At 43.5% G+C, this 220702-nt stretch overlaps 2 protein-coding genes across 7 annotated transcripts; one reads left to right on the top strand and one right to left on the bottom strand.

Annotated features, from left to right (window-relative positions):
- The first annotated feature begins 47345 nt into the window (after positions 1 to 47345).
- Positions 47346 to 108426, top strand: LOC140481159 (interleukin-21 receptor-like). 3 transcript variants are annotated; one of them, XM_072576922.1, is made up of 10 exons: positions 47346 to 47627; positions 69719 to 69857; positions 72323 to 72412; positions 83671 to 83791; positions 85017 to 85198; positions 88373 to 88506; positions 90523 to 90655; positions 101071 to 101164; positions 102356 to 102440; positions 104835 to 108426. In XM_072576922.1, the coding sequence occupies exons 2-10, from the start codon at positions 69770 to 69772 to the stop codon at positions 104916 to 104918; spliced, it is 1011 nt and encodes a 336-aa protein (XP_072433023.1). In that variant the 5' UTR covers positions 47346 to 47627; positions 69719 to 69769; the 3' UTR covers positions 104919 to 108426. The 3 variants fall into 3 exon arrangements, with proteins under 3 accessions (XP_072433023.1, XP_072433024.1, XP_072433025.1); XM_072576923.1 differs by lacking the exon at positions 72323 to 72412; XM_072576924.1 differs by lacking the exons at positions 69719 to 69857; positions 72323 to 72412.
- Positions 108427 to 114282: 5856 nt separating this feature from the next.
- On the bottom strand, positions 114283 to 172285 carry LOC140481158 (interleukin-5 receptor subunit alpha-like). Of its 4 annotated transcripts, none has more exons than XM_072576920.1 (11): positions 172089 to 172285; positions 151948 to 152083; positions 149662 to 149807; positions 145264 to 145372; positions 142595 to 142715; positions 140134 to 140315; positions 135614 to 135753; positions 130250 to 130388; positions 128933 to 129029; positions 122262 to 122352; positions 114283 to 115374 (listed from the first exon to the last, which is right to left on the bottom strand). In XM_072576920.1, the coding sequence occupies exons 2-11, from the start codon at positions 152033 to 152035 to the stop codon at positions 115306 to 115308; spliced, it is 1182 nt and encodes a 393-aa protein (XP_072433021.1). In that variant the 5' UTR covers positions 152036 to 152083; positions 172089 to 172285; the 3' UTR covers positions 114283 to 115305. The 4 variants fall into 4 exon arrangements, with proteins under 4 accessions (XP_072433021.1, XP_072433022.1, XP_072433019.1 ...); XM_072576918.1 differs by having other exon boundaries at positions 114284 to 115374; positions 145264 to 145405; XM_072576919.1 differs by lacking the exon at positions 172089 to 172285 and adding an exon at positions 166924 to 167182 and having other exon boundaries at positions 114284 to 115374; positions 145264 to 145405.
- Between the last annotated feature and the right edge of the window lie 48417 nt (positions 172286 to 220702).

Raw genomic sequence — 220702 nt, 5'->3', positions numbered from 1 at the left:
AAGGGGGTGCTGTACCCATGTATCTACTGCTCATGTCCTTCCAGGTGGTGGAGGATGTTGGTTTGGAAGGTGTTATAGACAGTGGATGAGCCATTTGCTGCAATATGGTAAAAACAATAACTGCAGATGCTGGAAACCAAATACTGGATTAGTGGTGCTGGAAGAGCACAGCAGTTCAGGCAGCATCCAACGAGCTGCAATACTGCAGGCACTGTTCTCCATTGGTGGCAGGAGTAAATGTTTGAGGTGGTACATGGAGGATCAAGCAAGCAGCGTGCTTTGACTGAGCTCATTCTGAGCTTTTTGAAAGTTGTTGCAATTTGTGCTGACACAGGAAAATGGAGAACATTCCTGATCTTACTTTTCAATTGCTGCACAGGCTTTGCGGCAACAAAAGATGAACATCACGCCATTTCTGTCATTTGACTTGCTTTTATTTAGACACAACACAGCATTTATCTGCCTGATTCAGTTCAGTTTAATTGGGTGGTTACTATTTCTTGGAATGATCTTGCTGATCATGCCAATCTTATTCTGCTGTATTGTTGATAAAATTTTCTTAGTCTTTAACATGGTCGGTGAACTGAAAATAGATGTACAGTGATGCTGCTCCTTTAACAAGGTTAGGTTGTCTTTGGTTCTCTTTTGTTCAGGAGGTTGTAAAAGCACAGCTTCTGAAAAATCTGAGGATAAATGGTTTTAGGGCCAATTTGATGATAGCTAACAGATACTGCCTCAGGCAAAAGGCTTTTAAATTTTTTTAAATTGTACAACAAAAGGGGAGTGGTCAGTTCTCCCAGCTCAGCTTTTCCCTGGTTTGGTTTGATCTGGCTGCTGTTTCAAGACACAGCTAAATGAAAGTAGTAGATTCATGCAGATCCCTCTCTTTAACTTCTCTTCTGTAAGACCCTGTGTTTGATTTTACCTTTTTGTGCCAAGGGGAGTTTATGGGGATTGTTGCAAGTAATTGGAACAGCATCATTAACTTGGGATGGTCTGTTGGATTTTCAGATAAGTTAAGTTATTCAGTATTTTGTTCTCTTTTGTTTGTGTTTTATTCAGTAATCTTGTAAATAAATTCTGTTTTGTTTAAACTAAGTGGTTTGACCAATTGCATCCTGCCTGGGAAATCTGTGTCCCACCTACTTAAAACAACTAGCAAAGTAAGGGTCTTGGCTACTTTTTTGAAATGTTTTGAGGGGGCTGGTCTGATTCCTAACAGATGACACAAATTGTTTCGCCCACTTTTTAGTTATAATGATTCCAGTAAGGTAGATGAGTGGTCAAGATTTCAGTTTCAACTCGACAAGGTTATTTTATTGCAAGTTCTTGTTGAAGGTTCCTTGAAAGTAAAGAGATAAACTAAAACAAAACTAATACCCAGATTTATATTAAGACAAAAGAATACTGTAAGTAAAGGTTCCTGTTATGTCTTTGTGGTATACATTTAGAGTCATAGAGTCAAAGAGATATACAGCACAGAAACAAAACCTTCAGTCCAACTTGTCAATGCCGGCCAGATATCCTAAATTAATTTAGACCTATTTGCCAGCATTTAACCCATATCCCTCTAAACCTTTCCTATTCATATTGCTTGAGTCCTTGGTTGTTGAATTGAAGTGATTATCACATGAAGTCAAATTCACGGACAGCAAAAGCTTCCACAGTTGAGCAGCTGGTGTTTACTTGTAACTGTAGACTCAGGGAGTAGGAGCTTTGAGACAGAGAGAGAGAGAGAGAGAGAGAGAGAAAATTAAAGAGAGAGTGGTAGAAATAAAGAGACAGAGAGAAAAGGTTTCCGATTCCTTACTAGTTAAGTGGCTCTAGCCCTTTTTGATTGTCTGGACTCTTTTGGCAGAATTGGGGCTGATTTCTGAAGCAAAGATTTCTCTTAGACTGAGAACTCTCTTCTCTGAAGACATTAACCTTCTGAGGAAGGTCTGTTTTAAAGTTGTGTTAGACATTTATGCAGATCAATGCTCAAAGTGGTGGTGTATTATTTTCTGGGAATCAAGGGTTCCACAAATTGTCTGGAGTCTATTTGAAGCTCTTTGCTCTTCTCTGCAAATCTCACATTCTCACAGTGACACTGCTTGTTTGTAAGCTCCTGTCTAGCTCAATTGGCTAGACAGCTGGTTTGTAATGTAGAGTGATACCAACAATGGCATGTTTAATTCCTAGACCAGCCAAGGTTATCATGAGAATCCTGCTATCTAAACCTTGCCCCTTGCCTAAGGTATGATGACCCTCAGGTTAAACTGCCTCCAGTCATTTCCCTCTAATGGGAGAGCAGCTCAATGATCCTTTATCTTTGCCATGTGGCACGGTTACTCAGTGGTTAGCACGGCTACCTCACAGCGCCAGGGACTTGAATTGGGCGACTGTCTGTGTGGAGTTTACACATTCTCCCCGTGTCTGCGTGGATTTCCTCCAGCTGCTCTGATTTCCTCCCACAGTCCAAAGATGTGCAGATTAGGTGAATTGGCCATTCTAAATTGCCCATAGTGTTCAGGGGTGTGTATGTTACGTGCATTCGTCAGGGGTACATGTAGGGTAGGGGAATGGGTCTAGATTGGTTACTCTTCGGAGGGTCGGTGTGGAGTTGTTGGGCCGAAGGGCCTATTTCCACATTGTAGGGATTCTATATCTCTCTAATCCACTGAGAATTTGCAGTCAGATGAGTTGCAACAGCCATGCTTTTAACTTCTTGTGTCTTGTTACAGTCATATTAACATTTTTCTTACAAAAACAAAGCAGCCTTTAAACCAGATTCTTCAAAAATTGCTGGATCATAACTATACTGTCATGACAACAGCCTCTGATAACCTTCAGCTCTTAGTTTGATTTGTTGCTGGTATTGCCTGATAGCAAGTGGAGATAGAAAATCTTTAGTCAAGAATGTTGTCATTCAGAAAAAATGATAAGAAACCTCTTCTGCTCTGAAACTGAGCTTCTGTCTTGTGGTTTGTGACATTGTCCTGAGAGGAAGAAGAACACAAACAGTCGAGTAAAGCTGACAGGTTCAGCTGAGAGGAAACCACACGTCATGACTCAAGTTCCAGTCTTCTGCAGGACTGCTCTTTGTCAGTTTAAAAACCAAAAACAATTGAACAGGAAAGTGCCTGAAGAACACTGTAAATTCATGAGGATGAAAGGAAGGGTGTCGAGTTTCCCGTTTGAGTGTAATCAGAAAATTAGGCACAACTTACCCTTGGGATGGCCCCAGGTTTCTTTTCAAACCCATCTGGAAATCCATAAGTGAAATCACAAAGAAAGATTTTTCACAAACCAGTGTAATTGGCAGCAGGATTTAAGACATCTTGAATGGTGAAGGTAATGATGAGTTAGTTGGGGAAATATGGCAAGATCAGAAAATAAGACCCCAGATTTCATTTTCCAAATACTTTAAGAATGGAATGAGAATCTCATCATTGAATTGAATTGAATCAAATTTACTGTCACATGTTCCAAGGCACAGCAAAAAGCTTTGTCTTGCAAGCAATATAGACAGATCACAGAGTTAAGTAGCATAGATCATAAGTAATAGGTAAACAGCAGCAAAAACAAAAACACAGGTACAGGTGTTTGTGAGTCCATTCATTATTCTAACAACAGCAGGGTAAAAACTGTTGCGAAACCGGCTGGTGTGTGTGTTCAGGCTTCTGTACCTTCTCCCCGATAGTAGAAGTTGTAGAAAAATATTGCCAGGGTGGGATGAATCTTTGAGAATGCTGGCAGTCTTTCCTTGACAGTGGGCCTGGTAGATGGCCTCTATAGGTGGGAGGTTGGCCTTTGTGATTGTCTGGGCTGACTTCTCCACTCTTTGTAACCATCTCCGATTTTGAGTGTTACAGATACATCCAGACAGAATGCTCTCGATGGCGCACCTATAAAAGTTCGCAAGGGTATTCGCTGTCATGCCAAATTTCCTCAGCTGCCTGAGGAAGAAGAGACGGTTTTGGGCCTTTGTAACCAGTGCATCAACGTGAAGAGTCCAAGAAAGCTTGTTGTGGATGACCACTCCCAGGAGCTTGACACTCTCCACTTGTTCCACCTCTGTGCTGTTAATGTGTAGAGGGCATAAGTAACATCCCACCAAAAGTCAATAATGAGTTCCTTGGTTTTACTGGCATTGAGAGCTAGGTTGTTCTCAGGGCATCATTTTTCCAGGTCTTAAACCTACCATCTGTAGTCTGTTTAGTTGCCATCTGAGATTCGACCTGACATTTGAGAGGTGAGGGATCCATCTGCAGGCATTAATCACAGAATTATCATGGTCCATAAGGAGACCAATCAGCCCATTGTGTCTGCTCTATTACCTACTGCCAAACTCCTGCTTTTACCCATATTCCTGGACATCAAACAAAAAAATTCAATGCCCTCTTGAATACTTCAGTGGAACCTGCCTCCAAAACATTCCCAGGCAGTCCATTCCTTTCCCTAATCCACAATATTGAAGATAAACCCAAAACAAAAGCAGTCGTCAACAGGTCATTGTCGTCACAAAATGATCATAAATCATCTCTGGGAGAAAATGTGGACTGTATATGCTGGAGATCAGAGTTGAAGAGTGTGGTGCTGGAAAGGCACAGCCTGTCAGGCAGCATCCAAGGAGCAAGAGAATTAACATTTTGAGCAAGCCCTTCATCAGGAATGAGGCTTGTGGCCTAATAGGGCTGGACTTAATGGCTCCAATGTCCTGAGGTGCCAAATACTGTGCACAAACCCCAGCTGTCTGAGAAGAAACAACGGTTCCACTCACTGACTGAGACCCAATACTACAAGAAATCCAAATCATCAATCAGCTTCTTCATTTCAGTTGCATTTCTGCTAATGAAGTTCCTTGTATCTTGGGAGATCTTTTCCAACCCAGCTTCTTTGAGGACTGCCATATATTCTTTGTTATTCTGGTCTCAGTCTGCAGAAATGGGAAGCGGCGTGGGGGAGGGGGGGAGCAGTGCGGGGCTGGGAGGAAGGCAGCTGGGAATGTGATAGGTAGCTGAAGATAGAGGTGAAGGTGATAGGTCGGAGAAGAGGTTGGAGTGGACAAGTGGGAAGGAAGATGGACAATAAGATAGTTCAAAAAGCGGTGTCGAGTTGGAGAGTTGGATCTGGGATAAGGTGAGGGGAGGGGAGAAGGGGAAACTGGTGAAATCAACATTGATCCCGTGTGGTTGGAGGGTCCCAAGATGGAAGATGAGGTATTCTTGCTCCAGACTTTGGGTGATTAGATTTGGTGATGGAGGAAGCCCAGGACCTGCATATCCTTGGCAGAGTGGGACAGGGAGTTAAAGTGTTCAACCAAGGGGCAGTGGGGGTGTTTGATCCGGGTGTCCCAGAGATGTTCTCTGAAACGATCCACAAGTTGCCATCCTGTCTCCCCGATGTAGAGGAGACCACATCGGGAGCAATGGATACACTCTGCCTCCCCAATGTCCATTGCTCCCGATCAGGTTCATCGTTTCAGAGAACATCTCTGGGACACCTGTATCAAACAATCCCACCGTCCGTGGTTGAACACTTTAACTCCCTCTCCCACTCCAGTCACATCCTGGGCCTCCTTCACTGCCAAACCCTTACTACCCTATGCCTGGAGGAGGAATGCCTCATCTTCTGCCTTGGGACCCTGCAATCACATGGGATCAATGTAGATTTCATCAGTTTCCTCATTTCCCCTCCCTCCATCTTATCACAGATCCAATCCTCCAACTCGGCACCGCCCTCTTGAACTGTGCTACCTCTCCATCTTCCTTCCCACCTACCTGCTCCACCCTCTTCTCTGACCTATCACCTTCACCCCCACCCTAACCTCCCTATCATATTCCCAGATACCTACCCGCCAGCCCCACCCACTCCTCCCATCTCTCAGACCTCTTAGGCTACTAGCCTCATTCCTGATGAAATGCTTATGCATGAAACGCTGATTCTCCTGCTCCTTGGATGCTGCCTGACCAGCTGTGTTTTTCCAGCTTTGACATAAATCATCTCTGTCAAGCTGAAGTAATCAGAGGTGATTAGAATTGGAAGTGTCACCTGCAGGCTACAGTCCTAAAGTGATTCCCAGGATCAAATGAATCCTTAGAAGAGTCTAAAGGCAGTAGGAGTATACTTAACAGGGAATTTATGAGGGCAAAAACAGGACATGAGGTAGCTTTGCAAATAGGGATAAGGAGAATCCAAAGGGTTTTTTATAAATTCATTAAGGACAAAAGGGTAACTAGGGAGAGAATAGGGCCCCTCAAAGATCAGCAAAGCAGCCTTTGTGTGGAGCCGCAGGAGATGGGGGAGATACTAAATGAGCATTTTGCATCAGTATTTACTGTGGAGAAGGACATGGAAGATATAAACGTAGGGAAATAGATAGTGACACCTTGAAAAATGTCCATAATACAGAGGAGGAAGTGCTGAATATCTTGAAATGCTTAAAAGTGGATAAATCCCAGGACCTGATTAGATGTCCCCTAGAACTCTGTAGGAAGCTAGAGAAGTGATTACTGGGCCTTTTACTGAGATATTTGTATCTTCAATAGTCACGGGTGAGATGCTGCAAGACTGTCGGTTGGCTAACGTAGTGCCATTATTTAAGAAAGCTGGTAAGGACAAGCCAGGTCACTATAGACCAGTGAGCCTGATGTCAGTGGTGGGCAAGTTGTTAGAGGGAATCCTAAGGGACAGGATGTTCATGTATTTGGAAAGGCAAGGACTGATTAGGGATAGTCAACATGGCTTTGTGTGTGGGAAATCATGTCTCATGAATTTGATTGAGTTTTTTGAAGAAGTAACAAAGACGATTGATGAGGGCAGAATGGTAAATGTGATCTATATGGATTTCAGTAAGGCATTTGAGAAGGTTCCCCATCAGGGACTAGTTAGTAAGGTTAGATTTCACAGAATACAGGGAGAACTAACGATTTGGACACGGAAATATTTCAAAGGTAGAAGACTGAGGGTGGTGATAGAGGGTTATTTTTCAGATTGGAGGCCTGTGACCAGTGGAGTGCCACAAGGATTGGTGCTGGGTCCACTAGTTTTCATCATTTATATAAATGATTTGGATGTGAACATAGGAGATGTAGTGACTAAGTTTGCAGGTGATACCAAAATTAGAGGTGTAGTGGACAGCAAAGAAGGTTATCTCAGATTACAACAGGATCTTGATCAAATGGGCCAATGGGCTGAGGAATAGCAGATGGAGTTTAATTTAATAAATGCGAGGTGCTGCATTTTGGAAAAGCAAATCTTAGCAGGACTTATACATTTTATGGTAAGATCCGGGGTTCTCTTGAACAAAGAGGCCTTGGAGTGCAGGTTCATAGCTCCTTGAAAGTAGAGTCACAGGTAGATAGGATAGTGAAGAAGGCATATGGTATGCTTTCCCTTATTGGTCAGAGTATTGAGTACAGGAGTTGGGAGGTCATGTTGCAGCTGCACAGGACATTGGTTAGGTCACTTTCGGAATATTGCATGCAATTCTGGTTTCCTTCCTGTCGGAAGGGTATTTTGAAATTTGAACGGATTCAGAAAAGATTTACAAGCATGTTGCTGGGGTTGGAGGATTTGAGATATAGGGAAAAGTTGAATAGGCTAGGGTTTTCTTCCCTGGAGCGTCGGAGGCTGAGGGGGGAACCTTATGAAAGTTTATAAAATCATGAAGAGCATGGATAGGAAAAATAGACAAAGTCTTTTCCTCGGGTGGGGTGTCCAGAACTAGAGGGCATAGGTTTAGAGTGCAGGGAGAAAGATTTGAAAAGGACCTAAGGGGTGACTTTTCCTCAGAGAGGGTGGTGCATGTATGGAATGAGCTGCCACAGGAAGTGGTGGAGGCTGGTACAATTACAACATTTAAAAGGCATCTGGATGGCTATATGAATAGGAAGGATTTAGAGGGATATGGGCCAACTGCTGGCAAATGGGACTGTTTCGCATGTGGACTTCTAGGAATTCTTGAAGTGGATGTGTGTCTGTGTAATTTAGAGGGAACATTGCTCATAAACTGCTTGATGGCAAAGAGATGATTTCCTCTCACTCTGAACCACACATATTCCACAGCATGCTATTACGTGCATCTTTGGGTTTGTTATTCATTCATGGAACAAGGAACTCAGTGGCCAGGCCAGCATTTATTGCGCCCAGAGGGTGGTTAAAAGTCAACCATATTGCTGTGGATCTGGAGTCACATGGATGGCACGGTGGCACAGTGGTTAGCACTGCTGCCTCACAGCGCCGGAGACCTGGGTTCAATTCCCGCCTCAGGCGACTGACTGTGTGGAGTCTGCACGTTTTCCCTGTGTCTGCGTGCATTTCCTGCGGGTGCTCCAGTTTCGTCCCACAGTCCAAAGATGTGCAGGTCAGGTGAATTGGCCATGCTAAATTGCCCGTAGTGTTAGGTTAGGGGTATGGGTGGGTTGCACTTCGGCAGGTCGGTGTGGACTTGTTGGGCCGAAGGGCCTGTTTCCACACTGTAACGTAATGTAATCTAATCTAGCCTAGCCCAGACCAGACCAGTTAAGGATGGCTATTTTCTTCTATTAAGGCTTAAGCGAACTGGATGGGGTTTTTCCAACAATCAACAACAATTTCACAGTAGTCATTCGAACCTTAAATTGCCAATTTTTATTGAATTCAAATTCCATCATCTGACATGGTGGGGTCCCCAGAACATTACCTAGGTGTCTGGATTAACAGTCCAGCGGCTATACCACGAGGCCATTGCCCTCCTTGGTGAACACGGGAGCGGAGAAGGTAAAGTTTCAGTAACCCAAATGGGTTAACAATCTCCTGCTGCGTTTGTGTGTCTTAACTTATGCTGCATACATCAGAAGAAGGAATACCGTATCAAAAGGTCTCCATTCAAGCATCTCACGGATCACTCATCTGACTCTTCCATGTCCACTGTCAGGAGGATTATCATTTGTGAATGATGTGAACACTGAGCGCTTACATTCCCAAAAAGGCTTTTTTATTTCTGATATTCCCCACACCGGTTCATTAGAAACATGACCAATGGGTCCAACCACATCAGTGGATTAGCATCAATGTGGGCCTGTTGCAACTAAGGTAGAGGAGAAAGTGAGACCACACAGACATACCAGGAGAAGCAGCAAGTCACGCTGGCTGCTGAGCAGTCTCCTCAGGAAGAGGTTGTGACAGAAGGACCCCTCAGAACCTACAGGAGATTGAAGAGGACCAGAGTCAATCTTTCTCGATGCCTTTGGAAAAATTCATCGATGGCTGGGCCAGCATTTTTAATCCATCCCTTCTAGTTTCATTGGTCGATGCAAGTTGGTTGATTATTAAATTAAATTATTTTTTATACATACAAACATTTGTCCATGGGTGCTGGAGTAGGGCTTCTGATCAGCTTCACCCTATCTACTCTCCATTATCAGCCACCTTCTGAAGACCTACCTCTTAGTCATGTCAAGAGGCAGTTTCTCTCCGCTCGATGTCAGTTTGGAGATGGTACAGGAATTTCATCTCTGTTCCTCTGCCTTCCTGATGCTCCTTTCTACCTAGAAAGAGGATGTCTTTGCAGTACAAGACAAGCACTTTATTAAAATGTGATTAAGACATCTGTGCTCCATGGTACGTGAAACATGTCAGAGATTTCTCGACCTGTCTGGGGTGTCTTCTGCCCACCGCTGAGATAATGTTGCGGAGGATGAGATCAATTATGAATTAGAATTACAATTAGCTTTCTTGTCACAAGTACTCAAATGAGGATGGTGAAAAGTGTGCAAATTGTCACTTATGGTGCCATCTTAGGTTCAAAAGTCCCTCAATACCACTCTTCCAGTTACAGTTCGTGGAAAAATAGAGAAGTTAAAAAGAATGTCCAGCATTGCAGATTTAGGAATAAATCATAAAATGGAGAAAATAAAGGACAGAGAAATGGTCTTCTGACCTAGTGCATGTTGTCATCTAGCCTCCCCAAGACTGGAGGTCCACATTGAGACCATGCCAGGCTGAGACACCACCACATACCACCCAAAGATCAACACACTGGATGACTGGGAGATCGCCATGCCTGGCCAAGACAAAATCACACCAGGCCGAGAGGCCAAGGGTCTGTGCTGAGGCCAGGAATCCCAGGGCCGAGAGATCTGAAGCAGCCAGGCCAGGCCTGGTCAGCCTTAACTGTCGGCAAAGTCAGGTAGGTACTGGCACCTTCCTGCCACAAATGTGATCAAGTGAAGATGGAAAGTGAGAAAGGTCACCTTGCCCTCCCCCCCCGCCCCCCACCACCCCACCCCAGCCCATCACCCCACCCCAGCCCACCACTCACCAGCACCCTCCTGCCTGATTCAAACCTCAGCATGTGTTACACAAAGAGCTCAAGTTTCTGCCCAAACTAATTTCCCTTCCCACCCTCCTGGGGCCTTGTTCAATCTGCTGAACATTCTCAGTATTTTCTGCTTTTATTTCTGCTATTCTTAGTCAGTTGTTTGTTCGCAGAACTAATCAACATCTCCCCTCTGTGAATAAAATTGTGACCATTCCACCAATGACATTGCGCCACTTTTGAAATGAATTTCTGTTTTAGCCCTAATGGACTTTCTCAGTCAGTTACTGACTCTGCTGAAATGATAGCTGTGAGGAATCCCCTGTCTCCATCTTGCACAAATTGTTGCTCATCAATCACTTTTTACATGATCACAGGATCATGGCAAGTGTCAAAAGTTACTTTGTGGGTTTATTCCCGGGGAAAGACTCCGATGTCTCCTAAACTAACTTAATGCCAAAGTTCTTCTGGCATTTTCTCCCTCCTATATATTTTTTTAATGTCAAAAATCACACAATACTGGGTTATAGTCCAATAGGTTTATTTCAGCAGCTTTCAGATCAGCTGCTTCTTCCTCAGGCAGCTGGTGAGAGAGAATATATCGAACACAGAATTTATAAGTAAAAGATCAAAGGGTCATGCAACTTGTACGAATGCATTGAACAAACCTCAATGGCTGTTAAGTCTTTAATCAGTTAGAATTTTAATGACTCTAGTGAAGAAATTTATGCAGCTGCACCAGGGGAAAAAAATAAAGGAAAAGAAACGTGGTAACACTTGAAAATAGACTGATGCTGGTAATTTGAATTATGCGGGATAAGTTGGGCTAGTATGTCTCGTTTGCTACTTTTACTGTTTTTTTCCTTTAGGATCCATTGCATTTTAAATTGAGGGATAAAGTACAAAAGCAAGATAAATAAATGAAAGAAACAAATTACTGATTAAACTTCAACTTTCTTTCCTTCACTCGTGGGATGTGGACATCACTGATTCATAAAATTCCTACAGCATGAAAACAGACCATTCAGCCCATCAAGTCCACACTGACCCTCGGGAGATCATCCCACGCAGTCCCACCACTCCCCCCCCCACCACCCCCCACCTCCCCACCCCCCCATCCTATCCCTGTAAGCCCAGCATTTCCCGTGTCTAATCCACACAGCCTGCACCTCCCTGAGACAATTTAGCGTGGCCCAATCCACCTAACCTGCAGATCGTTGGACTGTGGGAGGAAACCGCAGCACCCAAACGAAACCCACACAAACACTGGGAGAATATGCACACTCCTCACAGACAGCAACCTGAGGGTGAAATCAAAACTGGGTCCCTGGTGCTCTGAGACAATTGAGCCACCAATGATAGGTTAACCCATTCCTAATTGGCCACAGGACTGTTATAAGTCAACCATTTTGCTGTGGGTTTGGAGTCTCATATAGGCCAGACCAGATAAGGATGGCAGATTTCCTTCCCTAATAGACATTAGAGAACCAGATGGAATTTTACAATTGACAATAGCTTCATGGTTGTCAGTAGATATTTATTTCCAGATTTTCTTTTATTAAATTTCACCATTTGCCTTGATGGGATTTGAACTCATGGCTCCAGAATGTTAGTCTGCAGCACTAGATTACAACCACCAGGGCTGTGATCACAATAAACCTTCCAGGGATGGTGATATTATGGGATGGAATCTTGTGGCAATGTTGGGAATTTCAGCTGCCAACACAATAACAAGCAAGATCCTGGCATCGCCTCCTTTCAGGAATCATAGAACCCCCGACAGTGCAGAAAGAGATCATTAGGCCCATCTAATCTGCATTGACCCTCAGAAGAGCATCCCACCCAAACCTAGCCCACAACCCAATCCCCGTAACCCCACATTTACCATGGCTAATCCACCTAATCTGCACACCCGTGGATACTACAGGGCAATTTTTAATGTCAAATCAATCTAATTTACACAGCTTTGGACTTGGGAGGAAACTCATACAGGTAGGGGAGCACATGTAAAATCCATGCAGACAATTGCTCGAGGCTGGACTTGAACCACGTTCTCTGGCACAGCAAGGCAGAGGGGTGACCACTCAGCCATCATGCCACTGCAACTTGTGTCAATCAGGCACTTGACAGGTCACAGACACACCTTCCCTTAACTTCATGGACCCCATCCAGAGCAATGGAAATCCAATACCCCGCCTGTCCTTGTAATGTAAGGGGATTTACTTCAGCAGCATGTGTAACGATGCAAAGATGCTGCTAGTGTCACATCACTATGTGGAGAACATTGGCAAGAAACAGAATGCCAAACAACACCATGAAAGAAAATGGGTGTTCCCCGACAGCTCTTTACTTTGCAAAAAGAGCTATACCCCAGAAAAACTACAGGAAGCTGTTGTCTATGGTACTGTGATGTTACTGGATTGTTAATTTAGAGCCCCAGGCTAATCTTCTGGGGTCATAGGTTCAAATCCCATTATGGTAAATAGAAAACAAAATGAATTCAATAAAAGTCTAATGATAACGATGAAGTCCTTGGTAATTGTCATAAAAATCCACCTAATTCACTAATGCCCTTTTGGGAAGGAATTCTGCCATCTTAACTGGACCTGATGTCTATGTGACTTTAGACAGACAGTAATGTGGTTAACTCCAAACTACCCTCTGGGCAATTAGAAAAGGGACCATAAATACTGTCCTAGTCAGCCATGTGAACATTCCATGAACAATTCTTTAGGAAGAAAGTGGAGGTAGTAGCACCACTGGGAGGACAGTCGTTGCTGGTAGTAATGCAACCACCCAAACCCTCAGAGTGAGCATAGTCCCAGGTACTGGCGAGTGGTGGCAGAAAGGGAATGAAAGAGTTTTGGGGGGGTTGGGATGCGGAGAGGTTGATAGAGGGAAGGCATCAACACAGAGGGATACAGCTTTCAGTGGCACCAGTCTTTCTGAGTGTCAGGTCCCTTGAGAGGGAATTATGGGCTGAATTTTATGGATTTTCTTTTGGCTAAGTCTGAGTTGCAACAAGTATTTTGGAGCATTTATCACCAGAAGACCTGACAAGTTTCCTTGCAGTATATTACCAAACTAGCCATATTAATTGCCTATCCTGCTCCCAGTGGTGTCTCTCAGGTCTGCCTTTGCCCCAACTTACCATGTGGTCTTCCCACAACAAATCACCACTCAGCAAATATCTACCAAAAGACTGGCATCCATTGTGTATTCACCAACTTCAAAATGCCCCAGTGGATATGCACAGGCTTTCTAAAGCTACGCTGCTCTTTGAAAGATGTGTCCATAAGATGTCAGGGAAAGGAAAAATAGCATCAAGAATCACTGACAGGGACATGGATATGCTGGTAGATGGGGTGGTGCAGAACAGGGCAGTCCTCTAGTTGGAGGATCACCAGAGGAGGCCATGACTCTGGATGATGCCAACGAGGTAAAAATGCCAACCTGATCTGAGGTCAGTGCCACTGATATAGTAGAGACGACTGGTCAGCATTGCAGAAAGTAGGTCAATGGCCTTCAGGACTCTGCCTGGATAAATGCCACACGTCAGTCTGCCACTTTACAGGCTCACGATCTCTGCTACTCCACTACGAAGTTCTATGTCGCACCACTCTGAGTATTGCCCGTAACATCTTCCCTCACCCACTCTGCCCCCCCCCCTTAGTCTCCCATATCACTAACGTCATATGCCATCTGCTCTGCCTCCTGAGCCCTTCACTATAACTCTCCACTTTTCCCACTATACAGCAGCATTGAGAGTATGCCACTCACTGTAGTCTCCCTCATTCCATCCCTATCTCTCATTGCGTGAGAAGACAGCCCATATCAGGGCAGAGAGAGGCCTGATGAGCAGAGGATTGCCCAACATCAAATTTCTTCATCCCTACTTGGGGAGCATATTGGCCCTTGTGCAAGAAGACTGACATTGCTCTTACAAGATTGCCAAAACATCAATTCCGCCAAATGAGTAATGCACTCATTAAACCCTGCTATCACTCTCAATCATTGAACCCTATTTGTCGCCATTGGCCTGACCACTTGTCTCTCTTTTCTGTTGCAAGTTCTGCTACCCTCCCTGAAACCTTAGCATTGAAATGCCCAGCTCCACCAGCACCTGACCTTTGAGGATCGAAGTGTGGAAGCCTCAAACAAAGCTTTAGCAAGACTACCTCATGCACCACCAGCAGCTCAGGTAGTCCCAGACTGTCTTCCGTAGTCCATGAAGCCCATCCCTATTTGATGTCACCCAATAATATCACAAGACCATATAAAATGTCCAAGCAGAAGTAGGCCATTTGGCCCATTGCATCTGCTCTGCCAAGCAACCAGACCATGGCTGAAGTGTTAACCTTCAACTCCACTTTGCTGCCATATCCTCATAATGCTTGATTTGCTTCCTGATACAAAATCTGTCAACATCATACCTCAACATGAATTACCCAGTATCTACAGCCCCATATAATAACAAATTCCACAGATTGACTACCCTCTGAGAGAAGAAATTTATTCTCATCTCTATCTTAAATGGGTGACCTAGTTTCAGGAGAGGTACCATGTCGGCTCAGATGTCAGCTCATTGTGTGGAGGTTGCACATTCTCCCTGTGTCTGCATTGGTTTCCCCTGGTGCTCTGGTTTCCTCCCACAGTCCAAAGGTGTGCAGGTTAAGTGGGTTGGCCATTGGAGTCGAGGTTAGCTGGATTAGAAATGGAAAATGCAGGGTTGCAGAGGTGGGTCTGGGTGGAAAGCTGTTCAGAAAGTCAAAGTGAACCCAGTGGGCCAAATGGATTCTAGGAGTCTTTCACAAGGGGAAGCAATCTGCCTCTGTCCACCTGCCAAATCCTTTAGGAGTATTATATATTTCAATAAATCCATGCCTCATTCTTCGAAATTCCAAAGAGAACAAACCCATCCTCAGCATTGGTCTTTTCATCCTACTTTTGTGTCATCTGTAAATTTAGTGATCAGACATTCATAATCATGACCCCATCACTATGGTTCTCTACTAACTAAGGTTTCAATCCTGAAAATTCCCTTCTTAGCCCAAATGTCTGTCATCTGTTAGTTAACCAATCCTCTATCCATGCCAATATATTATGAACAAAAATGTAGGTTCTTATTAAAGTCACATTTAGTCCCATTAGTATCAGTCCTACTTTTTCTCTAATGATTGTTATTGCACTTATTTCCTTTTGCTGCTTTATTATTTATTAATTTTGGAACTCTACTAATATCTTCTGCTGTGAAGTGTAATGGAAAATATTTTGTCAACTCTTCAGCCAATCCAGAGTTCCTCATGATTATTGGCCTGGCCTTGTTTTCTCAGGAAACCTATATTTCAGTGTTGCTTCCTTTTTATTAATTTTAAAGAAGCTGCCAAAGTTTATCTTCTCCCTCTTTATCATCATTTTGTTTGGCTTTCATTGTGTTTTTATATATTTCCACTGGGGCTGTTTTCCCTGGAGCATCGGAGGCTGAGGGGTGACCTTATAGAGGTTTACAAAATTATGGAAAGGACAAATAGACAAAGTTTTTTTCCCTGGGGTAGGGCAGTCCAGAACTAGAGGGCATAGGTTTAAGGTGTGAGGGGAAAGATATAAAAGAGACCCACGGGGCAACTTTTTCACACAAAAGGTGTATGGAATGAGCTAATAGAGGAAGGGGTGGAGGCTGGTACAATTGCAATATTTAAGAGGCATTTGGATGGGTATATGAATAGGAAGGGTTTGGAGATATATGGGCTGGGCGCTGGCAGGTGGGACTAGATTGGGTTGGGATATCTGGTCAGCATGGACGGGTTGGCCCGAAGGGTCTGTTTCTGTGCTGTACATCTCTCTGACTCTATGACTCAATGCGTTTCTTCTTTCAACTAAGAGCTACCCTTAAGTTTCTTAGTTAGCCATGATTGGTTGATCCCTTCCTAGAATCCTTGCAATGATAGTTAAGACATTGGCCATCCAAGGCTTATAAATGCAGTGAGGGTGTCAGCCATAGGTTCCATAGTGGAAAATATGTCCTCGAGAGCTCTGCAAGTTGCTGTGCTAAATTGGCGCTGGGCTCCTCCATGTTCCCTAATACTGAACTTATGCTTTCCACCTTCCCATGCACTAAGCATTTAATTGGAACATAGAACGGTACAACACAAAAACAGGCCCCTTAGCCCATGATGTTGTGCTGTACATGATAACATATTAACCTAATCCCTTCTGCCTGCCCTTGTCCCATATCCCCTCCATTCCTTGCATATTCATGTGTTTATCAAAATGTCCCTTAAAGATCCCTATCGTATCTGCCTCCAATACCACCCATGGCAGTATGGTTCACTGGTCCATGCAGAAAAAGGGAACTTGCTCCTCACATCTCCTTTGAACTTTCTCCCTCTCACCTTAAATGTATGCCCTCTACTATTAGACCTTTGAACTCTGGTAAAAAAATTGTGATCACCAACCTTCTCTCAGCATCTCACAATTTTATATATTTCGATCAAGTCTCCCCTCAGCCTCTGCCAGTCCAGGGTAAACAACTTGCGATTTTCTCACCTCTCCTTATACTTTATACCCTCTTATCAATGCAGTATCCTGGTAAACCTCTTCTGCACCCTCTCCAAAGCTGACGGCAGAGAGGGAGATGGGGGGTGGGGGCTGTTGGTTAGAGAGGGAGAGGGGAGGATAGAGAGAGAGAGTGTGAGAGAGAGGTGGGGGAAAGAGGGGGAGAGGGAGAGGGAAAGACGAGTGAGGGGGGGAGAGAGGGGGTGGAGAGAGTGGGAGAGTGAAAGAGAGAGAGAGGGAAAAAGAGGGGGAGGGAGAGACAGAGACGGAGAGAGAGGGAAAGAGAGAGGGAAAGAGGGGAAGGGGGAGAAAGGGGATGAGAGAGAGAGGGTGAGAGAGTGGGGTAGAGAGCGGAGTGGAGAGAGGTAGGGAAAGAGGGGGTGAGGGGGTAGAGAGAGGGGGAGAGAGGTGGAAAGGGGTGGAGGGATGTATGGGGAAAATGAGTGGGGGAGAGTAGAGGGAGAGAGTGGGGGAGGGATGGGAAGAGATCGGGAGAGAGGGGCAGCGAGAGTGGGGAGTGAGGGGGGAGTGAGGTAAAAGAGAGGCGGGGAGCGGATGGTGAGACAGGGGTGAGTAAGGGGTGAGTGACGGGGGTGAAGGCATTCGTCAGAGTGAAAAGAGGGGGGAAGGGAGGGAAAGAGGGGCGGAGACAGGGAGGACAGAGGGAGGGAGGAGGGGGGGGAAGGGAAGAGAGAGAGAGAGACAGGGAAGAGACGGGGGAGAGAGAGGGGGTAGAGAGGCAGGGGAGAAGGGGGTGGGGGAGGGGGGCTGGGAGAGAGCGGGTGGGAGGGGAGCGAGGAGGGTAGAGAGAGGGAGAGGGGCGGGGGAGACATAAAGAGAGAGAGAGGGAGTAGAAAGAAAGAGAGGGAGACAGAGATAGAGAGAGAACAAGGGGGAGAGAGAAGGGGAGGGTGAAACAGAGAGAGGGTGAGACAGAGAGAGGGGTAGACAGAAAGGGAGGGAGAGAGAGAGGGAGACAGAGAGACAGGGAGACAGAGAAACATGCAGACAGAAAGAGGGAGAGGGAGAGAGAGAGACAGGGAGAGGGAGAAAGAGAGGAGGAGGGGAGGGGGGAGAGGGAGGGGGGGGAAGAGTTAACAGCAGAGACCTGGGTGTTTAGTTACCTAACCAAACCGATAGCAGACAATCATTATCACAGCGCTGTCTGTAGGAATTTGTAATGCACCGGAGGAGTGGAGGGGGAGAGAGTGGTGGGGGGATAAGAGAATGGGGGGAGAGTGAGGGGAGAGTGAGTGGTGGGGAGACAGTGTGGCGGGCAGGGAAAGAGGAAGAGAGAGGGAGGGGGCAGAGGGGTGGGGGGGGGGGGAAATGGGTGAGTGGGAGAGTGCGAGAAGGCGAGAGGGAGGGGGAGAGAGAGGGGGTGAAGGGGAGAAAGAGAGAGAGAGAGAGAGAGAGAGAGAGAGAGAGAGAGAGAGAGAGAGAGAGAGAGAGAGAGAGAGAGAGAGAGAGAGAGAGAGAGAGAGAGAGAGAGAGAGAGAGCTGTAATTAGGAGGGGTAGTGAGAATCTGACTGACTATCTTCTCTCTCTCAGCAGAAAGCCACCATCTGTGGACAGAGTTTGTATTTTACCCTTTCAGGTGTCTACAAAAAAAAAAGTATGAAAAACCAACTGCAAACCTGCAATAGCATGGGAAAGTCAGAGAAGGTGTGCTACTGAACTGTGATTTGTCTGTACCGTCTAGGTTCGAGCCCCAGTGTGCTGTGGAAGTCACTGTTGAACAACCACTCATTGGCCACCCCTGCATTGCAGATAAAAGAACCATTGTGTTATAAGTGCTAGAAGCCAAGTTGGTAACAAACCACTCAAAAAGGATTCTTCTGGCCAGTCTGGCTGACGTGCTTCCAAACTCACCTTTATACAGTTGAGCGTTCATTACCCCTGGAAATCAGCTGACAATCCAAAGAATTGCAGCCAACAAATACAGAAAAGCTGTAATGATATTGCAAGAATACCTTCACCACATCGACCAGGTTGACTCACAACCACCTTCTCAAGGGCATTGGGGAATGGGCAATAAGTGATAGCCTATGATACTCAAAATCCCATGGAATCGTATATTAAAAAATGAAGACAAACATTAATAGAAGTTTAGCAGACCTACTGTGAAGAATTATTGCTAACTTGCTTCACTTATTATTTCCTCATTTTTGTTTTGCTCCAGCACTTGCTCCCGTAACCTTATTATTGTCCACAAAACGCACAACCACAAATACCAAAAACATAATCCTTTTCTTTTGTTGTCTCCAGTTTTTGATTTCAAGATTGCTTTTAGGTTTTTTTTAGTAATGATCTCCAAGATTCCTTTTTATTGTGGGTATTTTTGATACAATCTAGAAATTACGAATGCTATGACTATAACTGAAAATTACTGTAGATTACTGGTGGTGCAATGAAAACCACTCGACACCTGATTTTACTCATTTCAGTGAATATTTGAAATAACTTGGGGGAAAACACCCTCTGGTCTGAATCAGAATGTTGTGGGCTTAAACTCCACTCTGAAGACTTTGACATACAGTCCTATTGAAGAGTTAACAGCAGAGACCTGGGTATTTATTTACCTAACCAAACCGATAGCAGACAATCATTATCACAGCGCTGTCTGTAGGAATTTGTAATGCACAAATTGATTGCCTAATTTCCCACATTATATATCTTACTAGACTGTAAAAAGTACCCCGCTGTTTTTTAAAGAGTTTTAGCATGTGCTAGTGTTGCGAAAGGTTTAAGATAAATTCAAGTTGCTTCATTATTCTAAATCGTGCATCTAAAAAAGTGTGGGCAGTTCAAGAAGGAGCTGTACTCCTCAATGGGAAGTGGTAAAGGCTGACAGAAAGCAACAGTGGTTGAGTAAAATGATGGAAGACTGAAATCTATAAAGTTACATGTGCTAGCTGTTTCAAGAGCATGGGCCACTTCCAGTCTTTTACCTGTCTACAGTTGAAGCAATGTTTGAAGAAAAGGTGTTGCAACTTTCGTAACCTCTGGCCATCCCACAAAGACTTCTGAAGTGTTCTAGCTATGGTGTTGCAGTTAAAATAGCAGCCAATTTGCACACAGCAAATGACAATGTGATGATCATCATGATTTAACCAAGGGATAAATTTTGGCCAAGATACCACAGAGAACACCCAATTCTCTTCCAAATGTATCCCGGGATCTTTCTGATCCACCCAAAAGGGCAGCTTGGTTTAACACTTGGTACAAAAGAGAGCTGTGAAAACATATATCTTCAAGGATAAGTATCTCCCCACTATAACTCCCCTCCCACTCCACTCCTCTATTCACCCTCTTGAGAAGCATGAGGCGGCCCAGAGAGCTCCACCCTGACTTCAGGGCCTCGGTGTGGATAGAAACTGGAGGCAGATGCACACTAAAGATGGTGGTGCTGGCGTGTGTGCCTGTTTCCAAGCTCTCTCCTGCCCTCTGCACATTTTCCTGGAGGCAGGATAGGTGAGGACAATGCACTCGAGCTACCCCTCCAGCTACATTGGGCGTGTGTTAGCCTGGGTTCAACCACCATGTGTGCTGCGAATGTCACAGTCAAAGAATCACCCATTGATCACCCCTGCATTGCAGGTAAAAGGATTGTTATGTTTTAGTGCTAGAAGCAAACCTGGGAGCAAACCAGAGCTACCCTCCAAGTGGAGCTGGTGCTTATTCTAACCGGTATTTTTCAGTTCCAGATTCTTCAAGATTCCAAAGGCTGAGGGGTGTGGGGGTGGGGGAGGGTGGAGGGAATTTAATTGGAGGCCGATGCCTAGCAACAGGCCATACTTCAAGCATTGCTAATGGGTACAAAGGCAGCAGCAGGCTGCCCTGTGTTGAAAGCAAACACTCCTAACAGGTGGTATGGTAGCTCAGTGGTTAGCACTGCTGCCTCACAGCACCAGGGTCTCAGGTTCGATTCCAGCCTCGGCCAACTGTCTGGGTGGAGTTTGCACATTCTCTCCGTGTCTGCGTGGGTTTCCTCGGAGTACTCCAGTTTCCTCTCACAGTCCAAAGATGTGCGGGCCAGGTGAATTGGCCATAGTAAATTGCCCATAGTGTTAGCTGCAATAGTCAAAGGGAAATGGGTCTGTGTGAGTTACTCTTCGGAGGGTTGATTTGGGCTGAAGGACCTGGGTTGATTTGGGCTGAAGGACCTGTTTCCACACCTTAGGGAATCTAATCTAATCCCAACCATATTGGTGACTTGGTTACAAAAGACAATTTTCTGACTGAATTTTTAAAGTGATTCCTCTGTTTTGAAGCACGGCAGCAGTAATAGTGCTGCCGTGGGATAAGTCACTTGGAGTGACAGTTTCCTACACAGTGCATAATTAGATGAGTATTTCCCAACCTATTCCCACATATTTCCCCATGCAATAGCCATTTTGATTTTCCTCTGGGATGGTAACTCAGAAATCTATCCCAATTTTTGGCAACTTCCTCATTGGACAATTTAATTTGAGGAATGTCCAATTCAGGATCCTCTGAACTTGGTTCTTCACTCTGTGTTGTAACCAGTAACACATTCTCCTTTTGCTTTCCTTCCCTGTTAAAATACCTTTTGAGCATAATCACATGACACACTCTGTGAGGCTTCTTTCTGTCCAGAGTCCTTATCAAATAATTGCCCTCACTCAATTTCCTGTCAACTTGATAAGGTCCACTAAACCTTGCTTTTAAAAGGTTCACCTATGACTGTAAATAACACTTTGTCTCCAATTGCAAATTTGCAAGTTTTGATGCCTTGTCTACTTCCTATTTCATCATATGCTACGATTTTTTCTAAATGCTGTCTCGCCATCTCCCCATTCTATTCCACCATTTCCTAAAATTTAACACACAATCCAAATATGTAGTCACTGAATTCTTACTCAACAATTTCTCCTTAATAAATTTTAGTAGTCTTCTTACTTCATAGCCAAAAATTAGCTCAAGTGGACTGAATTTGGTAGATTCATTTGGTGCATCTCCAACGGCAAAATATACAAGCGCAATTCTTTTATCCCAATCATCTAGATAGTCTTAGACCATAAGACCATAAGACATAGGAGTGGAAGTAAGGCCATTCGGCCCATCGAGTCCACTCCGCCATTCAATCATGGCTGATGCGCATTTCAGCTCCACTTGCCAGCGTTCTCCCCGTAGCCCTTAATTCCTCTAGACAACAAGAACCTATCAATCTCGGCCTTGAAGACATTTAGCGTCACGGCTTCCACTGCACTCCGTGGCAATGAATTCCACAGGCCCACCACACTCTGGCTGAAGAAATGTCTCCGCATTTCCGTTCTGAAATGACCCCCTCTAATTCTCAGGCTGTGTCCACGGGTCCTAGTCTCCTCGCCTAACGGAAACAATTTTCTAGCATCCACCTTTTCAAAGCCATGTATTATTTTGTACGTCTCTATTAGATCTCCCCTTAATCTTCTAAACTCCAACGAATACAATCCCAGTATCCTCAGCCGTTCCTCATATGCTAGACCTGTCATTCCAGGGATCATTCCAGTGCCATCATCACGTTCCAGTGCCAGTATGTCCTTCCTGAGGTGTGGGGACCAAAACTGGACACAGTACTCCAAATGGGGCCTAACCAGAGCTTTATAAAGTCTTAGTAGTACATCCCTGCTTTTATATTCCAACCCTCTTGAGATAAGAGACAACATTGCATTCGCTTTCTTAATCACAGACTCAACCTGCATGTTTACCTTTAGAGAATCCTCGACTAGCACTCCCAGATCCCTTTGTGCTTTGGCTTTATTAAGTTTCTCACCATTTAGAAAGTAGTCCATTCCTATATTCTTTTTGCCAAAGTGCAAGACCTCGCACTTGCTCACGTTAAATTCCATCAGCCATTTCCTGGACCACTCTCCCAACCTGTCTAGATCCTTCTGTAGCCTCCCCACTTCCTCAGTACTACCTGCCTGTCTACCTAACTTTGTATCATCGGCAAACTTCGCTAGAATGCCCCCGGTTCCCTCATCCAAATCATTAATATATAATGCGAACAACTGTGGCCCCAGCACCGAACCCTGCGGGACACCGCTCGTCACCGGCTGCCATTCTGAAAAAGAACCTTTTATCCCAACTCTCTGCCTTCTGTTAGATAGCCAATCCTCAATCCATCCCAGCAGCTCACCTCGAACACCATGGGCCCTCACCTTGCTCAGCAGTCTCCCGTGTGGCACCTTATCAAATGCCTTTTGAAAGTCCAGATAGACCACATCCACTGGGTTCCCCTGGTCTAACCTACTTGTTACCTCTTCAAAAAATTCCAACAGGTTTGTCAGGCATGACCTCCCTTTACTAAATCCATGTTGACTTGTTCTAATCAGACTCTGCTCTTCCAAGAATTTAGAAACCTCATCCTTAATGATGGATTCTAGAATTTTACCAACAACCGAGGTTAAGCTGATTGGCCTATAATTTTCCATCTTTTGCCTTGATCCTTTCTTGAACAAGGGGGTTACTACAGCCATCTTCCAATCATCCGGGACCTTTCCTGACTCCAGTGACTCTTGAAGGATCTCAACCAATGCCTCTGCTATTTCGTCAGCAACCTCTCTCAGAACTCTAGGGTGTATCCCATCAGGGCCAGGAGATTTATCAATTTTAAGACTTTTTAACTTTTCTAGCACTATCTCTTTCGTAATGGCAACCATACTCAACTCAGCCCCGTGACACCCTTTAATTTTTGGGATATTACTCATGTCTTCCACTGTGAAAACTGACGCAAAGTACTTGTTAAGTTCTCCTGCTATTTCCTTATCTCCCATCACTAGGCTCCCTGCATCAGTTTGAAGTGGCCCAATGTCTACTTTTGCCTGTCGTTTGTTTCTTATGTACTGAAAGAAACTTTTACTATTATTTCTAATATTACTGGCTAGCCTACCTTCATATTTCATCCTCTCCTTCCTTATTTATCTCTTTGTTATCTTCTGTTTGCTTTTGTATCCTTCCCAATCTTCTGATTTCCCACTGTTCTTAGCCACTTTATAGGATCTCTCTTTTTCTTTAATACATTTCCTGACTTCCTTTGTCAGCCAAGGTTGTCTAATCCCTCCCCGGTTAATCTTTCTTTTCTTGGGAATGAACCTCTGTACAGTGTCCTCAATTATACCTACAAACTCCTGCCATTTTTGCTCTAGTGTCTTCCCGGTTAGCCTCTGCTTCCAGTCTATTTTAGTCAGTTCCTCTCTCATGCCCTCATAATTACCTTTATTCAACTGTAACACCATTACATCAGATTTTGTCTTCTCCCTTTCAAACTCCAGACTGAACTCTACCATATTATGGTCGCTACTTCCTAAGGGTTCCCTTACTTTAAGATCTTTTATAGAGTCTGGTTCATTGCAAAGCACTAGGTCCAGAATAGCCTGCTCTCTTGTGGGCTCCATGACAAGCTGTTCCAAAAAGCCATCCTGTAAGCATTCCATGAATTCCCTTTCTTTAGATCCACTAGCAACATTATTTACCCAGTCCACCTGCATATTGAAGTCACCCATGATCAATGTAACCTTGCCTTTCTGACATGCCTTCTCTATTTCCCGGTACATGTTGCGTCCCTGGTCCTGACCACTGTTAGAAGGTCTGTACACAACTCCAATTATGGTTTTCTTGTCTCTCATTAATGTCTGATGCTACCTTTTCAGTACTCCCTGCAATCCTGGATGGTACGCAGTAGATTTAAATCATTTTATTTCTAAGCTGTCCATAACTTCCTTGAATAATTCAGTTATAATATTAGACCCTTGATCTGATTGTATCTCTTTGGTCGTCTGTATCTACTGAAACATTTGAGTAGCTCTTCTATAATCCTTTTAGCTGTGATATTGCGTAATGGAATGGCCTCTGGAAATCTGGTGGGTCCACCAATTATTGTTAACAAATACTGATTCCCACTTTTTGTTTATAGGAGTCCTACGCAATCAATTAAGATTCTTGTAAACAGTGACATACATTCTTGCAATGAAGGAAAAGGTGTGGGGTTTTATTATTACCTGAAAGGTGTGGAAACATTCCACTACATCCTTGCGCAGTCCAGGCTAGTAAAAATGTTTTTGTATTTTAGCTTGAGTTTTTCTCACTCCTAAATGACATCCTACTGAAAATGCATGTGCGACCTGCAACACCACCTTTCTATAACCCTCTTGTAATACGACTTGATGAACCTCTGCCCATTTCTCATCTGCCTGAACATGTGATGCTCTTCATTTCCTGATTAAGGCATCATTTTTAACATAGTAGCACTCATGGATAAACTCAAATTCTTCTTCCTTGTATGCTTTTTGATACAATTGCTTCAGTTTTACATCTTTCTGTTGTAACTCAGTTAAGTCCTCTGAGCTAGAAGTATCCACATTGTCCTCTATCTGTTCCTGGTTTGTTTCAACCATTTCATCAAACACCCTTTCTGATCATTCTACTTCAACTTCCTTATCTGGATTCTTTGATTTCTCCATCTGTCTCAACTAGTGATTTAGTGATCTCATTACCACACAAACAGGAAAAATCCTAGGATATGCTTCCTGCAATACCTGATTTTCCACTGGCTTTTCAACCAGAGTAGGCAGCACTCCTACCTGTGACCCAGCGATATTGTTACCAAGGACAATTGCATTCCCGGAGCCGAGAGTTCTTCCAGTCCTCCTCCCACCACCTCTCCACTCTTCACTCGATGCTCTAACCTCACTCTACATAATTGAACACTTCTTGGATTACCATAACTTCCATGTACTAGCACTTTTTCTGCCAATAGTCCTTCTGAGTTACATATCTCCTCATCTCTCAATATCAAAGATTGAGATGATCCCATATTGCTCCATACTGTTTGCCTGCTGCTCCTGGTCTACACACGTAAACTATACTTCGCATGTAAATGGTTTAAGATGATCTGGCACTTCCTCCTTAACCAACCTTCGACCAGCTTGTACATTCTGGTGCAGGTTTTTAGCCTCCATTGTGCTTTCCTTTACCACTTCAATAAAATTCCCTGGCTTATCCTGTTTTCCCAGTGCTTTTTCTAACTTAGCAACACTGTGATTTCATGTGGTCCACTTCATTGCAGTGAAAACACCTGAACTTTTCAACTTCTCTTTCCCTTGACAGGGTTCCTTTTTACTCTGTGGTAAGCTACCTCTATGATCTTCACTGAGATCTACCTTTCTCTTTTCCCCAAATTCCTATCCTTAATGGATTGAAATTGATTTTGGAAGCCAACCTTTGATTTATGAATGATCTCAGCCATTGCAGTTGCTAATCTTGCTATTTTAACTCTCTGCTCTTCTACACGAGTTGTCACTACTTCAGGAAGTGATAGAGTAGACAGAGAAAGATGTTTTCCTAGGATGATGATGTCAGCTTGTACGAGAGGACATAACTACAAATTGAAGTGTGATAGATTTAAGACAGATGTCAGAGGCAAGTTCTCTACACAGAGAGTGGTAAGGGCATGGAATGCCCTACCTGCTAATGTAGTCAACTCAGCCACCTTAGGGAGATTTAAACAATCCTTAGATAAGCTCATGGATGATTTTGGGATAGTGGAGGGGGATGAGCTGAGAAAAGTTCACAGGTCGGCGCGACATCGAGGGCTGAAGGACCTGTTCTGGGCTGCATTGTTCTATTTCTATGTTCTAATTTTTCAACTCCTTCAGAATATTCACGATTTGTGGCCAGGGGTATAAAAGTTAAAAATCACACAACACCAGGTTATAGTCCAACAGGTTTATTTGGAAGCATTAGCTGATTCTAATCTAAAAACATGTTTTTACAGAATCTTACATGGATTAATGCATTCTTTGAGCAAAATAAAATGTAGTTCTGCAAGTACAAATTCACCCCAAAAACATATATGTATATGTGTGCATGTGGGTGCGTGTTTAGTGGGGGGGGGGGGGGGGGGGGTTTATGAGTGTCTGTGAGAGAGTGTGTGTATGTGTGCAGGTGTGAGTTTAAAAAGGTATAAATCTGTGAGAAGGTGTGTGTAGGAATGTATATATGAGCATATGAGAGAGGGTCTGCATGAGTCTATGGTCTGTAGGAGTGGGAGCATGTGCCTGTCTGTCTGTGTGCAGGTGTCTGTGTCTGTGTCTGTCTGTCTGTGTGTGTATAGTGCAATGGGGTCACCTGCAGTGTGACATGAACCCAAGGTCCCACTTGAGGTGACTCAGCCAACGTTATCTATCTCATATGCTGCAGGCAAGGATGCCCTGGGGCATGGTACATTGGGCGAGACCAAGCAGAGGCTATGGCAACAGTTGAATGGACACTGCACAACAATCAACAGACAGGAGTGTTCCCTCCCAGTCGGAGAACACTTCAGCGGTCCGGAACATTCAACCTCAGACCTTCGGGTGACTGTCCTCCAAGGCAGACTTCGGGACAGGCAACAACGAAAAGTGGCCGAACAGAGGCTGACAGCTAAGTTCAGTACCCATGGGGTTGGCCTCAACTGGGACCCTGGGTTTAATGTCACACTACAGGTGACCCCATTGCACTATATACACACACAGACAGACACACACAGACAGACACTCCTACACACACATACTCACACAGACCCTCTCTCATATGCTCACATATATGCTCCCACACACACACCCTCTCACAATTTATACCCCTTTACACTCCCTCACATTCACACTCTCTCATAGACACTCATAACCACTACCACCCCCCGCCACACACATCCACACAAACACATAGGTTTGTGGGGTGAATTTGTGCTTGCAGAATTACATTTTATTTTGCTCAAATCCATGTAAGATTCTGTAAATCCAGTTTTTAGATAAGAATCAGTTTAACGATTGTGGCACAGACAGCCTCACACAGGGCACCTCACACCTTCAACGTATTATCTGGGTCAACATGACACCAATTGTTAAAGTTCACTTGAGAATGTAGCTTTTAAAAACATTTCGCAATTTACACATGAAAGAACTGCAATCAACATGGTCATTCTAAAAGATGTGAGACTTAACAAACAATCCAGGTCTTTTTCAATATATAATTTCAGTTACATCACATTGTAAACTTTTGCTATAAATTCTGTATCTTATGATCTTATACTCCAAAACCGCCTGATGAAGAGCAGCGCTCCGAAAACTAGTGCTTCCAAGTAAACCTGTTGGACTATAACTTGGTGTTGTGTGATTTTTAACTCCAAAATAATCATGCCTCTAAGAGCATCATAATTTGATCTATTTTTAATGCCCTTACCCAGCTATCAAAATTACTTTGTTTGATCCTTTCAAACTCAGTGTAGGTTTGACCAGGGTCCCTCCTTAAATGCCTGAAACACTGTCTGTAGGCTTCAGGCACAAGCTCATAAGCATTTAAGATGTCTTTCATCACCTCCTCTTACTCCCCAGAGACCTCTTCGAATAGTGGTGCAATACTTCACCAGCTCTACTACTGGCTTTGTTTGGATCAACAAAGCCCACATTGTCAATGGCCATTTCATTTGTTTAGCCACCTTTTCAAATGAGATGCGAAAGTATTCTACATTTTTTTCATCAAATTTAGGCAATGCTTGGATATATGTAAACAGATCCCCACAAGGCCTTTGGATGCAATGGGTTGGCTTATCCTCACTATCTTCCTCACTAAGCCTCTCTTATATCTTCACCTCAGTCTTTTTAAGTTGACTTTCCTGTCTAAGTGCCAATATCTGAAGTTCAAACTCTCTCTTTTTCTCCTGCTCGGGCCTTTTGTTCTTTTCCTCTTTCCTTTGCTTTTAATTCAAACGGTTTCATTTCTTTTTATTTTTCTTTCGCCTCTAACTCGGGCTGTTCCATTTCCAAAGATTCCCATGGCATGTCCAAAGATTCCAATGGCATTTCCAAAGATTCCAATGGCATTTCCAAAGATTCCAATGGCATTTCCAAAGATTCCAATGGCATTTCCAAAGATTCCAATGGCATTTCCAGCAACTTTAAATGCTGAGCTATTGCTGTAATGATCTCTCCTTTTCTCACAGATGAAGGCAACTCCAGCTCCAGCCTGTCTGCTAACTCCAGCAGCTTGGCCTTGACCACCTTTCCTAAAGACCCCAAAGTTACTTCTCCCACCCCCAGAAAACTCTCAATGGCTTAAAGAGCCATGACTACACCAAGCATTGCTAAACCAACCAAATTCAACAGGAACAAAAGACACTAACACCTACCAATTGCCACCTTTGAGTCCAACAACCCTTATCCTAAATTGAAACTATTGAATAAATCCCACCAAGAGCCCCTAATCTGTGATAGACCAGACTACATCAAAATATTTCAAGAAGATAGCCCAGACCCTAACTTTTACTTATTTTCAAGGTAGATGTGAGTGGATATTCCAGGTGTGATGCAGCTGGTTAAACTACTTGGCTTTAAGCAAAACAGAATTTATTTAAACACGACAGCCAAAACATAAACAAAAGTAAACAGAATTTAGAATAAATTAACTATTTGCAACCTAACTAAGAAGCTGTTCTAATTCCCATAACATCCCAGAAACACACCCCTTGACGAAAGGTAAAACCCCTCCGAAAGCTAATACTTCCAAATAAACTTGTTGGACTACAACCTGATGTTGTGAGATTTTAAATGTTGTTAAAGTAGGCGCTTTCTGACACATTTCAGCACCTTTGCCTTTACAACCTCTCTTCTAAAAAATCCAAGGACAAAAGGACCTTGTTAAAGTGACAGCATTGTCACAGCATGGTTAACCCATCTTTTATCAGAATCCCTCTTTTGTGTTGTATTTGCTTTATGATCCCCCTCCTGAATTCAACTTCTTTCTCAAATGTATTGATGACCTAACACCGGCCATAAGCAGATTGTTCATTTTTAACTTAATTTCTATATCTTTCATCATCCAGAAAACTCTGGATTTATTTGTCCTATCTTTCTCTTTTGAGGGGATATACCTTGTTTGGCCAAAAGCATATTTCCTTTGAATGTGGCCCAGTGTTCAACTACTATTTCTCCTACTAGCCTTTAATAAGATTAGATAAGATTCCCTACAGTGTAGAGTCAGGCCGTATGGTCCAACAAATCCACACCGACCCTCCGAAGATTAATCCACCCAGACCTACTTCCCTCTGACTAATGTACCTAACACTATGGGCAATTTACCATGGTCAATTCACCTAACCTGCACATCTTTGGATTGTAGGAGGAAACCCACACAGAAACGGGGAGAATGTGCAAACTCCACACAGACAATCACCCAAGGCTGGAATCGAACCTGGATTCCTGATACTGTGAGGCTGTAGTGCTATCTACTGAGCCACTGTGTCGCCCAACCTTTGCTTCCAGCCTATTAAATTCCACCAGCTAATATAGTGTAATCAGTAATCCACATTGATTGTCTTAAAAGCAGATCTGGTTCACTCACGTCCTTTCCAGAAGGAAGCACATTGGGACTATTGGTCCCTAACCTAACAGAGGTTTGCTCTACCTACAGTCCCAGGACAGTAATGGATCAAGAAGGTGGTTCATCACCACCTTCTCTGGGGTAATTAGGGATGGACAATCAATGAATTAAGTCTGTTACCATGTATCTTGTTCAGTACCAAGTTCACTGACTTCAATGAATCATCTCCATTCAATGTCATCTCATGTGGGTGTTGCTGAAAGCCTCACCCATATCTTTGTTATTTCTAGACTCAACTGCCCCAATGACCTCTCACCTTGCACTTGCCATAAACCCCAGCTCATTCCAAAATCACTGCTGCCCCCTCATTAATGGGCGAATGTGCCACCTTGCATGGCCGCTGCCATTGTTGGTGTCTTTTGCTGCCTCCCCCTAAACTTTGACATTTCTCCCCGACCTTCATCCAGCTGTCATCTTCCTCTTGTGACTCTTATGTGAAAACAAATAAGTGGAAAATATCATCGGGAACAGGGATGTGAGTAAAAATATTTCTATGCAGAGGGTGGTGGGTGTCTGGAATTCGTTGCCTGAGTTGCCTGGAGGCAGAGACCATACACTCAAAAAATTGTATCTACAATCTAAGTGCCATAAGCTGCAGGGCTATACGACGTGTACAGGAAGATGGGATTACAAAAAAGAGTCATTGGCTTGGCATAGAACCAGGGTGTCCCTATAATGTGGAAACAGGCCAGTCAGCCCATCGAGTCCACACCGACCCTCCCAAGAGCATGTCACCCTATCCATGTAACCTTATGCTTCCTGTGGTTAATCCACCTAGTCCACACACTCCTGGACACTACGGGCAATTTAGAATGGCCAATCCACCGAACCTACACATCTTTGGCATGGACAAGGTGGGCCAAATGGTTTCCTTCTGTGCTGCATTATTTCTACAGTTCAATGGCTCTAACACTCCCATGTTTAAATTGGGAGATTTCTACTAATTTAGAGGTGGCATATAAATGCAGGCTGTTGGTGTAAAACCTGAAGTTCATTCTATGAAAATATAGATTCCATAATGATGTTTGAACTATGGATGTACTGGAAAGAACAAAAAAGCTTCAACACAATAGGGAAAGGCGGGGGGAGTGGGACAAACTGAATTGTTCCTTCAAAGGTGCTGAGAGGTTTGATGAGCTAAATCTGCACAGTGTGACTCTGCAATGCTATAACTAAAACAGAGATCATTTAGTCTATAGGGCCCAGTAAGTGATGCCTTTAACGAAAGAAGGAAGTACATCAGGCCACATCTAATCGCTGTCAAGTCAAGATCATGAGTGTGAGCATGAGGCAGAGAAGATTGACCTCCAGTGGCCAAATGCATTAACGCACACTTTCTGACCGTAAGGCAAATGGAAAAGTTTCAATAGTTACAGGATAAACAGACTGTGAAAGTAACAGCAACTTAGAAATACATAGCAGCTTTCAGTATCAGCATAGAAGTTGTTTTGATTATTAGTTTAGCATCTAGAGATTAGACAACAATTATCACTACAACTAAGCAATATTGAGGGTGCATCAGAATGAATCGGAATTTTATTGAACAAGTCACGCTCTGGAAATGAGAGTGTGTAATTCAGCCTACTGGAGGTGCTCCCTAGAAAATGAGATATTAAACTGAGATCCTCTCTGATCCAACTCAACATTCCCCTGGCACTTCTGCGAATGGGTTGAGAGTGGGTTGTTGGAAAAGCACAGCAGGTCAGGCAGCATTCGAGGAGCAGGAGGATTGATGTTTCGGGGCAAAAGCGCTTCATCAGGAATGAGGCTGTGAGAAAAGGGGGTGGTGAGATAAATGGGAGGGGGTGTGGCTGGGGGTGGGAATGTAGCTGAGAGTACGATAGGTGGATGGAAGTGGGGGTAATGGTGATAGGTCAGAGAGGAGGGTGGAGCAGATGGGTTGGAAGGAAGATTGTCAGGACAGGAGGGCAGTGCCAAGTTTTAGAGTCATAGAGATGTACAGCATGGAAACAGATCCTTTAATCCAACCTGTCCATGCTGACTAGATATCCCAACCCAATCTAGTCCACCTGCCAGCACCTGGCCCATATCCCTCCAAACCCTTCCTATTCATATACCCATTCAGATGCCTCTTAAATGTTGCAATTGTCCTTGTTGCGGTTGGAGGGGTGGGATTTGAGGGCGGAGGTATGGGATGTGGATGAAATGTGCTGGAGGGCATCATTAACCACGTGGGGAGGGAAATTGCACCCTTTAAAGAAGGAGGCTATTTGATGTGTTCTGTGGTGGAACTGGCCGTCCTGGGAGAAGATGCAGCGGAGGTGGAGGAATTGGGAGCAAGGGATAGCATTTTTACAGGAAGCAGGGTGGGACGAGGTGTAGTCCAGGTAGCTGTGGGAGTCGATAGGTTTGTAGAAGATGTCAGTGTTGAGTCAGTCACCGTTGATGGAGATGGAGAGGCCCAGGAAGAGGAGGGATGTGGCTGAGATGGTCCAGGTGAACTTAAGGTTGGGGTGGAATGTGTTGGTGAAATTGATGAGCAGTTCAACCTCCTCGTGGGAGCATGAGGTGGTGCCAATATAGTCATCAATGTAGTGGAGGAAAAGGTGGGGAGTGGTGCCAGTGTAACTGCAGATGATGGACTATTCCACATAACTGGTAGCCTATGGCTACCCCTTTCATCTGGAGGAAGTGGGAGGATTCGAAGGAGAAATTGTTAAGGGTGAGGACCAGTTTGGCCGAACGAATGAGAGTGTCGGTGGAAGGGTACTGTTGGGGACGTCGGGAGAGGAAGAAACAGAGGGTTTGGAGGCCCTAGTCATGGCGGATGGAGGTGTAGAGGGATTAGATATCCATGGTGAAGATTCATCTGTGAAGAAGTCAGGAGAAATCTCCTTGCCATTCTCAACAATATTCATCCCTCAACCCAACATCACAACAAATCAGAACAAAGATGCTGGAGACCTGAAACAAACTGAAACAGAAATTGCATCTGCTGACAGAAATCAGAATTAATGGTTCGCAAATTGGTTTTGTGATCGGGTCATTAAACTCCACTTGTCATCCTTTCCTTCCTTGGAAGTCTGCTGCCCCATGACTGCTAATGGTCTCCATTGTCCCTTCGGCCATTTCGGGCAGCAAGGATATTTCCTGCAACCTGTACTGTCAGAAATTTACATCTAGATCAGCTTGGAATGAATAAGGATTTGCTGGGTGTGAAGGGCTAACACATCTAGTCAGCCACCTCTGATAACATGTTGGAGTAGTAGTCGGCCATTCAGCCCATCAAAACTGCTCTGCCATTCAATGAAATCATGGTTACCTTCCTGCTACAAAGACAGATCACTATCTGGTTGAGTTGCATTCCTTGCATTGAGGTTGTATCTATTTATACCTGCTTCAGCTTAATCTCCTACTGAAATCCCAACATGCCTTTGGTACCTCAGGCTTTGACAACTTTAGTGCACTTCCGGCAAGCTACCTTTCATCATCTGTATACTTTATGGAACAAAAGAACATAGAACAGTGCAGCACAGGAACAGGCCCTTCAGCCTCCAATGTCTATGCCAAATGTGATGCTGTTCTAAACTATTCCCATCTGCCTGCACATGGTCTGTATTCCATTATTCCCTACTGAATCATACGTATGCCTAATGCCTCCTAATTAATGTACCTGCTTCCATTATTTTCCCAAGCAGCAAGTTCCAGCGACATACTACCCTCTGTGTGGAAAACTTTACCTTGGAATTCTCCTTTAAAACTTTTCCCCTTTCACCTCAAACTTGTGCCCCCTAGTATTTGACATCTCCACACTGGGATAAAGACTCCAACTATCCATGCCGCTCCTAATTTTTTATGCACCAATCAGGTTATAGAGTCATAGAGATGTACAGCATGGAAACAGACCCTTCGGTCCAACCCGTCCATGCCGACCAGATATCCCAACTCAGTCTAGTCCCACCTGCCAGCACCCAGCCCATATCCCTCCAAACCCTTCCTGTTCATACACCCATCCAAATGCGTCTTCAATGTTGCAATTGTACCAGCCTCAACCACATCCTCTGGCAGCTCATTCCATTCACGTACCACCCTCTGCGTGAAAAGGTTGCCCCTTAGGTCTCTTTTATATCTTTCCCCTCTCACCCTAAACCTATGCCCTCTAGTTCTGGACTTCCCGACCCCAGGAAAAGGACTTTGCCTACTTATCCTAGCCATGCCCCTCATAATTTTGTAAACCTCTACAAGGTCACCCCTCAGCCTCTGACGCTCCAGGGAAAACAGCCCCAGCCTCTTCAGCCTCTCCCTGTAGCTCAGATCCTCCAACCCTGGCAACATCCTTGTAAATCTTTTCTGAACCCTTTCAAGTTTCACGACATCTTTCCGATAGGAAGGAGACCAGAATTGCATGCAATATTCCAACAGTGGCCTAACCAATGTCCTGTACAGCCGCAACATGACCTCCCAACTCCTGTACTCAATACTCTGACCAATAAAGGAAAGCATACCAAACACCTTCTTCACTATCCTATCTACCTGCGACTCCACTTTCAAGAAGCTATGAACCTGCACTCTTTGTTCAGAAACACTCCCTAGGAACTTACCATTAGGTGTATAAGTCCTGCTAAGATTTGTTTTCCCAAAATGCAGCACCTCGCATTTATCTGAATTAAACTCCATCTGCCACGTCTCAGCCCATTGGCACATCTGGTCCAGATCCTGTTGTAATCTGAGGTAACCCTCTTCGCTGTCCACTACACCTCCAATTTTGGTGTCATCTGCAAACTTACTAACTATACCTCTTATGCTCGCATCCAAATTATTTATGTAAATGACAAAAGGTAGAGGGGCCAGCACCGATCCTTGTGGCACTCCACTGGTCACAGGCCTCCAGTCTGAGAAACAACCCTCCACCACCACCCTCTGTCTTCTACCTTTGAGCCAGTTCTGTATCCAAATGACTAGCTCTCCCTGTATTCCATGAGAACTAACCTTGCTAATCAGTCTCCCATGGGGAACCTTGTCGAATGCCTTACTGAAGTCCATATAGATCACATCTACTGCTCTGCCCTCATCAATCTTCTTTGTTACTTCTTCAAAAAACTCATTTCCCACGCACAAAGCCATGTTGACTATCCCTAATCATTCCTTGCCTTTCCAAATACATGTACATCCTGTCCCTCAGGATTCCCTCCAACAACTTGCCCACCACCGAGGTCAGGCTCACTGGTCTATAGTCCCCCAGCTTGTCTTTACCGCCCTTCTTAAACAGTGGCACCACATTTGCCAACCTCCAGTCCTCTAATCGACCGGCACTAGCTTATGGTTAAGCAATTGATCAGTTTGAAATGTTGCAATCTTGTTTTCAAATCACTCTGTGGCCTTTGCCTTCCATATCTCTTTCATCTCCTCCAGCCCCACACTTAGATCACCTCTACTTTTATCTATTGTGAATCACTGATTTTTATCAGTCAGTGATTGGCACCTTGCCAAGATACTGTAGGGATTTCCCCCCCATAAATACTCTCTTCCTTCCTCCCACTTTTCTCGTTTTAGCTGCTCCTTCACTTATTCCTTATTGACTGGGTCTCAGCACAAATCATTACATTCAAAGCTCGCCATGAGTGCAAATTTTTGAATTAAAATCTTTCGATTTGTTGAACATTATAAACTTTTAGTAAAAAGTAACAGTCCAGTGTCAGTACATTTTTTCAGATGCTGAACACCTGTGGAGAAAATGTATAAAAGATTATTTCTCTCACAGATGCAGTTGAAGTTAAAACTAGTAGTATTAAAATATTTATGTGGAATGAGTCTCTCAGAGTCATAGAGATGTATAGCAGGGAAGCAGACCCTTCAATCCAACTCGTCTGTGCCAACCAAATAGCCTAACCTGATCTCGTCCCATTTTCCAGCATTTGGCCTGTATTCCTTTGAACTGTTGCTATTCACATACCCATCCAGATGCTTTTTAAATGTTGTAATTGTACCAGCCCCCACCACTTCCTCTGGCAGTTCATTCCATACACACACCACCATTTGCATGAAAACATTTCCCTTCAGGTCCTTTTTAAATCTTTCCTCTCTCACCTTAAAACTTATGCTCGCTAGTTTTGGATTCCCCCATCCCAGGGAAAAAGACCTTGTCTACTTACCCTATCCATGCCCTACACGATATTATAAACCTCTATAAAGTCACCCGTCAGCCTCCAACGCTCCAGGGAAAATAGGGCACCAGGAAGATATTCTTGAGATGGCTCAGTCTGTAGGGCACCCATAATGGGGGAGGGCCCATGGGGGTGGAGACAATGTCGAGTTGTAGACAGAGAGGGGTCAGTGTGTCCAGAAGCCCAACATACCCCTGAGCCGTCCCGAGCATACACGAAGTCCCAGGGTCCCCCCCAGGTGTCTCATCCATCAGTAAGTAGCCGGTACCATAACATGGCAGCTACTAGGTGGTTTATGAACAGGATTCGCGCCAGGTAAGACAACACTCGGAGCAGTCCTGTCCAGTGTGCTGGGCAACGATCACCTTGGTCTCCAGCTCATGCCAATGTGCCGGCCAGGGCAAAACTGGTCTCCCAGGTAGAGCAACTACCTCCAGAGGGTCAACAAGCAAGAACGTCTCACCACCAGTGAGCCCCTTCTCCAGGAAGGGGCACCGCCTGCTCAGCCTTCAGGAAGACCACTGCCTTCTAGTACATCATCGAAGCAGTGACAATGGTAGGGGCGCTGAGTAACCCCTTACCAAGGCCACTGTGGTCACGTCAGAGTAAATGCAACATTTCACTCTGAGCTGTTTGGTTAAATAAGTAAAGGACGATGAGCCCCCCAGGGGGTGGGGTACACGGAAGGTGCAACCACGCATAAATGTCTGGGTCCCACTAGCAATGTTGTTTTAGATCACTCTGCAGTCTCCACTATCCTTACCAACACCTCCCCTCACACACAGTCACTAAAGGAAACTGAGTAAGGCCTCACCTGTTGGTCCAGTCACCTCAGGCAGATGTGTCCTGACCTGGCCTGCCCCCACTCCCCAACCCCCCCCAAACCATGAGCTCAAAACAGCAGTCCTCAAATGCCCAAAGGCAGCAAACAGGCCACAGACACAAAGTAATAGTGAGATGGTCCAGGTTCCAAACAGTTTCAGGACCCAGTCTCCAAAATACACTCACTTACCACAAGTGTTCAGGACCCAAGCAATTAATGTCCAGGCCCGAATCCCCCAACTGAAATAATGGTCCGGGCTCCAGGAACAAACCTCCTCAGCACTAGCTGAACAAACGTGTAGGCCACCACGCTTCTCAAGGCAGGAGCAGCAATAAGTCCCAAGCTTGAGTCTTTCCAGGCAGTCAAGCCATGGCAGCACTAAGGCCCAGGCTGCACCATCCCCAGACCCGGTCCTCAGGCCGACTGCAGCAGCCCAGGCCCGGTCCTCAGGCTAGCTGGAGCATCCCCAGGCCCAAACCTCAGGGCGGGTTGCAGCACCTAAGGTCCCAGGCTCCATGAGGCAGGCCCAACTGTCAGCAGCTTGATCCAAACCTCAGCAGCTTCACCCTGGTGCAGCAGGTGTGATTGCAGCAGTCTTCAACTCAGAGGAGAAATGCAGGTCAACAGATCACATGCAGCAAGTGACTGTAGTTTGCAGTTGAAGTCCTGGAACTGTTTGGCGCCTGGGCCATCCCCTTATTATTACCTTATAACTGTGGCCTATTTTCAGGCCACCGGGCTTCCAAAGGCAGCAGCCACAACGGAGAATCCCAAACTTGTGTCCTTCCAAGCAGGCAAGCTGCAGCACCAGAGGCTCCAGGCTGTAGGCCTCAACCAGCTCCAGCTGCTGTCAGTTGTAACAGGTGTTGCCACTTCAACCTCCAAGCCCCAATTACAGCAGCAACAAAGTACAGACTTCCAGTGCACTGTCCTCTATGGGGAAAGTGACCCTCTACCACCACCCTCTGTCTCCTCCCTTCATGCCAATTTTGTATCCAAATGGCTAGCTCCCCTTGGAATCCATGTGATGTAACCTTGCTAACCAGTCTACCGTGCAGAACCTTGCACTAATTTTAGTGAGAGTCTTTTCCTTGTCACAATAAATGTGGATGAAGGTATTTGACTTGTTGATTCCAGATTCCTGGTTTATATTAATCAGCTGAATTACAAGATACAGCAGAAAGGCTATGGTGAAGAAGCACACCCTGACAATGATGATCATTGAGAGACAGGAACTCTCTCAGACAACCAAGTTGTCAAATATACACAAAAGAGAACAGTACATAGCTCTCCAAATGGGTATACAGTTAACAGATCAGGATGAGTTGTTAAACCTCCAAATCATTGAATTGAAGTTTGAAATGTTGCTCTTCTAAACTCTGTTTTACCTGTTTGTGGAATTATCAAGTTTACAATATGTGTATATTTGCATATTTGATGGGCTAAGCTGATTCTTGGGATGGCAGAACAGAAGAATGCAGAGACCCTGTGTTCACTCGAGGACTACATTCATTCGAATATTCTCTGGATGATCAGCCATGAATGGCAGAGGAGGCTCCTATCTCTTATGGTCTTATGCTCCCAACAGACTGACACGATCTGAAGTAAGATGGAGTTTGAGGTCTTCATACCCATAGGTCTCATGCTGTGATACAGTGATGTTATCACAACTATGTCTCGTCAGTGTATACTTCTGTATTTACTCACTTCATCAGCAACAAGATGAGGGAGTGCTTAATGAATGGCAGGACATTAGGTAAAACAGCAGAGGGATCTTAGGGTAATTATTCATAGATCCCTGAAATCGGCAGATCATTTGCATAGGATAGTAAAGAAGGCATATGGAATACTTGCTTTCACCAGTTGTGCGTAAGGTATAAGAGCAAGGAGGTAATGTTGGAGTTGTACAGAGTATTGGTTAGGTCACAGCTGGAGTACTGTGTGCAGTTCTGGTCACCTCACTGCACGAAGGAAGTGATGGCACTGGAGTGGATACAGAGGAGGTTACCCAGGATGTTGTCTGTGATGGAGAATTGAGCTGTAAGGAGAGACTAGATAGGCTTGGATTGGTTTCTTTAGAGCAGCAAAGACTGAGGGGGGATATGATTGAGGTGAATAAAATTATGAGGGGTATGGACAGGGTGAACAGAAAGCATTGTTGCCCTTGGCTGAGGGGGCATGGTTTTCAGGTAAGAGGCAGAAGATTCAGAGGTGATTTGAGAAAAAAGTGTTTTTACTCAGTGGATGTTGGGAATCTAGAAGGCACTGCCTGGGAAGGTAATGACAGCTGGAAAACTTGCAACCTTTCGGATGAATTCTTAAAATAACATTTCATCGTAGGATATGGGACAGGTGCAGGAAATTGGGATTAGTGTGTCTTTCGTGGTAGTTATGTCAGTGCAGACCTGATGAGCTGAAGGGTCTTTCTGCACTGTATGACTCTGTGACTTGATGACTATGAGAACATAACGTTAATAAACTATGTATCCAAGGTGCTGTACATAACAATTAGTGTCGGCACATCGGTATTCGTATTCACCTGCCATCCCCGAAATGACTGCCATGCACAAACCCCAGAAACCCAAACAACCAGAAAGAATATTAGATGAATGCTGAACACAACATCCTCCTTTTTACACTGATTTAAAAAAATAGAAACATAGAAAATAAGATTTGGAGGTGCCAGTGTTGGACTGGAGTGTACAAAGTTAAAAATCACACAACACCAGGTTATAGTCCAACAGGTTTATTTGGAAGCACTAGCTTTCGGAGTGCTGCTCCTTCGTTAGGTGGTTGTGGAGTATAAGATTGTAAGAAATTAAGATCTTATGATCTTACACTCCACTGATGAAGGAGCAACACTCCAAAAGCTAGTGATTCCAAATAAACCTGTTGGACTATAACCTGGTGTTGTGTGATTTTTAACTTAGAAAATAAGAGCAGGAGTATGCTATTTAACCCATTGCTGTGTCATTCAAAAAAGTCATGGCTGGCCTGAAAGTCCTAAACTCCGTGTTTCCTATGTCCCTTGATTGCCTTAGTGTTTTAAAAAAAAACATTTATCCCTGCCTTGAGTACACTTATCAACCCAACCTCAATAGCCCTTTGCATTTATGAATCTCACAGATGCACTACTGACTAAGAGGAGAAATTCCTCCTCATCTCTGTCGTAAGCGGGTAACCCCTTGTTGCTGACATTATGTCCTCTGGTTCGAGACTCTCCCAAAAGGAAAAACGACCATTCCATCACAATCGTGTCAAGCCTCCTCAGAATCTTACATGTTTAAATAAACTGGCTTCTAATTCTTATAAATTCCATTGAGTAGAGGCCCAACTCACTCAACCTCTCCTCATAAGAAACTCCGTCTATGCCTCAGATCAACCCATTGAACATGCTCTGGGCTGCCTCCAATGCTTTCCTTTCCTTAGGTAAGGGGACCAAAGCTGTTCACAACATTGTAGACATTGTCTAACTAGTATCTTGTATAGTTTCAGCAAGACTTTTTTTTATTTTGATTCTCCATTTTCTTTGTAATAAAGGCCAACATTCCATTTGACTACCTATTACTCCTTGAAGCTGTAAGCTAGTTCATGTGATTCATGCACAAGAACTTCCAAATCCCTCTGTGCTGCTCCTATGTTGTAACTAATTGCTTAATATAAGTTCAGCCACCAAATGTCTAAGGAACATATTGATTGCACATTATATTTTGTTGTGTTGAATATCTTTAAATGTCTGTCAATTCTTTGATACCACAATATCCATGCCTGTTTTCTTATGTTCCAGAAGATGACATAAGCATTGCTGCATCAGGTAAAACACCCCTTTAGAGTAACTACTGGTGACTCAAGGCACTAATAAAACAACCCATGCCTCACCTTTCAAGGACACTTGAAAGACTATATGCTGTATATTACTTTCATCTCCCTTTGCACAGAACACAATCCCTTTGTTTCTGTATGTTTGACATGGCCTCTTATTTTTCTCTGTGGTACAAGTGGGTTTGGAAGATGCTGCCAAAGGAATCTTGGTGAATTTATGCATTGCATCTTATAGAGTGTACACACTGCTGCTACTGTGCATCAGGATGAAAAGAAATAATGTTCAACGTGGTGGATGGGGTGTCAGTCAATCAGGTGGCTTTGGCCTGGATGATGTTAAGATGTTGCATGTTGTTGGAACTGCACCCACCAGGCAAATAGCGAGTTTTCCATTTTACTCATGACTTGAATCTTGTCAGTGGTGAACAGGCTTTGAGGAATCAGGAGATGTTTCAATGACTATGAGTAGTAATTGAGGAAGCAGCCATCAAAAGGTGTCAAGTTTGAATTTTTAAGCCCCGAAGTTGAAGGCTGAAAGGAAGGAAGGAGGTGTACAATGTGAAATTCCGTCAGATGAACGACAATCAGAGGAAGATTTGAGACTGCCATCTGATGGCGGGATGCTAAACGATTGCTGACTCCAATAGAAGAAAATCTGTACATTTGTCCTTTTACAAGTATCTGTGAAGCAAAGGAGTATAATATCCTCTGACCCTGCGAGGAACAAAACAATCCTTATTAGAATTCAGATTTTAAAAAGTGAGGTTTGAGCTGGAGGCAGTATATGTAAAGCATTACCACAGCAAACAATAGTAAATAAACTTGTTTTGCATCAGATTTTACTCTTTGGAGTGTTCACTAACAAAACAGTGGGCGGCACGGTGGCTCAGTGATTAGCACTGCTGTCTCATAGCACCAGGGTCCCAGGTTCAATTCCAGCTTTGGGTGACTCTCTGTGTGGAGTTTGCACATTCTCCCCTTGTCTGCGTGGGTTTCCTCCGGGTGCTCCGGTTTCCCTCCACTGTCCAAAGACGTGCAGCTTAGGTGAATTGGCTACGCTAAATTGCCTGTAGTGTTCGGTGAAGGGGTAAATGTAGGGGAATGGGTCTGGGTGGGTTGCTCTTCGGAGGGTCGGTGTGGACTTGTTGGGCCAAAGGGCCTGTTTCCATACTGTAAGTAATCTAATCTAAAACAGTGATGATATTGAATGAGAAATAAAATGGATGTTGCGGCTGTACAAGACATTGGTACAGCCACTTTTAGAATATTGTGTGCAATTCTTGTCTTCCTGATGTTGGAAGGATGTTGTGTAACTTGAAAGGGTACAGAAAAGATTTAGAAGTATTTTGCCAGGGTTGGAAGGTTTGAGATATAGGGAGAGGTTGAATAGACTAGGGCTCTTTTCCCTGGAGTGTCGGAGGCTGAGGGGTGACCTTATAGAGGTTTATAAAATCATGAGGGACATGGATAGGGTAAATAGACAAAGTATTTTCCTTGGGGTGGGGGAGTCCAGAACTAGAGGGCATAGGTTTAGGGTGAGAGGAAAAAGATTTAAAAGGGTCCTAAGGGACAACTTTTTTCGTGAAGGCGGTGTGGAATGAGCTATCAGTGGAAATGGTGGAAGCTAGTGCAATTACAGCATTTAAAAGGCATCTGGCTGGGTCATGAATAGGAAGGGTTTAGAGGGATATGGACCAAATGCTGGCAAATGCGACTAGATTAATTTAGGATATCTGGTCAGCATGGACGAATCGGATGGAAGGGTCTGTTTCTGTGCTGTATATCTCTATGAGTATGTCTCTATGGTGAGAACATCCGCAGTCTTCAGTAATGTTTGGCCAAGCTTTTTTAAGCAGCATCTCATGAACCGGCCTCTTGATAAACCGGCAAACAGCAGACATGAGCAATACTGGAAGTTTGTGCAATCTCTTGAGTAAAGGGTGTGAATGATAAAGCTCTCTGCCGGTAAGTTTAAAAATTGCATTATTATTTACGTGACTTATTCTGTAAATAAGGTATAATAGTGATGAGCATGCCCCCTCCATTATGTTTCTATTACTTAGTATGATTGATTATGTGGACCTCAGCTGGAATATTTAATCAACCAGTGCACTCCTGGTCTGGTACTTAAGTGCTGCTTAATAAGAAGTTTGCTGCTATATTGTAAGGAATCTTTTACATTCATTGAGAAGGTAAAAAGTGCCTCAGTTTAACAGTTCATCCCTGTAGACTCCCTCAGTACAGCACTGCATATGCTAGTTTAGATTTTCTGGTCAATTCGAGATTTGAGCCACAAGCTTCTGAATTAGAGAACCAAATTGTTACTCATTTAAAGAAGAAAGTGGTAATCTAAGGCTGATATCTAGACACTATTAGAACACGCCCAACAAGCTAAATCTTATTTCCAGTTCATTTCTACACTCAATGCACGGCTGTGACACTGATTGATTGATTAGTTAGAAGTGAGCCAAAAACAAATCATTTTCCTCTGTCAGAATGATGCATGTTTCAAGACCAGCTTGTTGGCAAATAACAAATAGAGACATTTAAAAACAGTGAGTGCAAAAATAAATGTTTTGAGTGAGTTTATTCTTAAATTGTCAGTATATTCAGTTACTAGAACTCCGTAGCAAACGTACAAAATGATAGGCTTGCCAGCATTGATCATTAGGGACATTTCTAAGCAGTGATTGAAAAAGAATATTTTCAATAAGTTTGTTTTAAAACTGGTAACATATTCAAGAATTTATTTGAATTATTTCTTGTTATGTCTATTCAATATAAAATACAGTGAAAAGTGTGTACAGGACTGTCCCCATGGATAGGCACCATTCACATTAACTTAAAATAAAGAAAACTTAGAAGAACCCCTCCACCATGGAAACAGGCCATTTGGCCCATCAAGTCCACACCATCCCTCTGAAGAGTATCCCACCCAGCCTGGACACTAGGGCAATTTACCTAACATTTACTCCACATGGAGAAAGTGAGGACTGCAGATGCTGGAGATCAGAGTCAAAAAGTGTGACACTGGAAAAGTACAGCGGGTCAGACAGCAGGCATATCGACATTTTGGGCATAAGCCCCTTCATCAGGAAGTCACACATAGCCAATCCACTTCACCTGGACATCTTTAGACTGTGCAGGGAAAACCCATGCAGGCACAGGGAGAATGTACAAACTCCATACAATCAGACATACAGCACGGGAACAGACTCTTCAGTCCAACTTATCCATGTCGACCAGATATCCCAACCCAATCTAGTCTTCAATCTGCAATTTGACAGGGAGTGGGTACAATCGGAAGTGACAATATTTCAGTTGAATAAAGGGAAATATGGAGCTATGAGGGAGCAACTGGCCAAAGTTCAATGGTGCAATACCTGAACAGGGAAGACCGTGGAGGAACAATGGCGGATATTTCTGTGTATAATGCAGAAGTTGCAGGATCAGTTCATTCCTAAAAGGAAGAAAGATCCCAGGAGGAGACATGGGCGGCCGTGGCTGATGAGGGAAGTAAAGAAACATATAAAGTTAAAAGAGAAAAAGTATAACTTAGCGAAGATAAGTGGGAAAACTGAGGACTGGGAAGCTTTTAAAGAACAACAGAGGATTAGTAAGAAGGAAATACGCAGAGAAAAAATGAGGTACGAAGGTAAACTGGCCAATAATATAAAGGAAGATAGTAAAAGATTTTTTAGGTATGTCCAAGGCAAAAAAATGGTTAGGACAAAAATTGGGCCCTTGAAGACAGAAACAGGGGAATATATTACTGGGAACAAAGAAATGGCAGAGGAATTAAATGGGTACTTCAGATCTGTGTTCACTGGGGAAGACACAAGCAATCTCCCTGAGGTAACAGTGGCTGAAGGACCTGAACTTAAGGGAATTTATATTTGCCAGGATTTGGTGTTGGAGAGACTGTTAGGTCTGAAGGTTGATAAGTCTCCGGGACCTGATGGCCTGCATCCCAGGGTACTGAAGGAGGTGGCTCGGGAAATCGTGGATGCGCTGGTGATTATTTTCCAGAGTTCAATAGAATCGGGGTCGGTTCCTGAGGATTGGAGGGCGGCTAATGTTGTGCCACTTTTAAAGAAGGGTGGGCGGGAGAAAGCAGGAAATTATAGACCAGTTAGTCTGACCTCAGTGGTGGGAAAGATGCTGGAGTCTATTATAAAGGATGAAATTACGGCACATCTGGATAATAATAACAGGATAGGACAGAGTCAGCATGAATTTATGAAGGGGAAATCATGCTTGACTAATCTTCTTGAATTTTTTGAGGATGTAACTCGGAAGATGGACGAGGGAGATCTAGTGGATGTAGTGTACCTGGACTTTCAGAAAGCTTTTGATAAAGTCCCACACAAGAGGTTAGTGAGTAAAATTAGGGCGCACGGTATTGGGGGCAAAGTACTAGATTGGATAGAGAATTGGTTGGCTAATAGGAAACAAAGGGTAGTGATTAACGGCTCCATTTCGGAATGGCAGGCACTAACCAGTGGGGTACCGCAGGGATCCGTGCTGGGACCGCAGCTTTTTACAATATATGTAAATGACATAGAAGATGGTATCAGCAATAACATTAGCAAATTTGCTGATGATACAAAGCTGGGTGGTAGGGTGAAATGTGATGAGGATGTTAGGAGATTACAGGGTGACCTGGACAAGTTAGGTGAGTGGGCAGATGCATGGCAGATGCAGTTTAATGTGGATAAATGTCTGGTTATCCACTTTGGTGGCAAGAACAGGAAGGCAGATTACTACCTCAATGGTATCAAATTAGGTAAAGGGGCTGTTCAGAGAGATCTGGGTGTTCTTGTCCACCAGTCAATGAAGGCAAGCATGCAGGTACAGCAGGTCGTGAAGAAGGCTAATAGCATGCTGGCCTTCATAACAAGAGGAATTGAGTATAGAAGCAAAGAGGTGCTTCTGCAGCTGTACAGGGCCCTGGTGAGACCACACCTGGAGTACTGTGTACAGTTCTGGTCTCCAAATTTGAGGAAAGACATTCTGGCTATTGAGGGAGTGCAGCGTAGGTTCACGAGGTCAATTCCTGGAATGGCAGGATTGCCTTACATGGAAAGACTGAAGCGACTGGGCTTGTATACCCTTGAGTTTAGAAGACTGAGAGGGGATCTGATTGAAACGTATAGGATTATGAAAGGATTGGACACTCTGGCAGGAGGAAACATATTTCCACTGATGGGGGAGTGCCGAACCAGAGGACACAACTTAAAAATACGGGGTAGACCATTTAGGACAGAGATGAGGAGAAACTACTTCACCCAGAGAGTGGTGGCTGTGTGGAATGCTCTGCCCCAGAGGGCAGTGGAGGCCCAGTCTCTGGATTCATTTAAGAAAGAATTGGATAGAGCTCTTAAAGATAGTGGAGTCAAGGGTTATGGAGATAAGGCTGGAACAGGATACTGATTGGGAATGATCAGCCATGATCATATTGAATGGCGGTGCAGGCTCGAAGGGCTGAATGGCCTACTCCTGCATCTATTGTCTATTGTCTAGTCCCACCGGCCAGCACCCGGCCCATATCTCTCCAAACCCTTCCTATTCATATACCCATCCAAATGCCTCTTAAGTGTTGTAATTGCACCAGCCTCCACCACTTCCTGTGGCAGCTCATTCCATGCATACACCACCCTCTGCGTGAAACCGCTAGAGGTTGGAAATGAACACTACTCCTTGGTGCTATGAAGCCACCCTTCCACCTCAACGCATCCTCCTCTGCTGCTACAGTCCAGCTCCGGGCTACACAATCCCCTCTGTGCAGAAGAGAGAGCCCCACCTTCCCCCACCCCACCCCAGGCTTCACAAACCTGCCGACTCTCCAAGCCAGGCTGCCTCTGAAGACGCCCCAGCCCACTGAGACTGCCTTCCCCTGAAACACGTTTCAACTTGAAAATCTCCGTCTAAAACTTACAGCTGGAAAGGTACCAAACCCACTGCAGTCAGAGAAAAATCTTGCAGTTGAGGAATTACCCAGAGAGCAAGTGCTACTAACTCTGCAGCTTCTTTGAACATAAATTACTAGAACTCAAGGAAAACACACAAAAATGCACGTGTTTCAGACACACTTGCAGCAATACCACGAAGGGACAATAACATGTAGGGACATTTCTTGGCAGTGGGTTTATTTTTAAATTGGCGGTGTATTCAAAGGAAAATATTTACAATGGCAAATAAATTGTCAGCAGAGCATTGCACACGTTCAATCTCACCATCGGAGGGCCTCACTTGCATTTGGTACTCACTTAGCCCAGAAATATTAGTGCGATCTTATTGTGAATAGCCATCAGATCGGCGGATTGTCAATGCCAGTCCTTCTAGGACTGAGCTTTTCACCCCATTCTGGAGCCCTTTTCACTTCAAAACAGTGATATCCGCACCGTTTGGGATTTAATTCAAACTGCTTTGCAGGACGTCCAGCCAAGAGATGTCTTCTTGTCACTCCTGAGAAACTCGCCCACAGCTGATCGGGCGGAACAAAACCACAGAAAGATCCGCAGATGAGACTCGGGATATCTCAACCTCAGCCCAGAGGAAGGGAGATCCAGTGAAGGTTGACAAGGAATCAAAGCGGTGGGTGAATGATCTGCCTGGTACCTGCCTATTGGCTACCTGAGGAGGTGATACTCAGTCAAGTGAAAGGTGCAAGGTGTGGAATTAAGCGCGAGGGTTTTGGTGAGAGGGAGAGGTGGGGGCAAACATGAGAACTGTGCTGGAGTTGCTGGTTAGCGTGAATTCGGAATTTGAAACTCTGCTCACAAGGTATGTCATGTCAAGAAATGAACTCCGAATGAATTTGAGATTAGGATATTTCTCAGAAAGCGAGGCTGGAGAGATGAGCACCGCCTAAAATGTAAAATTTCATAGAATGCAAGAGAAACAGGCTGTTCTGTTATTCATTTAGGTCATGAATCACCTTAATCCCATAGGAGCACAACTAGACTATTCAGCCCAATGAGTCTTGCTCTGCCATTCAATGAGATCATGGCTGATTTGATAATCCATTTCTAGTGCTTTACCTCATTGCCCTGATTCCCTTACTAATTGAAAAATAATCTAACACAGCCTTGATTATATTTAATCAGCCAATCTTGACAACCCTCTGTGGTAAAGAATTAAACACATTTACTGCCCTATGAGGGGAAAACTTCCACCTCATCTCTGTCTTAAAATGCAACGCCTTATCCCAAGTTTTCACACTTTGCATCCCCCGTCCAATTCCCTTAGAATCTTGTACATGTCAATAGAGTTGCCTGTCATTCTTCTACATTCCAATGTGCACAGACTTGATCTACTCAACCTTTCCTGATGAGACAACCCCTTCGTTTCTGGCATCTACCTATGCATCTATAATCTGTGACAATGTTTCCGAGCAAAAAATCGATCTCAGTTCGGATGATTTCAGTTGGACTCTCTGGGTTAGCCACTATTTGGAGGAGCAATGTTTCAGATTTCCATTCCTTGGCATGATGTCAACTTGCTGCGTAGCGTCAGGACTCCTGTCTTGCACTGAACAGCTCACTTGGTGAATGTAAAAGGGACCCATAAATCGCAGGGGTTGCTTCATTTCAGGACCACTCTACTGTTTCAGTGTTAAAGTTGACCTACGTTTTAGAAGTGTCTGTGTTCAGAGATGAAAACCAAGACATTAATATCAGAGTACTTGAGTCATCAAAATCCTGGCTAGCCTCAGTGACAAGGATATCACTGGTGCATTGTGAACAACAGGATTGACACGCTTCACGTTTATTGTAGCTTGTCTTTTAATTGTATAAGTCCTTCCCCTGTTCCCATTCTTCTAAACATCAATGAGTTAAGGCCCAATCCATTCAAGCATTCGTCATAAGATAGCCATGTCTGTTCAGGAATCAGTATGGGTGGACCTTTCCTTTCTAATATTTCCTTGCCTTTACATTAATTTTACACACAAGTCTAGGTCATGATTCATCAATGTCATGTACAGTACCAGCAGACCTTCCTGGTTTTAATAATATATCTCACTTGCTAAAAAGACTTATAATTAATTTGCCTTCTTAGATACATGCTACATATGCACAGCAACTTCTTACAATTCATGTACACAAAGACCCAAATGAAGCAGTCCATGTCCAAATATAGCAAGACCAGGAAAACATTCAGATTGGGTCTAAATGTGGCCAGTAATATACCTGGACAAAGTGCAGACTGCAGATGCTGGAGATCCGAGTCGAAAAGTGTGACGCTGGAAAAGCACAGCAGATCAGGCAGCATCCGAGGAGTACGAAAATCAACATTTTGGGCATGAGCCCTTTATCAGGAATGTGGAGGGGCAGGAAAGGGGCTGGGAGATAAATAGGAGGGTGGGTGGTGGGGGAAGGTACAGGGAAGGCGATAGGTAGATGCAGGTGGGGGCTGATGGGGATAGGTCGGAGGGGAAGGTGGAGTAGGAAGGGAGATGGACAGGTAGGACAATTCAACAGGGCGGTGACAAGTTGGCAGGTTGGATCTGGGATGAGGTGGGAGGAGGGGAGATGAAGAAACTGGTGGTCGGCATTGATGCCGTGTGGTTGGAGGATCCCAAGGCGGAAGATGGGGCGTTCTTTCTCCAGGCATTGGGTGGTAATGTACATGCCACAAAAGTGCCAAGCAATTACTGCCTCCCACGAGGGAAAGTCTAACCAGAAGACCATGAGAGAGAGGAGCAGAAACGGGCCATTTGGCCAATGGGTCTGCTCTACAAATCAATAGTTCATGGCTCATCTGATAACCCTCAAGTCCATTTTCCTCCCTTTTTCCCAAACCGCTGATTCCCACACACCTGTCAGCCTAACATGAAGTGTAAGGAAAATGCTAAAATCTATCATTAAGGATGTGAAAAACGGACACTTAGACAAAAAAATAATCTGATTTTGCATAGCCAGCATAGATTTTTGAATTCAATATCATGTTTGACAAATTAGATTTTCAGAAGGCCTTTGATAAAGTCCATCCCCCCCCTTTCATTGCAAGGTATTGCTAAGTTGGATCTCACTGGGCATGCGGGTTCAGTTTCCTTTTCTCTGGGAACATAGAGGAAGGGCAATGAAGGATCATGAGACTCTTTTTCCCAGTATGGCGGGATGGTCCTATGAAGAGGCATTGCACAAGATAGGCCGATGTTCTCTGGAGCATTGGAGCCAGGGTCATTCCAGGTTAGAGGTTTCCTGTGGTTTGAGAATCGAATTTAAAAATAAGGGAGTGCCATTTAGGATTGAAATGAGCAGGTTTTGTAAGTCAGAGGAATGCGAATCTTTGGAATTCTCCTCCCAGTGGACTGTTGAAGTATATTTAAAATAAAGATTGATTTTTTTTGGATTATCAATGACTTCAAGGGTTATGGAACAATGGGAGTAAAAGTAATTGAAGTGTTTGATTAGACATGATCTGTTAAATGGCGGAGCAAATATTGATGTGCTGAATGGCCCACTCCTATTCTTATATTCCTATTGGTCGAGTTTGTGGAACACTTAAACCAACAACTTTTTGCTCTGCCACAAGGTGAGGAGGTCATCTACGAGGATAGCCACTACATATAAGAAACCTGCAGCAACTTAAAGGGAAGGAGTGTTTGGTTTTAACTTTCACTTTAACCAGGGTTCACTTTAACCAGAGCACCCAGATACCCATAGTTTAAGTGGTCAGACCAAGTGTTGCAGATTGGCACATTTCAAGGTCCAGGACTACATTCTGAGGGCCACACTAAAACTTGGGGCAGCTGCCACCAAGGCACGGTGAGGAAAGACTACTGTCTGAGGTATTTGGTTTTGTGAAAATAGGTCATGCCTCACAAAACTTATTGAGTTCTTTGAGAAGGTAACCAAACAGGTGGATGAGGATAAAGCAGTTGATGTGGTGTACATACATTTCACTATGGCATTTGATAAGGTTCCCCACAGTAGGCTATAGCACAAAAACGGTAGGCATTGGATTGAGGGTGACTTAGCAGTTCAGATCAGAAATTGGATAACTGAAAGGAGACAGAGGGTGATGGATAGTGCTGAAGGATGTTTTAGGTTACAGAGGGACATAGATAAGCTACAGAGCTGGGCTGAGAGGTAGCAAATGGAATTTAATGTGGAAACGTGTGAGGTGATTCATTTTGGAAGGAGGAACAGGAATGCTGAGTACTGGACTAATAGATTCTTGGCAAGGTAGATGAACAGAGAGATGTCGGTGTCCATGTACATAGATTCCTGAAAGTTGCCACCCAGGTGGATAGGGTTGTTAAGAAGGCATACGGTGTGTTAGCTTTTATTGGTAGAGGGATTGTGTTTCAGAACCATGACGTCATGATGCAGCTGTACAAAACTCCAGTGCAGCCGCACTGAGATTATTGAGTACAGTTCTGGTCACCGCATTATAGAAAGGATGTGGAAGCTTTGGAAATAGTTCAAAAGAGATTTGCTGGGATGTTGCCTGTTATGGAGGGAAGGTCTTAAGAGGAAAGAGTTATAGAGTCATAGAGATGTACAGCATGGAAACAGACCCTTCGGTCTAACCCATCCATGCCGACCAGATATCCCAACCCAATCTAGTCCCACCTGCCAGCACCCAGCCCATATCCCTCCAAACCCTTCCTATTCATATACCCATCCAAATGCCTTTTAAATGTTGCAATTGTACCAGCCTCCACCATTTCCTCTGGTGGCTCATTCCATACACATACCACCCTCTGCACCCTAGGTCTCTTTTATATCTTTCCCCTCTCACCCTATACCTATACCCTCTAGTTCTGGACTCCCCCACCCCAGGGAAAAGACTTTGTCTATTTATCCTATCCATGCCCCTCATAATTTTGTAAACCTCTATAAGGTCACCCCTCAGCCTCCAACACTCCAGGGAAAATAGCCCAGCCTGTTCAGCCTCTCCCTATAGCTCAAATCTTCCAACCCTGGCAACATCCTTGTAAATCTTTTCTGAATCCTTTCACGTTTCACAACATCTTTGCGATAGGATGGAGACCAGGAATGCATGCAATATTCCAACAGTGGCCTAACCAATGTCTTGTTCAGCAGCAACATGACCTCCCAGCTGAGGGACTTTTTTGTTAGAGAGAAAAAGGTTGCGAGGGACTTAATCGAGACATATAAGATAATCAGAGAATTAGATAGGTTGGACAGAGAGAACCTTTTTCCTTGGGTGGTGATGGCTAGCATGAGGGGACATAGCTTTAAACTGAGGGGTGATAGAGATAGGACAGATGTCAGAGGTAGTTTCTTTACTTAGAGAGTAGTAGGGGCGTGAAAAGCACTGCCTGCAACAGTAGTAGACTCACCAACTTTCACAGCATTGAAATGGTCATTGGATAGACAAATAGATGAAAAAGGAATGGTGCAGTTTAGATGGGCTTCAGATTGGTTTCACAGGTTGGACAACATTGAGGGCCCAAGGGCCTGTACTGCACTGTAATGTTCTGTGTTCTATGTCTTCCTGCTGAAGGTAAATGGATGTACATTCAGTTACTGGACTCTCCTAGTGCCTCAAATATATGTGAATATTAGTTTTGTATCTATAAGAGAGGACTGTTTTTTTCGATAGAGTCAAAGTTTAATTTTTTTTGTTTACTTAATATGCATCTGCACAGAACCGAACTACTTTTGTGTCAATGTGCATATACAAAGATATTGTTTATGAATAAAGAATATTTTTGACATTAAAAAAAGTCAGACGCCAAATCAGCCAAGAGCTGAAAGAGCATTGAGTGTAATGGATGCCTGGCTGAGTTAGTCAGAATGAATAGTGAGAGGTAACAGAGATTGCAAACGCCATAAACATCAGCTGAAGTACAGACAACAATGCATATTATAGCTCACCTGGCCTGCCAAGCTATGATGTCGTGTTTCTGTTAATCTATGCACCGTCCTGTCAAGCTCCACCTTAACTCCTCGCTTTCCACACTACTCCAGAGTTTATCCTGGATCACTTCACTACACTTCCTCACCCTCACTTCCTTAGAATTAGTCCCTGCCCAAAACAAATTGCCCACTTATTGACTTGCCATACTGCTTCTTTTTGACATGCTCACTGTGGTAAGTTGCCCCAGGCCTCAGTGGGAAAGGCACCCACCTGCTACTCACCCAGGAAGGATGAATAAAAATTGAAATAACTGCAGGTGCTGGAAATCAGAAACAAAAATAACAATTGGTGGAAGAGCTCAGCAGGACTGGCAGCATCTGTGGTGAGAAAGCAGAGTTAACATTTCGAGTTCCATGACCTTTCCTCAGGACTGGGAAGAAGATTGGATACTTCAAGGACTTTATTCTCAATCAAACTTGTTCAAACAAAATGAAAATTAGATTCAGTGATACAGGGTCCACTGCATATTGCTATTGGGAGGGTATTAAGATGAGGTGATTACATCTTAACTGTTACACATATAAGGCATCAACTAACTAGCATTGATAAAATAAAGGACAGCTTAGATTTAAGCTCAACATATACAATCGATTTTACAACAATAACAGTTGAAGATCAATTCCTGATAAGAATCGTTTCGCCAAAAAACAAGTTTGCCTCAAATGGCACAGTTTATTTCACAATGTTTGATTGCAATATGCAATTTCCTTTGTCACAATGTTTGAAATGAGAGGTAAGCATCCTTGACAAACCTCACGCCGCCCGTAACTGTCCATGAGGAGATGGTGGTGAGTTACCTGCTTGTATTGTTGCAGTCTAGCAAACATACACACTGCTGTCGGGAAGATAGTTTAAGGCTTGTTATGATAGGGAAGGAACAGCAATATGGTTGAAAAGTATAGCACTGGAAAAGTACAGCAGATCAGGCAGCATCTGAGGGGCAGGAGAGTTGATGTTTTGGGCATAAGCCCTTCATCGGGAATGTGGTGGAGGGAGGGGTCTGAGAGATAAATAGAAGGTGGGGGTGGGGCTCAGGGGAAGGTAGGTGGGAAGGTGATAGATGGATTCAGGCAGTGGGGTAATTGTGAAAGGTTGGTGGGGAGAGTGGAACAGTTCTGTGGGAAGGAGGATGGACAGGGAGGACAGGTCAGGTCAAGAGTTGGAGGATTGGATCTGGGATGGGGTGGGGGGGAGGAGAGATTTGGAAACTAATTAAGTCAATATTGATGCCGTGTGATTGTAAGGTCCCAAGGTGGAAGATGAGGCATTTACTTCACTAGTTTCCACATCTCCCCTCCCCCACCTCATCCCAGATCCAACCCTCGGCACAGCGCCCTTGACCTGTCATACCTCTCCATCTTCCTTCCAACCTATCCACTCCACTGTCCCCACTGACCTATCACCATTACCACCCCCCCCACCTGCATTCACCTATTGCTTTCCCAGCTAATTTTCCCCCCAACCCCACCTCCACATTTACCTCTCAGCCCCTCCCCACCCCCACGTTCCTGACGAAGGTCTTATGCCTGAAATGTCAACTCTCCTGCTCCTCGGATGCTGCGGTGCTTTTCCAGCACCACATTTTTCGACTCTGACTATCCAGCATGTGCAGTCCTCACATTTTCTTAATGGCTGTGTGGTCCCAAGTCAGGGCAGCTTATGACTTGGAGGGGAATTTGCTAGTGGTGCTTTACAATGTATCTTAATTACTGTTTTTCTAAGATTTTGTATTTCGAATTACCTTTAACATGGCACTGCATAGACAGCAGGGACCAGCGTTGAGTTGATGTTGGCAAAAGATGAAGGATGACCAGGAAAGTATTGCTATAATTCAGACAGGAGGAGTGCCCTGGTAATCAAATCCCATGACAAGGGGATTAAAGTCTACTAGGGTTACACAGGAATATAGAGTCAAAGTTAAGATCGGAGCAGCTGTGGTCTTATTGAATCGTGGAACAGACCTGAAGTGCAAAGTGGATTCTCTTTCCTTATCTATATGTTTGCATGAAAAGAGTCTCAACTGAATTTTCCAATGGCAAAGTTCAACTGTTACCCTTACTTCTTCTGCAGCTCAATTGAATTCTTTGCCTGTCATTCTTCTTCCTTTTTAAGAGCTTCCTCTTATCCACGTTATCCAGCTCACTCATGATTTTGGAAACCTTTATCAGGCACCTTCTTAGCCTTGTCTTTTCTCCAAGGAGAAGAGTTCCAACCTTTCCAGTCTGTCCCATAACTGAAGATCCCCACCCCTGGAACCACTCTTGTAAATTGCTTTGCTGACTCGTTAATTAATTCGCATCCTTCTGAAAATGTGGCACTCACAATGGTACATGAAAATGCAAGAGAGGTTCCCAAAGGCCACCCACACGAAAGGTTTTTAAGGACCTAATATTCAAACTTTAGCTCACCATTGGGCAAATGAGTTCTTGCTTCCCATCCTTTAAAGCACAATCTGTAACCTCAAGGCCTGGCATATCCCGTACTCAACCATTACCGTCAAGCCAGGGGATCAACCCTGGTTCAATGCAGAGAGCAGGAAGGCATGTCAGGACCAGCACCAAGAACATCTGGTGTCAACCTGGTGAAGCTACCAAACAGGACTACTGGTATGCCAAACAGCATCAGTGGCAAGTGACAAGCAGAGCTCAGATCCAGGCTCGACAGTCCTGCCACATCCTCTCTTGAGTAGTGGTGGACAATCAAACACTCACTGGAAGTAGAGGCTCAACAATATCCCCATCCTCAATAATGGTAGAGGCCAACACAACAGTGCAAAAGATGAGGCTGAAGCATTCACAACAACCGTCAGCCAGAAGTGCCAAGTGGATGATCCATCTCAGCTCCCACCTGTGGTCTCCAGCATCACAGATACCAGTCTTCAGCCAATTCAATTCTTTCCACTTGTTATCAAGAAATAGTTGGAGCCACTCGATAGTGCAAAGACTAAGGGCCTTAGCAACATTCCGGCAATAGTCTTGAAGATTTGTGCTCCAGATCTTGCTGCTCCCATAACCAATACAGATTGGCATCTACCAACAAAGTGAAAAGTTGCCCAGGTATGTCAGGTACATAACTCCAACCTTGCCCCTTCAGTCTAACTCAATCATCAGAAAAGCGATGCCAGTAGTGCTATCAGGGAACACCTGCTCAATAATAACCTGCTCAGTGACGCCCAGTTTGGGTTCCACCAGGGCCACTCAACTCCTAATCTCATTACAGCCTTAGTTCAAACATGGACAAAAGAGTTAAATTCCAGAGGTGAGGGGAGAGTGACAGCCCTTGACATTGAGGCTGCATTCAAATGAGTATGGCAACATAGAGCCCTAGCAAAACTGGAATCAATGGGTATCAGGTGGCAAACTCTCTGCTGGTTAGAGTCATTCCTGACACACAGGAAGATGGTAGTGGTTGTTGGGGATCAGTCGTCTCAGCTCCAGGACATCTCTGCAGGAGTTCCTCAGGGTAGTGTCTTAGGCTCAAACATCTTCAGCTGCTTCACCAATGACCCTTCCTCCACTATAAGGTCAGAAGTGGGGATGTTCGCCAATGATTGCACAGTGTTCAGCACCATTCACAACACCTCAGATACTGAAGCAGTCCATGTTCAAATGCAACAAAACCTAGACAATATCCAGGCTTAGGCTGGCAAGTGGCAAGTAACATTCATGCCACACAAATGCCAGGCAAATACCATCTCCAATAAGAGACAATCTAATTGCCACCCCTTGACATTCAATGGTGTAACTATCACTAAATTCCCCCATTATCAACACCCTTGGGGTTACCATTAATGAGAAATTCAACTGGATTTGCCATTTAAACACAGTGGCTGCAAGAGGAGGTCAAAAGCTAGGAATACTGCGGCTAGTAATTCACCTTCTGATTCCCCAAAGCCTGTCCACCATCTACAAGGAACAAGTCAGAAGTGTGGTGGAATACTCCGCACTTGCCTGAATGGCAACACTGAAGGAGCTTTCTGCTATCCAGGATAAAGCAGTCCACTTGATTGGCACAACATCTACAAGCATCCACTCCCTCCATCAATGGTGGTCAGTAGCAGCAGTGTGTACGATCTACAAGATGCATTGCAGAAACTAACCAAGGATCCTGAGGCAGTACTTTCCAAATGCACAACCACTTTCATCTCGAAGGACAAGGGTGGCAGATATATGGGAACACTACCACAAGCAAATTCCCCTCCAGGCCAGATATCATTTATCACCATTTCCTCACTGTTGTTTGGTCAAAATTCTGGACCACACTCCCTGATGGCATTGTGGGTCAACCCACAGCAGGTGGACTGCAGAAGTTCAAGGAAGCAGCTCACCATCATCTTCTCAAAAAGTGATAGGCAATAAATGACCAGCCAGTGACACCCATGTCCCATAAGCAAATTAAAAAATCCCCCACCCGCCTTTCCAAAAGCTTTGGGTGGGCCCAGGAAATTCCACAATTTTTTTGATGAGACATTAAACTGAGGCCCCACCTAATGCTCAGGGCAATATAAAATAGCCCATGACACTATTTTGAAAATGAGCAGGGGAGTTTTCCCTGGTGTTCTGTCAAATATTTATCCCTCCACCCACATCAATAAAGTGTGTTATCTGATCTTTGACAGGCTGTTGTCTGTAGGAGTCTGCCGTGTACTTATTGACTGTGCTTCCTGCCTGACAGCGATAACCATACTTACACCTGTAAAGAGCTCTTAGGTTTCTGGTGGCTGTGATGTACATATTGTATAAATAGAATCCTCTCTTTAACCTCCTGCCTTACAACTCTTCAAGGTCTTTGCACCTCTCCTAATTTTGCCTCCTGTGTATCTTCAATTTGTTTTGCACACGCCCCAAATCGTCAACTCCTGGCGGTTTCTGAGTCTTCACTAGTAGCAGTTTCCCTTTCTAGGATCCCTTCAGGAAACTGCATTAACCTCTCTCTGTCCTTTCTTGAGAAGCTAATCCGTCTTCAGCTACTCTCATGTTCTCTATTCCTGTTGTTAAGTATCAAATCTTTTCTGACAACCTTCCTGCTATACCTTTTGTAATGTTTTACAACATTAGAAGCACAAATGTAAACTGAAAGCCTCAGTATGTCCCATTAGGTCTGCAATTAGAGTTATAAATATTGGCACAATTGTGAACAATACACCCTATTATACAGCCGTACACCACGAAGTCCTATGAGACAACCCCTGCTGCATCAAACAAAACAATTTTGTGGTTGAATAAATCTGCTGTTTCACTTGATTCATACTTTACCCACTCCCACAGGTTCACCAGTAATGTTCTGTCAGGGTGTTTGCTGTGAGTCACTAAGTTACTGAGCACATTTGTTTTTCACCTTGTTATATGAGTTTTATTTCCTTGGAATTCATTCGTCATCAGCAGAGCATGACTTTCAAAATTTAAACAGCTTGGTTTACTCAGCATCACAAAGCATCAGCAAGCGTTCCATTAGATCTGTGCTTGGGGTCCAATCGGTAAGTATCAGATCTCCCAACCTTTGCAGAGTGTTAATCTTACTGCTTCCCTCTCTCTTTGTTCCTTTCTGAGATATGAATATTTGTTTGATCTTGTAAGCTGGTGAGATCATATGGTTTCTTAATTGCAAGGCTGGATTGAATTTGAATCGGTCCTTAAGAGAAATTTCAGTGACCATTTGCATTCATGTTTCTGAAATATTCTGCTATTATTTTTGTAATACTGTTTTGTTAGTATTTACAATATTGACATTGGTATTTCTGCTGTTTATTTAATGTTAAAATTTTAAAAGTTTTCTCTTGTTAGCATCTCCGGTTCTGATATCAATAGTGATATTTTTCTATTAATATGGATTTATAGGGATTTTTATTTCATCATCAACATAACTATTTCGTTTCAAGCAAAGTAAAGGCTGATAGAAAAGTAGTACCTTGATTAGTCTGAAACTCTACCCAACAAAAATAGTTATTGACTTACAGAGCTGAACTTATAGACCATAACTTACTCTCTGTTCCATCCGTGGAAATCTCAACTCTTGTGCACAAGCAAGTAGGAGAGACAGTTAGCTCCCTTTTCACTGCCTGAACATACCTGCGGGTTAGTTTAAGGGCAGTGGCTTAGCTGAGTCCTCACAATGGCTACAGGATGATGGGTTGCCATTGGCTTGGGTTGGAATGGGATGAGGTATTTGCCTCGTTTCTCCCTCTGGTTAATGGCACTTTGAAGGATGAGGCAGACGTTGCCTCACTCGGATGTGGGCGGTAGCATGGTAAGGGAGTTTTGAAGGAAAGGGGTAAGCAATTTTTTATCAATTTTCTTTGCAGATCTTTCAGTGTTTTGCCTCCTATTTGAGGCAGTTGTTGTGACACAACGCCACACGTGCAGCAAGACATGATTAAAACCAGAACCTCTACATTACAAACTTGTAGGAGAAATTCAAAGTCTGATGTCTCTCCTAGTTTCTCTCTCTCTCTCAAAATCTCAAAGTTTCCCAAACAGAAATATGAAGTCGAAGCAGCAACAGACCACTCACCCCATCAAACCTGCTCCATCATTCAATAGACCATGATTGATCTGATTATTCCACATTCCTTCCTATTCACAATGACCTTTTGCTCCCTTGCTTATCATGAATCTACCTTCCTCTGCCTTAAAAATATTCACGCAGTCTGCCGTCAGCATCTTCTGATTCAAAGAGTACTAAACTCTCATGATTGTCTGTGAGAAAACATTCTCTTTATCTCTGTTTTAAATAGGCAATCTCATATTTTTAAATAGCGATCCCTAGTTCTGGACCCTCCCACAAGAGGAAATGTCCTTAGCACATTCACCTTGAAAAGACCCCTCAGGATCTTACATGTTTCATCGAATCATCTGTCACTTTTCTAAAGCAAGCCTGTCCAACCTATCCTCAAAAGACAACCCACTCTGTTCTTAGTATTAGTCTGATAAACCATCTCTGAACTGCTTCAAATGTGTTTTCATCCTTCCTTAAATAAGGAAAACAATACAGCACACAGTGCTCCTTTCAAATCCATAACCACTACCATCTAGAAGGGCAAAGCTAGAAGATATGTAGGACAACCACCACCTGGAAGGCTCCTCCAAGTCATTTATTATTCTGACTTAGAATCCCATCTCTGGCCTTCAGTGTTGCGAGGTCAAAACCCTGGAACTCCCTCCTAATGGCATTGAATCACAAAAAAGTTGGTGTGCAGATACAGCAAGTAATTAAGAAGGCAGTAGAATATTGTCCTGCATTATGAGAGGGATGAACTTTATAAACAGCAAGGTTGTGCTGCTGTTGTGCTGTACAAGGTGCTGGTGGGGCCACATGTGGAGTACTGCGTGCAGGTTTGGTCTCCTGACTTGAGAAAGGATGTACTGGCTCTGGAGGGGGTGCAGAGGGGGTCCACTAGGTTGATTCCAGAGATGGGAGTTTTGGCTTCTGCAGAGAGATGAACTAGAATGGGATTATACTCACTGGAATTTAGAAGAACAAAAAGGGATCTTATAGAAACGTAGATGAAGGGAATAGATAAGATAGAAACAGGGAGGTTGTTTCCACTGGCAGGTAAAAGTAAAATTAGGGGTCGTAGTCTCAAAATAATGGGGAGCAGATTTAGGATTGAGCTGAGAAGGAACTTTTTTACCCAGAGGGTTGCGAATTTGTGGAATTCCCTGCCCAGTGAAGCTGTTGAGGTTTCCTCGCTGAATATTTTTAAGGCAAAGAGAGATAGATTGTTGAACAATAAAGGAGTTACGGGTTATGGTGAGTGAGTGAGTAAGTGGACCTCAATCCATAAACAGATCAGTCATGATCTTATTGAATGACAAACGCTGGCCCCACCATCAAACACCCCATAAGTGAAAGAGAAACACTTCAGATGTGGTCTCACTAGTTTTCTGTACATTTGAAACATAACCTCCCTACTTCTGTGCTCAATTCATCTTGGAATTGACAATAATATTCCTATTAACTTTCCTAATTACTTACTGCACGTGCATACTAACCATTTGTAATTCATGGCCAAGAGTGCTTGGATCTCTTCACATCTCAGAACTAACAAGATTTATTTCTATGCAATTGTAAAACGAGCAAATACTTTCTGAATTTGGCAGCCCATTCTATACTATTGACAGCCTTGCAGTTATCTTCGGGGGGAAAGCGTGTTGCATCATATTTCCTTATCATAGTCTTGCTGAAGAAATACAGAAGTTGTAACCTGAAATACAGTTCACATTATCAACTACAGTAATCTCTACACTATTAACCTCTTAATTCTCCCCACTGTAACTTCTGTGAACTAGCCACAATGCTTAGGGTGAAAATACTTGTAAGGAGATCTCAGCTATCTGTAAGAATAATAGGGTGGTTATGGTAGGAGATTTTAACTTTCCAAACATAGACTTGGACTGCCATAGTGTTCAGGGTTTGGATGGAAAGGAATTTGTTAAGTGTGTACGGGAAAATTTTCTGATTCAGTATGTGGATGTACCTACTAGAGAAGGTGGGAAATAAGGCAGAGCAGGTGACTGAGATGTCAGTGAGGGAGCACTTTGGGGCCTGCGACCATAATTCTATTCATTTTAAAATAGTGATGGAAAAGGATAGACCAGATCTAAAAGTTGAAGTTCTAATTTGGAGAAAGGCCAATTTTGACGGTATTAGGCAAAAACTTTCAAAAGCTGATTGGGGGCAGATGTTCGCAGGTAAAGGGACAGCTGGAAAATGGGAAGCCTTCAGAAATGAGACAACGAGAATCCAGAGAAAGTGTATTCCTGTTAGTGTGAAAGGAAAGGCTAGTAGGTATAGGGAATGCTGGATGACTAAAGAAGTGGAGGGTTTGGTGAAGAAAAAGAAGGAAGCGTATGTAAGGTATATAGACAGCAGAGATCGAGCAAATCCTTTGAAGAATATAAAGGCAGTAGGAGTATACTTAAGAGGGAAATCAGTAGGGCAAAAAGGGGATATGAGATAGCTTTGGCAAATAGAGTTAAGCAGAATCCAAAGGGTTTGTATAAATACATTATGGACAAAAGGATAACAAGGGAGAGAACAGGGCCCCTCAAACATCAGCAAGGCAGCCATTATGTGGAGCCACAGAAAATGGGGGAGATACTAAATGAATATTTTGCATCAGTATTTACTGTGGAAAAGGATATGGAAGATATAGACTGTAGGGAAATAGATGGTGACATCTTGCAAAATATCCAGATCACAGAGGAGAAAGTACTGATGTCTTGAAACGCATAAAGGTAGATAAATCCCCAGGAGCTGATCAGGTGTACCCGAGAACTCTGTGGGAAGCTAAAGAAGTGATTGCTGGGCCTCTTGCTGAGATATTTGTATCATCGATAACACAGGTGAGGTGCCGGAAGACTGGAGGTTGGCAAACGTGGTGCCAATCTTTAAGAAGGGTAGTAAGGACAATCCAGGGAACTATAGAACAGTGAGCCTCACCTCAGTGGTGGGTAAATTGTTGAAGGGAATCCTGAGGGACAGGATGTACATGTATTTGGAAAGGCAAGAACTGATTAGGGATAGTCAACATGGTTTTGTACTTGGGAAATCATGTCTCACAAACTTGATTGAGTTTTTTGAAGAAGTAACAAAGAGGATTGATGAGGGCAGAGCAGTAGATGTGATCTATATTGCCTTCAGTAAGGCGTTTGACAAGGTTCCCCATGGGATACTGGTTAGCAAGGTTAGATCTCAAGGAATAAAGGGAAAACTAACCATTTGGATATAGAACTGGCACAAAGGTGGAAGACAGAGGGTGGTAGTGGAGGGTTGTTTTTCAGACTGGAATCCTGTGACCAGTGGAGTGCCACAAAGATTGGCGCTGGGTCCTCTACTTTTTGTCATTTCCATAAATGATTTGGATGTGAGCATAAGGGGTACATTTAGTAAGTTTGCAGATGACACCAAAATTGGAGGTGTAGTGAACAGTGAAGAAGGTTACCTCATATTACAACAGGCTCTTGATCAGATGGGCCAATGGGCAGAGAAGTGGCAGATGGAGTTTAATTCAGATAAATGTGAGGTACTGCATTTTGGGAAAGCAAATCTTAGCAGGACTTATACACTTAATGGTAAGGTCCTGGGGAGTGTTGCTGAACAAAGAGACCTTGGATTGCAGATTCATAGCTCCTTGAAAGTGGAGTCACAGGTAGATGGGATAGTGAAGAAGGCATTTGGTATGCTTTCCTTTATTGGTCATCTGGATGGGTATATGAATAGGAAAGGTTTGGAGGAACATGGGCCGGATGCTGGCAGATGGGACTAGATTGGGTTGGGATATCTGGTGGGCATGGACAAATTGGACCGAAGGGTCTGTTTCCATGCTGTACATCTCTATGTCTATGACTCTAAAAGTAAGCACATTACTAACTGAGTAAACTAAGGAATCAATTGAAATATGTATCCTAGCTGCAGCATATGGGAATAATTAGATGACTGTGGTAGAGTCATAGAAACACAGAATCAGATCCTTTGGTCTAATTGTCTGTGCATTGCCACAGGTCGGGTCAGGCATGTTCCACCCTGCTGGCTTCCCTTTGCCCTGTTATGGACTGTGTCCTCTATCAATAAGCAAATGAGGGATGAGGAATGGGTGGGATGACAGTGAGTGGCACAGCTGCTGGTGCTATTGCATGTGGATGCAAGGTTGGTAAGGTGTACTGAAAGACAGAGAAGGCAGCACAGTGTGTAGGATAAGAAGGTGTGGGAGCTTGAGAGGGTGCTGTGGGGGAGAGTGAGAGAGGCAAAGTCTTGAAGGCAAAACTCACAGAAGCAGAGTATGACCCTTGGTGCAAAATGGGTGCAGTAGCAGAGATAGAGTGAGCATGAGGTGGCAGAGAGGAGTATGGCCCTTACCTTGGCAGAGTGGAGAAGGCCATTAACCTTCTTATGGAATGGCTGGCTGCTCCTCCTCACCCTTGGAGGTGGCACAGATACGGGTGATAACTTCAAATCAAGCTGATAGTATCTAGTGACACGGTCTCCTCTGATAGCTCGCAAGGTAGAGGACTCCTTTCCTCTGCAGCCCTCTGACCACCCCAGGACTTCTCGTCAGGGAAACGTGATGCCAGCTTCCCCTTCTCTGACATGTTACAACTCTGCCATCAATGGGTATGGCAGCTTCGTGATACCAGTGTGTGACCGGGTGCATAACAGGCTTTTAGGGATGGGGCAAGCACAAGGGATGCTGGGATGTTCCAGGCACTGCTGTAGTAAGGTGGGGTGGAAAATCGACATGACAAATGCCACGGGATAGGGTAAGGAATTAAAGTGTTGGCTTTAGTAAGACAAGATGAGAAAGCTCGAACTCATGGTGAAAAATCCTCCAAAAACATAATGCAACTCTGACTTAGCCAGAAAAAGCAAGATTCAGCCCTTGGTATTAATTTTCCAAACTTCTCCGGATTTGGAGAAGGTCCAACTCTATTGACAGACAACAATGTTATTCGAAAAGGGACTGACAGAGAGCAATCTGCATGGTTTGAATTCCCACAGCAGCTGAGATTACCATGAAAGGCTCTGATCCAAGGCATCGTGAACCTCAATTTAAACCATCACTGGTCCCAAATGAGAGAGCAGCCCGATGAACTGGCAGGATTACAGTAACATTATCCTTTACTGATTCTGTAATATCCATTTTTATTTCTCCCACTGCGTCTGTATTGACTGGTCATTTAATTTGCCAATTCACTTTCGTCACCTCTGTTTTCATGCACTCAAAATTGCTCTTATTTAGAGTCATAGAGTCATAGAGATGTAGAGCACAGAAACAAACCCTTTGGTCCAACATGTCCATGCCGACCAGATATCCCAATCCAATCTAGTCCCACCTGCCATTACCCGGCCCATGTCCCTCCAAACTCTTCCTATTCGTATACCGATCCAAATGCCTCTTACATGTTGCAATTGTACCAGCCTCCACCACATCCTCTGGCAGCTCATTCCATACACGTACCACCCTCTGCGTGAAAACATTGCCCCTCAGGTCTCTTTTATATCTTTCCCCTCTCACCCTAAACCTATGCCCTCTCGTTCTGGACTTACCGACCCCAGGGAAAAAAACTTTGCCTATTTATCCTATCCATGCCCCTCATAATTTTGTAAACCTCTATAAGGTCACCCCTCAGCCTCCGACGCTCCAGGGAAAACAGCCCCAGCCTGTTCAGCCTCTCCCTGTGCCTCAGATCCTCCAACCCTGCCAACATCCTTGTAAATCTTTTCTGAACCCTTTCAAGTTTCACAACATCTTTCCGATAGGAAGGAGACCAGAATTGCATGCAATATTGCAACAGTGGTCTAACCAATGTCCTGTACAGCCGCAACATGACCTCCCACCTCCTGTACTCAATACTGTGACCAATAAAGGAAAGCATACCAAACGCCTTCTTCACTATCCTATCTACTTGCGACTCCACTTTCAAGGAGCTATGAACCTGCACTCCAAGGTCTCTTTGTTCACCAACACTCCCTAGGACCTTACCATTAAGTGTATAAATCCTGCTAAGATTTGCTTTCCCAAAATTAAGCACCTCGCATTTATCTGAATTAAACTCCATCTGCCACTTCTCAGCCCATTGGCCCATCTGGTCCAGATCCTGTTGTAATCTGAGGTAACCCTCTTCGCTGTCCACTACACCTACAATTTTGGTGTCATCTGCAAACTTACCAACTGTACCTCTTATGCTCGCATCCAAATCATTTATGTAAATGACAAAAAGTAGAGTGCCCAGCACTGATCCTTGTGGCACTCCACTGGTCACAGGCCTCCAGTCTGAAAAACAACCCTCTACCACCACCGTCTGTCTTCTACCTTTGAGCCAGTTCTGTATCCAAATGGCTAGTTCTCCCTGTATTCCATGAGATCTAACCTTGCTAATCAGTCTCCCATGGGGAACCTTGTCGAATGCCTTACTGAAGTCCATATAGATTACATCTACTGCTCTGCCCTCATCAATCTTCTTTGTTACTTCATCTAAAAACTCAATCAGGTTTGTGAGACATGATTTCCCATGCACAAAGCCATGTTGATTATCCCGAATCAGTCCTTGCCTTTCCAAATACATGTACCTCCTGTCCCTCAGGATTCCCTCCAACAACTTGCCCACCACTGAGGTCAGGCTCACTGGTCACCTTTTTTAAACAGTGGCACCACGTTAGCCAACCTCCAGTCTTCCAGCACCTCACCTGTGACTATCGATGATACAAATATCTCAGCAAGAAGCCCAGCAATCACTTCTCTAGCTTCCCACAGAGTTCTCGGGTATACCTGATCAGCTCCTGGGGATTTATCCACCTTTAAAGGTTTCAAGACATCCAGCACTTCCTCCTTTGTAATCTGGACATTTTGCAAGATGTCACCATCTATTTCCCTACAGTCTATATCTTCCATCTCCTTTTCCACAGTAAATATGATGCAAAGGTGTCCTAAGGCAAGCTCAGGGAGGACAGAAACCTCCTGTGGAGCAGAAGGGCAAAAGCTCGCTTGTTCTTGATTTTCTGTACGAGTACAGACCGTGAAAGTGGGTCCTCACAACCTTCTGAATTTTTGGGTTTTAAGCAGAAAGTGTCAGAAAAGTTACCACAGGGATAACTGGCTTGTGGTGGCCAAGCAATCATAGCGACGTCGCTTTTTGATCCTTCGATGTCGGCTCTTCCTACCATTGTGAAGCAGGATTCACCAAGCGTTGGATTGTTCACCCACTAATAGGGAACGTGAGCTAGGTTTAGACCGTCATGAGACAGGTTAGTTTTACCATACTAATGTTGTGTTAGAACATAGAAGAATACAGCGCAGTACAGGCCCTTCGGCCCTCGATGTTGCGCCGATCAAAGCCCACCTAACCTACACTAACCCACTATCCTCCATATACCTATCCAATGCCTGCTTAAATACCCATAAAGAGGGAGAGTCCACCACTGTTTCTGGCAGGGCATTCCATGAACTTACGACTCGAACTGTTACAATAGTAATCCTGCTCAGTACGAGAGAAACTGCAGATTCAGACATTTGGTGTATGTGCTTGGCTGAGGAGCCAAATGGTGCGAAGCTACCATCTGTGGGATTATGACTGAACGTCTCTAAGTCAGAATCCTGTCTAAATGTAACGATACCCTAGCGCCATGGATCACTGGTTGGCCTAGGATAACCGACTCCCATTGGTGCGTATCGCCATTCGAATCTGGTCTGGAGTGCGGCCGTATGGGCGCTGCCTCTCTCCTTTACTTGCAACCTCATGTTCATGGGGAACCTGGTGCTAAAAAAATTCTCAGATCCACTTCCCTCTCCCTCAGACTGAACACAGAATTCAATCATATTATGGTCACTGTTACTTGAGGGTGCTTTCATTATGGGTGCCTCAATTAATCCTATCTCATACCAGGTCCAGTGTAGCCTGCTTTCTGGCCAGCACTAGAATTTGATGAATGTGGACAGTTCATTTTAATGCTTTGACAAAGCAGGTGAATCTATTTGAGCTTTCAAAATGGGTTCAGTGCTCGGGTGTGTATGGTGAGCTTGTTTTAATTCCACTGTTTCTTTATTGTATGGAGGGCCATGTAAGTTGGAAGCAAGTAATGGCCTAGTGGTATTATTGCTAAACTGCTAATCCAGAGACACCAGAGAATTTTCTGGGAACCTGGGTTTGAATCCCACCGTAGCAAATATGAAATTTAAATTCAATTTCAAAAACCAAATCTGTATTTGAGAGTCTAATGATGACTATGAGGTTGCTGGGGGAAAATCCGTCTGGTTCACTAATGACCCTATGTGGTCTAGCCTACATTTGACTCCAGACTCACAGCAATGTGGTTGACTCTTAACTGTCCTCTGGGTAACTGGGGACGGGCCAGGCAGAAATACTCCTTTTCCTGTGAACAAATGGAGTTAAGGGACAGGCCCGTCACATCCATACAGAGTGATGCAATAGGCTGAAGGAACACAAAGTCTATTCCTGGTCTTCTTTTCCTGTGAATGTGCTAGATGGCTTACTATTCTGTCAGTGGAAGGTCTGTAAAAATCCTGGGAAAATGTCACTTGAGAAGTTTTTCTGGGATTCCCCAGACTGATTGCTACAGACAATGGGGAGATTCAATGCTGCAATTTGATAATGTTCATGACACCAAGCAGTGCCACTCAACACAATGTCAGAGAAGTGGGACGAGGCAGTTTCAATCAATATGGCTCAGAGATGTGATATTTTGACAGGGAATTTGATGTAAGTGATCCATTGTAATGCATATACTGTCTGGAGAGCTCCAGTCAATAGGGAGCATTGGGCTCTATGACACCTGCTAGGCATTAGCTTGATCAGATTTTTGCTTCAGACGTTTAGAAGACCATTCTTTAATTTTCTCATACAGTTGTCCAATTATATACCTTCAGTAACCCCCTGCTTAAAATTGTTACATCTAAAACTTGAGGTAGAGAGTGGGTCTAGGTGGAATACTCTTTGGAGGTTCGATGTGGACTTGTTGGGCCAAAATGGCCTGTTTCCACACTGTAGGGATTCTACTTTATTCTATAACAAGGTGTGGGTGTCTCATTGTGCAGAAAATATTACATTTATCTCTTTTGTGTTTGTTGAATCTTGACTAGAATTGTATTCCAGACAAGGAAAATTGAGCTTTTTAAATGTGTTCTAAGTTTCTTCCCAAATCTTATGCTCTATTGGTCTCGCAGTACAACCCAAGAAACCTGTCAATTTTCAGTAAAAATTCTCATGTTCAATTATTCCCACAACTTTCTATCACAGCATTTCCCAAACTAATTAATTTATTAAATGACCTGGGGATTTTCTGTTCCTGTTTTCTTTCAGGGGATGTGACATCATTAGCAGGGCTAGCATTTGTTCCCCATCACTGGTTGTTTCTGAAAAAGTGGTGAGGAGCTGGTTTCTTGAACCACATGGTGTCAAGCAATCTTAGGTGTTGTATCCCTCATTCTATCTCGCAAACAATGGAGGGGTTTTGAGCAACGCTACTCACCACAGAATACCCAGCCTCTGATTGTTCAAACAGCCACAGTGTATGTCTGCTTGTATGTCTCTGCATCTATCTGTATACATATGTGTGTGTGTGTCTGTCTGTCTGTGTATCAGTGTATCTGTGTATGTGCTTATCACTACACATGTCTAGGTGAGTGTATGTTGTATGGCTGTGTGTATATGTGTGTGTGACTGTGTGTTTGTATGCATCATGTCTCTGTGTGTATTTCTGTCTGTGTATCTGTGTCATTGTGTGTGTGCCTGTCTCTATGTGTATCTGGGTGAGTGTGTGTTGTATGGCTGTGTGTATATGTGTATGTGACTATGTTTGTATTTGCATGCATCGTGTCTGTGTGTGTGCCCCTGTCTGTATATCTGCATATGTGCACTATTTGTGTAGGTGTCTGCATTGGTGTGTGTGTCATTTATTATGTGAAAGTGTGTGTCATTTATTTCTAAGAGTATGTCGTGTATGTGCATTGCGTGTACATGTGTTCCTGTATATGTTGTGTGTCCATGTCTGCTTGTGTGTGTCTGTGTAGTAATGATGTGTATTCTGTGTGTCCGTATCTGTGTGTATGATTGCCTGTGTCCATGCATGAAGAGTGCATGGAGATGTCATTGTAGATTGATCTTCCATTAAAGAAATTACATATTCTTTCTATTTTATTCCATGTCTTGGCACAGAGCCAGCCTAAATGGAAGCAAAACATTAGGAATTCAATATATTTAACATATCAGTGTTAAGCAAAAAAGTAGAAACAGTCAGGAAGCAACATTTTAATCGATATATGTCCTATTCCTCAGGTAGAGCTTGGACTGCGAGTGTTTTAATCTGCCCTTTACGCCACAAGCATCATGCTGTTTGTCCCAACTCTCTTGATAACAGCCATACTTTGGACAACAGCACTAAATGGAGCTGCTCTGACTTCCTTTGCACACATGAGTAAGTTATTTCAACATTTTAATATCAAAATAATCTGAGATAAATAACTGTATTTCAGTTGATAACCCATAATCTTTTACAATAAATCTCTCTGATGCCTTCGTTCCCATGTAGTGGTGGGCTTACGTAAGCACATTGAAATCTGGGTCACTGACAATGTCTCGCTGTTAACTCCAGCATGACCCTGCTGTGCATGTGACACATGTGGACACAGACATGGATACATAAACAAGTGGAAACAGGCACACACACAAACATATGCACACACAAATACAGGATCACACACAGACATGCACACAGACACATACACTCAAAACACACAAACACTAAATACACACATGCAGACTCAACACACAGATATACATCACACACACATACACACGCATGCAGATACACACTAAAACACAGATATACACACACACAGATACACACATACCCTTAGACATACACCCCACACTCACACAGACACACACACCACACATACAGGTATACACAGACACATATTCACACAGACACACACAACGGAAGACATTGATATTGTGGTTATGCCATTGGACTGATACTTCAGCAATCCAAGCCAATATTCTGAGGTTTTGGGTTTAAATCCCACCGAAGCAAAAGGTGAAAATTTGAATTCAATAACAATCTGAAGTTAAAAGCTAGTGTAATGGTGACTACATAACCACTGTCCATTGTTGTAAAAGCAGATTAGAAAGTTAGTTATGGGTGACTCAGTAGTTTGGGGGATATACTGTCTAGTTTACAGGTGAGATCGGGAGCCCCATATGGTCTGTTGCTTCCCATACTACCCGTGCCACAGACTTCACCATCTAGGCAAAGGGAGTCGAATGCTTGGCTTGAGGGATGGTGCTGATGGGAGGGGTTCAGAGTTTTGGAGTATTGGGATCACTTTTAGGAAAGGAGGAAGTTGTTCAGAAGAGATGGGCTTCACCTGAGCTAAAATGAAACTAATCTCTTGACTGAGAGATTAAATAGTATAGTGGGGGTAAATCCAAACTTGTAAGGCAGGGGGTAGGATAACTCATGAACTATCAGAGACAGCTAAAGAGAGAAGATGGTTAAGGAAGTGAAGGAAGGCTTGAGTGTTGGCAATGAACAAAGAAATGGTCACCTTCTAATGGGCAAGGAAGAGATAAATTGTATGTGTGACAATGCACAGAGTACACTGAACAAAACTGGAGAATTAGAAGCAGAAATTGCTCTGGGGGTTAGGACATAGTAGCAATAACAGAAATGTAGCTCAAGTCAGAACAGGACTGGATACTTAATGTACGGGGTTACAGGGCTTTTCAGACAAACAGGGCAGATAAAAAGGACATATAACAGTCTTGATCAAAAAATAGTATCATTACCCTTAAATGAGATGCATTTAATTACAATCAAATTTGGTTGGAGGAGGGAAACAGGAAGGGAGCAGTGATCCTGTTGGGTATTTATTATAGGCCTTCAAATAGTAAAGGAGAGGATTGGAGGCAGGTTTTTTTAGATTAGATTACTTACAGTGTGGAAACAGGCCCTTCAGCCCAACAAGTCCACACCGCCCCGCTGAAGCGCAACCCACCCATATCCCTACATCTACCCTTTTACCTAACATTACGGGCAATTTACCATGGCCAATTCACCTGACTTGCACATCTTTGGATTGTGGGAGGAAACCGGAGCACCCGGAGGAAACCCACGCAGACACGGGGAGAATGTGCAAACTCCACACAGAGAGTCGCCTGAGGCGGGAACTGAACCCGGGTCTCTGGCGCTGTGAGGCAGCAGAGCTAGCCACCGTGCCGCCCACGTTTAGGAATTCTACAGGACAGGAAGAGGAGAAATTTCTGCAATGTGAGCAGGAGCATTTCCTGGAACAGTCCATTTCCTGATTACAAGTGATGACGATGCATTGGATCTAATCCTAGGAAATGAGGCAGGCCAAGTAGAGAATGTAGAGTGAGGGAACATTTTGGAAATAGCAATCACAACTTAATGAGGGTCAATATTAGGTTTGAAAAGGATTACAATCAATCAATGGTTAAGATTTCAGATTGAAAAAGAACAGGTTTTAGGGGTCTAAAAAATTGGACTGGAGTATTTCGATTGAAAATGCATTTTGATGGATAAAACAGTGGATGAATAATGGGAGAATTTCAAAAGAGAGATGAGTTGGGTGCAATGAGAAATAAATGTGGGGTATCCAAAGTTAGGATATCCTGGATGTCTAAGATTATTGATGAGAAAATAATGAAGAGAAAAGAAGTATATAATGCAAGCAATAATAGGAATGGGAAATAAATGTGGGAGGGAGGCCAAGGCTGGGATAAGAGTCAGAAAGTGTAGCACTGGAAAAAGCACAGGATGAAAGACTCGTGCACAAAATGTTGATTCTCCTGCTCCTCGGATGCTGCCTGTTATGCTGTGCTTTTCCAGCACCACAATTTTCAACCCTGACTCTCCAGCATCTGCAGTCCTCACTTTCTCCATGACTGGAATAAGGAAGGCAAAGAGGAAGCATGAGAAAAGGATTGCAGGTCGTGCTAAAACAGAAGGTAAAATGTTCTTCAAATATATTGACAGCAAAAGATTAGGGAAGGATAGAGTGGGGCCCATAAGGAACACACAGTGTAAGTTGCTCACTGAAGCAAAGGATATGAAAGAGGAATTAACTTAATATATCGCTTCTGTCTTTACCAAATTTCCAAGTGACACAAATCCACGGGAGTGTGGTTGAGCCTTATCTAAACAATTAGTGATGGGCAAGAATTGCTGTAAATAAAATATTACCATAGCAATAAAGTGATGTCTACATCTCCTGAATAAATAAAGCTGACAGCTGCCAGCATTGGAAAGTTATGGTGACTCAAGTAGATCATTGGACTCAAAAGCACACAAGTAGCTTCGAAATCGACGTTTCGGGCAAAAGCCCTTCATCAGGCTTTTGCCCGAAACGTCGATTTCGAAGCTACTTGGATGCTGCCTGAACTGCTATGCTCTTCTAGCATCACTAATCCAGAATCTGGTTTCCAGCATCTGCAGTCATTGTTTTTACCTCAAAAGCACACAAGTCAAGGATCTGCTGTTGGATAAAACTCTTTCTATTCAGTCCCTATGTGAGAAGAGTCAACGTTTTTTGCCATACTTGCAATATTTGCCATATTCATTAGGATTCCAGAATACCTCATTAACCAGAGGGTCAACTTCTGTTGGTTTAAAACAGCAGATGTTATTTATAGAGTCATAGATAGTCATAGAGATGTACAACACGGAAACAGACTCTTTGGTCCATGCCGACCAGGTGTCCCAACCCAATCTAGTCCTACCTGCCAGCTCCCGGCCCATATCCCTCCAAACCCTTCCTCTTCATATAACCATCCAAATGCCTCTTAAATGTTGCAATTGTACCAGCCTCCACCACTTCCTCTGGCAGCTCATTCCATACACGTACCGCCCTCAGCGTGAAAACATTGCCCCTTAGGTCTCTTTTATACCTTTCCCCCTCACCCTAAACCCTCTAGATCTGGACACCCCCACCCCAGGGAAAAGACTTTGTCTATTTATCCTATCCATGCCCCTCATAATTTTGTAAACATCTATAAAGTCATCCCTCAGCCTCCGACGCTCCAGAGAACACAGCCCCAGCCTGTTCAGCCTCTCCCTGTGGCTCAAATCCTCCAACCCTGGCAACATCCTTGTAAATCTTTTCTGAACCCTTTCAAGTTTCACAACAACTTTCCAATAGGAAGGAGACCAGAATTGCACTCAATATTGCAACAGTGGCCTAACCAATGTCCTGTACAGCCACAACATGACCTCCCAACTCCTGTACTCAATACTCTGACCAATAAAAGAAAGAATACCAAATGCCCTCTTCACTATCCTATCTACCTGTGACTCCATTTTCAAGGAGCTATGAACCTGCACTCCAAGGTCTCTTTATTCAGCAACAGTGATTTATAAAAACATGAGAACATGAGAAAAACCATCAGCCAAGGTTGCATGTGAGCCCACAGCTGAGATGTGAATCTAAACAATGTTATCTTACACCGGCCAAATTTCTGAGGCCAGGAGGAGAAGACAGGCTGTCCTGGGATTGCTTACTCCAGAGGTTACACTGTTTTGCATGCATATTTTCAACTCTGAGGCCTTTAGTCAGCAGTTGGGTGGGACATCAACACATTCACAACCTATGGATGGGTCACAAGGCCACTTAAGTGGTTTTGCAGATCAGCCCCCCACTGTGGAGCCAGTGAAACATGACACCTTCTGGTGTGAGTTGAGGAGCCAAGGCACAGGAGGACTTTGCATTTTATTTCAATAAAACCCTAGCACGGTTATTAAGCCGCACTGTGCATGGCTGCTGGTCATCTAATGAAGGGGTTGTACCATCAGGTTCCTGCCTGGTATCTTTCTTTCACCTATAGAAATATTTTTTCTTGAGATGTAGGTCTTATGGGTTGGGCAATAATTGTCCCTAATTTTCTTTGAGTTGGTGGTGGGTAGCTGCTTTCTTGAAATTCTGTTGTCCCTGGGCTGCAGGTCCCTTGGGATAAAGGGAGGCTGTTAGGAAGAGAATTCCAGAATTTTGACCCAGGGACATTGAAAGAGCAATGATATATTTTCAAATCAGGTTACTGATATTTTGTTTGGACATTGGAATATTGTGTTGGAATATTGTGAGCAATTCCGGTCTTCCAATCAGAAAGATGTTGTGAAACTTGAAAGGGTTCAGAAAAGATTTACAAGGATGTTGCCAGGATTGAGGATTTGAGCTATAGGGAAAGGCTAAACAGTCCGGGGCTGTTTTCCCTCGATCATCAGAGCCTGAGGGGTGACATTACAGAGGTTTATAAAATCATGAGGGGCATGGATAGGATAAATAGACAAAGTCTTTTCCCTGGGGTGGGGGAGACCAGAACGAGAGGGCATAGGTTTAGGGTGAGAGGGGACAGATATAAAAGAGACCGAAGGGGCAACTTTTTCATGCAAGTGAGGTACGTGTATGGAATAAGCTGCCAGAGGAAGTGGTGGAGGCTTGTACAATTGCAACATTTAAAAGGCATTTAGATGAATAGGAAGGGTTTGGAGGGATATAGGCCGGGTGATGGCAGGTGGGACTAGATTGGGTTGGGATATCTGTTCTACATGGACAAGTTGGACCAAAGGGTCTGTTTCTACATAGAACATAGAACATAGAAAAATACAGCGCAGTACAGGCCCTTTGGCCCTCGATGTTGCACCGATCCAAGCCCACCTAACCTACACTAGCCCACTATCCTCCATATGCCTATCCAATGCCCGTTTAAATGCCCATAAGGAGGGAGAGTCCACCACTGCTACTGGCAGGGCATTCCATGAACTCACGACTCGCTGAGGAAAGAATCTACCCCTAACATCTGTCCTATACCTACCACCCCTTAATTTAAAGCTATGCCCCCTCGTAATAGCTGACTCCATACGCGGAAAAAGGTTCTCATGGTCAACCCTATCTAAACCCCTAATCATCTTGTACACCTCTATCAAGTCACCTCTAAACCTTCTTTTCTCCAATGAAAACAGCCCCAAGTGCCTCAGCCTTTCCTCGTATGATCTTCCTACCATACCAGGCAACATCCTGGTAAACCTCCTCTGCACCCGTTCCAGTGCCTCCACATCCTTCCTATAGTATGGCGACCAAAACTGCACACAATATTCCAGATGCAGCCGCATCAAAGACTTATACAACTGCAACATGACCTCAGGACTCCGAAACTCAATTCATATACCAATAAAAGCCAGTACGCCATATGCCTTCTTCACCACACTATATACCTGGGTGACAACTTTCAGAGATCTGTGTACATGGACACCAAGATCCCTCTGCTCATCCACACTACCAAGTATCCGACCATTAGCCCAGTACCCCATCTTTTTGTTACTCATACCAAAGTGAATCACCTCACACTTACCCACATTGACCTCCATTTGTCATCTTTCTGCCCAGCTCTGCAGCTTATCTATATCCCGCTGTAACCTGCCACATCCTTCCTCACCGTCAACAACTCCACTGACTTTCGTATCATCTGCAAGCTTGCTCACCCAACCTTCTAGCACCTCCTCTGGGTCATTTATAAAAATGACAAACAGCAATGGTCCCAAAACAGATCCTTGCGAAACACCGCTAGTAACTGCACTCCAAGATGAACCTTTACCATCAACTACTACCCTCTGTCTTCTTCCAGCCAGCCAATTCCTAATCCAAACCTCCAACTCACCCTCAATGCCATACCTCCGTATTTTTTGCAGTAGCCTACCATGGGGAACCTTATCAAACGCCTTACTAAAATCCATATACACCACATCTACCGCTTTATCCTCGTCCACCTCCTTAGTCACCTTCTCAAAGAATTCAATAAGGTTTGTGAGGCAAGATCTGCCCTTCACAAAACCATGCTGACTATCCTTGATCACATTATTCCTATCCAGATGTTCATAAATCCTATCCCTTACAATTCTCTCCAAGACTTTACCCACAACAGAAGTGAGGCTCACTGACCTATAGTTACTAGGGTTATCCCTACTCCCCTTCTTGAACGAGAGAACCACATTTGCTATCCTCCAGTCTTCTGGCACTGTTCCTGTAGACAACAAGGACATAAAAATCAAGGCCAATGGCTCTGCAATCTCCTCCCTTGCTTCCCAGAGAATCCTAGGATAAATGCCATCAGGCCCAGGGGACTTATCTATTTTCACCCTTTCCAGAATTTCCAACACCTCTTCCCTACATACCTCAAAGCCGTCCATTCTAATTAATTGTGACCCAGTATTCACATCGGCAACAATGTCCTGTTCCTGAGTGAATACTGATAAAAAGTATTCATTCAGTGTTTCCCCAATTTCTTCAGACTCCACACGCAACTTCCCACTACTATCCTTGACTGGACCTATTCCTACCCTAGTCATTCTTTTATTCCTGACATACCTATAGAAAGCCTTTGGGTTTTTCCCTAATCCTACCAACTAAGGACTTTTCATGTCCCCTCCTTGCTGCTCTTAGCTCTCTCTTCAGATCCTTCCTGGCTACCTTATAACTCTCAATCGCCCCAATTGAACCTTCACGCCTCATCTTTACATAGGCCGCCCTCTTCCCTTTAACAAGGGATTCCAATTCCTTATTAAACCACGGCTCCCTCACACGACCCTTTCCTCCCTGCCTGACAGGTACATACTTATCAAGGACACTCAATAGTTGCTCCTTGAACAATCTCCACATATCAATTGCGCCCTTGCCTTGAAGCCTACTTTTCCAAGCCACGCATCCTAAGTCGTGCCTCACCGCATCATAATTTCCCTGCCCCCAGCTATAACTCTTGCCCTTCTATGCACATTTATCCCTCTCCATCACTAGAGTAAAAGTCACCGAATTGTGGTCACTGTCCCCAAAGTGCTCACCTACCTCCAATTCTAACACCTGGCCTGGTTCGTTACCCAGAACCAAATCCAGTATGGCCTCACCTCTTGTTGGCCTGTCTACATATTGTGTCAGGAAACCCTCCTGCACACATTGGACAAACACCGACCCCTCTAATGAACTTGAGCTATAGCTTTCCCAGTCAATATCAGGAACGTTAAAGTCCCCATAACAACCACCCTATTATTTTCACTCTTCTCCTGAATCATCCTTGCAATCCTTTCTTCTACGTCTCTCGGACTATTAGGAGGCCTGTAGAAAACTCCTAACAGGGTGACCTCACCTTTCCTATTCCTAACCTCAGCCCAAGCTACCTCAGATGGCGAGTCTTCATCCATCGTCCTTTCCACCGCTGTAATACTATCTTTGACAAGCAATGCCACACCTCCCCCTCTTTTACCCCCACCTCTGACCCTACTAAAACATTTAAACCCTGGAACCTGCAACAGCCAATCCTGTCCCTGTTCTACCCATGTCTCCGTAATAGCCACAACACCGAAATCCCAGGTACCAACCCACGCTGCAAGTTCACCTACCTTATTTCGTATACTTCTTGCATTGAAGTATACACACTTCAAGCCACTTTCCTGTTTACAGGCACCCTCCTTTGAGATTGATACCATGTTCCTAACCTCCCTACACTCCAGGTCCTGCACCCTAAAGCTACAGTCTAGGTTCCCATGCCCCTGCAGAGTTAGTTTAAACCCCCCCCCAAGAGCACTAGCAAACCTCCCCCTAAGGATACTGGTGCCCCTCAGGTTCAGGTGGAGACCATCCTGTTTATAGAGGTTCCACCTTCCCCAGAAAGAACCCCAGTTATCCAGATACTGTGCTGTACATCTCTATGACTCTATGACTCTATGCTGTGTGACTTGGGAAGTATCTTGTCAGTAGTGCTATTCCCATGTATCTGCAGCCTTTGTCTTTCAAACTACTATCACCTAAATTCCTGGTATGGAAGGTGTTAATTAAAAGTTCTTGGTGGGGTGTTCAGGTACATCTTGTAGGTGGTCCACATGCTGCCAATGTTTAGGACAATTGATGGACAGCCAATCAAATGGACAGCTTTGTCCAGGATGGCACCTAGCTTCTTAGGATCAGAGGGTGTCTCCATTTTGAGGCATCCATATTAGACTTGAAATGTGAACGTTATTTCTCTCTCCACATACGCTGCTTGACCTGTTGACTTCTTCCAACACCTTCTGTTTATAATCTGTTTGCTTTCATGGTTGGGTCTGTGTGCTTTCACTTGAACCCAAAGCAACTTGACTCAAATGGTGGAAGTGTGCCAACTGAACCATGGCCAATGCATAATTAGGCCAAACATTAAATCACTGAGCTATTTATATTTTAATCAACTTGTCAGTAGATTATTTATAGGCTAATTTCTGGTTCACTGAAGCTGTTTATTGTCGTCATTGTAATGAGCTGAAAATGTGTTGCTGGAAAAGCGCAGCAGGTCAGGCAGCATCCAAGAAGCAGGAGAATTGACATTTCGGGCATGAGCCCTTCTTCAGGAATCAGGGAGGAAGAAAGCTTTTTCAAGGAAGGCATCCTTGTAAGAGGATTCGCAGCAGGTTAAAATCTTCTAGGAGAAAATGAGGACTGCAGATGCTGGAGATCAGAGCTGAAAATGTGTTGCTGGAAAAGCGCAGCAGGTCAGGCAGCATCCAAGGAGCAGGAGAATCGATGTTTCGGGCATGATCATTCCTGAAGAAGGGCTGATGCCCGAAACGTCGATTCTCCTGCTCCTTGGATGCTGCCTGACCTGCTGCGCTTTTCCAGCAACACATTTTCAGCTCTGATCTCCAGCATCTGCAGTCCTCACTTTCTCCTAGTCATTGTAATGAGGTCAGCCAGGTGGACCTCATAGAATATAGGTTCCCTGATTGGGGCTGTTAACCTGGTCCAATCAGGGAGCCCAGGCTGACAGATATAAACAGGAGTGACAGAGGTTCTGCTCCCCTTCAGAGCTGGCTCTGAGGAAGCCGGATTCAGTGTCAAGAACTTTTGACATGTAAATAAAGGGTGACTTGATGACCAGATACTGGCTTCTGTGGATTTATTTCACTTAAAGCCTGGGCAATGAGGCTTTTCATATAGAATACATCCTCCCTGTGATAGCTTTTATAGAGACCCCATGCATGGCCAAAATCAGGATGTTAATGAGTGCGAAAACAATATTGTGACATTCAGTCATGCATGGAGCAGTTTTGCAGATTCATTGTCATTATGAAATCATGGGTGGCTCAACTGATATTATCAACTACTGTTGCAAAGGGAAATGTTTTTCTCTGCCTTGTGGATAAGATGCATTAAAATAATAATCAGAATATTAAAAATGGGAAAAATGAATATATCTTTAGGCATTATAATTGTTGCTTTATGACATCACTTTCAATAAATACAAGCAAAATTGTCATAACCCATCTTGTTGGAGTTCTCGTGATGATCTTCAATATTCAAGCAAGTCTCATGCAACTCATTACCACTGCTGTTGCACGCTGATTTCCTTTAGTCTTATTGAATCCCCACAGCATAGAAGCAGGCCATTCAGCCTATCGAGTTCACACTGACCCTCCAAAGAGCATTCAACCCAGACTCACTCACACCTCCCCCCCCCCCCAGCTTATAACCCTGCATTCCCCATGGCTAATCTGCCTAGCCCACACATCTCTTGACAATACGGGCAATTTAGTATGACCAATCCCCCTGACTGGCACATCTTTGGACTGTGGGAGGAGACTCACACAGACACAAGGAGAAGATACAAACTCCACACAGACAGTCACTCAAGGCTGGAATCAAAACCAGATCCCTGCGCTATGAGGCAGCAGTGCTAACCACCGAGCCACTGTGTCACCCATGCTCACGTGTAATAGTTCAGCTGCCTGCATCCACCTGCTAATACTCCATACCCCTGTATTTATGAAAGTTCCATTTGAAAGTTATGTTTTGAATCTGTGTCAATGATTGTATCAGCTGTGCATTCCAGTCATAGTGTCATTGAGATTTACAGCAAAGAAAGAGGCCCTTCAGCTCACTGTGTCTATGCTGGTTGTCAAGCACCTATCTACTTTAGCCCTGTGTTCCCTAAGAACTAGAAGGAGCCCCTCAAGCCTGCCAATTAATACGATCATGGCTGATCTCATCTCAGCTTCAACTCCACTTTCCCACCTACTCTCCATAACCCTTTAATCTTTTGTGAATTAAAAAAGCTGTCTGTTATCTCCTCCTTAAATATATAGAACATAGAAGAATACAGCACAGTACAGGCCCTTCGGCCCTCGATGTTGCGCCGATCAAAGCCCACCTAACCTACACTAACCCACTATCCTCCATATACCTATCCAATGCCCGTTTAAATGCCCATAAAGAGGGAGAGTCCACCACTGCTACTGGCAGGGCATTCCATGAACATACGACTCGCTGAGTGAAGAACCTACCCCTAACATCAGTCCTATATCTACCCCCCCTTAATTTAAAGCTAAATGTATTCAGTTTCCTGGCATGCACCACCCTCTAGGATATTGAATTCCACTGATGCACAACCCTTTAAGAGAACAACTGAGGCAGTAGGATGGAAAGCATTGTGGAGAAAACCCTTCATTGTGAGTGGATTTGATTGTCACAGAAACTCTCATTCCTCCTCAGCAAAATGCCTGTTCAGTTCACTGAGTAATGCTGTTAAAGATCACCGCAGAAGTGGTTTAATGGTTTTGTGAACAGTTTAGCAAGATGTCAACAGAGGAACTTACAGTAGGTGGGACTTCCCAGGAAGTCTGACTAACCTTATTGTGAAGGTAAATGTATAAGCCACGGTACACCGAGGAGATTGTGAGGAAGTGGCTTGGGACTTTCTCTCTGAATATGTAATGGACTGTGGTTTCTACATTTGATTATAAATGGCACATTGCATAATCACAAATGTAAATTCTTCCCTGTCCAATGTCATCAGACATCAGAACAGGGCAAAGCCAACATCCCAACAATTTCAGGATGGTGGTGAATTCACTTGAGATGATGCATAGGACATAAGAATATAACAAAACAAAAAAAAACCCAGAGAAAACTGCAGATGCTGGAAATCAGAAGCAAAAACCGAAAATGCTGGAGAAACTCATCAGGTCGGAGTTAATGTTTCTGATCCAGTGACCCTTCTTCACGACTGGTTCTGGAGCGTGATTTCTCTCCACAGACCTGTTCAGAGTTTCCAGCAATGTCTGTTTGATTTGTAATGCAAGAATATAACTTGATTAGATTAGAATCCCGACAGTGTGAAAACAGGCCCTCTCAGCCCAACAGGTCCACACTTGACCCTGATTTTCATTCCATTGGTCTCCAGAGTGGCAAATTGAAAAGATTGTGAGTACAGGCACCATGCCAACTGTTTGAAGCATTGTCTTTGACCTTCGAATGCAACAAATAACTTTACACACAATAATGGACACTAGACAGCATGTGAATAAATATTTCAACAAACTAGCACAAAAATTATAGTCTGAATTCCTTTTTTCTCTAAAGTTATGAGGAGCAGGCTGCTTAAAGCAAAAACAGAACACGTGGTCTGGAAATATTTTTACATATGAATTAGGAGCCCTTCAACCTATACTTCCATTTAATGAAATTATGACTGATCAGTTGCGTTTCAAATTCCACATTTCGATCAACTGTCCATCCCCTCTGCCCAACAAGAATCTACCTCAAAGATATGTAATAATCTTGACCCAGGCATCCTTTGAGGCAATGTTCCAAAGTTGCACATTCCTCTGAGAGAGAAAAAAAATTCCCTCGTCTCTGACCTAAAGAGGTGACACCTAATTTTAAAACAGTGTCTGCTTGTTTGAGACTGACCCCCAAGAGTATACATCTTTTCCAAATCCAGCTTAGCAAGACTGTGTAAGGCCTTATGAACTTCAAGCACATTACCCCTCATTCTTCTAGACTCCAACTAAAACAATCGCAGCCTATCTAATAAATCCTCAAAAGACCAACCATTCATTTCAGGTGTCAATCTAGTAAATGCCTTCTGAGCTGACTCCATTGCATTTACATTTCTGCCTTAAATAAGAAAATCAAAGGTGCAGGCAGTATTTGAGATATGGTGTCACCAATTCTCCATATAATTAAGCCATAGCCTCTTTATATTTCTGCTCAATTTCTCTTGAATAAAACATAGCGTCCCCTTAATCACTTGCTGTACTTTTTTGTGACTCATGCACCAGAATACCTGGATGACTCTAAACTTTGGAAATCTTCAGAGTTGAGAATGTGTTGCTGGAAAAGCACAGCAGGGCAGGCAGCATCTGAGGAGCAGGAAAATCGACGTTTCGGGCAAAGACCCTTCGTCAGGATCCTGATGAAGGGCTCCAGCCCGAAACATCGACTTTCCTGCTCCTCGGATGCTGCCTGACCAGCTGTGCTTTTCCAGCAACACACTCTCAACTCTGATCTCCAGCATCTGCAGACCTCACTATCCTCTTTGGAAATCTTCAGTCCTTTTTCATTTAAATAATACTCTGCTTTTCTAAAATACTTCAAAAGGAGTGATTTTACATTTTCCCTCATTATACTCCATCTGCCAAACTTTGGCCCATTCACTTAACCTGTCTACATCCATCTGAATCCTTATTATGTTCATCCTCCATGATAGTTTCTTACACCTCTGATTTCTTTTCGCAGATGCTGCTAGACCTGCTGAGCTTTTCCAGCAATTCCAAATTTTGTTTCTAATTTACAGTATCTGCAGTTCTTTCGGTCTTTATTTATCCAATACAACCCTGATTCCTTTTCTATCTGCTATAAACTACCCATTACAGAGAGTGTTGAACTCTGCCTGGACAATCACAAAGGCCAACCTCCCATCTACAGAATCCATCTACCAGGCCCACTGTCAAAAAAAGGCCTCCAGCATTCTTAAAGATCCATCCCACCCTGGCAATGTTTTTTGACAACCTCTACCACCGGGGAGAAGGTACAGAAGCCTGAACACACACACCAGCCGATTTCGTAACAGTTTCTACCCTACTGTTAGAATACCAAATGGACTCATAAACCCTTAACATTCGCCTGTACCTGTGTTTTTGTTTTTGCCACTGTTTACCTATTATTTACTTATCTATGCTATTTAACAATGTGATTCTCCTGTATTGCTCACAGGACAAAGCTTTTCACTGTGCCTCGGTACACATGACAATAAATTCAATTCAATTCAACTCAATTTAATTCAATTCTCACCCTCCAGAAGAAAAACACGGCTTTGATTTACTCATTTCCTTTGTCAGATATCAACAGAAAGTCAGGCTTTTATCTTCGTATTGAATATGTATGTAATTTTTTTCAATTATTTCATTGGCACAGGTAATCACATTTCCTCAATCCACAACCTGTCGTGTATGTTTTATAATGACCGACAAATGACCTGTACCTGGGGTATTAGCGCACAAGCACCAGCGGATGCACAGTACCATTTGACTTATGGGTAAGTGTAAACATTTACTCATCTATGCAACTGTCTAGAGCCTGAAATGGCTGTTTTGAGTTCTATCAGAATTTAAGAGATGGTGCGTTTCAGTTCAAAAGCAAAATTGTGCAGGTTGTAGAAATCTGATGTTAAGAGCAGAAAATCTTCAGCTAATCTGGCAGCATCTATGGAAACAGAAGCAGGGTTAAGAGGCAGAACGGCCAGGAGCCTGTGGAGGCAGAGCCGGGTTAGTGTTGTGGGCTTCTCCGGCAGCCAAGTTGCAATGCCACTCAGTGCCTTCCCGCCACTCAGATAGCTCCCTGCCTTAGGCCATGGTGCAGGTGAGCTGTTGTTACTACACCGAACCCAATCAGCCTTTCTCGCTCTGCATTCACAATACAATAAAGTTAGCCCCCAAATAGTGGCTCCAATGGTTCCTAACCAAGACTTGTGAATAACCAATCCCAGACTTTGTGAATAATTCATTACTAGACACCAGTTTAGTATCTTAAGTAAAATATTTAACAGTGTATTAGCTGCAAAATAACTTCAGCAGAGAGAAAATTAAATAATACAGTCAGCTGTTTAATGTCAGTCTCCATTCAAACAGTCAAACAAACAAAGTTAAGGGGTAAATAAATGAAAATATTACATTTAGCTTTGTCTCATCGGTGTAAATGTGTAATCCTTGGCTGTTTTCTGAAACATTAAACAGGGTCACCCAGACAAAGGCAGCACTGCTTCAAACTCAGCTTTCTACTCTTTGAACCTTTCGAAGCAAGTTATCAGACTAGGCAAGATTGGATAGTCCCTCTCGCTGTTTGGGAGAGGTGCAACCGCAATAAAGTCAGTCTCCATGGACTAGTTGTTTAAGGGTGTGGAGGAAGTGGCTAATGGAGTCATCCCTCTAAAGAGAAGGCTGTGAGCAGAAATGATCCCTTGAGGGGGACTTTTCTTCTTCATTTGACAGGGCCTGCCACCTCATCAACCCTTTGCAAATATTTGAATACATTCGCCTATTTGTTTGTGCCTCCACTCAGAGGCACTGTCCAATTCTCAGAGCCACCTTAGCAGAGCGTAACAGTCCAGGAGGCTGCTAATGCCCTGAAATTGGGTAAGCAATATCAGGAGTCTGTCCACCATCCTGTCATTACCTTAACTGATGTGATAATCATTCTTTCAGAAAAAATGCATTACTCACGCGTGCACACACTCATTTACTTCTTAAACATGATCTTTCCAGGATTTTATATGAACAAAATACCGAGTCCAGAACAATCTCTCGTAAGAATGGTTGGAGAAATGTGACCTGCCATGTTCAGGACGTTGGCTTTGTGCTCTTCAACGAGATGCAGATTTGTGTCACTGAATTAGGCCAAAACTTCTCGAAACCTCACTGCATAGATTTGACACCAGTCATCTATTGTAAGAGTCATTCATTTTCAATTTATATTGACTTTAGTTCTCTATTGTAAGATTGAAATAAGTCCTAAAAATAAACGTACCTATTTATAGCCAGAATGGCATTAACAATAAGAATCGAAACCCACCATTAAGGGTAGCCCCCTCACACCCACATTAGCCACATTACTGAATGAGCTGAATGAGTCCTGAAGTACATAGTCGCTCGACTGGGTCTGCGGCAGCAGGGTAGGGCACTAACAAGAGGGAAAAACAAACTTGATCTGATCCTCACCAAATTGCCTGCCGCAGATGCATCTGTACAGGACAGTATCGGTAAGACTGGCCCCCTCACAATCCTTTGGAGATGTAGTCCCATCTTCCCATTAAGGATAATTTTCATCATGTGTGGCATGATCACTGTGGCAAATGAGATAAATTTTGAACAGAACTAGCAATGCAAGACTGGGCATCTGTAAGGCATTGTGGACCATCATCTGCAGCAGAATTGTACTCCACCACAACCTGCAATGTGAGGTTGTGAATGGGAACGGACAATTACACAACTTATTGAAGGAGGAGGCTCCACAAATATCCCCAGCGATAGGAGAGCCTAGCACATTAGTGCAAGCTATTGTATTTTGTATTTGCTATAATCTTCAGGCAGAAGTGCTGGGTGGATGACCTACATCAGCATCCTGTGGAGGTCCCCAGCATTGCAGGTACCAGTCTTCAACCAATTCAATTCACTCTGTGTGATATCAAGGAACGGTAGGAGGCACTGGATACAGCAAAAGCTAACAGGCCCTGAAAACATATCAGCAATAGTATTGATGACAGGTGCTCCAGAATTAGCCAAGCTCTTCCAGTATAACTACAACTATCTGGTAACTTTTCAAACTCTTCAGGTATGCCGTCTACACTAAAAAACAGCGTATATCCAACCCAGCCAATTACACCCTATCAGTCTATCCTCAATCTTTCTGTAAAGTGATGGAATGAGTCCTCACGTGCAATCACGCAACATCTACTCAGCATTAACTAGCTGACTGTTGCTCAGTTTGGGTTCCGCTGGGGCATTCAATTCTTGCATTCATTACTGTCCTCACTCAAACATGAACAAAGAATGAATTCCAAAGGTGAGGTGAGAATGAGTACCCTTGACAGCAAGGCTGTAGTTGAGCAAAAGTCACAACAAGAAACCCAAGTAAACCTGGACTTATTAGGAGTCAGTGCATCTGCTCTTGGACACTTGGAGTCATGTCTAGTACATAGGACAATGCTTTTGATTGTCAGAGATCAGTCATCTCAGCTAAAGGACATCTCTCCTCAGGAAACTCAATTGGAAAAGGACATCATTTGTTATTGAATGCCAAAATAGTACCACTACTCTTAAAATATATAGGCTAGTCCCAACTGGGAAAGATAGTTCTGCAGACCTAGTCCAGGGTCTGTTTTCTTTTCATTTAACTTATTTTCTAATCAGCCTGTTCACTGACCTTATTACCCACTTCTGGAGCAGGTGGGACTTGAACTCAAGCCTTCTGGTCTGGGATAAGTACACTACTACTGTGCCACAAGAGGGGCCTTAGGGTCTGTTTTTTTTTACCCCAAGACCAGGAAAACACCAGTGTGGCCATTCGAATGTTTGCAAACAAAACTTATTAAGAGAAAAGCTAACATCAAAGAGTGAGGGGGGTGGTGGTAGGGAGAGAGGGAAGGGACTAAATCAAAGTTGAGTTGGAAGTGGAAATAAAGCACTCACCCTCCACCCTCAACACAGCCACAAAGAAAACAGTTGGGCTCATGAGAGTCCATGAACCACAAATAGCAAAGAGTGTGGCATTTGAACACACTTGTGTAGAACACAATGAATTAACAATCTATTGCCTTAATGTCTCCGTCACCATATTACACCATGGTCTGCTTTATTTTCTTTTATTTTCTAATTAACCTGTTCAAAGGTGTTATTACTCACCTCTGGAGCAGGTGGGACTTGAACCTGTGCCTCCTGGTCCAGAGATAGAACTCTATTTCTGTGTCACAGGAGGGCCCCTCAGGGTCTGCTTTATAAAGGGCTCAAGTGATGAGTTCCATCTGGGTGGGCCATCATCTGTTACCAAAGAAACTCATACTCAACAAGGTCCACAGGGAGTTTAATTAATGGGCCTCGTAGGAGCTATCACTGTAGGTCCAAACATCTTCAGCTCTTTCATCAATGACCCTCTCTCCATCATAAGGCCAGAAATGGAGATGTTCACAAAGAATTGCACAATGTTTAGCACCATTGGCAACTCCTCAGATACTGAAGCTATCCATGTGCAAATGCAGCAAGACCCAGACAATATTCAGGATTGGGTTAACAAGTGGTATGTAACTTTGGTGCCACACAAGTGCCAGGCAATGATCATGCCCAGTAAGAGACAATCTAACCATTGCCCTTTGACATTCAATGACATTACCAACACCAAATCCCTATTGATTTCCTAGTAATTATCATTGACCAGAAACTAAACTGGACTGGCCACTTTTTTCTGTGGCTACAAAAGCAAATGAAAAGTAAGGAATTCTGCAACAAGTAACTCACCTCCTAACTCCACAAAGCCTGTCCACTATCTACAAGGTACAAATCAGGATTGTGATGGAATACTCCCCTTCTAGTTTGGATTAGTGTAGCACCAACAACACTCAAAAATACTCTGTTTAGGATCGGGCAGCCCATTTGATTGGCTCTGTATCCACAAGCATCACTTCCTGCACCTCCAATATTCATTTGCAGCGGTGTTTCCCATCTACAAGATGCACTGAAAAATTTCACCAAGGTGGCTTTAACAGTACTTTCCAAACTCATATGCACTACCATCTAAAAGAACAAGGGCAACAGATAAATGGACACACCAACCCTTGGAAATGCTTCGTAATTTCTTCAACATCATTTGGCCAAAATCCTTGACTTCCAGCAGCATTGTGAGTCTACCTACAGCGTGTGGCCTGTAGGTTTTCAAGAAAACAGTTTCTCAAGTGCAAATAGAGGGACAAAAACACTGGTCCCAGCAAATACCAACCTAGTTAACATCACCAACATTGCATGAATGAATGAGAAAAGCAAGTGCTATGTACCAAATATAATGGCAATGGATGATAATTTGAAGGAACCTGTAACATTTTAATGATAATATATTATCTGTCTTGATTTAGATAAGGTCAGTCCTCCAATTAACATTACAGTCAAAGAAAATGAAGTAGTATGGGATCAACCAGAAGGTAAACATCCTTCCTTCGACTTTTATTATCAGATACAAGTCACAGAGCAGAGTACCAACGTCATGAAGGTAAATAAGTTTGGATCTCACTAATTGTTTTGCTCAACACAATTCCACATCACTTTTGCAGCAGCTGTCAAAACTCTGTTCTCCTGTCCTAAAAATGGTAACACACAATGACTCATTATTCCTGTAGTCACTGACTTACATCAACTCCTGGTCTCAAAATGATCCAATTGTCAAATTTGTATGCTTGTTTTTGAATTTCTCCTTGAATCGTCAGATTCTTCTCTCTGTCACCTCATTCAGCGCATGAAACCTCTGAGATCTCTGCTTGAAACCAACTCATCTCCTGTGCATCCCTGATGTTCATCACCCCATCATTAACAGTGCCTGTCAGTGTCTTGATCCTACATTCCTTGGATTTCCTTTACTAAATCTCTCTACATCTCCACCTTCAGAATGATCTTAAAACCTATCATTTTGATCAAGTTTTAGGTCACATGCTTCTCTTTAGGCACACTATGATGTTGACGATTCTGTTTAAAGGTAAATTATAGTTGGTGCAGTTATACTATTCCCAACCTGTAAATGCAATAAGTAGATGCGCAAAAGGGTCATGTAACAAATGCCTGTATGCATGCAGTCCCTGGCACTGTTTGCTGTATAAAGTTGCAGAAGATGCTTGGTTCTGAAAGGGTTAATGCTGAGGAGCACATGAAGCTCCACTCAATATGATGTTGCCATAAAGACTTAATGGAGAAAACAATGTGGATTTTGAAGGAGATAGACTTACTATTTCGACCTCCTCATGGCCTAGCTAACATACCAATGTTAATTGTACTGGATTCCTATCTTGCAATAAACTATCTCTTATTTAAGACAAGATCTTTTGTATTATCTATCTTGTGGTTTTTCTCTGCCACACTAGACAAAGTAGATCCAGTAGATTCCAACCTGAAAGGAGGATGGTGGCAGCAAATCTATCTTACAGTGACTAAGAGTGAGTAACATGGTGAGCAGTGGTGGGGATCCATCACCCACAACGCTGCTAATGAAGCTAGATGTGCAGGATACATTACCCATCATGGTAGTGTCATTGAAAGTCAAGAATGCCAAGAAGATTTTGTTTTATTTCACATAGTGATGCCGCTTGCAATTTGTAAAAGCAAACTGGAATCTTGCCCACACTCTACTCCAGCTTAGCAGGAATAGCTCCATTTCCAGCAGATTGGATAGCATTTTTAGATAGCGTTAGTGTTTAAGATTAACCTTTTCTGACGCAGGGTCATCAACCTGGAAAGTTAACTGTTGCTGTCCCCACACATGCTGCTTGAGTATTTCCAGCATTTTCTGTTTATGTTTCAGATTTTCAGATACACTGTATACAGTTTGTTGCTTCTCAAGTGGCAAAATTTTGTCTTTTCTTCAACATCCATTACCCTATAGACTAATTTCTCTACATTAAATTGAAGTAATATAAGCCCATAAGAAATAGATTCAGGAGTCTCCCATTCAGGCCCAAGAGCCTGCTCCACCATTTAATAAGATCATGCTACTTTTCTGCCTATTCCCTGGAACCCTTGATTCCCATGCGGACCAAGAATCTATCTATCTCCTTGTTGAATATACACAAGGACTCTTGCCCCACAGCTCTCTGTGGCAAGGAGTTCCAAAGTGTCACAATTCTCCGAGTGAAGACAGTCTTCCTCATTCAAGTCTTAAATTGGAGGTCCTTCATTCTGAGACTATGCCCTCTGGTCCTGGACTCTCCCAAGAGGGGAACCATCCTCTCAGTACTTACCCTGTCAAGCCCCTTATAAATCCTATATGTTTCAATGAGTCCCAACCTGTTTAACCTTTGCTCAAAAGACAATCCCTTCCCTCCATACAAGGGATCATCCTAGTCAAACATCTCTGAACAACTCCAATGAAATAATAGGTTTCCTGAAATCAGGGGACCAAACCTCTTCACAGTACTTCAGGTATGGTCTCACCAGTATCTTGTATAGTTGCAGCCGTATGAATTGCACTAACGTATATAGCATCATTCATGAAATTCTAATGATTATTATATCATTTTAGATTGAAAATGTAACATCCAAAAGCTGGAACATTGAAAATCGGAAGCAAAGCTACTCTGTAAAAGTGAGAGCAAGAATTAATAATCACTTGGACTTTTCTATCTGGAGTGATTGGACTGAGGCTGTCATTGTTGGTAAGACTATCACCTCTCCTAACCAGGTTTGCACCACACACCTAGGATTACAATTTAAAATACATTGGGATTGAGAATAGATTGAGCAGGTAGAACAATTTAGCATCTCTGTCCTTTATACTGATTCCTTCATCACTCCCACCTTGAGCCCTTGGCAAAGAAATTCCTGGGGTGGGGGGGTGGATCTAATGCGGAAACGGTTCAGCATAATATACATGAATTATGTGTGTTTTTATGCCAATGCTGCCACATTGACTGAGATTTTCAATCAGCAGTGAGCATGGCCCAAATCAAATCCAATGGAATGTGCTTAGAGTGGGAACTGGGATAATGGATGATATGAGAGACCCTGTTAACGCCACCAATTATCTCAATCCCAGAACTGGTGCTGGGCCACATATGTGGTCTTTGGCTGTCCTATAAAGGGTCTGTCCCATCATGATTCAATTTGGTTTTGTAGGCCTTGGGAAATCCACCAAGTAACCTACAGTACTTTTGAGTTTTGAACTTCTCAGAGGACCATTTTCCTGCTGGGTCCAGTCAATCTAAACTGTGAATCCCCAGCATTTCACACCCCCACCTGGACCTTCTTGATCTTCCCTCTGAACCACCCAACTGTATCTGTGCCCCCCCACAAATGAAGGCCTCTTATTAACCCAACCTATACTTTCATTCTGCGCTGCACAGGGCACCATCAATCTGAACCATGCGCAAATTCCTTTCACCATTCTGATCTCCGATCTCTGTTCAAAGCTCTGATCCAACCTCCACACCACTCCTTTCCCACATCCCCTTGCCCTCCTCACCTTCAATATCCCCTAGAAGCTCATTCCTCACAATAACCCAGACCTCTGGTCTCTTGATAGCTCTTAGCATGCATACTGTATTGGTCGAGCCAGGAATAGAGTTAGACCAGAGGAAAGTGGTGATTTTTTCTTGTGGCAGCTCCTTTGTAGCATGGTTGACTGCATTATGTATCAAACTTGTGAAAGCTGACTGTAACATTCTACTGTGAAAGGAATTGCTATTTCATATTTATATGTGGTCTGAAGAATAATGCCCTAATCCTTTAGCACTATAAGAATGTTGTTGCCGGGGAACTTGGATGCTTCAATGCTGCCATCGCTGCCCTCAGTGAAACTTGGCAGGAGAGAAGGGAAGGACAGCTCAGAGAGCAAGGTGAAGACTATACACTTCTCTGGAAAGGCAGGCCGAAGAGGAGCACCATGAGTATGGAGTCAGCTTCACTGTCAAGAACTGGACTGATGGACCAACTCAGAGACTCCCCCTGTGGAAGAAGTGAACACCTCATGACTCTCTGGCTCTCCCTTGCTCGGACCCAGTATATCAGGAGATTCAGTGCTCATGCACCAACACTCAATGCAGCAGCTGAGGGCAAGGAAGAACTCTACTCCAGCCTTGACCAATCTCTCTCACAGGTTCCTGCGGCAGACAAACTAATCATGCTCAACAACTTCAGCACCAGAGTCAGCAAAAATGCAGATCTCTGGGGTGATGTAATCTGGAAAGAGGGAGTGGGGCAGCAAAATGCCAATGGCACCCTTCTCCCTGACCAAATGCTGTGAATACAACCTCCTCATCACCAACACACTGTTTTGTCAAAGGGATGCATGCAAAACAACATGGCAGCACCCGTGCTCCAAGCACCACCTCATCCATGAATGCGTCATCGTCAGAGTGAGGGATCAGAAAGACAATAGAATCAACCACCCCATGGGACAGGAGCTGCTGGCTGCTGGACGGACCATTGCCTGGCTGAGCCAGGATCAACATAAATGCAGCTGCGCTGCAGCAGGAACAACAGATGCAGAGCCGCAAGAAGTTCAACACTGAGGCATTCAAAGACCTGGAAAAGAGAGCCCCATACAACCCAGCTCCTCTCCACAAACCTAGCGACCCTCAGCAACACCAAGTCGCAGGATTCCAACAGCCTCTGGTCCACCCTCAAAGCCACCATCGTCAATGCCTGCAAAACCTCGGTCGGTCACTTAACCAGGAAACATCAAGACTGGTTTGACGAGAATAATCAGGAGATCAAAGAACTGACAAGCCGGAAGCACCGTGGTATTTCTGAGTGTATAACAGCAAACGCACTCCGTAGAGAAAAGGCAGACCCACAGCCGACTGAAGGCCAAGGTCTAACAACGAGCCTGTGACATAAAGAACACCCAGGTGGTGGATGGGGAAAATACTGGAGGCCCGATGAATGGCTGACAGCCATGGTGTGCAGGGCCTCTTCTGGGATGTCAAGACCACCTAACCTCAAAGACCCCACCACACTGTTGGCCAAGAATGGAGTGACTCTTATCAAAGACAAAGAAGCCATCAAACAACACTGAGGGGAGCACTCTAGAGACCTCCACAACCAGGGATCTGTCTTTGATCCGAGTCATGACTTGGAGACGTGAGTGTTGGACTTGGGTGTACAAAGTGAAAGATCACACAACACCAGATTACAGTCCAACAGGTTTATTTGGAAGCCCGAACTTTTGGAGTCCTACTCCAATCAGGTGGTTGTGAAGGAGCAGCGCTCCGAAAGCTAGTGCTTCCAAGTAAACCTGTTGGACTATAACCTGGTGGTGTGTGATTTTTAACATTGATCTGAGTGTCCTTGAACGCATCCCACTGCACACTCCATGCCACAAACCCAACAACACCCCAGCCCTGCAAGAAGCAGAAAAGGCCATCAGCCAGCTCCAGAACAATAAGGCTACTGGAGCAGACGGTATCCCTGTTGAGGCATTGAAGTGTGGAGGCACAGAGCCCCTGCTGCAGCTACAAGCCCTTGTCTGCCTTATTTGGAAGGAGGAGAGCATCCTGGTAGAGCCCCAAGATACCAGAGTCGGGAGTATTTTTCAAAAAAGGGAACAAATCTGACTGTGGTAACTACAGGGGAATCCCCCAGCTGTCAACCGTTGAAAAAGTCAACGCCAAGGTCCTCCTCAGCTGTTTCCTCCCTGTGGCTGAGGAACTCCTTCCAGAATTACAGTACGGCTTCAGCCACACAGAGGCACAACAGACATGATTTTCACTGTGTGACAGCTTCAGGGGAAATGCAGAGAAAAGAACCTACCCCTGTATATGGCCATCTTTGACCTGACAAAGGCCTTTACGACTGAGATAGGTTCCTGAGTGTCAAGGGGATCAAAGGTTATGGGGAGAAAGCGGGAGAATGGGGTTGAGAAACCTATCTGCCATGATTAAATGGCCAAGCAGATTCAATGGGCTGAATGGCCTAATTGTTGCTCCTGTGTCTTATGGTCCTATGATATTTGGCACCGTCAATTGAGAAGCATTATGGAGCTTCCTTCTCCATGCACCATGCACCACGAAGTTTGTCACCATCCTTCTGGCCTACTCCACAATGACATGGAAGTCGTGGTAATGACCAATGACTCCCCCACCATTCACTGTTCAGGTTGGTGTCAATTGGGGTGTGTCATTGCCCCAGCACCGTTCTCGATCTGCCTTGTTGCAATGCTTCACCTCACTGCTGCTGGAGTGGGGCAAACTTACAGAATCGGTGGGAAATTATTCAACCTCCCATAGCCTTTAAAACAAAACCAAAGTTATCAGAACCAGTATCATCGAGCTGCAGTATACGGGTGATGCTTATGTATGTGCAAGCTCAGAGCACAAACTCCAGGCCATTGTCAGCATCTTTATGGAGACCTATGAGAGCATGGGTCTCACCCTGAACATCCACAAGATGAAGGTCCTTTATCAAACAGGCCTGGCATTGTAGAGCAAATCCCCAATCATCAAGGTCCATGGGGAGGCCATAGAGGATGTTGACCACTTCTAATCCCTTAGGAGTGTCCTGTCAGCCAAAGAAACTATTGGTGAAGAGATCCAGCGCTGACTCCAGTGTGCTAGCACAGTCTTCAGCCGTCTGAGGAAAAGGGTTTTCAAGGAAAACAACATCAGATCCGACACCAAGCTCATGGTTTACAGAACTGTGGTGGTTCCCACCCTCCTGTATGGCTCTGAAACGTGGACTATCTATAGCAGGGACCTCAAGGCAGTGGAGCAGTCCCACCAACACTGACTGCGCAAGATCCTGCGAACCCACTGGGAAGACAGACAAGCCAACACCAGCATCCTCCACCAAGTCAACATCCCTGGCATCGACGCACTGACCACACCCTCAATTGGTTGCGATGGGCTGGGATGTGACCAACATGAGACTCTCCAAGCAGGTGCTCAGCCCCAAGATGGCAGGTGAGCCCCAGATTGACATTGGAAGTGCTTCTGGGATACCCTCGAGGCCTCACCAGTGAAGTGCGGCATTCCCACCAACACCTGGAATCACTGGACCAAAGACCGTCCAAAGTGGAGGAGGAGCATTTGGGAAAACATCCAACACTTTGAGACTTGCTATCGGGAAAACGCCAAGCATTTCCACCCCATCCAACGACAATCTTCTGTCCCAGGTATAGCAGAGTCTGCAGAAGTCACATTAGACTGTACAGCCACCTATGGACTCACTCTGAGAGTGGAAGAGAGTCACTATTGTCTGCAATGGTGATAGCAATGATAAGTATATCAGAGAGTTAGGGTATGGCTTGGCAAGAAAGTAGCCAAGGAATCCAGGAAAATAGGAACAGGAATGGCCATTTGGCTCTTCTAGTCTGTTCTATTCAATCATGACTGAATTATATATTGCCCTAGGCAGAAGTGGGTACTGCAATCAATCCTGGATTAGTGGTGCTGGAAGAGCACAGCAGTTCAGGCAGCATCCGAGGAGCAGTAAAATCGACGTTTCGGGCAAAAGCCTTTCATCAGGAATACAGGCAGAGAGCCTGAAGGGTGGAGAGATAAGCAAGAGGAGGGTGGGGGTGGGGAGAAAGTAGCATAGAGTACAATAGGTGAGTGGGGGAGGGGATGAAGGTGATAGGTCGGGGGCGGGGGGAGGGTGGAGTGGATAGGTGGAAAAGAAGATAGGCAGGTAGGACAAGTCATGGGGACAGTGCTGAGCTGGAAGTTTGGAACTGGGGTGAGGTGGGGGAAGGGAAAATGAGGAAACTGTTGAAGACCACATTGAGGACCTGGGGTTGAAGTGTTCTGAGGCGCAAGATGAGGTGTTCTTCCTCCAGGCATCTGGTGGTGAGGGAGCGGTGGTGAAGGAGGCCCAGGACCTCCATGTCCTTGGCAGAGTGGGAGGGGGAGTTGAAATGTTGAGCCACAGGGCGGTGTGGTTGATTGGTGCGTATGTCCTGGAGATGTTCCCTAAAGCGCTGTTCTAGGAAGCGTCCAGTGTAGAGGAGACCGCATTGGGAGAACGGATACAATAAATGATTTTGGTGGATGTGCAGGTAAAACTTTGATGGATGTGGAAGGCTCCTTTAGGGCCTTGGATAGAGGTGAGGGAGGAGGTGTGGGCACAGGTTTTGCAATTCCTGCGGTGCCGGGGAAGGTGTCAGGATGGGAGGGTGGGTTGAAGGGGGACGTGGACTTGACCAGGTAGTCACGGAGGGAACAGTCTTTGCGGAAGGCGGAAAGGGGTGGGGAGGGAAATATATCCCTGGTGGTGGGGTCTTTTTGGAGGTGGCGGAAATGTCGGCGGATGATTTGGTTTATGCGAAGGTTTGTAGGGTGGAAGGTGAGCATCAGGGGCGTTTCTGTCCTTGTTATGGTTGGAGGGGTGGGGTCTGAGGGCAGAGGTGCGGGATGTGGACGAGATGCGTTGGACGGCATTTTTAACCACATGGGAAGGGAGATTGTGGTTTCTAAAGAAGGAGGCCATCTGGTGTGTTCTGTGGTGGAACTGGTCCTCCTGGGAGCAGATACGGCGGAGGCGGAGGAATTATGAATACGAGATGGCATTTTTGCAAGAGGTAGGGTGGGAAGAGGTGTAATCCAGGTAGCTGTGGGAGTTGGTGGGTTTGTAAAAAATGTCGGTGTCAAGTCGGTCATCATTAGTGGAGATGGAGAGGTCCAGGAAGGGGAGGGAGGTGTCAGAGATGGTCCAGGTAAATTTAAGGTCAGGGTGGAATGTGTTGGTGAAGTTGATGAATTGCTCAACTTCCTCGCGGGAACACGAGGTGGCGCCAATGCAGTCATCAATGTAGCGGAGGAAGAGGTCGGGAGTGGTGCCAGTGTAATTACGGAAGATCAACTGCTCTACATAGCCAACAAAGAGACAGACATAGCTGGGGCCCATACGTGTGCCCATGGCTACCCCTTTGGTCTGGAGGAAATGCGAGGATTCGAAGGAGAAATTGTTAAGGGTGAGGACCAGTTCGGCCAAACGAATGAGAGTGTCGGTGGAAGGGTTCTGTAGGGGACATCGGGAGAGGAAGAAACGGAGGGCTTGGAGGCCCTGGTCATGGCGGATGGAGGTGTAGAGGGATTGGTATCCATGGTGAAGACGGGACGTTGGGGGCCGAGGAAACGGAAGTCTTAGAGGAGGTGGAGGGCATGGGGGTGGTGTCTCGAATGTATGTGGGGAGTTCCTGGACTAGGGGGGGATAGGACAGTGTCGAGGTAGGTAGAAATGAGTTCAGTGGGGCAGGAGCATGCTGAGAGAATGGGTCGGCCAGGGTGGTCAGGCATGTGGATCTTGGGAAGGAGGTAGAACCGGGCATTGTGGAGTTCCCGGACTATGAGGTTGGAAGCTGTGGGTGGGAGATCTCCTGAGGTGATAACGTTCTGTATGGTCTGGGAGATGATGGTTTGGTGATGGGGGGTGGGGTCATGGTCGAGGGGGCGGTAGGAAGAGGTGTCCTCGAGTTGGCGTTTGGCTTCAGCAGTGTAGAGGCCAGACTACCACTGCACCCCCTTTATCTGCTGGCTCGATGGTGAGGTCGAGATTGGACGGCTGCGCGCTGTGAAGGTGAGAGGTTGGAGTGGGGGAGAGGGGTCGACAGGTTGAGGTGGTTCATGTCCCGGCGGCAGTTGGAAATGGAGAGGTCGAGGGCAGGTAATAGGCCAGTGTGGGGTGTCCAGGTGGATGCAGTGTGTTGGAGGTGGGCGAAGGGGTCCTCGGAAGGTGAGCGGGAGTCCTGGTTGTGAAAGTAAGCTCGGAGACGGAGGCGGCGAAAGAAGTATTCGATTTTACTGCTCCTCGGATGCTGCCTGAACTGCTGTGTTCTTCCAGCACCACTAATCCAGAATCTGGTTTCCAGCATTTGACGTAATTGTTTTTACCACTGCAATCAATCCCACTGCCCGATGGCCCAACATTTCAACTCCCCCTCCCACTCTGCCGAGGAATTGCAGATACTGGGCCTCCTCCACTGCCACTCCCTTACCACCTAACGCCTGGAGGAAGAAAGCCTCATCTTCTGCATCAGAACACGTCAACCCCAGGGCATCAATGTGCACTTCACCTGTTTCCTCATTTCCCCATCCCCCACCTTACCCCAGTTCCAACCTGCCAGCTCAGCACCATCCTCATGACCTGTACTACCTGCCAATCTTCGTTCCCACCTATCCGCTCTATCCTCCTCTCTGACCTATCACCTTCATCCCCACCTCCATCCACCTATTGTACTCTTGGCTACCTTCTCCCCAGCCCTACACCGCTCCCATTTATCTCTCTACCCCAGAGGTTACCTGCCTTCATTCCCGATGAAGGGCTTTTGCCCGAAACATCGATTTTCCAGCTCCTCGGATGCTGCCTGACCTACTGTGCTTTTCCAGCACCACTGTAACCTAGACTCAATATATTGTCCCAATCCACTGATCTTGTTTTTCAATCTCTTTATTTTTATAGAATCCCTAACAGTGTGAAAAATGACCATTTGGCTCAACAAGTCCACACTGACCTTCCGAAGAGTATCCCGCCCAGATCCATTCCCCTACCTATTTACTCTACATTGACCCCTGGCTAATGCACCTAGGCAAAAGTGAGAAGTGCAGGTGCTGGAGATCAGAGTCAAGATTAGAGTGGTGCTGGAAAAGCACAGCAGGTCAGGCAGCATCCGAGGAGCAGGAAAATCAGTGTTTCGGGCAGGAGGCCTTCATCAAGAATGAGCCTCGGCCTCTGCCCGAAACATTGATCTTAATGCACCTAACCTACACATCCCTGAACACTATGGGCAATTTAGCATGGCCAATTCAGCTAACCAGCACACCTTTGGACTGTGGGAGGAAACCAGAGCACCCAGTGGAAACCCATGCAGACACGGGGAGAAATTGCAAACTCTGCACAGTTGCCTGAGGCTGGGTTCCTGGCACTGTGAGGCAGCAGTGCTAAGCCACCATGCTGTCCCTGTATTCGACAGGTCCTTTACAGGTCTCAGTTTAAGTTCTGAAGGGTCACGTTGGACTTGAAACTCTGTATTTCTCTCTCCATTGATGCTGCTAGACCTGCTGAGTTTTTCTGTTTTCATCTAAACTCATTTAGCTGGGGTGAAATCTTATCACATTTTGTGGAGCATTGTTCCATAGCTCCAACACACCTTTGTGAAGAGACGGCTCCTAATTTTCTTATGTAAGCATAGCAAATTTTAACAGTGCTCAAGAGGGTAGACAGTTGTTTACCTCAAACAAAGGATCGCGCACCAGGGGACTCAGTCTCTGAACAAGAGTTTCAAGGCTGTTTAAGACTGAAATGAGGAGGAACTTACTTAGTGGGTGATGAGTCTTTGGAAATCTCCACTTCCGAGAACTATGAAACTCAGTCATTAAGACCATCAAACGTAGGAGCAGAAGTCGGCCATTCAGCCCATCAGGATGCATGATAAGCATGTTCAAGCCAGAAATGGGCAGCATGGTGGCACAGTGGTTAGCACTGCTGCCTCACAGCGTCAGAGACCTGGGTTCAATTCCTGTCTCAGGCAATTGTCTGTGTGGAGTTTGCGCATTCTCCCTGTGTCTGCGTGGGTTTCCTCCAGGTGCTTGGTTTCCTCCGACAGTCCAAAAATGTGCAGGTTAGGTGAATTGGCCATGCTAAATTGCCCGTAGTGTTAGGTGAAGGGGTACATGTAAGGGAATGGGTCTGGGTAGATTGTTCTTCGGAGGGTCGGTGTGGACTTGTTGGGCTGAAGGGCCTGTTTCCACACTGTAAGTGATCTAACCTAATCTAAAAATAAAATCGATGGATATTAAACATATGGAGGGAATGGAGATAGTGTAAGAAAATAGTGTGATACAGGATCTGCCATGGTCTTGTTGAATGATGAAGCAGACTTGAGGAGCTGAGTGGTCTGTTCCTGTTCTATTTCCTACATTTGTTGCTTTCCTGATTTATCATCTTATGTTTCCTTTTCCTGACCTGCCCACAAGCAGGGTAAGTTATGACCTACCTGGGGGTGACCAAACTATTGTCTGTGCACTGTATTCCACACACCAACTTTATTGATCGCTAATTTTGTGGCTTTTACAGTTATATTAGACGTTCCAAAATGTACTGTTATGGTCTTTGTCAGGTTATGCTATATAGCTGGTCAGTGCAGAAAGGTTGGGCACCACTGAAGCTATATCCCATCACAGAACCTCAGTAAGATCACTCTTTATGCTGTAAAACCCAAATAAAAAGGGGTGTTTAAGGCATTTGACAGTGAATAATCACTGTTGCCTGCTATTAGATGAAGAACGTCCTGGTTAAGTGCAGTTGTAGCTGTGCATCCCAAATCAGGCAAAATAGGCTATCAAGATTAGAGTGGTGCTGGAAAGGTATAGCAGGTCAGGCAGCATCCGAGGAGCAGGAAAATCGGTGTATCGGGCAAAAACCCTTCATCAGGAATGAGGCTGAGAGCCTTGAGGGTGGAGAGATAAATGGGACGGGGGTGGGGCTGGGGAGAAGGTAGCTGAGAGTGCAATAAGTGGATGGAAGTGATAGGCCAGAGAGGAGGGTGGAGTGATTAGGTGGGAAGGAAGATTGACAGGTGGGATATAGGTAAAAACAATGACTGCAGATGCTGGAAACCAGATTCTGGATTAGTGATGCTGGAAGAGCGATATAGGCTATCAGCCAACCCACTGAGATCTGCTGTGCGATCCACTCCAGTTCCCTGTGTTACATCTCAGGAGGGAGGCTTGGGTGTTCAGCCAAGTCCCATTAGGAACCTTTCTCATCATCCACAAGTGCTGTCTGCATTCTCACAATTGTGTGAGTGAGAAACCTAACTGGATGTGTGGTGAAGTCGCTATCGTCTGAGATGGCTCTCCCATTAAAGAGAGAGAGAGAGAGGACTGGTGCTGGTTTCACCTGAGGGCCACCGCATCCAAGGCAAAGGGCAAGGGACTCGGGATCGCAGACGAGTTGTCCGACCAACTGAGTTTACTGACACCTCCCCCGTACCCCCTCCCCCAGCCACCAATCCCCATCAAGTAGTAAATCCATGTTGTATTCCAGTCCACCTCATGCGCAGTTATCCCCATTTCATAAGGAAACATGTCAGTAAATTGTGAAAGTCAGTAATCTGAGGTTATCTTGTTATTTGCAGAGGCAGAACCGAACGATTTCCAAGTGCTGATAATGATTGCAGTAGTGATTGCTTTCATCGTTCTGATGCTCCTGGTGATATTCACTTGCAGAAAGTAAGTTTCTTATCTAATTCTGTTTCTCGCACAGTATTGCAGTACTTATAGCACAGGGTATTAAATTCAGAAATCAAGAGCTTAGCAGGCAAGATTTTCTGAACGTTCCGATAATAAGTCATCAACCTGACGCAATTCACTCTCGCTGTCTGTAGATGTTGCCTGCCCTGCTGTGTCTTCCCAGCCCTTCCTGCTTACTTTTTTCTATCCCACATTTTCAGTGACTGCAGCATTTTGCTTCTGTTTCGCTGAGCCGCCTGTAGGCCTAAGACTCAGCCAAAATTTATCAGCTTCTTCCGGCTGTTGGCTTTGCCAGAGACTGGATGTTTGCTCACTAAAGGAATCTCCTTCACTTTCCCTCAGGGCATAGGCACTGAACTCAGCAGCTTTGCCCAAATAATACTCACAGCGAACAGAAAGAAATGCCTGCGAACATCACATGCAGCCTTTGGCCAGATTTCATGATGGGCACTCAGTCATACAATTGGACTCACTCATCAGGCACCACAGCCACCCGATCCAAGCACATTAGCAAGTTATTTCAGGCAGCAGGTCTCAATTTAAATCTGTAACAGATACAGTTTTGTTAAGCGAAGGTATTATGAGAAATGGACCAAAGACAGATATATGGAGTTAGGCCACAGATCAGCCATTGAAATAACTCATCATCCCCTTACCAATCATTTACAAATGCAGAACCTTTGGCAGTAGATCTGCATCAGTTACTGAGGGGCTCAATATCCCTGACATTCATTCTTCTCTGTCAACCAGGTTTCCCTAACTGGACCAGTTTTACAACCCAGTTTTACACAGGAACTTATATTCTATGATGTGCAGCTGGCTGATCTTTTTATAGAGTCCCTAGAGTGTGGAAGCTTGCATTTCCCATGGCTAATCCACTCTAATCTGCACAGCTTTGGACTGTTGGGGGAAACTGAAATATCCTGAGGATGTCCGCACAGAATGTGCAAACTCCACACAGGCAGTCACCCAAGGGTGGAATCGAACCCTGGTCCCTAGCACAGTGGTAACCATTGAGCCACCATGACACTCTTTTACAATCACTATAGCCATGATGCCATTGAATGACAAAGCAGACTCAAGGGGCTGAATGGCCTACTCCTGATCCTGTGAGAGATGAAAATAATCTTTTGACTAAATCTTTCTAATTGGATATTTTTATTCTTACAGGTCATTGGGCAAACTGTGGCAACCAATCCCTGATCCTGAAATGAAGTTTAAAGGTCTATTTGACTACAACCACGGCAATTTTCAGGTAACCTACGGTACTAATGGATGGTGGCAAAAGGAATATTGAATGCACAACAATGTACATTTATGTAGTGCTTCTAAGGCAGGAAGACATTCTGTCAAGTGGGCCATATTCCAAAGTACGAAGTAATGACTTTAGTGAATGACCAAACGGGTAGCCCAATGTCACAAATGACACTGGGCTTGCAAACAGTTTGGTCAAAAGCAAAATATTGTTGGTGCTGGAGATCCTAGAATCTCCTACACTGTGGAAGCAGGCCATTTGGCCATTGTGTCCAAAATGACCATCTGACCTACCACAACCCTATATTCCCCATGGCTAATCCACGTAGTCTGCACATTCTAGGATCCTACAGGTAATTTAGCATAGCCAATCTTCCTAACCTGCCTATTTTTCGACTGTGGGAGGAAACCCATGCAGACACAGGGAGAATGTAGACAGACAGTCACCCGAGGCTGGGATGAAACCCAGGTCCCTGGCATTGTGAGGTAGCAGTACTAACCACTGAGCTACTGTGTTGCCCCATTTTTTAATTAGATAGGATTAGATTCCCTACAGTATGGAAACAGGCCATTTGGCCCAACAAGTCCACACTGACCCTCCGGAAAGTAAACCCACCCAGACCCATTTCCCTCTGACTCATGCATCGAACACTATGGGTAATTTATCATGGTCAAGTCATCTGACCTGCACATCTTTGGATTGTGGGAGGAAACTAGAGCACCTGGAGGAAACTCACAAAGACACGGGGAGAATGTGCAAACTCCACATAGACAGTTGCCTGAGGTTGGAATCAAACCCGAGTCCCTGGCACTGTGAGGTAGCAGTGCTAGCCACTGAGCCACCGTACTGCCCAATCTGGAATCCAAACAGAAAATGCTATAAATAGTCAGCAGGTCAGTCAGGAATCTATGGAAACAGAAACAGAGTATGCATTCTAAATTGATACTGCCTGACCCACCAACGTTTTGTGATTTTAGTTTGATAGTGTATGGAAAACTGGATAAAATGGAGATTTTTGTGAAAATGATGTCTTTGAGTTGTGATCCATGCAAAGCTGCATGTGGCTTGGAAATTCTAACAGCACAGGGTAGTGACCAAGTCAATGCACACCCTTACAAGGTGTGGCAGAGTACATGTGAACAGGATAGCCCTTGGAAAGTGAGTCTTGAGGCAAGGGGGAGATTCTTTTTAGATTAGATTCCCAACACTGTGAAAACACACCCTTCAGCTTAACAAGTCCAGACCAACCCTCCGAAGAGTAACCCACCCAAACCCATTTCCCTCTGACTAATGCACCTAACACTATGGGCAGTTTAGCATGGCCAATTCACCTGACCTCCACATCTTTGGATTGTGGGGGGAAATGAGAGCACATGGAGGAAATCCACACAGACACGGGGAGAATGTGCAAACTCCACACTGACAGTCACCCGAGGCAGGAATCGAACCCATGTGCCTGGCGCCGTGAGGCAGCAGTGCTAACCACTGAGCCACCGTGCTGCCCACCGCCTATTTTCAGAATAAGGGACAGAGTACAAAAATGGAATTAGGGAGGTGGGTAGTGAATCACTGGAATTGTCCACCCAAGAGGATTGTTGAACGCAGAAATTGATAGATTTCTCGAGACTAGTGACAACAAAGGATAGGGGATTAGTTCAGGAAAAGGATGCAGAGGTAGATGATTAGCCAGTTGAATGTATAGTTGAACCAGCCATTAAAATTTAATCTCCCACAAATTCCCAAGCAATGCTGGTCACCAGGAATGTTCAGCCATCTATTTTGTTTAATGTTACTAGGGTACGGATGATATAAATGAATGACAGATAGTCTTTTTCAAGGAGCTATTTGTATTTCAAGTGGGTATATTGTTTTGACCAGTGGATATATGAAGGGATCAGATTTTAGATTAGATTACTTACAGCGTGGAAACAGGCCTTTCGGCCCAACAAGTCCACACCGACCCTCTGAAGAGCAACCCACCCTACATTTACCCCTTCACCTAACACTACAGGCAAGTTAGCATGGCCAATTCACCTATGCAGATACAGGGAGAATGTGCAAACTCCACACAGACAGTTGCCTGAGGCAGGAATTGAACCCAGGTCTACTGGTGCTGTGAGGCAGCAGTGCTAACCATTGTGCCACCGTGCCACCCAAGCACAGGTTCCAAGCCATTTCCATTCCCAAGCATCTGCAATGTAAAGTTTTACAGAGTGAGGAAGCTGGGGAGGCTGTGGGAAGGCTCCTGATATGGCAGCATTTACAATTGCAATCAGTAAAACTCAGGTTTGCAGCAAAGTGAGTTTATCTGCTGTAGTAGATAAATTAAGGAATCTGTTATACAGCATGTGTCTCGGCAAAGATATTTGACATGATTCCTTTTGCTTTGATCAGGAATGGATCAATGCCAAATCCTTGGTAGCCAAAATACCTGAGGAATGCATTACAGTTACAGTGGAAGACGAGATTTATACATAGAATCCCTACAGTGCAGAAGAATTCACACCAACCCTCTGAAGAGTATCCCACCCAGACTTCATATTTACCATGGCTAATCCATTTAGCCTGTACTTCACTGGAGACAACACCTAACCTGCACATCTTTGGACTGTGGGAGTAAACCCAGAAGAAACAGGGAGAACATGCAAACTCCACTAAGATAGTCTTCCAAGGCTGGGATCGAACACAGGTCCCTGGTGCCGTGAGGCAGAAGTGCTACCCACTGAGCACTGTGCCACCCTGTTTTGAAGTGATCAAACAATGTTAGAACATGAAACAGTTAATACCAATCAGAATACAGCAGCAGAAAACCTGTTCAATAACAAGATAATCCATTGACTGTATTTTCTCTGAGTAATAACTCATAAGCTAAAATGCTGCTTCTTTTTTTTCTTTTGGATGCACGAACTTTCACTCTAATATATGTCAGCTATGTTCGGTGCTTTTGTGCCCTTTGGAGTCATAGTCATAGAGTCATACAGCACGGAAACAGACCCTTTGGTCTAACCAATCCATGATGAACATTCGCCCAAACTAAACCAGTCCCACCTGCCTGCACCTGGCCCATATCCCTCCAAACCTTTCCTATTCATGAACTTATCCAAATGTCTTTTAAACATTGTAATTGTACCCACATCCACCACTTCCTCAGGAAGTTAATTCCACACATGGACCACCCTCTGTATAAACATTTTGCCCCTCATGTCTTTTTAAAATTTCTGTCCTCTCGCTTTACAAATGTGGCGGCTAGTCTTGAAATCCCCCATCCGAGGGAAAAGACACCTGCCATTAACCCTGTCTGTACCCCCTCATTATGGAGTGGGCATGTGTTGACACACCAGGCCTGAATATATACATGTTTTTCCTGGCTCAGTAACACCATTCTGAGTGAGAGAGGATTGTGTGTTTAAACCCCTCTCCAAAAATTGAATACAAGAACTAAATCTCCATTGAGAGATGTGAAAGATTCTATTGTGTTTTTAAAGAAGAGCAAGGCAGTTCCCACAAGGAGAGATTTGTTAATGCACTTTCAGTGGAATGTAAGGAAGTAATCAGTTGATGAGTATTCCTGTATTTTTCTCCCTGAAATAGGGTATTGGTTTCAGAGTCGGAAATTAAAAGGATCCCTGAAATAGTTGAATTAATAATTATCATTATAGCAGCTTCACTGGAGTGAAAGTTTACCCGAGAGTCTAGGATTTCGGTGACTGTGCGAATTCAGTGAGATGAGGGTAAAAGGCACTGCTTGCTAAATACACATGATAAAAACAGGTAGGGTTAAATTGGTATTTCAGGCTAAGCTACAGAAACAATCTAAAGCAAGTAACAAAATATAAGGGCATTACCAATATTAAAAGCTATAAATAGTTAATTCAGTTATATTTCAAAACTTTGTAATAAAGTGTAATTCCTTAAGTAAGAAGAGGAATGACAAAGCAGATGAATTATTGCAGTTATAGTTCCTGGAGGCTAATGGGTATGTAGTCCACAACAAATACAATTGTAGTTAAATGTCAACAGCTTGAGAAACTCTGAATCTGAGTCGAGCTGAAGCCTGAGTTTTGAACTGAAAACAGCAAATGCTGGAGATCACAGCAGGTCAGACAGCTTCCATAGAGAGAGAGCAAGCTAATGTCTTGAGTCTGGATGACTTCTAGACACGAAACGTTAGCTTGCTCTCTCTTTCTGGGTTCTGCCTGACCCGCTGTGACCTCCAGCACCTGTTGTTTTCAGTACAGATTTCAGCATCCGAAATAATTTGCTCTGACCTGCATTTTGAACACTGTAGTGTATCAGGGAAAATGAAAGTAAACTGCGATGCTTTGCTACGTGAGCCAGTCACAGCACTTTGGATAAATATTTCAGATCTAGGCCCTGATCAGGGACAGGAGTCTGTGTTGGGAAAATAAATGGGAGGTATTTGATTATTAAATAGCAGGATGGATAACGAGGAAATTGTAAATGTAATGTATTTTGGTTTCCAAAAGGCGTCAGGTAAGGTGCTACATAAACGTTTACTGCATAAGAGAAGAAATTATGGATTGGGGTGATATGTTAACAGAAATGGAGGATTGGCTGCCTCATGGGAAACAGTACATCGAGGTAAATGGGTGGTTTTGAGGTTGGAAGACCCTCTGGGGTGCCACAGTGATCAATGCCAGTCTGTCAACTACTTAAAACCAATGAGAAATATAACTAAATTGAATTTAGGGACCATGTGCATTGTTGCTCAATTTGCTGATGAGACAAAGACAAATCAGACAGTAAGTTGCGAAGAGGACCCCATAAGGTATACGTAGGTAGGTAATATATGAGTGGGCAAACTTTGGCAGATGTGCAATGTGAGTAAATATAAAGATATTCATTTCACCAGAAAGAGTAAAAAAGTAAGATAACATTTCAATGAAGAGAGACAACAGAATATTGTCTTACAGAGGAGTCTAAATGTCTTTGCATTTGAAACAGAAAATGTTACCATACAGGTTCAGTGACTAATAAAAAGGGTAAATGGAATACTGCTCATGACTGTGAGTCAAATCGAGTGTTAAAATAGGGCTGTCTTGCTGAATTGTGCAAGGCATTCTTGAAACCACACCCTGACGATGGCTGCAATTTTTGTCAACTAATTTAAAGAGGGAACTAAACTTATATATGGAGGTCTTATGACACACTAAATAGTATTCCTGCCTTGGGCAAGAAACTCCAGGCTTAAGTCTCACTTCAGGATTGATGGCCAAGGAAGATACTCTCAGGCTGGAACAACCAGTTGGGAATCAAGCTACAAGTCCTACCAATACAGGCCAACAGCAGGAGGTAAGAGCAGGTCAGTCACCTAGTGGAAGAAATGTTGGTGCCTCTACCATCATTATCCATCCATAGCTCCAGGGTGCAATTTGCTTGTTTCCTCAGGCAAATAATTATCCCTCAACCAAAGCATGATTCATTGCTCTCTATGGGATCTTGCTGTGTGAAGATCACTGAAAGGTTTCCTGCAATACTACAGTAACTGCAACCTTCTAATTTCCTACACAGAGCTTGAAGAAATTCTAAGATTGTAAGACGGTTATGTTTTTCTGTCAGAAAGAGCACGCCAATACACATTTCTGAGGGCAGTCTTTGATCACCTTAATGTCTGCTTGAACTTGCACATTCCTTGTCTTTCTGAATCAGTTCAGAAGCTTTTATCAGAATCATGAAGCACGTGCCAATGGTAAACATTAAAACATGCAAAACAATTGTGCTTTTGAGATTGGGTATATTTGAACATCTCAGGAGTAAAAGCTAAGTTATGTCAGAAATGCTCATTAATTTTCATTGTAATTAATAAGAAAAGTGATGAAGTACACAGGAATTGTGGAACATCTTAGTGTAAAAATAATTATCACTAAGTAATTTGCTTTGCCTTTTCCTGGACTCAGACAGAAACATATGGCACTGATATATAATAATACAATAAAACTGGTTTTACAATCTGCAAACTGACAAATTTTGCATGTCATTATTCAAACTAAGCTTGTGCTTTGTTTATCTAACAGATAAAGAACTGCTCAAATAAAAAAAAGTCTTCATTTGACAGCCAGGTTTTCATGACCTGAAAATCCTGTGCTGTGTCATCTAAATATTTAACAGATTGGCATAAAGTTCCTTCAACCATTGTTTATTGCTGATTAAAAACTTTTCCTTTGTTTCTTCAATGATGTGGAGGTGCTGATGTTGGACAGGTCAAAAATCTCACGACACCGGGTTATTGTCCAACAGGTTTATTTGAAGCCTCAAGCTTTCGCTCTGGTAGCTAGTGAGAGAGAATACATCTGACAAAGAATTTGTAAGTAAAAGTTCAAAGGGTTATCCAACTGATGCAAATGTATTGAACCAAACGAGATGGCTATTAAATCTTTAATCAGTTGGAATAGAGATGCAGGTTTCGATCGATTAATACTTTCAAGTCAGTATAAAAGAGGTGACATCTCAGGTCATTTTAAGTGTGAAGCCTTGTTTGGAGTCTGTGTCTCAATCCAGACTCAGATTGGTTTTATTTTCAAAGTAGGAATTTATAAAATGGTACATTGACTTGACTGTCTGCAGATCGTATGTTTTTTGAACAAAATAGAAAGTATCTGCAAAAACAAATTCGCCCCAAGGATTGATGCAAGAGGCTGCACATTTATGTTATCATTTCCAATTCATTGAGATCATGGATGTGATCATTGAGATCATTGCTCGCTGAGCTGGAAGGTTTGTTTTCAAGGTCAAGGTGAGAGGTGAAAAGTTTAAGGGGGATACACGCGGCAAGTACTTCACTCAGAGGGTGGTGTGCGTTTGGAACGTGTTGCCAGCAGAGGTGGTAGAGGCAGGCACGGTAGATTCAGTTAAGATGCGTCTGATCAGATGCATGAGTAGGTGGGGAACAGAGGGATACAAATGCTTAGGAATTGACCGACAGGTTTAGACAGTAGATTTGGATCGGCTCAGGCTTGAAGGGCCGAAGGGCCTGTTCCTGGGCTGTAAATTTTCTTTGTTCTTTGTTCAGACGTTTTGTCACCATACTAGGTAACATCATCAGTGAACCTCCGGTGAAGCATTGGTCCCACTTTCTATTTATTTGTTTAAGTTTCCTTGGGTTGGTGACATCATTTCCTGGGTTAGTGATGTCATTTCCAGTTCTTTTTCTTAGATTGGGTCCAAGTTGATGTGTTTGTTAACGGAGATCCCGTTATGGCGACAAAATGTCTGAAAACAAGCCTTCCAACTCAGCGAGCAAACTTACATCCAGAACTTCAATCTGAGCTACAAATCTTTTCAAAACTCACTATCATTGAGATCATGTAAAATCTGAACATGTTTCTCTCAGGGTTGAAGGTCATCTTGTATAAAGGGCTAATGCTGTAAGGGATTATCAGGTCAGAGAGATCACCTCAACAAAGTTTGTTTGCTTAAACCAGTCAGAAAGGAATTTTTCATTTTTGCTGATATTGGCCGAACTTTTTACACCTACTATAACCACCCTTGAGCGATCAAATGGTTTCCGGCACACATATGCCGTTCGGTTGTTGCCTGTTCATGCATTCTGCATTCCTGAATCACAAACGTATTTAAAGGATGATTGGAAGAGGAGTAGGCCATTCAGACCTTCCAGCCACTTGCATCATTCCATCAGATGAAAGCCAATCTTTATCTTCACTCCATGTGCCATCTTGCTTGCAATCCTTTTGAGTCTTTACATTGCAGATGTCTATCAATATCAGTTTTGAAGTTTCTAAGTTGACTCCAATGCCTGTAGCTGTTTGGGAAATAGCTCCAGATTTCCACCAGCTTTTGTGCTGCCTGACACCATCACTGAAAGCTCAGCTCCAATTTTGAGATTATCATAGAATCATGGAATGCAGGCCTGTAGGCCCGTCTGATCTGTGCTAGCTCTCTGAACCAGCAACTCAGCAAGCACTATGCTCCCATCTTCTCCCTATTACCCTGCACACTCTCCTTTTTGGATAACAATTCAATTCCCTCTTGAAATCATCAAGTGGAAGCATCTTCCCCAAAACTCTAAAGCAGTACTTTTGAGATCGTAATGAAGTTGTCTAGTTTAATTATGAAACCTAGTGGCATGGGCAAGTTGGGCTGAAGGGCCTGTTGTCATGTGAAGACCTCTATGACTCTATTATCCTGTCACTATTTCTTCTTTTGCCAATTAATTTAATTCTGCATCCTCGGCTTCTCAATCCTTCCAGCATTGGAAACATTTTCTCCTTATTTAATATATCTAGATACCTCATTAAATATCACTATGAAATTTACTCTCAATGTTTTCTTTTCCAACCTATAGACATAATGGAAGTTCCTAACCCCTAAAACCATTCTCATGAATCTTTTCTGTACTCACTCCAAAACCTTCACTTCCTTCCTAAAGTGTGGTGAGCAGAACGAATTGAGTTGCAAGCCGAAAATGTGTTGCTGGAAAAGCGCAGCAGGTCAGGCAGCATCCAAGGAGCAGGAGAATCGACGTTTCGGGCATGAGCCCTTCTTCAGGAATCTTATTGAGTTGAAAGCACTGTTTTGCAGAAGTTTAACATAATGTACTCACCCTTGTACTCTTTAGTAAAACCGAGATGTTTTATTTTCCACACTATTGACCCGTCTTTTACATACATTGATTTGTAGAGTCTTAGAGTCATACAGCATGGAAACAGACCCTTGTCGCCAACTTGTCCTTGCAAACCAAGTTTCCCAAACTAAACTGGTCTCACTTACCTGCGTTTAGACCATTCCTATCCATGTACCTGTCCCAATGTCTTTTACATGTTGTAACTAAACACTCATCATCTACCACTTCTAGCAGTTCAGTAGGATCATGCTGATCTGATGACATTCCTCACTTCCATGTTCCTGTGTTTTCCCCATAACCCTTGATTCCCCAACTGATCTATCTCAGCCTTAAATATACATCAGGACTCTGTCCCCAGCGCTCACTGTGGCAAGATGTTCCAATGACTCTCACGACTCTGAGAGAAGACATTCCCCTCGCACCTCAGTCTTAAATCAATGCTCCTTTATTCTGAGCCTAAGCCTAGGTCCTAGTCTCTCCCATGAGGGGAAAAGTCCTCTCAGCATTTACCTTGACAAACCCCTTAAGAATCCAACATGTTTCAATGAGATCACTCTCATTTCTCTCAACTCCAATGAGTAGAATCCCACCTGTCTAGCCTATGCTCTCAAGAAAGTCCCTCCATACCTTGCATCATCATGGTGGACATTCTCTGAACTGCCTCCAGTGAAATTATAGACAAAAACAGAAGTTGCTGGAAAAACTCAACAGGTCTGGCAGCATCTGTGCAGAGAAATCAGAGTTATTGTTTCAGGTCCGGTGACCCTTCCTCAGAACTAATGGTCGCTAGGAAAGTTTTGGCTTCTCTGCAGAAGATAGGGTGGGGGGACGAGGTAAGGAGTAAAACGATAGATGGGGATAGAGTCCAAAGAGAGAGAAGAGTGGTTGGACAGACAAAGAAGTGGATAATGATCCAATGAAATTATATCTTTCCTGAAATAAGGGGACCAGAACTGCTCATAATACTCCAGATGTGGTCTCACCAGCACGGAGAACAAGTCTTACACTCCAACTCCTTTGAAGTTAGCCTTGATGATTACTTGCTACACCCATGTGCCAGCTCTCCATGTTTCATGCACAAGTTCCTTTGTGTTGCAACTTCCTGCAGTTTTTCGCCATTTAACTAATATTCTGTTATTTTGTTCTTCTTCGAAAATGAACAACTTTGCATTTTCTCACATTATACTCCATTTTGCCAACCTCTTGCCAATTTACTTAAGCTATCAATATCTCTCTGCAAACTGTTTGTATCCCTCTTCAACCTGCCTTGCCACCTATTTTTATGTTGTCTGCAATCAATATCATTTGTGAGTTTGCACACTTCCAGTATTAAACTGGATCAGTCTTGAAACTGGATCAGCCTGAAATTGTAGGAATCTGCAGCATTATAGATATGTGTGTGTATTATTTATATTTTTCTGAAGCACTCTATCTGTTTGGGTGAAAGTGGCACTCTAAGGGATCTACTCTGTATGTAAAGACATTTTAGCAAGGATATGTCATCAAAATATAGAAAACACTTGAATGTGTTACTGACATTTTAAAACAATTGCTACAGAATATTTGTTACGTTTTTGATTAATTTTAGGTCATAATTTTACATGATATAATTGTGTTCATAAAGCAAAAAAATACCATGAATGCTAGAAATCTGAAACAAAAACAGAAATTACTGGAAAAACTCATCTGATCTGGCACCATCTGTGGAGAGAAGGCAATGAATGTTTTGATTCTGGATTAGTGGTGCTGGAAGAGCACAGCAGTTCAGGCAGTCTAGTGACCCATCTTCAGATGTAATTGCATTATAGTGTTTTTCAAATGCGGCACATGAAGGCTGACATTTATACTGAGCAGAAAAGTAAACCATTAAGCGAGCCGCAAGTTGCAGCAACAGATTACAAATCCAGGTGCATTTGACTCCCAGATTTGGTCAGACTTCCATAATCACACTCAGTGCAGTGGGCCAGGCAAAGGAACAAACAGCACTGGCTCAGTATCCTGATAATTCAACAATGAAACCCACTGGAAAATGAAGTCTGAATGAATAAATGCAGCATCAGGCTTTACCTTGAATCCTATCATATTTGCACAGCTCTGAATCTTGCTTAGCTCCACAGTGGCTCAGTGGCCAGCACTGCTGCCTTACAATACCAGGAATCCAGGTTCAACCCTAGCCTTGGGTGACTGTCTGTCTAAACCTTGTACATTTTCCCCATGGGTATCCTCCATGAGTCCAACGATGTGCAGGTTAGATGCATTGGCCATGCTAAATTGCCCCTGGTGCCCAGGGATGTGCAGGCTAGGTGAATTAGCCACAAGACGTACAGCGATAGGGTAGGGGTGTGAGTTTGGTGGGATGTTCTTCAGAGAGTCAGTGTGGACTTGTTGGGCTGAATAGCCTGCTTCTACACTGTAGGAATTCTAGAGAAAGTTCATGTAGTTGTAATGTCATTGGACTAGCAATCCAAAAGTCCAAACTAATGCTTTGAGGACAAGAATTGAAAACCCATTATGACCGTGAGAAAATTTTAAAATTGTGATGAATGCATGTTATGTTTTATACTTTGGGGATTTGGATTTTTAAGAAAAAGCAGAACCATATGGGTTTTGGTTAGTCCCATGAGTTTTTTTTTGTTTAAATACCATAAAGTCATTTGGATAGTAAACACATAATTTTGAAGTTATGAGACTTCAGTCATTTGTCTAGTTTGCATCTGTAGCTTTAAGAGATTAACTGTTTATATTGTTGCGTTTACAACGCAGATTCAAGCAATTTAGTTTCTAATTCAGAGCAGAGGGTTCAAAGTTTTAGTTCAGAGGAAGACAAGTTCACTTCAACAGATGAAACAGCTTCTCCCTGCGGGAGAATCAAGTCAGTTCAGGAGCTCAGACAACCGAGCTGGAGCGTTTTTGTTTGTGATGCTTCCAAGCCAGGAGAGTTCAGATAGAAATCTTCAAACTGGCAGAACTGAAAGAGTTTGGACCACCAGAATTGTGAACAGGGCTTGCTGGTAAACTCAGGAATGATTTATAAAATTGCTGCCACACTCAAAGCAAAGCGGAGTCAGTTCAGTAAAGGTTGAGATCAGAGTGAAATTTCTTGGAATTATACATCTGTGAAGGACAGTGTTCAGAAACAGATTGAAATTTTGTTTTGCTGATTTTTAAAAGTTTTTTAAAAACTGTATCATTTATTTGTTTTCTTTATTTTGTGTAATAGTTATGTTCTTTTGTTAAAGAACATCTGCAGCCTCCTGTCATTATGTTTCAGTGGATAACCACATGCTAACCAATTATAAAAACAAAACGTGAACTATCAAGGTATGTTTCATTCTAAAATATTAATTATCCAGTATTAACATTAACTAGGAGCATAATAAAGTTCAAGTAATAAAACCTGGTAAGTTTCGTGGTCACCATTACTAAGATTACTATTGATTTTACCAAAAATTCACACATATCTTTTTATAAAGGAATTGTGCTGCTCTAACCTGGTCTGGTATATGCTTGTCTCAGAATAATAGCCATGCTGTTCACTCTTAATTATTCACTGAAAAAGCCCAGTAAGACACTCAGTTCAAGAGCACTTAAGGACAGACAATGATGCTGGCCTTTTCAGTAATGTCCGTCACCTTTGAAATAAGTTTTTAAAAAACTTTGACACTGCTAATCGGCAGACAACGCAGTAATAGAATGTTTACTTTTTATTCAAGTATTGGAACAATGGACAGAACTAACAGTTCCAATTTAATTCACATTTAATTTGATGATTTATTTCCTGTAGGCCATTCCTCAGTGAATGCTATCTCCATCATTCCTGTCCCTCCTTTTCGCCCTTGATACTTCCACTTTCCTCTGTCTCCTTACCATTCCAGCAGCCCTCCCATCCTCCTGCCCCTCACCCCTCTCCCCCAACCACCTTTTCCTCCTCTTTGAAGGTGCCTCCAATTCTCTTCACTGTGCATAATTTCTCTTCTTCTCTGTCCTCAGCCTCTTGAGGCTTTTCTCAACCCTGGACAGTCTTCTGTAACATCTGGTGAGGGTCAAAAAATATGCACATCAAACAGTAAAGCAAACACTACAGTGAGCTGAGAAATAGAGCGTGTAAAAATTGTCATCAATAGCAGTAGACATTACACTTTCCTTTTCAAATGTACATCTCAACCCAAAGTGAAACAAATGTCCATTCAATGTTATAATCATGAAGGGCAGTCCAGAATAAAGTTGCACTTGATACCAGTTTTTACAGATAAGCTTCTAGACTTATTTCAACGTTGTTGGACTGCATTCTTCTGGGTTGGTCGCCAGCAATGGATTCTTATTAATCCATGTCTGTTGGAGAGAAAAAAACATGGGTATTATTTTGCCGTTTGTCAATCCTCTCTAGATGCTAACTGGGCAAGGCAATGTGTAAGTAAAGGGGCAGTTGGAAAGTGGGAAGCCTTCAGAAATGAGACATGAAAATCCAGATGGGAGTGTGATCCTGTTAGGGTGAAGGGCAAGGCTGATAGATGTAGAGAATGCTGGATGATGAGAGAAATTGAGGTTCTATTCAAGAAGAAGAAAAAGAAGGAGGCATATGATACATATAGACAGCTGAAATCAAGTGAATCCTTCAAAGAGTATGAGGGCAAAAGGAGTATAATCAAGAGGGAAATCAGGAGGGCAAAAAAGGGGACATAAGATAACTTTGGCCAATAGGGTTCAGGAGAATCCAAAGAGATTCTACGACAAGCCAGGGAACTATAGACCGGTGAGCCTGACCTTGGTGGTGGGCAAGTTGTTGGAGGAAATCTTGAGGGACAGGATGTACATGTATTTGGAAAGGCAAGGACTGATTCGGGATAGTCAACATGGTTTTGTGCATGGGAACTCATGTCTCACAAACTTGATTGAGTTTTTTGAAGAAGTAACAAAGAAGATTGATGACGGCAGAGCAGTAGATGTGATCTATATGGACTTCAGTAAGGCATTCGACAAGGTTCCCCATGGGAGACTGATTAGCAAGGTTAGATCTCATGGAATACAGGGAGAAATAGCCATTTGGATACAGAACTGACTCAAAGGTAGAAGACAGAGGGTGGTGGTGGAGGGTTGTTTTTCAGACTGGAGGCCTGTGACCAGTGGAGTTCCACAAGGATCGGTGCTGGGTCCTCTACTTTTTGTCATTTACATAAATGATTTGGATGTGAGCATAAGAGGTACAGTTAGTAAGTTTGCAGATGATACCAAAATTGGAGGTGTAGTGGACAGGGTTACCTCAGATTACAACAGGATCTGGACCAGATGGGCCAATGGGCTGAGAAGTGGCAGATGGAGTTTAATTCAGATAAATGCGAGGTGCTGCATTTTGGGAAAGCAAATCTTAGCAGGACTTATACACTTAATGGTAAGGTCCTAGGGAGTGTTGCTGAACAAAGGGACCTTGGAGTGCATGTTCATAGCTCCTTGAAAGTGGAGTCGCAAGTCGATAGGCTAGTGAAGAAGGTGATTGGTATGCTTTCCTTTATTGGTCAGAGTATTGAGTACAGGAGTTGGGAGGTCATGTTGCGGCTGTACAGGACATTGGTTAGGCCACTGTTGGAATATTCCATGCAATTCTGGTCTCCTTCCTCTCGGAAAGATGTTGTGAAGCTTGAAAGGGTTCAGAAAAGATTTACAAGGATGTTGTCAGGGTTGGAGGATCTGAGCTACAGGGAGAGGCTGAAGAGGCTGGGGCTGTTTTCCCTGGAGTGTCGGAGGCTGAGGGGTGACCTTATAGAGGTTTACAAAATTATGAGGGGCATGGATAGGATAAATAGGCAAAGTCTTTTCCCTGGGGTCGGGGAGTACAGAACTAGAGGGCATAGGTTTAGGGTGAGAGAGGAAAGATATAAAAGAGACCTAAGGGGCAACTTTTTCACGCAGAGGGTGGTATGTGTATGGAATGAGATGCCAGAGGATGTGGTGGAGGCTGGTACAATTGCAACATTTAAGAGGCATTTGGATGGGTATATGAATAGGAAGGGTTTGGAGGGATATGGGCCGGGTCCTGGCAGGTGGGACTAGATTGGGTTGGGATTACTGGTCGGCGTGGATGGGTTGGACCGAAGGGTCTGTTTCCATCCTGTACATCTCTATGACTCTCTGACTCTAAATACATTGAGGACAAAAGAATAACCAGGGAAAGAATAAGGCCCCTTAAAGTTCAACAAGGTCATCTCTGTGTGGAACTGTAGAAGATGGGTAAGATACTAAACAAACATTTTGTATCAGTATTTACTGTGGCAAAGTATATGAAAGCTCGCGAACTTGGAGAAATAAACTGTGATATCTTCAAAAGTTTTCATATTACAGAAAAGGAAGTGCTGGAGTCCTAAAATACATAAATACAGATAAATTCCTGAGATCTGATTAGGTGTATCCCAGAAATGTGAGGCAAGCTGGAAGAGATTTATGGGCCTTTTGCTGAGATACTTGTCTCATCAATAGCCATGGGTGAGGTGCCAGAAGACTGGACAGTGGCTAATAATCACAGGAGAAGGGAGATGTGCTAAACAAGTATTTTGCATCGGTGTTTACTGTGGAGAAGTTTGTGGGAGAAAAGGAAAGTAGGGAGATAAATAATGACATCTTGAAAAGTGTTCAGATATTACAGAGGAGGAGGTGCTGGACGGTTAAAATGCATAACGATTAGATTACTTACAGTGTGGAAACAGGCTCTTCAGCCCAACAAGTCCACACCGACCCACACCCATTCCCCTACACCTAACACTACGGGCAATTTAGCACAGCCAATTCATCTAACCTGCATATGTTTGGACTGTGGGAGGAAACCCACACAGACACAGGGAGAATGAGCAAACTCCACACAGTCTGTCGCCTGAGGCAGGAACTAAACCCGAGTCTCTGGTGCTGTGAGGCAGCAATGCTGACCACTGTGCCACCGTGACACCCAGGACATGATCAGGTGTAACCTAGACCTCTGTGGGAGACCAGGGAAATGATTTCTCGGCCCCTTGCTGAGATACAGGGGAACCTTGATTATCAAAAGGACACAGGCAGGCAGTATTCCATTTGGTTAATTGAATTCCAGATAATCAAATGCAGCATAGCATAGTTTAGCCGAGCATCGGGACCTTGCGATTTTGCTGGATAATCCGATATTCGGATAATCAAATGCCGGATAATCAAGATTCCTCTGTATTTCTTTAATCAATAGCCGCAGGTGAGGTGCCGGAAGCCTGGGTGGTGGTTAATATGGTCCCATTATTTTTAAAAGGTGACACGGAAAAGCCAGAGATCTATAGACCAGTGAATCTGAAGTCAGAAGTGGGTAAATTGCTGGAGGGGACTCTGTAGGACAGGACCTACATGTATTTGGAAAGGCAAGGACTGACTACAGATAGTCAACAGGGCTTTGTGTGTGGGAAATCCTCTCTCATGAACATGATCATGTTTTTTGAAGAAGTGACCAAGAAGATTGATGAAGGCAGAGTGGTGGATGTTGTCTATATAGACTTCAGCAAGGCATTCAACGAGGTTTCACATGGTAGACTGGTTAGTAAGGTTGGATCAAATGGTATCAAGGGACAGCTAGTCATTTAGATACAAAATTGGCTTGAAGGTAGGAGACAGAGGGTGATGGTGGAGGGTTATTTTTGGAATTGGAGGTCTGTGACTAGCAGTGTACTGCAAGGATTGGCACTGGGACCACAGCTTTTTCTCATTTATATGGAATATTTGGATATGAATAAAAGAGGAACAACTGGTAAGTTTGTAAATGACACCAAAATTGGTGGTGCAGTGGACAACGAAGAAGGTTAGGTGGAAGTGGCTACTGCAGGTGCTGGAGATTAGAGTCAAGATTAGAGCGGTGCTGGAAAAGCACAGCAGGTCAGGCAGCATCCGAGGAGCAGGAAAATCAACGTCAACTTCTCTGCTCCTCGGATGCTGCCTGACCTGCTGTGCTTTTCCAGCACCACTCTAATGAAGAAGATTATCTCAGAATATAATGAGACTTTAATTAGATGGGTCGATGGGCCGAGGAATGGTAGATGAAGTTTAATTTAGATAAATGTGAGGCATTGCATTTTGTTAAGACAAATCAGGGCAGGACATATACCCTTTCTGGTATGGTCCTGGGGAGTGTTGCCAAGCAAAGTGACCTTGAAGGTGGAGTCACAGGTAGACAGGGTAGTGAAGAAGGCATTTGGTACACTTGCTTTCATTGGTCAGTGAATTGAGTATAGCTGTTGGGATGTCATGTTGCGGTTGTACAGGACATTGATTATGCTACTTTTGGAACACTGCCTTCAATTCTGGTCTCCCTTCGATTAGCAGGATGTTGTGAAACTTGAAAGGGTTCAGAAAAGATTTCCAAGGATTTCCCTGGGATTGAAGGGTTTGAGCTATAGGGAGCTTTGGAGGCTGAAGGCTAACCTTATAGAGGTTTATAAAATCATGAAAGGCATGGATAATATGAATTGCCAAAGTCTTTTTCCCAAGGTGGGGATGTCCAAAACTAGAGGGCAGAGGTTTAAGGTGAGAGGAAAAACTTAAAAGGGACTTAAGGGGGAACTTGATACAAAGGGTGGTGAGTGTGTGGAATGAACTGCCAGAGGAAGTGGTGGAGGCTGGTTCAAGTCTAGCATTTAAAAGGCATCTGGATGGATACATGAATCGGAAGAGCTTAGACATATATGGGCCAAATGTTGGCAAATGAGACTAGAATAACACGTTGGTGCACCATGAGGTTGGGAGATGGTGCTGCAAGGTTATTTGTCCTTGTAAAGCAGGCATCCTCCATGTTTGAGCATCACTGAGGGTGCTATTCAATGTTAGTAGGGACTGGGGAAGGAAAATGGAATGATGGCCTTTTTTGCAATGGGATTGGATTACAAACGTAGCAAGGGTTTGTGAAAACCATAAAAGCCACTAGTCAGCCACTAGTCAAACCACTTCTGGATTACTGAGAATAGGTTTGGCCTCCTTATATAAGGAAAAATTCATTGACATCGGAAACAGTCCAGTTGAGGTTCACAAGGTTGCTCCTGGGTATGCAGCGTTTTCCTTATGAGGAGAGATTGAGTAAATTGGGCTTAGATTCTTTGGAATTTAGAAGAATGACAGGTGACCTTATTAAAAGATACGAAAGGGATCTGACAGGATGAATGTGAAAAACTTGATTCCCCTTGAGAGAAAGTCTAGGACCAGAGGATCAGAATAAGGAGTTGCTCATTTAAACAGGGATGAGGAGACATTTCTTCTCTCAGAAGGTAATGAATCTGTGGACTTGTTTTTCAACCGGGTTCTCAAGAGAATTGAATATATTCAAGGCTGAGATGGCCAGATTTTTAATGACTAAGGGAATCAAGGATCAGGAGGAAAAGGCAGGAATATAGAATTGAAGGTTATCTGATCAACCATGATCTTATGGCGGAGCAGGCTCGATGGGCTGAATGGTCTACTTCTGCTCCTCCACCTCATGATCTTATTAACAGAGTTTCTTCTTGCTCTTCTTTTAGAAGGGAGGACAGTGGTAGAGTGGTAAGGTCTAGTAATCCAGAAGCTCAGACAAATGGTCTTGGGGTATGGGTGCATATTGCGTCACAGCAGCTGATGTAATGTTAGTAAAGTGATTGATTGAAATCTTCTTCTATCCCTGGGCATCTGATTAAAAAAAGGAGGAAGATCTTGCATTTATGTAACGGAGTCAGTTCTGTCTCACCATTATTTACAGACAGTTAAAGTGAGTCATTGTTATAATGTAGAAACATGGTGACAAACCTGCACACTATGGGTTTTCCATAACAGCTATGAGAAAGTGATTGATCCAGTGTCTGTGCCTAGGATACCAGAGAGTACCCTCCTTCAAAATATTATCCCAGATATTTCCCACCCATCTGAGAGACAGACAACTTTCACTTCTGAATGCCAGCGGCTTCAACAGTGCATTCTTACCTCAGAGTTTAACGTGACAATGTAGAATAAGACTTGAGTTCATAATTCTTTGACTCAAAGGTGAGGGATGACTAGTGAGCCACAGAGCAAAAGCAATACTTCTCAGATAAACATTCCAGGGGGAAAACAGCCACAGCATGAAGAAAAGAGTTGAGAGAGGTGTTGGGATGCCTGACAGTTGGTTCCTCATCTCTGACTGAAAGAGTGTGGTGCTGGAAAAGCACAGCCAGTCAGGCAGCATTCAAGGAGCAGGAGAGTCGATGTTTCGGGTATAAGCTCTTCTTCAGAAATGATCTGCTGTGCTTTTCCAACGCCAACACTTTTTGACTCTGATCTCCAACAGCTGCAGTCCTCCCTTTCTCCTCATCTCTGATATGGACCACATCCTGATTCTGACCACGCCGAGTACCTGACTGGCAGTGGTCAAACATCTGGATGGATACTGGAGGCTGCTCTTGACTTTTTACGCTCCCCTGACGAAAGCTCTATCATTTCACTTAATAGAAGGCCTGCTGAAAACCATAACAATCTTCCTGGCTTGATATCTACATTAAACATGACAGTAGTATTCTGAACCTGTTATGCTGAGGGGGCAAGGTGCAAAAGTGCAGGGTAATGCAGAGGTGCTGTGAACATCCAGGCAGATTCAGAGTGAGTAGGCACTGTGACAGCAAGGAAAGAGCCCAGAGATGCAGCCTGGGCCAATCTATGAGCTGGGCTGTAGTATCACAATGAGAGTTGACAGTACAGCCTGAGGTACAGGATTAAAGCACAGAAGAGTCTTGCAATTAGATCAGAAATATGCCATGTAGAATCTTGGAGGCTGGCACATTTCAGGTGCCAATGTCCATGGGTGCGGTTGCGTGTACAGGTGACCATGAGTTGTTGCTGTCCGATGTCCAACAGGAATATCATTCAGCGGTACTCACTCTGATTGCCATGTCAAGATTTCTCCATGTTTGATAAGATAGGAAGCCACATGTTAATGAAACATCTTGAGCCATTAACAAGGCATTTAACCAGCAATAATCCACCTTATTGTCAACTCAACTCTGCCTGGCAAGAATCTCACTTCAGTGCTTGTCACAATGATGGAGTGAGAGGCTTGAAATGTCAAAACAGGCCTTGTTGGATTGCTCATTCTATTCTGCCACCAATCTCGTTATAACCCAAATTGCCCGGACCCCTATCAGCTTCACCCAGAATAAACAATGACAATTTTACATGTCCTGTGGGGTTTTTTTCTGTCTCTGTTATTCATTAGTTTAGCTTGATACCTTAAAATCACCATCACATTCTTCAAAGAGGCCTCTGAAATTCTCCTTAGGATCAGGGATTGGTTGACACACTTTTGACCATAAGTTGAACCTGGTAAGAATACAAAAGTACAGCCATGTTATTTTTAGAATATTTTGGTGAAGTTATCATGGGAACTGAAGAAATAGGAACAGGAATAGGCCATTCAGCCCCTCCAGACACTCCACCATTCAATCAGATCATGGTTTATTGCCTCAATGTCATTTTCCAGTACTATCCCTGTACCAATTAATACAGTTAACGTGTAGAAATATATTAATCTCTGCCTTTTATCTGGTCGATGAACAAGTTTCCATTGATCTCTAAAGTTGAGAATCCTAAAGATTCACAAGCTTGTGAGTTAAGAAATTCCCCCTCTTTCTTTAGATTCAGCACAGTGGCTTACTGGTCATCACTGCTGCCTCACAACACCAGGAATTGGGTTCAATTCCACCCTCAAGCAACTGTCTGTGTGGAGTTTGCAAATCCCACCCGTGGCTGTGTGGGTTTCCTCCGGATCCTTCCATTTCCTCCCATAATCCAAAGATGTGCAGGTTAGGTGGGTTGACCATGTAAATTACCTATCGTGTCTAGGGATGTGCAGACTAGGTGGGTTAACAATGGTAGATATGGGGCTACAGGGATGGGATGGGATGGAATGCTCTTCAGTGGGTTAGTGTGGGCTAGTTGGGACAAATGACCCCATTTGCACTGTAGAGATTCTATGATTCCTTGCCTTAGTCCTAAATGGCCTATCCTATTTTGAGGCTGTGATTGATGACTTAAATAACATGGCCTCTAGCCTGCACACTATTCTCACACCTCCCAGCCAAGGGACCTCACTACCATATTGAAAATAGGGCAAAATATTAGAAGAATTATTTCAAATTATCGCAGTTTCTAGCAGAAGGTAGATATATCCTCGGACAACCCTGCTCTCTACTTAGCTGCAAATGTTTCCCTGACTCAGCAATTTGTAGCTTGAGGAAAGGGATCATGTTGTCTACCTTTATTCAAGAACATGAACTCTGTTTTTTTACATGGTAACAGTATATCTACCTACATTATATATCTATCTGTATGATGTCCAGTCCAAGATGGCCGTAGAATAGGATGCCTCGGCTGGAGCTCATGCCCTCCGCCAATCTTTATCTTCTCTTTTTTTTCCCTCTTTGTGTTCTTTTCTCCTTCTTCTCTCACACCTCCAACGACTTCTGGCCGCTGATGACCACTGGCTTCAGCGCATACACGATGTGGTAGCGTCCTCCCGTGGCAGCCTCCTGGCATGGCTTCCTCTTGGCCTGGCATAGTGGCCCACTGTGACAGGCCCCAAGTGTGGTGTGGTGCCTTCCGGCCTGGTGTAGCGGCCCTGCTGAGGCAACCCCCACCCCAAGTGTCGTGAGGTGCCCTTCTGGCCAGGTGTAGCAACCACCTGTGGCAGCCCCCACGGTGTGGTGAGGTGCTCTCCCAGCCTGGCATAGCAGACCTCTGAGGCTTTCCCCAAGTGTGGTGTGGTTTCCCTCCACCACACCAGCCTGGTGTAGCGTCCCCATGTGGCAGCCGCCTGACGTGGCTTCCTCTTGGTCTTCTGGCTGTATGTGGTGGTCTCTCAGCTTGGCATGGCCTCATCACGGCCTCCCAGTCTTGAGGTGATCCCAGAGCAATGTCCCAACTTCATGAACCTTGAGGTGAAACCTGGCATGGTCTGAAGCCAAGATACAGTGTCACCTGATGCCAGCATGGTCTGGGTTGGAAGGCCTTTATTCTGAACTTTTATTTCTACAATGTCAGTTTTTATTTTTCTATTTTTCTAAGACCTTGTAACTGAAGAAGATATACCTTTGTATCTAAGGTGGTACTGTAAGTGGAGACATGCAAACTTTTTACTGCATGTATTTCAGTACGTGACAAGAAAGCTAATTCTATTCAACTCAATTCAGTTCAATACATTCATGATAATTCCTCCTGAGATTATTATGCATAGTATGAGAATTGAAAGTTTACAACTTTCAGGAAGGATGAACCAGGCTTGGGATTTTCTTCATTAAAGTACTCATAGATGGCCAAAATGGAAACTCAAAATGGATTGGACTAAGTAGTCCCAGAGTCTCATCTTTTCACATTTTTATATGTGTGATTTCACTACTAAAAGGTCATTCAGCAAGGGTAAGTCAATTATTGCAATCAATTTCGCCATTTTTAATATTTATTAAACTTACCTTTCATAACAATTTTTCAGTTTGTTCTCCTGAAAACAAAGTATTTCAGAGATTTGATAGCATGTCTAAAATTATGAATGGTTCTAATATAGTAAGTAAAGCGGTTTTAATTAAAACCACTACTTTCTCTCATCCTGACTGTTTTCCCCTGACACAATCTTCTTTTACATTCCCATTCAGTCCAGGGTAGTCAAACTTGAATGGATGTGGCAGACAACAGGTTTAAATACGCGTCACCAAATCTGACCACATTAAAGACCATCTCCTCTGCCACAACTACGCACTATTTGAGAATCATTTGGGAGTGCAAAGATAAGTTCTGGCTTCTGTTCTCCACTGTCAACTTGACTTCTCCATCCCCATCATATTTTCTTCTCCATCCTCAGCTCCAAAACAACAGTGAGGAACCTACTTTGTTTTTTGGTCACACTCTTTTAATCTTATGAATGACTCAACTGTCTCCCTCCCACTCGATGACCAAGCTAATGTTTCTTAAATTTTCAACATCATATTGATCATCTTGACATTCTGCCGCATAAATCCTATTCCCACTATACTGCCAACTTGAATTTTCTGACCCCATGTCACTTGTTATCTTCCTCAGTCCTCATGTACTGATGCCTTCTCTTTCAAATCTTCCTTCATCAACTCTTTGCTTACACATTCAAACCTTGAGCCCTCCATCCTGACCCACTACTATGTCTCTTTTCATTCCTTCAATGTGGTGCCCAAATCTCCTCCAAAATCCATGTCTACATTGCATGGAACACAATGTCTGTGTTGTTGGTTTCTACCCTTGCAACAGTATGGAAATACTTCTTATCAAAACCTGGCTTGATAGTCTCTATGACTGTGACTATGAGAAATTATCCCTCCTTCTTCTCCTCATCCTGCCTGCAGCCTTTCATACACTTTCAAACTTACTGATTAGGAGTTGGAATAGGCCACTCAGTCACTTGAGCCTGCTTTTCCATTCAGTACAGTCATGACTGCTCTGATTGCTCCACAAATATACCTACCTCCATTAACCCTTCATGATTAGATTAAGTTCCCTACACAATGGAAACAGGCTCTTCAGCACAAGTCCACACCGACCCTCCAAATAGTACCCATTCCCCGATCCTACATTTATCCCTGACTAATCCCTAACAGTGGCATGGCCAATTCACCCAACCTGCACATCTTTGGATTGTGGGAGGAAACCGGAGCACCCGGACGAAACCCACGCAGTCACGGAAAGAACATGCAAACTCCAGTCGCCTGAGGCTGGAATTGAACCCGGGTCCCTGTGCTAACCCCTGAGCCACCGTGCCACCTTCATCCCCTTGCTTGTTAAGAATTGACCTCAATGTTATGATTTGGAGGTGCCGGTGTTGGATTGGGGTTGACAAAGTTGAAACTCACATAGCATCAGGTTATAGTCCACCAGGTTGATTTGGAAGCACTAGCTTTCAATGTACTGTCTCTTCATCAGGTGGTTGTGGAACATGACAATACGACAAAGAATTTATAGCAAAGGGGTTACAGTGTCATGGAGTTATAATGATATATTAAACAGCTTCAGTTAAATATCACACAACACCGGGTGATATCATAATAACTTCATGACACTGTAACCCTTTGCTGCAAATTCTGTGTCGTATGGTCATGTTCCACAACCACCTGATGAAGAGACAGTGCCTCGAAAGCTAGTGCTTCCAAATAAACCTGTTGGACTATAACTCCCCTTTCACTCCCCTGTCATATAGAGTTCAAAAAATAATTAAAGTCGACTTGTTATCTTTAACTTAAATGAGTGATCACTTATTTTTAAGTGGTCCCTAGTTTTAGATTCTCTGTTTCTCCCCATTCTCTTTTTGTATTCCCACCCTTTCAATATTCACCGGGATCTTATATGATTCAGTCAAGTTGTCTCTTACTCTTCCAACTTTGAGTGGATACAGGCCTAGCCTTTCCTTTCTTCAAAAGACTACTGTCCCATCTGGATAATAGTTTGGCAAATCTTCTTTGAATTTCTTCCAACCACTAGACCAATACAGTTAAAATACAGTAAGTATTTTGTCCACCCACTAGTGCCCTATAAGGTGGGACATGCACTGCTTTGGCTACATTCTTACCATCTTGATGGCATCGAAAGCTCCACTGTCCATGTCTTCACGCACCCATATTATTATGTTTTCCCCTACTTACATTGGATTCTGGTCAAACAATTTTAAGCAAAAGTTGGACTCTTGGTGCTAACTTTAATAAATCTCATCTTGTTTTACTCATTCTTCTGTGGCAGAATATTAGGATTGGCAACCTAAGTGGATATCAAGAGTTGCAATGTTGGGGTTGTGTGCTCTGACTCCCTTTTCTTGTTTGAGAAGATTTTCTGCACCACCTCACACAAACCTTAAAATTGGGTGACATTGAAAAAAGTTTGGGAAGCATTGGCCCATAGCCTCATAGATCCTTATAAATCCTTCCTATGTGGGTTACCTCCTACAGCTTCAGAACTCTTCTCGATACCTGTGTTCTTTTAGCTCTAGCCTTTGGGGTAAACCAATTCTAAACCCCTCCCCAGTTGTCAACTATATCTTTAGTTGCTGAAGTCCTAAACTCTGTAATACTATTCCTAAACCTCTCTGTTTCTCTAACACCCTTAAGATGCTCCTTAAAGAATCATAGAATCCTTACAAAGTGGAATCAGGCCATTCGGCCCATCAAGTCCACACCAAGCCTCCAAAAAACATCCCACCCAAACCCGCTTTATCCCTATAACCCACATTTTGCTTGGCTTAGATGGATACCTAGCCTACACATGCCTGGACACTATGGACAATTCAAGGTGAGCGTAAAGACTTGTAGGTTGGCTGCCAGTTGCTGTAGTTATGGGTATGTTTGTCGAAGTTGATTTGCAGACATTTTGTCCCCTGTTGAGGACATCTTCAATCCTAGAGACCCTCCTGCGAAGCACTGCTGTAATGTGTCTTCTGGACACAGTCAAAGGCCACATGAAACACTATATTGAACAAACAAGCAGACAACTAGCAATCCGCATCTATAACAACTAGCCACTAAATGCCATGACCAGCTGTCCCTAGTAACCATACACATAGATGACAAGGACCACAAATTCGACTGGGACAACACAACGATCATAGGAAAGCTAAGCAGAGGACAGCCAGAGAATTTCTAGAGGTATGCAACTCATTCATGGACTCCATCAATAAACACATTTACCTAGATCTAATATACCGACAACCGGAAGCAGCAGGAATGGAACCAAATAAATTCCAGAAGGCACAGTACAAAAACGTTTCACAGGAGGCTCCGAAGCACTGAAGATGCCACCTAGACAGGGGACGAAATGTCTGCAAATCAACCTCCCAGCTCGGCGAACATACTCACAACTACAACTATGGACAATTTTAGCATGGCCAATGCATCTAACCTGCACATCTTTGGACTGTGAGAGAAAACCAGAGCACATGCACACAGACTCGGGGAGAATGTGCAAACTCCCCAGTGCCTGTCACCTTAGGGTGGAATCGAACCAGACATCCTACCTTCCTGATGAGGCATGGGTCATGTGCCGTAATATCTTCTTTGGTGTTTGATTGTCAAATAATGGGTCTGTGAGGAGTCTTAGGAGTTTTTATTAAATTGAAGCCTTTATATAAATCAAAGCTTTTGACGTACATGCAAGTTGATAACCAGATTGCACAGATTTAAGATGAATGCTAAATGAACTTAGAATTTGGTTAGGGAGGGATTTGCTGCCTGATCGGGTGATGGAAGAAACTCCACTTGTAACTTTCAAATAGAAAATGGTAGGAATGTATAAATTCCTGATGGGACTGGACAGGCTCAATGTGGGAAGTATGTTCTGATGTTGGGGAAGTCCAGAACTACAGGTCACAGTATAGGAATATGGAGCAAGCCATTCGGGATTGAGATGAGGAAGAGTTTCTACACTCAGAATTGTGAACCTGTGGAATTCTCTTCCACAGGAGGCTGTTGGGCCAATTCATTAGATAGATGCAAGAGGGGGGTTGGATGTGACCCTAGCTACTAAAGGGATCAAGGGGTATGGAGAGAAGGTAGGAGTGGGATATTGAAATTGCATGATTAGCCGTATACAGGCTTGAGAGGTCAATTGGCCTACTCCTGCACCTATTTCCTAGGTTTCTATATGTCGCTGCAGGAGAAAAGTATGGGGAAACGAGCAAGGGATTGGGCCTAGCTGGATTGTTCCAGGTACAATGGGTTGAATAGGCTCCTTCTCGAAAAAAAAGGTACCAACCTGTTCACACATGTTAGAAAACACCTATGTGGCAGGTGAAACCACTGATTTAAAGGTAAGCACATGACCACAAGACCCATGGAGTGGGCTCCTTCAATAGTAGACTAATCTATGATTACTAAATGTAGACAGAGGAATAACTTACTTTGTACAGATGAATATCGGCACCAAAACCATTGCAATAAAATTAAGTGTGACCACTGCTATAATTGTTGAAAGGGAGAAATTCTTCATCTCGATCTCTGAAAGCAAGAAGACAATATTCCTTTACTCATTGGTATCATCCACGTATCAAGATCACATACCCTTCCATATTTTCCTCCTCTTTTTTTAAATCTTTAATTGGTCACTGTGAACTCGAGGGAACACAGGGACAATGAGAAGAGTACAAAATGAATACAACATACTTAATAAATATTAATAATATAGGATTTATCAATTAATATAACTGGTTAAATGTTTATTGTGCAACAAATAAATAAGACAACTGGAGATAAGTCTCAAGAATGCACAGCTGAGCACGAGACGTTGGGCTTGTTGATGTGCGAGTGGCAACTTTCTAATTTCAAGCTCTACTCTGGCAGAGAAGTCACACTCCAATGCAGTGCTGAGGGACAAGTCAGGATCACACAGCTCACACTCCTCATTCCAGCTGCCTGTTCCAACAATCCCTCCTCAGCTACCAAATAATTTTCAAAAATTCAAAACTAGAAGTGCTTGAGGAACTCAACAGTTATGGTGACAACTGTGGAGCAAGAAACAGAGTGAGCGGTTTGAGGACAAGCCATTTTCAATCGTTGTCAATCCTAATGGGATCTTCCAAACCCTCAATAGGCATGATCTGCATATTTCTACCTTTGTAACATTGCCATGTCCCCACTCCTGGTTTGACCCAACTGCTGCTGAAATCCTTGTCTGCACCACTGTTACCTCCAGACTCTGTGTTAAAAGCAATTGAATCATAGAGTCATAGAGATGTACAGCACGACAACACACTTGTCCATATTGATCAGATATCCAAAATTCATCTACTTTACCAGCATTTGGCTCATATCCCTCTAAACTTTTCCTACTCATTTACTCATCCAGATGCTTTTTAAATGTCGCAATTGTACCAGCCTCCATCACTTCCTCTGGCAGCTCATTCCATACATGCACCGCCCTCGATGTGAAAAATTTGCCCCTTAGGTTCCTTTTAAATCTTTCCCCTCTCACCCTCAATCTATGCGCTCCAGATTTGCACTCCCCCACCCAGGGAAAAAAAACCTTGGTTATTTATTCATCTGACACATGCTGCAGGGAGAGGAGCCCCAGCCTATTCAGTTTCTCCATATAGCTCAAACCCTCCAACCCTGGCAACATCCTTGTAAATCTTTTCTGAACCCTCTCAAGGGTTAGCAACTGAACAAATGCAAATGTATCACTGTGATTTCATAAGGTTAACCTAAAGGGATGTCCTTACCAATATTGAGGGGTTTACTCCACTCACTCCAGAGAGTGCTTTTGAAGCACATATCATTCACTGTTGCCCTGATTTTCACTGAATATCTTTTCCCATGATCTCTACTCATGACATATTTGGCACTGTTCACTTCTCGAACCTAAAACAAACAAATTGGTTATAAATGTATAACATAACGTGTCTAACATTAATAATTCACCTTGAAGATAGTGACAAAATATACTGCAGATTCTGGAAATCTGAAACTAACACAATGCTGGAGAAACTCAGCAGAGACACACCAGACTCGAAACATTAATTCTGTTTCTCTCTCCAAAGATGCTGCCAGACCTGATGAGTTTCTCCAGCAGGCTCCTTTCTTTTCAATCAGAAATAAGATTGTTCAGATATATCATGACACATGTTCACACTGGGTAGGATGTGGACCTTCTCACCTATGAAAAGGAACACCCACATAAGAAATCCTTAGAAATCTCCTGAAGTAGATTTTGAACAATTAGTTGGGAAGCTTTAACTTCATAATATTATCTTCCATTTTCTTGTGGGTAGTAAAACGGGGGAAAGTAATGGCATAATGGTAATATTAGTGGGTCAGTGTCAAAGGAGAATTTAATTAGCAGGGATCAGTGAGAGCAAAATAAATCAACAATACTCAAAAAATCAATTGAAGTGACAATAATCAGCCTTTATTGTAAATACTGCAGCAGTTTGGCTGAAACTTGGCAAGAGGAAGGATCCAAATCGGTCGCTATTTCCCTTCCAATTTTCGCGCCTTTACAAAAGAAAAGGAAAACATTATATATTTTAAAATATGCTGAGCAATTACAGCTTATCATGAAATGTCCATCACCTGTAACACTGAACCCTAGTCAAAAAAAATTAATCATTTGTGTTATTCCATAACTCTGTTTCTATTATACGGACCTTTGGTTTAGACTAAGATCCGCAGGTCAAAATATACAAGGAACTGTTACAAGATGAAGAATGCAGCCTATGTGATGTTTACTGTTTCTGACCTTTTTTCACATGCTTTTAACTTACTCAATTATAACTCATGAATTGACCAATTTTTCCCATCATGTTATGTTAAATATTTCCCATAATACCACACCAGTAGAACTGAGAACATAGGTTTCGATCTAAATTTGAATATGATTTTTTTGTAGGAATTAGGTAAGTCCCTAGGGAGTGTTGCTGAACAAAGAGACCTTGGAGTGCAGGTTCATAGCTCCTTGAAAGTGGAGTCACAGGTGGATAGGATAGTGAAGAAGGCGTTTGGTATGCTTTCCTTTATCGGTCAGAGTATTGAGTACAAGAGTTGGGAGGTCATGTTGCGGCTGTACAGGACATTGGTTAGGCCACTATTGGAATATTGTGTGCAATTCTGGTCTCCTTCCTATTGGAAAGATGTTGTGAAACTTGAAAGGATTCAGAAAAAATTTACAAGGATGTTGCTAGGGTTGGAGGATTTAAGTTATAGGGAGAAGCTGAACAGGCTGGGGCTGTTTTTCCTAGAATGTCGGAGACTGAGGGGTGACCTTATAGAAGTTTACAAAATCATGAGGGGCATGGATAAGGTAAATAGACAAAGTCTTTTCCTTGGGGTCGGGGAGTCCAGAACTAGAAGACATAGGTTTAGGCTGAGAGGGGAAAGATATAAAGGAGACCTAAGGGGCAACCTTTTCACACAGATGGTGGTACGTATATGGACTGATCTGCCAGAGGAAGTGGTGGAGTCTGGTACAATTGCAATATTTAAAAGGCATTTGGATGGGTATATGGATGGAAAGGGTTTGGATGGATATGAGCTGGGTGCTGGCAGGTGGGACTAGATTGGGTTGGGATATCTGGTCAGCGTGGATGGGTTGGACCGAAGGGTCTGTTTCCATGCGGTACATCTCTATGACTCTATGACTGTATAATTGAAATACAAAGCTAGCCTAATGGCAACCATGTAATCACAGCTAATTGTCATAAAAGCTATCTCGTTCACTAGGGAGGGAAATCCACCATTCTTACTTGGCCTGGCCTACATGTGACTCCAGACCCACAACAGTGTGACAGACTCTTAACTGTCTTCTGGCAAATGCTGACTCAGCGAGTGATGTCCATATTTCATGAACAAATGAATAAAGAGAAAGTTATACAATGACAAGGCAATGAAGTGCCTGTTGCAACTCAGAATCCCTTTAATACAGAAGCCATTTTAAATGAACAGCCTTTTTAAATTTTGGATTTGAGAAACAGCATGTTATACACATACAGTGCAGGCCATCATGGATTTTGGCATCGTCCTGCTTTTTAGGACAGAATCATAAAATTATGATGGCCATTTGGCTCATTGTGCCTACATACAGCTCTATTGTCCAATGCCAATCTCCTGCCTTTTCTCCACAGCCATACACACCATGTCTATCCACAAACAATGCCCTCTTGAATGTCTAAATTGAACCTGCCTCCACCACATTTCCAGGCAGTGCATTCCGCACACTAACTACTCTCTGAGTGAAAAGCATTTTTTTTCCCCATCACATTAGGTTTGTTTGCACAGGAGGACATGGAGAGCAATGAGGGAAGGTTTGAGGCAGCTTATACTCTAGCAAATGGCATTGGGCAAGACAAGCCATTCATTGGGTGTAGGTGTGCTATCTCGTGTTCAATGTTCAGACTGAGGCACCCCATGGCAAAACAAAGGCGTACAAGCCTAAAACATTGACTTATCTCCAGTTGGAGCATTGTCTTCAGTTCTGGGCACCATAGTTTAGGAAGAATGTGATGCCATTGGAGTAAGAAATTACAGAGCGTTGTGAATGCAGCCCAGTCAATCATGAAAACCAGCCTTCCATCCATTGACTCCATTTATACTTCCCACTCCCTTGGGAAAGCAGCCAACATAATCAAACTCTGTCCTACCCTGCATATACTCTCTTTCACCCACTTATTTCAGGCAGAAGAATACATGAACTAGGTTTCCTCCCATAGTCCAAAGATGTGCAGGTTCGGTGAATTGTCCATGCTAAATTGCCCGTAGTGTTGGGTGCATTAGTCAGGGGTGAATGTAGGGGAATGGGTCTGGGTGGGTTTCTCTTCGGAGGGTAGGTGTGGACTTGCTGGGCCGAAGGGCCTGATTCAAGAACAACTTCTTCCCCATTGCTATCAGACTTATGAATAAACCTCTCATATATTAAAGTTGTTCTTTCTCTGTACTTTCTGTGTATCTTAACACCATATTCTGCATTCTGTTCTATTACCCTGATGTAAGGTGTGATTTGCCTGGAATACATGCAAAGCAATACTTTTCACTGTATCTCAATACATGTGACAATAATCAAAGTACAGAGAAAATTCACAGGAATTCCAGGGATGAGTAACTTCGGTTATGCAGATAGAGAGTAGGTATCATTGAGAGGATATGGACAGCAAATATATAGGGACACTACCACCTGCAAGATCAGCTCCAAGCCACACAGCATCCTGACTTCGAATTATATGACTAATCCTTCATTGTCACTGATCCTTCATTGTCACTGGTTCAGAATCCTGGAACTCCCTCTTGAACAGTGCTGTGGACCTCCCTACATGCAGATAACTGCAGTGGTTCAGTGAACTGGCTTACCAGCACCTTCTGAAGGACAATTCAGGGTGGACAATAAGCCAGCAACACTCACATTCATGAATAGATAAATGAAAGATATTGAAGAAGTTGGGACTGTTTCCTTAGAGCAGAGAGAAGATTGGGATTGAATACATATACTCAAAATCATTTAAGGTTGGAAAATTATTCCTATTCATAAAGTTTTTTTTCATTTTACATTCAAGTTTTCTTTTTCCAGCTTTTGCAAAATTTTGGTTTTGGCAACATTTAATGTCAGACCTACTAAATTCAATTAACATAACACTTCTCTAAACAAAAGAAACATAATGAACACTCTGTATATCCATACAAATTCCTCATCAATATGGCATTGCAAGCCTACTTCATAAAAACATCACATTGTAAATGACGTGAAATAAGCAGAAATTGTTGGAGAATCTCAATAGGTCCGGCAACATCTCTAAAGAGAAAGCAGAGTTAACGTTTCACGCCCGTGACCCGACAAATGATGTACATTAGAACTTCGATTACCCGAACATCAATTCTCTGAATTTTGGATTATCTGAACAAGGTTGTAAGGTCCTATAAAAATGGGATTAGGCAATTCAGCATTCAGTTATCATCTAAATGGCATTATGGTGTGCATTGCCAGATAACCAAGAGAAGGTCAATAACAGGCACTCAAATTATCACTTTTTTCTGGTTATCCAAACGATCAATTATCTGAACAAGATACTCCCCGCCCATCTAGTTCTGAATATTGAGGTTCTACTGCATCCTTTTGGGTATGTGTGACTCCTTTTTTCTATGTCTTACTTGATTCATGGATTTTTAAGAAGGGAGTAATTTTCAGTGTCAACTTCTCTGGTGGTAACTTGTTTTATTATTTGATGGGATGTGGACTTTTCTGGTTTGGCCAGCATTTTCTGCCCATCCCAGTGACAAAGAACAAAGAACAATACAGCATGGGGACAGACCCTTCAGCCCTTCAAACCTGCGCTGACACATTTTGCCCTTCCATATTAAAACTGTCTTCACTTAAAGGATTTATATCCCTCCATTCCCTTCCTATTCCTGTAACCATTCACACGTTTCCTGAATACTGCTATTGCGTCTGCTTCCACCACCTCCTCTGGGAGCACATTCCAGACCCTCACCACTCTTTGTCTGAAAATGTAGCCTTGCACATCTCTTTTAAACTTCCCTTCTGCACCTTGAACCTGTCTTCCCTAGTAAGTGATCCCTCCATCCTGCGAAAAAACCTCAAACTTTCCACTCTATCCATGCACATTCACAATCTTAGAAACTTCCATGAGGTCGCCCCCAACAACCGCCTGCATTCCAGTGAAAACAAATCCTGTCTATCCAACCTTTCTTTGTAGCTAAAATCCCCATACCAGGCAACATCCTGGTAAACCTTTTCTGTACCTTCTCCAAAGCATCCATATCCCTCTAGTAGTGCGGTGGCCAGAACTGTATGGAATATTCCAAGTCTGTCCTAACTAAAGTTCTGTAAAGCTGTAGTATAACTTGGATATCCTTATACCCAAAGCCCTTTCCAATGAAGGCAATTACACTATAGGCCTTTTTTACTACCTTATCTATCTGCAATGCTACCTTTAGTGATCTATGGACCTGCACATCCAGATCCCTTTCATCAGGTGATGGCGAGCTGCTATCTTGGATTATTGCAAGCTTTCATCTCAGGCAGGCAATAGTTTGGCTCCTTCATATTAGAGCTACTAGTAAGATCTATGCTATTTCCTTACCTCATGTTTTTGGTCACTCCAGTTTGTGATATTTATTTGATAGGTGTGACAATCGTCATTAAGATCCATTTCTGGAAGTTCCCATTTTACTTCATCAGTGCTTTTGTTTATCACAATATTTATTGGAGGGTCAAGTTTTTCTGGAACAAGAGAATTCATCTTCAAACCAGCGCATGTATTGAGATTGCTGAAACAGTTCTGAAGTTATGGCTGAAGACTAAATGACAGCTGACGAGTTTCATAGACAGTAAGGTATATGAAGAGTAGGCCATTCAATGAGATCATGCCTGATCACAATTCTGACTTTCCCCACAACACTTGATTATCTTATTGATTAAGAAAAGCTGTCTGCCTTAGACTTGAAAGCCCGAAGGAAATGCAAATTTACTATTCTCTGAAAGAAGAAATTCCGCCTTGCCTGTATTTTAAGTGGGTGACACTTTACTCTGAGGTTATGCCCTCTGGTCCTAGATTCTCCCACAAAAGGACATACCTTCTCCACATCCCTATCAGTCGGAGTATACTTAAGAGTGATATCAGGTGGGCAAAAAGGGGACAGGAGATAGCATTAGAAAATATGGTTAAGGAGAATCCAAAGGGATTTCATAAATACATTAAGGACATGGGAGTAACTAGGGAGAAAATAAGGCCCTTAAAGATCTGTAAGGCCACCTATGTGTGGAACCACACAAGAAGGGGGATATGCTAAACAAGTATTTTGCTTCAGTGTTTACTGTGGAGAAGGATGTGGAAGAAAATGAAAGTGGGGAAATAAGTAACGACATCTTGAAAAATGTTCATATTACACAGGAGGAGGAGGCGGTGCTGTACAGCTTAAAATGCATAAAGGTGGATAAATCTCCCGACCTGATCAGGTGTATCCTAGAATCCTGTGGTAAGGTAGGGAAGTGATTGCTGGGTCCCTTTTTGAGATATTTGTATCATCGATAGTCACAGGTGAGGTGCCGGAAGACTGGAGATTGGTTAATGTGGTACCACTACTTACTAATGTGGTAAGGAAGAGCCAGGGAACTATAGACCAGTGAGCCTGATGTTGGTGGTAGGCAAGTTGTTGGAGGGAACCCTTAGGGACAGGATTTACATGAATATGGAATGGCAGTGACTGAGTAGGGTTAGTCACCAAGGGTTTGTGTGTGGGAAACTGTGTCGCATTGACTGGATTGAGTTGTTTGAAGAAGTAACGAAGAGGATTGATGAGGGTAGAGTGGAGGACGTGAGCTATTTGGACTTCAGTAAGGTGTTCGAAAAGGTTCTTCGTGGTAGACTGGTTAGATCTCATGGAACACAGGGAGAACCATCAATTTGGATACAGAACCGGCTTGAAGGTAAAGACAGAGGGTGGTGGTGGAGTGTTGCTTTTCAGATTGGAGGCCTGTGACCAGTGGAGTGCCACAAGGATCAGTGCTGGGTTCACTGCTTTTTGCCATTTATATAAATTATTTGGATGGGAACATAGGAGGTATATTTACTAAGTTTGCAAATGACAACAAGATTGGAGGTATAGTGGACAGCGGGGAAGGTTACCTCAGAGTACAGCGGGATCTTGGGCCAATGGGCTGAGGACTGGCAGGTGGAGTTTAGTTTAGGTAAATGTGAAGTGCTGCTTTATAGAAAAGCAAATCAGGGCAGGACTTATACACTTAATGGTAAGATCCTGGGAAGTTTTGCTGAACAAAGAGACCTAAGAGTACAGGTTCATATTTCCCTAAAATTGGAGTCTCAAGTAGGTAGGATAGTGAAGAAGGCATTTGGTATGCTTGCCTTTATTGATCTGTGCACTGAGTATAGGAATCATATTGTGGCTATACAGAACATTGGTTAGGCCACTTTTGGAGTATTGTGTAATTTGTTTGGTCTCCCTGCTGTGGGAAAGAAGTTTCCCTGGGGTGGGGGAGTTCAAAACTAGAGGGCATAGGCTTAGTGTGAGAGGGGAAAAATTTAAAAGGGTCCTAAGGGGCAATGTCTTGATGCAAAGGATGGTATGTGTATGGAATGAGCTGCTGAAGGAAGTGGTGGAGGCTGGTACAATTACACCATTTAAAAGGCATTAGGATGGGCATATAAATGGGAAGGGTTTAGAGGGATATGGGCTAAATGCTGGCAAATAGGAGTAAATTTATCTCGGATATTTGGTCAGCCTGGAACAGTTGAACCGAAGGGTCTGTTTCTGTGCAGTACATCTCTAAGTCCCCTAAGTATTTTAAAAGTTCAATAAAGTCTGTCTTTCTTCTCAATTCCAATTCCTAACCTACCACCCTCTCTAACCTGTCCAGCCTCTCAACTCAGCAGGTCAGGCAGTATCTGTGGAGAGAAAGCAGAGTTAACATTTTAAGCCCAGTGACACTTCTTCAGAACTGATTTCCTGCATCTGCAGTTCTTTCAATTTTTTTTAAACAGGGAGTAGAGTTAAATAATAAAAAGCATGACACTTGAGTTCAAGATGAGGGCAAATTACTCTGCTCAGAGGATTGTGGATGTTGGAACTCTTTACCACAGAAGGCTGTGGAATTTCAGATTTTGAGTGTGTTTAACATTGAGATTAATATGTTTCGGATTACTCATGATGTATCGGGTAATGGGGGCGTGGTGAGTAAAAGACTCTGAAATGTTTGATCAAGTTATATCATATTGAAAAGCAGGGCAGGCTTATCTGGCATTCTCCTTATCCTTGTTCCGAAGGTCAAGTTCTGGAATCTCTTTCCCAACAGCTTTTTCTTCCCAGAGTTGTTTGGCAGATTTTTGCTACATTTGTGGTGGGAGAATTTGACTCCTTAATCTCTCGAACAGGCAGTACTGCAGATAATGCTGACGATGTGTATTCATTAGTAGGTTGTGATATTATAGGCTTCAGAACTCTGATAACTTTGATTCTGGTCTCCCTGCTGCAGGAAGGATGTGAAACTTGAAAGGGTTCAGAAAAGATTTACAAGGATGTTGCCAGGGTTGGAGGATTTGAGCTAGAGGGAGAGTATAAATAGGCTGGGGCTGTTTTCCCTGGAGCATCGAAGGCTGAGGGGTGACTTTACAGAGGTTTATAAAATCATGAGGGGCGTGGATAGGGTAAATAGACAAGGTCTTTTCCCTGGGGTGGGGGAGTCCAGAACTAGTGAGCACTTTAGGGTGAGAGGGGGGAAAATTTAAAAGAGACCTAAGGTTTAACTTTTTCACGCAGAGGGTGGTGTGTGTATGGAAGAGGTAGAGGCTGGTACAATTACAACATTTAAAAGGCATCTGGATGGGTACATGAATAGGGAGGGTTTAGATGGATAGGGACCAAGTGCTGACAAATAAAAATGGATTAGTTTAGAATATCTGGTCAGCATGGATGCTTTGGACCACAGGTCTGTTTCTGTGGTGTACATCTCTATGACTTTTAAAAAAATTCATTCATGGAACATTGGCATCACTTTTTGTCCATCCCTAATTACACAGAGTGCAGTTAAGAGTCAACCACATGTGTCTGGAGTCATGTTTAGGCCAGACCAGGCAAGGATGGCAGCTTCCTTCCTTCAAGGAACCAGATGGGTTTTTCCCCAAGAATTGGCAATTGATTTGTGATCATTGTTAATTCCAGATACTTATTGAATTCAAATTCCACCACAGTGGGATTTGAACCTGAGTCCACAGGACACTATCTGGATCAACAGCCCAGCGATAATACCATTAGGCTATCGCCTCCCCTATTCTCTATAACTGTCTATGGACTGAATGAATCAACAAGAGATAAATTATTGCACACAGCAATTAACTCCAGAATAAATAGTTAAAGAATAAAAAACAAGATGTTACACAGAGACTGAAGCAATTAGCTGTGCCTTGGTGAGATTACATAAACAAAACTGCTTTGACAACTGCCTGATAAATTGGATACTTTTCCACCACAAAGGACAACAGACTGCTCTGTAGAAGAGTTTAAAGAGTTAGTCACAGGAAAGATGCATCTTCAAACAGACAGTCAGTGCCAAATGCAACAAGGAGCAAAGAAACTACTTTTGATAAGAAAGCCAGCTACAGAGTTGCAGTATCTCGGATGAAAGACTCTAAAGAAATCATCAGTATACCACCCCGATTCCGAAGGATGAACATTTGTATAAGGATCAAACAACAGAAGCCTCCTGTGGAATTTCGAAGAACAACACTGCACAAGATTCCAATCCTGGAGAGACAGACCACCATCAGTTGAAGCCCTGGCCAGATATCACCATTAAGCGGGCAATAGCTAAGTTGGGTCACGAGCTAATACATGTTACCAGAGGGGTCTAATATTTGGTTGATAAAATTTGAATTATTGTTTCAGTACTGGATTGCCTGTGAGATTTCTTACTAAGTCGCCAAATTAAAGGTAATTTATCCACAAAAAGGCTAAGCTACAAAATATTCATACATAGCCATGGACGTCACTTAATGGTGATATGGGACAAGAAACATTGATTGTATCTTGATTGATATTTATCTACATTTGAAAAGCTCTGAATGGAAAGAAAGACATTGTTACTTACGGTAGGTGGCTGGAAAAATGTTTCTGCAGTACGGTAATTTTGTCTTGTTGCTCAATTCGCTAACACAAATGTTCACCTCAGTGAGCAAGTGCTCTTCATATTTATGACCATAGCAGGCAACATTTCTCTGTCCATTGGTCTGATAATGTGTGCAGTTCTTTACATCATCTGCATATGCTTTCCTTGAAAAGATAACATTTGAGCAATAAATTCCTTCATACTGTGACCTATAGTTAGAAAGGCTGCTGGACAAGTGAACAAGAAGATTAAAAGATGGACAGACAATAAGAAAGATTTTAAATTCAATTCAGGTGATGGCGGACTCTTCACTGGCTCGTAGTCACAATCCTGACCCTGAGCTATTTCCAATGATTACGATGATGGTGATGAGTGTGTGTGTGAGAGAGAGAAGGTGGGGGTGGTTGGCAGGGAGTGTCAAAGTTCGATCAACTGTCCACTAGGAAGTGGTGGGCAACCAATGAAGACCAATTCTTGTTCATTGTAGAGTCTATTATGATCCCACCTTCACATTAGCAAGAATGTCCCAACTCACAGTGACCCTCCTCCAGTCCAACTCAATGTGATGGTTTCAGACTGAGAATGGTTTCACGGAGGTTTTCAACAATATGAGCGAACCTGGACAGGGTCAATAGGGAGAAACTGTTCCTGCTTATAAATGGGAAAAGAGTGAGAGGGCATAGAGTTAAAATTATATGCAAACAAAGTGAGGATGCCATGAGAAAAGAAAGATAGTAAGGATGTGGAATGCACTGTCTGGAAAGGTGTTGAAGGCCGGTTCAGTTGGGGCATTCAGGAGACCATTGAATGATTATTTGGATAGAAGCAGTATCCAGGGACGTGGGGAAAAGGCAGGAGATTGGCACTAGGTAATAGAACCAGTACAAGTCCGATGGGCCAAATGGTCTCCTTCTGTGTCATAACAGTTCAATGACTCTGGGAAAGGGGCTGGGGGTGGGGGGCGGGGGGGCAGGGTTCGATGATGAACTTCACTGGGACCACTCCCCACTCTCTAGGGTTGGTCCTCCAGGATTAGCATGCAGTCAGCTGTAACTTTTAAAAAAAACCACATAAATAAACTCTTTCACTTGTCCCTCACAGTGTCCATCCTCACATGAGCTGTCGCCACCTCCCATTCATCCCCAGGTAGTGGGGACCCTCCCGAAATCGCTGATTCAGTGGTAAACCCAAAGTCGAGCTTTTAATAGTCTAAAAAGTTTAGAAAATGCAAGTGGGTGTGCAATGCATATCGTTTGGGGCCAGGATTTAATAACTGCATTTGAAATCGTGAAACATTTTAATGTAGTGTGTACAGAGAGATCATTAACTCTGATTTCTCTCCACAGATGCTGCCAGACCTGCTGAAAATTTCCAGCAGTTTCTGTTTTTGTTTCAGATTTCCAACGTCCACAGTTCTTTCCATATCTTAGAGGGATTTCCTATTCTGGAGAACAGCAAACTAGAGACTGCCAGTATAAATTAATCACCAATAAATCCAACTGAGGGTTTATAGGGAATGTTTTTACTCATGAAATGGCAAGAATGTGGAAGTTACTACCATAAGGAGTAATACAGGTATCAATGAATATAAGGTGCAGCTAAACAAGCAGATAGGGAAGATAAGTTTAGAGGACTACATTTAAATGAGAAGAGATAGGTGCAGGTTCAAAAAGAACATACTGGCATGGACTGGTTGGGTTTAATGTCCTGCTTCTTTGCCTTAAAAATTCAAAAACTTATCTAAACAATATCTAGACAAAAATAAGACAATAGTATTGTAAGAGTCATACAGCACAGAAGCAGATCCTTTGATCCAACCAGTCTAAGCCAACCATAATCGTGAACTAGTCCCACCTGCCTGTTCCTGGTCCATATCCCTCCAAACCTTTCCTGTTCATGAACTTATCCAAATGTCTTAAACGTTCTAACAGTACGCGCGTCCACCACTTCCGTTGGAAGTCCATTCCGCGTATAAACCGCTCTATGTGCAAAAAGGTTGCTCCTCATGTCTTTTTAAAATCTTTGTCCTGTCACCTTAAAAAACATGCCCCAGTCTTAAAACTGCCCACACTAGGGAAAAGATGCCTATCATTTAGCTTATCTCTACCCCTCATGAACTTATAAACATCTCTAAGACCAGCCCTTAAACGCTTCCACTCCAGTGAAAAATGGTCTATGAATTTTTCTTAACAATGAACTTCAAGTCTGAAGGAATGGAAAGTTTATCTTGCTTAATTCTGCAGGCTGCTTGGATAGGTGAGACCCCTGGTTGAAGTTGCCCTATAGTGATTGCTATTGGTTCTGTTACATATTACAAGTTTATCAGGGGTACAGCTCTAAAATGTTTTCTATTGAAACACTTGTACATAAAAATTTAGTTCCTAGATTTAATACAATACTCATAACAGGAAAGCAAAATAGATAGATGGAAGGGGATCCTCACCTGTAGGATAAAAAGTATTCTGCGTCTGGGGGTGCATCTTCAGCTATGTTCCAAGTGCAGTTCATGTAGGTGGTTCCATAAAAAACACATGTGAGATTGTCAATTGAGGTAAATGCGTCACCTGTGTAAGCAAAATTATTAGAAAAAGAATATAAAATTATGCCTGTAGAATAATCCCTTCAATCCAAAGTCATATTCAGCACCCACTGTAATATCGTGGGATTTCAAAAATGACTGAATTCATTCGCATGATATCAGTTCTCCCAAAATCGTAGAGCCATCAACACAGAAACAGGCCCTTCGGCCCAACCAGTCCATGCCAAACATAGTCCCAAACTAAACTAGTTCCACCTGTCTGCTTCAGGTCCATATCCCTCCAAACCTTTCTTATTCATGTATGTATCTATGTGTCTTTTAAATGTTGCACCTGTGCCCACATCCACCACTTCCTCAGGAAGTTCATTCCGCATGTGAACCACCTTCTGTATAAAAGATTTGCCCCTCATGTCTTTTGTTTAAATCTGTCTCCTCTCACCTTAAAAATATGCCCCATAGTCTTGAATAACCCCATCCTAGGGAAAAAAAACAACCAATAGCATTAACTCTATCTATACCCCTCATGATTTCATAAATCTCTATAAGGTCACCTTCCAATCTCCTACATGCCAGTGAAAAACGTCCCAGCCTTTCTTTATAACTCAAATCTCCCACACCTGGCAACTTCTGGTAAATCATTTTTGAACCTTCTTTAGCTTAATAATATACTTCCTATAATAGGGCAAACAGAACTGGACACAATACTCCAGAAAGGGCCTCACCAATGCCCTGTAACAACCTCAACATGACTTCCCAACTCAAAAGGCTGAGCAATGGAGGCACTTTTTTGACCACCCTGTCTATATGTGGCGCAAACTGCAAAAAGTTAAACCTGAACCTTTAGGTCCCTCTGTTCTACCATACTAATCAAAATCCTACCATTGGTTCTCTAAGTCTTGCCCTCTTTGTTGTTCCAAAATGCGATACCATGCATCTATCCAAATTGATCACCATCTGCCATTTTTCAGCCCATCGACCCATTTGATGATGACCCCTTTGTAATCTTAGAAAATCTTCTTCACTCTATTAACACTTCAACTGTCTCCAAAGTGATCATAGCTTAAGGCTCCTGGGTATGGTGATACCTGAGAGAGTCATTAGGTGGCACAATGGATTGGTGTCATGACCTGGAATCTGATTAAATCTAAAATCTTGTTTACGTAACATGAAAGCATGCTCCAGTAATGGTTGAATAAATATCCCATATTTAATCATCATCCCTAAAAACGCCAGAAAATACAAAATGAGTATCCCAGGCAAAGACTGTCTTTTGGGCTTCTCTGACAGGGATATTGGTTGCAATAATATTTGTCCGGACATGTCTCAGTTGGTAGCAGTCTCAACGCTGATTCCAGGTTCTAAATCTCACTCAGGAGCTGAGCCCAAAATAAAGCTGCAATACTGAGGGTATGTTTCACTACACAAGTGATTCTTCAAGGCTTCCAAAGGGTATTCAGACAAGAGTCTTTCTGTCCTCTCACATTAATGGAAAAGATTCCACTGGCATCACAAACCAGCCATCCAGCTAACTGAGCTAACCAATTCAGGCGGCACAGTGGCTCAGTGGTTAGCACTGCTGCCTCACAGAGGCCCGGGTTCAATTCCTGCCTCCGGCAACAGTCTGTGTGGAGTTTGCACACTGTCTGCGTGGGTTTCCTCCGGGTGCTCCGATTTCCTCCCACATTCCAAGGATATGCAGGTTAGGCGAATTGGCCATGCTAAATTGTCTGCAATGTTAGGTGGATTAGTCAGGGGTAAATGTAGGGGAATGAGTCTGGGTGGGTTGCTCTTCAGAGGGTCAGTGTGGACTTGTTAGGCTGAAGGGCCTGTTTCCACACTGTAGAGAATCTAATCTAAAACCTCTGTTCAAATGCTAATCAACACAGAATGTGGCTATTGTCACATTGCCATCTCCCAGAGAATTTTATTTGTGCAAATTGGTCGCTACATTTAATCCATTACAAGACTCTGCATTTCAAAAAGTACCTTATTAACTGTAAAGCATTTCTGAGATGTCAGGTGAAAATTACAGGAGATATTGGAATCTGTACTGAAAACAACAAATGCTGGAGATCGCAGCGGGTCAGACAGCATCCATGAACAGAGCAAGCTAACATTTCGAGTCTAGATGATTCTTCATCAGAGCTAAAGTGAAGTGTGGAGGGGCCACCTATTTTGCTATAACTGAGGTAAGGATGTGGAGTGTAGAGTGCCAGGGGAGATGTGGTGAAAGAGATGCATTATTTTTGTGGCAAGCATATCCTTCCTTCAATAAATGACCAAAACTGTATCCAATATTCCAACTGTGATCTCACCAAGGCTCTTTAGTTGTGCAAGAACACCCTATGCAATTGTAAAAATGAGGCAGCATAAACATGGTGCGCTGGCCATGTGAGAAATATGATCACCCCCGCCCCCCACCCCCGCCCCCGACAGGCTTCACTTGGATAACTGGGGAGGCAGGTAATAGATTGCAAGGTTGAGATGGGAGACCTGTTTCTAAGCTTTACAACTAAAAAAAAATGTCAACACAAAAATATCCACATAAATAAATTAGTAAAGCGATAACGTACGTGATGGGTGAAAAATCATTTTAGTCCAATTGCTAGATGTCGCCTTTTCATCACCTTTGGAAAGTTTAACTTGAACAAGTATTCCTCGATGGATTTCCATATTTATTTTCTGTTCATGAGTTTTAATGAGGACATCATTTAACTAGTTTAACAAAAGTAAAACAGCTTGAAAGTTATTGATGACAATGTCAAACTTCAATTTGTGACAGGTAAATGCATGACATAAAGGAGAGAATGGAGTCATACAGCATGGAAACTGACCCTTTGGCCCAACCGGTCCACACCAACCATGTTCCCAAAGTTAAGTAATCCCACCAGCCTGCACTTCAGCCATATCCCTCCAACACTTTCCTATTCATGAACTTATCCAAATGTCTTTTCAATGTTGTAACTGTACCCGCATCCTCTGGTGATTCATTTCAAACACCAAACACCATCTGTGTAAAAAAGTTACCCTTTTTATGTGCCCTTTTAAAATCTTTCTCCTTTCACTTTAAAAATATGCGGCTTAATTTTGAATGCCAACTTTGAGGTATTCAAAACACCCTTGCCATTCATCTTATTTATACCACTCATGATTTTATAACCCTCTGTACCTCCTACACTCCAGGGAAAAAAATTCTAGTCTTTCTAGTCTATTTTCAGATCTCAAACCTTCTCTTCCCAGTAACATGCTGGTAAATCTTTTCTGAACCCTCTCCAGTTTAATAATATCCTTCCTTTAACAGAGTGACCAGAACTGTAGGCAGTACTCCAGAAGAGACGGCACCAATATCCTGTATGACCTCAACACGACATCCCAACTCCTGTACTCAAATGTGTAAGCTGATAGGGTTAGTCAATGACAGAAGAGAGTAGGTTTTTTTTTCAATCATAAGATGTAGGTATCGTTGGCTGGACCAATATTTACTCCCCATCCAATACATGCAGCGTGAATGACAATGATGTGTAACTGTCTCAAGTGGCCAAAAATCAGTACTTAGGTTCAAGTTAATAATGGAAACTATTGAACTAAAAATGGATTATAAAGGCAAATAAACAGTAAGTGATAGACAGAATTAACCAATCCCACAACCAATAGAACAGATGTAAGTTCTGCTGGTCCTGCTCCATCCATTTGTGAATGGTAGTGGACAATAAATAACTCACTAGAAGAGGAAGTGCTCCAAAATATCCAAAATGATTGGGGGGGGGGGCAGCACATTATCTTGGCTTTCTCAAGTAATCCCCAGAATTGCAGATACCAGTCTTCAGCCAATTCAAATCACTCCACACGATATGAAGAAATGGTTGGAGACCCTGGATACTGCAAGGGCTACTGGCCCTGACAACATTCTGGCAACAGCATTGAAGACTTGTGCTCCAGAATATACTAGTCCCTTAGCCAAGCTATCCCAGCAGAATTACAACTGGCATCCACCCAATAATGTGGAAAATTGCCCAAGAATGTCCTGTATATAAAAATAGGACAAATCCAACCCAGCCAATTATCGCCCCATCAGTCTATTCTTGATCATCAGGTGATGGAAGGTGTCATCAATGAAGATATCAAGCAGTACTTCCTTGGCAATAACCTGCTCAATGACACCCAGTTTGGATTCTGCCTTGGACAAGGAGTTGAATTCCTAAGGTGAGATGAGAGTGACTGTCCTTGGCATCAAGGCTGCATTTGACTGAGTATCGTCAATGAGCCCTGACAAAATTGTAGTCAATGGGAATCAAGGAGTAGATTCTTCATTAGTTGGAGACATAGCTGTCACATAGGAAGATGGTTGTAGTTGCTGAAAATCAGTCTTCTCAGTTCCAGGACATCTCTGCAGGAGTTCCTTAGAGTAGTGTCCCAGGCTCAACCACCTTAAGGTGCTTCATTAAGGACCTGCCCTCTAGCATAAAGTCAGAGGTGGGGATGTTCGCTGATGATTTCACAATGCTTAGTACAATTCATGACTCCTCAGATACTAAAGCATTCCATTGACTGATATATTGTTGTCACATGTATCGAGGTACAGTGAAAAGTGTTGTTCTGTGTGCTATATGGGCACTATACTATACTATATGAAGTGTATCAAGGTAGCAGAGCAGAGTACAGAATACAGAGGAACCTTGACTATCCGAATACCAATTATCCAAAAATCAGATTATCCGGAGGAGATCGCCAGGTCGCGATAGAAACATTACATCAAAGACATGTTTCCAACAGTGATCACTTTGTTTGTTTACAATGATTAAACAGGCACTGTCTCCAAATGACTGACCTCCCACCCTCACTCCCCACACTTTCCCTGGTGTTCTACACAGGGGTGACCCTAAACCACTCCTTCCCCACATAATCTCTCCAACATTGTCTGTACAGGGCAAAAGTGGAAGCTGTCAAAAAGTTGCAGGAGGTGTTGCACGGGGTTGGGGGTGAGGTGAGGTATTGGGGACAAGGGGCGGTGTTGCATGAGGTTGGGGTGGGGGGAGGTGTTGGGCGGGGTTGGACGGGGTTGGAGGTGAGGTGAGGTGTTGGGGACGAGAGGCGGTGTTGCATGAGGTTGGGGCAGGGGGAGGTGTTGGGCAGGGCTGGATGGGGTTGGGGGTGAGGGGAGGTGTTGGGGCGGGGGCAGTGTTGCATGGGGTTGGAGGAGGGGGGCGGTGTTGGGGGTGAGGTCTCGCACACTGTGCTGCTGCTGCAGTCTCCTGAATGGGGAGCAGACTTTAAAAACTCCGAGCCCAAGAGGAAAGGCACTGAATCGATTAACCAAATAATCGATTATCTGAACGAAATACTGCCCACCCATCACGTTCGGATAATTGAGGTTCCCCTGTACAGTGTCACAGCTGCAGTGATAGAGACCTGAACTAACTTTGAGAGGCCTACTCAAAAGTCTGATCATGGGGGATGAAGCTATTCTTGAATCTGTCTATACATGTATTCAAACATTTATTTCTTCTGCCCAAGAGAAGAGGGTGGAAGAGAGTATAACCTGGGGTGGTAGAGGTCTTTGATTATGTTGGTTGCTTTCCTGAGGCAGCAGGAAGTGTAAATGGAGTCAATGGATGGGAAGCTGGCTTGCGCGATGGACTGGGCTGTTTTCATGACTCTCTGTGCTTTCATGTGATCTTGGGAAGAGCAGTTGCCATGCAACACTGTGATACATCTAGATAGGATGCTGTCTATGGTTCCCACACAGGTCATAGTCCCACAGGTTTATTCGGAAGCACTAGCTTTTGGAGCACTGCTCCTTCATCAGGTAGTTGTGGAGGTGAAGACCATGCTCACAGAAGTTCTAGCCAAGGGAGTCCAGTGTCATGGAGATGTGATACATTAAACAATCTCAGGCAATGACCAACATGAGAGAATCAAACAATTGCCCTTGATATTCAATGGCATTACCATAACTGAATCCTCCACTTTCAACATCCTGGACGTTGCCATTGACCAGAGACCAAACTAGAATAGCCACATAAATATAGTGTTTACTAGAGCAGGGTGGACGCTAGGAAAACTGCAGCGAGGTACTCACCTCCTGACTCCCCAAAGTTCACCATGTCCAAGTCAGGATTGTGATGGAATACTCTCCAGTTGTCTGAATGTGTACAAGTCCAACAACACTCAAGAGATTCGATACCATCCAGGAAAAAGCAGCCCGCTTGATTGGCACCATCAGTAAGCATTCACTTCCTCCACCACTGATACTCAAAAGAGTAAGGGGTATATAAAATGCATGGCAGAAATTCACCAAGGATTGATAGACGATACCTTCAGAATCTAGTTTCCACCAGGTGCTCTGGTTTTCTCCCACAATCCAAAGATGTGCAGGTTAGGTGAATTGACCATGTGAAATTGCCCATAGTGTTCAGGGATGTGTAGGTTAGATGCATTAGTCAGGGTTAAATGTAGAATAATAGGGTGGGGGAATGGGTCTGGGTGGGTTACACTTTGGAGGGCGGGAGTGGAATTGTTGGGCCAGATGGCCTGTTTCCACACTGTAGGGATTCTATGATTCTGTGAACTGACAGCTTCTATCATCTAGAAACACAAAGGAATCAGATACATGGGAATACCAGCAGCTGCAGGTTCCTGTCCAAGCCACTTGCCATTCTGAATTGGACATATATTGCCTTTCCTTCACTGTTAAATCTTGAAACTCTCGGTTTCTGCCTACACAATATGAACTGTGGCTATTCAAGAAGGCAGCTCACTACCACATTCTCCAGGGCAACTAGAGATGGACAATAAATGCTGGCCCAGCCCAAGATGCCCACATCCAATGAAAGCATACATTTAAAAAAAAAATCTCACTAAACCTTTCAGCTTAAAAGATAGGAATTTATAGGACAGATAAAGCCCATTTCTTTCAATATGGCTACTCCAAAAATTCTAAAATAGAGACTCAAGGTTTGTATAGTGCCTACCGTTTCATTCTTTTTATCCAGATAACTGCTGCGAAACCAGTAATAGGTATCATTATATGTACAATTGCAGCTTCCGCTCCAGGACACAATGTGCTCTCCCAAACGACCAGGGGCGAATTTAATATCCGTGGGTGGATTCGACTTAACTTGATAAAATAATGCAAACAGGGTTAATAAGGGATGGTGTATTGTTGATAAATGGAACATACACTTGACCTATGGTGGACTCCCAAAATGAACCAACAGTGTATTGGATTTGAAGTCGGACATTGGAAATAATTTAAAATGAAAATCTCATTCGCCTGTTTTATTGTGCCTAGTGAAGGAAAATGGACCTTTTGTCCAGTTGGCAGCTCCAGTATAACATAAGCTAACCTGAAAAGAATAAGGTGAACTGTGTCTGATAGTGGGGAGACAATATTACTGGCTTTCTTTATAATGAACACCAAAATCTGAATGTTCTGCTTCTCGTGGATGAGAATGTATCTTGCCTATCAAACGTCCTTCTCATGCGACTGAATCAAAATCTTGGAATTCCCTTTCTAACAGCACTATGGTTGCACCTACACCACAGGGGCTGCAACGGACTCAGAAAATGGTTCCACATACTGTGCCACATGAGGTGGGAACTGGGGGAGGGGCTCACTCACTCCAACTCCATTTTGATTTAATTCCCTCCCTTGTTTTCCCCATTTGTTTCTTACCTGTGATTGTTACACTGTCCCTGGTGGGCAGTGCTTGTAGAACTGGCATTTATTTAGTTAATTAGGTGATTTGGTGGTGGAATCTTTCCTTTCAAAATTACAAAATAGAGCTAGATTTTGGGTTTCAAGTATCAAGTTTGATTTGGCTCCATTTCCACTAATGTCTTGCTTCTCATTAGCCCTCGTGGACTGTGGTGGTTATTGTTTAATTAGCTGATGATTAAGTGGAGGATTTCTCCTGATCGCAGGCCTGGTTAAAGTAACCATCCACAAGACCAGGCAGCAGGCTGTGGAGCGTGTCATCTCTGCCAACTGTCTGCCCCTCTCCCATGGTTATATTCGTTACCCGGGTGTCCTTGGAGAAGGACTATGTGACGTCCATATCAATGCCTTATTTCTTCCTCTGACTCCAAATTGATTGAGTCACCTCCCACACCACCTTTGATGGTTTGCATCACCATTTGGCAGATTTCTCTTGTAATTATTCAATACACGGTTATTTTACTGATGGAGGTTATTAGTTTAAAAAAAGGTTTTTAAAAGGCACAATGGTTTTGGGAAGGTTGCTTGGTTATGTGTGTTAACTTTTATGGGTCAAAAGAATAAAATATTCTTTAAAGAGAGCTGTGTTTCCCCTTGGGGATGCTGAAATGCCTTATCTCTCGTTCCAATGCTATTACCCTTGTTCCCTTCCCTTCCCTTTCTTTTATTTTTGTTAATACTACACTGCCCCTGACGGGCAGCATTTGTAATTGCTCCTTGTTAAGTGGGAGCTAAGATGTGGAGGTGTCGGTGATGGAATGGGGGTGTCAGAAGTCACATGATACCAGGTTCACCTGATGAAGGAGCAGCAGTCCGAAAGATTGTGATTTCAAATAAACCTGTTGGACTATAACCCAGTGTCATGCAACTTCCGACTTTGTTAAGAGGGTGAATTGATCATTTTCTAGTGAATCTGACAAAACAAATGAGCTAGGGTTGTGGCGATATCTGTGCCTGTGAGCACTTGGAGAGGGAGCATGTGGTATCTGAAAATTTTCAGAGAATGGCGTGCAACACAAGAGGGTGAAGTATATAATTTCCCCATTTTAAAAAATTCTGTTGTTTCTCCACATGTGTTTTGAGCTGTGTCACACTGGGCCTGGTGGGCACAGTTTGCTATTTGTGTCTAGATTAGAGTGGGAAAGCACAGCAGGTCAAGCAGCATCCGAGGAGCAAGCCCTTGGATGCTGCTTGAACTGCTGCGCTTTTCCAGCACCACTCTAATCTAGACTCTGGTTTCCAGCATCTGCAGTCCTTGTTTTTACCACAGTTTGCTATTTGATCACTAGGGTGTTTGGATATCAAAGTGAGGAGCTGGTTTCTTGCTCCGAATGGGCAGTTTTGTTTTTAATTCGGTTAATTAAAAAAAACGGACTTGGTTTCTCACGCGTGGGGGGCAGAAGGGAAGAGAAAAGAGGCTGAAGTATATCTTAAACAGTAATGCAGTGGTAAATCTCAGAATGTCCTCTATTGCCCTGGTTTAGGAAATCGATATTGTGCATGGATTAAGTTAAATACCAAAAGAGTCGAAATCACTCACTCATTTCTTCCAGTGATATAACAGCACCTTCATTGACTGTAATTGTCCAAAGAATGGCCACTAGTAGGAAAGATGCAATGACAGGCATGATGCTGGATCACAGGGAACCTATATAACCATTGGTATATGTGACCACCTAAGGAATAGTATACAAACAGATTAGAATACTTAATCTCTTAGAATGCCATACTACAACTTTATATTATATTTCCAAAAATTTGAGTACAAAATAGTTTTACTTATCATTAAATAATTCCAACCTAAAAGTATGTTTAATGGGATAAAGATGACCCATGACTATTTAACCCACTTGTATGAAATTCCTCATCTGTGTGTTCAATAGAGGCATGAATCCATTCAAAACATACAATTATATATGCTGGCCTCAACAATCCATAGGTATCTGATTGGACAGAATGCCTCAGATTTAAAATGAAATATTGAGCCCCCATCCATTATTTTTATTGAAGAGAGTTCCATACTCCCTATGTGAAGAGGTACTTCCTGATTTCACCATCCTACTGGCCTGGCAGGGTTGATAAGGTTACCTTCGACACCTGACCTCATCTGAGGGATGGTTGAGGGCCAGAGGCACGGCAGTGTCCACAACTCATCTCATGTTCTACACCATCAAACAGTGTGTTATGTAAACATCTTTGGACCTCTTTGCCACAGAGAGCTATGGGATCAGAATCCTTGTGTTCATTTAAGGCTGAGATGGATAGATTCTTGATCAGCCGGGGAACCAAGGGTTTCAGGAAAAGGACAAGAAGGTGGAAGTGAGGAATGTCAGATCGGCCATGATTCTATTGAAAGCAGGAGCAGGCTTGATGGGCTGACTGGCCTGTTCCTATTTCTAATGGCCTCTTTATGGGTCAACACTCAAGGGACAAAGACAACTCCAATATGACATTAATTTTTTACAGACTTGGACTCCTAAGAAGCAAACCCAAATGTATCAGACAGTAGGCTAGATATGCCTGCTTTGGATTTGTTGTTGGCCTGTTCGCCGAGCTGGTAGGTTTATTGGCAGATGTTTCATCCCCTTTCTAGGTGACACCATCAGTATTGTGTTGTGTTGCCTCCTGTGAAGCGCTACTGTAGTCTTCCATTCCAAATTGATGTGGTTCGGTTTGAGCTGTTTCCGGTTTATACCAGTTCCAGATTTCCATTGCAACAGTCTCTATATTGGAGTCCAGGTCAATGTGTTTGTTGATTAAGTCTGACAATGAGTACCATGCTTCCAGGAATTCCCTTGCTGTTCTTTGTTTGGCCTACCCTAGTATTGTTGTATTGTCCTAACCACACTCGTGCTCTGTGTGTATGGATACCAGGGAGAGTTGGTCATGTCACTTGGTTGCTACATGGTGTTCATGGATGTGGGTCGCAAGCTGTCTGCCTGCTTATCCTACATAATGCTTAGTGCAGTTGCAGCATGGAAGTTTGTAAATTACTTTCGTCCTACACACAGTGGGTATCATTTCCTTTATTCTGGTGAACCGCTGTCTGAGTGTGGCTTTCACTTTGTGTCTTGTCAAGATCCCTATTGGTCGGAGCAGTCTGGTTGTCAGTTCCAAAATGTCTTTGATGTATGGGAGAGTAGCCATGGTGTTGGGGTGTGTCTTATCTTCTTGGTGTTGCTTGTCCACCAGGCATCTACAGACAAAGCTGTGAGTGTGTCTGATTTTTGGCAAAGACTTTGTGTAGGTGTTCTTCTTCCTCTATTTGCAGTTCTGAGATGCTGTAGTGTGTTGCTGCTCTCTTGAACGGGTCCTCATGCAGCTCCTCTTGTGGGTGTTTGGTTGGCTGCTATTGTGGTTTAGGATCTGATCAATACGCGTGATCTTTCTGTGCAAGAGCAATGTTGTGCATTCACCATTCTGTGTCCTTGTAACCATTATATCAAGAAATGGGAGTTATTTGATGTTCTCCTCCTGTCTTGTAAATTTGATCCCGGAGAAAATGCTTTTGATCTTCTGAAGTTCAATTTCAGTTCTTTTGATTGTCACAAAAGTGTCACCCACGCCCCTGATCCATTGGTTGGGTTGAATCTGTGGCAGGGCTGTCTGTTCGAGTATTTGCTTCAGCTATGATCGGTAAGCCCATAGGTGTCCCATTGATTTGTTCCTATACCTGGCGGTTGAAGATGGAGTGTGTTGTTAGGCATAGGTCAAGTAGCTTTAACATGCTGTCTTTGTTGATGGGTTTGTAGGCAGTTTAGTCTGTTCTGGTTGTCCAAGAGTTTTGCTGTAGTTTCTTTGGCTAAAGTAATGTCAATTGAAGTAAACAGTGTCGTAACATGGAATGAGACAATCACCTCATCTTTGTTGATATTAATGTTCCTGATGTTGTCCAGGAATTCCTGCGATGAATGGAAGGGATGTGTGGCTCCGCTAATGAGGTGTTGAAGCCTTCACTGTTGTTGCTCGGCTAGTCTGTGCGCAGGTCTTCCCGGTAGGGACACTATGAGTCTGAGGGGTTTGTCGGTTTTATGTACCTTGGGGAGGCCATAGAATCGCTGGGTGGTCATGCCTTCTGGTTTCAGACTTTGGAAGTCTGTCTTGGTTATGAGTCCATTTCAATATAGGTTCTGGAGTGTGCTAATTGCATTAGCTAGTATTGGTGTCGGTTCCAGCTCCCTCTGTTGGTAGATGTCGGTATCTGCCTTTTGGATGTCGCCTGCTTTGTCCATGACCACTGTCATTTGGCCTTTGTCAACTGTGTTGGTGTCCTTTCTTCGTTCTTCCAGGACTCTTCTCTCCTTTATGTTCAAGGTGTTTGTTTGTCTTCTTCTTGTCAGTGTGGGTACTATGAGTTGTCTGATGGTTTGCTGTGTTTCATCACTAAGTCAATTTCTTTTTAGCATACATACCAGTGCTGTGAGGAAATCAGTCTTCCTTGCGTCCTTGCAGTTCTAATTGAGTCCCCTCACTAGTACGGCTTTTTTGGTGTCTGATAGTTGTCTCTTTGATATGTTTCTCACTCAGGTGTCTGTTGGGTCATCTTTGTTGTGGGTTAGTTTGGTGGTTTGTGACATGCCCACTTTCTCAGTTGCTTGGCAAAAATAATTCCAGGACCTAGGAAATTTCTGGCCCTGAGAGTTTGTCTGCAACACAGGTGACAGCATCCCCTGCAGACAGATACAGATAGTGTGTGAGAAGGCAGACATAGAGATGTACAGCGCAGAAACAGATCTTTTGGTCCAACTCGCCCGTGCTGACCAGATATCCGAAATTAACTAGTCCCAGGCTAATCAAAGGCACACTTTTCTGGCAACACTGTGTTACTGATGGACACCCTGGTGTGTAAGGGCTTTAAGACCATGAAGGAGCCCCACAATGATATCTACGGGGCATAAGTAGCACAGTGTAGGAGAAGCTAATTAGGCTTGAAGTTCTACCGGCCTGATTTCTGGACTTATGCATGAAGATGGACTGGATCAGTTAGGACTATATTCATGGAAGTTTTGAAGAATGAGAGGAGAACTCAGAAACATGCAGCATTTGAACAGGGTAAACATAGGAAAGTTGTTCCTCATGAGTGGGGGGGCCAGACCCAGGGATCACAGTCTAAGGATACAGAAGAGACTATTTATGATAGAGATGAGGAGAAATGTCTTCACTCAAAAGAGTGGTGAGCCTGGGGAATTCTCTGCTACAGAAAGCAGTTGAGGCCAAAACATTGAATGTTTTCAGGAGGGAGTTAAATGTAGTTCTGAGTGCTAAAGGGATCATGGATATGGGGAGCAAGCAGGAACAGGGTCATAAGTTAGATGATCAGCCCTAATCATACTGAATGGCATAGCATTCAAAGGGCCAAATGGCCTAATCCTACCGCTATTTTCTATATTTCTACGTTTAAAAAAGCCCATGTAGACAACAGTTCCTTAGCAATGTAACATGAAGTTGAATATCTCAGTCTTCTATGTATAGCTGCATTTGTACTGATGTGCAATAAAGAGAGTTTGACAGAAGTTTGACATTGAAGACAGGTCTTGATCTTGTCTTATCCTTGACCAGTCTCTCTTGTTATCAGTCATTCCTGATGAAGGGTTTTTGCCCGAAACGTCGATTTTCCTGCTCCTCGGATGCTGCCTGAACTGCTGTGCTTTTCCAGCACCGCTCTAATCTAGAATCTGGTTTCCAGCATCTGCAGTCATTGTTTTTACCCAGTCTCTTTGGAATCCAAACTCTTGGGTATGGCACTAAAACCTCACAATGAAAGACCCCTGCAAATGATGCTACCCCAACTTTGTGTTCCCCCTGCAGAGGTGAGTCTTCAGGGGGTCTTAGGCAAGAGGATGGATGGTCATGACAGCTAAGTAATGGAGAGTATAACAATGTTATGGGATGGAGGTGGAGGCAGATGTTCATGAGGTGAAACCATCAAGCATCGACCGTCCAAGTGATAGACCATTCTGGCTTGGAATTAAATTGTCATTCCTTCATTGTCAATGGTCAAAATCTTGGAATTCCCTCCCTAAGGGTATTGTGGGTCTATTTACATCACACAGACTGCAGCAGTTCAAGAAGGTCAATCACCATCACTATCTTCTCAAGAGCAATTAGGCCCGGCGACGCCCATGTCCCACAAAATAATCTGAAAAACTATGTCTGTCCAGTGTTGCCAACCTTATCTCTTTGGCACATAGATACATTGAAGCCTGCAATTTAGTACCAAATCCTTCAAGCAACCTGCAATTTGCCGAGCATAGATGGAAATTGTGTGAATAATCAACTTGTGCAATACTACTTCTTATCTCAATCATCTAACAGAGGATGGGTTTGGGTTAGTCTATCATTAGCTTAACGCTCTGCACACTTTGTTATCTTTCCATTCAGTTTTGCAGATCACTACTTTAAGACCGCCCACCACCTCACCCCTCTTCCTGCTCACCCCTGGCCCCCTGCCTCTGCAGCTGCTAATGGTGGTTGGTAATTCTTCCAAAGTCTTTGGAACTTTGGACCCATCTACTCTCATTCCCCTTCTTTATTCTTTGGGTTTTTGAGTGATTTCCTGATATGTTACCTGCACATGCTCACATTTATGAGAAGGAAAAGGTGTGAGATGGAGATTGGCCTCTGACAATGAGGTCCAGATATTAAAATATTCTTTGCAAAATCCACCAAGTGGCATTATTTATAGAACAGTGCAGCACAGGAAAAGGCCCTACGGCCCACAATGTTGTGCCAAACATAATGCTAAATTAAATTAATCCCTTCTGCCTGCCCTTGGTCAATATCCCTACACTCCTTACCTTTTCATATGCTCATCTAAAAGAAGCCCCTTAAACACCTTTATTCTATCTGCCTCCACCACTATCCCTGGCAGCGCATTCCAGGCATCTACCACCCTCTGTGTAAAAAATGTGCCCCTCCTTTGAACTTTCCCCGTCTTACCTTAAATACATGCCCTCTAGTATTAGACATTTCAAATTTAGGTAAAAGACTCTGACAGCCAACTCTGTCTCTCATCATTTTGTAAACTCCTATCAGGATTTCTTGTATTTGCTGAGGTTCTGCCCATCCCACAGTGTTGCAATGGATGGTTCTGCTTAACCCTGCAATGAGTTGAACTAGACCATATCACTCATTCTTTTTGGAAAGATTTGTGCAGACAGGTAGCAGTCTACGCACAACACACTTGAAGCCATGTGGAAAAAACGTTTTGGGATCTGGCACGTTTGTCGAATGATTTGACAGAATGACCCATCATCAGACATTTCAACAAACAACCAAGCAATACGTTGACTGGCAGTTTAGACAGACTGTAACTTTCACAGAACCGTCCATAGCCAAGTGTTACCAACTGGCATGTTCCAAGTTCCAAGACTAAGATATGTTCTAAAGCTTGGGGCAGCCATTACAAAAGGCTGAACAGCGTAAACTCTTAGTCTAAGGCCATAGCAGACTGTGGGGCCAGAGACTGTACAAAACCCCATGGGCTATACTCACCAGTGAACTCGCAGCCTGAAATGCAAATATACATTGTGAATATTAAACTGTTTGTCAAGAGACATCTCAAACAACCAGATGTTGAATTGAAAGAAACTGCATTAAACTTGCTCTAATGACAAATTTGAACTGTATTGCTCTTTACAAATAGTAACATGAAGTATTCTTTGTTAAGGGAAAATTGTGGGGCTTCGGTCTGGGACTCAACATTGAGTTCAATGACATTAGAGCCTGATTCCATCCTCCATTTTTCTTTACTCACCCCACACCTGCCATGACATAAAATGCTCACAGGACATTCCCTCCTACTCTCGACTCTCATTGTGACTTATTCAGCTTCTTTTCTTTTCTCGCCTTCTACCAATAAACTCCTCACCTGTCTTCCCCTTTCACATGCTGCTCTCTCTCTCTCTCTCTCTCTCTGGGCTCTCTCTCCACTTTTCGGCTAACCTCTGAACCCACCTTCCAAACTTCATCTTCAGCATAAATGTCACTTTTTTCCTGGCTGCTGTCAGTTCTGATGAAGAGTTGCTGGACATGAAATGTTAACTCTGCTTTCTTCCCACTGCCAGATGCTGTCAGACCTGCGGAGATTCACCAGTAAACACTTCTGTTTTTTGTTGGCTACTCCTTGTCAGTGTTTTTTGAAGGGATCACTTCAGTTGACCAGCTACAAGTCAGATGTACTTCTTTTTTTAGGGCTGAGAGAAAGTAAAGTAGAGCTGCCAGCATGTGGTAAGTTAGCAAAGTGGAGGAGAAAAAATGTAGAAAAGTTGAAGTGAAAGTGAAAGTAGAAAACTTAAAAGCAATACTGCCTAGAGCCCACATGTTCCACTTCCTTTGAAATAACAAGCACAGAATCAATTTTGACTACCTGACAGCCTCTGATAATGATGATGATTTAATTTATTATCACTGTACCTAAGTACAGTGAAAAGCTTTGTTTGCAAGCAGTATAGGCAGATCAGAATAAGCAAGGACATACAGATCATAGGGTGAAAAATAACTTGGACAGAGTGAGGCATACAGGTTACACTGCACAGGATGCATACTAAACACAATCAACATTAACACGATCAGCATTATTTAAAGTTAGGAGTCCATTCATCAGTCTAATAACAGCAAGGAGAAAGCTGTTCCTGAACCTGTTGGTGCATATATTCAAGCTTCTGTACCTTCTGACTGATGGAAGAGGTTGTAGGAGGTCATTACCACGTTGGGAAGGGTCTTTGATGCTGTTGGCAACCTTTCCGCAACAACTTAATACATAAATGGAGTCCATAGATGGGAGGTTAGCTTCCATGATGGCCTGTACTGTGCGCACATCCTTCTGTAGTTTCTTATGGTCCTGGGCAGAGTAGTTGCTGTTCCAAGCCATCATGCACCCTGTGTGCTTTCAATAGTGTACCTGTGAAAGTTGGTGAAGGTCCTCATGGAATTGTGGTATTTGCTGAGCCTTCTGAGGAAGAAGAGGCATTATTGTGCTGTCTTGACCATCGCATCTACAGGGTAAGACCAGGGCATGTTGTCGGTTATTGTCATTCCCAGGAACCTGATATTCTCAACCCTCTCAACCACCACTCCATTGATGTTGATGGCAGTGTGTTCTCCTCCTTCCTTTCTGAAGTCAATGATCAGGTCTTCAGTCTTGGCGACATTGAGAGAGAGGTCGCTATCACTGCACCACACCACCAAGCTCTCGATTTGCTTTCTGCATTGTGACTCATCATTGTTTGATATCTGTCACTACGGTGGCGTCATCAGCAAACTTGTCGATGATGTTTGTTTGGAATTGGGCAGCACAGTCGAGGGTGCACAGGGAGTACAGTCAGGGGGCTAAGAAGGCATCCTTTGGTGGCTCCAGCCTCGAGGGTTATCGTGGAGAAGATGCAGTTGTCTATCTTCACTGATTGTGATCTGACGGTTAGGAAACTCAAGATCTCATTGCAGAGCACAGAGCTAAGACCAAGGTCTTGGAGTTTTGAGATCAGTCTGGGGGTGATAATGGTGTTGAAGGGGGCACTGTAGTCAATGAGCAAGTGTCTAATTTAAAGTTCCACCAACTGAGCCAGAACAGCTTTTCCATGTCGGAATATCACTTGTCCCACCTCCTTTTAAAGATTCTGAGGGGGCTTGACAGGGCATTTATTGAGAAGGTGTTTCTGCCACCAGAACAAGTCTCAAACCCTCAATTAAAACTGAGATGCAAAGAAATTTCTTCTCTGAGTAGGTGGTGTGGTGAATGTCTGGAATTCTTTACCACGGAGAGTTATGGAGAATATATCACTGAAAATACTTAAAGAGGAGGTAGATCGATTTTGAAATGTCAGCAAGTTGACAACTATGAGGAGCTAGCATGAAAGAGGAGTTGAGACCTAAAGAAACAAACCATGATCTTATAGAATGGCAGTGCAGGCTTGATGGGCTGAATGGCCTACTCCTCCTGATACTATTACATTTTGGATAGGCAAATCAGGGCAGGACTTACATACTTAATGGTAAGGACCTGGTGAATATTACTTATTATAGAGATCCTTGAGTGCAGGTTCATAGTTCCTTGAAAGCAGAGTCACAGGTAGACAGGGTAATGAAGAAGGCGTTTGATATGCTTGCTTTTATTGGTCAGTGCATTAAGTATAGGAGATGAGAAGCCATGTTGCTGCTGTACAGGACATTGGGGGTCAGACCACTTCTGGAATACTGCATTCAGTTCTGGTGTCCCTACTACCAATGTGTTAAACTTGAAATGGTTCAGAAAAGATTCACAAGGATGTTATCAAGGTTGAAGGGTTTGAACTATAGGGAGAAGCTAAATAGGCAGGGGCAGTTTTCCCTGGAGTATCAGAAGCTGAGGGGAGATCTTATAGAAGTTTATAAAATCATCAGGGGCATGGATAGTGTGAAGAGCCAACGCCTTTTCCTCAGGGTAGGGGATTCCAAAGCTAGAAGGCATATTGAAAATGAACAGTGTAGGTTAGATGGGCTTCAGATTGGTTTCACAGGTTGGTGTAACATTGAGGGCCAAAGGGCCTGTACTGCACTATAATGTTCGATGTTCTATGTTGAAGGTGAGAAAGGAAAGATTTAAAAAGGACCTAAGGGGCAACTTTTTCACACAGAGGGTGGTGCGTATATGGAATGAGCTGTCGAAGAAAGTGGTGGAGGCTGGCACAATTGCAACATTTAAAAGGCATCTGGATGGGTACATGAATAGGAAGGGTTTAGAGGGATATGGGCCAAATACTGGCAAATGGGGCTAGATTTATTTAAGATATCTGGTCAGCATGGACCAGTTGGACTAATGGGCCAGTTTCCGTCCTGTACATCTCTTTGACCCTATGACTTATTTTATTATGTCCAATATTGACGAATTCATTGTTGTTTGTTGCACAAGCCAAAGGCCTTTGCTTTGCTTTTGCAGCTTCACTGGTACGCCTCAATAATCTTTTCCAATCCACTGCACAAGCAGCAGCTGACTGGGAACTGAGCTTAAAAATAAACTCAAACTTCATCTGCCAGGCCGAGGAAGTGCTGATTTTGCATGTGGAAACAGAAAATAAACAACTGCACACATTTACTGCCCACTGCCAGTCGAAAAACTGTAATGAACTTTATTCTGAGGGTTTTCAGTTCCTCTTTGCCATTCTTGTGCATCTGTTTTCATTCAACAATCAAACCCACTAGGGCCTGGCTCACTTAGTAGCACCTTGAGTCAGAAAGTTGTGTCCCTCCAGAGATCTAAGTACCCGGGGTCAACATTGAGAGAGCTCTACATAGGTGCTGTCTTGCAGGTGAACTGGTACATTGGGGTCCCTGTAAAACATTTCACAGCATTATTTTAGAGCCTGAGCTATCTCCATGCTAAGAGACAAATAAAAAGCAGATGCTGAAAACCAAGGAAGACAAGCAGGAGGCTGGAAGAGCAAAGCAAGCCAGGCAGTATCAGGAGTTGGAGAAGTCGACGTTTCGTGCATAAGCCCTTCATCAAGAATCAGAACTTTTTACATCCAGACCAGGGTCAAACAAAGTTGTGCGGTTTCCCCCATCCAGTTCATCATCTAAGTCTCAGAATCTGTCAGTAACGTTGTTTGACCCTGGTCTGGATGTAAAATGTTTTGATTCCTGAGGAAGGGCTTATGCCAGAAACGTTGACTTTGCTACTTCCTGATGCTGCCCGGCTTGCTGTGTTATTCCAGCTTCCTGCTTGGCTACCTGAGGTATCTCCATGGCTTGGGTGATTCAACAGACACCTATCCCTCGATCAACACCAAAGTCAGATAATCTGGTCATCATTACATTTCACTAGGTGATAACCTATGCTTAACACTGCTCACTGCCCTATGCTAAATAAGCTGTAAAGCACTTTCGGGACGCTCCACATTACAACAGGTGCTACATAAATGCAACCCTTTCTTTCTTTCTAAAATATTGATTGGCAAGAAATAATAAACACTGTTCACAGTTATTCAGAAAGCTGGTAATCTCATTTCCTAACCAGTGCTCTTAGTGTGCTTTAACATTATAACATGGTCCTCCACATTGATGCAACTTTAAAGTGCATAATTTTCTGTAGTGTAATGGTAGTATCCCTTCCTCTGTGCCAGGGAGGCCTGCGTTCAAGTCTTGCCTACTCCATTGGTGCCTCATGACTCAGTTAAACAGGTTGATTAAAAATGTCTGAAGTGCACAATTGTTACATATCACTCCCACACCAGGAGTGCAAATTCATTAAGATGTTAGACTTAACCACCTCATTATGATAAACAGAGTCTGCACTTATTTTTAATGGGTGAACATCTGCCAGTTTCTATAAACTTATCTTATTGAGCTTCCAATATGGCGTCCAACAATTCTCTGTTCCTAAACTGCGAGAAAATGAAATTTGTCACTTGCACTCCACTTCCAATTCATTCTGATCTAATGTGTTTGATTCTCTTTAACCCTTCCACCGTCTTACACTCTCTACTGCTCTAAAATCTTTCAGTGTTATGGTATTCTGAGAATTCTGACCTTTTGCGCACTCCCTACTTCCTTCAACTCCTATTGGTGACCCTATTGGTGACAGACATTAGGGTCTTTGTCCCAGTGTTACCTTATGTCTGTGAATGCTCTTGTGAGATGCCCTGAGTATAAAATAAAACATGCAAAAATAGGAGCAGGAGTTGGCTATTCAACACTTTGAGCCTACTTGGCCAGTATAGGGTGGCATGGTGGCTCAGTGGTTAGCACTGCTGCCTTACAGTGCTAGGGACCTGGGTTCAATTCCATCATCAGGTGACTGTCTGTGGAATTTGCACATTCTCCCTGTGTCTGTGTGGGTTTCCTCCCACGGTCCAATAATGAGCAGGTCAGGTGGATTGGCAATGACGGGCAGCACGGTGGCTCAGTGGTTAGCACTGCTGCCTCACAGTGCCAGGGTCCCAGGTTCGCTTCCAGCCTCGGGCAACTGTCTGTGTGGAGTTTGCACATTCTCCTTGAGTCTGTGTGGGTTTCCTCCGGGTGCTCCGGTATCCTCCCACAATCCAAAGATGTGCAAGTCAGGTGAATTGGACATGCTAAATTGCCCATAGTGTTGGGTGTCAGAGGGAAATGGGTCTGAGTGGGTTACTCTTCGGAGGGTCGGTGTGGACTTGTTGGGCCGAAGGGCCTGTTTCCACACTGTAGGGAATCTAATCTAAATGTTAAATATTGGCATAGTGTTCCAGGTAAATGTAGAGTGATAGGGGAATGGGTCTGGGTGGGATACTCTTTGGAGGGTCAGTGAGGACTTGTTGAGTCAAAGGGCCTGTTTCCACACTGTAGGGATTCTATGATCAAATCAAACAATATTGTGCTTTCACAGTATATTACAGCCAGGAGCATAATGAACAGCAGGTTCATGGCTGTTGTATACAGGAAAAGCAAATTGTTGTTTGATTCTGATGAAGAGTCATGTCAGTCTTGAAATATTAACTCTGTTTCTTTCTCCACAGGTGCTGCCAGACCTGTTGAGTTTCTTCAGCAGTTTCTGATTTTATAGTATTGTTGTCATACTCATTTCTTTCTGACAATCACTCCCAATCTCAGTCACACTGGTGCAAAAGACAAGGAACATTTTCAATCATCTCCGGACAGAAATGCAAAACCATGGATTCATCTCAGCCTCCTCCTGAGGTCCCCAGTATTATGGATTCCAGTCCTTAGCTGATTTGACTCACAGCAAAGTTATGGAAAATGTTGATATTGCAACCAGGCAGGACTTAACCAGCAACAACCTACCCACCAACACTGTGTTTGGATTTTGCAAAGAACAATCAGCTGTAGACTTTCACTACAATCTTTGTAAAAACATGGACAGAAGTGCAGAGCTCAAGATGTAAAGTCAGCTGACTACTCTCGATGTCAAGGCTGCAGTGTGGCAGCCCAAGCGAAAACTGGAATCAATGGGAATCCAGGAGACAGCTGGAGTCATGCCAATCACAAAGAAGGAAGGCTGCCTCTTTTGGAGATTAAGCATCTCAGTTCCAGGTCATCACGCAGGAGCTCCTCAGGGTTGTGTCTGAGCCCCACTCATCTTTGTCAATATTGTTCTGTCCATCATTATGTCGGAAGTAAGGACCTTTGCTGATATGATGGCACAGTGCCACTTGTACCACTTGTAACTCCTCCGGTTCTGAGCAGTCTGTGCCTGCCAGCAGATGATGTATTTATACATCTGCTACCCTGCTGAATTGAGCCTGTCCTCCATCTTGAAGGTAAAGGTAGAAGGATAGTGAAAAAGGCATTTAGTACACTTGTCTTTATTGGTCAGTGCATCGGAGGTCATGTTACATCTATACAGGACATTGGTGAAACAACTTTTGGAATACTGTGTTCAGTTCTGGCCTCCGTGCTATAGGAAGATGGCATTAAACTAGAAAGGTTGCAGAACAGATGAACAAGGATGTTGCCAGGGTTGGAGGATTTGAGTTTTGGGAGAAGCTGAATAGGCTGGGGCCCTGGAGCGTCGGAGGCTGAGGGGTGAACTTAGAGAGGTTTATAAAATTGTGAGGCACATAGATAGGGTGAATAGGCAAGGTCATTCTCCCAGGGTAGGGTGTCCAAAACTAGATGGCATTGTTTTGAGGTGAGAGGGGAAAGTTTTAAAAGGGACCTGAGAGGCAACCTTTTCACACAGAGGTTAGTGCATGTCTCGAATGAGCTGCCAGAGGAAGTGGTGGAGGCTGGTGCAATTACAACAGTTTAAAAGACATCAGGATAAGTATATGAATAAGAAAAGTTTGGGTCTAGATTCATTTAGGATATCTGGTCAGTATGGACAAGTTGGACCTAAAGGTCTGTTTCTGTGCGGTACAACTTTATGACTCTACGATTCTATAACTCAGAGGATGATGTAAGACTCCGACAACATTCAAGAATCTCAATGCATTACAAAGCATCTCACTTGATCAGTACCTGATCCATTGTGATAAGGTTTTGTAATGTAATATCATTTGGAACTTTTGGTTCTAAAGAGAATTTTAAAGTTGTGTTTTGTGAGGTAGGTTTTGCTTTCTATGGGATAAGAAAGTCATAGGATCGTGGAGTCATAGAGATATACAGCATGGAAACAGACTCTTCGGACCAACTCGTCCATGCCGAACAAATATTCTAAGCTAATCTAGTCCCATTTGCCAACACTCAGCCCATATCCCTCTAAAACCTTCCAATTCATATACCCATCCAGATGCCTTTTAAATGCTGTCATTGTACCAGCCTCCACCACTTCCTCTGGCAGCTCAATCCATACACGCACCACCCTCTGTGTGAAAACGTTGTCCCTAAGGTCCCTTTTATATCTTTCCCCTCACCCTAAACCTATGCCCTCTCGTTCTGGACTTCCCCACCCCGGGGGAAGAAACCTTGCCTATTTATCCTATCCATGTCCCTCATGATTTCATAAACCTTTAAACTGGTCACCCCTCAGCCTCCGACCCTCCAGGGAGAACAGCCCCAGTCTATTCTGCCTCTCCCTATAGCTCAAACTCTGCAATCCTGGCAACACCCTTGTTGATATTCAGTTCAAACATAATTTTCAAGAACGTTGTAATACTTTAAGTAACTGGCAAGCTTTTAGGAGTTACTTACGAACACATGAACTTTAATGAGTTACAAAATAAAAACAGATAACTTCAGTTCAGACAAAAACAGTTACACCAGTAGAAAAGAATTGAGTTGGTGGAAGTCTTCAGGCAGAAAATAATTTCATAGATTTTTAATTGTTTAAGCAGAAGTGTTGGGAAAAACTTCAAGTTTTTCCTAATGGTTGGTTAACCTGTGATTTTGTGTCTCTGGGAGAAATGGTGGGAATCCCATCTAGTGAACATGCAGAAATCTGAACATTAAAGCCTTGTCAGTTACATGAGAAATCTAAGACTTAAGATAAGAGTGATACTTCACTGGGACTGTGTTTGTAAAGGACTTTACTGGGAAAAATAGTGGTTGAAACTTTCCTTTTTCTGTTTATCACAAGACACTTTCAAATTGTTGTACATTTATATAACTTTGATTACTTCACTCTTCGGGTAATAATTCTATCAACAAAAAATACATTGGCAGCCTCATGTGAACATATTCAGCACCGACCACCACCAAAACCAAATTACCGACTAAAACATATGGTAAAAATATGGTCTATCAAGCCAGCTTCCACATCGGGATCCGATTTGACCAGTATTCCCATCAGCTGCGTCCATAACACCATCGATTGAAACATTTACTCAACTCACCACTGACACACAGTGGCAACAGTATGTACCAAGAATAAGTTACAAGGTCAAAAATCACACAACGCCAGGTTAGAGTTCAACAGGTTTGTTTGAAAACACTAGTTTTTGGAGCACTGCTTCTTCATCGAGTGCACCAAGGAAGGAGCAACTCTCCAAAGGCTAGTGTTTTTGAACAAACCTGTTGGACTATAATCTGGTGTCATGTGATCTATGATCTTGTCCAACCCAGTCCATCGGTAGCACCTCCACATATAAGATACAATGCAGCAACTCACCAAGGCTCCTTCACCAGCACCTTCTGAAAGCACCAACTCTACCATGGAGAAAGATTAGGACATGACCATTAGAGTAAGTTTCACTCCAAGCCATACATCATTGTGACTTTGAAATAGATCACCGTTGCATCATTGTAGCTCAGTCAAAATCCTGGATCTATCCCTCACAGCACTGTCGGTTAACATACACCACAAGACTGATACAGTGCAAGAAGTTATTTAGATATAAACAGTAGCTGGGATCACTCCAAGTGCAGAATCAAATGAAAGTCAGAGCGAGCACTGCGCCTGGGGTAAATAAAGCAAGTGCATTCTGCAATAGATGTCTCAATCTCCCGAGGGGGAATGAAAAACAGTAAATTTGCATACTGGAAATACACCTGCATTCTAAATGCCAGCCATTGCGCAATTGGTAGTGCCTTGCCTCTATTTTAAAAGATTGAGAGTTCAATTTTATAGAGCATTGTCTATAAAATTTGGGCTGAGTCAAGTGAACGTTGCACTGTTAGAATGGCACATCAAACCAGGACGCCCCTGCCTGTTCTCTCAGACAGATCACAATGTACTGTTTGAAGAAGAATAGGGGAGTTCTCCCTGGTGTTAAGACGTCAAACCTAGCACCGTTCTGTTGGCGATGTGTTTATCGAACAAATCGTTTGTGGAAGTCTGTGCATCTGTTAAGACGCTTGTGTAAATTCTTCTCTTTTCTATTGTCTTGCAACCTATCAGTCTACTAATTCCTCTGGCTAGCGGTCATTAAGATGCATGCAATTTAGCTTACAAAAGTTCAAATCTGTGTACATTCAGAAATAAGAATGAGCAGAGGAAAGAACAGTTAATATTTTTGGCAATGAAATTGTGTGACATGAACCACATGGTCGAAAGGGATGCCTGGAGTAGATTCCCGAGTGAGATCCATATTGCAGGGCTATGGGGTATGGTTTAATAGTGAGATCTATGTAAGCAATATACATGATGAGGCAAATGGCCTCCTTCAAAGCTGTAAGATAATAATGTGCACAGTCTGTAGCATTATCTCAAAACTAATAAATTTCTGAGCAAACATTTTTGCATAACAGAATTCACACAACAAGCAGAAATTTATTTATGCTTTTATGGGATCCAGGTGTCTGACAAGGCTAGTACATGCCAGTCACCCTTAATTCCCTGTGGAACGCATGTGCGCATTAGACCACTTCAGAAGACAACCACATTGTTGTGGATCTGAAATTAGGTTGGCAAATTTCTTTCCATTAAAGACATTAATGAACCAGATGGATTTTTACCACAGTTAATATTCATTATCATAGTCACCATCGCAGAGAAGGCATTTTCCTATTTCACAAAAATGAATTAAACAGTGTATCAACCATAATGTCTGAATGATGGATCCAATGACATTACCACTATAACGTCAACTATCATTTATACCACAGATAATGTCTATCAGTAACACTACATGACAGTATTTAAACAGACACACGTACACAACCATGCACTCAAGTTGTCCTGCAGGGAAACTATCACTATGAAGCATAGGTACAAATTAAGCAATATAATTGTGATCTCAAGGCCAGAGCTACACCAAAACAAAAACAGAAAATGCTGGAGAAACTCAGCAGCTGCAGACATTTTGAACAGTTCTGAAGAAGAGCAATATCAGAATAAAAATATTAACTTTCCTAAACTATTTCCTCTCTACAGCTGCTATTAGCCCTGATGAGTTCCTCCAGCACTTTCTGTTTTTGTTTCAGAGTTCCAGCTTCTGCAATATTTTGATCATGAGATGCTGGAGCTTTCAGATCCACTCCACCATTCAATAAGATCATGGCTCAATGCATCAGGTTTCATATGTGCAACCCTCAATCCTGAGGTTATACCGTCTGGTGCCCTGGAGGTCTCGCACAGGAGAAAGAACCTACCTCGTCAAGTCCCCTATGAATCTTCAGTGAGGTCACCTCATATTTTTATATTTCAATGAGCACTATTATGGACCAGGCCAGACCCCCTCAAGACATTTCAAGAAAATGACCCAGACCCTAACTTTGCAAGTTGTTTGAAGTTGGTGTAACACAGGTATTCCAGGAGGGATGCAGCTGGCCAAGCTACTCAGTTTTAAACAAAACAGAATTTAGTTACAAGATTACTGAATGAAACATAAACAAAACAGAACAGAACACATAATAACTTAGAGAAAGTGAGGACTGCAGATGCTGGAGAGTCAGAGTTGAAAAGTGTGGTGCTGGAAAAGTACAGCAGGTCAGGCAGCATCCGAGGAACAGGAGGATTGAAGTTTTGGGCATAAGCTCTTCATCAGGAATGTGGGGATGTGAGGGGAAGGGGGCTGAGAGATAAATAGAAGCATGGGGGTGGGGCTAGGGGAAGGTAGCTGGAAAAGTGACAGGTGGATGCAGGCGGCGAGGGTAATTGTGAAAGGTTGATGGGGAGGGTCAGGTGGATAGATGGGAAGGAAGATGGACAGGGAGGACAGGGTCAGGTCAAAAGGGTGGTGCCGAGTTAAGAAGGTTGGATCTGGGATGAAGTGGGGGGTGGGGAGATGAGGAAACTTCCCTCCCTCCGCCTCATCCCAGATCCAACCCTCCAACTCAGCACCGCTCTCTTGAACTGTCCTACCTGTCCATCTTCCTTCCCACCTATTCACTCCACCCTCTGCTCTAGCCTATGACCATCATCCTCCCACCTCTATCTACCTATCACCGTCCTGGCGATCTCCCGCCAGCTCAACCCTCACTCTTCTATTTATCTATCAGCTTCCTTCGTCCCCACTCCCACAAATTCCTGATGGAGGGCCTATGCCCGAAATGTTGGCTCTCTTACTCCGCCAATGTTGACTGACCTGCTCTGCCTTTCCAGCGCTGCACATTTCGACTATAGAATAACAACCTATCTGAAAACCTAACAGGTTAACCCAACTTAACGATGCTGTTCTAAATACTTGCAACAATCCCCAAAAACACCCCTTGGCAAAAAATAGGTAAAATCAAACAGAGGGTCTTACAGAAGAGAGACAGACAGAGAGAGAGAGAGATGGCAGAGGGATTCAGCATGGAACACCTTCTTCCATGGAGTTGTTTTCTGGACTGGCAGCCTCAAACTGACTGACTGCTTTCAGTGAACAGCCAGACTGTTAAAACCCAAACCAAATCAAGGGAAAGCTGAGCTGAGGTACTGGCCACTCCCCTTTCATTATACAAGTGCTTTTTTTACAAACTTGAAAGCATTTTGTCTGAGGCAGCATCTGTTGGCTATGATCAAATTGGTCATAAAACCCTTCAAACCTGGACGTTTCGGAATTGCTGCTTTTACGATGAAGTGCTTATGCCTGAAGCGACGATTCTCCTGCTCCTGGGATGCTGCCTGACTGGCTGTGCTTTTCTAGCACCACACTCTCGACTCTGATCTCTAGCATCTGCAGTCCTCATTTACTCCAATGTTAGTATACCTTTTATCAGAGTTACACTGCACAGTCTGCACACTGGTAAGCTGGGGCTTATAGCTCATGACTTTTGTCTGTTAGATTGATTCAGTATCTATGCAGCCAAGTTTGTCATATTGCATCTTTGAAGAAGTGATACAGTAATTGCTTGCACCAAACAGACCATTCCCATTAATCCCTCTGTTCATGAATTTAAATAATTGAGTCACAGTCTGGAGTGACAATAATGGTTCTTACAGAGACCGACAAGTTAAGGAAAACAGCCTTCTTATGCTTCAGTCTCAAGTGTTTTTAACCATATAATATCATGAATGGAATGTACTTCAAAGGGGGAAATTGTAGCTGGAGGCTGAGTAGTTTTCCATCCAAATTCCACACCATCTTGAGAGAACTATTCAATTCTTCATCATTTTGGGTTAAAATCCCCAAATTCAACATTTGGAGTACTTTATACAATTCTGGTCACCTTGCTATAGGAAGGATATTATTAAATTTGAGAGGGTTCAGAAAAGATTTACCAGGATCTTACCAGTATGGGAGAGTTTGAGTTATAAAAATAGGTTGGGTAGGGCAGGGCTTTTTTTCACTAGAGCATCGGAGGCTGAGGGGTGAACTGAATTGAATTGAATTGAATTTATTGTCACGTGGTACAGTGAAATTAATGAAGTTAATAAAATCATGAGGGGCATAGAGAAGGTCAATAGCAAAGCTCTTTTCCCAAGGGTGGGAGAGTTCAAAATTCAGGGACTTTTTTTAGGTGAAAGGAGAAAGACTTAAAAGACTCCAGAGGGGCAACCTTTTTAAATAGAGGGTCGTTCATATGTGGAATGAACAGCCAGAGGAAGTGGTAGATGCAGGTACAGTTACAGCATTTAAAAGACATTTGGACAGGTACATGAATGGGAAAGGGTTAGGGGAAGGTGGACCAAACACAGGCAAGTTTAGGATGGGAAATTTGGTAAGCATGCCAAACGAAGGGTCTGCTTCCGCTATACGATTTTATAATTTTTTGGAAGCACTTTCACCACAGGGAGCTGTGGAAGTTCGCACCCAAAGCCTGTCAGCACTTTCTTAGGAGCAGTTCAGGGCTGCTCAGGAATGTGATCTTGCCAAGGAAAAGTCTGGCTTGTCAGAGACAGCGAGCAGAAGAATTGTGCCTTTTCAACCTCATGACTTGGGGAAGTGGTTTCAGAAAACAGTTTACAGATAATTACCTACTTTCCGACTTAAGTGGCTGTTATGTAGAAAATAGAAAGGAGTCGACTTTCCCTGAGCCTTGTTGTGTTTGTGGGGAGCGGGGAGAGAAGGGCAGAATTGTGCACAGCAAGATCCCACGCAGGCAGGGACTACATTTTAGTCAGCGGTTGGTTGAAAAAGGAGTACACATGGAGCTTGTATATCCACGGAATAATAGAGGAATCTCTCGGATCCACCTGAAGGCAGGGTTTGACAATACAATGAAGGGCGGCAGCTCCGTTTAAAACCCCTGACTGAGTTGTCAGGCTACGCTGTAAGTGTCAATAAAGCAGTTGAATAAAACTAGGGTGTAATAAAGAAGTAAAGTTTCGTGAGGCGAGTTTGGGTTCTGAATGTGGGAGAATCCAGCAGCAGCCAGAACAGCGAGCAACATCTCAGCCCTCTGCCTGCCTTATTCATTAGAGACGAATTCGTTAAGGCATTGCATTGACAGAAACGAACGGCCACTTACCCAAGGGATAAACAGATTAGAAAGCTCTTCTCTCAGTTCCAAACTTAATCCCCAAGTACTTCAACAGGCATTCCAGCTGCCCCAGGCGTCCCTTTAATATAAGAGGCTATTTAGGATATCGAACCCTCGTTCTCAAAATCCATTTCCTTAGTGACTCACTCGGAGATGCTGTCAAGAGTTCCCTCTCACCAGTTATCAGCTCCATCGCTCTGAGCTGGCTGTGTTCAGGCATGTGGCCACATGCTCCAGCTGTCACTCCTGCACTATTGCAACTACAACAAACACAAAACAGCAGCAATCCAAAAAAAAAGCTGCGGAGGTGAGGCTGAGGATTTAACATGCTCAAAGGGCACAGGGAAGGAAAGCAAGGAAAGAGGCCCTTTGGCCCATCGGATCCTTGCTGGTCACAAGCACTTGCCCACTCTAGTCCCATTTTCTAGCACTCGACCGTTGCATGCTACCGCATTTCAGGTGTTCATCTGAATACTTAACTGTTGTTATGGTTCCCCACCTCTACCATCCTTTCAGGTAACTCGTTCCGGAGACCCACTGCCAGCTGGGTGAATTTCCTCCCCACCAAACCCTTCAGCCAAGGCTCCTGATTATTGATTCCCTACTGGTTAGTTTGGGATTGAAGGGCTTTTGCCCGAAACGTCGATTTGTTTCTGCTCCTCGGATGCTGTGCTTTTCCAGCACCGGTCTAATCTTGACTCTAAACTCCAGCATCTGCAGTCCTCACTTTGGCCTAGTTTGGGATTATGTTCCACCTGGACTGGTTGGCCCCAAAGGGTCCGTTTCTGTGATGTATGACTCTATGACTGGACGCTATGCATTCCCCTCATAATTTCATACACCTTAATGAAGTCCCCTTGTCCCTGTGCCTCTGTCTTCTCCACTCTAAGGGATTAATCCCAGCCTATGTAGTGTCTCGCCATTGCAGAAATGAGGAAGTATCACTGGACTCAAAATGTTAACTCTGATTTCTCTCTACAGATGCTGCCAGACCTGCTTTGATTTTCCAGCAATTTCTGTTTTTGTTTCAGATTTCCAGTAGTTTTGTCGTTCCTTTTTCATTCTCGTGACTGTCTTCTGCATCTTCTCTGGGGCAGTCGCACCCTCCCTGTAGTGTCTGCACACAGTACTTCTGCTGTGGCTTAACTTAGACAGTACAGAGCTACAACGTAACCTTCGAGCTTTTGTAGCCTATGGGGAATTGGTTTAACTCAGATGGCTGGATTGTTGATTTACAGAGCAGTGTAATACAAATAGCATGGGTTCAATATCTATCATCCTGGTTTGAGGTTACCATGAAAGACTCTCCTTCTCAACCTCTTCCCTTACCTGAGGTCTGGTGGCCCTCAGGTTAAATCACCACCGGTCACTTCTCTCTAATAAGAGAGCAACCCCTCTGGTGAGACAATTCAATGCCTTAACTAACTAAGACAACTCTGATACATGCCTTTTTAACTACCTGCCTTTACTCACTTTAAGCAGCCTTTCATTGTGGTGAAGACCAGCAGCTCGCATGGCTCCACACTCCCTGATTGGTGGATGAGTAACTCTGTCCCAGCACGAGGGCAAATAGGATGCAATGTGCGTTATGGGCCAGACCAGACCTCTTCAAAACAGTTTAAGAAGGTAGCCCAAGCCTTAACTGTTCCAGTTGTTTCAGGCAGATGTAAGGTGGATATTCCAGGAGTGATGAAGCTGGTCAAACCCCTTGGCTCTAAGTAAAACAGGAGCTATTTACACACCGCCAAATACAGCCAAACGAAAACAGAATTTACAATAACAATGATTTTAAAACCCGACTGACACAATATCCCTTGCAACTTAATAAAGGAGCTATTACAATTTCCTGCAACATCCTCATAAACACACCCTTTGGCAAAAAAAAGTAAATTCAAATACAGGTTCTTACAGGAGAGACATCAGAGAGTGAGAGTGTCAGCCAGAAATCATTTGCTGAAGCATGGAAACTCTTCCACTGCAGTTGTTCCTCTAGTTACCCAACTAAAAACTAAACCAAATGAGAAAAATCCCTGAACTGGGAGAACTGGCCACTCCCCTTTCATTTTACAAATGTTTTGAAACAAAAACCTACAAGTTCTTTTCCCTGATTGTGGCCTTAGGCAGTTTCCATTTGCCATAATCAAAGTCTAGCCCAGACAAATCAGAACCTCTGCTTTTACAACCCCTTTGGAAAACATCCAAGGATAATATAAGCTTGTTAAAGGAGCAAAATCATCACATGTGAAACTCCATGCCCCAAGGTCTGTTTTCAATATGGGAAAAAAGTGACATAGCCCTCATTCCACTAGTTTTTGGGGATGTTGGCTGACAGTGGATGGTGTGATGGGCTCTGCAGTTGAACGGCCAACTCACAACAAAAGCTTCAAGGCTCACAAGAGTTGAGGCTGTGAGAAGCAGCCACAAGGATAAGTTAATAGAAAAATATTTGGGATTTCTCTCAATGGGAGTGTGCACACATGAAGGATGGGGATGACGATGAAGAGGAATAAATTGCTCCTTTGTGAAACATTGACAGCTTTCCCACTAATGTAGTAGCATATTGGGGTTTGGTTTGCTCAGTTGGTTGTACAGCTGATTGACAATACAACATGATGGCACCCTAGCATGAGTTCAATTTCTACATCAGTTGAGGTAACTTTGAAGGATTCACCTCTCTCTTCACCTGAGGCATGGTGACCCTCAGGTTAAATCATCACCAGCCATCTCTCTCTCTCTCTCTTTGATGAAAGAGTGTGACAAGCTGTTTTTTTAACTTAGTGGCAGATGTTTGGAAGGACCACCCAATCCCATAGTGAGACAATGAATGGATTTAGATTTATAAAGTTTTTGTACCATAGCATCCCTACAGTGTGGCAGCAGGTCATTTAGCCCATCGAGTTCACAATAGCCCCTCTGAAGAGCAACCCATCCAGACCCACCCTATCCTTCTCACCCTGCATTTCCCATGGCTAATCCACCTAGCCTCCACGTTTCTGGACACTATGTGCAATTTAGCATGGCCAATCCACCTCACCTGCACATCTTTGGACTGTGGGAGGAAACCGGAGCACCCGGAGGAAACCCACACAGACACAGAGAAAATGTGTAAACTCTGCACAATCTCTCGAGGATGGAATCAAACCCAAGTGTCTGGCATTGTAAAGGTCAAAAGTCACATGACATCAGGTTATAGTCCAACAGGTTTATTTGAAATCACAAGCTTTCGGAACACTGCTCCTTCATCAGGTGGTTAGAATCTGATTAAGGGCCATAGATTTGATAGACAGATCAAATAGGGAGAAACATTTTCCCTCGTCAATGTTAAGATACGGAGTAACAGTTTCTAACTTCACCTGACAAAAGAACAGTGTTCCGAAAGCTTGTGATTTCAAATCAACCTGTTGAACTATAATCTGGTGTCATGTGATTTTTCACCTTGTCTACCCCAGTCCAACACTGGCACCTCCAAATCCTGGTGCTGTGAGGCAGCAGTGCTAACCATTGAGCCACCATGCTGCCACAGCCTTTCAACCTATCATGTCCATTCTAGTCATCAAACAATCATCTGTTCGAATCCTGTTTTCCAGCACTTGGCCTTGTAGCCTTGTATGCTATAGCACTTCAAGTATTCATTGACATAACTCTTAAATTCCATGCGGGATCCCTCCTCTGTCACCCTTCTGGCAGTGAGTTCCAGATACCAACCTCTGGGTGATTTTTGTTGTCCCCTCCAATCCTCTCGGAAACTGCCACTGCTTATCTTAAAACTGGTTCCTTGGTTATTGACCGGGGAAATATTTCTCCCCTACTTAACTTGTCTATGCCCCTCAGAATGTTGGATATCTCAGTTAGATTCTAATCACTGTCCCCTTCCCTCAACAAGTGAATCAGGTCTACAGCTAACACCATTCACTACACGCTACACACATCTCTGGAACATCTGGATAATAAGGATACCCAACTCAGACTCCAACCTATCGACTACACCTCCACCTTCATCACTATAAGCCCTATGAAGCTAATCTCAAAACTCTGAGACCTAGGTCTCAGCTCTGTTCTACAACTGGATCCCCAGCTTCCTGATGCACAGTCAGTCAGTGAAGATAGACAACAGTAACTCCTCCACCCTAATCCACAATATCCACCCTACAAGGATGCACACTCAGCCCCCATACTGTACTCCCTGTTCACTCAAGACTATAGCTAAATTTCATTAGAACGCCATCGACAAGTTTGCTGATGACACACCTCTGTTCCAAGATGAATATAAAACAATGATGAGTCACAATACAGGAAGGATTTGTTGTCGTGGTGCAACGATAACAATATTTCTCTCTCAATGTTAGCAAGACAAATTTAAAAATCACACAACACCAGGTTATAGTCCAACTGGTTTATTTGGAAGCACTAGCTTTCGAAGCACTGGTCCTTCATCAGGTGATTGTCTGTAGCGCTACAAAATCTCGTGCTTCCAAATAAATCTGTTGGACTATAACCTGGTGTTGTGTGCTTTTTAACTGTGTCCACCCCAGTCTAACACCAGCATCTCCAAATCAGCAAAACAAAAGAACTGATCATTGACTTCAGGACTTGCTGTAAGTCTGGAGTCAGATGTAGGCCAGATTTCTGTCTTCAAGGACATTAGTGAACAAGGTATGTTTTTAACAACAATGTTAACCATTAGCTAGCATTTCATCACAAATTTTATTTCTGCTTCCTTTCAAAGGCAACAATCTGCTATGATGGGATTTGAACCCATTCCCTCATTACATTAGCCTGGTAGGTTATGGATTACTAACTAGGATGTACATGTATTTGGAAAGGTAAGGACTGATTCAGGATAGTCAACATAGCTTTGTGCGGGCAGAGCAGTAGATGTGATCTATATAGACTTCAGTAAGGCATTTGACAAGGTTCCCCATGGGAGATTGCTTAGCAAGGTTAGATCTCACAGAATACAGGGAGAACTAGCCATTTGGATACAGAACTGGCTCAAAGGTAGAAGGTGGTGGTGGAGGTTTGTTTTTCAGACTGGAGGCCTGTGACCAGTGGAGTGCCACAAGGATTGGTGCTGGGTCCTCTACTTTTTGTCATATACATAAATGATTTGGATGTGAGCATAAGAGGTACAGTTAGTAAGTTTGCAGATGACACCAAAATTGGAGGTGTCATGGACAGCGAAGAGGGTTACCTCAGATTACAACAGGATCTGGACCAGATGGGCCAATGAGCTGAGAGGTGGCAAATGGAGTTTAATTCAGATAAATGCGAGGTGCTGCATTTTGGGAAAGCAAATCTTAGCAGGACACATACACTTAATGGTGAGGTCCTAGGGAGTGTTGCTGAACAAAGAGACCTTGGAGTGCAGGTTCATAGCTCCATGAAAGTGGAGTCGCAGGTAGATAGGATAGTGAAGAAGGCGTTTGGAATGCTTTTCTTCATTGATCAGAGTATTGAGTACAGGAGTTGGGAGGTCATGTTGCGGCTGTACAGGACATTGGTTAGGCCACTGTTGGAATATTGGGTATAATTCTGGTCTCCTTCCTATCGGAAAGATGTTGTGAAACTTGAAAGGGTTCAGAACCGATATACAAGGATGTTGCCAGGGTTGGAGGATCTGAGCTACACACAGAGGCTGAGCAGGCTGGGGCTGTTTTCCCTGGAGCGTCGGAAGCTGAGGGGTGACCTTATAGAGGTTTACAAAATTATGAGGGGCATGGATAGGATAAATAGACAAAGTCTTTTCCCTGGGGTCGGGGAGTCCAGAATTGGAGTGCATAGGTTTAGGGTGAGAAGGGAAAGATATAAAAGAGACCTAAGGGGCAACTTTTTCATGCAGAAGGTGGTATATGTATGGAATGAGCTGCCAGAGGATGTGGTGGAGGCTGGTACCATTGCAACATTTAAGAGGCATTTGGATGTGTATATGAATAGGAAGGGTTTGGAGGGATATGGGCCGGGTGCTGGCAGGTGGAACTGATCGGCATGGACGAGTTGGACCGAAGGGTCTATTTCCATGCTGTACATCTCTATGACTCTATAACTAGAGATATTTCCGCTACACAATTACACAACCTAATGTTATCATAAAGCCCTGTGAGTCTCTTTTCCCATAAGTTAAATATTCAATTCTCTGATTGGATCTCCTTCCTTCATGCCCTACTATTTCATTTCAGATTGCAAACACGTGCAACAGAAATACAGTTTTTCTCGATATTATCATGGCTTTTATTGGCGAATCACCTTGAATTGGCACTCTCTGGCTGTTGAGTCTTCTGCCAAATGGAACAGCTTCTCTCCTGTTGATTTTGAACCTCCCTCACGTCTCCTCTCCAATTCCTCCTCTTTAAAGAGAACAAGCTCAGCTGCTTTAGTCTACTCTTTGAGATCCCTCACTTTTCCCATTGAGTTAAGTTGGTAGAGACAGACTTGCAGACAAAGCAAGGGTTGAGATTAAGGCTAACTTCAGCAAGCACTTCTTTGCACAAAGTGATTGTTTTCAAGTAATTGAGATAGAATTGCACACAACCTGCCAGGAAATTACTGCACATTTTTGCAAGACAGGTCTTGCTAATGGCATATTTTCACATTGGATTACTGCTTCAATTAAGTGTTTGTTAAGAGGTGCAGGTTAATAGGCTGCCAAAATTAGTATGGCAGCATTAGCTGATTGACACAGATTGCAATAACATCTCACACTGTATCTTTAACATAAAACCACCTCCCCATGCCTGTTTTACAGAGTTATAGTCAGATATAAGTGGGCACTAAAGCAACTAAAAATGAATACTGAGGCGAACAGATCTGTGTTTTCTCACCAAACTCAGACTGATAACTTATAAAGTGTTTCACACTTCAAGTGGTCGACCTTCCCAAGATTGCTCCACACTGTCGTATTAAATTTTTAGCTGAGGAAATGCAGGAACAAGTTAAAACAAGCAAAACACTGGAGGAATTCAATAGGTCTGGCACCATGTGTGGAGAGAGATACCAAGTTAACACGTCGAGTTCTGTGACTGTTCTTCAGAACTTCTGAACAAGGGTCACAGCACTTGAAACATTAACTCTGTTTTCTCTCCACAGATGCTGCCAGATCTGCTGAACTTTTCCAGCAATTTCTGTTTCCACTTCAGATTTTTGGATGGGAAACAATTGAATTGCTTGACTTTGTTAGAGTTAGAGTATGCTTTATAAAGTACTTTGTACTGTAATTTGATTGCTTTTTAAAAAATATATAAAGATGCCTATAAGAGATGCAGGTGTGGGCTGACTTTTTAAAAATCTATACAGTAACATTGTAAAATTTCAATGGTGTACAGCAGTCAGATAAGATTTTATTTTCACAAAATTTAAAATCTTTTGAAACAATTTAAAACCTTTTTCTGCCCCAGTATGAAAAGGAATGTCTTGTTTGAAGAAACTTTAAATTTGACAAACTGCTGTGATTAGCAGAAAATTGCTACAGCACTGAATTGATCTGGGATGGGGACAGTGTTGCAGACAATTCTGGCTTTTGTATTTTTTTAATGCTTACTTAAAATACGCACAAACTGAAAGCAGGACCTTGATTTGCATTTAAAAATACTCAATCCTTGGTCCAACAAACTTCTTCTAGCCTCCAAGGTTGAAATTTGGCCTCAGTAGTGCCCCTGTGGGTCTAGATTCTCAGATAGTTAGATAGCATTCCTATGACCTACTTCTGTAAGTGCAATTGTGGAATACGTAATGTGCTGGGGACCCAGGTTCGAATCCCATCACAGCAAATTAACTAATTTGAACTCAGTAAAATCTGGACGTAACGGTCTAATGATGATTGTGAATCCATTGCCCATTGTTGGAAAACCCATTTGGTTCACTACTGTCCTTTAGGGAAGGAATCTGCCATCTGTACCCAGGCTGGCCTACATGTGACTCCAGGCCCACAACAATGTGGTTGACTCTTAACTGCCCTCTGGGCGATTTGGGATGGGCAATAAATACTGGCTTGACCAGCGATGCCTTCATCCGTGAATGAATAAAAAAAAGTGAATTAGCCACCAATGAATAATTCCTTTGGTCTTTTTTTAAATTGGAATGATGGAAGTGAGCATAGAATAGGCAAACCTGTAGACAAAAAGAAACTGGGAAGGAAAGTGGTGAGAATGATGCAAAGAATCTATAGAGTCATAGAGATGTACAGCATGGAAACAGACCCTTTGGTCCAACCCGTCCATGCCGACCAGATATCCCAACCCAATGTAGTCCCACCTGCCAGCACCCGGCCCATATCCCTCGAAACCCTTTCCTATTCATATATCCATTCAAATGCATCTTAAATGTTGCAATTGTACCAGCCTCCACAACTTCCCCGGCAGCTCATTCCATACATGTACCACCCTCTGTTTGAAAAAGTTGCCCTATAAGGGTATGTACTTTGGTAAGAAGAGGAGGAGAGGTGAATATTATTTAAATGGAGAAAGACTGCAGAAAGCTATAACACAGAGGCAGCCTTCATGTGAAATCATAAGAAGTGTACATATAAATACAGCAGGGAAAGCAAATGGAATATTGGTCTTTAGTTAAAGAAACAGCTATTCTGGTATTCCGAAGAACAGTCATATTGAACTCAAAATTATACTTTATAGCCATTCTCATAGTTCTTACACCAAATTTCATACTCTGAAGAAAAACTGCTTCACTCACTGAGCACATCCCCCCAAGCACCACCCACAGGTCCAGGAAGATCTGATTTAACCTGGTGCAGAGTCTTCTCCCCAATAGCAACTCTGCTGGAGTTATCCCTGGGGCTGTATGAAGGGGTGGTCCTGAAATTAAACAGGAACTGGGACAGTTTGGTATCCAATGAAGCTGTAGTCTGTTTCTTTAAGCCTGTCTTCAAAGTCTGGACTGCTCTTTCTGCCAGACCATTAGATGATGGATAATTTGGAGCTATCCTTATATGTTGAATACCATTTGACCTTAGAAAATATGCAAATTTCCTGCTGATAAACGATGACCTGTTATCTGTGACCGACAATTCTGGGAATCTGTGCGTTGCAAGTGATGCACACATTTTTTTTTTGGCGCCCAGCCATTTTGAGTAGGGATGCACCATGAAGAAGAACATTGAGCCCATGAAAGGACTGGCATAGTGAGCATCGAATCAAGTCCAGGGTTTACCCAGCCATTTCCATGTCTGTGGGGGAGCTGCTGGCAGTAATTTTTGCCCTTGTAGGCACAGTGTGCACTGCCCCCCCAATCCTGGGCACCAGACATATCTTCTTGCCAACGTCTTCATTTTGCAAACCCTTGGATGACCTGGATGGAGTACATCCAGTATCTGGTGGCAACCTTTGCTCCATAATAGTACACCATCCTCTCCGGGTCCAAAAAAGATTCCTGACAGCCCTTTTGTCCTCCCATCACTTCCAGTTATTTCAGTTGTGCCATCTTCCTGCGTCCAAAGTCTGATATTGTCAGTTGTGACTGGAAGTGTGTTCAGAAAATTTAAAGCCATTACAGACTCTTTCAGCAGTGGTACCATCTGTGATGTATCTGCCAGGGGGAGGTGCGTCAATGCATCTGTATTTGCTACTTGGCCTCCTGGATGGTGTTCCAACTTGCAATTATGAGCACTTATTATTAGAGCCCATTGCTGAATTTAGCCTGAAACTATGGGCAGCATTGCCTTATCATCTTCAAGTACACCTAGCAAGGGCTTGTGGTCCATTATTATAACATCACAACTGTGGAGGTATTGGTGGAACTTGCTGACTCCAACTATGACCGACAAGCCTTTCTTCTCTACCTGAGCATATTTACACCTGCATTAGCCAAAGTCCTGGGTGTATATCCTATTGAGCGTTTCTATCCGTTGGGCCACCCATGAGCATCAATGCTGCATAGGAGGCAGCGCATGTCAATACCAGATCTCACTTGGACCTTAGAGGATGAAAGCTGTTTTTTCACTTCCTTGAAGGCTATGGCTTGGTTACATGACAATTCCCAAGGCTGACCCTTTTTTAAGAGTTGATGCAAAGGTGCCAGGATAGACGCCAGGTTATGTATGAACCTTCAGTAATAGTTCACCAACCCAAGGACCAAGACCTGTCCTGTCCACCCATGTTGACGCTATGGTTAAGAAAGCACAATGACACCTCTATGTACTCAGTGGGCTGAGGAAATTTGGTATGTCTGTAAAGACTCTTACCAATTTTTATAGATGCACTGTGGAGAGCATTCTACCTAGATGCATCACTGTATGGTACGGCAACTGTTGTGCTCGAACCGTAAGAAACTACGGAGAATGGTGAACACAGCCCAATCTATGGTGCAAACCAGTGTTCCACACGTTGACTTCATCTACACATATTGTGGTCCTGTGAAGGCAACCAACATCATCAAAGACTTCTCCCACCCTGGTAATGATCTTTTCCAATATCATCAGTCAGGCAGAAGATACAAAAACTTCAACACAGGTACCAATAGATTCAAGAACAACTTCTTCTCTGTGATTATCAGACTTCTGAATGGACCTCTCCAATTTTAAATTTGATGTTGATCTCGTGCTTCATGCACCTTCTCTGCCGCTGTAACATTGTATTCCTTGTCTGTTCCTGAAGAAGGGCTTATGCCCGAAACGTCGATTCTCCTGCTCCTTGGATACTGCCTGACCTGCTGCACTTTTCCAGCAACACATTTTTCTGTTCTATTACCCTAACACACTTTGTATTGTGCCTGTACTACATGCAAAACAAAGCTTTTCACTGTACCTAGGTACATGTGACAATAATAAATCTTATTAAAAAGGAAAGACCTGAACTCTGGTATTGACATGGGATCCAGGGCACCTTTGATTGCACTCACTTTATCTTCCAACAGGAGTAATTGGTCTTGTCACCTCTGTTGACCAACTAGGTCACTTGGAACATATATTTTTCCCTTCAAAGGCATATGTCCACCTTGGTGAAACATCTAAGGACTATTTCCATTGGAAATGCTCCTTATTGGTCTTCCTTGTTTTTAGCACATCATCTTGATAAATGGCGACCTAGGATAGACCTTGTAAAATGCTCTTCATCATTTGCTGAAACATTGTACAGGCTTAGGGAAGCATGGTGGCTCAGTGGTTAGCTGCCTCACAGTGCCAGGGAACCAGGTTCGCTTCCAGCCTTGGGCGACTGTCTGTGTGGAGTTTGCACATGCATCCTGTGTCTTATGGGTTTCCTCCCACAGTCTAAAGATGTGCGGGTCAGGTAGACTGGCCATGCTAAATTGTCCATAGTGTTAGGTGCATTAGTCAAAGTAAAATGGGTCTGGGTGGGTTGCTCTTTGGAGAGTCGATGTGGACTTGTTGGGCCAAATGGCCTGTTTCCGTACTGTAGGGAATCTAATCTAATGATACCCCAAATGGCAATCTTGTATATTGGTGTAAACCCTTATGAGTAATAACTGTAGCATTCTTCTGGGAATCCTCATCGAACAGAAATTGCAAGAACTGAAGGCTTATATCCAATTTCTTGAAGGACAGCCCCACTGCCAGTTTTGCATATACATCCTCGTTCAAGTGATCAGGTATCTATCCAGCTGCAAAAAGCATTTACCATTTCTTTAAAATTTCCATAAAGGCAAACTGACCTATCCGGTTTCACAAGGAGGACTGATCAGATACCTCCCTGAAAGGGACAGTGAACATACAGACAATAAATCTGCCGATTCTGTGTTTTTTTAGCATTTTGTAGAGAAAAAAAACAAAACAATATTTAAAACAACTGGTTAATGGAAACCACATAAAAAGAGGAAATCTACACTGTTTACATTCATAAAGGAAATAGAGATAGAAAGAAAGTGAGATAAAGAGAAAATGGGTCAGTGACACATCCCTTGAAAGAAAAACATTGAACTTTGGAAAGAATATATTTTGAAACTAGCACGGGGGAAAGAAAGACTTTACTGGAGGAGGGAGAGCTGATTCAGGAATAAGGGTGAAGAATTCCAACTCTAATCTCTGCTTTCTATTCCATTGTTTATTAATACTAAAAGAGTAAGGTTAATATAATTAAAGTTACAACAAGTAAAAAATACTTTTATTCACTGATGGGACATGGGCATCACTGGCTAGACAGCTTTTAATGCTGGGGGTGAGCTGCCTTCCTCAACTGCTGCTGTCCATGTGCTGGAGGTTAACCCTCAACAATCTTCAGGAGGGAAATCCAGGACTTTGTCCCAGCAACACTGAAGGCAATATATTCCCAAGTCAGGATGGTGAGTGGCTTGGAGGGAATTTCCAGGTGGTGGTGTTCCCATGTATCTGCTGTCCCTTGTCTTTCTAGATGGAAGGGTTCATGGGTTTGGAAGGTGCTGTCTGAGAATCTTTGGCAAATTTCTGAACTGCATTTTGTCGATAATGAACTCTGCTGCTTCTGAACAGTGGCGGAGGGAATGGATCCTCGTGGATGTGGTGCCAATCAAGTGGGATGCCTTGTCCTGGATGATGTCAAGCTTCTTGAGTGTTGTTGGCACTGCATTCTAACAGACAAATGTGGGATATTCCATCACACTCCTGACTTGGGCCTTGTGGATGGTGGACAGATTCTGGGAGTCAGGAGGTGAGTTACTCATCACTTGTCACAATGTTGCTAACCTTCTTGAAGCAATTATGTTTACATTGCAAGTACAGTTGAGCTTCTGGTCAATAGCAATCCCCAGGATATTAATGGTGGGGAATTCAGTGATAATAAGACCATTGAATATCAAGGGGAAATGGTTAGATTGCCTCTTATTGGAGATGGTCATTGTTTGGCATTTGCTTGGCATGAATCTTACTTGCCACTTGTCAGCCCAAGCCTGGATATTGTCTCAAATGTTGTTACATTTGAACATGGACTGCTTCAGTATCTGAGGAGTTGCAAATGATACTGAACACTGTGCAATCATCAGCGAGCGTCTTCAGTTCTGACCTTATGATGGAGAGAAGGTTATTGATGAAGTAACTGAAGATGGTTGGGCCCAGTACACAACCCTGAGGAACTCCTGCAGAGATGTCCTGTAGCTTAGATACTGACCTCCAACAACAACCATCTTCCTTTGTGCCAGGTATGACTCCAACTAGTGGAGAATTTGCCCCCGTTACTTCCTGTTCTGTTCGGGTTCCTTGATGTCACATTCCATCAAATATAACATTGATCCCATGGACTGTCACTTTCACCTCACCTCTGGAATTCAACTCTTTTGTGTGTGTTTGTTTCAAAGTTGTAAGTCAATATATTAAATTCAATAAATGCCTGGAATTAAGAGTCTAATGATGACAGTGAATCCATTGTTAATTGTCAGAAAAACCCATCTGGTTCAATAACTTCATTTAGTGAAAGAAACTGCCATCCTAACCAAGTCTGGCCTGCATGTGACTTCAGACCCACAGCAATGTGGTTGCTGTTTAACTGCCCTCTGGAGTGGGCAATAAATACTGGCCACTCATCCCATAAATGAATTGACAAAAAAGAAGTTTGATTTGTTACAGGAAAAGTTTATGTAACAAAATTGCTGGAATTCTTTTGAGAAGTAAACAGAGACCATTGATGAGGGAAGGGCTCACATGGTATACATGGATTTCCAAAAGGGTTTTGATGCAGTGCCTCACAACAGAAATGCAAGAATGCTAATAATCTGTGAAATAAACAGTGCCATAGCAACATTGATACAACATTGGCTAAGGAACAGGAAGCAGGGTGGAGTGGCCAATAGAGATGTTTAAGGCTGGAAAGAGATTTGTAGTGGAGTTCTTCACATGTCAAAACTGGGATACTTGTTTTCCTGACATACATGAATGATCAAGATCTCTTGCAGGGAACAGTCTCAAACATTTTTGGATGATATGAAATTTGGGAGAATTGTGAACTGTTTGAAGAACAGTGTAGAAAGTAAAAAAACATAGATGCATTTGTGAAGTGTAAGAACATCCAAGCAGGAGTAGGTAATTCAGCCCTTGAGCCTGGTCTGCAATTCAATGGGATCATGGCCGATCTGTGTCCTAATTCCATAACCTGCCTTTGGTCCTATTCCCTTCTTTGGTTAACAAAAAAATTATTTACCTCAGATTTAATATTTAAACCAATCTAATATCAACTGCCATTTGTGGAAGAGAGTTTCAAATCCTTATTGCTCTTTTTGTGTCGAAGTGCTTCCTAACATCGCACCTAAATGGTCTGGCCCTAATTCTCAGACTACGTCAACTAGGTGAAAGTGGCTAATGCAGATCCTGGAGATTACAGTTAAGATTAGAGTAGTGCTGTGAAAGCACAGCAGGTCAAGCAGCATCTGAGGAGCAGGAAAATTGACATTTCAAGCAAAAGCCCTTCATCAGCCATTCCTGATGAAGGGTTTTTGCCCAAAACTTTGATTTTCCTGCTCCTTGGGTGCTGCCTGACCTGTTGTGCTTTTCCAGCACTACTCTAATCTAGAGTCTCAGATGATGTCCCCTATTCTAGAAACCCCAACCAGTGGAATTGTTCACCTTTATGTCTTTTCCAATTAAAATCTTAAAAAATTCTATCAGATCACCTCTTAACCGTCTAAATTCCACAGAAAACGGTGCTAATTTGTGTTATCTGTCCTCATAACTTAACTCCAGAAGCCCAGACATCATTCTTGTAAACCCCCTTTCTACTCCCTCCAAGGCCAATATATTCTACCTAAGATGTAATACCCAGATCTGCTCACAGTATTCCAAGTAAGATCTAACCAGAGTTTTATATTGCTATACTCTGGTCGGTTCAAAGTAAAGGCCAACATTCCATTAGTGTCCTTGATCACTTTCTGTAGCAGTTTGTGAGGTCTACGCACTTGAACTGCTAAGTCTCTTTGGTAAAGTAGGTGGATAGGTGGTAGATGAAGTTCAATGTGGGGAAGTGTGAGGTGATGCATTTTAGTACAAAGAACACAAGTGAGCACTATTAATGAAAGTGGGTGTGTGAGAGAAGAGAGACCTGGGTGTCCATGCAATGAGAGATGTTAAGACATTAGTTAGACCTCAACTATTTCTTTTTAAATTTATTCATGGGCTGTGGCATCACTAATTTCCTGGACGGTAGTTAAGTGTCAACAGTTCCTTCCTGACAGCAGTTTCCTTCCTTAAAAGGTATTAGTGATGTTTCTTTTCCTGATAATCAACTATGGTTTCACAGTCACTATCAGACTCTTAGAGTCATAGAGTCATAGGGATATACAGCATGGAAACAAACCCTTCAGTACAACTCCTTCATGCCAACCAGATATCCCAACCTAATCGAGTCCCATTTGCCAGCACTTGGCCCATGTCCCTCAAAGTCTTCCTATTCACATAGATATTCATTTAGGTGCCTTTTAAATGCTGTAATTGTACTAACCTCCACCACTTCCTCTGTCATACACAAACCATACACACACCAGCCTATGTGTGAAAAAGTTGCCCCTTAGGCCTCTTTTATATCTTTCCCCCCCTCTCACCCTAAACCTATGCCCTCTAATTCTCAACTCCTCCACTCCAGGGAAAAGACATTGTTTATCTATCCTATCCATGCTCCTCATGATTTATAAACCTCAATAATGTCACCCCTCAGCCTTTGATGCTCCAGGGAAAACAGCCCCAGCCTATTCCTATAGCCTATAGCACAACTCCTCCAATACAGGCAACATTCTTTTAAATCTTTTCTGAACCCTTCCAAGTTTCACAACATTGTTCTTATAGCAGGAAGACCAGAATTGCATGCAATATTCCAAAAGTGGCCTAACCGATGTCCTGTACAGCTGCAACATGACCTCCCAACTCTTATGCTCAATGCTCTGACCAATAAAGGAAACATACCAAACGCCTTTTTCACTATCCTATCTACCCATGACTCTACTTTCAAGGAAGTGTGAACCTGCACTCCAAGGTCTGTTTGTTCAGCAACACTCCCCAGGACCTTACCATTAACGTCTTAACTCCAAATATTGATTGATTTCAAATTCCATCATCTGCTCACCGCACGTTTTGAACCTAGGTCCCAGGATGTTACCAGGGTCTCTGGATTAATAGCCTAGCCATGATGCTGCCATGAATCTGGCCTTGATGTGAGAACCCAGTCATTCTCTTAATATAGGGCTCAGATCAGAAGAGAGATCAACGATGCACTCCGATCTTTACAGTGAAATATAGCATTTTTACACATTCTGTCTTATAATAATCATATAGAGTGTGATCACTGTGTCCTATCCCCTTATTCCATAAACCCAAGTGATAGGCATTCCTATAGAAAGCCTCAGATTCCTATGCTTTTATGGTGATTAGCAGACATTGTAATCTCCAGACCTTATGATCTTTCAATGCATCCTATTAATTAACATTCCAAAGTTACTGGTTATACTACGTCGGGTCTGTCCCAGACTTGCTTATTTCTAAGGGTATCGGGGGCCGAGGGGTGACCGTATAGAGGTTTACAAAATCATGAGGGGCAAGGACAGGCTACATAGAAAAGGTGTTTTTCCTGGGGTGGGGGTGTCCAGAACTAGAGGGCAAAGGTTTAGGGTGAGAGGGGAAAGATATAAATGAGACCGAAGGAGCAACCTTTTTACACAGAGGGTGGTGCATGTATGGAATGAGCTGCCAGAGGAAGTGGTGGAGACTGGTACAATTACAGCATTTAAAAGGCATCTGAATGGGTATATGAATAGAAAGGTTTTAGAGGGATATGGGTCATTCCTGATGAAGGGCTTTTGCCTGAAATCCAGATTTTTCCTGCTTCTCGGATGCTGCCTGACCTGCTGTGCTTTTTCAGCACCGCTCTAATCTTGACTCTGATCTCCAGCACCTGCAGTACCCACTTTTGCTTAGAGGGATATGGGCCAAGTGCTGGCAAATAGGACTAAATTAAGTTAGGATATTTGGTCAGCAAGGATGAGTTGGACCAAAGGGTCTGATTGCGTGCTGTATATCTCTATGACTCTGTGACTCTATGACTGTTTGAATTCTGTTATTCATTGTATTCCATTTGCTATCTCTATCAAACTCTGTTATTCCTCTTTTAATTTCCACTGTCCCAACTACATATATAAATACAAGAGATTGCTGGTTTTAACTAACTGCTGTAAGATCTGCAATGTTAATTTCTGTTGTAAAGTTAGTTATAAAGTGTAAAGTTATACAGCTAATTGTACTGTTAGTACTTCATAAATAATAAGCTGCAAACAATCTATATCATTCAGAATTGGCCAGGCATCTTTTCAGAGAAAAGGAAAGCATTTCCTGAGACTAATTAGCTTTCCCTTAATGCTTCAATTATACTTTGGTTATACATGTAACGACACTTATGTTGAAATCTATCGCCATGATTATCTGGAAAATCTTTACTTAGAACCTATTTCTTAATATCGTGAATGACTTCAAAGAAGTTAAAAATCTCACAACACCAGGTTATAGTCCAACAGGTTTATTTGGAAGCACTAGCTTTCAGAGTGCTGTTCCTTCATCTTGTGGTTGTGGAGTATAAAATTGTAAGACACAGAATTTATAGCAAAAGTTACAGTGTGATGTAACTGAAATTAAATATTGAAAAAAGACCTGGATTGTTTGTTGAGTCTGGCATCTTTTAGAATGAACATGTTGGTTTCAGGTCTTTCATATGTAAATCGCAGAACATTTAAAAGTTACATTCTCAAGTGAACTTTAACAACTGGTGTCATGTTGGCCCAGATAATGCATTTAAAGTGTGAGGTGCCCCGTGTGAGACTGTCCTCTGTGCCAGAATGATGAAGGGGCAGCACTCCGAAAGCTAGTGCTTCCAAATAAACCTGTTGGACTATAATCTGGTTTTGTGTGATTTTTAATCAAGAAGAAGAAATGACATACAAAGTAAATAGCAGAGACTAAAAGAGAATGAGAAATCTACACTTTCCTCTACCATCTTATGTCTCCTTTCTCCCAAAAACACATAAAACCTTTGATCAATCTTTCAGCTAACTGCCTGAGTATGATCTCATTTAGCTCAATGTCAAGTTTCACTTGAAGTGCAACTATGGAATTCCTTGGAATTCATGTTAAAAGCACTGAACAGAGACAGGGTGTTATCTGATTGGAGCATTGCTAGCCTCAGTGGGGACCCCATAAGGCAGCTGGCTCAGGGCATTTCAGGGAATTGAAGTCTGGTGAAACAGCCCATCGTAGAGCTGACTTAATTCAACTGACTCAGAGGCTATCTGCAACATCTTTAAAAACAACTTTTAAGTAACTTTGCGTGTCTCAATATTTTCCAAGGAACAATCTTCAGATGGTGCTTGTCCAATGATGGCGCATTTGTATACTTCAGGGCAATTCAAAGAACCAAACTTCAGAAATTGAGCAAGTCTGAATCTGCATCTTCTTTCCAAGATTCTCTGCAGCAGAGCTGTTTGATCATGTTCCTGACCGCTTGCTTTGCATTTGAGACAATGTCAGGCCAGCCACTGTCACAAACATGCTTATGCTTATACAGTATATGTAGTAAGTCTACAGAGCAGGACGTATTGTACTGTACAGACTTCCTCACCTCACTAGAACTAGTATACATTGCTTACCTTTGGCAGTACAAGCCTCTCCCTAAGCATCCACCAGCAATTGTAAAACCATCAAAATTTGTGGAGGAGGTGACAGTTGGCATCCTGTTGTATTGAGATATTTTTTCGAAAATTTGCTCATGGGATGCAGACATCACTGGCTTGACCAGGGGACAGTTAAGAGCCAAAAATGTGTTGCTGGAAAAGCACAGCAGGTCAGGCAGCATCCAAGGAACAGGAGAATCGACGTTTCGGGCATCAGTCCTGAAATGTCGATTCTCCTGTTCCTTGGATGCTGCCTGACCTGCTGCGCTTTTCCAGCAACACATTTTCAGCTCTGATCTCCAGCACCTGCAGTCCTCACTTTCTCCTCGAAAACAGTTAAGAGCCAACAACATTACTATCGATCTGGAGTCACGTGTAGGCCAGACTATGATAAGGACAGCAGATTTCCTTCCTTAAAGGCCATTAGTGAACCTAATTGACAATCAGCAATGGTTACGAGATGGCCATTGGGATAACTTCTTATTATAAATTTTTATTGAAATCAAATTTTCCCAGCTGTCAAGATGCATTTCAAAACTGTGTTCCACAGCATTAACTTGGGTGTCTGGATTACTGCTCCAGTCACATTACCACTATCTCAACGTTTATCTGGCTCAATGAGTTGAAACAGTACTGTTTAATCCTAAAGCTCAAATTTACAGTTCAATTTAATTCAATATAGTACGTGATATTCTGATGTCTTTCCTTATGTATATAATTACAAGTTGTATTTATAGAGTTGAGGTTGAGAAATGATGGAGTCGTAAATAGCAGCTAATAGTGGTAGACAAGTAATCCTGAGACTCATAGAATCAGAGAATCCCTACAGTGTGGAAACAGGCCATTCAGCCCATCGAGTGCACACTGCCCCTCTGAAGAGCACCCCACCCAGACCCACCCCCCCTTGCCCTAATTCTGCAACCCTACATCTCCCATGGTCAATTCATCTTGCCTGCACACCCCTGAACACTATGGGCAATTTAGCATTGCCAATCCACCTCAACTGGACATGTTTGGAGTTATTCTGTGCTTTGGTGGCATGGGTTTGAATCCCTGCTGCAAACAATGGAATATGAATTTAACGAATCAGTTCTATAATCTGTGTGCCAGATTCAGGCATCTTTACAAATTTCAGTTCAAGGAACAAAAATGGAAACTGATGGAGCATCTCAGCAGGTCTGGCAGCACCTATGGAGAGAAAGCAGAGTTAACATTTCAGGTCCAGTGACCCTTTTTCTGAACTGATTGTAGCTAGGAAAAGGTTGGCATGTATGCAGAAGATGGGGTGGGGTGGGGGGGAAGTAGGGGTGGTGGAGGATTAAATGACAGGTGGAAGTGGAACCTTGAGGGAGAGAACAAGAGTTGGACAGACAAAATAATAGAAAGGTATGTTGCCAAGATGAGGTGAAGAAGATTAGAGGTATGTTCTTGTGAAGTATAAACCTGTTGAGCTGAATGGTCTAGACTGTTATTCTTTTTAATACGCAATTGTGACCACAGTAAACTAATGCTCCTCAGAGTAATGGTTGCACATAGGACACATCTCCAACAGGTGTCCAGCATGACCTGGTTGAGCTTACATGTGACTCTAGACTCATAGCAAAGTGGTTGACTGTGAAATGGCCAAGCAAACTGCTCAGGTGATCAGAGGAGGACAACAAATGATGGCATTACCAGCAATGTGCAGGTCCCTTGAAAGAATCAAGCGTGAGAAAAAAAGGTCTGCATGTCTTCAATGCACACTTGGAAGCTAATGTCGTGGGTTTGGATGATGCGGCCAAGGGGCAGCTGGTAGTTGCCAATCAGAAGCAGGTTAAGGAGCCTCATGATCCTAGAGACTTGAGATGGGAAGAGTTGATTGTCTGGCGGTGACTGGACACTTAAGAACAAAATGTGGTGAGTGTTGTCCTTCCCACCTGAATAATGGGGGATACTTGCTGGAGAAATGCCTTATGTCCAACTATTAACTCTGAAGAGGCATAGTTTACGCTATCACATATTAATAAGAATAATAGCACAGGCTATTCAGCTCAGCAGGTTTATACTTCACAAGAACATCCCCCTACACTTCCTCTCAGCTCTTCAGCATATTTTTCTATTCCAATCTCAGACCATGTGTTTATCTATCCTCCCATTTAATTCCCTACGATACTCGTTCTGCTTGTGAGTTTCACATTCCACATTCTGGTTGAAGCTTGTCCTGAATTTTTTCTTGGATTTGGTCATGACTATCATCTATTCATGGCCTCCTTTTTTCCGATCTCACTTGCAGTTGGAAACTTTGCCTTTTGCGCTTGGTTTCTTTCTGTACTGGCTTTCACTTGACAACAATAACACCCACAATCTTTGGCACTTAATATTGATATAAGAGATAATCTAAATGGGACTTTGTGATTGTTTTCCCTCAGTCTTTGTAATATCCTGCCTTGCATGACTTAGTCCTCCATCAGGTTTTTCAATATCTTTTTACGACACTTTTTGGGGTGAACTATCAACATTGTTGTTCTACAGATTAAATTTACGAATTAGGAAGGAGTTTGACCGGATAAACATTGGGAAGACTGCTTAAATATTAGGTACAAGTGAGGACTGCAGATGCTGGAAACCAGAGTTTGGATCAGAGTGGGTGGGGGAGGGGGGGTGGCGGTGCGGTTTGGGTGAGGCTGGGGAGAAGGTAGCAAAGAGTACAGTAGATGAATGGGGTTGGGGATGGAGGTCGGGGGAGGGTGGAGCCCTCCTCAGGTGGTGAGGGAGCGGCGGTGGAGGAGGCCCAGGACCTGCATGTCCTCGGCAGAGTGGGAGGGGGAGTTGAAATGTTGGGCTGCAGGGCGGTGTGGTTGATTGGTGGGGGTGTCCCAGAGATGTTCCCTGAGGCGCTCTGTGAGGAGGCGTCCAGTCTCCCCAGTGTCAAGGAGACCACATCAGGACCAATGGATACAATAAATGGCATTGGTGGATGTGCAGGTGAAACTTCGATGGATGTGGAAGGTTCTTTTGAGGCCTTGGATGGTGGTGAGGGAGGAGGTGTGGGCGCAGGTTTTGTAATTCCTGCGGTGGCAGGGGAGAGTGCCAGGAAGGGAGGGTGGGTTGTTGGGGGGCATGGACCTGACCAGGTAGTCCCAGAGGGAACAGTCTTTGCGGAAAGGGGTGGGGAGGGAAATATATCCCTGGTGGTGGGGTCCGTTTGGAGGTGGTGGAAATGTCAGTGGATGATACAGTTAATGTGAAGGTTACAAGAGAAAGGAATAGAACATTATGCCAGCTAGCTCTTTTTATTATTCATTCACAGGATACTGGTGTCACTGGCTGGGCCAGAATTTATTGCCCATCCCTAATTGCCCAGAGGAAAGTTTAAGAATCAACTATATTCCTATAGGTTTGGAGTCACATGGAGCCAGACAGTTTGCTTCCCAAATAGACATGAGTGAACTGGATTGGTTTTTTTTTGGAGCCAACAATGGCTTATTTCTCATCATTAGACCCTTAATATCAGATTTTTAATTGAGTCCAAAAATCTACAATGGTGGGATGTGAATCCAAAAACTCAGCCCGTTATCTTGATTAATAGTCTAGTAATTATACCACTAGGCCATCATCTCCTCAAGACTGAGAGGAGTTGAGTAACAGAAGGTCTATTTGGAGCTGAAACACTGAGGAGACCTGATGGTATAGTGGTATTTTCACTGGATAAGTAATCCAGAGTCCCACATTAACATCCTGAGAACAAGTGCCTAAATGCCACCAGCACCAATGGTGAAAACTGAATTCACCAGACCTGTAACTAAGGAAAACCCAAGTTTAATGGTAATCGTTGCTGAGTGTCTTAAAAGCCCAGCTGGCTCTTGGGGACAGAAATCTATCATCCTTCTTCAGTCTGGCTAAATGTGACTCTGGACCCACAGCAATGCAGTTGACACTGCCCTCTGAGATAGCCAAGAGACCCGATTAGCCCAAGGGAAATTAGGGAAGAGCAACAAATGCCTGTCTTGTTAGTGGTGCCCATGTCCCAAGAAAGAACAAAGGGCTCGTGAAAAGAACAATTCGACCAAATGGCTTGTTGCAAATTCAACATAATGATGAAGCATCTTTGCCTAACTTTCTGCAACTAAAAAAAAGCATTGTTGACATTTTTCAGTTGAAAGTTGAGCTGAGGTATAAATAAACATGTCAGGGCACACATGATGCATGACACATATATCACCATTGCTGAAATCAAACCTTCCTCATTAGTGGAAGCATTTATCACATTATGGCTGGTCTTGACACATCCTCTATATATTTTAAACCTGTTGACCGGGAAAGGAATTGAAAGAAGGATGAAGTGGTTAGCGCTTTAACCATATGCCCTTCTCTGATAACACTTATTTACAATCTTCCAGCAGTCAAATATGAATTTCATAGGAATTGAATTGAACTCCATGACATGATCATTAACCTTCAGTGAACCTACTGACAATTTTACTCTCTTAAGGAGTGCAATTGCTCTAGAACTATAAATTTAATGACTCATTAATGGGACCAATGAAGACCTTAATAGAAATTAATAATAACACATATTGAAACTGAAATTGGGGAAAAGCAGTCTTTTAAACCAAGAGCTAAAAATGGTTTTAGACCTTGAGAAGGAATAAGAAAGGGATATATTTAACCTGAGAACCCAACCACCAGCAGTGCTCCAATAGCTAGTGCTTCCAAATAAACCTGTTGGACTCTAACCTGGTGTCATGTGATTTTTAACTTTAACCTGAGAATTCATCTATGATGAGTATCTAGAAAGAAATAAGAATATTTACCTACGTTTCATAGACTATGAAAAAGCATTTGTTCAAACATATCACCAATAATCAATAGGCATGTTGCTGAAATCTGACATGGGCACTAAATATGTGAGATTTATCCAGAGCCTAAAAGTGGCACACATCAGGCTAAACAATGGACAATCAGATCTGACAATCTGATAAATGTTGTTATGGAGACGGTGGGGAAATGTTAGGTCTCAGTCAATGAAGGTCCTAAACTGTCTGTTCTGCATGACGTTATTATATTGTTCCTCCCTTCAAGGCATCTTCCTCAGCATTAACCCTTTCAGGTCTTCCCACCCTTATACAACGACTTGGGACTCCACAGGGCTATATGTAGGATCTGAAAAGGGCCTACATATATCATAGCTCAAGTAAAATATGGCTTGAGTATGAATACCAAAAACAAGAGCAGTGGGAAAAGGAATATATCAGAAGAAACTTGATTGACGATGAAGAGGATGTTGTCATTCTGGAACAAGTAGATAATTTGCTTACTTAGGACAAAAAATAACAAAAAGAGTGATAGTTGCAGTGCCAAATTAGAAGCATGGTAGAATCTGTTATAAGTAATTTTGTGAAGTGTTAACGGCAGGAACACTCATAAAATCTCATAATATGCTAAATTCTTAGGTGCATAAAGAACTGGTTGAGCAACAGGAGACAGTGAGTTACTCAAAATGGAGAAAGGTGACCTGTGGTATTCCACAAGGTTCAGTGCTGGGGCCACTGTTGTTTGCAATATACACAAATGATCTTGAAGAGAGCATTGTTAGTTTGATCAGTAAGTTTTCAGATGACACGAAGATTGGTGAAGTAGCAGAAAGCATAGGGGACTGTCAAATAATACAGGAGAATAGAGATAGACTGGAGAGTTGGGTGGAGAAATGGCAGATGGAGTTTAATCCAGGCAAATGTGAGGTGATGCACTCTGGGAAGTCTAAATCAAGAATAAACTATACTGTAAACAGAAGAGCCTTGGGAAAAGTTGATTAGCAGAGAGATCAGGTCCATTGTAACCTGAAGATGGCGGCACAGGTGGATAGAGTGGTCAAGAAGGCATATAGCATGCTTGCCTTCATCGGACGAGGTATTGAGGTAAGAGCTGGCAGATCATGTTAAAATTGTACAAGACTTTAGTTTGGCTGCATTTAGAATATTGTGTACAGTTTTGGTCACCAAATTACCAAAAGGATCTGGATATTTTGAAAAGGGTGCACAGAAGGTTTACAAGGGTGTTGTCTGGTATGGAAGGTGCTAGCTATGAAGAGAGGTTGAGTAGGTTAGGATTGTTTTCATTAGAAAAAAGAAGATTGAGGGTGGACCTGATTGAGGTTTACAAAATCATGAAGAGTATAGAAAGGGTAATTAGAGATAAGCTTTTTTCCCAGGGTGAGGGATCAATAACGAGAGGTCACACATTCAAGGTGAGAGGTGAAGAGTTTAAGTGGGATACACGTGGAAAGTACTTTACACAGAGGGTGGTAGGGTGTCTGGAACACGTTGCCAGTGGAGGTAGTAGAGGCCGGCACGGTCGATTCATTTATGGTGCGTCTGGACACATGCGTGGGTAGGTGGGGAGCAGAGGGATACAGATGCTTAGGAATTGGGCGATAGGTTTAGACAGTGGGTTTGGATTGGCTCAGGCTTGAAGGGCCAAAGAGTCTGTTCCTGGGCTGTAAATTTTCTTTGTTTTTCTTTGTTTTGTCCCTGTCCTTGAAAGTCTCAGAAACCTAGACAATTAATAAAAATCTGTGAAAGTCAATAAGTCTTTTAAATGCAGATGCAAAGATACATGCTAAAACATTCCATTTACTGATCATAAAACAAAGTAAGAGGTGCTTCAAATTGCAAGAGCAAAAAAGAACTCTTAAAAAATGATAACCAGAAAAGAAAATGTCAGGAAGGATGTGATTGTAATGGAGGGAGTGCAGAGGAGATTCACCAGGATGTTGCCTGGGATGAAGTATTTCAGCTCTTAGAGAGGCTGGATAAGCTCAAGCTGTTTTGTTTGAAGCAGAGAAGGTTGGGGGAAGACCTAATAGAGGTGAATGAGAAGAGCATGGACGGGGTGAATAGAAAGCGTTATCCCCCTTAGTTAAAGGATCAATAACAATGAGGCGCAATTTTAAGGTGAAAGGCAAAAGATTTAGAGGGGATTGAGTAAAAAAAAACTTTTCATCTACAGAGTGAAGAGGGTTTACAATGCACTGCCTGCTGATAGTTGAGGAGAAAGTGAGGACTGCAGATGCTGGAGATCAGAGCTGAAAATGTGTTGCTGGAAAAGCGCAGCAGGTCAGGCAACATCCAAGGAACAGGAGAATCGACGTTTCGGGAAGAAGGGCTTATGCCCGAAACGTTGATTTTCCTGTTCCTTGGATGCTGCCTGACCTGCTGCGCTTTTCCAGCAACACATTTTCAGCTCTGCTGATAGTTGAGACAAGAAACCTCACAACTTTAAAAAAATACTTGGGTGACCCACTTGACGTGTCATAACATTCAAGGCTATGGGCCTGGTGCAAGAAAGTGGGACTAGTGTAAGTCACCATATAATTTTGGCAGTTTCCTCATTTCCCCTCCCCCCAGCTTACCCTAGTTCCAATCTTCCAGCTCAGCACTGTCCCCATGACATGTCCTACCTGCCAATCCCACCTATCCGCTCCACCCTCCTCTCTGACCTATCACCTCCATCCCCACCCCATTTACCTATTGTACTCTTTGCTACCTTCTCCCCACCCCCCCCCCCCCACCCCTACCCCCCCCCATTTATCTCTCCACCCTGGAGGCACCCTGCTTTTATTCTTGATGAAGAGCTTTTGCCCGAAGTGTCGATTCTCCTGCTCCTCAGATACTGCCTGACCTGCTATGCTTTTCCAGCACCACTCTGATCCAAACTGTAGTTTCCAGCATCTGCAGTCCTCACTTTTGCCTATATAATTTTGACAGTACAGACTCAATGGGCCAAAGGGTCTCTTCTGTACTCTATGATTCCATGATTATCTGAATTTTGTCCATTTGATCTGAGTTTTGGGCTCAGTGGAGTTAAGAAGAAAAAGGGGATGGCTCAGGCATAGTTGAATGACAGACATCACTCTGTGGTTATAGATCTGCTGCAATTGTGTGACAATTGTATAGGAAGGTGACAATGGTCTGGTGGCAATTTGACTGGACAAATAATCCAGAACCGAGATTGAGGTAGGACATGTCATGGGGACGGTGCTGAGCTGGAAGATTGGAACTAGGGTAAGCTGGGGGGAGGGGAAATGAGGAAACTGCCAAAATTATATGGTGACTTACACTAGTCCCACTTTCTTGCACCAGGCCCATAGCCTTGAATGTTATGACACTTCAAGTGGGTCACCCAAGTATTTTTTAAAAGTTGTGAGGTTTCTTGTCTCAAGATTGACGTTCTTGTGATTGGAATTCAATAAACAGCTAGAGTTAACAGCTGCCTCATGGAGATCATGAAAGAATAGTTGTGAGAACCCATCTTATTCATGAATGTACTTTCAGGTAGGAAACCTGCCATCCATACCTGGTCTGACCTACATGTGACTCCTGATGCACAGCAACATGGTTGATTCTCAACAGCCCTCTGAAATGGTCATGCAGGCCACTTGACTCAAAGGACTGTTAGGGAAGGCACGAAATGCTGGCCCAGCCAATGGTTCACACATCTAATATCAACAAACACAATGAGTTAGACCCAATGTACCACCGAGGAGAAAGTGAGGACTGCAGATGCTGGAGATCAGAGCTGAAAATGTGTTGCTGGAAAAGCGCAGCAGGTCAGGCAGAATCCAAGGAGCAGGAGAATCGACGTTTCGGGCATGAGCCCTTCTTCCTGAAATTACATCACCACAGGAAATGACATCGTCAACCCAAAGAGCCCCAAACATATAAATAGAAAGCAGGAACTATCAGCAGTGCTCTGCCTAGAGGCCCACTGAAGATGTTACCTAGTAGGGTGACAAAACATCTGGAAATGAACCTTCCAGCTTAGCAAGCAAATCTACATCCAGAACCTCAACCTGAGCTACAAATCTTCTCAAAACTTGCTAATCTAATGAACAATTTTTTTTTAAATGGAAGAGGTTCAAAATGTGCAGGATGGGTGAACTGGCCATGCAGAAATTGCCCACAATGTCCAGGGATGTGCAGGTTTAGTGGATTAGCAAGGAAATGCAAGGTTACAGGGATAGGGGAGGGGGTTGGGTCTAGGTGGGATGCTCTCTGGAGGGTTAGTGTAAACTCGATAGGCCAAATGGCCTGCTTCTGCAATGAATGGACTCTATGAATGGTTTTATGACTGGCAGCAGTAGCTACAGACTGTAGCAAGCTGTGATAATGCTTTTGGAAGAATATCTTCAAATTATAAAGGATTTTCATGTAGTACTATGTAAACAAAATTGTTCTATTAGCAAGAGAGTAAATAACTGATGGAGGCAGATTTGAAATTAGTGGCAAAAGTGACAGGGTCTGGCAACGAGGAGAACGCCTTTATTTTTGCAGTGAATTGCTCTCTTCTGGAAGGCACAGCTTAGTTGGGTAGTGGAAGTAGGTTTAACAATAACTTTTACAAAGGAATGGGATAAATACATGAAGGGCAAAGGTTTATCAAGCTTTTATTTTACTATTCATGAGATGTGGGTATTACTGGTTAGGCCAGCTTTATTTAATAAATACACTTTATTCATAAAAAATCTATTTGTATATATACATTGTCACAAATGCATTGTGGTTCTTACAATTGCATATTAAGTAAATAAACAAAACATTGCAGTTTAACTATGTCCAAAAATCCAAAGGCCTCTCTTATACATACAATGCTAATATTTACACATATGTGAGGCATTGGGAGGATCTGATAACTGCACAGGCCCCCAGTTACCTTCAGCAGGAAGACCTCAGATGGTGGTCTTTCCTCACAGTGCGTCCCTCAGGATGTAGTCTTGGAATGTGCCAATCTGCAACAGTCAGGGTCAGGGTCAACCCCTTGTTCTGGAAGACCAACAAGTTTTGGGCAGACTAAAGAGCATCTTTCGCTGAGCTGATGCTCCTCCAGGCACAGTTGATGTTTGCCTCAGTGTGTGTCCTGGGTAACAAACCGTAGAGCACAGAATCCTGTGTCACAGAGCTACTTGGGATGAACCTCGACACAAACCATTGCATCTTCCTCCAGACTTCCGTTGTAAATGCACATTCCAGTCTCACCCCTGCAGTCACTTCAAGGGCAGGGTGCATTGGCTCAGACCGACCTAACATACATGAAGGGTCTCACAGGCAGTGCCCTTCGCACCACCAGCCCAGCAATGTCTTGGAGCCTGTTGGGAAGTTCTGGTGATGAGGCAACTTGTTGAATGACTGACAGTCTGCTCAGGGAACCCACACAATAGGATCCCTCTCCTTTTCCCACAGAGTCTTAAGGCCACTGCATGCTGACCACTTCCTGATGGACTTGTGGTCAAAGGTGCTTTACTTTGCAATTTTCTCGATGTAGGACAAGTGATAAAGAACAGCCCAACTACTTGGAGCATTCCACAGGATCGAGGTCAATCCCATCCTTCACAACACGAGGACAGGTAGAACCTCAGTAAATGGTGACACTTGGTGTTTGTCTACCCAGGGTTTACATACAGCTTGATGTAGCACACACAAAGGTGGTCATCAGGATGAGGGCAGGGTTATTAATATTCATGTGTAACTGCCTTTGAGAACATCTTTGTGAGCTGATTTCTTACACACTGCAATCCATCAGATGATGATACTTTCACAACACAGGTAAACATTCCAGCAACCACAAATTAAAGATGATACATTTTCAATGAGGACAGTACGCAACTTGAATAGGAAATTGGATACAGGTCCTATACCCCTTGTTCATCAAGGTGAAAGATGCAAGAATATTCTTGAGTTATTTCAATGTTACTCAAATCCGATGCATGGATTCTATTTGCTTGAAGATATCTGATGGGCTTACTCACAGCTAAATTAACATACACAGTCCAGATAATCCCCAGACACAGCCTGTGCCTCAGATGTTACAATGCAGACAGTCTGTGGCCTGTGGACATGTGATAGCATCCAGATACGTTACTCACTTGAATGGTGATCTCTCAAAGGGACATCCTTCTTAAAGGTGATAAAACAGTAAAGTCACAAATTTGGAAGGTATACCCAAAGAAGTCTTGAAGAATTGCCACTGTGTATCTTGCAAATTTGAAATACTGCTGTACATCAGTGATGGAGATAGTGAACATTTAAGGTGGTACATGAAGTGTCAACTTAGTTGGATTATTTTTCCTGAACAGTGTTAAAAAATCTCAAAGTGTTGTTAGATCTTCGGTTATCCAGGCAAATTGCCAGTATTCAATTACAGTTGTGACTTGTACCTTTGTAGATGTTGGGCATGCTTCAGGGAGTCAGGAGGTGAGTTACTCAGTGTAGGATTCTTCGTTGTTGACATGCTGTTTATTTATATGGCTGGGGCAGTTCACTTTCTGATCAATGATAATCCTCAGGATTCAGTGATTGATTGTCAAGTATTGATTATCACGGGAGGTTTTGCGATTCTTTTCTTGTTGGAGATGTTGATAGTCAGTCACTTGTGCGGCGTGCATGTTACTGCCACTTATTAGCCCAAGCCTGAACGATGTCTAGGTTTTGCTGCATATATTCACAAACCTCACGAGCTGAGAAGTTGTAAGTGAAACTAAATACTGTGCAATCATCAATGAACACCATACTTTTGACATTACGATGGAGTTAAAGTCATTGATCAAGTTAGGCCAGTTAGTCTTACTTCTGTGGTAGGCAAAGTAATGGAAAGGGTACTGAGGGATAGGATTTATGAGTATCTGGAAAGACACTGCTTGATTAGGGACAGCCAGCACGGATTTGTGAAGGGTAGGTCTTGCCTTACAAGTCTTATTGAATTCTTCGAGGAGGTGACCAAGCATGTGGATGAGGGTAGAGCAGTGGATGTAGTGTACATGGATTTTAGTAAGGCATTTGATAAGGTTCCCCATGGTAGGCTTGTGCGGAAAGTCAGGAGGCATGGGATAGAGGGAAATTTGGCCAATTAGATAGAAAACTGGCTAACCGGTCGAAGGCAGAGAGTGGTGGTAGATGGTAAATATTCAGCCTGGAGCCCAGTTACAAGTGGAGTTCCGCAGGGATCAGTTCTGGGTCCTCTGCTGTTTGTAATTTTTATTAATGACTTGGATGAGGGAGTCGAAGGGTGGGTCAGTAAATTTGCAGATGATACGAAGATAGGTGGAGTTGTGGACAGTGAGGAGGGCATTTGTCATTTGCAAAGGGACTTAGATATGATGCAGAGCTGGGCTGAGGAGTGGTAGATGGAGTTCAACCCTGCCAAGTGTGAGGTTGTCCATTTTGGAAGAACAAATAAGAATGCGGAATACAGGGTTAATGGTAGGGTTCTTAGCCAGGTGGAGGAACAGAGGGATCTTGGGGTCTATGTACATAGATCTTTGAAGGTTGCCACTCAGGTGGATAGAGTTTGTAAGAAGGCCTATGGTGTATTATCGTTCATTAGCAGAGGGATTGACTTCAAGAGTCGTGAAGTGATGTTGCAGCTGTACAGGACTTTGGTTAGGCCACAGTTGGAGTACTGTGTGCAGTTCTGGTCGCCTCACTTTAGGAAAGATGTGGAAGCTTTGGAGAGGGTGCAGAGAAGATTTACCAGGATGTTGCCTGGAATGGAGAATAGGTCGTACGAGGATAGGTTGAGAGTTCTCGTCCTTTTCTCGTTGGAACGGCGAAGGATGAGGGGTGACTTGATCGAGGTTTATAAGATGATCAGAGGAATAGATAGAGTAGACAGTCAGAAACTTTTTCCCCGGGTACAACAGAGTGTTACAAGGGGACATAAATTTAAGGTGAAGGGTGGAAGGTATAGGGGAGATGTCAGGGGTGGGTTCTTTACCCAGAGAGTGGTGGGGGCATGGAATGCGCTGCCCGTGGGAGTGGTAGAGTCAGAATCATTGGCGACCTTTAAGTGGCATTTGGATAGGTACATGGATGGGTGCTTAATCTAGGATAGAAGTTTGGCACAACATCGTGGGCCGAAGGGCCTGTTCTGTGCTGTATTGTTCTATGTTCTATGTAAGTATCCCAAGTTGGACCTGAGTAACTCTTGTACAAGTGTCCTGATTTGAAATCATTTACCTCCGAAACACCATTTTTCCTTTGAGCTAAATATGACATCAGCCAATTGAGAGTATCTGTCTCTGCTTGCAATTGACCCCAGTCTCGCTGGGATTCTTGGTGCCTCACTTGGTCAGGCTGGATTCATCAATACAGTTTGGTGATTGGGCTCCTACTGGCAAAATTCAACTCCAGAGCTCAGCAGAACTGTGATCACATTGTGGATGAACACCAGACTGAGATATAGTATATGCATTAAGGAGCCCTCAGAAAAGAAAACTTGGAAGATACTAATGAATAATGCATTCTGACAATGGGTTCTGACATGACTATCCAGTTATAAACTGGATGGCATTAAATAGCTCCTTATCTTTCAGGAAGCTTTACTGCTGATTCATGTGAGAGGTTAGAATATTTACTTTGGAAACATTTACAGTACGTTTTGAAACCATTTCCATCACTTGCCAGTAATACCATGAAAAATACAATGTATGTAACAATGTTATATAACAAAATATCATTTTATATAAATGATACTTTGATCCGGGAGAGTTGTCCTTGCACCATGTCATTATCCGAACCCTTTGATCAGAGAATGAGCGGATAATCTGTATCTTTACTGATGTTGCTTTAATGATATAGATATTGAAAAGCATGACAGACAGAACACTGCCTCTCACCTTCCCTGGGCCAAATTGGTACCAAGGGATCCAGACTGCAGGTGGGGGCAGCACGGTGGCTCAGTGGTCAGCACTGCTACCTCAAAGCACCAGGGACCTGGGTTCAATACCAGCCTCGAGTGACTGTCTGTGTGGAATTTGTACATTCTTTCTATGTCTGTGTGGGTTTCTTCCAGGTACTACAGTTTCCTCCCATAGTCCAAAGATGTGCAGGCTAGGTGGATTGGCCATGGGTAATGCAAGGTTACAGGGGTGGGGTTAGTCTGGCTGGGATGCACTTCAGTGCATCAGTGTGTCTCAATGGGCCAAATGGCTTGCTTCCACACTGTAGGGATTCTATGATTCTAACATTGTTCAGCAAGTATTTCCACAGTGCTACTAGGCATCTCCACCACCAGGGAAGAGAAAAACACCCCGAGTGGCCAGTGACAAGCAGTGCCCTGTTCCTTAAGGCCAAAGCCTGTGTGAATGAAAAAGTGAAGGGCCGAGTAGGGCTAAATCAAAAAAGGCTTGGCGGGGGAAACAAAGCACCCCATGCCCCGCGATGCCCACCTCTCCCTGAAAACCTCGAGTGCACTGGTGGACACTGTGCTGGATTAATGGTGGTTTTGTTTTTTGCTTTTTTAACACATGGCTCATATCTGACACTGGTACCTTGTATCGAGGTGAAATAACTGCGCAGAAGGGGTGTCCTGTCACTAAGTCACCCTTTATTCACTAGAGCTGTGACCGCCAACTCAGAGTCATTTTTCAGTTGAGGAGATTCTAATCTGGCTGTATATATATATATATATATTTTTTCCCTTTTAGCAGTATGGCTTACTTTTCCCCAGCACCCATGTCACGTGTGTGTAGGTGCAGGACACAGTGAAGAAACATCAAATGTAGAAAACTTTATTTGTATTCCACCGCCAGGGAGAAAAAACATCGAGTGGCCAATGACAAGCAGTGCCCTCCAACCGTAACAAGAATAGAATCCCCCCAGTCCTCACCTTCCACCCCTCTAATCTCCAGATGCAGCGCATTATCCTCCATCATTTCTCCACCTACAATCAGACCCGACCACCAAAGATATATTTCCCTCTCCAGCCCTATCTGTGTTCCGCAGTGACCCCTCCCTCAGCGACTCCCTCATTAGGTTCACAACCCCCACCAACCCACCCTCCACACCTGGCACCTTCCCTTGCCAATACAGAAGGTGTAAAACCTGTTCCCACAGCTCCCGCCTCACCTCCATCCAAGGCCCAAAGGATCTCTTCACATCCAGCGGAGATTTTCCAGCACCTCCATACACCTCATCTGCTGTGTCTGTTGCTCTCAATGGGGGGTCTCCTCTAAATCGGCGAATCAGGATACTAACTCGCGGAGCGTTTCAGGGAACATCTCTGGGATGCACACATTCAACAATCGCATTGCCCTGTAGCTGACCTCCACAACTCCCCCACCCACTCTGCCAAGGACATACCAGTCCTGGGCCTCTTCCACCAGCAAATCCAAGCCCCTCGACAACTGAATGAAGAACGCCTTTTCTTCCACCTTGGTGCCCTCCAACCACACGGTATCAACATTGACCTCACCAGTTTCCAAAATTCCCTTCCCCCACCTCATCCCAGATTCAACCCTCCAATTCAGCACACCTCCCTTGACCTGTTCTACCTGTCCATCTTCCTTCCACCCTCCCCACTGATCTATCACAATTATCCCCCACCTACATCCATCTATCGCCTTCCCAGTTACCTTCCCCCCCAAGCCCTATCCTTACTCTCCTATTTATCTCTCAGCCCCCTTCACCCCACCCCAACACATTCCTGATGAAGAGCTTATGCCCCGAAATGTTGACTCTGCTGCTCCTTGGATAATGCCTGACCTACTGTGCTTTTTAGCGCCACACTTTTTGACTCTGACTCTCCAGCATCGGCAATCCTCACTTTCTCTCTGTGGTTCAGTGACAGTCCGCTTAGCACTGAGAGCAAAGGTTGTGGTTTCAAATGCAAGTCTGGAAGGTTAGTCATTCCCAATGCAATCTTGAGGGAATGCTGTATTGTTTCACTGCTTTCGGAGCTGTCACAGGTGTTAATTATTCAAAGATAGGGGACAAGAGAACAATCAGTTGGAAGCTAACATATCTAATCTTCATAGAAAAATAGGAAAATCTATTTATATTTAACATTGAGGGCTTGTGTGATAAAGTCATAGTCTCCCTGTCTCTGTCCACTCCTGCCCAAAATCCACAAACCTGACTGCCCCGGCCGACCCATTGTCTCAGCCTGCTCCTGCCCCACCAAACTCATCTCTGCATACCTTGACACGGTCCTGTCCCCCTTAGTCCAAGAATTCCCAACCTATGTTCGGGACACCACCCACGCCCTCCACTTCCTCCATGATTTTTGCTTCCCCGGTCCCCAACGCCTTATCTTCACCATGGACATCCAGTCCCTATACACCTCCATCCCCCATCACGCAGGACTCAAAGCCCTCCGCTTCTTCCTTTCCCGCTGAACCAACCAGTACCCTTCCACTGACACCCTCCTTCGACTGACTGAACTGGTTCTCACTCTGAACAACTTCTCTTTCCAATAGACCACTTCCTCCAAACCAAAGGAGTAGCCATGGGCACCCGCATGGGCCCCAGCTATGCCTGCCTCTTCATAGGATATCAGGAACAGTCCATCTTCTGCAGCTACACTGGCACCACCCCCCCACTTTTTCTTCCGCTACATCGATGACTGTATCGGCGCTGCCTCGTGCTCCCACGAGGAGGTTGAACAGTTCATCCACTTTACTAACACCTTCCACCCCGACCTCAAATTTACCTGAACCGTCTCAGACTCCTCCTTCCCCTTCCTAGACCTCACCATTTCTATCTTGGGCGACCGAATCAACATGGACATTCACTATAAACCGACCGACTCCCACAGCTACCTAGACTACACCTCCTCCCACCCTGCTCCCTTTAAAAGCACCATCCCATATTCCCAATTCCTTCGTCTCTGCCGCATCTGCTCCCAGGAGGACCAGTTCCAATACTGTACAACCCAGATGGCCTCCTTCTTCAAAGACCACAATATTCCCCCAGACATGGTCGACGATGCTCTCCACCGCATCTCCTCCACTTCCCGCTCCTCCACCCTTGATCCCCGCCCCTCCAATCGCCACCAGGACAGAACCCCACTGGTCCTCACCTACCACCCCACCAACCTCCATATACATCGTATCATCCATCATCATTTCTGCCACCTCCAAACGGACCCCACCACCAGGGATATATTTCCCTCCCCATCTCTATCAGCGTTCCGAAAGGACCACTCCCTCCGTGACTCCCTCGTCAGGTCCACACCCCCCACCAACCCAACCTCCACTCCCGGCACCTTCCCCTGCACCCGCAAGAAATGCAAAACTTGCGCCCACACCTCCCCCCTTACTTCCCTCCAAGGCCCCAAGGGATCCTTCCATATCCGTTACAAATTCACCTCCTCTATATTGGGGAAACAGGCCGCCTACTTGCGGAACATTTCAGAGAACACCTCTGGGACACCCGGACCAACCAACCCAACCACCCCGTGACTCAACACTTCAACTCCCCCTCCCACTCCACCAAGGACATGCAGGTCCTTGGACTCTTACATCGCCAGACCATAGCAATACGACGGCTGGAGGAAGAGCGCCTCATCTTCTACCTAGGAACCCTCCAACCACAAGGGATGAACTCAGATTTCTCCAGTTTCCTCATTTCCCCTCCCCCCACCTTGTCTCAGTCCCAACCCTCGAACTCAGTACCACCTTCCTAACCTGCAATCTCCTTCCTGACCTCTCTGCCCCCACCCCACTCCGGCCTATCACCCTCGCCTTAACCTCCTTCCACCTATCGCATTTCCAACGCCCGTCCCCCAAGTCCCTCCTCCCAACCTTTTATCTTAGCCTACTTGGCACACTTTCCTCATTCCTGAAGAAGGGCTCATGCCCGAAATATCGATTCTCCTGCTCCATGGATGCTGCCTGACCTGCTGCGCTTTTCCAGTAACACATTTGCAGCTCTGATCTCCAGCATCTGCAGTCCTCACTTTCTCCCTGCCTGAGTCAGGCTGCCTGGATTCCGGTTCTGTCTGCTCCAGTGGTGTCATAACATTCCTAGATAGGTTGACTCATTGCCGATTGGAAACAGTGAAAAGTATTAGTGATGAGTTTTAATTTGAAAATCCAGCTGAAGTCCAATATTCCAGCTGTGGTTTTATGCATGCCGTATATAGATTCAGCAAACCTTCCCAACTTATTATAACTCATCCCTTTCACTGCCCCTGCACAGCTTTTTTGCTCAATCTGTGGTATTCCCTGATACAATAAAAAACATACACTTCTTGGAATATTGTTTCTGTTGCTCAATTTGCATTCGTGGGGGGTCCTTTTTATTGTATCAGGAAATACCACCAACTGACAAAGAGAGCTCTGCATGGTCACTGAAATGAATGAGGTATGGAAGTACAGAGATTTTGCTGAATTCACACAGAGCATGTGTCAGATAACAGCTGGATCACTAGACTCCAACTGGGTTTTCAAAGTAAAACTAGTCACATACTTTTCTAAGATATTAAGCTCATTTCCAGTTAGCATTCCTGCAAACACTCTTCACCAAACATGCTACACCAAAAACAGCCTTCCCATTAATTAAAGACAGGCCTACAAATCCTAGCGAAGGAGACAATCTTCAATAATGAGACTGTGCAAATGCGTGAAGACTAAATCCCGGAAATTACACAGACGAGGCCTGTATTGTTGCAATTATGCCAGCTCAAGTCGTATTTCCGCAGTTACGAGGTGAAAGTGAGGACTAAATTGAATTGAATTGAATTTATTGACACGTGTACTGAGGCACAGTGAAAAGCTTTGTCTTGCGATCAATACAGGCAGATCAAATAGCTAAGTAGCATAGTTAAGTAAATAATAGGTAAACAGCAGCAAATACAAAAACGCAGGTACAGGCGAATGCTAAAAGTTTGAGAGTCATGGGGTAGAAACTATTTCGAAACTGGCTGGTGCGTGTGTTCAGGTTTCTCTCGATGGTGCACCTAACTAAGGTGACAAATGTATTCGCTGTCATGCCAAATTTCCGAAGTTGCCTGAGGAAGAGACATTATTGGGCCTTTGTAACCCGTGCATCTACATGAACAGTCCAAGAAAGCTTGTTGTTGATGACCACTCCCAGGAGCTTGACACTCTCCACTTGTTCCACTTCTGTGCTGTTAATGTGTTGGGGGGCATGAGTAACATCCCACTGAAAGTCAATAATAAGTTCTTCGGTTTTGCCGGTATTGAGAGCTAGGTTGTTCTCAGTGCACCTATTTTCCAGGTCTTCCACCTCCCATCTGTAGTCTGTTTCATCGCCATCTAAGATTCGACTGACTATGGAGGTGTCATCAGCAAACTTGTAATGGCATTAGTTTAGTATTTGGCAATGCAGTCATGGGTATACAGTTAGTACAGTAGGGGGCTGAGTACGCACCTGTGTTAGTGAGGATGAAATATTGTCTCGAATCTTCACTGATTGTGGCCTGTGGGCCAGGAAACTGAGGATCCCATTGCAGAGAGTGGGGCTTAGTCCGAGATCACTTTATATAGTTATAGGGTCATAAAGTCATCGAGATGTACAGCATAGAAACAGACCCTTCGTTCCAACTTGTCCATGCCAACCAGATATCCCAACCCAATCTAGTCCCACCTGCCAGCACCTGGCCCATATCCCTCCAAACCCTTCCTATTCATATACCCATCCAAATGCCTCTTAAATGTTGCAATTGTACCAGCCTCCACCACATCCTCTGGCAGCTCATTCCATATACATACCACCATCTGCGTGAAAACATTGCCCCTTAGGTCTCTTTTACATCTTTTCCCTCTCACCCTAACTTATCCCCTCTTGTTATGGACTCCCCCACCCCAGGAAAGAGACTTTATCTACTTACCCTATCCATGCCCCTCATGATTTTATAAACCTCTATAAGGTCACCCCTCAGCCTCCGACGCTTCAGTGAAAACAGCCCCAGCCTATTCAATCTCTCCCTATAACTCAAACCCTCCAACCGTGGCAACATCCTTGTATATCGTTTCTGAACCCTTTCAAGTTCCACAATATCTTTCTGATAGGAAGGAGACCAGAATTGCATGCAATATTGCAACAGCAGACTAACAAATGTCCTAAACAGCCACAACATGACCTCCCAACTCCTGTACTCAATACTCTGACCAATAAAGGAAAGCATACCAAATGCCTTCTTCATTACCCTATCTACTTGCAACTCTACTTTCAAGGAGATATGAACCTGCACTCCAAGGTCTATTTGTTCAGCAACACTCCCTAGGACCATACCATCAAGTGTATGTGCCCTGCTAAGATTTGCTTTCCCAAAATGCAGCACCTCGCATTTATCTAAATTAAACTCCATCTGTCACTTCCCAGCCCATTGGCCCATCTGGTCAAGATCCTATTGAAATCTGAGGTAACCCTCTTCGCCGTCCACTACACCTCCAATTTTGGTGTCATCTGCAAACTTACTAACTGTACCTCTTATGCTCACATCCAAATCATTTATATAAATGATGAAAAGTAGTGGACCCAGCACCATCCTTGCGGCACTCCACTGGTCACAGGCCTCCAGTCTGAAAAACAACCCTCCACCACCACCCTCTGTCTTCTACCTTTGAGCCAGTTCTGTATCCAACTGGCGAGTTCTCCCTGTATTCCATGAGATCTAAACTTGCCAATACGTTTCCCATGTGGTTCCTTGTCGAACACCTTACCGAAGTCCATATACATCATGTCTACCACTCTGCCCTCATCAATCCCCTTTGTTACTTTCTCAAAAAACTCAATCAAGTTTGTGAGACATGATTTCCCACACACAAAGCCATGTTGACTATCCTTAATCAGTCCTTGCCTTTCCAAATACATGTCCATCTTGAGCCTCAGGATTCCCTCCGACAACTTGCCCACCGCCAACGTCAGGCTCACTGGTCTATAGTTCTCTGGCTTGTCCTTACCATCCTTCTTAATGAGTGGCACCACGTTAGCCAACCTCCAGGCTTCCGGCACCTCACCTGTGACTATCGATGATACAAATATCTCAGCAAGAGGCCCAGCAATCACTTCGCTACTTCCCACAGAGTTCTATGGTACACTTGATCAGGTCCTGGGGATTTATCCACTTTTATGTGTTTCAAGACATCCAGCACTTCCTCCTCTGTTTGATGTAAAATCCAACATGATACTTAACACAGAACTAATTCTCTGCAGGGTATATTGTCATTTGATTTTGTCCATCATTGATGATGGAGATTGACTATTCCTAGCTGATTCCAGATAGTTGAGGACTGCAGATGTTGGACCTGATGTAGGGTCCTGCCTGAAATGCTGACTCTTCGGCTCCTTAGATGCTGCCTGACCTGCTGTGCTTTTTCCAGCACATTTTATCGACCCCCCTCCAATCCTTCCCCCCCGAGTCTCAGCCGATGTCATGATGGGTCATGTTAGATCTTAAACAGGAACATGACTTGGTAGATCATATTTTTATTTGTTTTAGTTTTAACAAAGTGGTCTCTCACTGAAACATAAGCACACAATGCTGCAGATTTTGTTCAACAAGAAGATGGACATTTATTATGAAAGGAACAAAGATAATATAGAATAATCTAAATTCTCTACTTGCATAAATCTGAAGATATTAAATAGACAGTAAAAATATAATCTTATCAATCCTAGAATGGGAAATAGAGAAGCATTGGACTGAAAATGGTTTCTCCCCATTGATGCTGCTAGACCCACTGAGTTTTGCCAGCAATTTATGTTTTTATTTCAGATCTCTAGCATTACCAATTCTTTTTTGATTTTCGAGTTAATTGAGAGAAATTGATACATTAAGTAAGTGGCCAAAAAAGTTGGTAAATGGAATGGGAAAATGTACAGTTGTTCATTTTGGAAGAGAAAACAAAGAACAGAGTATTGTTAAAATGGAGAAAAAGAACTGCAGATACCTGTAACACAAAGGGATTTGGGGTTACATGTACAGGAAACAGAGAGAGCTAGCACACAGGTGCACCAGGCAATCAGGAAGGTTAGAGGAATGTTATTTGAAAGGAGTTAAGGTATAAGTGATGGGCAGACTTATTGCAACTATACAGGGTACTAGTGAAACACTACCAAGTACTGTGAGCAGTTATGGTTCCCTTATTTGAGGAATGATATTATTTCTTTGAATGCAGTTTACAGAATGTTCCCTTTGATGGTCTCTGATATGGAAGGCTTATCTTTTAAGCAAAGGTTAGGCAGGTTGGCACTCTACTCATTGGAATTTCAAAGAAAGAGATGAATCTTATTGAAGCATGTAAGATTAGTGTTAGGATTGGGATCAGTGTTAGGGACTTCTTTAAGGGGCTTGGCAGGCTGAGAGGATGTTTCCCCTCATGGGACAGACTAAGACCAGCAGGCACATTTTCAGAGTAAAGGGGCACCAATTTAAGATTGACATGAGGAAAACTTTCTTGTCATAGAGAGTGTTTGGAACTCCTTGTCATATAGAGGTGTGGGGCAGAGTCCTTGTGTATATATGAGATAGACAGGTTCTTTGTCAGTAGGGGAATATAGGGGAAAGGGCAGGAAACTGAAATTGGCCATGATTCTATTGAATGGAGGAGCAGATTTGAATCATAGAATTCCTACAGTGTCGAAACAGACCCTTCGGCACAACAAGTCCAAACCACCTTCCGAAGATTATCCCACACAGACCCATTCCCCTGACTAATGCAAATAATCTACACATCCCTGAACACTCTGGGCAATTTAGCATGACCAATTTATCTAACTTGCACATCTTTGGATTGTGGGAGGGAACCAGAGCACCCAGAGGAAACCCACACAGACAAAGGGAGAATGTGAAAACTCCACACATACAGTCGCTGAGGCTCGAATTGAACCCAGGTCCCTGGTGCTGTGAGGCAGCAGTGCTCACCACTGTGCTATCCTGCCATCCCCAAAACTGGGGCCAAACAGCCTACTCCTCTGCCTTATAGTATTATGATCGTATTCCTTTCACTGATTTTGAATTCCTGATCATCACAGGAAATTGTGTTTTCAATCGTGACATCTTGTAATACCCGAGTGATCTTGGTGTATCACCTGAGGAGTGTTATGTCTAAGGACTCTTGGAATAACTAACCTTTCATTGTAGATCATGTCATCGATGACACTGACATGTTTGCACTGCTTGAAGTATTGTTGGAGAATGGAATGACATGGAAAATTTCCTGGTCAACACTTGTGCTTAGTCCTGAACCCATTTCTGTCTGGTTGCTACATTGTAGACTGAGAAACCATCTTCCTAACGTCAAAATACCTTACTGATTTGTCACAGGTATCTCTTGAATAACTTAGCTATTTCTAAGCCATTGGCTAATTTCCCTAACTTCTTCACCAAATACTGTTGAATACTATCAGAATTCCCAAAATAAAACCTGGAACAATTACTGGAAGCATTGAATTGAATTGAATTTATTGTCACATGTACCAATGCACAGTGAAAAGCTTGTTTTGTGAGCAATACAGACAGATCACATAGTTAAATAGCACAGATATTAAATAATAGGTAAACAGCGGAAAAAACAAAAACACAGGTACAGCCAAATACTAAGAGTTTGTGAGTCCATGCAGTATTCTCACAACAGTAGGGTAGAAACTGTTGCAATACCGGCTGGTACCTACCTTCTCCCCGATGGGAGAGGTTGTAGAAAAACATTGCCAGGGTGGGATGGATCTTTGAGAATGCTGGCGGCCTTTCCTTGACAGTGGGCCTGGTAGCTGGATTCTATAGATGGGAGGTTGGCCTTTGTGATTGTCCGGGCTGAGTTCACCACTCTCTGAAACTGTATCCAATCTTCAATGGTACAGTTGCCATACCAGGTAGTGATACATCCAAACAGAATGCTCTCGATGGTGCACCTATAAAATTTGGCCATCATATCAAATTTCCTCAGCTGCCTAAGGAAGAAGAGACCTTGGGCCTTTGTAACCAATGCATCCACATGAAGAGTCCAAGAAAGCTTGTTGTGGATGACCACTCCTAGGAGCTTGACACTCTCCACTTGTTCCATCTCTGTGCTGTTAATGTGTAGAGGGCATAAGTAACAATGAAAATTAATAATGAGTTCTTTGGTTTTGCCAGCATTGAGAGCTAGGTTGTTCTCAATGCACCATTTTTCCAGATCTTCCACCTCCCATCTGTATCTATTACGTCACCATCTGTGATTCGACCGACTATGGTGATGTCATCAGCGAATTCGTAAATGGCATTAGTCTGGTATTTGGCAATGCAGTCATCCTTAAGTCAGGAGAGTTAGTTGGTTACTGTTTTATAGTTTTGAGAAGATTTGAAACTCATGTTGTGGATCAGGTTGTAAGTTTGCTCGCTGAGCTGGTAGATTTGTTCATCATGCTAGGTAATTTCATCAGTGAGCCTCTGATGAAGTCAAGAACAAATCTACCAGCTCAGCGAGCAAATGTACAACCTGAACTGTATCGGCCATTCATAACAGCCCTATTCTCCCACGTTTTTGTTTTTTCTGCTGTGCATCTGCATTTTCTCAACAAATCTGCACCAGATTATTTTTATTAGTGTTGAAAACTGTTCCCCTGGGCTTAAATGCGAGCAAGGAATTTAGCATTCCATTTTGAAGTTTTTTTTCAGCATTTTGTAAAGTTATATGTTTTCCCAGGGATGAGAACATGACTTCCCTCAGAGGACGAGAGGGGTCATGGGGCATTTGTTCAGAAATCACCAAGGACAACAGGGCAAGTTACTTGGGTAGTTCAGAACACACACAAGACATTTGCCTTATCAGTAATGACATTAATTATAAGAGTAGGGAGGTCACGTCAGAGTTGTCGAGAACTTTGGTTAGGCCATAGTTGGAGTATCTTGTGGAGGTCTAGTCACCACATAATAGATTAGATTATGATTTGGAGATGCCGGTGTTGGACTGGGGTGTACAAAGTTAAAAATCACACAACACCAGGTTAACCTGTTGGACTATAATCTGGTGTTGTGTGATTTTTAACTAGATTAGATTAGATTACTTACAGTGTGGAAACAGGCCCTTCAGCCGAACAAGTCCACACCGACCCTCCGAAAAGCAACTCACAAAGACCTACTCCCATACATTTACCCCTTTAACCTAACAGTAAGGGCAATTTAGCGTGGCCAATTCACCTAACCTGCACATCTTTGGACTACAGGAGGAAACCACAGCACCCGAAGGAAACCCGCAGACACGAGGAGAATGTGCAAACTTCACACAGACAGTTGCCCGAGGCGGGAATTGAACCCAGGTCTCTGGTGCTGTGAAGCAGCAGTGCTAACCATTGTGCCACCCCACTATGTGATTTCACTGGAGGGGGTGCAGAGGACATTCACCAGGATGTTGTCTGTATTGGGGCATTTCAGCAAAGAAAAGGGGCAGGATGAGTCAGGTTGTTTACTTTGGAGCAGTGAAGATCGAAGGAGGATCTGATAGAGTTATTCAGTCATACAGTATGGAAACAGACCCTTCGGTCCAAACAGTCCATACCAAATATAATCCCAAAGTAAACTAACCCGACCTGCCTGCGCTTGGTCCAAATCCCTCCAAACCTTTCTTATGCATGTACTTATCCAAATGACTTTTAAATGTCAAAAAGTGTGGCACTGGAAAAGCACAGCAGGTCAGGTAGCTTCTCAGGAGCAGGAGAATCGACATTTCAGATATAAGTCCTACATCAGGAATGTAGGGGGGCACTGGGGCTGAGAGATAAATAGGAGGGTGGGGGTTAGGGGTAAGGTAGCTGGAAGTCAATAGACAGATGCCTATCAGGGGTGATGGTGATAGGTCGGAGTGTAGGGTGGAGCGGATAGGTGGGGGGAAGATGGACAGGTAGGACACTTCGAGAGGACGGTGCCGAGTTGAAGGGTTGGATCTGGGATGAAGTGGGGGGAGGGGAGATGGGGAAATTGGTGAAATTGACATTGATGGCAGGTGGTTGGAGGGTCCCAAGTCAGAAGTTGAGGCGGTCTTTGTCCAGTCATTCGGTGGTTTGGATTTGGTGGTGGAGTAAGCCCAAGACTTGTGTGTCCTTGGCAGAATGGGAGGGGGGAGTTGAAGTGATCGGCCAGAGGATAGTGGGGTTGTTTGGTGCATGTGTCCTGGAAATAGTCTCTGAAATGTTCCTCAAGCTGGCGTTCTGTCTCCTCAATGTAGAAGAGACAACATCGAAAGCACAGACGCAGTAGATGAAGTGGATGGAGTGCAGGAAAATCTCTGCTGGATGTAGAAGGATCCTTTGGGGTCTTGGATGGAGTAGCGGAGGGAGGTGTGGGCGCAGGTTTTACACCTCTTGCAATGGCAAGGGAAGGTACTGGGAATGAGGGTGGTATGGTGGGGGGAAGGGGGTGGACCTAACAAGGGAGTCACTGAGGGAATGGTCTCTGCGGAATGCTGATAGGGGTGGCAAGGGAAATATATCTCTGGTGGTGGGATCTGACTGTTGGTGGCAGAAATGGCAGAAGATAATGCAATGTATCTGGAGATTAGTGGGCTGGAAGATGAGAACTGGGGTGTGGGGGAATTATCCTTCCTGCAATTGGAGGGATTAGGTTCAAGGGTGGAGGTGCGGGAGGTGGAGGAGATGTGCTGGAGGGCATTGTTGACCACATATAAGGGGAAATTGTGGTTCTTGAAATAGGAGGCAATCTGGCATGTCCTGGAGTGAAATTGCTCCACCTGGGAGCAGATACAGTGAACGGGGAGGAATTGGGAGTAAGGGATAGTGTTTTTATGGTAGTTGGTGGTTGGAGGAGATATAGACTTTTAAATGTTGTAACTGTACTCACATCGATCAGTTCCTCTGGAAGTTCATTCCACATACAAACCACACACTATGTTAGCGAACTTTGAGGAGGTTTGTAGCTCAGGTTGAGGTTCTGGATGCAGGTTTGTTTGCTGAGCTGGAAGGCTTATTTTCAGAAGTTTCGTCACCATGCTAGGTAACATCTTCAGTGTGCAAACCCACATCCACCATACACTATGTAAAAAGGTTGCCTCTTTTTTTATGAAGACCATAGACAGTATGAATATAAATCTCTTAAAAACCGAAAGAACTGCAGATGTTGTAAGTCAGAAACAAAAGCAGAAATTGCTGGAAAAGCTCAGTAGGTCTGGCAGCAGCTGTGAAGAGAAATCAGAGTTAATGTTATCAATCTTGACCCTTCCTCAGAACATCAATAGAGATCAGTTGTTCCCCTTGGTTGAAAGGTCAACAGTAAGGGAGTATAATTATGATATACAATCACATAAAAACTGAAAGAACTGTCGGTGCTGTAAATCAGAAACAAAAACAGAAATTGGAGGAAAGGCTCAGCCGTGGAGAGAAATCAGAGATAATGTTTCGGGTCCGGGACCCTTCCTCAGAAATGCTGAGCTTTTCCTTCTATTTCTGTTATTGTTTCTGATTTATAACATCCGCAGTTCTTTTGGTTTTTCATGTGGTTATATTTCATTTTGTAACATTCCCAGGAAGCACTGGGAAGTTTCTGGAATTTAAAAGGCATTATACAAGTTGTGATTCTAATGAAAAACATTTTAGTCTGCTCCATCAAAAACTCAATTAAATTTGAGGGCCCTTTTGTGTAATAAACCAAAACAGAGTGCTTCACAACTGTCTACAATAAGAATCAAAAGAATTTTAAGGAGGTAATTGTCCCATCCTCCCTGTCAGGTCTTTGATAAAGCTATTCAATCAGAATTGAGGAAGGGTCATCTCACCCAAAATGTTAACTCTGATATCACTTCACAGATGCTGCCATACAACCACATAAGATTAATCCGAGAGAAGCCTCTCTTATCCAGATCCTTTTTAGAGAAGCTTATCGTGCTGGTGGAAGGAATCTTATTATCAGACTTGCTGTAAAATTTAAAAGAAATAAATCAAATTTTAATATATCCACTTGAAATATGAAAAGTGGTCAGGATTGTGATGATAAATTTCATTCTAATATTTTTGGACTGCCTGGAGAGAGCATTTTAATTGTTTCAATACTAGAGTGAAGAATTGGTGGTTTTGTTCAGTATTTACAGTCATGTGAGGCATGGAAACACACTCTCAATCCAATTTACCCATGCTAACCAGAAATCTGAAATTAATCTAGTCCCAATTGCCAGCATTGGCCCATCTCCCTCTCAACCTTTCTTATTCAAATATCCATCCAGATGCCTTTTAAATGTTGTTATTGTACGAGTCTCCACCGCTTCCTCTGGCAGCTTGTTCCATACATGCACCACCTTCTGCATGAAAAATGCCCCTTAGGTCCCTTCTCTCTTTCCTATGCCCTTCACGATTTTATAAACCTCTATGAGGTCACCCCCTCAGCCTCCAACTCTCCAGGGAAAATAGCCCTAGCCTATTCAGCCTCTCGCCATAGCACAAACCCTCCAATCCTGACAACATCCTTGTAAATCTTTTCTGAACCCGTTCAAGTTTCACAACATCTTTCCTCTAACAGGGAGACCAGAATTGGATGCAGTATTCCAAAACTGGACTAACCAATGGAAGGAATTTGAAGTGATCACTTTTAAAATATTCTGCTTAAAAGTTATTGCATTCATAAACATGTTGCTGTTGATGTCTGCTAAATAACAACTTTGTTCACCAGGAAGAAGACAAAAACATATTAGTAAATCTTTGCATGTAGGTGCAATGGCATCATATAAGAAGTTCTATGCTAATGTGAGCATCCATGAGGAACTGTGCAACAACTGCATCAGGATAAATTTGTAACCTTACAGTCTGGTATATCCCTTCACCATTCCCATCAAATCTGGTTCATTAATGTTTGTAGGGCATACCAGGATTCCTGAAGAAGGGCTTATGCCCGAAACGTCGATTCTCCTGCTCCTTGGATACTGCCTGACTTGCTGCGCTTTTCCAGCAACACATTTTCAGCTCATACCAGGATTTGCACCAGGCACACCTAAAATAAAATATCAACCAAGTGAGGTAACAACACACGGCTAAGTGCATGTGACATGGTGGAATTGACATACTATTGACGTAACTAAGGAAATGTGCAAGCAACAGATCACAGCAAAGCTGTACAGGCCTCTAGTTCTTGGCTTGAAGTGGAGATAATTCAATAACTAAGCGGAGGTTGCTGCATAAACATCCTTATCATTAATGACGGTGGAGTTAAGCCAATGCAAAAGAATAGGCCGGAATATTTTGATTTCTCTTCAGCCAAAACTGCTGAATAGATGATTTGTCTTGCCTTCCTCTTAAGGTCCCAGCATGCCAGATCCTCAGCCAAATCAATTCGCTTAACGTGAAATCAAGAAATGGCTAAGTGTACTGTCACAGCAAAGGCAATGGCCTCCAAGAATGCTGTTGGCTAGATTACTAAAAACACATTCTCAAGACCCAGTGATGTCTGATGCTATACTATTCCAGTTCAGCTACTAGTGGGTGCGGTTCAGCTACCATGCTAGCACCTACATGATAATATGGAAAACTATCCAGGTGCGTTGTTTTCATAAATAAGCAATGTAAATTGAATACAGTCCAATTATTGAGCAAGGTAATGAAAGGTTTTTTTAAATATAGTTCATGTTATTTGTTCATGGGATGTTGGCATCGCTGGCTAGCCCAGCATTTATTGCCCTTGAGAAGGTAGTGGTGAGCTGCCTGCTTGGACCATTGCATCCCATGTGCTGTAGGTTGACCCACAATGCTTTTAGGGTGGGAATTCCAGGATTTTGACCAGCGACAGTGAAGAAACTATGATATACTTTCAAGTCAGCATAGTGAGTGACTTGAAAGGGAACTTAAGAGTGGTGGTGTGCGCTTGTATCTGTTGCCCTCCTAGTGGTCATAGTTTGAAGGTGCTGTCTGAGGATCTTTGATGATTTTCTTCAGTATATTTTGTAGATAGTATACACTGCTGATCGTGAGCATCGATGGTGGACAGAGTGCATCTTTGTGGATATGATGTAAATCAGGTGGGCTGCTTTGTCCTGGATGGGCTTAAACTTCTGAGTGTCTTTGGAGTTCCACTCATCCAGGTAAGTGGGGAGTATTCCATCACACTCCTGACTTGTACCTTGTGGGCAGGCTTTGAGGAGTCAGAAGGTGAGTTACTTGCTGCAGTTTTCCTACTGAGCCCAATTTAGTTTCTAGTCAGCGATAATCCCAATGATGTTGTCAGCATGGGATTCGCTGATGATAATGCCAATGAATATCATGGGGCAATAATTAGATTGTCTCTTACTGGAAATGCTAATTGCCTAGCATTTCTGTGGCTTCAATTTTTGCACATGGTTA

Source organism: Chiloscyllium punctatum, chromosome 9 (genome assembly GCF_047496795.1).
Source record: "Chiloscyllium punctatum isolate Juve2018m chromosome 9, sChiPun1.3, whole genome shotgun sequence".
Classification (NCBI taxonomy): Eukaryota; Metazoa; Chordata; class Chondrichthyes; order Orectolobiformes; family Hemiscylliidae; genus Chiloscyllium; species Chiloscyllium punctatum.
Note: the sequence above shows the minus strand (reverse complement) of the source record. Positions and strands in the feature narration are given on the sequence as shown.

Bases quoted from the DNA above. Each gene is read 5' to 3' on its own strand.
- LOC140481159 (XM_072576922.1), top strand. From the start codon at position 69,770: ATGCTGTTTGTCCCAACTCTCTTGATAACAGCCATACTTTGGACAACA. The intron at 83,792-85,016 runs GTAAGTGTAAAC...TGATCTTTCCAG, and splicing joins CAGTACCATTTGACTTATGG to GATTTTATATGAACAAAATA. The intron at 102,441-104,834 runs GTAACCTACGGT...TGCTTTGATCAG, and splicing joins ACAACCACGGCAATTTTCAG to GAATGGATCAATGCCAAATC.
- LOC140481158 (XM_072576918.1), bottom strand. From the start codon at position 152,035: ATGCCTGTCATTGCATCTTTCCTACTAGTGGCCATTCTTTGGACAATT. The intron at 145,406-149,661 runs GTAGGCACTATA...TTGTTAAACTAG, and splicing joins TGGATAAAAAGAATGAAACG to TTAAATGATGTCCTCATTAA. The intron at 115,375-122,261 runs GTATCAAGCTAA...TCTCTCCAACAG, and splicing joins AATGTGATGGTGATTTTAAG to ACATGGATTAATAAGAATCC.